Source organism: Heteronotia binoei, chromosome 13 (assembly GCF_032191835.1).
Source record: "Heteronotia binoei isolate CCM8104 ecotype False Entrance Well chromosome 13, APGP_CSIRO_Hbin_v1, whole genome shotgun sequence".
Classification (NCBI taxonomy): domain Eukaryota; kingdom Metazoa; phylum Chordata; class Lepidosauria; order Squamata; family Gekkonidae; genus Heteronotia; species Heteronotia binoei.
Window position 1 is genome coordinate 28238428 of NC_083235.1, and position 288358 is coordinate 28526785.

At 46.3% G+C, this 288358-nt stretch overlaps 2 protein-coding genes across 8 annotated transcripts; both read left to right on the forward strand.

Annotated features, from left to right (window-relative positions):
- Nucleotides 1–20741: 20741 nt before the first annotated feature.
- Nucleotides 20742–212505, forward strand: ZNF385A (zinc finger protein 385A). Of its 7 annotated transcripts, none has more exons than XM_060252063.1 (8): nucleotides 20742–21038; nucleotides 103181–103365; nucleotides 158021–158131; nucleotides 161503–161668; nucleotides 198379–198720; nucleotides 206656–206834; nucleotides 209219–209344; nucleotides 210146–212505. In XM_060252063.1, the coding sequence occupies exons 1-8, from the start codon at nucleotides 21029–21031 to the stop codon at nucleotides 210374–210376; spliced, it is 1350 nt and encodes a 449-aa protein (XP_060108046.1). In that variant the 5' UTR covers nucleotides 20742–21028; the 3' UTR covers nucleotides 210377–212505. The 7 variants fall into 7 exon arrangements, with proteins under 7 accessions (XP_060108046.1, XP_060108047.1, XP_060108048.1 ...); XM_060252064.1 differs by having other exon boundaries at nucleotides 209219–209314; XM_060252065.1 differs by having other exon boundaries at nucleotides 103181–103323.
- Nucleotides 212506–269134: 56629 nt separating this feature from the next.
- Nucleotides 269135–270308, forward strand: GPR84 (G protein-coupled receptor 84). Its single transcript, XM_060252552.1, has one exon. It carries the CDS (start codon nucleotides 269153–269155, stop codon nucleotides 270302–270304), a length of 1152 nt encoding a protein of 383 aa, XP_060108535.1. The 5' UTR covers nucleotides 269135–269152; the 3' UTR covers nucleotides 270305–270308.
- Nucleotides 270309–288358: the final 18050 nt, after the last annotated feature.

A 288358-nucleotide genomic window follows, 5' to 3' on the forward strand; every position in this document is an offset into this window, starting at 1 on the left:
CTGTATCATCTGAAGTTTCCTTAGATTGGGGAGAAGGTAATGCCTGCCAATGCTTTTCCGTGCTGATTGAAATTTCAAACAATGTGACCTGCCTGGATCCAGAGGCTTGAAAGATGTCTTGATGTTGCTAAGACCGGCTGATAGCTAGAATTATTCTCTAGCTCCTCCGCGGGACAGCAGGTCCTCTGTTGTGTTTGAGAGAGGTGTTAAGGATTCCCACTTTCCTTCCAGCAGAGCCAGAGCGCCTCAGCCATGCTGAGTCATGGTAGGTTACTTGCTTACTTATGCAGCAGTTCCTGCCTAGCTAAAGCATCTGTTTACAAGGACACTAAGAGCTGATGGGAAGGAACCCTGGTTAATGAAGGAAGCAGGAGCTGCTAGATCTTAGCTCAGCTTAGCCTGCCAGAATGTAGAGCTCCTATTGCACTGGGGCTGTTCTGATGGAGGAGAAGCACAGCTGGCAGGCTGGGGCTCTCGCTGGGGGGCCAGACTCCCAATTTTAGCCATTCCTGAGTCAGCTGCAGAGAGATTTTTTTCACACTGCAGCCTTTTGGAGAAGAGAGGCACGGGGACACATACAATCCTTACCTGGTTGCCGTTGTCAGATATTCAGCTTACAAAATAGGTTGGTCATTGTGCTTGGTTGGCTTCATTAACGGGCCATAACTGTAACTTAGGATGAGTCTTTGGATTTTCTTTGCAGAAAGGGAGATGTGATTTTATAGAAGTTTGCTGCTCTGAGATTGCAGGGTGGAAGTGCAAGGGTAAGACAGCCAGTTCATGATAGCAGGAAATAACTGATAGGAAGCGCCATATCTCAGGGGTGAAAGTTACTTACGTTTGTTATCGGTACTATCTCTAAGGAAGAGATGGGAGATGCCACTTCAGTCATCTCCTTACCAGTGCTCCATACTGGCTTATTTTCACCCTGCCACAAACTTTTTTGGTTGTTGTAGCTTACATTAGCCCCAAAAAGACTTTGAGGGAGCTGTTAATTTATAAAAAGGGCAGCAACAGAGGGAGGGTATAGGTGGCATGGTACAGTCCAATTTCATCAGCTCTCAGAAGCTAAGCAGGGTTGGTGCTTGGAAGGGAGACCACCAAGGAAGGCTCTGCAGAAGAAGGCTAATGGAAAACCACCTCTGCTTTTCACTTGCTTTGAAAGCCCCTTGCTGGAGTCACCATAAGTCAGCTGTGAGTTGATGGCACTTTGCACACACAATAGGGATGAGGACTACCTAGAAGTGGCATCTTGTGGCTTGGGAGGCCCAGCCTGCCTCCGAAGGGGTGTGGTAAGTGGTGGTGGGAAATGCACTGGCTGCAATAGAGCATGGTAGTAACTAGTGAACCAGTGTGCATGTAGCTCTAGATTAAGGGCATTCTGTACCTTTGCAGAGGTCATTTCTTCCTTGTAACTTTGCATCATTCAGGGCTGAGTCCAAGTACTGAGAACAGTTTCAGGTGTTGAGTTCTGGGTGGGCAGGTTGGCTCTAACAATCATAATTTTATGTAAGCCGCCCTGAGCCTGCTTCGGCAGGGAGGGTGGGATATAAATTAAATATTATTATTTTATCCTGATTGCAATCCACTTTGGAAAATGCAATATAAAAAAAAAGAAGAGGTCATGATTTCCTGTTAAGGTTGCCAGCTCCTGCTGGGGTCTGCAGCTCTCCTGGAATTACAACAGTTCTCCAGACTACAGAGATCAGTTCCCTGAAAGGAAATGGCAGCTTTGGAGGGTAGACCAAGCTCCTTTGCCTCCCCAAACTCTGCCATTCCTCAGGTACCACCCCGAGATCTTCAGGAGTTTCCAAACCTGGAGCTGGCAACCCTGTTCCCTCTAACACTGAATGAATTTCATAATCAGGTCAGGAAAGAATTAAAGCGGGGGCTAACCTGTGGTTAAAGACAGCTAGTGTGGTGTAGTAGTTAGAATTTCAGTCTAAGGTCTGGAAGGACCAGGTTCAAATCCCCACTTGGGCCATGGAAACTCGCTGGGTGACTTTGTGCCAATCACATACTCTCAGCCTAACTTACCTCACAGGGTTGTTGTGTGGATAAAATAGAGGAGAGGGGAAAGTTGTAAGCCTCTTTGAGTGCCCACTGGGGATAAAGGTGGGATACAAAGTAAATAAATGAGATTTTTGTGTCCTTGGGTGTGTGCAGAAAAATACTGTAAGAACCACCTAACTAAGGTAGGGATCCCAGCCTCCAGGTGGGACCTCAGGATCCCCTGGAATTACAGTTCATCTCCAGATGTTCCCTTGGAGAAAATGACTGCTTTAGATGGTGGACTCTATCGCATTGTACCCCACTGAGGTCCCTGTCCTCCCCAAGCTCCATCTCTAAATCTCTAGGAGTTTCCCATCCTGGATCTGGCCATCCTACCCGCCCCCCCCAACCCCTCCCCGTGGTCAAAGGGGACTTAGCAACCCTACTATGGAACACAATGAGAACTGAGGATGCTCACAGCTCTTGGATCGCTGAATGCGGCTGAGACTCCTTTGTGGTGTAATGGCCAGAGTATCAGACTAGGATCTGGGAGACCCAGTTTGAATCCCCACTTGTTCCAGGGAAGCTAGCTGGGTGACCTTGGCCCACTCACATATTCTTAGCCAAACTTACCTCACATGGTTGTTATGAAGATAAAATGGAGGAGAAGAGAACAATGCAAGCTGCTTTGGAGCACCATTAGGAAGAAAGGCAGGAGATATGTGAAGTAAAATAAATAAATAATCATTTAAATGTGGCAGAAACCTGGGGGGGGGGGACCAATCTGCTCAAATCCTTACAAGTCTACAGTATTCTGGAGTGGGAGATTTTGTTTGGGGGAGTTCTCATTTCTCCCCACCCTCCACCATTCCCTCAGAGTCACCAGCTTGTCTCTAATAATGGACACAGCAACTGTTGGGTCTTACTTCAGTCACAATAACAACTGACACTACGCCTACACCTTTGTTTAGTGCCAACAGCTAGTATGCTGTCCACTGTACACAGCCTAGATGTTATGCAGCCCCACAATGAGAGGTCTTATAATCTACGTGAGAAAGACAAGACAGGGCTGGGAATGGGGAAGGCCAGGCAGAGTTGAAAGAGATGGTGGGGGGCAAGAAATAAGGGAAAGTGGCAACTGAGGAGAAAGCACGAGCCTCTGTGGTAAATTTCCTTCCTTCTATCTTTAAAACTTAGCAAGACGTATGGTAAGGGGCTGGGTGGGGCTAGAGGTACACTGGAAGGGCAAAGGAGAAGAAATCACCAGTTCAGAATAGCTGTTACCTCAGTACATAGAGTTAAATATTTGTACATTTTCATAAAATTTAAACTGTGTAACATTATAAGGTCCCAGAATCATGGCAAACAAGATCTGACTTTCTACTTGCTAATGATAAGAATATTAAAAACAAAACAAGAGAAGTTAGGACTGATCAGACCCCTTAAGTTCAGCATCTTCTTTCAATCTTTAGGAGGCATTTGAAGCAGGGCTGGCCCTAGACTGTCTGGCACCTAGGTGAGGCTAACTTCCTGCACCCCCTCCTGCACTGATAATGTCACAGAGTCATATGGGGTGTGTGTGCCCAATTTGGTACCCCCAGAAGGCTGGTGCCCTAGGCAATTGCCTAGTTTGCTTAGTGGCAGGACCAGCCCTGAGTTGAAGATGGTTTTGTTTACTACAGCATTTGATTACTTTAGAAGCAGTCCTAAACTGTGATTTTAAACTTTGGTGTTTTTTTATGGATTATATCAGGGGTAGCCAAACTGGCTTGGGAGCCACATGTGGCTCTTTCACACATATTATGTGGCTCTCGAAGCCCCCCACCCAATTGGTCAGCTTGGAGAAGGCATTTGTCTCTTTAAATCACTTCTCCCAGCTAAGCCAGTCGGCAGCTTGGAGAATGCATTTAAAGTTGCTTTTTCCCACCTCTGCCTCCCTCCTCCCCATCTATTTCCCTCCCTCCTTTCCTGCCTCCCTCTGACATTCATGTCTTGTTGCTCTCAAACATCTGATGTTTATTTTATGTGGCTCTTATCTATGAGGAAAGATGGCATGGTATATAGACCGATCTCATCAGACCTCAGAAACTAAGCAGAGCTGGCACTTGGAAGGAAGAAGAGCAAGAAAGACGACTCTGCAGAAGAAGTTAATGGCAAACTTCTGCTTCTCATATGCCTAGAAAGCCCCTTGCTGGGGTTGCCATAAGTCAGCTGTGACTCGATGGCAGTTCATGCACACACATATTTCATCTCTATTGTAAGCTGCCTTGAGAAGATAGACAGCTAATAAAGGTTTGGAATAAATTAAATAAACAAATAAACCCTTGTCCGCTGATCTCTCCCTAGCAACTATCAATCAAAAAGATTGTGGCTTGGAACCCGAAGGTCCCATTTGGCTTCCATGGATAATAAGCAACCAATCCTCCATAAAGGTGTCTTTTAAATCCAGCTAAGCCAGTGGCCATTGGCACATCTTGTGGCAGTGAGTTCCACAAGTCAACCACTTTGTGTGAAGTAGCACTTTGGTCTGTCTTGAACTTACAGCTACGCAGTTCAATGTAATGAACTCAAGTTCTACTATTATGTGAGGAGAGGAAAACTTTCTTCTCACTATCAGCTTTCTCTATCCCATGGATAATTCTGTAGACCTCTGTTGTGTTACCACCAGACACTTTTTTCTAGATTAAAAAGGATCCAATGCCTCATAGGGAGTTGGGAAGCCATAGTGCCTACATGTTTTCCTTTATATGTCTGCCAATAAGAGACAGAGAGAGAAAGAAAAATTCAGAAGGGATCAGGAACATCTGTGAGAGGACCAAACCCTGCATGACTCCAATCTTTCTTCCACAACTAAAGCCAAGTTCCTGAAGCCAATTACAACATTTCTTTTAAAAACCCAACAAAATCAATAAAACCATATTACAACAGAATCACACAAAACATCAGTAAAGCCAGTATTGCAAAATCTAACCAGCATTTCCACTCAAGAGAACAGCAAGAGGCAGTATCAGAACCTTTCTCCTTCCCAGCTTCCCTCCTGAAGTTCAAATACCCTCTGGAAGAAAGCAGTCTTCGCTAAGCTCCTCAAAATACTATTTAACCATTAATGTTTATGCAGCCTTTCTAATGCTCAAAATGCCCTAATCTGGATTATCCAGACTAGTCCAAGCTTGTCAGATCTCCAAAATTGAGCAGGAACAGCCCTGGTTAATACTTGGATGGGAGGCCATCAAGGAAGTTGAGGGTTGTTACACAGAGGAAGATAATGGCAGGGACCAAATCCTCCATGGTTGCAATCCAGGGTTATTATGCAGAGGAAAGTAACATCAAACCACCTTTGTCTATTGCCTTGAAAACCCTATGGAGTTACCATAATTTTACAGCACTTTCCACTATCAGGCTGGGCCTCAGAATGTCTTAATCTGGGCCCAGTGGGTGGGTCAGTTTGGTGCAGTGGCTGTGTGCGGACTCTTATCTGGGAGAACCAGGTTTGATTCCCCATTCTTTCACTTGCACCTGCTGGGATGGCCTTCAGTCTAGCTCTGGCAGAGGTTGTCATTGAAAGGGCAGCTTCTGTGAGTCCTCTAAGTCCCATCCACCTCACAGGGTGTCTGTTGTGGGGAAGGAAGACAAAGGAGATTGTGAGCCGCTCTGAGATTTGCAGTGGAGGGTGGAATATAAATCCAATATCTTCTTCTAGGAGGGGAAGGAGTTGCCCCACTAGTTGGAAAAAGATAGGAGGTTCTGGTCTTGAATTGCAAAGCATAAAGCAGAGAAATGCTTGGGACTGGAGTAAAAGAAGACAACTAAAGAAATCTCTAGGCGGGGAGCTTGTGAAGAGATACCCAAAAGGGAGACAACATGACAGGAGAAAGGGGATGGTACATGTGAAATTAGCCCTGGGCAATGTGGTAAACCAAATGTGCATTACAGTTACCTATGAGTGATGCTACAAATGAAGCAGGAAAATAGCTAAGCAAGAAAGGGTGTCTGTTTTTTGGTTTCAAAGGCAAAAACATTTAGGATGGGGAAGTTATCAATTCAGATCAGGGCCACACGGAATTGTATGCAGTGTCCCTTTTTGAACAGTGCACATAAAAACAGATGTACCTGTACTTGTATTTTCTTCCTTACAGGTGTATGCATATTATTCAGAGTTACTGTGCTTTGCCAATTTATCAGCAATTGGGAATAGCCTACGTCAGGGGTCTCCAAGCTTTTTCAGCCTGTGGGCACCTTTGGAATTCTGACATAGCAACGCGTGCTGGGCACAGCTACAAAATGGCTGTTGCAGGAGGCAGAGCCAGCCACAAAATGGCTGCTGCAGGTGACATCCCGTTACACAGCTGTGGTGGCAGCTGCTGCCAAAAGAACATTTTCTTAAAAATCTGCACAGTCAGTCAAATATTCAATGGCCAATCAGAAGGCCTCCTAGGCAAAAGCCCCACCTGGCCCCACCTACTTAAAAAAATACTGGTCACCAGGAAAGGTATTGGTGGGTACCACACTTGAGACCCCTAATCTACATGCACCCTAGTGAATCACGTACTCTTTTCTCTGGCTCTTCTTTTCATCTGCAATGTGAAGTCTTGGGAGACTGAGTCTCTTTTATTGATAATTGTCCTGTCCTTATGGCTTTCTGTTGATTGTGGCTTTCAGTATAAATCCTTCTGCCAACCAAATGTAACACTTCATGCATCTGATGAAGTGGGCCCTGACCTATGAAAGCTACATCTGTGTCCTACGATGCCTTGCTATAAAAAGCACAGCAATCTAGTCCAGGCACATTTCTGCTTTGGAATATGTGGGAAAAGTTATCTGCGAATGAATGCAGAAACCTTTGCTTGAATGGTAACAATACGCAGCCATGTATCTGGGTAGCAGTGTTTCTAGGTCCAAATGACTGACTTTTAGTCAGCCTTAAGCCCCACAACTCAATCAATGCCTGAGTACTCAGCAAGATTCAACCTACACTCATGTCACTCCAAACAGGAAATCCAGTTCTGCAAGGACACAAGTCAATTAGATGCCCTCTCTGCCATAGGGTAAGCTGCAAGGTGTTCTGCAGTTCAACTTTGCTTGTCCCTGTCCCATGCTGATGATGCAGGGGGTTATGCAACCTGTACAGTTGATTGCAATAACTGAAACGGGGCACATCTACTTGAAGGCTGCATGTGTGTTTTAGTTCCAAAGATCTGAACTAACAGAAAGAGGAACTCCCATTATCAATGCACCCAAATGGTTTCTTTTTATGGCTAGCTGGGAGATACCTAGCAGGGACAGTATCAGCATACTTTGAGTCCGGGCAGCTGCCATGGTCCAGGGTTTCTAAGACAGCCCATTGCTGCCAAACCCACTGCTCACTTGCTAGTGCTATACCACCTGTGCTCCCAGCTGCACCTATTTCTGAGCCACCAGGGAATGGGCAGATGAATGGGCACAGGCCAGTGTGAGACCTGAGGACAGGTGGGAGGGAATGAAGGTGCGAGCAGGGCCTGATGGTGGGCAGAGGAAAGGATAGGAGGGGAGAGAGCCATGGGAACTCTCTGCCCAGTGCCTCCCAAAATGTGTAACTGGCCCTCTGGCCAGGGAACCCCAACCATTCTGCCTTTTTATGATGATAAAACAACAGACACACTGGGTGTGTTCACGCTACACTAAATAATGTGTTTTCCAATGGGATTTCTGCATTCTTACACAGTAAGGATCCAGTTGCAAACACATTATTTAGTGTAATGTGAACACACCCACAGCAGCCTAGGAAAACCAAAACAACTGTGCTAACACAATATAGATAATTGCATTTATGTCTGATTATTAAGAATAATTATGAAACCTATATACATGAGACATTACATATAAAAGCAGCCAGACTGTGCAAAAATGTTCTTCCCAGAGATTACAGTCTATCAGAAGCTGCAGTAATTCCAACAGTAAAGACACCAAATGTTCACAATTCTCAATGACAGAGTCACCACCTATATGTGTCCCCGGTGGTCTTCTTCACTCCCGCCTGTCCTCTTGAAAACTGTTGTATGAAAAGATACTTCCATAAATGCTCAACACATTTGCCAGCCAATCCATCCTGTGTTTCACAGCCATCTGTTCAAGCCACTGCTTTATCAAGAGACTAAAAATATATAGCAGCATTCTGACAATAAATATGCAAAGAGAGAGCCACACCCTGCTCACACCTGTAGAAAAGAGCACATGAAAGCTTACATTCTGAATAAAACTTAGTTGGTCTTAAAGGTGCAACTTGACAACTGTTTTGTTCTATTGCTTCAGACCAACACAGCTGCCCACTTGTTATACATACCAGTTCTATGATGACAGAAAGGTGGGATATTATTATTATGCTATTATTTACAGCATTTATAATGCACCTTTCCCACTGAGACTCAAGGGGGGGGGCGGTCACACAGTGCAAGACAATTTAAATCAGTAGGACTTGACATCCAATAAAACAACGCAATAGGGTTTGGATTGCAACAGTCTGAAAACAGATCTGACACCAAGTACAAGCATTAATGTGACAAGAGGACTAAATAAATAAACATACGTAATGTGTAGCTCTGCCCTTAGGCGTCTTTAAAAAGGGGATCAGGTACATTTCATGGAGTTTAACCATGCAATCCTTTTCCTAAGCAGAGTTACACCCTTCTAAGCCCCAGGACTTCAATGGACTTAGAAGGTTATAACCCCTGCTTACAGCAGTGCTGTAAATCTATCAAAAGCTATTCATATCCATAAACAGCTAAGAGTGGGATACACACTTTTAGAGGCTGTATGTAAGGTTGGCAACTATCTGGAGAGAGAAAAAAATGTCATGTCCCTTTAGTAGAGGCTTAATGGATAGGAATGGGCAGCTGATGGCATGGAGGTAAATAAGATCACCTGGTAAATGGCATCCCATGAAGTTTCTATTAAGGGGACAGGATGTTTTCTCCAGGCTCTTGGAAACCCCAATGTGTGCTTATGATTACCAGATGATGGGAATTAACAACCAAAGGTGATAGGTACCAATTTCGGCTTGTGAGCTTCTAGAGCAAGGGTGTCAAACAGAGGGCTGCTATCAGGCCCCTGAGCAACTGGCTGTCATCTGCTTCCTTCTCCCTCCCCTTGCTTCCTTCTGCATAACAGCTTGCTTTGCAAAGCTTGCTCAATCGCACAGGAGCTACAGAGCAAAACCTCTATTTTCTCTGTTGGCTGAGGCTCCTCCCTTGGGAAGGCTGAGCTTGTTTTTCCAGGCTCTCTCAACTCCACAGCAGTGCTACTGAGCCAAGTCTCTCTTCCTTCTATTGGTTGAAGCTCCTCCCTCCCAGTCTCCTGGGGAAGGAAGGAAGGAAAGAGCCACAGCTTCCTTTGCTCCGTTCTCTGGATCCCATGGAGAAAAAAACACCTTTAAGACTAATGAGTGCTTATGTTTTAAGTGTTTTTTTTTAAAAAAATCTTTAATTGTGTTTGTGTCCTTTATAAAGTTTATATCTCTGCTACCTAATCTTAAATAGGTATACATATGGTCTAGCTAGCCTGATTTGGCCTGGCCCAACAAGGTCTCATTTAAGTCAGATCCAGCCCTCATAACTAATGAGTTTAACCCTGCTAGAGGGCATCTGGATGACCATTCACTGTGGGTCACAAAGGTGGGAAATGCATGGCCTTTGGTCCAATCTGGCCAGATGATTATTCTGATCACAGGCACATGCGGGCAACACAGTCTGAATTGTAACACCTCTTCAGCTCTTCCCTAGCTGCTGGGACACCATATGCCAGAAAGAAAAACTTTCCTTGATGGCACTGAAATCATGGTGGACAGCTACATTTGCAGGAGAAACACTACCTAGGTGTTAGTCTGTATTTATCCTGGGAGGAGGCTGTGATTGCTGCAATTAAAGGTTTACTTTTGTAAGCAAGTCCGCACCCATCTTGGCGCAGGACCTGACACATTAGGAGTTGTGAAAACCATTCAGCTGCTCAGTGTTTTGCTATGACTGAAGCACTCTCTAAATGTAGAAAACAGCGGATTTCCTAGCAGAACCTCTCTGACCTGAACTAGCCTTTGCTGAGACCCCTCACAGAGCGTCATGTCTTCATCAGAGGGTATGCCATTCTGGTGCATAATAAACCTAATAGGCATTTGTGTTCATATGTTCCTGCTCTCAGAATAGGATGATTCACAAGATTGCATTGGAGGTGAATGAGTCACAAAGTGACTTTTCCCACCTCAGTGTTCATATGATACACTGGAGATGCCACATGGGGAAAGTGCCAATTGCCAAATCTTGGAGCTCTTGCAGGTTTTTTTCCCACCATGAGGGGGAGCTTTTAGAAGAGGTGAATGTTCTAGATCAGGGGTGGCCAAACTTGCTTGATGTTAGAGCCACACAGAATAAACATCAGACGTCTGAGAGCTACATGACATGAACGTCAGATGTTTGAGAACAGGAAGGAAGGAAGGAAGGAAGGAAGGAAGGAAGGAAGGAAGGAAGGAAGGAAGGAAGGAAGGAAGGAAGGAAGGAAGGAAGGAAGGAAGGAAGGAAGGAAGGAAGGAAGGAAGGAAGGCAGGCAAATAGATGGGGGAGAAAGGAAAGGTGGAAAGAAAGCAATTTTAACTTTAAATGCATTCTCCAAGCTGCTGGCTGGCTTAGCTTGAATAAGTAATTTAAAGATTTAAACTTGGAGAAGTGATTTAAAGTGCTTTTAGATGATACTGTATTTTAACTGTTGTTTTATTTAATGGTTGATGAAGCTTTTTACTGTTTTACCTATAATGTAGCCAGCCCTGAGCATGCTTGAGGGAAAGGGCAGGATAGAAATGGAAATAAATAAATGAAAGAGACAAATGCCTTTTCCAAACCAGCTGACAGGGCAGTGGGGGCTTTGAGAGCCACACAGTATGTGTGAAAGAGCCAGATGTGGCTCCCAGGCCACAGTTTGACTACCCTAGATACTGAGCTTTTTTGGTAGAAAAAGCCCAGCTGGAATTAATTTGCATATTAGGCCACACACCCTGATGCCAAGCCAGCTGGAATGGCATTCCTGCTCAAAAAAAGTCCTGTCTGGATGACTATTGAGAGGGGGAAGGAAGTTACCTTGGGATGACTCAAAAATGAATTGACTTTGAAGAATCTAATTGCCACCTTCGTCATGGACAGATGTTTCCTTACTCCTCAGGAAGACATCAGCACATTGAATTATTTCTGTTGATGCTCGGCCACTGCACAGAAAGCTTTATTTGATTGGTTTCTGCCTGTTGTACAGGTACTAATGGTGCTGTGAGGTGACAACCTTATCTGAGAGGGAATAAAGCAAAACTTAAGAACTCCCTTAAAAGGGGTTCTAAGATTTCTGAGCAGTGTGTGTGAATATTACCAAAGTAGAATACCCCCACTCCTCCCAGAATGCCTCAGTTCATCACAAAGAGTAGGATTATTTCCCTAAATAGGAGTAGAAGACAGCTCTGGGATATCCTCACAGCTTTACTCAGCTTTATCCTTCTACAGAAAGATCAAGCATGTATTCCAGGCTATATATAAACATATAGGCCTGCATGGGAATACTCCTGGATATGATTCTGTGTCTGAGGAGTGCTTTTTTATCATCTACACTTGGCATGTCATCTGCACCTGTTTCTGGAGGACTTGGGCCATCTTCCATGATTTTGGAACCCAAGGGTGGACTACTGTAATGCAGCTTTTGTGGGACTTCCCTTGAAGAGTGTTCAGAAATCACATTCAACGCAGAATGCTGCAGATCTTCAGTTATCTGGCATGGTTTGCTAAGAACCTAAAGGGCTGCTGTTGCATTTGCTTCATTGGGCAAATGTATGCTTCTGGACATAGTTTATGGTGCTGGTGATCTCCTGTGATATTTATATGGGTCTGTTTTCTGACTACCTAAATAAGTGTCTTTCCCTCCCTATGAACTCCTTTTCCCAGGGCTTTTCTTGAGCAGGAATGCACAGGAATGCAGTTCCGGCTGGCTTGATGTCAGGGGGTCAGATATGCAAATGAGTTCCTGCTGGGCTTTTTCTACAAAAAAAGCCCTGCCTTTTCCCAGTATTTTTATTTATTTAAAACATTTCTATGCCACCTTTCCCCCACCTCATGGTTCCCAAGGTGGTGAACATTAAAACATTTCAAACATTAAAACAGCATTTAAAAATGTATACAATATTGAAAATGGTTGAATAAAACATATAAACACACAAACAAGAAAGAGGGCTACTAAGAGTTAGTGGAGAAATACCAAACCAAACAAAACAAAAGTCTTCTCCACTGATGGAAGACTGCAACAGAGGGAGGCAGACAAGCTGCCCTGGGGAGAGAGCCCTGGAGATGGATTTCCAAAGTTTTGGTGCCATGACTGAGAAGGCCCTGTCTTGTGTTGCCACCCACTGAGAAAGCCCTGTCTTGTGATGGTAGGGGCACCCCAAGCAAGGCCTCTGCAGATGACCAGAGTAGGCAGATAGGTTCACATGGGAGAAGGCAGTCCTCATTAGTCCCATGCTGCATAAGGCTTTAAATATTACTGTATTACAAACAAAAAATGCTGCTGCAGGCCCCACCAAACATTAAATCCTGGCTACAGCCCAGTCCACTTGGAGTGTAAAATCCTGTGCATACACATTCATTCACCATACCAACCATCTAAAGTCAGCTTCATTGCAGGAATATGCACAGAATTTCATGTAAACTTAGCTTAATGAAGTTCTCGCTGTTTGCTGCAAATGATGTGACCAAAGCACTCAGTCAAGCAGCCTTTGGCTTGGTGAGCATTTCCTCTAGTCTTCTGATTGTTTCTTGGAGATATTTTACCTGATTATTCCCCATCCAGATCTAAAACTTCCCTGGATGGGGAACAATAACATAAAATGGATTTTTGTTGTTGGGGGACAGAGCCCTTTGAATTTCCAAACAACGCTCCACAATGGTGGGTGCTCTGGGATAGAGTGCAGGGCAGAGGGAACTAAACTGCCAGGGGAATCCTAAGTATGAATGGTGGTGGAAACTAGGGTTCCCAGACAACCTTTTTTGCTCCAGCAGGAGCAAAAATGGGTGGGGAGGTAGTCACTTAAAGCAACACTGTGAAGTCACCTCCATCTGTCCCTTGTGTAACATCACAACACGTCTACGAATGGCGAAATGCACGAGGTGTGGAGAAAAGTGACACTGGGTGTTATATGTTGTATGTCTCAACATAGTGTAAAATAAATAAATAAATGTTTGAAAAAAAAAAACATCACAACATTCAAGGAAATCTCCAATTTTTATAGTAAAAGCCACAGAGATTTGGTTAAATCCTGGAACATAAGGATTGCCAGTAAAAAGAGAAAGGCCCAAGACCGTATTGCTGCTGTCACACAGGAAGTGACATCATCCGCTCAGCAACTTCAGGCCAATGCTTTGGTATCTGGGCAAAAACTCTATGGTAGAAGCCAGTTTTGCCATAGAGTTTTTGCCCAAGTACACGAGTGCTGTCTGGAAGTTGCTTCCTATGCAACACTAGCAACATGGACTGCGCCTTTCTCTTTCAATTGATAATTTCCCCCATCCCCCACTGGCTGCCAGGAGGGACTTGGCAACCCTACAACAGCATTATGATGTCACTTCTGTCTATAACTGGTAGTAACATCTCACTGTTGCTTTCCACTGCCCTGTTTTTGCTCCCACTGGAATGAAGAGCTGCGGTGGGGGCCAGGAGTTCTGAAGTGTGGTAAAGAGAGGTAAGTCTATCTATCAGATCAACCTTCAGCTCTGCTCCACAGCCAGCACAAGGGAAACTGTGGTTAAGTGCCTTCAAGTCACAGCCGACTGATGGCAACTCTGTAGGCTTTTCAAGACAAGAGACACTCAAAGGTGGTTTACCATTGCCTGCCTCTGTGGAACAACCCAGGACTTCCTCAGTGGTCTCACATCCAAGTACTAACAAAGGCCAACTCTTCTTAGCTTCCGAAATCTAATGAGATCAATAGCATTAAACCCTATCGAATTCAATGAGATTTATTCCCTGAGTGTACCTAAGACTACAAGCTACGTTTCCTAAAGGGCAATACAATTGTATGAACGTCTCAATGTGCATGCCCCTCTGCAATAAAATGGGAAAGAAGTGCTGGAAAACTGATGAGCCTTCCCCCCAATGGCTAAGAAAGCTCATGAATACTGTGCTGATTCTGAATGGAGAAGGCACTTGGTACCATTGAGATCTTCACGAGGAACCTTGGTCAGAGTAGCATTTTACAAAGGAAACTCAAAAGCCACTCCTTTGTAGTTATTCCAGTCTAAATCCATGGATTTAGAGAGGAGTGAAGCTGCACACAGTTGCACTGGAAATCTTTTCTTGAAAGCCAGTGTGGTCATGTAGTGGCTAGACTGTGTGGCTAGGTTCAGATCACAAAGCTTGCTGGGTGACCTCACAGTTAAACATTCTCAGATTAATTTACTTCACCCAGGGCTGCTGTGAGGATGAAATGGAGAAGGCTTTTTTTGTAGCAGGAACTCCTTTGCATATTAGGCCACACACCCGATGTAGCCAATCCTCCTGGAGTTTACAGTAGGTCCTGTACTAGAAGCCCTGTAAGAACTTGGAGGATCGGCTACATAAGGGGTGTGTGGCCTAATATGCAAAGGAGTTCCTGCTACAAAAAAGCCCTGAGTGAGCTGCTTTGGGTCCTCATTGGGGAGTAAGGCAGGGTATAAATGAAGTAAATAATAAATCAGTATTAGGGCTCTGAGCAAGGCCTCCTCCATTGGGGGTAACCCAATCACAGAATTCTCTTCTCAGAGAAAGCCGTTATGTGGGGCACTATGGCAGGGTCTCAGACAGCTACTCTCGGCATTCTACAATTAAGGATACATCAATCTCCAATTTAGACATATTTATTTCCTTTACTATGCTCCCCCCCCCCACCCCGGAATTGAACCCAGATGAATGGTAACCATTCCTGAATCTGTTAAACATCTTCATTACGTTGTATGCTGATTTACTGCTCACACTCAACTCCTATGTATGGACTGGTGTTTTCCATTTCATTGTATCTGAAGAAGTGTGCTTGCACACGAAAGCTTATACCTTGGATAAAACTTTGTTGGTCTTAAAGGTGTCACTGGACTCCTTGTTCCTGTTATATTTATTGGCTAGTCAGAACTTATTGGGGTTGCAGTTGCTTTGTGATTTAGGTGGGTTTTTTATTGTGTGTTATGTGCCCTCAAGTCACTTCTGATTCACGACAATCCATATGAATTAATGACCTCCAAAATATCCTATCCTCCACAGACTTGCTCAGGTTTTACAAACTGAGATTCATGGCTTCCTTAACTGGGTCAATCCATCTCATGTTGGGTCTTCCTTTTCTCCTGCTGCCTTCGACTCTTTCTAGCATTATTGTCTTTTCCAGGGACTCTCATCTTCTCATAATGTACAATAACCTCTGTTTAATTACTTGATCTAGAACTCATTTGTCTTTTTTTTTTTTTATAATTTAAATTTTATTGAAAAAAAAGGAATTTTCTTTTTGGCGGTCCACAGTAACTGTAAAACTCTCCTCCAACACATTTTTTAAATTGCACATCAGCTTTTTAACAAACACACATGAAGCTGCCTTCGACCAAGTCTTGGTCTGTAAAACCTAGTATTATCTTACTCTGACTGGTAGCATCTCTCTGCAATATCAGATGGAGGTCTTTCACATCATCTACTACACATAGTTTGGTGTAGTGGTTAAATGCATGGACTGGACTCTTATCTGGAAGAACCAGGTTTGATTCCCCACTCCTCCACAAGCACCTGCTGATGTGACCTTGAGTCAATCACAAGTTCCTGCAGAACTGTTCCTCTCAAGAGCAGTTTCTGTCAGAGCTCTCTCAGCCCTTAATGGTTTTTAAGATGTGATATTATGTATTTGGAGAGAAGGCAGCATGGCATAGCATGATCTCATCAGATCTTGGAAGGGTCAGTAGTTGAATGGGAGACCACCATGGAAGACAATGACAAACCACCTTCATAAAAACATAAAAGAAGCCATGTTGCATCAGGTCAATGGCTCATCCAGTCCAACACTGTCACATAATCGCCAAAAAAACCCAGGTCCCATCAGGAGGTCCACTAGTGGGGCCAGGACACTGGAAACCCTCCCCCTGTTCCCCCCACCAAGCACTAAGAATACTGAGCATCACTGCCCCAGACATGCCCCATCTATACCCTGCAACTAATAGCCACTGATGGACCTCTACTCTATGTATCCTGGGGTCAAGCCCCCCTCAGGCTGTGAAGCCCCTTTCTGGGATTGCCATAAATTGGAACAACTTGCACTCTCTCTCTCACACACACACAGTTAGGTATTTTTTAAATTTGTTATCTGCCTTTGTGACCCTTATGAGGGCAGCAAAGCAAAGTATGAATTTTGTAAATTAAAGTAATTCAAGATGTTGCTTTACAAATTTTGGATTAAAGTTAAAAGAACAGCAGCAGACAGAGGCAAGATGGGTGTGGGGCCTGAGAAACAGGGAAAGCTGAATTTCAAGCAGGTGCATGTCTCCCGGGATCTTCAGCAGAATTAGTGTTTGTTCATACACCCAAGCTTATTCTCACAGGGCTGAATTGCTAATGCCATGTATTTTGAACTGCTGTGGTGACATACCAGCTGAACATGTGCATATTCTCCCTTGGAAAAAATTAATTTCTTTCAGGAGGTATGAATACTATGCTGGTAGGGACTGTCCACATAGAACATCGTATCAAAGAAATATATAAATAAATATATAAAATATTTAAAATTTTGGTTGTGCTTTTAGCAGCTGCATGACAAAGAGAAATCTGGCAAATGAAGCTTGCCCTAAAGCTGCTCCTGCATACAGGACAAAGCTGTGCCTGCTAAATCCCTGCCTGCCGTGCAGCCATTGAAAAGCATAGAAACCCTGGGCAAAATTAAAGGTGTCGACCTGATTCCTCAGGGAAGGGCTGTGGCGCAGTGGTTGAGTAAACGTTTGGCAATCAGAAGGTCCCAGGTTCAGTCTCCAGCTAAAAAAAATACCAAAGAGTAGCTGAAGAGCTGCTGCCTGTCAGAGGAGACAATACTGAATTAGGCAGGCTTGTGTGTCTGTTTTTATTTACTTATATCCCACTTTCCTACCCAGTTGGGGCTCAAAGCTGCTTAGAGCACTGTTCTCCCCTCTTCCACTTTTTTCACAATAACCAACCTTTGAGGTAGGCCTAGTGGAGAGTTTGTGACAGGCCCAAGGTTATCCAATGAGCTTCCACAGAAGAAGTGGAGATTTGAACCTTGCTCTCCCCAGGATCCCAGTCCAATAGTCTGTCCACTACACCACACCAGTGGTACAGGCCAGTGATCTGACTCAAAATAAGGCAGCCTAGCCAGCATGGCATAGCGGTTAGGCTGTTGGATTAGGATCGGTGATCAGGTTCGAATTGTCACTCTGCCATGGAAGTTCACTGGGTGACCTTGGGCTGGTCATTCTCTTCACCTAATTTACCTCACAGGATTGTTGAGATAAAGTAGCAGAGCAGAGAACAATTATTGTAAGCTTTTCCCCTTTGGGAAGGAAAAGTGAAGTATAAGTAAGTAAAATAACTCATTTTGGCAAAACACAGCCTAAGAACCAAACATATCCCTAAATATTCAGGCAATGTCTAGCTGGTTCAAGGGAGGGGAGCGCAGGGGAGATCACTGTTGTTCTGGTTCTTTGTGAAGTCGTGGTCTCCATCACTCTATGCAGTTAAGAGGAACCTGCTTCAGTCTGCAGCTCTTCTAACGAAAGCGGTCAGAACAGAACATGCTAATTAGATTAGAGACAGGACTTGGCTGGAAGCTCAGGATATTTTTTTTCTCCCTAGCATGTCAAAGGAAATGCAGTAAGGAAAGACCCTTAACTTGCTCATGCAGTGGGATTCCAGCTCCCTCCAGGGCAGGATACATTCCTTGCTCCTCTCTGGTGTGGTATCTGCACAGAATCATCCCACGCTTCATATTACCTGGGGTGGGGGGAGGGCTTTTCTGCTGGCTTCTGACTGGCAGTCAAAGAAGGCCTTTGACTGAAGCTCCATCTCATATATCTAATTCTGTGTGGTGTAGTGGTTAAACTGCAGGACTGGGCCCGTGGCAAGTCCCCCCTTGCCACAAAAAGTACTGGGCAACCTTGGGCTAGTCATTCTGTCTCAGCCTCAGGCCTTTTTTAGCAGGAACACAGTTCCGGCTGACTTGGGTGTCAGGGTGTGTGACATAATATGCAAATGAGTTCCTGCTGGGCATTTTCTACAAAAAAAGCCCTGCTGAGCCTAATGAAGTTCGTGGGGCTATTGTGACAATGAAACAGAGGAGGGCAGAGAATCATGTACACCCTGAGCAACTGGAAGAAAAGGCAGACTAAACATGTCCTAAACAAGCAGTCCTTCTGATTCTCTCTGGGTCTTGAGAAACAAGCCAGAGCTTTATGGAGTGATGGCGCATTTGTTTTTCTCATTCATTGCACCTAATGTGCAAGCATCTTCTCTTGGGGATGCACTTCTTTTGTGGGGACAGTGCACATTCCCAGTAAGTCAAGCTGTAATATTTTTGAACGTGTGGGGAAATACTTTTCTTTCACAAGATGAGCACATTCATTGCTGCTATGTCATGTGGTGTATGGTTATGCAAGTGGCCCAGGTACCTACTGAATATCTCCTATAACACCTCCTAAACACCTGTACAGTTTTGCTAACTTTTAGAATCTTCAGCAGCTGCATAGTTCCCTAATGTCCTGCTCCAGTGTAAGAATGTGCACCTTCTCTTATTATTCAAGTTTCCAAACAGTTAAATGATGTCCTTTTCTGCCCCATATTATCCTCTTTTATGAGCCCTTGGTGTTGGAGAATTCTTTTTCTAGGGAAAGGTTCCAAATGTTACACTAGAGAGGAAATTGCTGCTGAGATGACTTTTAATAGCAGCCCCTGCGTGACTGTGACCTAACACCCTACCCTCTATGGAACTGACCAGAAGTCCCTTTGCCCAGCATTCCACCACTATCTGTAGTGGACTATATGCTTCTGGAAAGAGCATAAGCCGGATGAGATGAGGTTCTTATTCCCAGCATCTGATCTCAAAGGATAGATTGCCTCTCAACATGAAGGACCCATTCAGCTATCAAAGCTGAATGGACAGCTGAGACTTATTTTAAAGCAGGGTTGTCAAACACATGGCCCAGGGGCCGAATCAGGCCCCTGGAGGGCTCCTATCAAGCCCCTGAGCAATTGGCTGTCATCTGCTTCCTTCTGCATCCCTGCTTGCTTTGCCAGGCTTGCTCAATTGCACAGGAGCTACAGAGCAAAGCCTCTATTTTCTCCATTGGCTGAGGCTCCTTCCTTGGGGAGGAAGGGAGGAGGAATAGCTTGCTTTGCCAGGTTCTCTCAATTGCACAGCACAGCTACTAAGCCAAGCCTCTCTTCCTTCTATTGGCTGAGACTCCTCCTCCTGGTCCCCTGGGAAAGGAAAGAAAGAGCCAGAGCTTCCTTTGCCCAGTTCCCGGAAGAGATACGAAGAAAGCACCTTTAATATCAATGAGTGCTAATGTTTTAAGCATGTTTTATTTTAACCTTTTTTTAAAAAAACCTTTGTGTTTGTCTGTGTCCTTTATAAAGTTTATATCTCTGCTACCTGGCATTACATTTTATGACACACATGGCCTGGCCCGACAAGGTCTCATTTATGTCAGATCCATCCCTCATAACAAATGAGTTCAACACTCTTGTTAAAGCTTCCATCGACACACTTGTTAAAGCGGCTAGCATTGTACGCTACTTTTTACGGCACTGGAATCATGTGCCAGGTAAAGCCATAATTAAAGCATTGAAGCCCAGGCGTATCTGCTCTTACCAATTAATTGTGAAAAGTGGATGTTGGGAAGTGGAGAAACCTGTTTCCTCCACTTGTCCCAGAAACCCTATTCTCTGGCGTGTGGGTGGGTGGGTTGGTTATGACAGAGTGAATCATGAAGCCCTGATGTGCAAACTCACCCCCAAGCAGTTTCCTCCCCCCCGCCCCGCACATGCTCTTTTTTCTTTATAATCCCTTTCGTTGTTGTGGGCTGTTTTATTTCCCCTTGATCCAATCTAGCATTGAACCTCCGAAGCTTGTGTGCAAACCAGGGAAGCCGAGGCAAACCTCACACGACCCACCTGCATTGTTAACGCCGACTTTCCTAATCCGCGTCCTGGCTGAGGTGGAATTCGAAACCGCTTAAAGAAAAAAAAAAGTTTGGCAAAGCCACTGAATGAACACAGCGGCCCCCCATGCCCGAACAAACACGCAGCAGTTCTCGGAGTGCGCGTGCGACTCCCTTCCACCAGCCTGGCCTCCCCCCCCGCCCCCCTCCAGGTGTGCAGCTCGAATGACGAAGCCAACCAGCCAGCCGGCCTTGCTTTGCCTTCCCTCCCCAGCGCGCGGCGTGCGCTTGGCCTTCCTTGCGCGCGTGCTCCAGCGCGTGCGAGACGCGCCAAAAGATTTGCCCCCCGCCTGCCTGCTGCCACTGCGGAGAGAGCGTCGGCCGAGCAGACTTTAGGGGGCAGGCAGGCGAAGGCGGGGAGGGGGGAGCAAGAAGGTGGGGCCCCTCCCGTTCGGTTTTTTTGCGAGTTTGCCTCCGCCCCCTCTCATTGGGCGCTCGAGTTGGCGGCGCAACCAATGGCGAGCCGGCGAGCCGCCTGCGGGGCGGGGGGGGGGTTGTTGAGAGCAAGCTTGGGCTTTGGCGGCGCTGACATTTTTTTTGGCGATGCCGCCTCTGACTCGGGCTCTCTCGCTCGCGCGTCCTGCTGCTGCTGCACTCGGGGCCCCTGCGCCGCCGCCGCCGTCTAGGCTGGCCCGCTCCTAGCACCGCCGCCACCACCAGCAGCAGCAGAACTACCGCCGCAGCGGACACGAGGGAGGCGGGGGAGGAGGAGGAGGAGGAGACGGCTGATCCTCTCTGCCTGAGCGGCTGCTGCCATCCCTGCTGCGCCGCGCGGCCAGACGCAAGGTGCTGCTCCGGGCAGCCCGAGCCTCACAGGGATGATCCTAGGTGAGTGACGCTGCTCCACCACCGCGCGGCCACCTTGGCGCTCGGAACGCGGGCACTTCGCCTGGATCTCTCTCTCCCCCCCCCCCCCACCTCCATCCCCATCCTGTCCAACATCTTTCACTTCTTCTTTTAGGCTCCCATCTCCGTCTTTCGCCTTCCTTCCTTCCATCGACCCTTCCGGAGAGAAGAGCCACCCTCTCCTTTTCTTTTGCCCGGGAGGGAATCGGTAGATTCCGATTCCCTCCCGGGAATTTGGGCTCTGTCTGCACGGGGACAGCGCGACGGATATCCCCCCTCCCCAATTCTTTTCTATGCCTCAGTCTCCCGCTTCCCTTTTTTTTGGGGGGGGGGGGAGGGAAGAGATGAAATCCTTCATCCTGACAAACTCAGGATCCTGCCTCTCTCGCTCAAATCCAGACCGGGCAAGGTTGACTCTGGGAATGGCCGGCTGTGGTCCCTAACCAAGAGAGACGAAGGACATCTTCCGTCAGATCTCTCTCCTACCTCCAATCTCTACAGTAATGAATGGGACGTTGCAGGGGAGGGAGATTCTGGAGAGATTCGTTCCCTTCTCCTTGGAGTGTAAATCTGCACCTCCGTCTTTTCCCCCACCCCCGGTCCCCAAACGACTCAGGTCTGCGTCACAAAGGTGGAAGTTATTGAACTGTTCTGAGCAGTCACTTTAGGAAGGGGGGGGGGGGCGGGGAGAGAAGGAGATGAATGAGGACCGTGAAGGTTAGCAATGCAGAGGAGAGAAGGGTGCTAACATGTAGGGGCAGCGGTGGAAGCAGTAGGGGTGCTAAAGACACTGTCCCCGCTGCCTTTCTTGCCCCCCCTTTCAATAACAGCCCACCCCGGATCTCTGGGAACTTGTCCCCCTTGTCAGACGCTGCTGCATGGCCTTGGAACGATCTTTCAGAGGACCCCCTCCCTACCGCCTCTGGGTCGTTTGCCCAGCAGTTGGAGGGGTTGTGATGGGGGGGGGGTCGAAGAGAAGAGTTTGTTGCCAGGCAGGCAAAGCAGGGTTGGGGGGGGAGAGAAGAGAGAAAGAATAGACGAATCCCTCATTCTGACAAACTGTCTCAAGCTTGAAGCATCAGTGTTGACCTAGATCTCCGTATGGGGGACGGAGGGGGGCCTTTCCCTCATGCAGGCTGATGCTTCTCCTTCACAGCCATTTGGCTTGCCTGCCCAGTGTGGGGAAAGCAGGCCTGATCCTCAAGCAAGCGTCAAACATTTTTGGGGGGATGGCTTACGGGTAGCAGAGGGTGTCTGACTTCTCATTCGACATCCTCTCCCTTAACCTTTGTTGAGTAGTCTATTGCTTGGAGATTTGGGGTTTCGAGGGGTGCCCCGCCAGAGAACTGTGAGAGGGGAGCACGTTCAAGATTGCTTGACATGCATGAAATTCCCCCTCAAGCCACCTTCTCCTAGTCAGGCTCGATATCATCCCTTGTTTCCAACGAAGCGGAGGTTGTGATCCGGGCTACTGAGCATCGAACTAGGTGCTGGGTAGGAGGAGAGGCATGTGGTGAAGGAACAGCCTCAGTCACACCTATGGACCATTCTAGAGGTGCACTTTAGGAGCCAGAGATGTTATTCTGGATGACTTGGAGAAGGGTTTCCAATGCTACAGGGCTGGTTCTACTCTAGGGGTCAAGCTGCCAGCCCTTCTGGGATGCCAGGGTTCTAGGGGGTACCTGCTTGTCTGTGGGTTGCCTTTGGAAGGGAGAGGAGAGCCATCAGTTTCCCCTTTGAAAGGGGCACACAGAAGCAGTGTGTCCATGGGCTGAGTGATATCTGCTGCATTCCTGAGGATGTGTTGGAAAACCTGGGATGGGGGGGTGGAGGTGAGGGGAGACAGACACAGTTCCAAAGGGGAGGAATGTAACAGAGCTGACAGATCAGAAATGACAATTAGAAAATACTATGGAACCCAACTCTTGATGGCTGATTGAGCTGTTGTTATGCAGATGACACAGCCCTGGGAGTGGGGTTGGGAGGACAGGGAGAGGAGAGGAGCAAGATTTTAATCTGCTTGTGACAGCAGGAACCTCAGACCAGCCGTGCTGTTCTTTGACTTCGTGGCAAGAAGGGCCAGAAATATGCCTATTCAATCCCATCTTTTGAGAATGAGAACCAGTTGTGGTGTAGTGGTTAGACTAGTGGTTAGGACAGCAGGGGCCAAACTTGCTTAAAGTAAGAGCCACATAGAATAAATACCAGATGTTTGAGAGCCACAAGACATGAGTGTCAGATGTTTGAGAGTCCCAAGGAAGGAAGGGAGGGAGAGGTGGAAAGAAAGTAACTTTAAATGCATTCTCAAAGAGGCCAGCTGGCTTAGCTTGGATAAGTAATTTAAAGAGAAAAATGCCTTCTTCAAGCTGGCCAATGGGGTGGCGGGGTTTCAAGACCTACACAATATGTGTAAAAGAGTCACAATTGGCTCCCAAGCCACACCTTGGCCACCCCTGGGCTAGGATCTGGGAGAGATTCAGATTTGAATCTTCACTCTGTCATTGAAGCAGACTTTGGGCCCAGTCACACATGCTCATCCTAGCCTACCTCACAGGGTTGCTGAGAGGATTCAGGGGGAGGAGAGGAGAACAATGTAAGCTGCTTTAGGTCTCCACTAGGGAGCAAGACGGGGCATGCATGGAGTAAATAAATCCTTTCCCACGAAGACGCCCCTGCTCAGCTCCATCTTGACCTTGTGTGTCTGTGTGCACATGCAGCTTTGCTTTGAACAAAATCGACAGCCTTGTCACTTACAAACATTCTCCCTTACATATACACACTTCTGCTTGCTGGAATCGGCCCCTGGCCTATACAGATCATTGCTAGGGCCTTCTGTTTGGAGTATTGACCCCCTCTAGCCTGTTATCACTTGTTTGCTTCCCCTTTCTTGGAGACGTTGCAGGCTCTTCTGTGAAAACTTCCTTGGGGAGGGAAAGAACCTCTGCTCTTAGGACCCCTTGTGGCCTCGGTGACCCCTGGTGTTGGAACCCTAGGGCATTACCTGTCTCTGTATCCTACCAGGCCGCTTCTTGGGCCACTTGCCAACCTGACTTATACCCCCGCTCCTGCACTGGATCTAACAATGATCTTGTCAGCCTTAGATTCCACTGATGCCCGTGATCTGCATTGTGAGAGACTGTTGGGAGGGGGAACCAAAGACAGAGGCTGGGAGGAGGGAGAAGGAACTGATTGTATCTTGGCCTTCAAATGCAACTTGGGGTTTTGGGGGGACTCGATCACTGTCTCTTCTCTGTGCTCACATCCCTCCCCTTTTCGCTTTTCTGTATCTCCTCCCCTGGCAAATATTTCCTTGATTCTTTTGAATCCTCTGTCCGTCTTATCTTCCTTTACCTTTCTTCAGTTTCTCCTTTTTACCTCACTCTGCATCTGTCTGTTCCAGTGCTGGGTTCCCACCACCAAGTAGCTTGTGTGTAAGCAACATGGAATCAGGACAGTGTCCCAGCTATTTCCCAGGTAGGTGCCAGACATGCCCCTTGGGGTGGGAAAGGCCACACAAAGATTCCATTTAGTTGGCTAACAATTCTTCCCCTACCTGGGGAAGTCTTGACATTGTTCCATGAGAGATGTTGCAGTTGAGGTTATTGCTAGCTGTGAACCCAAAAGCTTTTGTGAGATGGCCGGGGCATTGCAACCTGGGGTTGCCTCTTCTTAAATGCCCTACATAATCAAAATCAAGCTAAGGAAACCCCCAGTAAATAGTACATTATAGTCTTTACTAATGCATTACCATGTAATAGTATAGTATATAATAATATCAAACAGACACTTCTCTTACAATACCAAAATACACAGTAAGCAATGAACTTACTGAAATTACACGCGACAAAAATATACAGAATTTTGAGAGCAGTTTTGACTTATGGAAGTTTGGACTTGAGAGTATGTTTTGTATATTTTTTTGAATGTAATTTCTAATTGTCTGTAATTTCTAATTGTACTATTGAAAGTTCATTGCTTACTGTGTATTTTGATATTGTAAGAGAAGTGTCTGTTTGATATTATTATATACTCTTACATGGTAAAATTATTGAGGACTGTAATGTACTATTTACTGGGGGTTTCCTTAGCTTTTTTTCTTCGTAAATGCCAGCACAACTGTGGATTCACTGGGCAGGTGGCACAACAGTTGGCATCAGTATGTATATCCGGAGCTGCCCTTGCAAGGTTTTGCAGATGGCAAGTTGGGTGACGTATAAAACCAATCAGGGATTTTTTTTCTGGGGGAACATGGCAGAACGGAGTTCTGAAATCTCTTTGTGGAAACAGAATTGTACAAAAAGTTGGAAAGTTTTGGAAAGTTTCCAGAAAAAGGTCCTGAAAACAACAATAATAATATGGAGTGAGCCATGACAGTGCCTTGTAGGGATGCACCAGTGTGGTTTCTTAGAAAGAGTGACAATACAGCAAATAAGGAACACAAACGGGGCCAGTATAACAGCTACGTCCACTAAGGTGTTCCTGGGGCATAGAGTCTGGCGTGAGGAATACAGACCTGTTAGAAATGGCAGAGTGAACATACCATGAGTGATGAGTGACTTTGCAGTCTCTTGGATGGAGAAGGCAGTGGGCACAGCCAGGCCACTGAAGAGGATCTTGATGCAGCAAGCCTTGACAGCAGTTAACTGGAATGGGGGGAGATACTGGAGTGCAGTGCAGAGAAGGTGATCATAATATGCTGTGATGTGTGACTGTGGAAGGCCCTGCATACATCGGTGGCGCCTGGCAGACTCGTTGTGGCATAGCATATCTACCCATCGGGAGGATCGCCGTGTAGTGGGCAGCATCTGTCTGTGAATCCTGTGAATTTATCAAGGGAGCCGTGGGATTATTTTCTTTCCAAAATCGGTTCCCTCCGGCCAAGTTAATACAAGCTTATTGCATCCCACACCCATTGAAGCCCAAACTGGATTTGGCCATCTTCTCTAAGGCTGGCAGGGAGAAATCAGCCTCTGTGTGTCGTCCACATGGCAGCTTCCCTGGATGATTTCTCAGCCAAATCTGCCCTTGGCACAGCTTTGTTGTCATCGATGCCAAAGGTTGGATGCTTCAGGACGGGTCTTGTTCATCTTCTGCTTGGAAAAAGGAACTTTGCTGTCTTGAGTGCCTGGGCAGTGGCTCTCTGCCTCGCACCATTCGGCCTGAAGAAGTTGTAAGCAGCAAAACGCTGTGGGTCTGGACAGAATCAGCTGGGAGTAAAGTCACAAATGCAGTGAGTGTCTTGTGCATTAGTCATGGGGAAGGAGACGCTCCGGAGCTCCTTCAGCTTACTCTCCAAGACAACAACACTGTTAAGTAAGCATTGCCCATTTGGTTTCTGTCATTCCCTATGGAGTCCAAGATGCTTGGTTTTAGATCCTGGGCCGGAAGAAGGAGAACCAACCTCCAGGAATCACAGATGTGGGTCTGATCTTGCAGATGTGGGAGCTCTAGAGTTGCTGTGGCAGGAGCTTGTGGGTCTGGGTTCAAGAACATCAAAAGAAGCATGTGTGCTTGTGTGTGAAGTCTGTCATCTTTCTTCCACATGTGCCTGGCTTCCAAGTGACTTTACAGTCCTCCCTGACGCAAAGGAAATAAATACACGCACTCACAAAAAGAGCCACTGGCTCTCCTCCTTTGTTGCCTTGCAGGAATGAAACTCTGCCCAGGTTTGCTCAGCTGGATGGAGGTGTCAACGTTGATTTGAGACTTGGTAGCTAGTCTGCTTTGGATCCATCTCAAACTTGGTAGCAAATCTGCCTTGGATCCATCTCATCATTGATGCTGACCAGAGTTTCCCAGGATCTTTTGTGGCCTCAGATCTCAGAAGCTAAGCCAGGTCAGCCCTGGTTGCTCAAGTAGGTTTTGTGTAAGAATGTGGCATAATACTGAAAGAAAAGCAAAGAAGTTTCTAGACATCATGCAGTCAGGGCTTCCCAATGCTTTGGTGCATTAAATTATTTTCCCAGGGACATTTGTTCCTTTTGCTTCTTCACTAGGATGTATCTTGTCTCGCTCTTCTTTCCTTCTCTAAGCAAGTTGGATTTCTCTTTAGGGTTCCCTTTCCACATTGACCTGTCTGCCATGGAGCCTCTGCTTGCTGTAAAGGATTCTGGGACATATTCTAGGATGCACAGTCTGTTAATGTGGGGAGTCTCTCAGGACTCTGAAACCTCACTGCTGCCCAATAGGAACAGAGCATGTGCTTCCTAGAATCCTCCCCACTCTTCATAGCTGTGTTTTCTGGGCACAGGGGAACTTGATAGCCAATGGGGCAAGAGGTCTCCTGGAAAATTATCACCAAGGAACCTCTGAAAAGCTTCCAAGGAATGCCAGGGAGCTGCAGAACCTTATCTGGAAGCGGTCAGTCTGGGTCCTGTATTTCCACTACAGATAGGGTTTGCAGGCCTGGAAATAATAATTTATGTTTGAAGAAGTCAACAGGCATAAATATGCTTTTGTAGCATACCTTTGCAGAATCTGAGGCTCCGTAGTTACAGACTGCCTTTAAATTGTTTGTTTTCTTGCGCGGGGCCATGAATGTAGCAGCGGGAAAGGCTTGGCTGACCCAGGGCTTTGCTACACCAGCTCTGTGGGGGCTGTAATAATCCCCCAGCTGCTAAGTCCAGCTGGGAAGCAGGGTTAATTGAGGATGCAGCTGGGATCGGCAAGCAGCAATGATCAAAAAGGCCTTGCCTTGACCCTTGGATCCCCCCCCCCCCCCCGTCTTTTTTCTGAGCCAGCTATGCAGGGAGGGAGCCAGTGATGTTCTGTAAGAGAAATGGCACTGCAACCATCTCCTTTGGTGGCAGCATCTTTCAGCCTCAGTTCTTTATCTGTATAGTGGGCATCTAAGCACCCTTTTATTTTATTTTGTTTTCTCTCCCTCCCCCCCCCTCCCCGGCTGCTTTCCTGGGCTGTGTAATGAAGACATATAGGGTATAAAGTCTAATCCCCCTTTTCACTTTTTCATGTATATATAAGTGGTCACAATGTTGTAACTGGTGATGCTGGGACCTCCTCTTCCTGTCACATGGCTGGGAGGAGAAACAAGGAAGGGGAGAAACCGTGGCTCAGTGGTGGGGCACCTACTTAGCATGTGGGTGGACCCAAGTTCAGTCCCCAGCTGTAAAGTGAAACAGGTCAGATCTGAAAATGGTTCCAATGATATGTTTGTATTAGTCCCCATTGGTAGGGTTGCCAGGCATTTGATTTCACAGAACTCTTCCACCTGAAGAACAGTTCTGTTGAACCTGAAAGTTTGTTGTGCTAATGTACCAGCACTTGGACCACTTTGGACCTTGTCTGTACACTAAGAAAGTTTTTAAAAAAACAAAAAACCCTTCAAGTTGAGTTATAACACCCCACATCATTATGGTTTTGAAATCCTTCCACTCTGCATTATTTCTTGTTTTTGGAAGGAACCAGAGCGCTGAGGTTACTGCTTGTTGGTTGCAGGGTGGAGCAATGAACTTGCCCGTTCTCATCTTCGCTGTGTGCTGTCCTCACTCAAGCAGGGTGTTGTATTCAAAACATGCCTACATTTGGCCACCCACAATTGGCTGCTCTTGGTTGGGAATGAGCCTTGGGAATCTTGATCCTTGGCATTCTGTTTTGCTGACGTAATGTTTATGTAATGCCACAGCGTGGGGTGTGATGGGAGGATGTTCAACAGCCTGCCCGCCTCCCCAGGCAAAGTAAAAGAGTTGCTCTCCTGTACCGGCTGCTGCTTGAGCATAAGACATCTGGGCATGTGGTGGTGAACTGCACACTGGTGTGAGGAACATCTTGTGATTCTTGGCCTGATTGTGGCTGGGCCTGCACAGTGCCATGAGCCAGGGTATTAACTGTCTGTCGTAACTTTTTTCTTTTGTTAACATTTTTGGCATCTGTGGTGCACTTTCATTGTGTGGCTCTGGGTTAATTTCCTAGTTCTCAAAGAAGCTGCAGTGGTTAAGGGAGGTTTGTGCTTCTTTGCTTGCTTACCAGATAGCTACCAGTCACTAACAGACCTCTATTCCAGGATGGAACTGACAAGTGTTTGTAACTTCTAGTTCAAAAGAGAGAGTTTACTTGTCCTTCCAACCTCCAGAGTTATTCTTGCATGCATTCTAGCAGATGTGACAATACCACAGCGTAAGACTCATAATTTGGCCCTGCTACCATGTTTTATGCCCCAAGCGCCATAGCACCCAGGAAGCCAAAATTCTGTATTCCAAACATGAGTCATGCTGTTCCTAAAACTAGTCATTATCTCTTCCAAAGAAAAGTAAGAAGCCTTATTGATTGATTGTTTAAAGGGATGCGGCAGAGACCCTACCACATAATTAAACCATCATGGACCTTCTCTGGTTCAAGGACACCAGCGTGAAGGGGGGAGGCGGCAGGGAATTGATTACCTGGCACGTCAGGGCTGTTAACCCACAGTATTTTTTTTGTTCGGTTGCACATCTAAGAAGGCACAAATGCAAGGTACACTTTTGCAGGTGCTTTTATAATACTGGTCATCATGAGGAGGCTTCAGATTCATGGTGGTAGTAAACTTGACTTTGCTGGTATATAAAGGGCAAATTACTTCCTTCCAAGGTGATGATGTGGGGCTTGCAATAGGATTTGAGAGCATGTGATACAGGTCTGGCTGTGATCAGTGGCTGAATGTGAACATGATGTCTCCCATCTTGAAAGGTTGGAACACTTTCCCTATGAAGAAAGGTTAAAACACTTGGTGCTCTTTAGCTTGGAGAAATGATGACTGAGGAGTGACATGATAGAAGTTTACAAGATTTTGCCTCGGATAGAGAAGGGAGAGAAAGAAGTACTTTTCTCCCTTTCTCACAATACAAGGACTTGTGGACATTCAATGAAATTGCTGAGCATTCTGGTTTGAACAGATAAAAGGAAATGCTTCTTCACCCAGAGGGTGATTAACACATGGAATTCTCTGCCACAGGAGGTGGTGGCAACTACAAGCATAGCCAGCTTCAAGAGGGGATTGGATAAACATATGGAGAAGAGGTCCATCAGTGGCTATTAGCCACAGCGTATTGTTGGAACTCTCTGTCTGGGGCAGTGATGCTCTGTATTCTTGGTGCTTGAGAGGGAGCACATTGGGAGGGCTTCTAGTGTCCTGACCCCACTGATGGGCCTCCTGATGGCACCTGTTTTGTTTTTTTTGCCACTGTGTGACACAGAGTGTTGGACTGGATGGGCCATTGGCCTGATCCAACATGGCTTCTCTTATGTTCTGAATTCCATGCTGGAATAAATGCAGAATATAGCTGTAAATAATATAGAATTGAATTTAACTCTCTGCCCAGCCAGCAGGGCCAGCAGATCAATTTATGTAACCCAGTCCAGAATTAGATGCAAGAAGAAGAAGAGATTGGATTTATACCTTGCCCTTCAGTCAGAGTCTCAGAGTGGCTTACAGTCTCCTTTCTCTCCCCACCCTAAGGTAGGTGGGGCTGAAAGAGCTCTGATAGAAACTGCTCTTGAGAGAACAGATCTATGAGAACCATGGCTGACCCAAGGCCATTCCAGCAGTTGCATGTGGAGCAGTGGGGAATCAAACCTGGTTCTCCAAGATAAGAGTCTGTGCACTTAACCACTACACCAAACTAGCTCTCACCTTACAGACCAACAGGTTGCACCTTAGAGACCAACAAATTGTAGGGTATAAGCTTTTGAGAGTGAACACTCCCTTTGTCAGACACGAGTACTACTATTTTGATGTGCTACTTGTGTCTGACAAAGGGAGCTTTGGCTTCTGAAATATTATACCCAGAAACTCTAGTTGGTCTTTAGGGTGCTGTTGGACTCGAATCTAACTCCTCTATTGCAGACCAGCACCAGCTACTTTCTGAAACCACTCCACTGTGTGTCACAAATGGTACACTGCTGGACATTACGTGCCCAACAGATATCTCTCAGTTGACCAAAACCAGAGAACCATGCCCCATGCTGCAGCAAAAGGCAAAATTACTCTTCTGCCCAGGGTGGTGACTCTTTCTTCCTTCTCCACTGCTTCCAATTCATTTTTTGGGATGTATCCTGCATGCAGTTGCTTCTGAAGCTATCACATAGTTTTTAACTCACTTTGGATATGGCAGTGTCATTGTGGCTTGACTTTGCCATGGGATGGAATGGGTAGATGATTGTTTCCACCTTCCAATTGCAATGTTGATGTATCCACCCCCACAGCCCTATAGGTGGGCAGAAGGAAGATACAGCAGGTATGGTGCCTGGTATGGAAGGATCTTGGGGAACTCATATGATTAATTCAAGTGAATCTGCCTGGCATTGCTGGATACTGATGCCAAGGCTGTGGAAATGGGCAGGGAATCCTTTTAATTTCTTTGGCTGATTTGTTTGTGAACGCCTGGTGCTAATTATTCATTCACTGATGGGTTTATGGCTATTAATTAAAAGCAGATTGCCCGTCCAGGTCTGTGGTGATAATTTAAATAATTTCAGTAGCAATTTTAGTGTAACAAATGCACTTGTACACATCCTCTTATCCACAGTGCAATCCTAAGCAAAGCTACGCTCTTCTGCTTAAGAGTTTCACTTTCAGGCTGCAGTTTTGTGCATGCTTACTTGGAAGTAAGAGCCACTGAAACTAGGTGGACTCACTCCTAAGTAATTGTGCATATATTCTGCTCTTAAAACAGAAAAGCAATGTGCCACTTTAATTTTTTTTAATCCTTTAAATTTCACAACTTGTATATGCTCAACTGATTAAGCATTTTTGCAGATAATACTGCTACTTAATATTTGTATCCCACATCCCTTACAACGGTCCAGCAAGGCAGGCCAGTATTATCCCCGTATTATAGGTGGGGCTCAGAGATTGTGGCTTTCCTAAGGCTGCCTAGTGAGTTTGTGGCAGAAGTGACATTAGAACTGAGGATCTCCTGGGTCACTGCTCATTTTCTTAACCGGTATGTCCTGTCAGCTCACAGCCTCATATATTCTACTTGTAAATGTCCGGGGAGGTGGGAGAGCTAGGCAGGACAACTGTAAACTCTTGTCTGCTTTCATCTTCTGAGATTTTGTAAAATATTACCCAAACAATTACAGCAGTATCTCTGGCCTCATGAGGGCTAGAAACTTGAGTTTGTTTTTTTAACACAGCAAGCTGAGATTCTTGAGAATTCTACATACAGTGCACAATTCCATATGCAGTGTAACCAAAACAGAAGCGTGAAATGCAGCCCTGGGCTTGCCCGAGGCCATTCTGGGATAGCATTGCGAACTGGCCTGAGAAGAATGCCCTGTCTCTTCAACAGGGGCTTTGTGTGTGGAGATGGGCAACTGAAGTCTTCCATGGCAGCAAGGTAAAGAACATCACCTGGTTAGTAACATCCTATTAAGCCCCTGTTAAACGAACAGGACATCTTTCTCTGGTACAGTTGCCCTGTCATCAATGGTCCAGGCCAGCCTGATCAGGACAGCTCTCAGAAGCTAAGCAGAATCAGCCCTGGTTAGTACTTGGATGGGAGACCACCAAGAAAGTCCAGGGTTACTACACAGAGGCAGGCAATGGCAAATAGCTTCTGAATGTCTCTTTCCTTGCAAACCCTAAGCAGGGGTGTCAAACATGCAGCCCGGAGGCTGAATCAGGCCCCTAGAGGGCTCCTATCAGGCCCCTGAGTAACTGGCTGTATTTGCTTCCTTCTCCCTTTCTCTTGCTTCCTTCTGCATTACTGCTTGCTTTGCAAGGCTCTCTCAGTTGCAGAGCTATTGAGCCAAGCCTCTCTTCCTCCTATTGGCTGAGGCACCTCTCCCTCTTGGTCCCCTGGGGAAGGAAGCAAAGAGCCAAAGCTTCCTTTGCCCAGTTCCCTGGATCTCATGGGAGAAATACAAAGAAAGCACTGTTACCAACGAGTGCTAGAGTTTTAAGCATGTTTTAAGTTTTTAAAAAAATCTTTAATTGTGTTTTTATCCTTTATAATGTCTATGTCTCTGCTACTTGATCTTAAATAGGTACACACAAGGCCCAGTCCAACATGGTCTCATTTATGTCAGATTTGGCCCTCATAACAAAATGAGTTTGACACCCCATGCCCTACAGAGTCAACTGCAGCTTGATGGCACATTCCACTACCTCCGTTGGCAGCCCCGCTCTGTGAACAGAAGGGGGACATTAACTGGGTCTTCTGCATGTTATACTACTCTATCATACCAGTCCATTTGAACTCTCGAGAAGTTAGGTGAAAAAAAATGTCTTTCCAGTGAGAGGGAAAAAATCGTCACATTAATATGTTTTCAGGGAGAGTTACTGGGGTGATGTTTGGTTGTTTCCGAAAGCAAACTTTTTTACGATGTGTATTCAAAGCAAGAATGCTTTAGCAACTTAAAGAATAACAAATGTATGGGGCTGAGCCAATGCATCTGGTGAAGTGGTCTTTTGTTAGCAGAAGTAATACATTTGTGGGTCTTGAAAGGGCCTATGACAGTCTGTTGCTTTGTTTTTTTATTTCTTTATTTCCCCCCCTCCTCAGAGACAAACATGGCTACCCCTTGGCAAACCTTTTATGCGCTGTGGATAAGAAACTGCAAAGCACAGCCTCATGGGTCGATTTCCCAGCCGTGTTTGCCTTAGCAATTTGTTTGCCGTGGTTCCCAATCAAGTCGCAACCGAGGGCCCCATTGTTAGAGGAGGAGAATACAAAGTCACAGCAGCAGGGATCTGAAAGTTGCCGAGCTTCCCTTAATAAAAGGCCACTGCAGGAAGGCCTGTTGTGTTGTCTAGCGTGCAGTCCGCCATTCCACAGAATTGACAGATAGTTTTAACAGCCTTCAGATTATCTTGGATCGCTGGAGATAGGAACACTGTGAATTGAATTCTGAATTGGAAGGAGTTCCAGTTAGTATTCCTGCTGCTGCAAAATATTGTCTGTGTGGTTTCTGCTTCAGACACTCTGGCTGCCAAACTCTTACCATACCTTCATTCTTGAGTGTTGGGTGGATTGCCAGCTCCAGGTTGGGGAGTAGCTAGAGATTTGAGACTTGGAGCCTGCGTAGGGGAGGGTTTGGGGAAGGGAGAGTCTTCAGTGGGGTATAATGCTATACAGTCCACCTTCCAAAGCAGCCATTTTCTCCAGGTGACCTGGCCTCTGTTGTCTGGAGATCAGTTGTAATAGGGAGAGATCCCCAGCTACCTTCTGGAGATTGACAACCATATCTTGGGCAAGGCCATTCCAGAGTTGAACAAGGTAGTGTGTTCTTTTGGCAGGGTTGAAAAGTTCCCGGGGGAGGGGGGGTCTTCTCTCTCCCCCCTCCCTTGCCCCCGGTCATCTAGAAGTTTGATTTTTTGAATATTGCTTTCTAATCCTATCTTTGCAATGCTATGCATTTTAGTTTGCCTTGGGGCACTTCTGTGTGTCCAGGCTGTATGTATGGTCATGCCTGAGTATTCAAGTGGAGTCTAAGGATTTGGCAAGGACCTGAATTCCTAAAAAATAAAAACACAGAACCAGAAATGGGGAAAGTGCCTGCGTCATTCTTTGGTCTAATGGATGCCCTGTTCAATTTCTGGTTGATTCTGCAAAGCAGTCACGGAGACGACTTTCTCTCCCTCCCCTTTTCATCGCCACCCTTGTGAATGGGCCAGAATGGCTGAACAGCCAAAGATTGCCCAACGTGCATCCTTCTCAGACATGATGAAGAGTGCCGGCTTTGACTGTGGGTCATTCCTGCAGGCAGGATCCTTGATCAAGGTTGTGGTTTGCTATGCTCTGATTATCCCAGTCATTTATTGCAAGAGGGTCCATGTGAATGCAGAATCCCAGCTGGATCTGCTGCCTGCAACCCCCCCCCCCCTGTCTGTCTGAGGCTGAGCCAGGCGCCCGGACGGTCTTTATGTAACCAGGTAGCCACAGCTTTAGTGGCTATTTTTATCGCCTAAGCAGGATCTTATTTGTGGGCTGGTTTGTAACAATTGCCCAGATTTTTTCTGTTGCGGTAAAAATCTTCCGTGACTCTAGAGATAGCAAGCCACAATCGTCAGCTCTGCTCTGTCCCAGGAAGGGAGCTGGTGGGGGTGGGGGGTGGCCGGTCCCCAGCCTTGTCAGCTCGGTCCCTGACTTTGCTGTGACCTTGCGTTCTTGAGCCCACACTGCAGTGATGCCGGATGGTCAGAGGTGCTGTAGTGAACAGGAGCAGAGCATTCTGGGCATGATGCTGTGTGTAGCCATAACCAAAGGACACAGATCATCTTCAGCAGCAAAAGGGTTTTGTGTGTTATATCTCTGAAGCAGTGGTCTTCCTCTTAGGGCTCTCCACAGAACCCCTTGTTGCTCTTTGAAGCAAGAAAGTCAAATCCTTTAAGATTTAGCAGAGAGATGGGTAGGATACTAGAATAGCTGGCATATGAAGGTCATGGCAGGCCAAGTTTTTTTAGGGCTTCTTAGAGATGCTTTACAGAAAAGGGAAAATTATAGAGGTGAGCAGTTGCCGGTAATCCAAGTGTAAACTGTGCACAGATTTAGGCCAGTCATAAATCAATCATATGGTGTGCTCCTGGGCCTGTAGCTACAGGGGGGCCTGTGTGGGGCCTGCACCCTAACTCCCTGTTGGGTACCCCAACTGAGGTGCCCCTGACCTTCCTTCCCCCCTCCCCCTTCCACTGCTGTGGGGTGAAAGCTGAGAGACTTGGGGCTGCCCCTCCTCCCCTATGATTTAAATTGCTTGGGAATGGTACCTAGGAGCAGCTTCTGCCCTCCAACACCATTTAAAGGGGCCAAGCGGTGGCTGTGGGAGGGCAGGAGGGAATGGCGAGTGGCAGCCAGGGGAGAGGAACTACTAAGTGCTCCCTGACTTTTTTACATGCCCCAAGGTTGACTCAGCTTTCCATCCTTCCGAGGTCGGTGAAATGAGTACCCAGCTTGCTGGGGGAAAGTGTAGATGACTGGGGAAGGCAATGGCAAACCACCCCGTAAAAAGTCTGCCGTGAAAACGTTGTGAAAGCAACGTCACCCCAGAGTCAGAAACTACTGGTGCTTGCACAGGGGACCTTTCCTTCTTTTCCAACTTTTAAAATCCTGGCTATGGGCCTGGGTGCTCCTATATATGTTTATTACTTGTTATAAGCCTGTCTTTATTTATTTGGTGTAGTGGTTAGAAGCACAAAATAAAATAAATTCTAATTTGGGAGAACTAGGTTTGATTCCCCACTCCTCTACGTGCAGCTTCTGCTTTCTCTAGAGCAGTTCTCTCAGAGGTCTCTCAGCCCCACCTACCTCACAGGGTGTCTGTTGCAGAGAGAGGAAGGGAAAGGAGATTTTAAGCTACTCTGAGACTCCAAGTGAAGTGTGGGGTATAAATCTGATCTCTTGTTCTTCTTTTTACTTTAGTTATACTCTCCTTTCCCTCCCCCTGGGAACCCAATATAGCATAGTTTACACTGTTCTCCTCTCATCCATTTTATCCACACATCAACTTTGTGAGGTAATTTTGACTGAGAGTAGCTGCCCCAAAGTCGCCCAGCAAGTCTTCCATTACAAAGCAGTCTCCCAGACCCTGATCTGATACTCTTAAACACTGCACTAGTTTCTAATGAAGAACCTTGTGATAACTAGTGTTTGGATTTCTGAAACTTTATGGATGATTAACCAATATGTCAGTTTTCAGTATTAAGTTCCATATTTTCATTTGTGCAAGTGGGCTGTATCTTACTGGTTTTTCATTGACCTTTTGTTCCAAAAGCGGAAGCAGTTTGACTCTTTAATTATAAAACATTGCGGCCCCCACACGTCTTTCAGTTTAGAAACTGCTGATTCAGAGGATAATGCAATTGCTTTGGATAAGGAAAATCTGGCTTTGTATCCTAGTTTGGCCTCTAGGTTTACTAATTTGCTATGGGCAATTTTGCTTTCTGCATCCTTTAATAATTGGGAATAATTAATAGGTAAAGGCCAGGCTAGTCCGATTTCATCAGAACTTGGAAGCCAAGCAAGGTCAGCTCTGGTTAGTATTTGGGTGGGAGACCTCCAAGGAAGTGCAAGGTGTCTATGCAGAGGAAAGCAATGGCAAATCTCCTCTGTTAGTCTCTTGCCTTGAAAACCCTACGGGGTCACCATAGGGTTACCTGGTCCAACTCAGGAAATACCTGGGGACTTTGTGGGTGGAGCCTGGATACCTTTCTATCCCCTTAAATAAATAATTAAATAAAAATACAGCAATGGAGTTTCCTTGGATACAGTCTTCATTTCCTCCTCTTTTTTGCCTTCAGAGGGTTTCCCAAGCACCTGCACTTCCACTAAATTAAAGTGAACACACACACACTCACTCACAAAGGAGCCAAAACAGTTTGCAAGCCCACACTTTTGTAATTTCACTGGGGCAATTTACTTATGGGAGTTGCTGGATGTAATCATCTGCTGTATTTCAACCAACTTCGTCAGACTAGCAGGAAAATGAAAGTATTGAACAGATCAATCTAGGTTCTGGTTAACTCTTTACTATCCATAGAAATGACTTCTGAAATGAATGCAAAATGGAGGGACTGTGCTGGCTTCATCTTTCACATGCTTACCTGCCCTGTCCCCTGCAGCATTGTCCTGCTGAGATGTAAAGGCACACACACCTTCCAAAACACAAACAGTTCTTTGCAAGCTTCTTCTAAGCCTGTTGAGATTTAAAGGCATGTGGTGACTGTTGGTGCAGGGCTTCCCCGCACTGGCAAGCTGGCTGGCAGTGAACAGGAGCCTGCAAAACCAGGGGATTCCCCACTGGGACCTGGGACTGGCAAACCAAGGTCACCATCAATAAACTGGGGATCCTTCCTGTTGAGGGGAATGTACTTTGCATGTGTACTAAGGTTGCCAGGACCGCCCCCCCAGCCACTGATGGGAAATGGGGGGTGGTCAAGGTTGCCAATTCCAGGTTGGAAACTCTAGGTGGTTTGGGGGTGGATTGATGGAAGGACAGGGACCTCAGTGGGGTACATTGCATAGAGTCCACCCTACAAAAGTATCCATTTTTTCCAGGAGATCTGGTCTCTGCTCTGGAGATCAGCTGTAATTTTGGGGGTTCCCCAAGTCACCTTGGAGTCTGGCATCCCTAGTATAGAATCCCAGAGGCATTCTCTTCTTTGTTTCTGAGTCCTGGGTGAAAGGAAGCTCCAAGAAAGAGTAGAATCAATGTAAGCATTATATGGGGTTTTGATATTGTATATTGGATGTGCCTGGAGGATAAATGGTGTAATTATGGTGGCGTTTTATAGTGCTTCACATGCACTATTTCAATATTCCTTACGCCTGCTGTGTAAAGTAGGTCAGTATAGTTATTCTCCATTCACATGTGGGGTACTCATGCTGAGGAAATGTGGCTTGTGGAAGGCCTAGAAAATCCATGATTCCAGTTTGAATTGTGGATTAGAACAAGGGTGGCCAAACTTGCTTAATGTAAGAGCCACATAGAATAAATGTCAGATGTTTGAAAGCTGCAAGACCATGAATGTCAGAGTGTGAGAGCAGAAAGAAAGGAAGGCATATAGATGGGGGAGAAGTGATTTAAAGAGAGAAATGCCTTCTCCAAGCAGGCCAGTGGGGTGGTGGGTGCTTTGAGAGCCACACAATATATGTGAAAGAGCCACAGTTTGGCCACCCCTGGCTTAAAGGCTTAGCTGCTGCTGCTACACCAGTAGAATCACAGTGGCAAGGGCCTTATACCATCTAGTTGCTCCCCCCATTTGGGGCAGGGAAGTCAAACACAAAGCATTCCCAGCAGATGGCTGTCTAGCCTCCAGGGAGAAAAAGCATGTAGAACTGCTCTTACCATTTGGAAGGTTCATTTAACGTTCAAATAAAATCTACCCTTTCATAACCTTGCCTTCTACAGCAGTAGTGAACTAGGTTGCCTCTTTTTGTGTGAAGTCCCATTAGAGGTACAGTAATGCCCCCCCTCCCCCGCCAGAATGCCAGACTGTACAAGAAACTCTGTTAAATTCTTAGTTTTGTTCTTGTTGTCACTTCAGGAGCACTCAGGGAATCCTTTGCTTGGATCCCTCCTAAAATGTCTATGAGTGGAATGGAAGGATTTCCATCGTGATTTCTCTGCTTTTCTCCCCCACTGCTGCCCAACCAATACCTTCTGAAATGCTGTTCCTGGTGGACAGGTAACCCTCAAAGAAATTCTTGGTGGGAACTGGAGGAAGCTATAAATACCACCATCCCCCATGAGTGGCAATTTTAGGTGGGATCCAGCCCCTGTTGTCCTACCCCCATCTACATGTCCTTTAGCACAAGCATTGCAGGCAGATAATGTCTGAATCTTTTTCTCAGTTGTGAGGAGAGCTTGTTCGGTACAAAGTTTGACTTTGGACATGGAAAATCTTCTGAGCTCCGTTGCCTGTGTCCCACCAATCTGCTTAGCAAAGCTTGAAATCTTCTTGAAGCCTAAAGATAACCTCCATCTTCAGAGACTTGTGGTGAGAGGCATGAGAGGATATCTCCTTAGACTGGATAAGGATTTCTAACTATGCTGAGTGGAGTAAGATCATAAGAAGAGCCCTGCTGGATCAGGCCAGTGGTCCTTCTAGTCCAGCATCCTGTCACATACAGTGGCCAACCAGTTCTTCTGGAGGTATAACAAAGGTCATAGAAGCCTTCCCTTGAAGTTGCCTCCTGGCTCTGATATTCAGAGGTTTGACTGCCTCAAATGTAGAGGTTCCCTTTACATCAGTGGCTAGTAGCCACTGATAGACCTCTCCTCCATGACTCTGTTTAGTTCCCTTGTAAAGCTCTCTACACCTGTGGCCATCACTACATATTCTGGCGGCGAATTCCACATTTGAATCACTCGTGTAAAAAAAGGTGGCTGTTGCCCCTGAGGAAGTTAATCTCTGATTTTCAGGGCTGCTTCACATTGGGCCTAGCTTATTGCGCAGGTAACAGAAACTGGAAGTGAACTTTAAGATTATACATATATGCCACACTTCATTGTGATCCATCCAGTCCTTGTTGGTCATGTGAATGGGGGCGGTGCCCATGGAAATATATATCTATATTTGACTTGAGTCACATGATAAGTTCTAGTGGTTAGAGAGTTGGACTAGAATCTAGAAGACCCAAGTTTGAATCCCCTCTCTGATATGGAGCTCGGGCTAATAATATATGTGACCTTGGGCCAGTCATTTACCCACAGCTTTGCCTGTCTCACAGGGTTGCTGTGAGTGTGAAAGAAGAACAATGTAAGCTGCTTTAGGTTCCTATTGGGGAGAAAAGTGGAGTATAAATGAAGTAAATAAAAAATATAAACCAGAGAGAGTCAAGTGAGGCCTAGACTCACTAGTAGTCAAACAGGATAGAAAAGATATGTGCCAGGTAGAGTGTGGATTTGGCCTAATTTAGCTCATGGGGTGGTTGTGTGAATATGTGATAATCACTGATGTGGATAAGTGTAAAAGCTCTCTTTTTGTGTGTACTGAAAAATAGCAGAGAAAACTGTGATTGAGTAGTTTTTGAACTATTTGAGGTTGCCAGGTCTGAGCTGGGAAAGACCTGGAGATTTTTGGGGTGCATCTTGAAGAGGGTGGAGATTGGGGCGGGGAGGGACAGCAATGCAGTATAATGCCATAGAGTCAGCCTTCCAAAGCAGCCATTTTTTCCAGGGGAACCAATCTCTGTTGCCTGGAGCTCAGTTGTAATAGCTGAAGATCTCCAGCCATCACCTGAAGGTTGGCAACCCTAGAACTACAGGATGTTGCCAGATAGGCCTTGCCAGAACGATTCATCTACAATCTAGTTTCTTTGAGCCAGACGAAGGGCTCACAGTCAATGTTTTATTATTTCCCTCCAACCTTTGACGAAATTGCTATAATAATACACATACATTTATTACGAGAAAGACAGGGAAATACTATACTCAATATATAGCCATTGAAACTCAGTCCAATAATAAAATACTCAGTTCATATTAATCACGTAGATTCTGGTAGATTTAATGTATGCAGTCATGTTCCATTTTCATCAGATCCCATGAAAAAATGTGTGTGTGACAGGACAAGCGGTATTCCACTTCCTGTTTCATAAATTTCCTCAAGCACGAGATTATAATTTTCTGCAGTTAACATACAACATTACTATACATTCCACAATCAGACACAAAAGTACAACAAACGTAACCTAGCTACACATTCCATAAGAACCATGCAACAATCAATACAAAGATATACAAATACTCACATTTCATAACATCAGTGAAGACGTAATTTCAATGCATATGGAGGACAAATTGTCTTCTGGCTTCCTTTCTTACAGGCAAATGCTCAGGTGGCTCAAAGCAACTACGTACATCTCTCTTGGTCAGACTCTTAAAGAGATATCATTTAAAACACCTGTCTTCCTTAAAGTGCTATTGCATACGCAGAGAATTTCCAGAACCCGTTTCTTTAAACAATTATGCCATGTGTAATCAAGTTTTTATGAATAATGATTCTTAAATCAGAATTCTTTTTATTAATCCTAAATTCCAAAAACCCAATGCGAATTAATTTTAGTTCTATATATACCATTATAAATGTATTTATATGAAACAATTATTGAAAATTCTACTCAAGAAGTTATTTATCAAAAAATTTTTTAGAAATTGTGTATCAGAAATAAATTTTGGGTATTTAAATCTGTTATTATGATAACCTAATATACCCTGAATTATAAAAATTTATATGGGGACCCAATTCCATTCAAACTTACAAAAACGCGATAGATCCAGAGCCAGATTTAACCGATGGGGTGTCACAGAATTCCATCTGTGGATCCAATAGTATTCCTTAAAAAGGTAAAGGTAGTCCCCTGTGCAAGCACCAGTCATTTTCTGACTCTGGGGTGACATCGCATCATGACGTTTTCATGGCAGACTTTTTAGGGGGTGGTTTGCCATTGCCTTCCTCGGTCATCTACACTTTCCCCCCAGCAAGCTGGATACTCATTTTACCAACCTCGGCAGGATGGAAGGCTGAATCAACCTTGAGTTGGCTACCTGAACCCAGCTTCCCCCAGGATCGAACTCGTCATGAGCAGAACTTGGACTGCAGTACTGCAGCTTACTACTCTGCGCCATGGGGCTCCTAGCATTCCTTATGCAACATAACCTTTTGTACATTTTCATGCACTCCCCCTTTCACATATTTGTAGAAAACCAAACTGAAAGTCATCCACTGTATGTTTTTTTCAACAAAGTGATTCCCAAGAGGCATGTCTGTAACCATGTTCTTAATGCAGCTATGATGTTCCAGTATACGAACCCTTAAAGAATGGGTTGTACTTCCTACATAAAACAAACCACACCCACAAATTATTAAATATACAACATTCTTAGTGGTGCAGGATGAAAAATTCTGCAGTTTAAAAGGAGGGTAGGTGTCATTGAACTGAAATTGTTGTACTTCCAAGCCTTTAGGGCACACTAGGCATCTTCTGCATGCATAATGTCCAATCAAAGAATCTTGTATAACCTCATATGTGTGCATCCCGGAATGGACCAATCTATCTTTTAAGTTACTTGTCCTCCTCATCCCTATTACAGGAGGATGTTCACATCCTGGGATCTCATTCACTACATGCCAGTGCTTCCTAATGGGGAATGAAGATCTCCTGCTTTTACAACTGATCTCCAACTGGCAGAGATCAGCTCCCTTGGAGAAAATGACTGCTTTCAAGAGTGGATTCTATGGCATTATACCATGCTGAGGCCCCTCCCCTCCCCAAACTCCACCCTCTCCCAGATCCACCCCCAAAGTCTCCAGGTATTTTCCAACTCAGAGACTTGGCAACTCTAGGTGGAGCCGGGCAACTTTGGGGGTGGAGACAGGAGCAAGGTTGTGACAAGCACAACTGAACTCCAAAGGGAGTTCTAGCCATCCTATTTAAAGGGATTCTGCTCCTTTTAAATGCCTTCCCTTATTTGGAAATAATGGAGGGGGGGCCACCTTCTTTCAGGGCTCATAGAATTGGACCCCTTGGTCATATGAACATATGAAGCTTCTTTATACTGAATCAGACACTTGGTCCATCAAAGTCAGTATTGTCTTCTCAGACTGGCAGCGGCTCTCCAGGGTCTCAAGCTGAGGTTTTCCACACCTATTTGCCTGGACCCTTTTTTGGAGATGCCAGGGATTGAACCTGGGATCTTCTGCTTCCCATGCAGATGCTCTACCACTGAGCCACCGTCCCTCCCAATCTTTTTGAAACTTGAGGGATTTTTTGAGGAGAGGCACCAGATGCTATGCTGAAAATTTGGACCTCTACTTAAAAAAATAGCCCACATAGAGCCACAGATACCCACAGATAGATTCTTCATTATATCCTATGGGGACCAGTCTCCATAGGATGTAGTGGAGTGCCCAGAGGATGTTTCTCACCCCACCCTGCTTTTTATTCTCCCTGAAGTGGAGGGAGAGCCTCCAAACCAGGGGATCCCCTGCCCCAACTGGGGATTGGCAACACTAGTACCACTCTAGCTCCAGCAATACTGTGGTTTCACTCTATAGTTAGAGAAACTTTTTTGCAAGGGGTGGGGTGGAATGGTTCATTGAATCCTGGTCATTGGTTTTCTTACACGGGCTAGGCCTAGGGTTGCCATCTTCCAGGTGGCACCTGGGGCTCTCCCACTATTACAATTGATTTCCAGATGATCAAAATCAGTTCTTGTTGCGGGGGGGTGTGTATGGCTGCTTTGGAGGGTAGATTCTATGGCATTATGCCCTGCTGAGATTCCTCCCCCCTCCAACCCTGCCCTCAGGGGTGGTGGCTCTAGGTATTTCCCAGCCCAGAACTGGCAATGCTAGCTGGATCTGATGTACCACATCTATAGATTGAGAAGAGATCCTCTGAGCATTTGCAGAATGCATTGCTCTTTCTTGTGTAAAAAAACCTTATTGTACGGACTCAAGCATAACTCTTTTGGCATGTTTCTCCTTGTTTCCTGGCTGCTGTAGAAGTTTGCCTGGTCTTCTTAGTTTCAGCCAGGGTTTCTTTTAGCAGGAATGCACAGGAACACAGTTCTGGCTGGCTTGCCTTCAATGGTTGTGACCTAATATGCTAATGAGCTCTTGCTGGGCTTTTTCTAAAAAAAAAAAAAAGCCTTGTGTGAAACAATGATGATGTCAGGATGTGTGGCCTAATATGCACATATGTTCTTCCTGCTGGGCTTAAAAAAAGCCCTGGTTTTCCTCAGAATTAAATGGGACCAATTTCACACTAGACCTTTAATCTTGGTTTAGCTGACATTCTACACTAGAATCAGAGAAACCAACTCTGTGATTCTATGATTTTAGTGCAGAATGTTAGCTTGGGGATAGGGCTAAACCAGGATTAAAGGTCTAGTGTGAAAAATGGCTTTCCCAGCATAGACTTGTAGAGGCTTCAACTGTGTTCCCACTCACTGCTTATCATGTTATCAAGTGTCATGTTTTCAGGATTGCCAAGAGGAGCCTGCCTCACCCAGTTTGGAGCTGAGTCAATGCAGCATTGCCCTTAGGCTTACCTTTACATCATTTCTCCATAGGGCACCTGGGTGCAGATAGGATCACCCCACCAGGGGATGGGCCAGGCCGGAGCCACTTAGAAGTCCTCCAGTCTGCTGCTCCCATACTCGCTGGTGGGACTGAAACAGAGCGACTTGCTCCAGTAAGAGCCCAAATCAACGTGGAGGAATATCCGTTGGGTTGCATCCACACATTCTTTGGGTGTTAAACTACGAAAGTTATTTGCTACTGGAATGGTTTGGCTGCAAAGGGTAACCTAATTGGAAAGGATTGTCGCTGTAAAATGATACTGCAATATCTAAACAGTGCCTTGGTTGCACCCCTGTTGAGACTGAACTGCTTGAGATTGTAGGTGGAGTGGTGGTGGGTTCTGTTGCTTCCTTATCCCCCCCGCCCCCCGTCCCAATGAAACTTCTTTTCATATAGAAAGTTAATCTGTTGTGGAGAAAGCTAGGCAAAGCCTAGTTCTCCTTGAATTCTGGGCCTCTATGAACCCTTTGTGTTGATTATGTACAAAAATATAAGGAGCTCTAATCACATGTGCATTTTACGTTTTAACTTATTATTAATATTCAAAGGAGGAGTGTGTGGTCTTTCCCTACCTCCGGGAGTGGGGAGTACATACACTTCTCTTCGGATCAGGCCATGCACAGGCCTCCACTTGGAACATTAATAATGAGAAATACAGTTATGCAGTCCTCGGCTGCATTTTGATGTGACATTTGAAGATTCAAGACTGGCTCCAGTTCTTGCCTGGTCCAGCATCAGCATTTTAGACATTGCCCCTCAAGGGCAAAGCAGGAGACAGCCTTTCATCGTGCTCCTCGGACTCAAAGAGTCATTAAAAGCTACTCTTCAGGTCTCTGTATTAGCATTTTCTATGCCTATCTCGATTCATCTGTGCAAAAGTTTGGGTATTGGATAGATCATGCTGCCCACATGATTCCATAAACCAGTAAAGTTTATTGAAGCCCTCTATGCCCAATGCATGTTGGCTGCAAAGACAGTGAAATGCTTAGTTGCTGGGTCACAGGTGCTTAGGGATGTGTTAGCACAGCAGGCAGTCTAAGTAACCAAAATGCAGTTAAGATACTGCATATGTAATTTGTCACCACTCCTGTCTCCTCTGTGTTCTCCCACCTCCCCTCTGTGCTATGCAGTTACCTTATAGCATGGCACCTGTTTCTGATGCAGCAGTCTTTTAATTTTTAAAAAACCCATGCAACTTTGCAAAAGGTGCTGCTCTGGATCAGTTTGGAACTATGGCGTATTAGTCCTGCACACCAGTTTTTGCACCATATCAAATATTAGGCCAGGCACTGGGCTCTGCCTGGGAACTCAGCTTCCTAAATGGATTGTAGAATGTGGTGGGAGGCTTCCTGTATCTCTTGCTCTAGCCCAGGGTTGGCCAAACTGATAAAAATCAGATGTTTGAGAGCCGGAAGGAAGGAAGATGGACAAATAAGTGTGTGTGTGTGGGAAGAGGTGGAAAGAAAGCAACTTTAATTTAAATGCATTCTCCAAGCTGCCAGCTGACTTGACTTGGAGAAGTGATTTAAAGGGAGAAATGCCTTCTCCAAGTCATTCAGTGGGGTAGTGGGGGCTTTGAGAGCCTCACGGTATGTGTGAAAGAGCCACCTGTGACTCCCAAGCCAGAGTTTGCCCACCGCTGCTCTAGCCTCATCTACTGTTTTTTTGACTGACACTTCTCTGGTCTCCTCTGTGATTCTTTGTTTGCCTTCCCTTTCCTTTATCATGCCACTTGGATTTGTTATGTCCTAACTATGGCAGAACCCTGTCCCTGTGGCTGAGCACAATGTTTTCTGCTTGGGGGAATGTGGAGAGAATGGTTGTTGTTCAAGATATATGGCAAATGGGATTCAGGCCCAGGGTTGCTAAGCTCCAGGTGGGACGTGGAGATCTCACAGAATTACAACTGATCTCTGCGTAGATTCGAATCCAGTAGCATGTTAGAGACCAGCAAGAGTTTCAGGATAAAAGCTCCCTTCTCAGGCACAAGCAAAGTAGAAATGCAGATTGAGTCCTTTTCTCCTAAATAGAAGGTAGGAGAGGTGTTGTAAAGAATACTTATGAAGGATACAAAAAGACAATGCATATTGTAATCAGCCCTCATTAGAGCAGGGGGGAAATGCTTGGGGGAGAAAATGTGTATCTGTTGTGAGATAAGAGTCCTGCGCTCCTATTCAGCCCTGGGAGGGGGGTCCATTGTTCTGAATTTGTTAATTATCTCGTTCAACAATTTCACAGGAGCCCCATGGTGCAGAGTGTTAAGCTGCAGTACTGCAGTCCAAGCTCTGCTCATGACTTGAGTTCGATCCTGGGGGAAGCTGGGTTCAGGTAGCTGGCTCAAGGTTCACTCGGTCTTCTATCTTTCCGAGGTGGGTAAAATGAGTACCCAGCTTGCTGGGGGAAAAGTGTAGATGACTGAGGAAAGCAGTGGCAAACCACCCTGTAAAAAGTCTGCCATGAAAACGTGATGCGACGTCACCCCAGAGTCGGAAACAACTGCTGCTTGCACAGGGGACTATGGTACTTTTACTTTTTTAACACTCAAAAGTTCTTTGAGGACTGTCACTCTTAGATCAGCAATGGAATGATCCAGAAATTTAAAGTATTCTCCCACTGTATTTTAGGGTTGCCAATCCCCAGTTGCCAATCCCCTGGTTTGGATGCCCTCTCCCTGCTTTGGGTTATCAGAAAGTGTGTTTGTGTGTGTGTGGGGGGGGGGGGGATATCCGCTGGGCACTGCATTATACCCTATATTTGGAGACCAGTTCCCCATAGGGTATAATTGAGATATATGGGTATCTGGGACTCTGGGGTGGGGTGCTGTTTTTGAGGTAAAGGCACCAAATTTTCAGCATAGCATCCAGTGCCTTTCCTCAACCCCACCCCCCTCCGCTTCCAGTTTCAAAAAGATTGGACCAGGGGGTCTAATTCAATGAGCCCCACAAGAAGGTGCCCCCATCCTCCATTATTTTCAGTGAAGGGAAGGCATTTAAAAGGCATGTGGTCCCTTTAAATGTGATGGCCAGAACTCCCTTTGGAGTTCAGTCATCATAACCTTGCTCCTGGCTCCACCCCCAAAGTCTCCTGGCTCTACCCCCAAAGTCCCCAGATAGTTCTGGAATTGGACCTGGCAACCCTACTGTATTTTGAGTGCACTGGATTGGAATCCAAGTGTTCTATTGCAGACCAACATGGCTACCTTGTGAAACTGATCTCCACACTGCAGAGGCCAGTTCCCTTGTGAAAGTCGCTGCTTTGGAAGGTGAACCCTATGGCGTTACCTCCTTTTGAGATCCCTCCCCAGGCTCCACCCCCAAATTTCCAGGAATTTCCCAACCTGGAGTTGGCATGCCTGCCAACTCAGGCCTGCTCTACAGGTGCAACTGGTAGAAAGCAGAATTGTCTTGCAGTGATGTGATACCATTTCAGACAGGAAGTGAAGGCTTGCATTTTTGAAGGGCCCTCTGCATAAAAGACTCACTGCAAGCTAGTGACTGGAACAGCAGACAGCAGGCTGGTATAGAGTTTTACTTCCAAATATGATAATTCCTACCTCTCCTTGAAGTAATTTTTTGTTTTAATCAAGGGGTACATTTGAAAATGTGACACTCCCCTCTACCAGCAATCTAAAATGGTACAGTCCGGTCGACAGACTCAGGATTCTGCTGCACATGTAGACTGTAGTTTTCTCAAGAGGCAAGCTGCATGCAAATATGCATGATGAAGTCTCATTTTTAAAAAATGAAAAGCAGCCTAAGCAACGGAGTCGAAACGAAAGGAGATTCTCAAAATAGCGCCCTACCACCATTTATCTCTCCTGCCCCATGTTTAGGATCCATAATCCTGAGTATACCTCCCTCTCTACTCATGGTCTTCAGGGGCTGCTTTTCATTAAAACAGCAACATCGTCATTGTGACTTTCTTGCATGCATCTTGCACATGATGCATAGCCTACCCCTTAGCTGAGTCACCTCTGTGGTTCAGGGGAAGGACAGTGGGGGAAAGAAAAGGAACGGCTAGTGTTTGCCTGTGTTAGACCAGGGCAGCGGAAGGGAATTTTATGTGTCTGCAGTAGCATTAGATTCTTACTGAAGGGGACTGGGAGGAGTCATAAGAAACACTTATGTGCCCTGCTTAACAGGGTTGCCAACCTCCAGGTGGTGGCTGGAAATTTCCTGGGATTGTACATGATCTCCAGGTAACACAGGTCAGTTCATCTGGAGAAAACGACTGCCCTGGAAGGTGAGTTCTGGCAGTGTATCCCATTGAAGCCCTTCCCCTCCCCAAACCCCTAAAATCTCCAGGTATTTTCCAACTTGGAGCTGAGAACCTTATCTTGATCTGGTTTTTTTTCGTTTGTAATTTTATCTGTAACATTCTATTTGTGTGTCTCATTATTTTAATTCTGTCCTTCTACTAAAGAGGTCAGAGTGGCATACATAATTTGCCCTTACTCCAGCAGTGCAACAGCCCTGTCATTGGGTTGCCAACCTCCGGATGAGGCCTGGAGATTTCCTGCTATTATAACTGCTCTCCAGAGATCAATTCCTCCAAAGAAAATGGCTGCTTTGGAGGGTGGACTTTGTGGCATTATACTCTCTTGAGGCCCCTCCCCTCCTCAGACTCCACCCTCAAATCACCAGGTATTTCCCCAGCCAGAGCTGGCAATCCAGCATCACGTAGGTAAAGCAGAGACATGACCTGATTGGTTCACTTGAGGGCATCACTACACAATACATTGTGACTTCTGAATATGAAGCTCCTAGTGTTTTGTTTTTAATTTGCCAGGTGAGTGGGTTCCCAACTCAGATTGTGTGAGGAGAATGGTTTTTAAAAATCATTCTTCCTGTCCCTGTGCTAAAAATGGCCTTGGGAAAGCAGTGTTTTTCTCCCAGGGCTGTTTTTCATCAGGAAGACAATGGCTTAAAAGCCACCTCTTGCATGGCAAACCCCATCAGAACTGTCCCCTCACCCGCATGCACCTGGTGAGTATAAAAGGAGTTGTTGTGTGTGAGATCTGTGTGCATATTCCTTGTGGATCGTGTTGGCAGGCCCTGAGCTTCATGGCTGACCATGGATTCGAACCCAGATGTTCCCACTCCTATCCCAGCATTGTGATGGATGCCCTTTGCTTAGACATTTAGCACTTTCAGGGGTGGAATTCTAGCAGGAGCTCCTTTGCATATTAGGTCACACACCCCTGATGTAGCCAATCCTCCAAGAGCTTGCAGGTCAGCTCTTGGAGGATTGGCTACATCAGGGGTGTGTGGCCTAATATGCAAAGGAGCTCTTGCTAGAATTCCACTCCTGAGCACTTTCCTCTGTTTTCATGGCAGGTTTGGAGAGCCGCCAGAAAGGGCATTGAAGATCTGCTGGGACCTAGCCTTCCGTGGAAAATCCAGCCCCCACTCTGTACTGGTGGTCCCTTTACCCTGGCTACTGTTAGCTCTAGGCTGTATTATATAGGGTTGCCATCTCTTGGTTGGGAAAGACCTGGAGATTTTGCGGGTAGAGCCTGGGGAAGGCAGGGTTTGGGGAAGGGAAAGGCCTCAGCAGGATACAATGCCAAAGTGTCCACCTGCCAAAGCAGCCGTTTTATCTAGGCGAACTGGTCTCTGCCATCTGTGGATCAATTGTAAAAGTAGGAGATCTCCGGACTGCACATGGAACTTGACAAGCCTAGTACTGGAGTTCCTTCACACACTCTCGTCAGTCGGGTTGCCATAGTCTTTGTTTTCTTTCCCCCCTGGCCTTGGTTTTCTGCCTCTCGCTGAAACCTGGCCAGGAGTGCCTGTGGAATTATTCATTTGGAGGAGTGAAAGGGTCACAATGACCATTACCAGGGAAGCAGTTTGTTCATGTGCTACTGTTCTCAGCCAGGCAGCTGTGCTGATAGGAAAGGGAGAGGTGTGCATTGTGTGTTGTGTGTGTGCGTCTGGCCTCCAGCCTCCTGGCTGGAAATCTGCACCCCTCCCAGCTGACTTCATCAGCTGTGACTTCTTGAGTAGGCCAGGAGAGAGAGGCATTTTTCATTTTACACCAACCGGAAGGTTGTTAAAAATATGGATACTTAAAAAAAAGTTCAAACATAGACATTCATTTGCTGTAATTGTTTGACAATTACTTTACTGTGATTCATGAAGCTATGCTACTGTTGGGCCAGATCTGCAGGGATGCAGGAAATATCTTTGTGCCTGATACACTCTGCTACTCCCTGGAAATGATCCCTGAGTCTGGCACCAAGCAAACAAGCAGAAGAAGTTTTTCCCTGTCACTGTGTCTTGCTGGGAGAAGCCTCACATGTTAGATCTCTTTGTGTCGGGCTACTGATGAAGACTTCAAGGCCAGCTGCCCACTTCCCACCCCACTCTGAGTGCCAGCCCTTTTAATTAGAATATGTGAAAGTTATTGGCTTTAAATTTTTATTTTATTTATTAGTGCTATTTATAGTCCACCTTTCTCAGTCCCAACATGGATTACAGCGGAGTGACTGAGTCAGTACAATCAACAGGGAGGGACATTCAGTGAACAACTCAGTAGGAATTAGGGTGGTGGAACTGAAGCAGACTGAAGAGGACACATTAAATGATGCAGAAATTACATACAAGGATTCTAGTTTCAGCAAGCCATACACAGTAGTATGAACCACAGTCCCTAATAATTTCTCCAAGAAACTTTGAGAACCATTTAGTACAGCGCTATATTGCCTGTGTAGAAAAGCCCTCTGGAATAGTTTTGCATAGTTTGTGGAAAGTTAGGAGAGTGGGAGCCTTTGTGACTTCCTCCATGTATGTTGAGCTTGCCTTGATGTTTGGTACTGGGATAAAGCACAAAGGCTGGGAAGGGGGCATGGCTCAGTGGAAGAGCCTCCGCTTTGCTTGCAGAAGGTCCCCAGTTCAATCCCTGGAATCTCCAGTTAAAAGGACCAGACAGTAGGTGATGTGAAAGACCTCAGCTTGAGACCCTGGAGAACAGCTGCCAATCAGAGTAGACAAGACTAACCTTGATGGACCGATGGTCTGATTCAGTATAACGAAGATGCATGTATGATAAACTTTCCCGTACAACCAAGCTATCAATTGATAATGGTGTTTATCCTGTGATAGCCGGTTCGCACGGGCATGCATATGTCTGCTTCTGAACAGGGATATGAAAATGTGCCCCCGCCATGGTGACAGCAGCATGTGATGCAGGAAGGGTGTGTGCACACATGCGCCTCCTACCTTGCTCTGCTCACTGCTTGTGCTCTCACTTGCAAAGGCACAGGGATATACCAGGACCAGTGTTCCCTGTAAGCTGAATTAGTGTGAGCTGGCTCACAGTTTTTTAGCCTCTGACTCAGACATTTTTGTCTTAACTCAGGAAAAATGACCCCAGAGCAAACTAATTTCTGCAGTAGCTCACAACTTTAATGCTAGTAGCTCATGAAGTAGAATTTTTGTTCACAAGACTCCACAACTTAGAGGGAGAATTGACCAGGACCACCACCCTCCATGGCCCTTATCCCCTCTTCCATTGCTTTTATTTCCTTTACAAACTGTTCTGTAATTCTACAAACTAGCTCTGATTGGAAAGGAGTACAAAAGCCCTTGAAAGGCTAAAATACAGGGTTGCCAGGCTTCCAGTTATAGCGAGATATCTTCTGCTGGTAACACTTATTGCCCACTGCCGCTCAGAGTGGTGACAGGAGAGATAAAACCACACGTTGTTGGAACATTCCACTGTGTTAAAACTCCCTGCAAATAGAAAACCAGCATTTCTGGGCAAGGAAAGGGAAAGAGCTTTTTTTCCTTGCTGAGCTAGTCTTCTGCTTGCACAGAGGGGTTTTATTTTTATTTTTTGTTTGTGAAGGAGCATTCAGAACTGGTGTCCACCAACAGCAGTCTTAAATAACACAGTCCATTCTACTGCCTTATTCAGCATATGTGAGCCACGTCTGAGTAGCTGTCACCAAAACTCTGCATTCTGTCCTTGTGTAGTTTTCAGTATTGGGTGCAGAATTAAGCATCTGCATATTGTAGTTCTTTAAAGGAAATGAAAAATATCAAGTTCTTAGGCTGCAAGGGTGAGATTTCAAAAAGATACAGGGTGAGGCAGAGACGGGGAATTCGGGTGGAGAACGTACTAGGATTTCCAGTGGACAGGAAAAAATGCTTCAGTGTTCTGCGTATCACTTTGTATGAATTATACAAAACAGGCTGGTATGCATTTTTGCATAATACATTTGGGTTTTAGAAACAGGCAGAGAGTAAAGTGCAGATATACATAGTCATGGGCATGTAACTATGCAAGGTTACTTCAGGATACTTGGAAAGCATTGGACTGACTAGCTGCGTCAGTGTGGGGCTTCTTTGGGAATCCACTGAACATAACAAGTTCTTTACTATCCACATGAAGATGTCGCACAGCCCTAAATGATGTGTTCTACCTCTCCTGGAACATACACATGGACTCACAGGCTGTGTTCTGGTAGTGCAGCCAGTATGGGTTTGGTACCATCTAATGTTGTATGGCATCTAATTTGCGAGGCTTGTTTTTAACACTTTCAACTGGGGGCTAAAACACCAGATTTGGGAAACTCCTGTGTAAGTGATAGATGCTCAGTGGCAGAACATCTGCTTTGCCTGCGGAAAGTCCCAGGTTCAATCCTCTGCAGCTCCATTTAAAAGGACCAGGTAGTAGGCGATGTGAAAGACCTCTGCCTGAAACTCTGGAGAGCCACTGCCATTGCGAGTAGACATTGATAGACCAATGCTCTCAATCATAAGGCAACTTCCTGTGTATCTATATCCCCCTTTGCAGTGTTTAACAGTCTTTTTTACTAATATCACCCTGCCCCACTAATCTGTGTTCAAATTGTACCGGCATGTAAGAGAAGGAAGTGCTGTTCATAGACCACCACGGTAGCAATGACAGAATTGCATGCACCAGTGTTGTATGACAAATCTGGAGAGGCTTAAGTTCAAATTGGTGTCGCTGTTAATACAGCAGCGCCAGTTCCCCAGGGCAGAGAGGAAGTGACCCTGGCCTCAAGGGAAAGAAGGATTGTATCAGGAAGAGCGGAGATGACCACAGCTATCACAGCATGAAAAACAGCTGGCATGCTTTTTGCGTCTTTTTGTTTCTTATGGTTGATGCATCAGCCACTTGGGCCCAAACTGTGCTCAGGGAATTGCATGCTCAGTGGTTCCTGCTCTGAACACATTGAAGAACACTGGCGTACAGTTGTGTTTCTGGTTTTCCCCTTTGTTGGATGATTTCTTCTGTAAAAGGACTGATCTAAGGAAAGACTTGTTGCTGTGGTTAGGCCAAGTAGGTAGAGCGTGTTTGGTGTGGGCTTATCCCCAGCATTTTTAGATTTTTGAGTGAGGGACTATGGGGTTGCCAGGTCCAACTCAAGAAATATTTGGGGACTTTGGGGGTTGAGCCAGGAGCAAGGTTGTGACAAGCACGACTGAACTCCCAAGGGAGTTCTGGCAGTCACATTCAAAGGGACTGCATGCCTTTTAAATGCCTTTCCTCCATTTGGAAATAATGAAGGATAAGGGCACCTTCTTCTGGGGTTCAGAGAATCAGATCCCTTAGTCCAATCTTTTTGAAACTTGGGGTTGTTCTGATGTTATACTGACAATCTGGTGCCTCTACCTCAAAAAACAGCCCCCACTGAGCTCCGGATACCCACAGATCAATTCTTCATTATACCCTATGGGAATCAGTCTCACAGGACTGGTCTCCAGTCCCCTAACCATCTTCGTCGCCCTCCTCTGGATCCATTCCAGCTTGTCTATATCCTTCTTAAAATGTTGTGAGTAGCTTTGGCTCCCCACTGGAGAAAAGAGCAGGATATAAATATCTTAAGAAAACAGAAGAAGCAGGGCAACTTATGATCAACAGAATACTTTCCCTTTATGCAACTTCCCCAATTTTTCCAAAGCAGCTCTTGCTTCCCATCCTGGAAAAAGTACTCTGCCGGTGTCTTGAATCAGCCAAGAGATGTTAAGCTGTTAGTGGGACATGGTCTTAGTGGTTGTTCCTGGGGGATGTTTGGTGGGGTTTTGTTGTCCTGACGCCTTCAAGAAGCACCCATATCACTCTCTTTATGAGCGTAGTCTTGGTTGTCATTTGTACCAGCTGAGGCCCGATGGCAGCCTTTGAGTTTGGGGCAGTAGTGTGCATTTCATTTTAAGCTGAGAATCAGAACGGTTGGAAGAGGTACAAGTGGGTTACTTGCCTATTTGGCAGTTTTCCTCCTGCGTGTTTAATTTGTAAAAGGAAATGTGCTGGGTCTTGGCCTTGTTTGTAAGACTTTTGTCTCAAACGAGTGGACTCTGATCGAGGGTGCTTGTGACCTGTCTGTAGTTGGTGGTGAGGGAAGGGGAATCGGTGCAGCTTCATAAATTATGAGGTGAAAATTGTCTCCCCCCAATCCCAAAACTTCTCCTAAAAACTGACATCATTAAGAGAGTCTCAATGCAGGTTAAAAAGAAGCTGGGCTCTGAGGAGACAGGAATGTGATTCAAATAGAATTGGATGGACTAGGGGCTGAGAAAACTGGCATTTTTTTGATGCTGGGGTCCTATTCTCTGTATCAGGTGCCCGTTCGGCACAGCAGTGTTTTGGGGTCTGGCAGACTGCCGCATCACAGATGGATTGTGTTGGGGGCGGATGTAATGGATAGAGCTGGGTGAGGGTCACCTTCCACCCTCTGTTGGGTAAGTGGTATCATCTGGTGCCTTGGCTGGCCTTTGTGGTTGTCGGCTGACTCCGACACGCCCTGGGTGCACTTGGGAATGTGGGAAGAGTGGAGGGTGTGATGGGGAGGGGCGGCTGGGCCTTTGCCAGACACCTGCTGCTGGGAGGACTGGGCTGAGAAGGATTTCAGCTGCTGAGGGCCAGAGAAGGAACCTCCCCTGGTACTATTAGTGTGTCGCAAGGACTTTGTTTGAAACTCTTGGCAGGGAGACCTGTAAGACAAGCACCTGGACAATGTACCCATTCAAGCCACTTACCCTTGTCCCATCCAGCCAAGTGGCCACCTTCAACCAGGGAGAGGTGCTTTCAAATCATTGCACTGCCCTGAAGTTGTTGGGTGGCATGGTCTCTAGTTCTTCTGTATAAAAAACTATTACTAAAGTGGGAGCTGGCGTGGTGTAGTTGTTAGGGTGACAGGCTAGAATCTGGAAGACCCTGGCTTGAATCCTCTCTGTGCTGTGGAAGCTCGCTGGGTGACCTTGGGCGAGTCGTATTCTCTCAGCCTAACCTGCCTCACAAAGCTGTTGTGCAAATAAAACAAATATTGCGCTTTTGATCGCTGAATTTGTTCTGTAGCATTGGGTGCACAGGTATGCACTGTAATGACTCACTGAGTTCTCACAAGTAGATAGATCCAGGTGGGCAGCTGTGTTGGTCTGAAGCATTAAAACAAAGTAGGAATCAAATAGTACCTTTAAGACCAAATTTTTTTTATTCAGAATGTAAGCTTTCGTATGCATGCATACTTCTTTAGACGAGGGAATGGGGTACAGTGACCAGTTCTCACAAGTTCCTTGCATTTTTTAAAAAAGAGTAAGTTCCTAGTCCTCTGAGCTGTAGGAAGGAGGAAAAAAGATATCATCTGCTAGACTGGTTTTGGTAAACATTAAATTTGCAAGGAGAGCTCTTTCCAGCTCCTTCGTTCTGTTTGCAACACTTCTGTACCTTTCCCTGTAAACCACCTGTCTGTATCTCAGAAGTCCCATTCCTCCTTCTCCTTTTGCAGTTATAAAGACAGGGCCTCTCCAAATAGGCATGAGTGAAACTGCTTGGAGTGTATTTACCTATTACCGCTTTTTCTGTTATTTTATCAGGGGTGTTTAGTTCAAAGTCATTTGATGAATCTTGCAGTCTTTTTATCGCTTGCACTCTCTCTCTCTCTCTCTCTCTCTCTGTAACTTTGCTTATAGGACTCTGTTTTCCTGGTCATAGACTTGAGACTGGCAGTAAGCCCAGTGTTACTTGAGACAGATGACTTGCATAGCCAAAGACAGGAGGCAGCAAAATCGTTTCCGTAATGCCAACATGAGGGTGCTAGTTAGGATGTTAGACTACGATGCGAGAGACTTGGGTTTGAATCCATGCTCTGTGAATTTATGGGGAGGTATTTGTGAATTTCCTGCATTGTGCAGGAGGTTGGACTAGATGGCCCTGGAGGTCTCTTCCCACTCTATTATTTTATGATTCTATGATTCTATAAAAGCTGAGTGATCTTGGGCTTTCTCTCTGACCTACTTCATGGAATAATTGTTGTTCACAGGATAAAACACAAAAGAGAAGAACAATGTTGTAAGGCACATGGAGTCCCCCCCCCAGGGGGCAGCAGCAGGGAAGCGGAATATAAATACCTAAATGAAATGAATAAATCTAGCATGTACGCCAAATCATAGAACAGAAAGGAATTAGAACATGATCAAGCCACGACCCTGATGCAGGATGATCTGCACATGAGATTATTTGATTTATTGCATTTTTGCTTTGCCCTTCCTCCAAGGAGATTTATAATTACGTTCTTGGGACTGTCCTGGTTTATCCTTGCTGTGAAGATAAGTTAGGATGAAATAGAAGCCCTTTCCCCGTACCTTTTGGTAGAGACTGCCAATGTGCTGGTGGTGGGTAGTGGCACCGTAGCAGCAAGCTCCACCTTTAATCTACACATGTTCATTTGAAGATGTGTGGAAGCATACACAAGTTTATGCACCCAGGTACCTCTCTATGTATGCAGGTGCCTTTCAGAACCCCCCAAAAGCAGGGTTTCCAGGGAGAGAAGCCTATGTATGAGACTTGTAAGTGTATCAGACATTTATAATTTTTAAGTGAATGTGTTTTACATCCAAGGTGTAGCTTGCTTCCATGGGGCTGCTGGCATGCATGTGTGCACACACACAAACACCAGCATATTAAGTCTCCTGGAGTATATTATGTGCAAAGGGCACTAGTCATTTGCCCAAGGTCACCTAGTGAGCTGCTTGGTTGAGCTCCATGGGATTTGCTGCTGGGTCTGTTTGGTCCAACTCCAGCATTGTTTGCTATAATATGCAGTAATTCCTCTTGTAGCGCTTTGTTGGTGTTCCAGAAAACAAGACCGCAAAGCAACATGGCTCTATGAGAGGTCTTGATAGCACTCGTTCCAATGAGGATGGATTCAGAGCATCGCCATTTCTTATGCATGAGTGACACAGAGGCAGAGACTGGGTGGGGGCAGTCACCAGCTGGGGGCTGTTGTTAGGCTCCTTGCTGGAGTGTCATTGGAAGCTTTTGGGGGGGGGGGTGTGTGTTCATCAAGGCTTCTTCCGGGGAGAGCTGTGGCCACCTTCTGTCAGCTCTACTGAAGCCTCATTCCTCAGCCATGGGTGTAGCTGGGAGGCGGTCACCCAGCCTATAGTTTGGTGAGAGCCAGTTTGGTGCAATGGTTAAGAGCATGAACTCTATTTATTTAGTTTTAATTAATTTTATTTAGTTAATTTATATTCCGCCCTTTTCCCAAACGGGCTCAGGGTAGATGACAATATAGATAAAACAACAATTAAAACTTACAATTAAAATCCAAACAGTATGAGGCAGGACAATAAAACAATAGGCAAGTTATAGACCGTAGAAGGTGGCTTCAATCGGGCACATTCTACAGTTCAGTGTACTGATGATCTAAAATGCAATGGGTGATGGTATAGCAATAAGATGGTATATCAGCAAAGAAAAATAGGATGATGGGATAGGACACCCATTGCCTCAACCAAAGGCCTGGCGGAATAACTGTTTAAAGTAATTATTTTATTGTTTTAAGTTGTAATCTTGAATTGTTTTGAATTGACTGTTAGCTGCCCTGAGTCCGCTTGCAGAGCAGGTGAGATAGAAAATTAAAGTAATAATAATTATTATTATTAAAGGCCCTGTTAAAAGATAACAAATCAGTAAGGGCCTGGATCTCTGTGGGGAGCTGATTCCACCAGGCCAGGGCCAAGGCTGAAAAAGCCCTGGCCCTGGTTGAGGCAAATCAGATGTCCTTCAGGCCAGGGATGGTCAGTAGATGTTGCGAACCAGATCTTAATGATCTTCGGGGCACATATGGGGAGAGGCAGTCCCATAGGCATATCAGTTCCAGGCCGTGTAAGGCTTTAAATGTCAAAACTAGAACCTTGAAATGGATCCAGTACTGGACTGGTAGCCAGTGCAATTTATACAGTGCTGGCCAGATGCTTGCCCATCTGGGAGAACTGAGTTTGATTCCCCACTCCTCTCCACATGCAGCTGCTGGTGTGACCTTGGGCCAGTCACAAGCTCTCTCAGTGCTGTTCTGTCATGAGCAGCTCTCAAAAGAGCTCTATCAGCCCCACCTACCTCACAGGATGTCTGCTGTGGGGAGGGGAAGGGAAAGGCCATTGTAAGCTGCTCTGAGATTCCGAGTGAAGGGTGGGGTATAAATTCAATCTCCTCCTCCTCCATGTCACATCTGGGCTGGCCATTTTATTTCTGGCTGGACAGATCCCGCTGTTTGTCTGCTGCTCAGCCCCTTCTCTTCCAGGACAAAGTGTGTTAAATGAAAAAAATGTTATAGGAAGTAGCTCTTTAGAAGTTTTAATACTATATTGAAGCAGATCCAGACATTCTTCTCACACAAAGTTTGAAATCTTCCTTGAGGCTAAGGAGCCTTCCTATAACTTATAGAATCATAGAATCACAGACTTGGAAGGGGCTATACTTATCATCCCTCTGCTCAATGCAAGATCGGCCTAGAGCGTCCCTGACAAGTGTTTGTCCAGCCACTGCTTAAAGACTGCCAGTGAGAGGGAGCTCATCACCACCTCCCTAGGTAGCTGATTCCACTGCTGAACAACTGTTACTGTAAAAAGGTTTTTCTTAATGTCTGGCTGTACCTCCCCACCCTTAATTTAAATCCATTATTGTGAGTCCTCTCCTCTGCTGCCAACAGAAACAGTTCCTTGCCCTCCTGAGTGACAGCCCTTTAAAAACATGTCCTCCCCCAACCTTCCCTTCTCCAGACTTCTCCTCTTCTGAGGAGCCACTTAAGTTAGTAGAAGACTCCTTAAGACTCCCCCTTGGCTGGTTCATCCTCTGCTTAGCTTCACTGAGTTACAAGCAGATAGCAGGAGTGAAAGAAGAAGTTGATGACATTGGATTTATATCCCACCCTATACTTTGAATCTCAGAGTCTCAGAGCTGTCACAGTCTCTTTTACCTCCCCCCCCCCACAACAGACATTCTGTGAGGTAGGTGGGGCTGAGAGAGCTCTTACAGCGGTTGCCCTTTCAAGGACAACTACAAGAGCTATGGCTGACCCAAGGCCATTCCAGCAGGTGCAAGTGAAGGAGTGGGGAATCAAACCTGGTTTCCCCAGATAAGAGTCCGCACACTTAACCACTACACCAAACTGGAAAAGAATAAAATAAAAAATAGCTGCCAGAACTATGATGTGATGTCACTTCCCAGGAAAAGCTGAAAGTGACATCACACATCCCTAGACTCTCTAAAAACTCTGAAAACCATATGCATCCTGGTAGCTTGTAGAGTGGACTGGCCACAGAGTTTCTGTTATTCCTAGAGAAGTGTCATGCCACTTCTGAGTTTTCCCAGAAGTCACTGAGGGCTACCCCTCCCACATTACACATACACCCCACCATCTTCTGGTGGTTGTGAGGCAGAGTAAGACAACTCTAGAGATACACCATCCCTAAAAGGTGTCTTGCAAAGCAAATGGCTCCAAATTAAGGTTGTCAGCTCTGGGCTGGCAATCCTCAGGAGTGCTGGCATGGGGGAATGATGACTTCACTTCCTGCTTTGACACCAGGTGCTCTAATGTCATGATGTCACTTTCTGTCAGGACTTCTTTTGTAGCAGGAACTCCTTTGCATATTAGGCCGCACCCCCTGATGTAGCCAATCCTCCAAGAGTTTACAGGGCTCTTCTTACAGGGCCTACTGTAAGCTCTTGGAGGATTGGCTACATCAGGGGTGTGTGGCCTAATATGCAAAGGAGTTTCTACTACAAAAAAAGCCCTGCTTCCTGTTCCCAAAACAGTAAGTGAAGCCTAGGAATTAATTGACATCATCTCCCACCCACTGCTCCCCCAGGCAAGGGCAGTGGACAGTGTTAGGTTCCCCTGCCATGAGTAGGAAAGTGGCAACCCTAGTTGCTAAGTTACCTGCTGTATTGGGTGATCTTCCACTGCTCCCAATGGAGCAGGGGAAACCTCATCAACATCAGTCCCACCTAAACCAGTTCCGTCAGAAGGCATGTTGATGCACTGACAATGCCTTTTTCCCCATGCCCCACCCCTAAAGTCTCCCAGCAACCATACTCGAGATGTCTCCCAGTAGTGAACAGAACTGCATCTATGGCTGTGTATACCTTCTACTAAATCTGCTCCCAGATTCTGTGTTTTAAAAAGTGGGAGGGGGGGGGATGAATCCTCTGACCTAGATAGACTATGCTAATTAAGAAAATCTGCCTACAAATGTTTGTTTTGCATAATTTCATCTTTTATTCAAAGGAGTTATGCAAGAAAACATAGCCCATTCCTCTGGAAGTTCTACTAGTTACCTAAATTAGTACGTTCCCAGGAATTTTGCCTTATGTCATAAACATTTTCAAGTGTGTATTTGCCGCCATAAGGGAACAAAAGAAAAGGAACAGAATGGAACACCTGGATGTTGAATTCAGTATTTAAATTCTGCACTCATACAGCATCACAGAATTCCCAGAACATTGGTTAAACCTTGCATGGAAATGGGATTAAATTCTATATTTGCTGTTGTGATCTAGGTAGAAATTGTTTCCTGTGTCCTGATATCACTAGTATAGAAAAGCATGAAAGCTTCTGTTCAAATTTCCTGAAAGACAAGTGTTAATTAGGCCCCTCTCCCCACAAATGGTATGTGTTTATAAGTGGACATATCTGATGCTTGAGAAGAAGGTAAGCTGTATTTCTTACAAATACCATACAGAAGAGAAAAAAGCTTTCTTTGGGGAGGTGACCTGCTTCGCTGAAAAACCAAGGCAGCCAAATTGTTTGGAGACTAGAACATTACCTAGCCCATGGGTGGACAAACTTGCTTTATGTAAGAGCTACATAGAATAAATGTCAGATGTTTGATTGAAGGGAGGGAGGGAGGGAGAGAAATAGATGGGGAGGTGGAGGGAGAGATGCAAAGAAAACAACTTTAACTTTAAATGCATTCTCCAAGCTGCCAGGTAGCTTGGATTGGAGAAATGATTTAGAGAGAGAAATGCCTTCTCCAAGCCAGCTGACAAGGCATTGAAGGCTTCCAGAGCCACACAATATGTGTGAAAGAGCCACATGTGGCCCTGAGCTGCAATTTGGCCACCCTTGATCTAGCCCTGATACAGGACCATTTGCACATCAAGTGATTTAAACGTATTCAATAGATATGGTCAGAAGGAGTAGCCATGTTGGTCTTCAGAGGAATTGCTAGTTTTGAATGCAGTAGCACTTTAGCAGCACTTTCAAAAGTCAAAGCTCCCTTTGTGAGACTAATACCTTGTTGGTCTCTAAGGTCCTACTGGACTCTAAGTGTTAACAGGTATTGTAACCTTCCTCCAAGGAGCTCAGAGCCGTGTACTTTCAGAATATACTGTTCTCACTTTGTAGGTGCAAGGCCACAACTAAGGTGACAAAATAGAAAATGCTAGATGTTTTTTCATGAGTTGGGACAGCTTTCTCTTGAACCAGTGACATTCAGTTGCTTCCACAACTGCTCTAGGGAAATGGTTCCAGAATTTTAGACATCTGGAATGCTTGCTCTTCCAGTCTGTTCATGAATGCATTCTGGTCTTGGTCCCGGGAAAATTTATTGCATAGTGGATGAGAGATTTGTAGCATATCCATAGCTGGAAAAGGAGATGTGATTGGTTGTTGCAGCCCTCTGTTGATGGAACCCTGCAAGTTAGACTGACCAGGTGTTGTGCAGGAGGGCACCTTCTAAAGGGGATAGGTTTGCAGTTAATTGCCTGTGAAAAAAAAAATCAGGCTGGTATTTTTCCTCTTCTTTTCTCCCCTCCTTGTTAATATGGCATTGTTTATTTTTATGCATTATGCTTGTCTTTATCTAATTGTTTCATGTTGTTTTATTGTTGCATATACCACACTGATCTTTATTTGCATGGCGTTTTTCATCCTGTTTTCCACCTTGAGTCTGTGTGAGACGGTCGGACAAGAAGTGCAGTAAGGAAATAAGCGAATGAAAGAATAACATAGGTCTTGTACCTGTCCTCTCTCTTGATCCCCACTGGAAAACTACTTCTCTGATCCTAAAGGCAGGATTCCTGACCTTTCCAATGTCTTCTTAAACAAAGCAATTTATTCTTAAATAAAGTAACTTGGTTCTTACAGTGATATCACCTGCCTGTTCCTAGTGAGGTGTTTAAATCCAGGATTCCTCCGCAGTTCCCTCTGAAACACTCACAACTCTTCCCACCATCTGGGTGTAGAAATTCTTGGTTCCCAGTCCTTTCCTTCTAACCAACGGAGTCTAACACACACACCCCCCACACACACACAGTTGCAGAGCTGAACCTCTCTTCTCCAGGCGTTTTTTGCTGCGCAGCTAGAAAAATCTCTGCATCCTTGCATCTTTCCCTACCAGCCTCTCCTAGCCAAAGTGGCCCTTCCCTCTTCTGCCTCCCCCTTCCCACAACTAACCTTGGGCTCCCCCTTAGCCTCCTCCTCCGCACCCCTGGCTGCTGCTTTGGCAGCAGAAAACTGGGCCAGATTGTCAGGGCAGATCAGTGTCTCTTCTGCCTCGTTGCTTCCCAGCTCGGCATCAGCCATGGTTGGATGGGGGTGGGGGAGAGAAAAGAGGGTGGGAGTATGGGGGCAGCCAGAATGTGGGGGGGGGCACCTCTTATTACTAAGACACAACAGTGTGTGGGTGGCCCAGTGATGCATCACGGGGACCCGATCCTGTTCTGTTGCAGGGCTCCCAGGTGCTTGGAAGCTGTCTGTGCTAAGAAAGGAATCCCTCATAATGACTCCCAGATCTGACTCATGAAATGGAGGGTCTGCTCTCCCCCCCCACCCCCACCCCGCTGCTGTTCAACAGTCAGACTTTTAAAGGAATACCTTCTGTTTCAGCTTCTCTCCCCCTCTCCAGTTCCCTAAGGCCAGAAGTGCAGGGGGTCATCAACTCAGCATTCCACAAATCTCTTGAATCATCATTTCCAATAGATTTATCAGTTTAATCAGCTTCGTCCTCTGAACAAAAGCCTTGGATGCTGGGAGGTACAGACGCTTGAGGGAAAGCAAGGCATGTATTATGTGTGGGGAGTGGAATCCGTATTTTGCTGCAGTTTTAGCTAGAGCTTTGCTTTCAGACAAGCTAGATTCTGTGACTGGACTATGTTATGCAAATGAAGTAGTATTGTCTTTTTAAAAAGCCTCTGTCCTAACTCTGCTTCAGATGTACTTGAACAGGGATGGTGAATGACGCATCACAATCCCTGGAAGCCCCACTGTGAAACGTGGAACCAGAATACACACAGGAAGCTACCTTAAACCAATTCAGACCATTGATCCATCAGGGTCAATATTGTTTACTCAGACTGGCAGTGGATTTCCAAGGTCTCTCAGACAGAGGTCTTTCACATCACCTACTGCCAGATTTTTAAACTGGAGATACTGGGGACTGAACCTTTTGCATGCCAAGCAGACACTCTATCACTGAGCCAAAGGCCCTCCCCACTGGTGTGATCTAGCATTGCTCCTCTTAAGTTCTTATGCTGAGGAGTCAAGGAACTCTAGCATTATGAGTCCTTGGGACTGGCTCACCTATTGGCAAAACTAGAAGATCACCCAGGGTGCCAGAGTTAGGGGGTGCCAAAAGAGTTAGGTGGCCATAGGCGGCCTTAGTGTGCAGGGTAGGGAGGGGAGGTGAAGAACATTTCTCCTATGATAGCAGCCTTTGGAATGAGTTGGTTGAAGTTTTGTTATGTTTGTATACAGGGCTTTTTTTGTAGTAGAAGTCCAGTAGGAACTCATTTGCATATTAGGCCACACCTGCTGATGCCAAGCCAGCCGGAACTGTATTCCTGTGCGTTCCTGCTTAAAAAAAAAAAGCCTTGTTTGTATATGTATATTCAATGGAGAGAGGGCAAAGTCAGTCATGGTGCCACACAAACTCTTGAATCGGCCCTGGGTGGCTTTTTGTGGGGCATAAGGCCTGGATTTCCTGCATCCCATCTCCGACACATCATTCTCTGTGCCTTGCTGGTATCTTCCAATCTGAGCCTCTTCTTCACTTGGCTCTGAGACGAGGGATGGAGAAAGCAGTGTTAGCCAAGCTGTCTGTCTTTGTTCTGTCTTAATTACACTTGGTGGATTTTCCAGTTTCTGTTTTCCCCCTTGGCTTGGGAGGCTTGTTAGGCTTGTTATGGCAAACTGTGAAAAAAAATTAATTTAGTGCAAAGCATTCAAAAATCTCTCTCTGTGCACACAAAGTGAGCTTTGATTCACAAATGCTTATACCCTGGAAAATTCTTATTTGTCTTAAAGGTGCTACTGGATTCAAATTTGGTTTTACTGCTACGGGCTAACATGGCTACTCACCTGAAACTATGTTGTGGCATTAGAACAAAGCAGGAGTCAAGTAGTATCTTTAAGACCAACAAAGTTTTATTCAGAATGTAAGCTTTCATATGCATGTATATTTCTTCAGACAAGGAATGAGGTACAGTGAGCAGAATGAACGATAGTGGTTAAGAATGCAAAGCGATACAAAGTTGGGTTCTTGTGACATTAATGAGTCAAAAGAGAAATGGGATCCATTGGTCTTGTTAACCTATAAGAAGAAGAATTGCAGATTTATATCCCACCCTTCTCTCTGAATCAGACTCAGAGCGGCTTACAATCTCCCATGTCTTCTCCCCCCACAACAGACTCCCTGTGAGGTGGGTGGGGCTGAGAGGGCTCTCACAGCAGCTGCCCTTTCAAGGACAACCTCTGCCAGAGCTATGGCTAACCCAAAGCCATTCCAGCAGGTGCAAGTGAAGGAGTGGAGAATCAAACCCGGTTCTCCCAGATAAGAGTCCACATACTTAACCACTACACCAAACTGGCTCTTCTCTCCCTGCCCTCCCACAATATCTTCTCTCCCTCTCCCCACACTTCCTTCAGGTAGGGTTGCCAGTTCTAGGCTGGGAAATGCCTGGAGATTTGGGGGTGAAGACAGGGTTTGGGCAGGGTTTGGGGAAGGGAGGGACCTCAGCAGGGTGTGACTCCACCCTCCAAAGGAGCCATTTTCTCCAGGGGAGCTGATCTCTGTAGACCGGAGATCAGTTGTAATTCCAGGGTATCATCAGGTTCTACCTGGAGGGTGGCAATCCTAACTTCAAGGCTAGCCTGTTACTTCCTTTAGTGCACATATCCCTCTTTTTTTTTAAGTGTTGGTTGTGTAGGAAAGTCATTACAAACTGGCTTCTGGGACAGGATTAAGAGGTCAAGTCTGGCTTTGAGGCATCCCTTTCTGTGTTGATTGGTTTGCTGGTGAACCCCTGTACATCTGCTGTGAAGGTCCTGAACATTACAGAGAGAACCATGGGGTATGTTTTAGGGAATGTTTATGATAGGGTTGGAAATCTCCTGAGATTCCTGCTGATCTCCAGATGATAGAGATCAGTCCCCCTGGATAAAACAGCTGCTTTGGAGGGTGGACTGTATGGCATTATACCCTACTATGGTTCCTCCATCCCCATGCCCCATTATCCCTAAACTCCAGCCCCCAAATCTCCAGATATTTCCAAAGTGGGAGTTGGCAACCATAGTTTTTGCTGGGCACTGACAGGAGACTTTTGCAAAAAGCATGGCTTTTACAAAAAACTTGAAGATTTTCACAAAAAGCATGGCTGCCTCTGCATAGCAACCCTGGTCTTATTTGGTGGTCTCCCATCCAAATACTGACCTGGGCCAACCCTGCTTAGCTTCCAAGATCTGATGAGGCTGGTCTGGTCTGGGCCACCCAAGTAAGGGCTCAGTGGATTTAGAAGGGTGTACCTCTGTGTAGGATGGGGCTATAAGTGAATGAGGCCTAAATGGGGACTCATTTAGACAAGCCATTGTTCCCCAGCCCCATCTATAATATGGGAAGAATACTACTGGCTTATCTTCCAGAGCTCTTGGAAGGAGAATGACAAGCTAATGTGTGTGAAACACTTTATATACTGGAAATCAGGTCTTGAATTCAGCAGGAGCTCACAGGAGCACAGCTCCTGAATCTTTCTGACAGTTCCCCTCTTCCTTCCCACCTACTTACCTTGTCCATTGAATAGTAAGTGCAGCACAGTGTGAGGGCTTCCAGTGTCCTGACACCACTGATGGACCTCCTGATGGCGCCTGGGTTTTTTGGCTACCGTGCGACACAGAGTGTTGGACTGGATGGGCCATTGGCTTGATCCAACATGGCTTCTCTTGTGTTCTTATCCTCCCCCTCCAACTTCATATTGTTTATTTTAGAACTCACAAAAAAGTAATCAGATAAAAGTTTTTGCTTGGTAGTCTTGTTGGTGTGCAGAAGTGCAAAATTCAAGTCTGGTAGGCACTTAAAAGAGCAACAAGATTTTTAAAGTATAAGCTTTCAGGAATCCCAGCTGCCTTTGTCAGATACAAGCAGGAATGGTGATCCTTTTGCATCCCTTCTTTGCATCCCCCTTCTTTACTTCTGACTGGGATATAAGAGCTCAGGAATCACCATTCCCACTTGTATCTGATGAAGGAAGCTTGGACTGTTGAAAGCTTATACTCTAGCCCTGACTTGGATAGCCCAGACAAGCCCAATTTAATCAGATCTCGGAAGCTGAGCAGGGCCAACCCTGGCAAGTACTTGGAGGGAGACCTCCTTGGGATACCAGGACTGGGAGGCAGTGGCAGGCAATACAGCCACCTCTCTGAATGTCCTTGACTCCCAGCAGCACTAGGGGTCACCAGAAGTCATCCATGACTTCTAGACATGTGCATGTGCCCCCCCCCCCCCCGAGGCACATAAAATACAACAAAAAGAAAGTTTATGTTCTAGACTAGAGCCTTGTTGGTCTTTAAGGTGCTACTGGACTCAAATCATTTCTTCTTTGTTTTCAAAGAAAGTACCCTCGCTCTGGTCTGAGTTGCTGGCAGCGAGGGGCCTGCCAAAACTTGGGGCGGGGAGGGCCCCTCTGGCTACAGACTTGGCTGTCATTACGACTGGCTTTGTACCTGCCTCCTCAGTTAGGATCTTACCAGATCACACCAGTGGCACTCACTTTGTGGCTTGCAGAGAGGCATATGAGGCATATTTGCAGTTACCATCAATCAAATCACATCTACTTCCATCCCTAGCATGAGACCTAAACACAGGGAGGCTCACAGTTAGCTGTTCCTTTAGCAGTGGCTGTTTCAAGATGGCCACTGCCTGTCAGCCAGAAGCCATACCAGGCAAGGCCTTGCCCATTTTCCTGAAACATGGGACTGGTGCCATCTGGGAGAAGAGTACTCAAGAGAGCCATGTCAAACAGCCATATGTGGCTCCTAAGACATGGAGTGCGTTGTTCCAGAGACACTGAGTTCATATCAATGGTCTGTCGTAACCAGGTCAGTTTAAATTAGCTTAAGCTGTCTAATACAGCATGAAGCTGACCAAAAAACGGCTTTCTCAATTAGAGTCTCCCCCCAAAAACTGCTCGGCCTGAACATCCAGCAGTGAACCAAAAGCATCCATTGCTTTATGGCACAGTATTGGGGATATTGCTTTATTCCTGCATCTCTATGCAAGGATCTGTCCTGGGACCTGTTTTGTTTAGCATCTTTATAAACGATTTGGATGAAGGAATAGAGGGAATGCTTATTACATTTGCTGATGATACTAAATTGGGAGGGGTTGCAAATACAGTAGAAGACAGAAACAGGATACAGGATGACCTTGACAGGCTGGAAAACTGGGCTAAAACCAATAAAATGAATTTTAACAGGGATAAATGTTAAGTTCTGCAATTCAGTAGGAAAAATCCCATGCATAGTTATAGGATGGCAGAGACTTGTCTTAGCAGTAGTATGTGTGAAAAGGATCTAGGGATCTTACTACTTAACAGTAGTATGTGTGAAAAGGATCTAGGGATCTTAGTGGCTCATACACTGAACATGAGTCAACAGTGTGATGTGGTGGTTAAAAAGGCAAATGCAATTTTGGGCTGTATCAACAGAAATATAATGTCCAGATCACGTGATGTGATGGTATCGCTTTACTCTGCTCTGGTGAGGCCTTACCTGGAGTATTGTGTTCAGTTTTGGGCACTGCATTTTAAGAAGGATATAGACAAGCTGGAACGGGTCCAGAGGAGGGCGGCGAAGATGGGGGGGGGGCGGTCTGGAGACCAAGTCCTATGAGGAAAGGTTGAAGGAGCTGGGGATGTTTAACTTGGAGAGGAGGGGGCTGAGAGGTGATATGATCACCATCTTCAAGTACTTGAAGGGCTGTCATATGGAGGATGGTGTGGAATTGTTTTCTGTGGCCCCGGAAGGTAGGACCATATCCAATGGGTTGAAATTAAATCAAAAGAGTTTCCGGCTCAACATTAGGAAGAACTTCCTGACCGTTAGAGCAATTCCTCAGTGGAACAGGCTTCCTCGGGAGGTGGTGGGCTCTCCTTCCTTGGAGGTTTTTAAACAGAGGCTAGATGGCCATCTTGACAGTGCTGAAGATCCTGTGAATTTGGGGTAGGTATTTGTGAGTTTCCTGCATTGTGCAGGGGGTTGGACTAGATGGCCCTGGGGGTCCCTTCCAACTCTATGATTCTATAGCCTATTTTCCAGGCCTTTGGCAACTCAAGTGATGATTGTCTTCTGTCTAACACCAGAAGCGCCAATCAGGACAGTGCCAGGACTGGATTCCCTGGGGATCAAGGCTTCAATTGCTTGCTTAATTCCTACCCCATGAGATGAACAAGTAAATAGAAGCACATTCATTTAATTTATTTATATAATCATTACAGGCTGCAAAACAAGTACATGCTTAGTGCAGACTTTTGGTTGTTTCTAACACAGTTTCTAACACAACATATGTGCACTCCTATAATGAAAGTCCTTCCAAAAGTCCACTATTAGTGACCTTGCTACATTAAAATATGTGTGATGGTGCAATATTTGGCAATCCTGAGTGTTATCTCCTTCTTGCAATTAGAACACTCTAGCAGACAAAAAAAATTGGGAGTTAGACTTGCCAACGTCCAAGTGGTGGCTGGAGATCTCCTGGGACTAGAACTGATCTCCAGGTGACAGCAATCAGTTCTTCTGGAGAACATGATTGCTATAGCATTAGACCCCAAACCACTCCTGTCCTGGACTCCACTCCCCAAAACTTCAGGAATTCCCCAAACTGGAGTTGGCACCCTAGTCACTGTCATGGCCTGCCTTTCTTCTGTCAGATGAAGTAGACATGCAGTTTGCTTTTACATCATTTCCCTGGGGATGTAACTTGGTTTGCTTTGTGTGAGTTACCTAGAGATTCTACTTGTAAGTACCTCTTGTGGTGTGCCAGTTCTCAACTTGTGAACAGCATACTAGTGAGCTGAAACAGCATGTATATCCGGACTTTGGCACCAGCCTGTGGCTGTTTACCTCCTGTCCTGTCACTAGTTCAAATGACAAAAGTTTAATTTGGGGGGTCTGCTGCAGTTGCAGACGTGTGAAAATCGTGGCTTGGTGCCTGGTTTCCCTGTGACCTTCAGATCTCTCTCTTTTTGTTTGTTTTAGTAGTGGTTTCGTAATTTGAGCATCTCTTGGTCCTGACTGTTTCCTCTGCTGGCTGAAAAGCAAGGGCGTGAGGAGTAGGTTGGGTCTTCTATCGTGCATCTTCCCTCTCGCTCTCGGTACTGATCTTGGAAATGGCTTGAAGGGCGCCACAAGCATTTGGCCTATAAAGAAAGCCCATAGCAGCAATAATTTTAGGGACTGAAGAACCATACCTCAAACTCTGGAATTTTGGGAAGAGAGAGAGAGAAGTATAGTGCATTGTTGCAAGCAGTGCTGGATTTCTTCACCTCTTCCGAGTAGTTGATTTACCCTACATGTGTTATTTTTTCCCTTTTGGAGCTTAACTTCTCTTTGATTCAAGGCCAGTGCTTGATAGCTGATGTGGGCGGGTGTGTGTATAAGAGCAAACTCTGCCTTTCTCTCATTTTGAACTTTGCAGAACTGTTTTTACCTGCTGTATTGGGTGGGGGGAGACAGCAAGAAAACTTGGGCTGGGCCGTCCTTGCTCTTTGCAGTCCCTTACTAAAAAAAGAAAAAAGGAGTGTCCTGGCCTATAGCACTTCCCAGCACCTGCCGGTCCCCCAAACAAAAGGCTTTTTGTCTCACCTGCAGTCCCTCCTCCCTCTTGACCGCACTATGACCTGACCGGTGGAATGGAGCTCCTTCAAGGTTTTGCAATGCATCTGGTCCTGATCCTTCGCTGTGGGTGCATGTAGGCATGATGTCTGCAGCCTGGGATACCAACCTCCAGGTGGAGGCTGGAGAACTCCTGGAATTATGACTGATCTCCAGAGTGCTCGCTTCAGTAGCATGGATACTAAAATTGGACTGATCTCCAGGAAACAGAGATCAATTCCCCTGGAGCAAATGGCTGCTTTGGAAGGTGAACTCTGTGGAATAATATCCCTGCCGAGTTCTCTCCGCACCTCAAAATCTGCCTTCCCCAGACTCCACTCCCCCCCCCACAACCTTCAGAAATTTCCCAAGTGTATCTGGCAACCTGATCTGTAGCTGTTGTTCTGTTTTGCAGTGGAACACCAACAGGATTGCAGGAACTTCTCTCAGTCTTTATTGGCTTTGGCACTTGCTTCATTTATTTTTTCCCAGCCTACTACGATGTCTCTAGATTCAGTGTGAGTTAACAAAGGATGGGGGGCACAAATACCTGGTGCTGTATGAGTGCGTGAGTGCGTGCACATTGTCTGTGACTTTTGGCCATGGCTATGAGCAATGGTCCATCTAAGTTGCAGAGCTTTGTAAGCAAAAATTCTACTTTGTGAGCTACTGGCATTAAAGTTGTAAGCTACTGGCATTAAAGTTTTGAGCTACTGCATACATTAGTGTGCTCTGGGGGTCATCCTTCCTGAGCGAAGACAAAAATGTGTGAGCTGGAGGCGAAAAAATTTCTGAGCTTGCTCATGCTAACTCAGCATAGAGGGAATACTGGCTGTGAATATAGTTGTGTAAATGTGCATTCATGAGTGTAGGGAGTGTAAAGACATTTCTGCACCTTCTGCGTAGTACAACGTGCTGAGGCATGTTCACGCCCACTGGAGAATGTGATGCATTTCAGTGGATACTCCTGACGAGCTTAAAATGCAATTTTGCTGAGATGTGCTCTGTGCACACATTTGTGCTTCTGTGGTATTCAGGTGTGCATTGAGAAAAGGACATAAGAACATATGGGTGGCGTGACTGCATGGTAACATTTCCATATGTTTGTTCATAAACACACACATGTAGTATTGGGGGTGGGGGTGTGCCTCTGTGTGTGCGTTTGGTGAAGCCTGCTTCCTGATTTCAGGTTTGATCCCCACCTCTATTCTTGCCCCATGTAGCCTGAGCTTGCGGAGGTAGGAGCAAACTCAGTTACGCTTGGATTTCATTGCAGATTCATCTCTCTTTTTTCATGCTGAGACTTGCCTAGGGAGGATAACTGTTCTTGGAGGTGGTGGGAAGAGGGGGATGAACTCAGTCACAGGAAGATGGGAGAAGCCCCAGAGGCTTTCTGGGAGACTGGGGGATGAGATTGCAGATTTCCTCCTTGTGATCAGTCTTGCCTGCACAGTGCAGCTGGTTCAACTGGGGGCGAGGTGGTTGGAGCCCTGAGGTGGTGGAATGGGACTTCAGACTTTGGGAGGGGGGTGTATTTAATTTTTAAATCCCTCTCCTCTATGCAAACTGCTAGCAAGCAAATGGTTTAGCTTTTCTCCTTTAAACTGCACTTGCAAAGGAGGCCCCAAATGGAGGTTGGCAAACCTAGGCATGTAGCCTGAAATGAGTGTACTCCATTCTTGGTGCTACAGCTTTGAAATAGCTATTATTATCCTCCCTCCCCCCAGTTTTTGGCTATCTGGTTCCTCTAGATCCCAACCAAGGGACACCTTTTAATCTCCTGTCAGGCCAAACATGATTGTCTCCTGCGCCCAGAAGAGATTGACTGTGTCATAAGATCCACCACTACTGAGGCCTGTAGGCCGAGGCCCGTTCAGCACAGCCTGGCCATGGAGAAAGAACCCCCAACTTCTGCCACTGTTGTCTATTTTGCTTTGTCTTACTGGATGACATTAGGCTACACAGAGGAACTTAGAGAGAAAGGGAAATGATGCTGTATCCCCCCCCCCTCCCCACACACACACATACACATTCCCCACTTCATTTGCTCCTTAACCACTGCCCTTTTCACAAACTGGAAATCAGCAAATCAGTTCTGGGGCGATGGTATCTCTTTCCCCCCCTTCCCATGAGCCCACCCCTAATCCGCACTCTGTTCAGCCCCCGCCTCCTTCTGCTGTATGCTTGCCCCACTTTTGAACATGTTTAATTGGCTGCATTTTCTAAAACCCATTTCTGAGCAGCTGAGGAGAGGAGGCAGCTTCATGGTGGATGTGGGGGGGAGAGAAGAAGAAGAAGAGAAAGGGGAACTGGGAGTCACTGAGACTTGGCTCTTTCCAGCATTGTGATTTTACATAACCGCCCTGTGCTCACTGCTTTCCCAAGTGAGCGAGGGCATGCAAGGGAAACCAGAAACATAAAGGCCTCTGGGCTGGGGGAGGCCTTTGGTCCAGTTTGTAGAGTTGCCAACCTCCAATTGAGGTCTGGCGCTCTCTCAGAATTACAACTGATCTCCAGATGATAGAGATTGCTTCCCTTGGAGAAAATGGCTGCTGTGGAGGGTGGACTCTATGGCATTGTGCCCAGCTGAGGTGTCTCCCTTCACAAAACCCACCCTCCCCAGGCTCCAGGAATTTTTCAACCTGGAGTTGGAAAGCCAAGAGAAGCACACAACACTCCCCCTTCTTACCCCCACCTTAGCCCAAATCCCAGGCCCAACCTTAACTAGGATTTCTGGAAGTCCTGCTGCACCTGCCTGGCTCCCGGGGGGGGTGGAGGGTTGCTCCAGCATAGGGTTGCCAACTCTGCATTGGGAAATTCCTGTAGATTTAGGGGTGGAGTCTGGGGAGGGCAGAGTTTGAGGTAGCGTTGCCAATGTCCAAGTTGGGCAATACAGAAAACAAACACTGTGATGTACTGGCTAACAATGTTCAGTAAAACCTTTTAAAGAGTCATATAATCTTTTTGTACGTCGCAATATTACAAGAAAGGTCCATCCAATGAGCACCCGGATGCAGACTCATTTTGTCAAGTTGGGCCTGGAGATCTCCCAGAACTATAAATGATCTCCAAACTATAGAGATTAGCCTGCCTTGAGAAAATGGCTGCTTTGGCGGGTGGATGCTATGGCATTATAGTCCCTCCTCTATCCCAAATCCCACCATAACCAGGCTCCACCATCAAATCTCCAGGAATTTCCCAACCTGAAGTTGGCAACCCTATTTGGGGAGGGGGCATAATGTCATAGAGCCTTCTCTCCAAAACACGCACTTTCTCCAGTGTAACTGATCTCTGTCCTCTCTCTGGAGAGCTGTTGCAATCCTGAGAAATCTCCAGGTCTAATCATGAGGTTGGCAACCTTGCCTTTGACTTAGATGTGCTGTTGCTGCCTGCTGTTGTAAGTGAAGGATTTGAATTGCAGTTTGCAGCCAGCCTTGAGTACTCAGGCCCTTGTCGATCTGGGGGAAGTGAAAGAAGATCTCGGGGTTACTTTCCCCCAGTTTAATTTAAGAGCCACATAGATGGCTCCTTGGATGGTCTTGACACTGGAACTGCAGAACTAAAGAAAGAAGGGGAAACAGTCAGTGTTGCTGCAGGTGGGCAGTGCACAGTTGAGATGTTGGTTCTGGAGTGAGACTGAAAAAGGACTCATATGAACCCCTGGTAGACCCAGATACCATCCATCCCAGAAGGAAGGAGGGGAGGTCATGCAGGCCCTTTTGAAGGTGTGTGGGTTGGATTTAGTAGTTACTTTCTAAAAAGTGAGAGCAGTCGAGTTCTGTTGAAAGCTTACACCTCTTGATCTTGCCTGCAGTTGCCTTATTCTTAATCAAACCCATGATCCATCAAGATCAGTTTTGTCTACTCAGATTGGCAGTGGCTCTCCAGGGTCTTAGGCTGAGGTCTTTCATGTCACCTATTGCCTGGTCCTTTGAACTGGAGACGGCTAGGATTGAACCTCTTGGGAAATAACAGAGATTGAACCTGGGACCTTCTGCTGGGGATACCAGGGATGGAACCTGGGACCTTCTGCAGAGGCTCTTTCATTGAGTCACAGCCCCTCTCAGGAATGGAGGGTGCTGCTGGTCAGGAGTAAGGAAAAGGGGCTCTTCACATGCTCAGGTGCACTTTCTGTTCTATTGCTTTGTGTGCTCGGTTGGCGTGACCATTGCTTTATAGGGATCCCTCTATATGTGCAAAGTCTAAGGCTGCCAACCTCTAAGTGGGCCTGGAGACTTCCAGCTTTTACTACTGATGCCTAGTCTAGAGACATCAGTTCCCCTGGAGAAAATGGCTGCTTTGGAGAGTGGATAGTATGGCACTGAACCACGCTGAAGTCCCTCCCCCCCCAACCCAATTCAGGTATTTTTCAACCCAGAGGTAGCAACCCTAGTAAGGGCAAACTGGGCTGTAGCCAGGGGTCGTTTTGTAGAAAAATAGGTGGTGGAGCTCATCCAGGATTGTTATGCAGCTGTACCTACTATTCAGTGGACAAAGTGGAAAGGAGGAGGTGGAACTCTCAGAAAGGTTCAGGAGCACTTGTGGCCAAGTGCAAAGTAATGCACATTTGGGCCAAAAATCCCAGCTACAAATACAAGTTGATGGGGTGTGAACTGGCAGAGACTGACCAAGAGAGAGATCTTGGGGTCATGGTAGATAACTCACTGAAAATGTCAAGACAGTGTGCGATTGCAATAAAAAAGGCCAACGCCATGCTGGGAATTATTAGGAAGGGAATTGAAAACAAATCAGCCAGTATCATAATGCTCCTGTATAAATCGATGGTGCGGTCTCATTTGGAATACTGTGTACAATTCTGGTCACTGCACCTCAAAAAGGATATTATAGCATTGGAAAAAGTGCAGAAAAGGGCAACTAGAATGATTAAAGGTTTGGAACACTTTCCCTATGAAGAAAGGTTAAAACGCTTGGGGCTCTTTAGCTTGGAGAAACAACGACTGCGGGGTGACATGATAGAGGTTTACAAGATTATGCATGGGAGGGAGAAAGTTGAAACAGAAGTCCTTTTCTCCCTTTCTCACAATACAAGAACTCGTGGGCATTCAATGAAATTGCTGAGCAGTCGGGTTAGAACGGATGAAAGGAAGAACTTCTTCACCCAAAGGGTGATTAACATGTGGAATTCACTGCCACAGAAGGTGATGGCGGCTACAATCATAGCCAGCTTCAAGAGGGGTTTGGATAAAAATATGGAGCAGAGGTCCATCAGTGGCTATTAGCCACAGCATATTATTGGAACTGTCTGGGGCAGTGATGCTCTGTATTCTTGGTGCTTGGGGAGGGGCAAAGTGGAAGGGCTTTTAGCCCCACTTGTGAACCTCCTTTCTTTTTTGGCCACTGTGTGACACAGAGTGTTGGACTGGATGGGCCATTGGCCTGATCCAACATGGCTTCTCTTATGTTCTTAAGAGCTGCACTCCTGTAAGCTCCCGCTGAATCCGAGGCCTGGCTGTAGCTTTGGAGAGGAGAGTGAGAGGACAAACTTCCATGCCTGACCCAATCCAGAACTCCTAATCCAGGGGTGTTGAATTCACTTGTTATGAGGCCTAGATGTGACATAAATGAGACCTTGTAGGGCAGGGACACCTGTGCCATAAAATGTAATGCCAGGTAGTAAAGGAAACAAACACAATTAAAAATTTTTTTAAAACCACTTAAAATATGCTTATCATGGTAGCACTCTTGCAATATTTTGTTTATTTAATGGTTTCTGATAACTGACACCTTTTGCTCTGAACTATTGCATCAAAATCTGGAGACAGTGTCTGTGCTATAGTAATCTTGAGTATGCTGTTCAGGTGTTGTTTACGTGTGTATCTGTAAGTTACAAACCTGCTTTTGACTTACTGACATTCATTACAGAAATCTCATGGTCAATGCTTTGAGCCTAAGACCCAGAGGAAAACATTAAATGATTGGGCATGGTAAGCTTTTGTGCACAAGTTGCTTCATGTGCTGGTTTGCCAGTGGAAAATATAGAGGCTTTGCTCTGTAGCTCCTGTGCGATTGAAAAAGCCTGACAAAGCAAGCTGTGATGCAGAAGGAAGCAAGAGAGAGAGAAGGAAGTAGATGACAGTGAATTGCTCGTGGGCCTGATAGAGGCCTCCAGGGGCCTGATCCATCCCTTGGGCCACATGTTTGACATCTCTGTTCTAATCTCTCTGCTGTTCCTAATAGGGATGAATTCCTGTGGGTAATTTGGAGCAAGGTTCAGGAAATGAGTTGCCTGGTGAGAACCCCCACTCCAACAATAAATTTTAATAGTCCTATTAATTAGGACTAGGGAAAATATCATAAAACTGTGTGCAAGCTTTTGAGTTCTCCAGAGCTCTTCATCAGGCTGTATGTTGAAAAACACAAAAAGAGAGGCAGGAGGATACCGTGGTCTGTGCAGACCAGGATGCAGATTGGATGAGTTGTGTGTTGGGTGGATCGGTTATTAAAACACACCATTCAGCCTTCAGGGAAGAAGGGGAAATGGCAGCCTTTACTTGAAAAATGTGAAAACTCATAGTTGATCCCATGCACACCAACCTCCAAATAGAATGCTGAAGTCCCTTTAAAAGGCCAAGAGCGGAGAAATAATGTGATAGTTATTAACAAGACTGGCAATTAATTTAGATGATGTCCTAGATAAAGCAGGCAAGTTGTGGATAATTTTGCTTAGCTGTTTGAGTGTAAAGTGCCATCAAGGTGACTTATGGGAACCTGAGCAAGGGACTTTAAAGGCAAATGAGAAGCAGATTTGGCATTGCCTTTCTCTGCAGAGCCTTCCTTGGTGATCTCCCTACCAAGTAACTTATCCTTCTTAGCCTCTGAGATCTGATGAGATCAGGCTATACCAGGGGTGGCCAACGTAGCTCTCCAGAAGGTTTTTGCCTGCAACTCCCATCAGCCCCAGCCGTTGGCCATGCTGGCTGGGGCTGATGGGAGTTGTAGGCCAAAACATCTGGAGAGCTACTGTTGGCCACCCCTGGGCTATACAATGCTGCCTTCCTTCCCACTTAACAGGGTTTTCATTTGTATGTTTTCTTTTTGGGGGGCGAGGAAGGTTGTTGTTTTATTTTGGCCATTAAGTCTGGTAAACCCCCAGTCATAAATGCTCACAGGAAAAATGCCCACACAGAAAAAAATCCACACAGAAAAAAACCCACGTGTAAAGAAGCCCACATGGGAAAACACCATGTAAAGCACCATAGATGTTTATAATTGTGGATAAACATTCACCTCCATATATGAGAATGAACAGGTATATTTTATGTTATTTTAGGATTAAAATATGTCATATTCACATGCAACAATTTGTGTTGTGATTTTATCAAGTATAATTAAACAATAATCTTGCTATGTTATTAGTATATTTAATGAACTGCAGAGGGACCTGACTTGCCACAAACTAACACTGGCAGGTCACCTAGAGGTGAAAAAGAGGAAATATGAAGCATTACGTGACATGGTTGCCACTTCTGTGCAGCAATATGAGCATGTTCGGTGTGTGGGAGTAGGCGGCTGCCTGGGGCACCACCTCACAGGGTGCCGCTGGGTGCCCCTTTCCCTGCCCTGCCACTCTCGGCTTCCCAAGTTGCAGACCTAGGAAGCTGAGAGCAGCGGGACAGCACATCAGCATGCACTCTCCTCCAAGCCTGGCTTCTGTTGCAAAGGAACCTGGGCTTGGAGGAGAACGCCCCTTGCCTGGCTGCTCTTGCTTTGAAGGTGAGAACTGCTGGGTGGGGCACATTCTCCTACAGGCTTGGCTTCCCTTGCAAGAAAAGTTGGGCTTGGAGGAGAATGCCTGCACAGTTCACTCTCGGAAGTGCTCCAAGACTGCTCTAAGAGGGGCAGACTCAAAGTGCCTCTAAGAGCACATGCACAGCTTGCCAGAGAGCTGCACCTCTAAGAGCATACTGCATGGGCATGGCGTGGCTGGAGTCTGCCCTGCCCTCCCCTGCTGCACCGCCACACCTGTCCTCCCCACAGGCAGGGGTGCGTCAATGGGGCAGGAGTGGGTGTGGGATGCGGGGCAGGTGCCAGCCTGGGGCACCCAAGGCCCTAGCACTGGGCCTGAATATGAGCAGGTAGAAGATAAACTGAATTACTTAAGGAGACTGGCTAATTTGCAATGAAGGATTATATCTGAGTTATTATTATCATTGTTGTTCTTAAATAACTGTTGCTTTTGCTATTAGGGCTAGGTAGTCTTTTGTGGTGGTCACTGGATGTAGGGTTAGGGTCACTGGACGTACCACAATGTATTTGTTAAAATACAAGTAAAGGGAAATTGAACTAGGAAATAGAGTTATGTTAGTGTTATCTTATGGTATTGTTATCTTACAGTATTAATTTTACAGTTAATTATGGTATTAATTGAGTAAATAATATTAATTTGAAAAATTGTAAGCCATATAGTTGTTCAAAAGCTGTGAATACTAGATAATATTTTAGAAATTACTTCAAATTGTAAATAAAGTATCTGATTTTATTTAAAAATATTTTGATATAAAGTTTAATTTCAGTTATTGTTTTTCCTTCCTAATAACGTTCATTGATAATAAAATGGATGTTCTCTGCAGTTGAGAACGAAATGTCTGGAAGGAAAACTTTCTCCAGTAGAACACGGCACTTGAGCCTGAAAGATTCTACAAACCCTAATAAAATGGTCACTTTAATTTCCTGTATTTTCCCTTCCAAACCTTTACTCTGAAGAGCATTAAAGCCCTCTTTATACAGACCAATTTTGTAGTAGTGAGTTAATATACTAATAACATAGCAAAATTATTATTTAATTATGCTTGATAAAATCAAAAAACAAATAAAATATAAGTAATACCTGTTCATTCTCATAAATGGAGATGAATTGTTATCCACAATTATAATTATCTATGTTGTTTTAAAAGTCAGTTTGGTGTAGTGGTTAAGGGCATGGACTCTGGAGAACCGGGTTTGATTCCCCACTCCTCCACTTGCAGCTGCTGGAATGGCCTTGGGTCAGCTTTAGCTCTTGCAGAGTTGTCCTTGAAAGGGCAGCTTCTGTGAGAGCTCTCTCAGCCCCATCTACCTCACAGGGCGTCTGTTGTGAGGGATGAAGGTAAAGGAGATTGTGAGCCATTCTGAGTATAGGGCGAGGTATAAATCTAATATCTTCTTCTTTAAATGGCATTTTTCATGTGAGCTTCTTTCTGTGAGGGCTTTTTTCCTGTGTGGGCCTTTTTCCTATAGGGGTTTTTTCCCATGTGAACTTGTTTCCATGTGGGCATTTTTCCGTGTGGGCTTCTTTCCGGTGAGCATTTATGACTGTGGAGTTTTTCCTGTGGGCTTTTCTCTGTGGGCTTTTTTCATGGAACCATTAAGTCTCAGCTGGGTAATGACAACCCTGTAGGATTTTCAAGGCAAGACACATTTAAAGGTAGTTGGCGATTGCCTGCATCTACTTCATGACCCTGGTATTACTTGGTGGTCTCCAGGGCTATTTTTATAGGAAAAGCCCAGCAGGAAGTCATTTGCATATTAGACCACACACCCCGACATCACCATTGTTTTTCTACAAAAAAGCCCAGCAGGAACTCATTTACATATTAGGCCATACCCCTTGACACCAAGCCAGTTAGAACCGTATTCCCATGTGTTCCTGCTAAAAAAAAAAAAGCCCTGGTGGTCTCCCATCCAAATACTGACCAGGGCCAGCCCTGCTTAGCTTTATTTATTTATATTTATTTATCATTCAAATGTATAAACTGCCCTCTCCTGTGTACACAGGACTCATCAAGAGATAAGAACATTTGTACATAATAAAACAGTTTAAGAAATACATAAGAATAAATAGGTAAAACAGTCTCTCAGATGGCGCCACATTCCAGTTGTGTTACTGCCTCACAGGGAGAGCGTAATGCTGTTCAGGGGACATACCACAGGAGATAGTCCTGAAAATATGCAAGTCCCAGACCACTCAAGGCCTTGAAGGTCAGAACTAAAACCTTGAACCTAACTCGGTTCTCCCCTGAAAGTCAGTGCAGCTGACACAACGCAGGTTGAATATGTACAGTCGAGGATATTCCTGTCATAACTCACGATGCCACATCCTGGACCAGTTAGAGTTTCCAGATCTCAAGGGTAGGCCAGCATAGAGCAAGTCACAATAGTCCAATCTGGAGGAGACCGTTGCATGGTTTAGGATGGAGTGAGACAGGAAAGGGGCAGTAGTCTAATGTGGAGGAGACGTATGGATTAGGTTGAGGCGAGACAGGAAATGGGAAGTTTGACTCACCTGGTGTAGCTAGAAAAAAGCCAGCTTGGCAATATTTATGGTCTGGGCCTCCATTGATAAGGAGGCATCCAAAAACACACCTAAACTCCTTATGGTTTGTGCCAATATTAGGGGCACATTATCAAGAGTAATGAGTTGGCACCCCAGCTCTGAATCCTCCCCATACCTCAGCCACAGAACTGTTTGGTTGGATTCAGTCTCAGGCAGTTCTTTTTCAGCCATCCCACCATGCCCTCCAACTCATTGGCCAGATTTTGTGGGGTAGCATCCAGGCAGCCACCTAATGCAATGGGTTGTCATCAGTGTACAGGTGACACCCAAGCCTGAAACTCCGTGCCAGCTGGGCAAGGGGGCATATGTAGATGTTAAACAACACTGGAGAGAGGATTGCCCCCTGAGGGAGTCCACATATTAAGGGTTATCTATATCAGGGCTTTTTTGGAGCTGGAGCGCATTGGAGTGCTGCTCCAGCTGGCTTGGCCAGGGCTCTAGCTCAAAAAAAGGAAGGCAGAGGGAGGGCAGCAGCATGACTTCCTGGGGTCCAGCATCCTAGGCCCATAGGATAGAATAGAGTCCATAGGGCCTATAGGATAGAATGGAAAGATCAGGCCCCATCCATGGCACGACCCCAGAGAAAGGGTTTAAAGTTTAAAACCCCTTCTTGGGGTCATGCCACAGCTGCGGTCAGATCTGCCCATAGGAGAGAATGGACTCCACTCTAATGTAAACCTCAATTCTAATATAACCAGTATACCTCACAGGGTTGCTGTTGTGAGGATCAGATGGAGAATGACAGTTGTAAGCTGCTTTGGGCCCCCACTGGAGAGAAAAGAGTGAGTATGTGTAAATAAATAGAAAGGGAATTAGGGAATTTTTTTTTTTTTTTTTTTGCTGTTTATGCGTTTATTAAATCTGCGGTGTGAGTCACAAATACAGATACAGGTACAACACACAAGTGATACTTTGTCACATAATACATATTACAGTCATCCAGATGGGAGTGAGTGTGGTTTATTCCCTTATAATAAAAAAAAAACCTGGATAGCAAGGCTATATGACATGACGGGAACCTCAAGGCATAGGGCAAACACAAAATTAGGGAAATTTTTGTGCACAAGCATAATTTGTTTATTTATTTACTTCATTTATACCCTGCATTTCTCCCCACTGAGGATCCAGATAAGCTTACATCATTCTCTCATCCCCCATTTTATCCTCACAACAACCCTGTGAAGTAGGTTAGGCTGAGAGTGTGCGACTGGCCTAAGGTCACCCAGAAAGCTTCCATGGCATGTGGGGATTCAAACCTGGGTCTCCCAGATCCTAGTCCGACATTCTTAACTACTGCACCACACCGGGTATGCTGCTGTTCGTTTTGGTGGGGTTTGTACAGGAAAGTTTTCAATTGGATTGTGCTTTGTCACTGAGAGAGGAAGCGCCATTTGGATTTCCCACTGCCATGTTGGTCTTGGCCCCCTGAAGTTCTTGGGAGACAACATCCGAATGATAGCTACCAGCCATGCACAGGCATTTGGTATGTGCTTCTGGGGGATTCCATATACCAGCATCAGATTTCTGAAGGACTGGGTGCTTGGCATGGTGGGTTTTTATTAAAAAAAACCTCCCCCGCCCCCTGAGATCACTGTTGCAAAGCGGCCTTACCGTACACAAATCCAAACACACATCCTGCTGTCGACACCCACATGAATTGCAGCGCCATCTTCTATTGATGTTCTTCCTGGCCTCGTTAGGAGAAAAACATGCTTGCGTTAACACAGACAGATGGTTGAGTTTTTTGCTCTTGTCGCTGGCGCATGGTGGGTGGAACCTCAAACTCCTTTTGCCCTCTTCCAAATGCTGGGGATTCCTCTCTCTCTCTCTCTCTCTCTCTCTCTCCTGCAAAGCTTTGGGCCAAGGGGGGGAATGCACCCCCCTTTCTTCCATTTTTATAGCCTCATTGGCATTGCCAAAAAGAATTGTCTCCTTGTAGCATCTCATAGTTTTTATGACTCATACCATGCATGATTGATTCCTCTGTTGCATTTCAGCCACTGTAACACTGCAATCCTTGCAGTATCATAGATGGGGGGAATGTTTGGGGCTGCTCAGTGGAAGAAAGGTGCTTTGAATGTGCTCAGATGCAAAGTTTTGTTAATTTCAAGTGCTCCAAAGTATGGGCCTTGTTAGTAGAGCACACTCTTCATGGTGATGTGTGGTAGCTGTGGGTATGTGGAGCAGCTATGATTCAGTGGCAGAGCATCAGCTCTGCATTCAGAAGGTCCCAGGTTCAATCCCCAGCATCTCCAGTTAAAACAGGGGTGTTGAACTCATTTGTTATGAGGGCCAGCTCTGACATAAATGAGACCTTGAGGGGTCAGGCCATGCGTGTCATAAAATTTTTTTGCCACTGTGTGACACAGAGTGTTGGATTGGATGGGCCATTGGCCTGATCCAACATGGCTTCTCTTATGTTCTTATGTTCTTAAATATATATGAGTTGTCTGTTCATAAAATGGTTTTTATTGTATTTTATTGTTTTATTATTTATTGTTCTCCGTCCTGAGCCCTACGGGGGATAGGCGGAATAGAAATACACTAAAATAAATAAATTAAATAAATATTTTTTAAAAGCTTTACATAAAACATGCTTAAAAGATTAGCACTCTTGCAATATTTTATTTAACAATCTCTGATAACTGAAGAAAGCAAGAGAGAGGGAAAATAAAGCACGTGCCTTATAGGAGCCCTTTGGGGACCTGATTTGGGCCCGTGGACCGCATGTTTAACACCCCTGAGTTAAAAGGATCAATTAATAGGTGATGGAAGGAAAGACTTCCGCTTCAGACCCTAGAGAGCTGATGCCTATCATAAGAACATAAGAAAAGGAGGAGGTTTTATACCCCATCCTTCACTACCCAAAGGAGTCTTGGAGCAGCTTGCAGTTTCCTTCCCTTCCTCTCCCCACAACAGACACCCTATGAGTAGGTGGGTTGAGAGAGCTCAAAGAGAATTGTGACTGGCCCAAGGTCACCCAGCTGGCTTCATGAAGGAGCGAGGAATCAAACCCGGTTCTCCAGATTAGAGTCCGCTGCTCTTAACCACTATAGCAAGCTGGCTCTCTGGTCTGATCCAGTCCTGCTGGATCACACCTAGTGGTCCATCTGGTCGAGCATCCTGTCTCATATGGTAGTCAACCAGTTCCTCTGGAGGGCCAGTGACACAGCACAGAGTCCGAGGCCTCCCCTTGATGTTGCCTCTTGGCACTGGTATTGAGAGGTTTAACTGAACATGAAGGTTTCCCTCAGTCACCATGACTAGTAGCCACTGATAGACCTATCCCCCATCAGGCTGTCTGTGTTTAATTGACCAGAGGGTCTGACTCAGCATAAGGCAGTTCTGTGTGTTTAACGTCAAGGGAAGGAGCCATGGCTCGGTGGTAGAGCACCTGCTTTGCATGCAGAATTCCCAGGTTCAGTCCCTGGCAACTATGGCTAAAAAGATGATGATGTGAGAGAACTCTGCTGAAGAGCCTGGGGAGCCATTGCCAGTCTGTGTAGGCAGAGCTGACCAAGGGTCTCTCTTAGCATCAAGCAGCTTTGTGTGTGTGTGTGTGTGTGCCTCTGCCATGTGTGCGCACTTGTGATTTGAAACCTAGAAGAGGCCTTATTATCTATGCAGGCTTCTGGAGCGTTCATCTGGCTCCCGTTCTGGAATCTTGCCACCGGGCTGTTGGTAAAAGTGGACGTTAAGCTGCTTTAAGCCCTTGCACCATCCTAGGCCTCTCCAGTAACAGTGCCAGGGACAGTCCGGGCACGGCAAGGACACAGAGCCTACAGAGCAGCCTGATGTGTTCCTCCCCACCCCAACAGGAACAGGGAGGCAAGCACAAGGCAACTGATGTACTTCTTCAAACAGCCACAGGCCCTGTAGCCGCATTGCTATTTGGGGTGAATTTAGGGCTGCCAACCCTCAGGTGGGTTATACACAACAGGAAACCACAGCGTACAGATGATTAGAAACACACAAAAACGCTGTGTATGCTATATTTCCAATAATTATATTATAATCACTCAATACATCATTTACTCATGTTTACTCTTATTCATAATTCATATAACTTTTCAGTCCAACTCATAGTCCAATTTCATAAATTAAATAGAACGGAAATCCAATCCTGGATGCTTGAAGAAGGGTATCGTCTCCTGCTGTATCTTCAGCTTTCAGACGCAGGTGGTACCGTGAAGACGTGTAATGTTTCTTTAAGGCAGCAGTCCGCTATTCAACAGTGCATCGACACAATTCCGGCTATTCTCGTGTTTCATTTGCCACTTCCACTGGAAACATTACACGTCTTCACGGTACCACCTTCGTCTGAAAGTTGAAGATACAATAGAAGATGGTACCCTTCTTCAAGCATCCAGGATTGGATTTACATTCTATTTGATTTATGAATTTGGACTATGAATTGGACTGAAAAGTTATATGAATTGTGATTAAGAGTAATCATGAGTAAATACATTATAATTATGATCTCTCTCTCGGCTTGACTTCGCGAACGAAGATTTAAGAAGGGTGCAGTAGTCCACGTCTGCTGCAGGCTCGCTGGTGGCTGACAAGACCAACGCGGGACAGGCAGATCCGGCCACAGTGGCTGCAGGGAAAAGTCCGATTTGGGGTTGGTGCTGTAGCAGTGCGATTCTTCCTCAATCTCCTTTTGTCCTCAAGACCAGCTATGCGTGCGTTCTCAAAGGAAGAGACAGCCTGGTGGATGGTGTGCCTCCATGCTTTGCGATCTGAGGCTAGGTCAGACCACTGGTGATGGTTGATGCGACAGGTGCCAAGGGATTTCTTCAAGGAGTCCTTGTACCTCTTCTTTGGTGCCCCTCTATTTCGATGGCCGGTGGAAAGCTTGCCATACAGAGCAATCTTGGGAAGGCGGTGGTTTTCCATCCTAGAAATATGCCCTGCCCAGCGCAGCTGCGTCTTCAACAGCAGTGCCTCGATGCTTGTAACCTCCGCCCTCTTGAGGACTTCAGTGTTGGTCACAAAGTCACTCCAGTGGATGTTGAGGATGGTGCGAAGGCAGCACTGATGAAAGCGCTCAAGGAGTCGCAGGTGATGACGGTATAAAACCCACGATTCGGAGCCGTAGATGAGGGTTGTCATCACAACTGCTTTGTAAACATTGATCTTTGTGCCTTTTTTCAGATGCTTGTTGCTCCACACTCTTTTGTGCAGTCGGCCAAATGCACGGTTTGCCTTTGCCAGCCTGTTGTCAATCTCCTTGTCGATCTTGGCATCTGAGGAGATGATGCACCCGAGGTAGCTGAACTGCTGGACTGTCTTCAGAACTGATTCACCCACAGTGATGCAGGGAGGGTGATAATCTTCCTGGGGTGCAGGCTGGTGGAGAACTTGTCTTCTTCAGACTAACTTCTAGGCCGAATAGCTTGGCAGCCTCTGCAAAGCAGGACGTCATATGCTGCAGAGCTGATACCGAGTGGGAGACGAGTGCAGCATCATCAGCAAACAGTAGCTAGCGGATAAGTTTTTCCATTGTCTTGGAGTGAGCCTTTAGTCACCTCAGGTTGAACAGGCTGCCATCGGTGCGATAGCGGATGTAGACACCATTGTCATCATCTAGATCTACTGCGGCTCTTTGAAGCATCATGCTAAAGAAGATCGTAAAGAGAGTTGGCGCGAGAACGCAGCCTTGCGTTACACCTGTGCCTATTGGGAAGGGCTCCGAGAGGTCGTTGCAGAGTCTGACTTGGCCTTGCTGGTCTTCATGTAGCTGGATGATCATGCTGAGGAACCTTGGGGAACATCCTAAACGTTCCAAGATTTGCCACAGGCCTTTCCTGCTAACGGTATCAAAAGCTTTGGTAAGGTTGACAAAAGTCACATATAGACCCTTGTTCTGTTCCCTGGATTTCTCTTGGAGTTGCCTGAGAACAAATACCATGTCGGTGGTGCTCCTGTCAGCTCTGAAGCCGCACTGGCTCTCTGGGAGGAGTTCTTCTGCAATGGTGGGCACCAGTCTGTTCAGGAGTATTCTGGCAAGGATTTTGCCTGCGATGGAGAGCAGGGTTATCCCCGGGTAGTTGGAGCAGTCTGACTTTTCCCCTTTGTTCTTGTGTAGAGTGATGATGATTGCATCGCGAAAGTCCTGTGGTAGTTTGCCTTGTTCCCAGCAGGTGACAAGTACTTTGTGAAGTGTGCTATGTAGTACTGTGCCCCCTTGCTTCCAGATCTCTGGTGGGATTCCATCAACTCCCGCTGCCTTGCCACTTTTCAGTTGCTTGATGGCTTTAACAGTCTCTTCTAGGGTGGGGATCTCATCCAACTCTGTTTTCACTGGTTGAAGTGGGGTGAGGTGGATTGCTGAATCTTGAACTACGCGGTTGGCACTGAAGAGAACCTGAAAATACTCCAACCACCGGTTCAGTATGGATGCCTTGTCTGTGAGGAGCACTTGGCCGTCTGCACTACGCAAGGGACTCTGAGCCTGATATGATGGGCCATATACTGCCTTCAGGGCTTCGTAGAACCCTCTTAAATCACCAGTGTCTGCACACAGCTGGGTTCTCTCTGCAAGCTTGGTCCACCACTCGTTCTGAATGTCTCGAAGCTTGCGCTGGAGGTTGCTACATGTAGCGCGAAAGATTGCTTTTTTCCCGGGACAGGAGGGCTGAGCAAGATGTGCTTGGCAGGCAGATCTCTTTTTCGCTAGTAATTCTTGGATCTCTTGATTGTTCTCGTCAAACCAGTCCTTGTTCTTCCTTGTGGAGAACCCGAGGACTTCTTCAGAGATCGACAGGATGGTAGTTTTTAGGTGTTCCCAGAGTGCTTCTGGAGAAGGGTCTGTGGGGCAACTGGGGTCCTCAATTCTTGACTGGAGTTTTGCCTGGAAGGCAGCTTTAACTTCGGCTGACTGAAGGCTGCCAGCCTGAAGCTTCCTCCGAGGGATACCTCCTCTCCTGGGTGTGGGTTTAAAGTGAAGACGGAGATTGCAGCGTACAAGACGATGATCCGTATGACATTCCGCACTGGGCATTACTCGGGTGTGTAAGACATCTCGAAGGTCTCTCTGGCGCACCAGAATGTAGTCGATAAGGTGCCAGTGCTTGGACCGTGGGTTCATCCAGGTTGTCTTCAGGCTGTTCTTCTGCTGAAAGATAGTGTTGGTGATGGTGAGCTGGTGCTCCATGCAGAATTCTAGCAGGAGGCGCCCGTTATCATTGCAGTTGCCAATGCCGTGTTTGCCGAGTACTCCTTTCCAGGCTTCCGAGTCTTTACCTACTCTGGCATTGAAGTCGCCAAGGATGATCACCTTGTCCTCTGTAGGGGTCTTCCGTACGAGGTTGCGTAGATCAGCATAGAACTTGTTCTTTTCTGCAGGATCTGCTTGAAGGGTTGGGGCATACACACTGAAGAGTGTTGCATGTTGCTTGTTTTGAACTGGGAGGCGCATGGACATGATGCGATCTGAGTGACCTGTTGGCAGGTTTTCGAGTTTGGAGGCAATGGAGTTCCTGACCATGAAGCCAACGCCAGAAAGGTGGCTCTCAGCCTTTGACTTACCCGACCAGTAGAGGGTATAGTCAGCACCATGTTCTTGAAGACTACCTTCCTCAGGGAAACGGACCTCACTGAGAGCTGCTATGTCAATATTCAACCTGAGAAGTTCATGGGCAACTAGAGCAGAGCGTCGTTCAGGGCGACCACTGTCTACTGTGTCAAGCATGGTTCTGATGTTCCAACACGCAAGCTTTAGTCTTTGCACACTTTGTGAGGCAGGTGCATGCCTTTTCTTTGTTGTTATTTTTTGACCGCAAGTAAGGATGCCCGTTGACCGCGGCTAGCCAACTGGGGTGGGGGAGATGAACTTTGTTTAGGCCACCTTTTCTAGGCCCCTCTCCGTGTGGAGCAAGCAGTGCTGTCCCTAGATAAGGCTACTTGGTCGTTCAGGGTGCTGCTGAAAAATGCTTTCGTCTCTGGGTCAGCATCAGGCGACCAATACCCTGAACCGCCTACATGCAGGATCGGGACTACGGCTTCCAGTGGCATCTTCCACCTGCCGTTTCGCCCCTTGCCCATCGCTGCAGGACTTGGTGTGTTGTGTGTTGTGGATGTGGATATGCCCTTCAGGCCTGCGCAGAGGAATTTTTAGGTGAAGCACAGTGTGCGCGGTACTGGCTCCACCCTTTCACCTTGGGGTCATCTGCCATGGCCCAATAAGCCGGGACGCCGGCAGCGAGTCCTCCAGGTGGTAGGTGTTACATTAACGAGCTCTATCTGCCCGGGTTTGATTTTAGAGTTTTCCTTCTCTTGGCTGGCGAGGTTGGTGAGCCCAGCCTGCCCATCCGGTTATACCGCCGGACATTCGGTCGCACCATGACGTGGCAAACTCTGTGAGAAACGGGGGGGACCAGCGGGAAGGTGTTGCCACGGATGCAGTAATGCAGGAGAGGCCATTGCAGTGACCATCTGCCAGGCATAGCCGAACAGTGACCACGCGGCGTTCACTACACTGGGAGAGGAGAGGCTATGTATTGCGCATACACTTTCCCTGGGGGGGCAGGATACCCAAGAGGGAGCCCACCCCTCCCCCCCATAATTATGATAATACATTATAATATAATTATTGGAAATATAGTATACACAGCATTTTTGTGTGTTTCTAATCCTCAGGTGGGGGCAGGGGATCCCCTATTTTTAAGGCCTTCTCCCCCCCCCCCGCCCCGCTTCAGGGTCATCAGAAAACGGGAATGTCTTCTGGGCACTCCGTTATTCCCTATGAAGATCAATTCCCATAGGGTATAATGGAGAAGATCTGTGGGTATCTGGGGCTCTGGGGGGTGTTTTTTTTAGCTAGAGGCACCACATTTGCAGCATAGCATGCATAGCCTCTTCTCAAAAGACCCTCCAAGTTTCAAAAAGTTTGGATCAGGGGGTCCAATTCTGTGAGCCCCAAAAGAAGGTTCCTCTATCCTTCATTATTTCCAATGGAGAGAAGGCATTAAAAAGGTGTGTGGTCCCTTTAAATGTGATGGCAAGAACTCCCTTTGGAGTCCAGTTATGCTTGTCACAACCTTGCTCCTGACTCCACCTCAGTGTCTCCTGGCTCCATCCCCAAAGTCCCCAGGTATTTCTTGAATTGGACCTGGCAACCCCAGGTGAACTACAAGCTCAGGAAAGTGCCCCCCCCCCCCAATGTGGACATTCTGGTTAAGTTTGCTTCTTCTGTGCGGCTCTGGGAAGAGCTGAGCAGCAGCAGCAGCAGCAGCAGCAGCAAAAACTGGTTCTGAAAGAGATCCCTGTGCATGGTTTCTCACTTCTACTTGCACTACACCTCTGCCCTGCTGTTGTGGTAAAGGCCATAAGGGGGGAGAGGAGAGCCTGGAGTCACACATTGCCTGAATGTTTGACATTGAATTGACTGCTGGCAGTGCCCGTGGTTTTCTCCCAGCACACCGAGCGGCATCACCCTGCCCTTTCCTCTCTATACCGACAGCCCTCTATTTATTGACTTAGAAAGCAGAGTCGTCATCAATCCGCTTTCATGCCAGAAGCGCCAATAAGACCACATTGGGACTGTACCATCTTGGTAAAGACAGTGCCTGAGCAGTGGGGCCTGTAACCTCCCTGGATGGTTCAGCCTCATCAGTGACCAATTTAATTTGGAATCGGAATTAGCCTCTGCGGGGAGGCTGCTGAGAGAAGCTTCCGTAATGGCTTTTGCGGTGGCTGTTTGTGAGGCAATTTGCATGCTGACCATGGACCCTGCGCTCTCAGAGAGTCTCCTTGCCACTGCCTTCCAAGATATGTGATGCATGGCTTATAAACGATAAAGAGGCCACGTGAAGGGAGACCCCACTGCTTGGAAGTAGCTTTTGGTGGCAGCCTCCACATTGGGGCTGTAACGGTGAATCAGTCTTCGGCTAATTTTCTTCAACGCACCATGGGAAGGTGCTGAAGTGCTCCGTAATTCATTAAGTTCTCAGGGTATGCCTGCATCCGCCGATGTCTGCTTAATTGGTGACAGTAGCTGACTGATGGATTTGTTTTATTTATACCTCACCTTTGTCCGCAGTGGGAATCCAAAGCAGCTTACATCATTCTCCTTTCCTCCTCCTTTCCTGGGAGGCAGATTTGGCTGAGAGTGTGTGAGTGGCCCAAGGTTACCCAGCAAGCTTCCATGACATGACTGGGGCATCCAACCTGAGTCTTGTGCAGTCCGCACCTTGTGTTGTGTCCTTGGCGCCACCTCTGGTTTAAGTGCTACAATTAATGCTGTAAAATGTATGCGGAACTGTATTGTATTCCCTAGCATCAGCAGCAGTTCATGTGGTACTGTATATCACTGAATCTCGATACTACCACAACAGTATAATTGAATAGAGAGAGAAGCTGGTGCATTCATCGGGGGGGGGGGCAACCAAAATAAATAGATAGATGGATGATATGCTTTTTTTGTAGCAGGAGCTCCTTTGCATATTAGGCTACACCCCCCTGATGTAGCCAATCCTCCAAGAGCTCACAGGGCTCTTCTTAAAGGGCCTATTGTAAACTCTTGGAGGATTGGCTACATCAGGGGAGTGTAGCCTAATAAGCAAAGGAATTCCTGCCATAAAAAAGCCAGATGGATGGATAGATAGACAAAAAACTAGTGATTCACTTTCCCTGGTGTAAACACTTATTTCTTCTGTCCCACAATCACCTCTGAACAAACAGGGTTTGTAGGCTTTTCAAACAAACCTACCAAACCTATATATCAAAGGCAAAAGTGGAATTATGAGCACTAGGAATGGAGATCACTCCTTTAGACTGCCTTCAGCTCTTTGAAAAGCCTTCGGCCTTCCTGACCAAACAGAGAAGCCCGATCAAAGCAGCAAAGCTACGCAATGTGGCACAGAAGCTCAGCAATGCACTTTTATCTTTACGGCAAAATCAGTTGCCTGCATGTTCACAACAGTTGCACAGGTTAGAAATTTTGCATGTTCTTAGAAAGTGAAAGCTGAAAATCTCAGGTTTTGTCTGACAAGGTCATGGAGGAGTGAAATGGAATACATCTCTAGATTCCCGGGGAGGAGTAGCCATGTTGTCTGTTGCAACCATAAAAAATGAACAGGTGTCTTGTGCTACCTTTTAGAAGACACAGGATTTTTTACCCATAAGCTTCTGTGGACTAAAACCCACTTCAGATACAAAGAGTGGAGGTAGCTTTTTTTTTTATGGGAAGGGCATGGGAGGGGAAGAACCACAGGCTCAAGAGACCATGGATTGCAGTCAGTACTGGGTGAAATTTAATTATGTAAAATTCAAATCCAATTATGAGAAATAAAGAGACCATTCAATTCACTGTATTATGCTAAGCCAGTTAGCATCTATAATGAGTGGGGAGACTTGGGTTCCCAGCTCAAGTAGTTATGCCTCCCTGTGAATATAATATTTCCATTTGTGTCTGTGTGTTTTTAGACCAGCGATCAGCTATTCCCCTGCATTGTATATCACAGGGTTTGTCTTTGATAAGCTTTTGGGAATCGGAAGGGCTTGGTAAATATGCCACTTGATCTGTCTGGACCAGGGGTGGCCAAACTTGCTTAACATAAGAGCAACACAGAGTAAATGTCAGATGTTTGAGAGCCACAAGACATGAACATCAGATGGTTGAGGGAGGGAGGGAGGGGAGGGAAGGCAAATAAATAGGGGAGTGGAGAATCAAACCTGGTTCTCCCATATAAGAGTCCGTGCACTTAACCACTATACCAAACTGACTCCACCCTCTTTCGCAAGCTGTCCAAATAGGAGACAGAGCTTGATTTGAGCCTAGTAGCACCTTAGAGACTAACAAGGTTTTTGGGGTATAAGCTTTTGAGAGTTAAAGCTCCCTTTGCATTTGACAAAGATAGCTTTGGCTCTCAAAAACTCATACCCTGAAAATCTTGGCAGTCTCTAAGGTGCTGCTGGACTCGAATCTGGCTCTTCTCCTGCAGACCAACATGAGTAACCTCGTGAATTAGCAGACAGAGCAGCAAGCCTTGCATGTACCTGGGGTTGCCAGCTTCCTGTGGCAGCAAGAGATCTGGGATTACAAAGATCAGTTCACCTGGAGAAAATGGCCACTTTGGAAGATGGACTCCATGGCATTATATCCCATTGAAGTCCCTCCCCAAACCCTGCCCTCCTCAGGCTCCAACCCCTAAAATATCTGGTTATTTCTCAACCTACACCTGGCAACTTTACATGTCCCCGGGTGTACAGGGCTGTCTTTGTAGAAGTACAACAAGCTTACAGCAGTGGTTCCCAAAGTGGGTGGTACCATAGGATTATCTAGGGGGGCACTGAGAGGCAAGGGGGTGCCAGAGGTAGGCCCCTTTGACTAAATTATCAACATTTACAAATGACTAGGCTGCAGCCTAGATGCCAGTAAATGCCACTACAAATTTCTACCTCCTCGTATCCCTATCAGAATTTTTTAGTAAATGTGCCACCAGAGCTCTAGTAAGACCAGTATAGTGTGTCTTGAGAAGCTGTAGTCACCACATGTGTTTTTGTCTCCTTGTCATTTTTAAGTGTTTGCTGGTAAGTCCTTAATACAACAGTATTGAGTGTGGTATTTATTTTCCTGTGTTCTCAGTTACTGAACCTTTTGATTATGAAGTTCACCTTTTAGCTATATAAGTGTTATTTTTGCCACAGCCTGCCCAGTATTAATGTTTCTAGTTTCTATGTGTAACCTTGTGGAGCTGGCTCTTTGTTGGACTTGGGGGGGGGGTGTATTTTGTCCCTGAGCGGGAGCCCTAGGAGAGTTCGGAGGGAAATGACCTGCTGCTCACAGGCCAGATAAGAGCCTTGGATGGGCCGCTTCTGGCCCGTGGGCTGTATGTTTGACACCCCTGCTCTAATCTCTGTAGATCTGCAGCAACACAAGCAGCAGCACTACCACCACCACAGAGAAAAACAAAATGGCTGAAAATGTGGAAGATATGCTGTGCAGTGTACTAAGGACAACAGAATTTGCATTACAGCTTGATGAGTCACCTTTGCCAGGCAGTGAATCTTTGCTTCTTGCTTACATGAACTTTATAAAAGTTTGGCTCAAGAGTGGTTATTTGCAAGGCAACTAAGAACTGAGTTAATATTCCATGTTGTTGAGCAGTTCGTCAAAGACAAGGCAATTCCATTTGTTCACCTACTTGCTCATGTAACTGATGGAGCACCATCAATGACAGGTTGCTATCGTGGGTGTGTTGCTTACTTGAAAACAGGAATGCCAGATGTCTTTACCATTCACTGTGGCATTCATCGCCAACAGCTGGTTGCAAAGAACCTCAGCGATCACCACACAAGTCGCTATACACTGTCATTAGTGCCGTGAATAAAATTAAAGCCCATGGTCTCAGTGATGGACTATTCCGGGAGCTCTGTGTTGTGAATGAGGAAGATTTTGAATGTGTTGCCGTTTCATACTGCAGCTCATCAGCTCTCAAAAGCCAACTGTGTTAGTTGCTCTTACAACCTTCTTGACACAGTTGTGGAGTTTTTAAAGACATGAATGTTTTGCTCAGTGATGAACTCAAAGAGATCAGGAGTGACATTGCTTATTTATCCGAACTGTCTGCAAAGTTCAACGCAATGAATTTGCAGTTGCAAGGAAATGAGGTCAATCTTATTAAGGCCAAATCTGTCATCTCTACGTTTATTTCAAAGTTAACTCTATATAAAGGCAATATAGGCCGTTGTGAGCTATACCCATTTCTGAGATGTCTGAACTAGAAGAGAAAGGTGGGATTCAAAATGATGATATGCAGGGCTTTTTTTTGGTAGCAGGAATTCCTTTACATATTAGGCCACACACCCCTGATATAGCCAATCCTCCAAGAGCTTACAGTAGGTCCTGTACTAAGAGCCCTGCAAGCTCTTGGAGGATTGGCTACATCAGGGGTGTGTGGCCTAATATGCAAAGGAGTTCCTGCTAAAAAAAAAAAGCCCTGATGATCTGCAAGTTTTTTGTTTTGGTGACCATTTGGATATGCTGCATGAAAATGATATGTCTGAGTGATTTGCAAACTTTCTTTCAATGGAAATTCCAGATTGGGTCCTAAATCCATTTTCAGATACTGAGGAAGTTGGGGGTAGTGGGGGAACAACTGACTGCTCCAAAATGACGTACAGCTGAAGCCAAAGTTTTAAGAGTTTTGGTTACAGAAGGAAATGTCTGATCGCTATCCAGCACTATGGACAATGATGAAGAAGTGCCTTGTGGCATTTCCAACATCGTATTTCATGGAACGAGATCATCCAGATTCTCTCCAGGCAAAGAAATCAACTCCAGATTACTGAGATGTGATTTAAGACTCCTGCTGAGTGACTTCAAACTAGTCATTGGGAAACTAGTATCACTTCATCAAGCCCATCCATTGCTTTAAGAATTTACTGGACAGTGGAAGTACTTACTAAGCGTGGTATTTAAAGATTCTTGCTAAATGATTATCACACTCTGTAAAGCTGATGTCACTGGATCAAGTAAATCAGTTTTGTCGAATAAACTAAAATGTTTGAATTGGTTACTGAGTTAATGTGCAATTTTAATTGTTACTGTTTCGAATTTTATTGCTATTATCTTCCTTAGCAGGTTGTACAAACCACTGCTCTGGATAATGCTTTTGATAGGGTAGAGAAGGGGCGCCGGGGATGAATTTATGGAAATAAATGTGTGTATTCAGGTTTCCCTGAAAAATTGGAACCACTGAGCTGCAGCCAGAAGCTACAGCCTGGCCATGATTCAGGGAGCATGAAGTATTCATGGAAGACTTAGGGCAAACTCGCATGGACAATTCTGTTAATATTCCTTACCAAAGAAGCTTAGACTTTGTGCAAAGTGATTTACTGTATGCAAGCTGGGGCTGTTAACCAATTTAAGTTTTTTTAAAATTGATTAACTGTCTGGCTTGTAAGCCGTCAATCAATTAATTGCTTGCATTTAACTACATTTAGGTACCTTTTTCAGGCTCTTGGACAGTTTTTCTTCTGTATATAATAATTTACAGACCAGAAGGCGGGAAAAACAAAAGTTTGGTTCTTGAAGTTTGGCTTTTCTTTAAGCCTACTTCATGTGGATGGAGCTAAATTACTCTGCATCCCCCATAGAGAGGAGTCCTTTGGGATTCCCTAAGCTCCCAAGTTTGCTTATTGTCAGGCCCGCTGATTGATCAGGGTGGAAATCGCAAATTTCCGTCTGCATTTTAGGCTTTGGTTGATTTAATCACAGCTATTCATCATTTGCTGCTTGCACCCTGACGCTCGTTAGCTTGATTTGCATAAACATGCTGTGTCGGCAACTCCTCACATTGATGTGAATGTATATGTCCATGGCTGTGAGCAATCTGACCTAAAAAAAACCAAACCTTTTAAAAAAGGATAATCTGAATTCTGTACACAGAAAAGCTTACTCCTGCAACCTAAAATGTATTATGCAAAATAGAGATATTTGAATAATTTCTTTCTTTGGCATAGCTCTTTCTGCACCCCCCTGCCCCATCACTAGTCTGCATGATTTATTGCACTTTTGCTAATAGTGAGAAGGTGCAAGAACTGCCTTGTCCTGCCCCAACTGGTGGCTATCATACCCCCCTTCCCCGCTTCTAAGATTTCAGCCGGGTATTGTTCACACACTTTCGAGCATTAATCCTGAGGACTAGAAATTTGCCTTATTAAACAATGACAGCTGAGTTTCTCAGGAAGTTTCATCCAACGCAAATCAGAAATGAATCTCCAACAGTGGTATGCAGTATCAGTCCTCTTGTGGTCCCTTTGCAACACCATAATCATTTCATAATCATAATAATCACTAAGAGCCAGTGCAGTCTAGTGGTTAGAGCAGTATCAAGGAAACTTAGGTTCAGATTCCAACCCCTGGTCAGCCTAATCTACCTCTCAGGGTTGCTGTGAGGATACGATGGAAAAGAGGGCCCTCTATAACGCTCTGGACTCCGCAGAGGAAAGGCAGGACAATCACATAAAAAAGACAGGTTCCCCCCCCCTCCGCATGCAGGAGTATTGTGACCTTGTTTATGGCCTAGTTCAAAAGTCATGGGCCGGTGAGTGTATTTCTTATGTGCAGCACTGCAAGTATGATTTTCCTTCATTCCTTATCTTAGCTTTAGGGGAAGCAGAGTCCAAGTTTTGAGGGAACCTGCAACCTGACATTAATCTTTCTAGGATCTGCCCCTCAACCTCCTCTACAGATTGAATATTCCCAAGTCCCACAGACTTTCCTCCTGGGGCTTGGTCTCCAGGCCCCTGATCATCCCCGTCACTTTCCTTTGCACCCGCTTCATTCTATCCACATCCTTTTTGAAGTGAGGTCTGCAGAACTACACACAAGAGTTGATTCCCAGAAGTGCAGGGGCCTGTGGTCCGTGGAAAGAGGAGGTTAAGTTACCCACCATCTACAGTAAAAGGGCCTGGGAGGCCATTCTTTGCCTAAGTGAGGAAACATGTCGCTCATCAATAAATGTTTGTTTCCCCGGTGGTACATTAAATGACTCCCCAAGGTAATTTCAGCTAGGAAAACTTCATCTGTGGTGTTAAAACTCCTTTCTTCCCATGTCATGGTCCTGATTCAAACAGGGCCCAGGAATCAAGCTCCAAGCATGGAACTCCCAAATAGGCTTGCCAGTCCCCAGGTCCCAGTGGAGGATCTCCTGGTTTTGCAGGCTCCTACCCACCAGCAGCCAGCTGGCCGGTGAGGATAAGCCCCACCCCAACGGCCACCATATGCCTTTAAGTCTCAGCAGACTTAGAAGCAGTTTGCAAAGAATTGTTTGTGTTTTGGAAGGTGTATGTGCCTTTAAATCTCAGCCGGACAAAGCTGCATGGGGGTGAGGTGAGCAGGCAGAGCCACATGGCTCTTCATGATGCATGTGTGAGAGAGGAAGCCAGCACAGTCATTCTGTTTGTTTGGCATTCATTTCAGACGTTGTTCATATGGATAGTAAAGAGTTAACCAGAACCTGATTATGGGATGGAGGAAAACTCCATTCCTTAGACTGCTCTGTTTGGTGCTTCCAGTTTCCTGTGTTAGACTGAGGAACTTGGTTGAAATACAGCAGATTACTACATTCAGCAACTCCCATGAGTAAATTGCCCCAGTGAGATCACAAATGTGTGGGCTTGTAAACTGTTCATTTTGGCTGCTTTTTGAGTGTATGTGTGTTCACTTTCATTTAGTGGAAGTGCAGGTGCTGGGGAACCCTTCGAAGGCAGAAAAGAGGAGGAGGAAATGAATACTGTATTCAAGTGAATTGCACTACTGTATTATTTATTTATTTATTTAGGGAATAGGACTGTCTCCAGGCTCCACCCCCAAAGTTTCCTGGCACCACCCCCAAAGTCCCCATATATTTCCTGAGCTGGACCTGGCAACCCTAGCCCCAGACCACATCAGTCAGTTGGGCCTGGGGATCTTCCTGGGGAAAACGTATCATGTAGTCAGTCCCTCCAAGTTGTCAAAACTCACTCGGTGTCTTTGGGCCAATCGCTGTTTCATAGCCCAGCCTACCTTGTAGGGCTGCGATGGGTTTAAAATTAGGAGAGGACAGCATGCATTGTCTTGAGCTTCTTGGAAGCAAGTAGAGATAAAAACAGTCTAATCAATCATTCCACTGGTGTAGACAAGTATCCTGTTGAATTCTGCCAGACTTAGAGCCTTCCCTCCGTTGAGGAACTGATCAATGAGTGGATGTACAAACTTTTGCACTTGCTCCTGGGAAGGGAAAAAATTAGCTGGGGGGTGGGGAGGGAGGTTTGTTTTTGGTACTTTGATGTTTACCTACATTGGAAAGCAATGAAAGGGACTAGTTTTATGGACTGGAGAGAGAGAGAGAGAGAGAGAGAGAGAGAGAGAGAGAGAGAGAGAGAGAGCTTTTGTCAATTTCACTGCTTGTTTCCTTGCTGTTTCTTGCCTGCTGCGCGCAGAGTCTAAATGATAGGCTCCCAGCACTAAACTTTTCAGCCCCAATTTTCTTGTGCAAGAAAATGGAATTGAGGGAAGCAACTTTTCAGGAGATAAATGCTCGCACAGGCACAACAGATATTGAAGACACTCTGGCGTTCCCAGAGATATTCAGCATCACAGAGTGGAGCAGTAGGAAGGAAAGGACATATTCTGCAAAATTTGCTCTGGCTGCTTTTCAAGCATCTGGTGTATGGCAAACCCAGGCTTGCTTCCATGCAATGTATCAGTTTATTTCATGTATACTTTCTCCCCAGTGGGGCCCCAAAGTGGCTTGCGTTGTTCTCCTGTCCTCCATTTTATCCTCACAACAACCCTTTAAGGTTAGGTTGACTGTATGACTGGCCCAGGGTTACCTAGTGAGCTTCCATGGCAAAGCGGGCATTCAAATGTGGATCCCTTAGATCCTAGTCCAACACTCTAACCACTGCACTACGCTGGTTCCCAGATGTGTGAGCTGACAATCTGTCAAGTGGATTGCATCCAAGGAAAACAGCAGTGCAATTTGTGGCAAATGAGTCTGCCAGTTTGCTATCAGCTGGGACTTAACTAAGCTTCAAAAATATGCTGCCCTGTCCAGCATGCATGCTATAAGAAACCTTGGAGTATCCTTAACGGGCTTCACTGCTATCTCGAAGGGCGAGACCAGCATGGCAAAACGCTTTGACAGTGCAAGGTTAATGCAGTGTGTGATTACTGAGATCAGATGGGCATGGTACAGAAAACATACACCCACAAGCAATGTTCCATCTAAGCTGCAGAGTCTTCTGAGCAAAAATTCTACTTTGTGAGCTGCTGGCATCACAGTTGTGAGCTTCTGGCATTAACATTGTGAGCTGCCGCATAAATTAGTGTGCTCTAGGGACATCGTTCCTGAGCTAAGGCAAAAATCTGTGAGCTGGAGGCTAAAAAATCTGTGAGCTAGCTCATGCTAACTCGGCTTAGAGGGAAACTGCCCACAAGTGCAGAATGGAGGACTGGGATTCTCAGAAGCCTCTTTGAGCCCTGGAGGCAGCTGAGAGCTGCAGGGAGCCCAGAAGGCTGCTATTTGCCCAACTGCAAGTATCCACGGAGCATATTGAGAAACTTGTGCATACGTGCACGGAAATTTATCCCTCTCATATTTATGCAGTTGCGGTCCAGACAAGTACGCATGCTTGCTTCTCACGCATACATCACCACGAGCAAGTTCAGAACCCTGCTGACCTATGGAGCTCACTGAAGGACAGCATGCATGTCACTCTCTCAAGTTTAACTCACCTTGCAAGGTTGATTAATGTACTTGCAGGATTTTAATCCCAGTTTTCAAATGAGCAGACATTTGCTAAATAAACATTTCTAAAAATATTTTAACATGGTAGGGTTGCCAGGTTTGACTGAGGAAAGCAGGAGCAAGGCTGTGACAAGCACCACTGAACGGAGTTCTGGCCATCACGTTGAAGGGGACCGCCCTCCTTTTAAATGCCTTCCCTTCATTGGAAATAATTTTGTTGTTGTTCAGTTGCACAGTTGAATCCAACTCTCTGCGACCCCATGGACCAAGTCATGCCAGGCCCTCCTGTCTTCCACCATTCTCCGAAGTCTACTCAAATTCATGTTAGTTACATCAGTAACACTGTCCAGCCATCTCCTCTTTTGCTGTCCCCTTCTTTTGCCTTCTGTCTTTCTCAGCATCAGGGTCTTCTCCAGTAAGTGCTCCCTTCTCATTTGGTGGCCAAAGTATTTGAGCTGCAGCTTCAGCATCTAACCTACCAGGGGACGATCAGGGTTGATTTCCCTTAGGACTGACTGATTGGATCGTACAGTCCAAGGGATATTGGGGGCACCTTATTTTGGAGCTCATAGAACTGGAACCCAGGGCCCAATCTTTTTGAAACTTGGTTGTTGTTGTTTAGCAGAGGCACTAGTTTGTATCTGGTGCATCTACCTTTAAAAAAAAAGGAAAAAGCTCTCCCAGAGCCGCAGATGGAGAGCCAGTTTGTTGTAGTGGTTAAGAGTGCGAACTCTTATCTGGGAGAACTGGGTTTGATTCCCCACTCCTCCACTTACAGCTGCTGGAATGGCCTTGGGTCAGCTGTAGCTATTGCAGGAGTTGTCCTTGAAAGGCCAGTTGCTGTGAGAGCCTTCTGCCCCACCCACCTCACAGGGTGTCTGTTGTGGGGGAGAAGATATAGGAGATTGTAAGCCACTCTGAGTCTGATTCAGAGAGAAGGGCGGGGTATAAATCTGCAGTCTTGAACATCAACATATGAAGCTGCCTTATACTGAACAGACCCTTGGTCCATCAAAGTCAGTATTGTCTACGTAGACTGGCAGCGGCTCTCCAGGGTCTCAAGCTAAGGTTTTTCACACCTATTTGCCTGGACCCTTTTAGTTGGAGATGCTGGGGATTGAACCTGGGACCTTCTGCTTACTAAGCAGATGCTCTACCACTGAGCCACTGTCCCTCCCATCTTGATTATTAATTATTGATTGATTATTAATACTCTATGGGGACCAGTCTCCATAGGGTATAATGGAGCTCCCACCTGGGGACTGGCATGGTATGAAAGAACATGGTAAGAACGTGGTATGAAAGAAAATTACAGTGCGATGATCTCATCTGTGCTGTCCTGAGCTCCTTTTGGGAAGGAGCGAAAAACCTTTTTTACTGCAATGTCCTGTACCTTCCTTCGTTTTGGTGTGTCATGCCTCAGACAGCTTTTGTTGCCTTTGACAATTTTGGCTTGCATCGCTTTCCAGTCCTGTAATCCTGGTCCTACTGAATTGTTAATTGGAGGGCTTTGCCGTCTGATCGGATTGCTTTTTGTATTTTGTAATTGCCTTGAGTCTCTGTGAAATAGACAGGTTATAAATGAAGCAGTAGTAGAAGTAATAATACATGTTATAAAGACTATTATGATCTACTGGCAGTGTACACACTATTTTGCTTCTTTGTGTGTAGGTTTGCCAACCTCTAGGTGCAGCCTGGAGAGCTCCTGGAATTACGACTGATCTCCAGGCAACGGAGATCAGTTCTCATAGAGGAAATGGCTTTTTTAAAGGGTGGGCTCTTCTTCTTCCTCAAATTCTGCCTTCCCCAGGCTCTGCCTCCCGCCTCCCCCTCAAAAAAAATCTCCAGGAATTTCCCAAGCTACAGCTGACAACCCTCTGTGTGCCAGGAATATGTGTGTTCACAATTGTTCTGGTGTGTTAGTCACTCATTTTCCCAACATCTCCAGTGTTGTTCAGAATATTAGAAAAGAGATTCAAATGGTATGCGCCAAGTTAAATTGAAACTCTACATAACAAAACATCTTCAGAATCTGCTTAACATAAATTACCCACATTATTTGTACACTCATTAATATTTGTGCATCGGCATGCATAGAGAACTGATGAAAGGCCAAATCTGAAATTGAATTACACCTCAAATGTGAGATCCGAAATTTGCTGTTTTGACATCCCTGAACCCCTGCCTGCCACTTTAGATTCTTAGTAGGCTATTTGTGTGTGTGTATGAGTGAGCTTGAAATGTTTCTATACAGGGCCTAGTTACTGTGAGGCTACTTCAGCAATTGCCCTTTTACACTGCAACACCCGCCATTAATTTTGGTCGTGGCCCTGGATAGCTGTATCCAGAACTTTTTTTGTAGCAGGAACTCCTTTGCATATTAGACCACACACCCCTGATGTAGCCAATCCTCCAAAACCTTACAGGGCTCTTAGAACAGAGCCTACTGTAACCTCCAAGAGGATTGGCTACATCCGGGTGTGTGTGGCCTAATATACAAATGAGTTCCTGTTACAAAAAAAAGCCCTGGTCTGTATCTGTCAATGTGGTCACAAGGCCTCTGGAACAGACGGCTGAGTTGCTTGTATTGCTAGGCAACCCCTTTTATGCTTCTCCTTGTCTCTCCTTGCCTAGGCAGCCTGAGTCGGGCGGGCCCCATCCCAGCCATCCTGCGCCCGCCGCCCACCATGATGCAGCCACCCCTCGATCTCAAGCCTTTCCTCTCGTTCCCTGTGGAGGCGCAGCCGGCTGTGGGCCTCTTCCCGGGTTTCAACACGGTAAGGCCGTGGCTGCTTCCGGCCCAGGAGGTGCAGGCTCGGGTAGGACTGTTTGTATAACTCCTCCCACTTTCCTCCTTTTCTTCCTCTGCTCCCCCACCAGAGAAAAGGGGCGTTGGCATGGACACCTGGCCCCTGGGAATGCCAGGTGAGGCACCCAGGACACCTACATTGAAAGGGGCGGGGTGGATGGGGGGAGAGCAGTAGCCCTGGCAGTCTTAACCACAATCTCAGTTAGGGAGGTTGGCTACACCTGTTCTCAGGGAGGGGCCATGGCTTAGCGGTAGAGCATCTGTTTGGTATGCAGAAGGTCCCAGGTTCCATCCCAGGCATCAGGGCTCTTTTTGTAGCAGGAACTCATTTGCATATTAGGCCACACCTCCCCTGACATAGCCAACCCTCCAAGAGCTTACAGGGCTTTTAGTCCAGGGCCTACTGTAAGCTCCAGGAGGATTGGCTACATCAGGGGTATGTGGCTTAATATGCAAAGGAGCTCCTGCTACAAAAAAAGCCTTGCCAGGAACCACCAGTTAAAAGGACCAGGTAGGAGGTGACGTGCCCTGACTTTGACCACCCAGACTAGCCCAATCTTGTCAGATCTTGGGAGCTAAGAAGAGTCAGCCCTGGTCAATAGTTGGATAGGAGATGAGCAAGAAATACCAGGGTTATGATGCAGAGGCAGGCAATGGCCAAACACCTCTGAATGTCTCTTGCCTTGAAGACCCTACAGGGTGGCCATACGTCAGCCATGATTCGATGGCACTTTCCACCACCACCAGGAGGTGATGTGAAAGACCTCAGCCTGAGACCCTGGAGAGCCACTCCCCAGTCTGAGTAGATAGTACTGGTCTTGATGGACCAAGGGTATCATTCAGATTAATTCAGCTTCATGCGCGTGAAAGGGGACAGCACCTTCTTTCTTAGCAGGGCAAGTCCAAGAACTGGCTTACCCAGGGGGTTTACACAGACTGAAGTGCATTATCCTTTGGTAGATGGCCTGATTTAAGTGTGACCAGGGCTTTTTTGTAGGAGGAACTCCTTTGCATGTTAGGCCACACACCCCTGATGTAGCCAATCATCCAGGAGCTTACAGTAGGCCCTGTACTAAGAGCCCTGTAAGCTTTTGAAGGATTGGCTACGTCAGGGGTGTGTGGTCTAATATGCAAAGGAGTTCCTGCCACAAAAATAGCCCTGAGTGTGACACCGGCAAGGAAGTCCAAATGCTTCTCCGTTAGCTCTGGTAAAGGAGGCTCCAAGTCTCTTTTAAACTTTGACTTGACCCATGCAGAGCAGCAACCTGGGCTTGGTTTGCACCCTGGTAGCTGGTGCTTGCACAGGGCACTACCTTTACCTTTTTTAGCCATTGCAGATCTGATGCTGTCATGCTAATTTAGCCCATGTCGTTACTTTGCATGGTTTAAATAAACCTCCAAAGCTGTGTCAAGTCACCAGGGAACCCCTTTTTTGCTTCTCTAGCTTTGTGTTTAGAGTGGGTCAGTATGCATTTCACACGAGGGTGGATTAGGAGAGGTTGGGATAGACCCTGGAAGAATGGAGTGTTGGACTCAGTAGCAAAAGAAAAGGAAACCATTAGGCTGGCTTGGGAGTTACTCGCTTTTATAGCCCTTGAGGCTGGCTACTAGCCAGAAGGCAGTTTTACAGGTCAAGCCAGTAAAAATGAATGCCCGATTGGCCACTCTATTGCAGAGGTCAGTAAAAGCAGAAGCCCTCTGTGTGCGCAAATGGAGGAGATTAAGATGAATGCCTGTAAAGTGCTTAAATTTTTAGGGACCAATGGACTGAATGAGTGCATAATAAAAACGATAGGGGCATGCCTGGACTTTCCTGCCTGCCTTTTGAGTTCTAACATCCGCCTGGTAGAACAGCTCAAGAGCCATGGCTGTTCCCAGAAAGAACTGTAGTACACTGGAATTTTTCACAGTCTCACAGCTCCTTCCTGCAGGTGGAGGGGTGGTAGGGGGAAACAAGAAGCCTGGGGGGTTTCCCCTGTGTCAGAGTATTGGGCCAGCTGGCTTGCATTAGAGTGCCCTCTGCTGGTGGGAGATTGATCTGGCCTGCATAGTTGCAGGGTGGTGGTGGTATTTGTGTCCAGGTGAGATCCTTTTGTGTTTTATGAATATATCTAGATTTCATTCCAGCCTCTTTCCATTCCCTCCTTCTTTGAAATCCAAATCTGAGCAGCATCCATTCCAAATGGGGAATATTAAATGCAGATTTGGAAGAGTCAAGCTTTAATCTGTAGGGTGAAGCATGCAGATTAAAGTTGAAGGTTTAATCCCAGATCGCAGAAGAGGAGAAGCACGGGTTTCAGGGGAAAAGAGGCAGCCAGGAACAAGGTGACCCGCCCTCTCTATTTTGCTACTTTTTTACCCTGGAACTGGGGCACTAGATGTTTGCTGCCAGGAACACTGGCTGTGGAAAGCTGGCAGAGGAAGAACAAAACGTTCTTCCCTCTCCTTCCCATCGCTTCTCTGCTGTGAGCTGTGCCTGATGCTTTCCAGCTTTCCAGCAGCCTGTGTGTAGTTCAGTCCTCAAGGTGGGACATAAAAACTCCTTACAGGCACCTGCTGGATTTTTTCCTCGTGTTGCCAGACAGCTACCAGCAGGGGGAGCAACTGTCCTTCAATGCCCTGTTGGGCTGGCAGGTGCAGCCCAGCCATGTCTAGGACAGTGGCTGACCAGGCAGGAAAAACTTGACGCTGGGGAAACTAGATTAAACGCTTTGGCCAAGCCCTTAAGAGGTTCAGCTCTACAATGTGTCCTGCCTATACAACTATAATATAGTGGGTTCAATGCAAGAAGGAGATGCGGTTGCAGTGATCATAGCTCATTATTGAGTTACAGAACATATGAACATATGAAGCTGCCCTATACTGAATCAGACCCTCGGTCCATCAAAGTCAGTATTGTCTACTCAGACTGGCAGCGGCTCTCCAGGGTCTCAAGCTGAGGTTTTTCACACCTATTTGCATGGACCCTTTTTTGGAGGTGCCAGGGATTGAACCTGGGACCTTCTGCTTACCAAGCAGATGCTCTACCACTGAGCCACCATCCCTCCCAGCATGGTAATGGCTGAACTACGAAGACTGGAGAACTGGGCCAACGGGGCCAACTATATACAGTTCAAGGTTCCCGCGCTAGGTCGCCATTGGATCATTCAAACCAGCAGGGGACCCGTGATTGGAGCAGGGCAGCAGGGATTTGGATCCCACTGCCCATTGTTCCCGAGTCCCCAAGCTCAGTCCTACAAGCGCCAATGAGCCAGGCAGGAACACTAGTAATACATAACATTAGTCCACATGCACAACACCAACCAAAACTTACTCATATCCGATCCGATGTGTGTGTACCCTGAACTCTGAATATCAAAACCATACATCTTGAACTCCCAGTTTTAAAAATGTGGCCTGATTCCGAGAGCCTGCCATTTATGTCTCCTTTTTCCTCTTCGATGTTGTCAGCAGCCACAGTCTGTCTCTCCCTCTCGCCAAGCTTGCATTGTTACATAAGAGCTACGGCTATAGAATGCTTAATTTCTCCATGACAGACTTCCTGAGTCACCTCAGTTTAGGACACCCTGGTCAGAAGGAGGAACCTGAATCCAAATCAGCAGGCATAAAATTTATTCTTGCTAAATAACATTGGTTACATGTTTGGAATAAGAGGAACCACTAACGCAGGGGTAGGGAACCTTTTTTCTGCCAAGGGCCATATGGATATTTATAACATCATTCGCGGGCCATAAAAAATTATTAACTTTAAAAACAGTGCTCTGCCGAGGGAGAATGATTCAGGCCAGCAAAATTAATGCAAATAATTGTTTTTCTATTTGAAGTCATGTGGGGAGAGCCTAATCTGGCACACATACACACACGGCCCGCCGCCCTAGGCAAATGCATAGGTCCAGCAGGAACTCAGCAGGAACTCAGGAGCATATTAGACCACATCCCCTAATATTAGCATATTAGGTCATGTACTCACTAGCATATTAGGCCACACCATCTGGGATAATCAAGTGCAAACTGAACTTTTCCAGGCCCTGCAGCAATTCTGGCTGGCCAGCCAGGCCCCAGGGAGGCTGCCGCACAGTACATCTGGGCCCTGTGATCTCTGCACAGCGCAGCTGGGCCCCACGATCCTCGCTGGCCAGCCAGGCCCCAGGGAGGCTGCCACATGGCTCAGTTTGGTCCAGCAATCCCCAAGGGCCACACCAAGTGACCTTGAGGGCCGCATATGGCCCTCGGGATGGAGGTTCCCCACCCCAGCGACTGACACAACAATCCCAAGCGGGTCTACTCCGATGCAAGTCCCATTCTATTCAGTAGGCCTTGCTTCCAGAAAAAATATTTTCAGGATAGCACAGGTAGACCAGTAACAAGCATCTCTTGGTGTTCCTTTCAAATTTAGATCTGTTCAAGCATCTACCCCCGCATCCCACATTTAAGCCAAATGTAAGCCCTAGTCCTTCCATGGAGAAATAAGCTAGTCATGTTTTCTAGGGGTTGCCAGATTTCATTGGAGATAGGACCCTGTAGCTTTTTAAAAAGATGTTTGCAAGGGAAAACTTTTGCAGGGGGCAGCTTCTCCCCTCTATCAGTAGAATGGTAGAAAGCAGCAGCACCTAAACATTTCTCCTTTCTGCACATTTGTTAAAAATACAGGAGCACTGGTTTGGATGGAATCCGGACATGTATTGTTTGGCTCATGATGCATAAGCATATGTCCGCCTGGATCTCCGCAACTTGAGTATGCAGTGTAGATGTGGTCCCAAGAAGATGGGCATGTGACTTGCATGTTACAGGAGACAGCGTAGGGGTGCCAGCCTCCAGGTGGGACCTGGGGAATCGCCTGGAATTACAATGGATCTGCAAACTACAGAGGTCACTTCCCCTGGAGAAAATGGATGCTTTGGAGGGTGGACTCTGTGGCATTGTACCCCACTGAGGTCCCTGTCCTCCCCAGGCTCCACCCACAAGTGTCCAGTTTTCCAATCTGAAGCTGGCAGCAATACCCCTCCACCCAACGCTGGTGGCCAGGAGAAGAAGAAGATGTTAGATTTGTATCCCACCCTTCACTCTGAATCTCAGCGTCTTAGAGCAACTAACAATCTCCTTTAACTTCATCCCCCACAACAGACACCCTGTGAGGTAGGTGGGGCTAAGAGAGCTCTCACAGAAGCTGCCCTTTCAAGGACAGCTCTGTGAGAGCTATGGCTGACCCAAGGCCTTTCCAGCAGCTGCAAGTGGAGGAGTGGGGAATCAAACCCAGTTCTCCCAGATAAGAGTCTGCACACTTAACTACTGCACCAAACTAGCTCTGGCTAGGAGGGACCTAGCAATCCTAGGTACATGATTTGCATTAATGTTTGAAATGGCTTCTTTGTAAAGCATCAGTTGTCAAGGGCCCCAATGGGTGTCCAGTCTGTGTGGGATGAGCATTCAGCCACTGGGCATCTTGGTTGTTTTTTCCCATTTCTGAATTAATGTCTGTGATTGACATGCCCCTTGAGTCAAAATAGTCTGCATTTTGTATTGCTGAATTTATGCCGGCTTGATTTGAAGACATCGATTACGAGATCTCCGTCAATAAACACCGCCAAGGCCCCATTCATTTCCTTCTCCGTGACCTCCTGCTGGCTTCTTCTGCTTTCCCAGTTCAAATCGATCTACATGGAGGCTCCATTCTGAGGGCCAAACAACACATTGTGCTGGAAAGACCTTGATTCAGATTTTCTTTCTGGTTTTTACTTTTATGCAATTGCACGTGTCTGTGTGCGTATGGGATGTCTCTGGCTTGGACTGGAACAGTCAGGCTGCCATTCCAAATCTTTCTTTCTGTCTCAAGCTGCTGTCATAGTTGTTGTTCCCTCAGCCCCCGCTTCACGGGGTATGCAGTTTTTCTTTAAAAAAAACTTACAAATGCATTTATTGAAATTCAAAAAAGGTTACAATATATACAAGAACATAGAAGTATCACATTAAAGCAATAATAAACATAATTAAAAATTAATATAGCAATAATAACAATGCAGCAATAATAAAATTAATGTAGCAATAATAATAAATATATAATTAAAATTAATGTAATAATAATAACCAGGGCTTTTTGTAGCAGGAACCCCTTGCATATTAGGCCACACCCCTGATGTAGCCACTCCTCCAAGAGTTTACAGGGCTTTTAGCACTGGGCCTACTGTAAGCTCCATGAGGATTGGCTACATCAGGAGTGCATGGCCTATTATACAAAGGAGTTCCTGCTACAAAAAAAGCCCCGATAGTAATAGCAGTAGCCTTCAAGAATCTAAAAGATACAAAAATTCCATCAATAAATAGCATTAATGGCTTCCAGCATAGAGCTAAATTCTTTCTTGGATGCCAAAAACTTAGCATTGGGAACCAAACAGCCACAAAAGATGGCTCAGAAGGTTCTGTATCCTGTATCTGTGATTTTTTCTAAAATGCAAAATCTTGTACTTTCAGTAGCCAGTCCTTGATGGTTAAAGGTTTAGATAATTTCCAATGTTTTACTATTATCATTCTTGTAGTCGCCCATAGTTTTTCGATAAGTTCCAAAGTATGTGAGTTGAGGGGTATGCAGTTCAGACTATGGCACAAAGGGTTAAAACTCCCTCCGCCAAGGCTGATCAGTGCCCCTCCCCAAGACTGTTAAGTGCCCCTCCCCACCTCCCTGCCCCTACATTCAAGTAAAAATAAAACTGTCCCCAATCTCCAGCTTGGCCCTGGAGTCGAAACCTCGAAATCTTCCAGTTCCCAAGATGCCCTGGGGTGCAAACAGCAAGAAAAGCAAGCACGTTCAGAATCTGTGATCTTTCTTCAAGACACTTCAGGGTGTGTCCATGCACATTGTCTCCAGCAGTATTCTTTGCTCATGTAGTCAGCGTCCTCAAACATTGCTCTTGGCTCTCCCCAGAAATGGAACGCTTGGCCAAGCCCTACAGTCAAACCAGACTCACTTCCAATCTTTGGCTATGGCGTCATCCTGTTGTCGGTTTCTCTTCTTCTCTGTGCTGCTTCGTCCTTTCCTTCCCATCTCCAGTTCCAAAAGGTCCAAGAGAGAGAACTCCATCTTCAACCTGTTCAGTTTTGCAGGTGATAGAGCAGCTCGCAATGCCTTTACCAGAAACCCAAGTACAAAGTGTTACGATACTGAAGATCACATTTTGGAATGACCCCTTATAAGAACATAAGAGAAGCCATGTTGGATTAGGCCAATGGCCCATCCAGCCCAACACTCTGTGTCACACAGTGACTAAAAAACCCGGGTGCCATCAGGAGGTCCATCAGTGGGACCAGGACACTAGAAGCCCTCCCACTGTTGCCTTCCCCCCCCCCCCCTACAGCACCAAGAATACAGAGCATCACTGCCCCAGACAGAGAGTTCCATCAATACGCTGCAGCTAATAGCCACTGATGAACCTCTGTTCCATATGTTTACCCAATCCTGAATTTATAATAGCTTGGATTTTGAGACATTGATTACGAGATCTCTGTCAATAAAAGCTGCCGAGGCCCCATTCATTTCCTACTCCATGTCCTCCTGCTGGCTTCTTCTGCTTTCCCTGATCAAATCGATATCCTATGTGGTGGCTCTTTCTTAGGGCCAAACAAACACATTGTCGAAAGAACTCCGCAAAAAAAAAAGTCCAGTAAGTGAAGAAAGGAAATGGAATCTTTTACCCCTTCTGGTTTAAGTTTTGTGTTTGCATGAGGGGTTTCCCACCCCCCTCTTTAATCCCTTTAATCCCTGGCTTCCATCACCTGTATTCTGAAGTGGTACAGTCCTTTCTGCCCCCTGAGGACTCTTTCACCTCTTTCTCCTGCCTGGGCGAATTAGGCCTACACTAGCTGTTTGCATACTTGACATTTGATGACAGCGGCTTGCTGCGATGGCTTACATGTGCAGTCATACACAAAAAAGCAGAACCAGAACTCCAGCTGGCATATCGTTCGCCATCACCTCAACAACAATGCTTTTTTTTTTCACTTCACACATTTGTACACTGGAGTCCTCTAGTGATGGCACATTGAGTAAAGTATATAAAAACCCGAATGGGTATTGAAGCTCAAAGTGTAGAGCCATCACAGCTATGCCTTAGGGAGGCCTTGATTGGTTGTGGCTCTCCACTGGCGGGTCAGGATGGATTTGCCTCTCTGTAATGTGTGAAATGATTCCTTGTGCTTGGACTAGTGTGGTGGGGCCAGGGAGATCAATGGGAAAGATCAGATGTGACCACACTGACTTTCGGTGCTCTGAAGTTACACACAATTCTAGATTAAGGAATTAACAAAAACTGGTAGCTCACTGAGACAGCCAGCATGGTAAAGTGGTCAAGGTGTTGAGGTAGGATGGGGAAGACCCAGGTTCGAATCTCCACTCTGCCATGGACCTTGGTGACCTTGGGCTAGTCCAGGGGTGGCCAAATTTGCTTAACATAAGAGCTACATAGAATAAATGTCTGATGTCTGAGAACGGAAGGAAGGAAAATAGATGGGAGGGAGGGAGAGGTGGAAAGAAAGCAACTTTAATTTTAAATGCATTCTACAAGCCACTGGCTGCCTTGGCTTGGAGAAGTGATTTAAAGAGAGAAATGCCTTCTCCAAGCTGGCCGATGGGGTGGTGGGGGCTGCATCACACAGTGTGTGAGAGAGCCACAGTTTGGCCACCCCTGGGCTAGTCATTCACTCTCAGCCTCGGAAACATCCGAGTTCCCCCTGCACAGCCTCTTGGAGTCTCCAAGAGGTGGTGGCTCTTTTTTCCTCCTTTTGCACCCCTGGGGTACAAAAGGAGGGGAAGGATCTCCCCCTACCACCACCTCTCGGAAACCCCAAGAGGCATGGGCAGTGGGGCAACCCCTTATCGGGTCGCTGCGGCCTGATTCCTCCATTCTAGCCTATGGGCGCCTAGGATAAAATGGACTCCATTGTATCCTATGGGCCACAACTGCAGGGTTGCACAGTGGCAGCAGGGCATAGGGTTGCACAATGACTGTGCAACCCTAGACAACCCTAGTCCAAGCCTAGGGTTGCACAGTGGCAGCAGGGCATGCAGGAAGGGAGGGCCAGCTCTGAGCACCTCTGCTTGCCTAGGTTGCCAGATAGTCTAAGGCTGGCCCTGGGAACATCTTTACCTCTCTTCTCCTTTTGCCTTTAGCAGTGTACCAGCCTGACACAGTCAAAGGAAGCAGCCCAAGGTTTCCTTGTCATGGAGGTATCGAAGAAGCCCCGCCAGTCTAATTTCTGCTGGCTAAAAGGCTGGTATAGGCTGGAAAGGGAGAAAGATGGCAGGCCCTTGAAAAGCCCCACTGGCGAATCAGCGTGAGGTGTAGGGGTTAGAGAGTGCTTCTCTATGCTTCTGGTGAAAGAACAGTCCCAGGAAAACTGAGTAGGGACAGGGTGGCACATGCACTTGGAGGAACTCGGCACCAGCCCTCCTTTGCCGCGTTGCACCCGTTGCCACCCCACCACCTCCTCAGCCCCTTCACTGCTGCTGCCCACCTGCAGGCTGCCAGGCTGGCAATGAAGTGGAGGAGGGTGGTGGACAGGTGAGCAGCGGCAAGGATGAATGCAGCGGTGGGGAAAGGAAGACAGAAGGGAAGGGACAACAGGGGCAGCGGTGTGCTGGCTGCCTGTCCCTGTGGCTAGGTGGTGCCCTAGGCTGCTATCTACCTAATCTACTGGGTTGCGCCAGCCCTGCTAAGTAGGTTCTTTGTCAGATGGGAGACCACCAAGGAAGTCCAGGGTCACTATGCAGAGGTGGGCAGTGGCAAACTGCCTCTGATTGTCTCTAGCCTAGAAAACCCTGTGGGGTCACCATACTTTGGTTGCAGCTCAATGGCCAAAACCAAAAACAACAAAATATTTAGATTGCCCTCACCTGCAGAACAGAGAGGCCTTGGGAAGGAGCAGGGCCCAAGGTCTAGATCCAGAAAAGGGCTGAGAGCTGATTTTTTAACCAAGCTCTTCATGACTTAAATTCAGGACAAATTGATAGCCGCTCGCTCAGGATTCAGATTGTGTAGAGGCAAAATACATGGCCTGTTTGTAGCTTTCCCTTAAGATGGGAAGCGTGAAATCTCTGGGCAATTAGATATCGGCAAAGAAAGGTGGAGCTTGCTGTTTTTATGCAGATCAGATGTGGTATGGATTAGCTGTTCCAGGAGTATTGGGTGTCTCTTGTTGGTGAGCGTGGAAAGACGCCTGACGAAACTGTTGCTGCGGCGCCGCGTGCTCTAGACGTGTCTCAGCCAAAGAATGGCATCCAGCGTTTCACAGATGAAAAATGGGGGGAGCATCTTTTTACACGCTTTGGATCACCTCTCTTCTCGCATCAAAGATTGCTGCTTGAGTGTGCGTATGGGTGCATGTTTGTACACACATTCCCTTGCATGCATACATTCTCTGAAGCATGAGGAAAGGTAGGATGCCAACTGGCGAGTTCTGGATTTCTTCCTGTCACCCGGTCTGGCTTGCACCTGCTGCAGAGAGGCAGCAATTCAATCTGGCACGTGGCTGGCCGAGCTCTGCTTGATCGGCTGCCGGTGCCCATCCCAGCGTTTGGTGCTTGCACTTTGAAGTCAGCCAGTGAGCAAAAGCAAGAGGAACATTACATGGACAGAGGTGATCCCATTGAGCTGTCAACGGAATAAAGATTTTTTCTTATGTTTTTTTGGAGGACAAAAAAATCCACCGGTTTTTAAGTAATTACTCAATTAAATTAGTTAAATCTCCATATGATGCAATTGGCTCAGTGAATGTGAGGCTCATCAAAGAATGGGATGTTTCTCTTTGAACATGTTCAATGATTTGGGCTTAGTTATACACAGATGGCTGATGAGGCAATCTGCCACTTTGGCATAGAGGTTAGAATGTCAGTCTACAAAGGTGGGAGACCTGGGTTCGAATCCTCTTTACTCAGCCAGGAAACCACCAGGGTGACCTTGAGTTAGTCCTTTTTCAGCCTGCAGAATCCTCTGGAACTCTGATATAGGGTGATGGGTGCAACGACAAAATGGCTACTGCAGGAGGGGGAGCCAGCCACAAAATGACAGGGTGCAAGGTTATGTGTAACTCTAATGGAAACTTTGAGATTTCAGGCAGAAGGTCCATTTAATGGGATGCCTTTTAATCGCATAGCCAGTCAGAAGCCCTGCTGGGCAAAAGTGTCATCTGGCCCCACTTGCTTTCTAAAAAACACTGGATGGGGGCCAGGAAAGGTGTTAGCAGGCACCATGGTGCCCACGGGCGTTGTTTTGGAGACCCCTGGAATAGTTACTCTGTTAGCCTACTTTGCAGAATCGTGAGCAGGGGTGGAATTCTAGCAGGAGCTCCTTTGCATATTAGGCCACACCTCCCTGATGTAGCCAATCCTCCAAGAGCTTACAAGGCTCTTTTTTGTAAGCTCTTGGAGGATTGGCTACATCAAGGGGGTATGGTCTAATATGCAAAGGAGCTCCTGCTAGAATTCTAGCCCTGGTTGTGAGGATCAAGCAGAGGCGGTCAAGTTTGTTGCTTTCAAAGGGTGAGATAAATATCTTGATATATTAAACCCTTCTCAAACAGAATTGTTCTGGGCTGCAGCAGGACGCACTGTACAGCTGAACTCTTTCTCCCTGGGGGAAAAAATCAGAATTGCCACAGAGAGCTTCTGCATCTCTGTAGCCTGTTAAAAGGAAGACCCTAGAAAATACCTATGTTCTGAGTTTTTGCTTGTTGGACATATACGAAGCTTCCCTCTAGCTCTGTCTCTGCTACTCTGTGTGGGTCTATCCATCTCTGTGATCACCGGCAGATGAGTAAGGAGGCGTGGTTGTATATTTTGTGCATCAAAATTGGTGAGCGTCTGAATTTCAAATTGATTAATTACTGTTGCAAGCAAGTTTCTGGTCTTCCTTGCTGTAAACATACCCTTGGAAGTATAGGGCAAAGCCTGGTGTTATCTCAGCAGCCAAAGACAGAGATCAAGACATAGGCCCATGCATAGTCTTTATCAGGGCTGTCCCTACCACTAGGCAAACTAGGCAATTGCCTAGGGTTCAGGCCTTCTGGGGGTGCACAATTGGATGTCCCCCACATGACCCAATGACCTAGGCTATCCAGGTCAGGGAGCAGTTTCAAGTTTTGTGCTTTTCATTTTCCCCCCAATTCATCTGTTTCTGAAAATTGGTTATCAGTACAGAAGGGGGTGCCAGAAGTTAGCCTTGCCTGGATCGTCAGATAGTCTAGGGCAGGGGTGGCCAAACTTGCTTAACGTAAGAGCCGCATAGAATAAATGTCAGATGTCTGAGAGCCACAAGGCATGAATGTCAAATGCTTGAGAGATGCAAGAAAGGGAAGGAGGGAAATAGATGGAGAAAGGAGGGAGAGGTGGAAAGAAAGCAACTTTAACTTTAAATGCATTCTCCAAGCTGCTGGCTGGCTTGGCTTGGAGAAGTGATTTAAAGAACAAATGCCTTCTCTGTGTAGCAGAGGGGACTTCAAGAGCTATACAGTATGTGTGAAAGAGCCACATGTGGCTCCCGAGCCACAGTTTAGCCACCCCTGGTCTAGGGTCAGCCCTGGTCTTTATGCTTTCCTCCATATGAATGGACATTTGCAGCTGTTTTATACAGAGTTGACTCTTTAGTCTGTCTAGTATGGCCTGCTTGATTGGCTGCAGCTCTCCATCATTTGAGACAGGAGGGAGCTTTCCCTGACCCCAGCTACCTGGTTCTCTGTAACTGCAAATGTCACAGACTGAACTCAGGACCTTCTGTATGCAAAGCAAATGCTCTGTCATTGATTCACAGACCATCCTTTGTGGCCAGTTTTGATAGCTGAGGCATACTTTTCTGAATTAAAATTGGAGGCACGCTTCCATCTTAGTCTGTAGCTGGAATGGTTTTGTTTTAGTGTGTTTTAAGTGAAAAGTAAGAATTGCTTGCCCTTGAGAGTGCCTCTGTATTTTTCATGAGGAACTATTTTTAGTCTGTTTCCCAAATGAAAAGGAGACAAACCCCAACATAGGATAGTGTAGAATTGCAACAGGCAACCTCCAGGTAATTCTGGCAAGTATCTGCAATCACACTTAATGCAGAAGTGTGAGAGAATTATCAGTCCAGTGCCGAGGCTGGCTGGAAGGAAGGAAGGCCTGATTAGGAAATCATGCAGAGATGCAGCGGGCAACCTCCTCTAAAGGTAGATGCTGGGCTTCCAGGAAGTTGCGACTTATTTAATTAGTGCAGATTGCTAATTCTTCTTTTGTGGCAACCTAGTCCACCCGGCTTTACAGTTTGGAAATTGCATGGCAGCTCTCTTAAACTCTTCAGTTTTTCTAGATTAAGGGTGTCGAACTCATTTGTTATGAGGGCTGGATCTGACATAAATGACACTTGTTGGGCTGGACTGTATTGGATTGGGCAGGGCCATGTGTGTATCTATTTAAGATTAGGTAGCAAAGATATACATTTTATAAAGAACACAGACAAACACAAATAAATGTTTAAAAAACCTTCAAACATACTTAAAACGTTAGCACTCATTAGTCTTAAAGATGCTTTCTTTGTATTTCTCCAATGATATCCAGGGAACTAGGCAAAGGAAGCTCTGGCTCTTTCATTCCTTACCTAGGGGACTGGGGGGGGGGGGAGCCTCAGCCAATAGAACAGAGGCTTGGCTCAGTAATTCTGCTGTGTGATTGAGAGAGCCTTGGAAAGCAAGCTATTCCTCCCCCCTTCCTTCCCAAGGTAGGAGCCTCAGCCAATGAAGAAAATAGAGGTTTTTCTCTGTTGCTCCTGTGCAATTGAGCAAGCCTTGCAAAGCAAGCTGTTATGCAGAAGGAAGCAAGAGAGAGGGAGAAGGAAGCAGATGACAGCCAGTTGCTTGGGGGACTGATAGGAGCCCTCCGAGGGTCTGATTCAACCCCTGAACTGTGTGTTTGATACCCCTGTTCTATATGCTCATGAGCTTTAGTGACCCCTGAATTTTCAGTTTGAGACTATTGCTCTTGTGGAACTTGAAAGCAGAACTGGACAAGGGGTCCAGTTGGTGTTGGATCTGAGAGATCAGTATTATTTATTTACTTCATTTGTCATCTGTTTTTTCCCACTGAACCTCAAGGGGAATTATTACTAAAATCAATGCAGGAAGAAACTGTACAGTACGTAGAACCTAAGAGAAGGCACTAATAGAGGCACCAAAGCACCACTGTAAGACTGCTCTACAAGGGGAATTAGTGACATTGATCTGTTTATGCAGACATTAACTAGGATAAAAGTAAGGTTGCCAACTTGCCAACCTACTCCAGTAGTTATACCTAGCTGTGGCAACTTGATGTTCAGACATTAGCTGGTGATCATGTCCATCTATATGCAGTGAAAACCTTCACTAGCTAATTTCTTCATATTTGTGTGCTCATGAGTGATCTGGATATATTTGCTGGTCAGTTAACGACTCTACACTGAAGTTGTACAGCATTTTGTGTGTGCAAAGATTGCATATTTAGAATAATGAGGGTGTAACCATAGGGTGTAAACCATAGGAAGCCATTTTTGGATTGCTTTGATTTCAGTAGGAAAGAGACTAGACCAGGGGCGGCCAAACTGAGGCTCAGGAGCTACATGTGGCTCTTTCACACATATTGTGAGGCTCTCGAAGCCCCCACCATCGCATCGGTCAGCTTGGAGAAGGCATTTCTTTCTTTAAATAACTTATTCAAGCCAAGCCAGCTGATGGCTTGGAGAATTCATTCAAAGTTAAAGTTGCTTTCTTTCTACCACTCCCTCCCTCCCTTCATTTATTTTCCTTCCTTTCTTCCATGCAGCTCTCAAACATCTGATGTTCATGTCTTGTGGCTCTTACCTTAAACAAGTTTGGCCACCCTTGGACTAGAACATTCAAACTGATCCTCAAATGAATCCTTATTTAAAAGTTAGAGGGATCTCCAAACTTGGCAGGGTGTTATGCATTACAGTGCAGTCTTAAACATCCGCCACTGAGTTATGCACTCCTAATAAACTTGTTAAGATCATAGCTTTTAAGTGCTTATTGTTGGCTGGGTTTTGCCCATTTAAAAAATATTTTGCCTGTATCACGTTCCAAATGTTTCCAAAGAGTTGGCAATTTTGTCAGCATAGAAGGATTTGGTGAAGGTTCTTAGCTTTCTATTTAGACTCCAGAGCATAGCCAAGTAGATGTGGTGCCCCGCCCCCGGATTGGATTTGGGACCTCTTTGAGGTGTCCTGCATCGGCCACACATTTTTGACTTTGATGAAAAGACCTTCTTTCCAAGTCAGGCTTAATGCTGCATCTTTAAAATAGGGATAAGAGAGGCTTAGAAGAAGAAGAAGATATTGGATTTCTATCCCGCCCTCCACTCCGAAGAGTCTCAGAGTGGCTCACAATCTCCTTTACCTTCCTCCCCCACAACAGACACCCTGTGAGGTGGGTGGGGCTGGAGAGGGCTCTCACAGCAGCTGCCCTTTCAAGGACAACCTCTGCCAGAGCTATGGTGGACCCAAGGCCATTCCAGCAAATGCAAGTGGAGGAGTGGAGAATCAAACCTGGTTCTCCCAGATAAGAGTCCGCACACTTAACCATTACACCAAACTGGCTCTTAGAGGTGATATGAGAATGAAAACCATAAAGATTTATTTTACTGTGTTTAAACCCTGCCTTTTCCCCCCATTGGGGATCCAAAGCACCCCTTTCTGCATTACACTGTCTTCTCTCCGCTGTGTTTGAATCCCCATTTTTGAACCTCCATTTTTAAGGTTGTAGAGCCCTTACAAATATGTCTGTCAGTGATCTACCAGTGGCTACTAGCCATGTTGACTGAGGGATACCTCCCAGAGCCAGGAGGCAATATCAGGGAAGGCCTTGGCCTGTATGCCCCCAGAGGAACTGGTTGACCACTCTGTGAGATACGATGCTGAACTAGATGGACCACTAGTCTGATCCAGCAGAGCTCTTGGTATGTACCCTGTATTCTGTCTTTAACAGTATCCACTGTTGTTCTGGGTGGTTTTTCTGAGACTTGCTGAGATTTTAAAGCTCTTTGGAGAATGCTCTGAAAACAGGATTAGGCTAGGCTTTGGTGAGGGATCTCCTTGGGGGAAGGAGGCTGGAAAAAAAGGTACCTTAATAGCAAACAATAGGCGAGCGCTGCAGAACAGGATGTGGAGACAGCGCACTCTGTGTATGCTCAAAGGCCTTCTTTCCCCAGTGCCTTCCCTGGTGTTGCAGAAAATTCCTTTCTCCAGCCACCGTGGGCAGCCTCATGGAGGCCACTCCAGTGAATGAGAGAGCGAGATCGATCGCTCCAGCCGGCGACGGTGCGCCCTCCGCTTGCGGGAATGGGGGACGGGAAGGTTGCCAAGGCAGGGGGGTTTCCTCTCTCTCGCTCTCTCTGGCAGCTGCGGGAGGGCCGGTCTGGCCAGCCGGGTGGGAGGGACGGAGGCCGGCTCCTTCGGGCGCTCCTCCCCAGCTGGGAAGGAGGAGGGCGCTCGGCGCTTTGCCTGCCGCCGGGATGCGCCCAGGGACTCGGCCGGAGCGGGCAGCGCAGCGGAGGCGCGCGGGGTAAGCGGAGACAGTGCGCCCCGGTGCGGGCTTAGGGGGCCAGGGGGGGGCGCGCTGCGAGGGCGGGGAGGGGAACCTCTCTCTCTCTCTCGCTCGCTCTCAAATCTCAATTCAGATTTTTTTTTTTTAAAAAGGTCGTTCAAACAGCTGGCCTCTGGGCTCCTCCTTGACTCCCGCCCGCGTTGTCTTCCAGTCCGCATTTTCCCCATCATTTCCTCGCCAGCCAGCCAGCCACCCCCGCCTGCCGTTTGCTCTGCTTGAAACTGCGAGCAAAGTTTGAAAGCAGGGATGTGGGAGATGGGGGCGGGCGGCGAGTTGGGGGCGGCGGTGTAGAAAGGCATCCCTGCTCAGAGAGGAGGATTCTGACGAAGGGAGGTGGGAGAAAGGTGTTGAAAGTTGTGCGCGTTTCCCCTGCTCTTGCTGGGGTTTCTTGCTTTTGTGCTGGGAAAATGAGACTCCAACTTGCATAAGTCTGAAATGGCCAGAGAAAAGAAACTTGTGGTCCTGGTTGGTTCCGTGCTCTGCCTTCTAGCCAGCCTGCATCCTGTGTCTCCCAATGACAAATAAATCCCTTGGTTCTTCGTGCACCCCTGGAACCCATTAGATCTGTCCCTCTTTGGTTGACATGCTGTCCCCCTTCCTGACAAACTACAAGCCCCTGGTATCCTGCCATGTAATAGTACTACACTACTTATTTGCTAAGAGCCAGAAGCAGTATAGTTCTGGAACCTTATATCCCATGCCAACCCATTACATCAAGAACTTGAGGAATTCTAGTTTGAGGTGGGTAGCTGTGTTGGCCTGAAGCAACCAAACAAACTTTGAGTCCAGTGGCACCTTTAAGACCACAAAAGTTTAATTCTGGGTATAAACTTTCGTGTGCGTGCACATGAATTAAACTTGCACCAGAACATGCACCAGAATTAAACTTTGTTGGTCTTAAAGGTGCCACTGGACTCAAAGCTTGTTCTGTTGAGGAATTCCGGTTTCTCTCCCCAAGCATCCCCCAACACAATCAGTGAGGTTGCCAGTGGGTTGCTTAATAGGGTTGTAACCAAGGTAAGGAGGGGAAAACTTCAGAACTATCACCACTTTGTGAATTCCTTCTTTGGCTGGATAAATACTTGTCAGGGATACTCCTCTAGGCTGATCCTGCATTGAGCAGGGGGATGGACTAGATGGCCTGTATGACCCCTTCCAACTTTGTGATTCTGTTCCATCCCCCCCCCCCTCATCCCCCTAGCGGAAGTATGCATCTGTCTTGCCAAATTTTGCAAATTGCCAGTACCAGCAAGTAGGCCTGCTTTCTGTTACCCCACTTCTCTACCATCCCTTTTGCAAGCTGCTTTACTAACATTTGAATAGCTGAAGTCTCTGCAAACCATTCACATTTGAGACAGGTGTGTGAGAATCTCTCTGCCTGTTCTGCACCCATTTCCCAAGCAGGTGTGTTTGCAATAAATCTGGTGGCTGCCCCAGGCCCTTCTACCTCCTAATAGATGCTGAGCAGTTGAGTGCCGTTACATTCTTTGCACACACCTTCCCTTTCCCACTAGGTCACAACAACCTCCATGTTTCTCCAGACAATGTCAGGGTCCTTATTCATTTATCCCCCCCTCCCCCTGTCTGGTTCTGTTGAACTCAGGGTGGCATACATCCTTGTCTTTCCCTCCATTTTATCCTCACAACAACCCTGTGAGGCTTGGTTAGACTGACAGTATGGGACTGGCCCAAGATCACCCAGGAAGCTTTCGTGGAAGAGTAGAGATCTAAGCCTGGGTCTCTCAGATCCTAGTCTGACACTCTAACCATTACACCATGCTGCAAAGTATCCCAGGACCATGCTGGTACATCTGCCTTCCCACTAACCCCATACATGCCTATGGCATTCTCTCTACACACCCAGCTAATGCATGCTCCAGTAAAAGGCCCTTGGCAGGCCTTTGCTCTTCCTCAGGATGCTGGATGTCTCTTGAAAACCTTACAGCTGTTGGAAGAGAAGAAGAAGATATTGGATTTATATCCCGCCCTCCACTCCGAAGAGTCTCAGAGCGGCTCACAATCTCCTTTACCTTCCTCCCCCACAACAGACACCTTGTGAGGTGGGTGGGGCTGGAGAGGGCTCTCACAGCAGCTGCCCTTTCAAGGACAACCTCTGCCAGAGCTATGGCTGACCCAAGGCCATGCTAGGTGCAAGTGGAGGAGTGGGGAATCAAACCTGGTTCTCCCAGATAAGAGTCCGCACACTTAACCACTACACCAAACTTGCGAACTGGAAGAGAAGGATTTGATGTTGTCTCTTAGCTTCAGATTCCAGAGAGGGGTTATAAGCAGCGTTCCCTCTAAGCTGCAGAGTCTTGTGAGCAAAAATTCTACTTTGTGAGCTACTGCTGTTAAAGTTGTGGGCTACTGCATAGATTATTGTGCTCTGGGGTCATCCTTCCTGAGGTAAGACAAAATTATGTGAGCTGGAGGCTAAAAATCTGTGAGCTAGCTCACACTAACTCAGCTTAGAGGGAACACTGGTTATAAGAGACAAACCGTGGATTTTCTTCCTGTTTGCTCTTCTGCCTCAGTCCCTTTCATGTGTAAACTGATAATTCTCAGGGGCATTCCCTCCCTCCCTCCCTCCCTATCTCGCTCTCTCACACACACATGCACACACACAGAAGGAGCTTGTTGCTCTCAACCTTTGTACCATGGGTGGCAGCCTCTATCTGCATCCATCCAGGTAAAGTAAGAGTCCAGTAGCACCTTTAAGACCAACAAAGTTTTATTCAAGGTCCAGGTAGTTAGATCCTGTCTCTATCTCCCATCTTAGCTATCTAGAATGGAGTTCTCTAATAAAAGAATTCTTATTAGTTTGAAACTGGCAAGGGGCTCTGTGTAACTCTGTAACTTGCTAACACACTCAGAGCAAAGGAAAGCTCTGCTGTGAACAGTGCACTTTGCTGCTACAGAATATAGATTTCTGGATTACCATGCCAGTGAATCTGTCTATCAGCAGCCACCCTACCAGCCTCTCATCGCTATCTCCCATCCCCCAAGATGTTATGTTGTAGTCTGTCCTTCTTCTGATCTTTTCAGCTGGCTTTTCTACAGCTATTCTTCATTGATTCTCCTTCTCTCAACCCCATCCCCCTCCCCACCTGCCTGCTCCTTTCATCTTGGCATCTTTGCAATGGTTCACTCTCCTAGCACTCTGCTCTGGCAGCAGAGGAGGAGGAAAAAGAGGGAGGAAAAAGATCGAACTCTCCCTTTTCAATCATATTTCTCTCTGGAAAGGTAGCTGAGTTTCTATCCTTTGTAGGCCTGGTTCTTGTCATTGAGTGAAGGTTTTTTTCCTTTTCTTGGCTTGAAGAAATTTAAAATTAGTACTCACTGCTGGTTTTTTTGGAAAATTGTTACACACACACACCCCTTGAATCTGTGTCCAGAGATAGGCGGGAACTAACGAATTAAATGAGTCTGAGTCTTAGCTTTCAGACCACCTTTTTTGTACTGCTGTGGCAATTGCTCAGTCTCACTCTTTCACCCAGGACTGCAGCACAACACAGAGGCCCATCCATTCCAGCTGTAACTATTAGATGCATGGAGAACAGGTCCAGGGCTTTTTTTGAGCAAGAACTCACAGGAATGCAGCACCAGCTGGCTTGGCATCAGGGGGTGTGGTCTAATATGCAAATAAGTTCCTGCTGGGCTTTTTCTAAAAAAAAAAAAGCCCTGGACAGCCAGGTCTATTATTGGCTACTAGCTGTGGTGACTGAAGGGAGCCTCCATGTTCAGTGGTTGTCAGCCTCTGAATCCTAGTGCCAGGAGGCCTTGACCTCTATGCCCTGTTGTTGGACCTCCATAGGAGCTGGTTAGCCACTGTATGAGGCAGGATGTTGGACTAGATGGATCACTAGGGGCTGAGTTTTGGGAACTGAGCCCAGCAATGTGGACTTCTGCCTCTCACAACCCTTGTAAATGTTAGATACAAATTCACAGAGCTGATTTTTAAAAAAATGTTTCCCCAGTGTATATAGTTTATTTTTATCCTTCCTCTAAGGCATTCAGGGTGGGTGTACCTAGTTCTTCCCTCTATATTTATCCTCACAACAGCCCTGTGATGTAGTTTAGGCTGAGAGTGGCTGGCCTAGGGTCATTCAGTAAGCTTCATGGCAGAATGGGGACTTGAACCCGGGTCTCCCGTGCTCCCTCATCCCCACTCCCTGTGCCTTATAACCCCACAATTCCTAAATTTGTTGTTACAAGAAAACTGCTATTTAGCTGTGATATGTTTATTGAATAATTAGAGGCTCCTTCGAGCCTGAAGAATACACCCACAGAGAAGGCAGCTGCTATATTTCTGCATGAATCATTGCTCTTGCCCTGCCTTTTTCCATTCAGCTTCTGCTGGATACGTCTGCTGTGTTTCTGTACTGGGTATGGTGGGATCATTTGCTCTCTCTTGATGCACCAGAATTTCCTGTTCTCATAGGAGGTTGCAGGGGTCGCTTTGTAGAAAAATACGTGGTGGAGATCATTAGCATAACTCATTAGCATATGCTGTCCCCCCAGCCAAAACCAACCTGACACAAGAAAGGAGAGCCCTGGGCGAGCAAGGCCTGCTTGGACTGGCTAGAAATCTAGCCAGCCTGAGCAAGCCTCACTCACCTGGAACTCTCCTTGGCTGCCCCCACACACACAGTCAAAAAGCCAGCAAGCCACCCACAGTCCAAAATCACATAAGAAGTGGAGAAAGGGTGGCACAGGCTTCTTCAGGGGTTAATGAGGGCTGCTGGGGGTATGATAAAGCTCCTGGTGGCTGGCTGGCTGCCCGCACTCCTAATCCAGGGGTTGTTATGCAGCTGCACCGACTGTTCAATGGACAAGGTTGGTGGGGAAGAGAAGGGGGAGCCCTCAGAAAGGTTCAGGAGCTGTGCTTCCATGAGCTCCTGCTGAATTCAAGGCCTGGGAGGTTGTATGTTTTGTCTCTGCATGAGTCACTGTTCTAGACTGCCCTACTTTTGGTCAGAATAGCAACTCATATGTGTGAAACATAGGAGGTGGGGGCCTCTGAGGTTTGCTAATTCTTGCTCCTTCAATTTCTCTAAACCACTGTGTGTGTAAGGATACAGGGTGCCTCTTTTAAAATATGGATCAAAAGCTACAGGGAGTCCAGGATACATGGTTGTAACCACTGGACTTTCTGGCTTATGCCCTTCTGAGAACAAAACCTGCATTTTTAGCCTGTCCTGCTTTTGTTTTCTATTATATGTGAACACACATCTTGTGCAGTGCAGGGGTTAAAAAGCCCAGCTACAGGGAGACTCAGATTCGAATCCCCACTCAGCTGGGAAGCTCATGGAGTGACTTTGGGTCAGTCACTCATTTTCCCAGCCTAACCTACTTCAAGAGGTTGTTGAGGATAAAGTGGGGAGTAGAGGGGAGAATGCTTCTCAGAGCTCCTTGGGGAATGAGCAGGGTAAAAATCCAATGAATGAACGAAAAACGCAGGAAAATATAGAATTTAACCCCAGCTCCACTCTTAGAGCTGGAAAGTGGAGCCTAAAACTCCTAATTTTCAGGCTGCCCACTTCCCTTTCCCAACATACTTCTTTCTCTTCTGTACTAAGAATTCTAGTTGTTCAGCCCTCCTGCAGCCCCTGTTCTTAAAAGCAAAGCACTGGACTGCATTTCCCTTGTTTCCAAGGGTTTTTTTTTTTTCTAGAAGGTTATGTAGAACCCTTGAGGGAACCACAAGGACATTCGTTCCTTATTCAGGTGGACAGGATGTGAATTGGTGTGAGAATGCTCAAGGCTATTGAAACAGCAGGTGATGAGGCATAGAGAACAGAGAAGCGATTAGTTTTGTTCTTTCTATATTGGAGAGACTGTGCTTTTGTGTAGGTATAGACACTGGGGAATCATAGAGTCATAGTTGGAAGGGAGGCCCAGAATCATGTAGTCCATCCCCATGCGCAACACAGGGAATTCACAAATACCTCCCCTCCCACACATACTCAGGGACCCCTGCTCCATGCCCAGAATGAAGGTACAGTTCCTGGGGCTGACCAGACACTGTGCCTGTGGCTTAGGCCTCTTTAAGAGGGCAAACTTACCCCTGGATCGTACTACTTCAGACCAATGTTCCCTCTAAGCTGTGGAGTATTGTGAGCAAAAATTCTACTTTGCATAAATTTAGTTTGCTCTGGGGCCATTTTTCCTGAGCTAACACAAAAATGTGTGAGCCGGAGGCTAAAAAACTGTGGACTAGCTCACACTAACTTAGCTTAGAGGAACACTGCTTCAGACTGCAAGTGGATTGAAGGCCTCACACTATTTGACATTCCTCCATACAAAAGGAAAAAGAAAGAAATTGCTTTGCACATAGAAAACTACATACCAGGGAACTTTCACCCTGATACACTAGTTTTCTATGTGCAGGGGTTTTCTTGAGTGAATGATACATTTAGCCATGATGATTGCTAACAGAGATACCAGTCCCAGAGAAAGCTGAAGAAGTTTCCTATTAGGGTTTGTAGAATCTTTCGGGCTCAAGTTTCCTATTTCCTGTTTGCAAGTCCAACCACAGAATATTGAAGGTACATAAAAGCTCTATGCCCCCTCCCCCCAAAAAATAAGCGTTGGACCACCACAAATCATAGGTCACCAGATCTGAGGGCTGCTGTGATGGGGTCGCTTCTTTTCCCTGGTCCAAAAATAGGACCAGTGAGATGTACCAAGAAGACAATAAAGTGACTAAGAGGGGAGAATAGTAATGAAATGTGGCTTTCATGCCCTGCTTTGGGGCTTCCTGATAGTATGTTGTTGGCCACTACAGGAAAGAGGATGCTGAACTAGAAAGAATACTCTCAGGGGGCTTTTCTTACCCTCTTATGGGAGCAATCCAAAGTGGAACAGCCTCATTGCAGGAAGGTACTTTTTTTTTTAAAAAAAAGTCCCCCACTTGTGTCCTGGGTTGTCTGGGTCAGATGCTGAGACCAGGGCATCTATTTCTAGCCTGGGTCTTATTTTGAGCTGTTATCTGCTGAACGTGGGATTTCTGCTAGTTGGATGTCATGACAAGATGCAGTTACATCCCCACCCGGCGGGTGGCCAGCTCTGGAACAGATACCGCAGGGGTGCCTGCAGCTGAGCTCAACAATTACCATTCTCCTGCTTTTGGGGTTGTTTGATGGCAGGAAAAAGGCGGGGAGCAGGGAAGAGGAAAATGCTGGCCACTGGCTTTCCTAAAATAAGCTCTTAAGAGTCTAGGATGCCCAAAGGTATTGAAGAACAAGAGATGTTTTCCCACTTGGAAAATCATCTTGCACTACACGGAGCCTTTGGGCACGCAGCTGCTTATGGGGAGGAATTCTTCAGGCAGTGTGTGTATGTGATAGGGTGGGGGGAGAGGAGATGCTGCTGCTTCCATGTGCAGCAAAGTGCCAGAGAGCAGGCGGAAGGGGAGTCCCCAGGGGCTCTCTTGCAGGCTCTCTTTTTTTTTTTTTGGTCCCTGTTGAATTGATTGTGCCCTTCTGTCAGAGGATGCTGGGCTTTGGTTGAGGGACCGCAATGCTCCTTTTCCATAAGGGACTTCCATCTGGTGTTTTAAAAAATTCTGGATTCTGATTTTTTTTTTAATGAAAGAAGCGACTGAATCAGGCCAGTTCCGTCCAGCTACAATTTAGTCTGGGGTTTAGAGACAACCTTAGGGGGAGTGGCAGTTTACAGAGAATTACAGCCGCCCAGTCCTTCTGTAGCATCACAAACCTTGCTTGAAAGTTGGGGTGGAGAGTGACTGCAGAGGGACCAAAAACAGGACACCCAGGTAGCTTGGACACAGGCCTAGTGCTAGGGCCTCTGGCGCCCCAGGTCGGCACCTGCCCTGCGGCCACATTCCCACCCACAGGGAGAGCATGTGTGGTGAATGGAAGGAGGGCTGGGTGGGATCCGGCTGAGCTGGGGCTGCAGAGCGCCTCTGAGAGCACACTGCAGAAGCATTCTCCTCCGAGTTGGGCTGCCCTTGCAAGGGAAGCCCAGCTCAGAGAAGCCACACCGACGCCCCGCCTGGCTGCCCTTGCCTTGAAGGTGAGAGCAGCCGGGCAGGGTGCATTCTCCTCCAAGCCGGGCTTTCGAGGGAAGTCTGGATCAGAGGAGAGCCAATGCTGATGCACTGTCCTGCCACTCTCAGCTTCCCAGGTCTGTGACCTGAGAAGCCAAAAGCAGAAGGAGTGGGGAAAAGGGCACCCAGAGGCACCCAGAGGCGAGGTGGCACCCCAGGCAGCGGCCTGTCTTGCCTTCCGAATCTATGGGACTGCCTTTCTCCACATGTTCCCCAGAGAGCACTGCGTTCAGGATACAAAACCTACTGTCCATCCCTGGACCAAAGGATGCTAGACTATGCTCCACACGGGCTAGGGCCTTCTCGGTGGCAGCACCAGAAATGTGGAATGCCCTCCTGAAGGTCATAAGGGCCCTGCGGGATCTCTCTACTTTCCACAGGGCCTGCAAAACTGAATTGTTCCAACAGGCCTTTAACATCTAACTGGGAGAGGACTGCCACCCCACATCTCTAAAGAGCTATGATTACTATAGGATCACTATCCGGAAAGAAAGAGCCCGCCTATATCGAAGTTGTACAGCACCCTGGAATGTTTTAATTGTAATTGTATTTTATTGGCTTCAAACTGTAATTATAAAGGTCTCAACTGACTGTTAGCTGCCTTAGTCTGCTTGCGGAGAGAGCAGGATAGAAATTTAAAGTAATATAAATAAATGATACTCCCACACGCCGGTCATGCTTGGACAGGGTGCAGCATTGCAGTGGGGTTTTTTTTCCTGTTTTCCGGAGTGGGACACGGAAGGGTTTTTAAATGATGGAAGTGGAATTAATGGCAGTGTTTGAGAAAACGTAAAAGAGCCCCGTGGCCCAGGGTGTTAAAGCTGCAGTGCTGCAGTCCTAAGCTCTGCTCACGACCTGAGTTTGATCCCTGGTGGAAGCTGGGTTTTCAGGTAGCTGGCTCGAGGTTGACTCAGGCTTCCATCCTTCTGAGCTTGGTAAAATGAGTACCCAGCTTGCTGGGGGGGGGGGGTGGAATTGTAGATGACTGGGGAAGGCAATGGCAAACCACCCCGTAAAAAGTCTGCCATGAAAATGTTGTGAAAGCAACGTCACCCCACAGTCAGAAGCAACTGGTGCTTGCACAGGGGACCTTTCCTTTCCTTTCCTTGAGAAAATGTCAGATCTCTTCTGTGGTCCCATGAAAGGGAGTTTAGTTGAGCAGCAGAACATGGAAATGAGACTTCTGGATTCTGTTCCTAATTCCAGGTGGGGTTCTTTGAATATGGGAGCCAGAATTGCTGGTTAGTGAGGCCCTGACTTGGATAGCCCAAACTAACCTAATCTCATCAGCAGCGCCGGCTCGTGGGCAAATAGCGCCGTAGGCAGGCACCTCCCACCAGTGCCTCCCCCGGGCATGCTCCGCTCACCCCCCTGCACAGCTGTGGCTGCCGCCGTGCTCCTCTCGCCCCCCTGCCACATACACACCACTGCTGCTGCCAGCCTCCTCTGGCCCACTGCTGTGCTTCGCTAGCTCCCGCCACGGCGGCACTCTGATTGTTCGTCCCTCTCTCCTGCTCGCCATGACTAAAACAGTCCTACAGGCTTCTCGCAGCCTGCGCCTGCATGTTTAACCAAATGCACAGGCGCGGGCTGCTAGAAGCCAATAGGGCTGTAGTTGCAGCAAGCGGGGGGGGGCAGCAAGCGGAGCGCAGCAGCGGCGAGCAGGGGGGTGAGCGAGTGGAGCGGCGCAGTGGCGGGTGTGGGTGGGAGGCAAACTAGCCAGTTGTGTTGAGCACTGAAAGGGGGGAGCCCAATTTGGCACCCCTTGCCTCTTGGCGCCCTAGACAACTGCCTAGTTTGCCTATTGAGCGAGCCGGCCCTGCTCATCAGATCTCAGAAGCTCAGTAGGGTCGGCCCTGGTTAGCTAGTACTTGGATGGAAGACCACCAAGGAAGCCTAGAACTGCTACACAGAGGCAGGCAATGGCAAACCACTTCAGAATGCCTCTTAACTTATGGGGTCTCCATAAGTTGGCTCCAAATTGATAGCAGATACAGACTCACTCAGCTTGGGAAGAAGACTGGGGTTTGTAATGTATTTGAGCAGGTAGGGAGACTGGGAACTAGGAAGGCTGGAATCCTTTCCCCAGTCCCAAATCTCTTTAAAATGGATATATAATCCTTCATGTTCCAGGCTAGCCTGATCTTGCCAGATCTTGGAAGTTAAGCAGGGTTGGCTCTGACTAGTATTTGGATGGAAGAACAACAAAAAATGCCAGGGTCAAAACACAGAGGCAGGCAATGGCAAACCACCCCTGAACATCTTTTGCATTGAAAACTGGACAGGGTTGCCATAAATCAGCCGTAATTTGACAGCAAAAAAGAGAAAGCACTTAATCTTCCTGGTGTATTCACAGTAATGACTGTCAAAGGCCAGAGTTATTTGTTCTACCCTTTCACTGTGTATAAGAGCCCTGCTGGATCAGACCAATAATTTGTCTAGTCTGGCATCTTGTTTCCCACATTGCCCAACTGGAAAGCCTGCAAACAGGGCATGAAAGCTAAAGCCCTCCCTCCATTGATTCCCCCCACCCCGTGCCAGCAACTGGTATTCAGAAGTTCATCCTCTCTAAAGACAGTAGTTACATTCCGTCAACCTGGCTAATAGCCATAGGTGGACCTATCTTCTGTGCATTTGTTTAATACCAGTGTTGGATTACTCTCTGGAAGACCCAGGTTCGAATCCAAAGTTGTACCACAGAAGCTTACTCGGTGACCTTGGGACAGTCACTCTTGTTCAGCTTAACCTACCTTACAGGGTTGTTGCGAGGATGAAATGGAGGACAGGAGAATTGGGGAGAACATCAGGGTATAAATGAATTACACAATTTTTTTTAATTAAAGGTGTCTAGGTCAGTGGCTATCAATACATCCTGTGGCAGTGAGTTATATATATTAATTATCAGTTACATGAAACATGCTTTCTTTCATCTATCCTGTATCTGTTGCCCATCAACCATACGATGAAAAGCAAAGCATGAGTTTTAAGCATGAGTTTTAATTGTTGTCTGTATATATGAAACTTGGAAGTAGTGACAGCCACTTCAGCCTGAGGTAACACTGTTTTAATATATAGGTAGCTTCACAGGAGTTGTGGGGTGGGGGGAGGTCAATGTTAACAAAGGTTGAGGGTGTATGCCTTGAATGAACCTCATACATTTAATCCTCAGAGAATCAGATGTGGCTTAGTGGTTAAAGCTCGAGTAGTAATGATGAGTGGGATTTTGGTCTGGGTGTGTCAGGATTCTCAAATTCTTTCCTCAGTAATTATGAGAGTGGGGGATAATGTTATAGTTTATCCCAGGGGTGGCCAATGGTAGCTCTCCAGATGTTTTTTTGCTTACAACTCCCATCAGCCCCAGCCAGCATGGCCAATGGCTGGGGCTGATGGGAGTTGTAGGCAAAAACATCTGGAGTGCTACCATTGACCACCCCTGGTTTATCCCATCCAGACATGATAAGCTGTAGTTTGAGAACCTACCCCTTACAGTTACAGTTTGGGCCAAATCTGGCCCTTGGAGGGCAGGATGGGGAGGTGAGCCAGGCTGTCTCTGCCTGTTTCCAAGCCAGAGGTGAAAAAGGAGTCTGTCACTAGGAAGTTTCATCTGTATTCAACCCACAGTGTATTGGGGGGGGGGGGGGCGGGTATTGTGTGCGATGGAACCTTCCTTCAGGTTCTGTACTACCTACAGACTCCTTAGTACATCCTGAAGGAAAGAGCGATAGTGCTGAGTTTCAGCTCTGAAACTCAGCTTAGTTCAGCTCTGTCGCAACCCAGCTGTAGTTCAGTACGGTATTGTGGTAGGCCGCCTGCCAGTTTATCCTCCTTTGTAGTGTGAGGGAAGTTTCACAGTTGGTCCCTGCCGTTGATGTTGGTTTGCTGATCGAGAAATACCTCGAGGCCTTGGCTGTTGTCGAGAAGACTGGGATAGAGAGGAAGGGTTTATTATTTTCTCTAGCTCGCTTGCTGGCTGCCATTCAATAGATACAATGGCTTATTGGTGTTTAGCCCAGCCCCATCTGAGGATTTTGAGAAATGGAAAAAATCCTCTCGTCCAACCCAAAATTAATTTGATCCAGAGATGAGCTTTGTAATTTTCCATATTTAGCTTGAGAATAGAAGATGTTACAATGGAATGCCTCTGGGCATGTGCAATGTGTTTTTTCTCCTGTCTGTAGTAACAATTAGCCAGCACTTAGATCGTAAGGTTTTTTTTCAAACTCATCTTTTTCCATTTAGAATAATGATGATAGCGTGCAGAGCTCAGTTAGCAAAGCCCAAAGCAGGGAGTGATAGATTCTGACCCTTATATGGCTTTGTTCCAAATTGTGGCTGTATGTGTATGCAGTTTTCTTTTTACATGCTTATGGAGATCTGTGATCCACAGATTTTCAGCCCTTCAGATAAAAAGGCTTGAACAACACACAGCCCTGAATTTCCAGTACTTTATTGAAAAGGAAGAAGATATTAGATTTATACCCTGCCCTTCACTCTGAATCTCAGAGTCTCAGAATGGCTAACAGTCTCCTTTACCTTCCTCCTCCACAACAGACATCCTGTGAGGTAGGTGAGGCTGAGAGAGCTCTCCCAGAAGCTGTCCTTTCAAGGACAGCTCTGTCAGAGCAATGGCTGACCCAATGCCATTCCAGCAGCTGCAAGTGGAGGATGGGGGAATCAAACTCAGTTCTCCAAGATAAGAGTTTATGCACAGGAAGGGGGGGGGGGCAGGTCTTTATAGTGTAATCCAGAGTCTCCAATGTGATGCCTTTGGGCTCCATGGTGCCCACCAATACTTTTTCTGACACCTGCCCGGTGTTTTTAAAAAGTAGGTGGGGCTTTTGGCCAACAGAGCTTCTGATTGGCCCTTGGAGATCGGCCAGATACTGCCAGATGAGTGGTCCTTAGCTATCTCAAATGCATATACTTACAATGTGTGCCTGGAAGAAAATATTTTCAACATTATGTTCACTTTTTAAAAGCATCCTGTCAAACAGAGATTCTGCTTGAAATTCAGAAGAACTACAACAGGGGCTTCCAACGTGGTGCCTTTGGGTGCCATGGCACCCACCAAGATCTTTCCTGGCATCTGCCAAATGTTTTTAGGAAGGAGATGGGGCTTTTGCTCAGCAGGGCATCTGAGTGGCCATTGGAGATCTGAATGTGCCGATTTTTTTAAAAAGTTGCTTTGGCAGCGGTTGTGACTACTGCTCAAAGATCTTCACTGCATGACAGAAGGTACACTTCAGCAGCCATTCTATGGCTGACTCCGCCTCTTGCAGCCACTATTTTGTGGCAGCCATTTTCTGGCTGCGCCCACCACAGTGTGTTGGAATTCCAAAGGTACCAACAGGCTTAAAAAAGTTAGAGAGCTAGAGAGTTATGCATAAACTTAGTCTCTGACTTTTCATGGTCAGCTCTGCCGCCTGAGTCTGTCATTGTGTGGTTGTGCCCACCACTCTGTGTCAGAATTCCAGAGATGTCCACAGGCGCAAAAAGATTGGGGGCCCCTTAGTGTAAGCCCTGCTCAGCATTGGCCACTGGAGTGCTCTCATTTAGTTTGATCCTGGAAATGCCATTCGAATTGCATAGGGTCCCTAGAGCCGGCCAGAAGATTTAACTCTCATGATTTTCTTCCTTCCTAAAAATTAACCACAGAGCCCAACCCTGCTATAACTCTTGAGAGCATTTAGCCTGTAAACCATTTCTGAGCTGCAGCTCACTTGAGCTTCCTCTTGGAAATATCCCCCAGAGGACATTTTCAGAACTATCCAGGGCAGATTATACTATTGCCCAATTTGTTCCACTTTTCTTAATTTGGGGTCATAGAACTGGAATTTGGAAGAGGGATGACGGATCATCTAGGCCAACCTCTTGCCTTAAGGCAGAATATCTTATCCCTTAAGCATCTCCAACAGAGGATCAGCCAAACAATGACATCCTGTACTTCCATAGGCAGTTTAGACTGTCTTGTTCGCAGATTATTTTTTACTAAAGCTGCATGTAATTGAATCCCAGTAAGGAGATGTTCAAGAGGGCGTTTAGAACTATCATATGTTGGAAAGAATGTATTGGAACTGAGGAGGGTGCAGAAATGAAGTGATTGAACAGTGAAGCCTAGAAGTGGATGTAAATTCATACTCAGGCAATTTGGAGAAGTAGGCTGGAGATCATGTTTGGTGTAGTGGTTAAGTGTACGGACTCATATCTGGGAGAACCAGGTTTGAGTCTCCACTCCTCCATTTGCAGCTGCTGGAATGGCCTTGAGTCAGCCATAGCTCTCAGAAGAGTTGTCCTTGAAAGGGCAGCTTCTGTGAGAGCTCTCTCAGCCCCACCTACCTCACAGGGTGTCTGTTGTAGGGAAATAAGTTAAAGGAGATTATAAAGGATCCTGTTGACACCTCTGAGACTCTGATTCAGAGAGAAGGGCAAGATGTAAATCTACAGCTGTCTTCTTCTCCTCCTTGAACAGAGACATCTCTGCATTCCTTGGAAGGAGCAGGGGAGTTCTAGCACTTTGGTATGAAACCAGCATTAATTTGTAGTGTAGATGAGCCTATGCAGGGCTTTTTTTGAACAGGAATGCACAGGAATGCAGTTCCGGCTGGCTTGGCATTAGGGGGTGTAGCCCAATATGTAAATTAATTCCTATTGGGCTTTTTCTAGAAAAAAGCTCTAGTTATACAATGGTGACATCAGGGTGTGTGGCCTAATATGCAAATGAATTCCTGCTGGGCTTTTTCTACCAAAAAAGCCCTGAGCCTATGAGTTGTACGTATAAACACATTAAGCTGCCTTATAACTGAATCAGAACTGTGGTCTGTCAAGGGTCTGTATAGTCTACTCAGACTGGCAGCAGTTCTCCAGGGTCTCAGGCAGAGGTCTTTCACATCATCTACTGCTTGGACCTTTTAACGAGATAGAATCATAGAGTTGGAAGGGATCTCCAGGGTCATCTAGTCCAACCCCCTGCACAATGCAGGAAACTTACAAACACCTCCCCCTAAATTCACAGGATCTTCATTGCTGTCAGATGGCCATCTAGCCTCTGTTTAAAAACCTCTAAGGAGAGCCCACCACCTCCCAAGGAAGCCTGTTCCACTGAGGAATCGCTCAAAAGGTCAAGAAGTTCTTTCTGATGTTGAGCCGGAAACTCTTTTGATTTAATTTCAACCCATTGGTTCTGGTCCAACCTTCTAGGGCCACAGAAAACAATTCCACACCATCGTCTATATGACAGCCCTTCAAGTACATGAAGATGGTGATCATATCACCTCTCAGCCACCTCCTCTCCAGGCTAAACATCCCCAGCTCCTTCAACCTTTCCTCATAGGACTTGGTCTCCAGACCTCTCACCATCTTCGTTGCCCTCCTCTGGAACCATTCCAGCTTGTCTATATCCTTCTTAAAATGTGGTGCCCATAACTGAACACAATACTCTAGGTGAGGTCTTACCAGAGCAGAGTAAAGCGATACCATCACATCACATGATCTGGACACTATACTTCTGTTGATATAGCCCAAAATTGCATTTGTCTTTTTTAGCCACTGCATCACACTGTTGACTCATGTTCAGCATATGATCCACTAAGACCCCTAGATCCTTTTCGCACATACTACTGCTAAGACAAGTCTCCCTCATCCTATAACCATGCATTGGATTTTTCCTACCTAAATGCAGAACTTTACATTTATCCCTGTTAAAATTCATTTTATTGATTTTAGCCCAGTTTTCCAGCCTGTCAAGGTCATCCTGTATCCTGTTTCTGTCTGGGATTGAGCCTGGGAACTTCTGCCTGGAAAGCCACAGCCCCTCCTCAAAGTACATGCATGAAACTCCCTTACACTAAATCAGACCATCAGTCCATCAGGGTCAGTATCATCTACTCAGACAAGTAGTGGCTTTCCAGGGTCTCAGGCAGAGGTTTTTCACATCATTCACTGTCTGGTCCTTTCAACTGGAGATGCCAGGGATTGAACCTGGGACCTTCTGCATGCAAAGCAGATGCTCTGTCACTGAGCTGCAGCCCCTCCTCAGGTGAAGGGGCTTAGCACCCAAGGAATATGAGGGAAGACCAAATGAAACTAAAGTTGTCCTGCCACATTGTCCTTAAAGTGGCTTTCCAGTCTGTATGGTATTGGGGCTGTGAGAAGGGGCTATGTCTCAGTGGTAGAGCATCTGCTTGGCATGCCAAGAAAGCCTCAAGTTAAACCCCCAGAATCTCCATTGAAAAGATGAGGGATTGCATGTGAAAGGCCTCTACCTGAGACCCTGAAGAGTTTCCGCCTCCCGGAGCAGATGAGACTGACCTTGATAGATAAGGGCTGCTTCATGGGTTCACTTGTCACCCTCCACAGATGAGTGCTCATCTTGAAGGTCATCGGCTCTAATGGTAATGTTCCATCCTGGAAATTTTTCACTGCCTCCTGTATCAGAGGTGAACAGGAAAGGTGGTGAGTGGCAATATGATGTAGGTTTTAATCCAATCAGGAACAGCTACAAGTTTACTAGCAAATTCTTATTTTTGTTCTACAGCTCAAAATCAAGACAGAGCAGAAAACAAGACCAGAACTTGTATAATTACCTCCTGCAGGCTTAGTTTCTGTACTGCTAGAATCCTGACTGTACTGTTTGGTGCCATTGCAGAGTGACAGGGAGACTGAGCTACGAATCAGGGAATTCGTGGTTTGGATCTTGCTTCTGCCATAAATGTAATCAGTGGTCTTAGCAAGCTTCTGGCTGTCCATCTCCCCTCCCCTTCAGCCCTGCAAGAAGTATGCAAAGCACTTTAAAGATATGAAATCTCTATGCTATATCTAATTATAAAGTGACTTGCCTTGGTGTCAATTAGGTCACTCACAGACCAGAAGTTTCTATGTACTTGTTGTGTGTTGTGTGTGGCAGAGAGACTCTCCAGGGAAACAGAAACATATGACTTAGTAAATTAGCCAAAGGGGGCAGAGGGGAGAGAACACTCCAAAAAGTCCTAATGAGGACTGGGTGTACTCCGGGCAGCACAGAATGTTGAGAGTAGTAGAAGGCCAGTTAAGGCCGGCATGGGGGGAGGAAGATATGGGGCTACTGGACTGTTCAAACCCTTGAGAGATTGAGGGCAGGATTGCGAAATCATTTATTCCACCTCACCACCTGCAGTTCCTTACACCTGCAGTTGCCATTGCAAAATCCTTCTCTGGCCTGCAGACCCATCTCTCTCTGTGGCCCACACAGTTGCTGAAACAGAAGGAACGCAGAAGGGTTCCCACTGGCAAATTTGGAATGTCTTGGCTGTATTTTGACTGCTGCCCATTTTTAATAGCAAGTTTCCTTGGAAACCTAACATCATGAGAGGAGCAGGCAAGGTACCCAGTAGCATACGTCCTAGTATACCTCTATATGCTATTGACAACCACTGTGCATTACTTTTCCTAGAGAACTTGTAGGTTTAGTTAGAACCTGTTTCAAAGATCTGGGGAGGTTATACTGTGGCCAGAACAGACAAACAACACTTGGAGGGAACTTGCCTGCAAGTGTTCTAGAGCAAGGGTCCCCAACCCCCGGGCCACGGACCAGTACTGGTCCATGGCCTGTTAACAACCAGGCCACAGATTGAGGCAGAGACGTTCTCCTACTCCTTATTTAAAGACCCCCATGGGAGGGCAAGGATGGGGTGTGGGCTTGGGGGCAGCCTGGGGCAGCAAAATCCCAGCACCCCCACCCCCACTGGTCTGTGGAAAAATTGTCTTCCACAAAACCAGTCCCTGGTGCCAAAAAGATTGGGGGCCACTGTTCTAGAGAATAGAAGGCCAAGACTGTCTAACCTTTATTTACTAGTCCCAAACTTCAGTAGCCTTTGTAGCTTAAACTAATATGTAGATAAAGGATGCAATAGCTCTGCAGGCTCTCATGACTTCTTGTACATTAAGCAGTGCTTCTGTCTTCCATGTTTAAAATGGAAGTCAACAGTGTCGAGCTGACCAGACTTTAGCAGTAATGGCCAAAGAAGGCCAGGTTTATTGAACACAGCATTCTGCAAGGGGGTGGGGGGACATAGAAAGTGGCAATACTTATAAGATTCATATTCCTGATAATTTAAGTTTGTGTGCCTGTGTGTGTTTTAAAACAAAGATTGTAGCTTTTGTGAACACAAGAGAAGCCATGTTGGATCAGGCCAATGGGCCATCCAGTCCAACACTCTGTGTTACACAGTGGCCAAAACACAGATGCCATCAGGAGGTCCACCAGCAGCTCCTTGAAACCTATGCTTGAAAGTGGCTTTCATAACTCTGCAGAAGCCAGAGAGGTGGTAGATATCAGAAAAGTCGATGAGCACTAAGGAACTGGAATGATGTGAGTGTGTGTGTGTTGCAGTTCTTTGTCACTGTACCATCCATGACTAGGACACCCAGCATTAATTATGCAAAACAGCAACAACAATCCCACAATAGCCTGCAGATGTGCTCAGTTTGTATAAAGTGTACTGGCTTCAGAGTCTAGCCTCTTTCCATAGAGGGTTTTGGTTCTTTAGGCACAGAATTTTAATTTCTTTCAACCCTGGACATACAATTGTGCCCGTAATGGATTGCCATGTTTGTACAAATCAGAATATGCCCAGCCTTCCTAGTACTTCAGTTGCAGTCTGCCACCTGAGTCCTTCCATACTCTGTATCTCTGGATAGTCTCAGCAGTTTTGCTTTATATATGGCAGTAGTAATTTCCCAGGTACCCTGTGTAGAATGATGCTTTTTGGGGAGCTTTTGTGCCTGGCTTAGGTGCCTTCATGGGAATGTGCAGGTGCCAAAGAGGCACTTAGCCAGGCCTGGATGGCGTTTGGAGGGGGGTCTGAATATGATGTTGTACAAATGGTGGATTTTGCATGAATCTGCAGCATGGTGTTGTGGGAAGGGAGAAAACAGTGGAACAGTTGAGATTGCTTTTCCATGGTCCCACAAATGATCTGGAAACACCCAAGGCTGAAGAAGCTCAGGAGGAATGGCTCAGCGGCTGGAGTGTGGAGTCCATTTAAGGCACTCTGCGCTTTCTTGAAGGAGAACAACTTAAGCCAGTTTTCCAAGAGCAGTCTGTATGCCAATAACTAAGGATGAAAATTAGGGGTGGTCCTACCCTTGGAGAAAATCAGGGCGCCCTTTCATGCAGGTGACTGTAGAATATTGGCACAGACTAAGGAGCAAGCAGTTTATTAAGTTTGGGGGGCAGAAGTTGAGCCCCTCACAGTCTGTTTCCTTTTCCACATTGTCCTGCCAAGATCTCTCTTTAGAGATAGGAAAGGAAAGGTCCCCTGTGCAAGCACCAGTCGTTTCCAACTCTGGGGTGACGTTGCTCTCACAACATTTTCATGGCAGACTTTTTATGGGGTGGTTTGCCATTGCCTTCCCCAGTCATCTACACTTTCCCCCCAGCAAGCTGGGTACTCATTTTACCGACCTCGGAAGGATGGAAGGCTGAGTCAACCTTGAGCCGGCTACCTGGATCCAGCTTCCACCGGAATCGAACTCAGATCATGAGCAGAGAGTTCAGACCACAGTACTGCAGTACTTCTGCTTTACCACTCTGCACCACGGGGCCACTCTTTAGAGATAAGGGGAGAGCAAATTAGAATTCCAAGAGAAGGAGCAAGCCTAGCTCTTTCCCTTCTTGGAAACAATGCAGAGTGAGGTGTTGCTGTGGAAGAAGAATAGGGGCAGATGAAAAAATTCATGTGGTGAAGAACTGAGTTTGATTCCTCACTCCTCTGCATGCAGCCAGCTGGGTGACCTTGGGCCAGTCACAGTTCTCTTTCAACTCTCTCAGTCCCAACTTGCTCACAGAGTGTCTGTTGACTGTTGTGGGGAGAGGAAGAGGAAGGCAATTGTATGCCACTCTGATACTCCTTCAGGTAGCAAAGAGTAGGGTATAGAAACCAATTCTCCTCCTCTTCACTGTTATATGAAGTTTTCATTGTGAGATGACAGTGGGTGCTCTAGCATCCCCTCTCAAGCACCCCCCCCAGGAGAAAGTTCCAAGGGGAGCAACACATTGGGCAGGAGGAAATTGCAATCTGGTGTTGTGGGGAAATTGACTCAGTCCAGAGGCTGGACTGGACTGGACAATGACCACCCATTTTGCTATTGTTTGTGGATCTCCACATGTATGAGCATCTAATCTGAAAATATGTATCTTGGACTTCCTGTCAAGTGATTGGACAAATGTTGTCAGCTGACTAGTCAATTGCTAGCTAATTATAATGATTGGTGAGTTGTCTGGGAAAAACAGAATGAGTGGGGCATGTGCGTCTGCAAACCACACACACACACATACACACATGCAAAAGCCAGACCTCAGAAAGTACCTAAAAACAATAACTATCAATTAAAGCACTGGGTCTGATCCAATTAGAGTATGGAAGCTTTCTGCATCAGAGGCATTACAAAGATTATGGAGAAACAAGGTACAGGTATCCCTCCTTGTTTTCGCTTGTTGATCACCTCTTATCTCTTAAATAAGGAGCTCTTTTTACTGTTGAGAGAGCACTCAATCCGCTCGCAATTGTGAAAGCAGATCCTTGCTTGGCAGATAAGAAGTGATCAACAAGTGAGAAATAGGAGAGATAGCCAGCGTGTTTTCTTCATAATCTTTTGCCTCTGATGGAAGAGTACATTGGGAGTTTGATCAGGTATACCAGCTTGGAATGCTTTAATAAATAGTCATTGTATTGGTGTTTGGAGATACGTCTCTTATCTTTGTGTGTGTGTGTGAGAGAGAGAGACAGACAGACAGAGATAAGGAGAGCCAGTTTCAGAGCTAGAAGGTAGACTCGCCCTCTTTACTTTTCAATCCTAAGCAGTGTTCCCTCTAAGCTGAGTTAGTGTGAGCTAGCTCATAGTTTTTTAGCCTCCAGCTGACACATTTTTGTTTTAACTCGGGAAAAATGGCCCCAGAGCAAACTAATCAATGAAGTAGCTCACAACTTTAATGCCAGTAACTCATGAAGAAGAATGTTTGCTCACAAGACTCTTAGGGGGAGTATTGGTCCCAAGTCTTCTGCTTCCCCTTGCCCTACACATGAGGGGTAGCCATTCACTAAAATGGGGAGAAGGGTCCGTCATTGGGGCAAAGGCTATCACAGTTCCCTGTGACCCTGGTAACCCCAGCCATTCAAAATCCAGTCTGCTTCTATCAGTGCTGCCCACCCAGTCCTTCTATTCTCTCCTTCTCGGTCACTTTAGAGTGTGTTAGAATGTTGGGATACTGGGCAGAATGTTGGGATTTGGCTTTGATGAACTGTCCCATCAAGCCAAGAATGTTCTTATGTCAGGGGCCTCCTAGAGTTTTAATTGTACTATGATGTAATCCAATAACAGGGTTGATGTCCATATATACTTAAGAACTGGTACTTCCTTGCTCTGCACTATTGCACTGAACTGCCCTTAAATCCGACTTTGATCTGTCGCAGTCACTGAAGGGTGGGGGTTGAAACACCATGTTTTCATTTTTTGAAAAAAAGATTTTATAGCTGTTTTTGTTTGTCTCTGGGGTTTCAGGCTAAAAGTCAAGGGGAACTGTTCAGTTTCTCGGTGATAGACATAGTATTTCTGCATTAAATTATTACCAAGAAGTAATACATGACATTATTAGCAATGGGTAGTTGTTACATTTCTAAGAAGTTAATAATTGAAATTTTTGACTTTTTAGTTATGTGGTCGATTGGCCAACCCTAATCTTATGTTCTGATAACGTGGGCAAAGAGTGGCAGCGGGTGTAATAGGGAACACTTTTGAAATGTAATCTAAGCCTGTGGTGGAGAGTGGAATATAAATTTAAATCAATCAGTTAATATCATAAGAACAGCCATGTTAGATCAGGCCAATGGCCCATCCAGTTCAACACTCTGTATCACACAGTGATAAAAAAAAACCCCAGGTGCCATCAGAAGGTCCACCAATGGGGCCAAGACAGTAGAAACCCTCCCACTGTTGCCCCCCCAAACATCAAGAATACAGAACATCACTGCCCCAGACAGAGAGTTCCATCTATACCCTGTGGCTAATAGCCACTGATGGACCTCTGCTCCATATGTTTATCCAATCCCCTCTTGAAGCCATCTATGCATGTAGCTGCCACCACCTCCTGTGGCAGTGAATTCCATGTGTTAATCACTCTTTGGGTGAAGAAGTACTTCCTTTTATCTATTTTAACCTGACTGCTCTGCAATTTCACTGAGTGCCCACGACTTCTTGTACTGTGAGAAAGGGAGAAAAGTACTTCTGTCTCTACCTTCTCTATCCCATGCATAATCTTATAAACCTTTGTCATGTCACCCATCAGTCAACATTTTTCCAAGCTGAAGAGCCCCAAGCGCTTTAACCTTTCTTTTAGCAATGGAGAAAATGTAGCCAAAGTTCAACACTTTTAAATACCATTTTAAATGTGGCAGATATTTAAGCTAATTGAACTAAATAGTGCTTAACTTTGACTGGATCCTTGATTTTGTGACTATAGATCTCATCAGATCTCATAAGCTAAGCCTGGTTGGCCTTGGTCAGTATTTGGAAGGGAGACCACCAAGGAATACCAGGGTTGAGACATGAAGGCAGGCAATGGCAAACCAGCTCTCAACATCTCTTGCCTTAAAAACCTCACGAGGGGTTGCCTAAGTCAGCTGAGACTAAGCTACAAAAACAAAACAAAGACTAGACTAGTCTGCTGAAAAGCCAACTTCTGTCCTCTTCTACTCCACCCTGTTTGAAACATGCTTCTTTATAATAATAAATTTTATTTATATCCCGCCCTCCCCACCTCGGCAGGCTCAGGGCGGCTAGCAGGCTCAGGGCGGCTATCTTTCCAGCATCCTATTGCCCATTTAGCAATATATTTTCAGGTGATAGAGGTTTATCATCAGTCATAAGAACTAGATGCTTGATTTTTCCATCCACAGAGTCTCAGGGTGCTGAATTACTGGAAACTGCCTGCATGTCATATCGATGGTTATAGGAGTCACAGACCTCTAGTTCTAGCCTTTGCCCTATCATAGAGGATCCACTATCTGTTTCAGAAAAGTGGTTATATGATGCATATGATCAGAAGAGGTCAGTGTCTAAAATTTGCCCTTTTCCATCTGTCTTGAAGAGAGGTTGTGGATGACACTCTCTGTCGCCTTGAACAGATATAGTATCGATTACATGCTGGGCAGAGGCAATGGAAACGTAACAGGTAGAGTGACAGGACCTGGGAGGCTGCCAGTGTCCCTGGGACGGTGGAGGAAAGTGCCATCCTTCCCTGACATGAGACTCATGTGTTCTGTCTCCAGTGCTAGGGGTAGAGTACGGTCTCATTCAGGGGTAGGAGATTGTAAATTCCTGAGTCAGTGCTGCCACCTGTGGCCTGGCTCTGGGTGACCTTGGATAACCAGTGCCTTGGCTAGCTGTCCCATGGCTTCTGGGTTGCAGTGCACCTGTCAGGAAACTGTGTGGTCAGTATGTCAAAAAAAGGAACATGGTAGCCAGAGATATTTGGTCTTCTTTGTACATGCAGCCTAACAGTACAGCCTAGCCGGAATTTGTCAGAGCTTGGAAGTTGGAAGCTAAGCAGGATCAGCTACAGTTAATATTGAGATGGGAGACCACCAAGGAAGACTGAGGTTGCTATGCAGAGGAAGTGGCAAACCACTTCTGCTCATCTCTTCCCTTGAAAACCCCCATGGTCCTGGGGTTGCCATAAGTCAGTTGTGATTTGATAGCACATAGTTATTGTTATTGATAAAGTTTGAGTCCACTGGCACCTTTAAGACCAACAAAGTTAATACCCACTTTGTTGGTCTTAAAGGTGCCAATGGACTCAAACTCTGTTAATATGCTTGCATTCGTACATCACAGGTAACCTGAGTCAGTTTCTAACATAGATCTTCCATGCAAGAAAGGGAGAGTAAGGTGTGAAGCAGGGGTGGCCCAAACTTGCTTAACAAAAGAGCCATATAGAATAAACATCAGATGTTTGGAAGGAGGGAGGGAGGGAGGAAATTAGAGGAGAGTTTTATGGGTGCCGTGGACTACCAAAAAGACAGATCAGTGAGTTCTAGATCAAATAAAGTCTCCCTAGAAGCTAAAATGACTAAACCTCTAGTACCAGATTAATTTAGGCCAGTTCTACATCTCTCTGTTGCTCGTGTATTGTCTGTGGCTGCTTCCAGACAAGGATTTTCCCCACCATGGCAACTAGGAAACCCCTGTAATTCTTGGGAACATCCCCATTACATCATGCTGATTTCTAGGGATTTCCCTTTAAATGGGGGGACCCACGATTATTGCCTTGTTGATTCATTTGAAATGTGGTGTTAGAGGACAGTTTTATGGATGCCGTGGTCCACCAAAAAGACAGATAAATGGATTCTAGATCAAATCAAGCTTCAACTCTCCCTAGAAGCTAAAATGACTAAACTTTGGTCACATCACGAGAAGACAACATTCACTGGGGAAAACAATAATGTTAGGAACAGTCGAAGGCAGCAGGAAAAGAGGAGGACCTTACATGAGATGAATTGACTCAGAAAAAGAGGAAGCAATGTTTACAATCAGACATTTTGAAGGTCATTAATTCATCAGATCGCCTTAAATCAGAAGCAACTCGATGACCCTTAACACTTATGCATTGTCTTGCCTCAGATTAAAGGGGGAACTGGGAAGAAGGGCAGCTCTGCTTTCAAAATGGTGTGGGGTGGCAGCCTTCCACTCCCCCTTTCAAGCTCTGAAGAGGAATCTTTTGCCATTTCCCTGTCAAGCTTCACTAGAATTACAGCCTGGATTGGCAGGGAAGTGGAATGTTAAGGGGAAAGGGGAAATTCCGGATGACTGGCGGATGGAGGCAGGGCTTTCTTTGTAGCAGGAACTCCTTTGCATATTAGGCCACACACCTCTTACGTAGCCAATCCTCAAAGAGCTTACAGGGCTCTTAGTACAGGACCTATTGTAAGCACCAGGAGGATTGGTTATATCAGGCACGTGTGGCCTAATATGCAAAGGAAGTCTTGCTACAAAAAAAGCCCTGGAGGTAGAAATTGTCTTTGCATCTCTTGTCTCCTTTTTCAAACTGCCATGCCTTCACGCAGGTTGACTTCCAGGGATTTAAAAACAGGTTTTGTTTTCCTCCAGATTAAGGGAGAACGGGGCAGGAAGGGCAGATCTGAACTAAGATCTATGTGGATTCTGTTCCTGCTTGTTCGCAACACTACTTTTCTATTTCTGCTGTGACTGCCTCATGTTTTTGGGCCTCTGCCTGGAAGCAGGGCCATGTCGTGTAAATTGCAAAAATTGACAGGAGTCTTGTGGCACTTTAAAGGCTAACAACTTTTACAATGGTTTTAAGCTTTAACAGCCCAGAGCCCTCTCTGCTGCGAGGTTCCAGTTTAATTCTGAAGGTCTAAAGCAGCTATTCCTGTGGAATTTGACCTTGTGAAATTGTAAGCTCTCTGGGCATAGAAGCTGTCTGTTCTGTCCAGTTCCTAGAACTAACTGCTGAAGCTGAATACGGTGTAAAGCAGTAGGGTGGCAATTGGCTGTTGTCCCATAAGTAATCCCTGCAGTGTCCCTCTTTCCTGTTCTCCAGGGAGGTGACTGCAAGCAGCCAAGAACTGCAAATGGATCAATAGCAATCTCCAAAGTCACCTTTGCAAAGTGATGCTGACTGGACAATTCTTTTCCTGGAGCCCCCCTGCCCTCCGTGAGCTGACTTTGCATTCTCCATCCCATACTGGCCTAGCAGCATGTCTCATTCTCTCCCTCCTAAATCCACTTGAAATGCATTATCATGGTATCTGTGAAAGCAGAGGTAGATGTGCTTGGCCTCTTATGTAGGGGGCAATTTTTAGATTGCAAACTTCCTGGGAGGGGATTCTCCACGTGTGCCTCTCTCTTTCCAACTCTGGTTCTGCTGTTCTTTCTTCAGGCCATGGGAAGCTCAAAGCCGTGTTTGCAGGGCTGGTGTCCTTTTGCAGAAGAGGTTGTTGAAGGCATAAGTGCAAAAGGAATGAGTTGGCTCAAAGAGCTGTCTTGTGCATCATTGTTATCTCCAAGGGTTTGCCGGTCACACTGCCCAGGGAGCTCACAAGCAGGGCAGGAGGTGGTCGAAGCCTCCCACGGTTGTTCTCAGTGACTGTGGATTGGAGGTCTGTAGCCTCTGAGCAAGGAAGCTACATTGTGGTGAATAACCACTGCCGGATAACTTTATGAAGGATGTGTGATCCTTTTTAGGATCCAGGCACGATAATAACCTGGCTGCATCCTGTCGCAATTTAGAGCCATTAGCTCAGCCGAAACTCTTTGGCTTGATTAATCATTTGCCTTTTAATCGATGGAGTGATTGAACTGAAAGAAACCTACCTGTTGCCAAAGTTTCATCAGTGATGCCTTTTTGAGTTCTCAAGGCAAGCTTGACCATCTGACAGTGCATTGTCAGCAGGAAAAGCCATCTTCCAGATTTCTTTTTCTTCCTTATCCTATTATGGTCGAACCCCAGAATCAAATTAACCTTGAAAAAACATATGTGGGGGTCGCTCAATATGTAGCCCCATGATCAAAGAGCTAAAGCTGCGTCGACCAATTGACCAGTTACGCTGATTCATATTAAATAAGATAAAATGTATTTGCCATTGGCCATTAACAAGCAGCAGTCTTCACAATGATTGTAACTGTGCAATCTGATTGACCTCTTAATAATTACCCAGCATATGTTGACCCATAAACCCCAGTGCAACCTTAAGAAGTGCAGATAAAAAGCAGCTGCTGTATGGACAACTCCGGCTCAGATGCTGTGAACTGCCAGTGGAAAGCACAGATCGTTCAGGATGTTCCCTGCCAACTTCTCCCTCCAGAACCATTTCCAATCCCAGGAAAGTTTATTCTTGGTTTCAGTGGAATTGCAAGTAGTAATAAACAGGGCTCTTTTTTGAGCAGGAACACACAGGAACGCAGTTCCGACTGGCTTGGTGTCAGGGGGTGTAGCCTAATATGCAAATGAGCATCTACTGGGCTTTTTCTACAAAGAAAGCCTTGTGTGAAACAATAGTGATGTCAGGGGGTATGGACTAATATGCAAATGAGTTCCTGCTGTGCTTTTCCCTATAAAATAAGCCCTGGTAATAACCACCGGTTGGGTGGCTGCAGTGGGGAGAGTTGTGCTCGTGGAAGAGAAAGAAAAGAATGATTTTACCTCCTTTCCCCTTTCCCCACTACAACTGCTGGACTGGTGTGGCTATCAGTACATGAAAGTCCCTTGACTCCAGGAATAGATTTCCCTGGGGTTAGAAATGGCTCCATGGAAGGGTGGGGAGCAGATCCTGCGATTCTTGTGGCTGCAAATTGCAGGACTGAACCTATTATGATCAAGTAAAAAAAATCTTTTCTTTTTTCCTTTCATTTTTCTGTATTTGATCACTCCCTTTGCAGTGTATCTGAGAGACCTAGTGGGAACAAATGTCCCAGTTAAAATATCAGTTGCATGAAGAAACACTTTCATTGGTTGTTCTGAATCTAGCGGCAATCAGTTACATTGAATAGTCCCATGTTAACAAAGTTTTGGGAAAGAGTGAGTGTTTTTTCTGTGTTCATTTTTTCCACACTAAATCTATGTTAAATGGGCTTAGGGCGAAGTCTTGAGTTGGTGATGCCCAGAAAACTTTCTCCTTCATTGTGGGCTCAAGCCCAGCTGAGAGGTGGCTTTGAGGTCCAGGATTGGCTTGGGATGCGGAGTGTGGAAATGATCATTGAGCAAGAAATACCAGAGTAGAAGATGATGATGATATTGGATTTCTATCCTGCCCTTCGCTCTCAATCTCAGAGTCTCAAAGCGACTCACAATCTCCTTTATCTCCCCCCCCCCCCCCATAAGCAACAAACACCCTGTGAGATAGGTGGGGCTGAGAGAGCTCTCACAAAAGCTGCCCTTTAAGGACAACTCTGTGAGAGCCATGGGTGACCCAAGGCCATTCCAGCAGCTTTGGGTTGTACCTCTATATTGTTAATTCATATCATCCACATACAACCACACAGCAATTCCACATGTGCCTTTTTTTTCCTATGAGATATTCCTGCACTGTTTGCTTAAAACTATCCCTGTATAGGTTTTCTAACATAGTTATCCCAAGCTTTCTTCTTGCCATTCCCCTTTTCTCCTGTTCATGTATAATTAGTATGAGCTCTGTGTAACAAAGGGGTTGGAACAGGAGCATCTCTGAAGCTGCTAGAAGGGCACTGGCAGCCTTTGGTCTGACGTTTAAACCAACTGTCATAGGTTTGTGCAGATGGAGCATCAACTGGTTTCTAGTGAGTGATGGGCCTTAGATTTGGTAGCAAAAAAGCCTCAGCTCTGATGTCCATAAATAGGTGTGGATCTAGCATGAAATTTTCACTTGCACTAAAGCTCATGCACAAGAGAAAGACAGGGGTAGAAATTTGCACTAAGTCAGACTTACTGTATTTAATATCTGTATGAAGCCACCGGGAGAGATCATCAGGAGGTATGGGCTGCGATATCACCAATATGTGGATAATACCTGGCTCTGCCTTTCTGTTCCATCTAATTTGGAGGATGCTGTTGGTGTTCTGAACTGGTACTTGGAGTCAGTAATGGTCTGGATGAAGGTGAACAAGCTGAAACTTAATCCTGACAAAACAGAGGGGTTCTGTGGGTTAGTAGAAAGGCAGACTAGGGACTTCAGATCTCCCCTGTCTTGGGTGGGGTTATACTTCCCTTGAAAAGCCAAGCTCGCAGCTTAGGAGTGCTGCTTGACACAGCAGCGACCATAGAAAGCCATGTGGCTGCTATGGCTCACAGTGCTTATGCCCAGTTTCAGCTGCTGTGTTCAGGCCAGATTCAGTCAGATCTAGCCGCAGTAGTCCATGCTGTAGTTATATTGGGATTGGACTATTGCCATGAGCTCTACTTGGAGCTACCATTGAAGAGTGTTCAGAAGCTGCAGCTAGTGCTGAATGCTGTGACTAGACTGCTGGTTGGTGCCAGCTGCCAGGAGCATATTTCCCCAATATTACAGCAATTAATATTGCCAATCCACTCCCAAACCCAATTCAAGGTGTTGGTTTTGTCCTTTACAGCCCTACATGCCTTTAAAAACAAAGAGGTAAAGGTAGTCCCCTGTGCAAGCGGTAGTCGTTTCTGACTCTGGGGTGATGTCGCATCACAACATTTTCATGACAGACTTTTTATGGGGTGGCTTGCCATTGCCTTCCCCAGGCATCTACACTTCCCCCCCCCAGCAAGCTGGGTACTCATTTTACCAACCTTGGAAGGCTGGAAGGCTGAGTCAACCTTGAGCTGGCTACCTGAACCCAGTTTCCACTCAGGTCATGAGCAGAGCTTGGACTACAGTACTGCAACTTACCACTCTGCATCACAGGGCTCCTTACATGTCTTGGGACCAGGTTATCGGAAGGATCCCATACGTTCCTGCCTGAGAATTAAGATCACAGGGAGATGCTCTTCTGCCTGTCCTACCAATTAAAGATGATTGTTTGGGGGGTACAGGAGAGAGGGCTTTTTCCAACGTAGCCCCACAATATGGAACAATCTCCCCAGACATGTGCACCTGGCCTCCACACTGTCGATCTTCAGGAGACAGTTGAAGATTGTTTTATTTAGGACTGCATTTTGCAATCAATTTGATTGCAGGTTTTAAGCTGTGGCTTTTATGGGTGTTATAATTGCTGTTTCTATTGTGTTTTTATGAGGATTTATTTATATCTATTTATATTGGAAGCTGCCTTGGGTTCCACATGGAAGGAAAGTGGCTTTTAAGGTTTTTAAACAAATAGCCCTACTTGTACAAAATAATGTGCATCCAATTTCTGGGCACTGTAATACATAGGGAGGGAAGCACTTGGTGTTAACCCAAGATCTGTCTTGCACAGGCAAAAATTCAATAAGTCAGTTTGTTTTGCTGCTTGCACATTGATGAATCCATGTCATTGCATGTACAAAATCCTGAATTCAATCCCCAAAACCTCAATATCTTTCTCTATCTGAGAGTCACTACTCATCAGAGAAGACTCAGTAAAAGTGTTCCTATTTTGCAGTCTGAACATGTGCATTAAAATATACACATGTGCATGTCATGTAGAAGGCAGTTCTGGTGTCATGACTGGAAAAGATCCCTCTTTGTTGGGCACTGGAGAGCTGGTACTTATCAGAGGCAGTGGGCTACAAGGTCCCTTGTCTAACATGGTTATAAGCTCCCAATAGCCATGCATCCCTTGGATTTATAGCTGGGCAGTTATCAGGACCTTGAGACCAACATACAGCCCACATTTGGCTTTCAGCTGTAAAAACTGAAGTCAGGCTTTCAAAGAGTTTGGTCTGAATTTCCCCAACTCAGGTTCCCCACAGCCACTGTGCAAAAACAGGTAAATAGCTCCCCCCACAGCACTGTTTTGGTGCTGAAAACTGGGGGAAGGGGGCAGGAACCTTCCTCCCTCTGTAGCAGTGTTCTGAGCCTGAATGAGTAGGCTGTGGGGAACCTGAATTGGGTCCAGGAAACATGGACTGCATTCTTTAAAAACCCAAACAAGTTTGGCCCATAACTATATTGCAGGCAAACCACCTGCAGCGTGATGGAAGGTGTTTCTGAATATTCCTCCGTTTAAAACAAAAAAAAGGGGGGGGAGATTTTGACTATTGGAAACTAGTATCCTTCTTCCTGATTTTATAACTTTCACTGTTCATAGGAGAGTAATGTTACCCACCCACCCACCAGTCTACAATGGTCTAGTTGTTCAAGTGCTGTACCATGTAATTTCTGCTAACCTAAACATTTAGGAAGATGCTCCTTTCGACAAATCTTAGGCTGCAATCACTTCCCAGCTGGGCGGTTCTGCATCTCCCCCATCTTTCTTCTACAACCCCTCCACTGGTGAATCTTGAGCATCCTAGCCAAGCTTGGGATGAAGTGAGAGCTGTTTGAACAGCTGCCGCACCCTCCTTTGTCTCCCCACCCCACCCCCACCAATCACTACGGAGGCATGTGAAGCAGTTCCAGTTTATGCAGAATCCCACGGCTTGCTGGGCTGACATGCCATGATTCTGGCTGGGCTTGGTTATGCTTTCTTTTGGACATGTTATGTTTAGAGAAGGGCGGTTCTTCTCCAGGGAGGCTGGGAAATTCTTGCTTTCCTAGCAAATGCCTGGAAAGGCCTGCAGGGCTTGGCTATGGACCCGTTCTGCTCATCTGCTCTGATAACCTTTTATTCCTTGGGTGGTTCAGAAGAGCTGTGAATTTTCTAAATGCCCTATGCAATGCTCTTGATCATGTGGCCTTCTCGCCGCCCTGTGGTTTCTTTCTTACCTGTGGTGAGATGGCCGTGATGCAGTAGACTTGCAGAAAATCAAAACAAGAACCACAGCCTAAACACATGTTTCTGTGTTTGAGGAGCCTGTTCAGATGATCTGTCTCTTTAAGAAAAGAGTCATAGTCATACCCCTCCTGCCCACAAGAAAGGAGTAATCAGACATAATTTAAATGTGATGCCAGCAAAGGGGGGGGACCTCGCCCATGGGACTTTGTTTGATCAGAGACCCTTGGGAAAGTGTGTTTGCCTCACCAGTAGAGTTGCCAGCCTCAGGATGGTGGCTGGAAGTCTCTCAGAAATATATCAGATTTCCAGGCATCAGTTCCCTTTGGAGAAAATGTCTGCTTCGAAGGGTGGACTCTGTGGCATTGAACCCTGCTGAAGTCCCTATTTTTCCCAATCTCTACCCCCTCCCCAAATCTCCAGTAATTTTCTAATCCAGAGCTGGCAACCCTACTCACCAGCATCATGTTTTATTCTTACTCCTTAAATTGTTGATTGGAAGGTTACTACAGTTAGGGCTCTTTTGCACCATGGTGTGTGTGTGTGTGTGTGGTAGGGTGTGTGATTTCCTCTGAGAAGCAAATTTCTCTGCTAGTTTCTTTCAACATAAGAACAAGGTGTGGTCAAGTGTGGAAGCTTTCAAGAAGAAGATGATGATATTGGATTTATATCCCACCCTCTACTCCGAAGAGTCTCAGAGCAGCTCACAATCTCCTTTACCTTCCTCCCCCACAACAGACACCCTGTGAGGTGGGTGGGGCTGGAGAGGGCTCTCACAGCCACTGCCCTTTCAGGGACAACCTCTGCCAGGGCTATGGCTCACCCAAGGCCATTCCAGCAGGTGCAAGTGGAGGAGTGGGGAATCAAACTCGGTTCTCCCAGATAAGAGTCTGCACACTTAACCACTACACCAAACTGGCTCTCCACACCAAACTGATTTCAAGGAATCATTGGTGGGTGAGGGAGTGTCCCAGAGACCACCCATGGAATGCTGCTCTGGCATTTTGCTGAACTTGGCTCTCCTGATGAGGATATAGGAGGCCTTTCCCCCCATACCTCTATGCCTGAGACTTGGTAAAACTCCCTTTACACTCTATAGTCAGGTGATTAGAAGGATTAAGCTGCTTTGAGATTGGGAGTATTTACCCCAGAGTCATTTTATCATCTGTGCAGGAATAGTTTCCTCCTGAATAATCACATATAAAGCTACCAATGAATTGGTTGTTTGTATTCTGGTGAGCAGGCATTTGCCCTTTCACATGATCATGGTGGAAAGTGCCATCAAGTTGCAGCTGATTTATGGTGACTCCATAGGGTTTTCAAGGCAAATGATGAGCTGGGGTGGTTAGCCATTGTCAGCCTATGTGTAGCAACCCTGGATTTTTGTGGTGGTCTCCCATCCAAATACAAACCTACTTAGCTTTTGAGTTCATGCGAGATTAGGGTAGCCTGAGCCCTCCACACAATCATAGAAAGTTAATAAGGTAAATGTGTTGCAAACTTAAAATAAAGTGTACACACAACTGCTGATACCCTGTAGAAAATTTCTGCTCATTGGAGGAAGGGGAAATGTTCACTAATTCCCCCCTTTCCATGCAGACCTTCAACTCCCCCTTCATTGTGTTGAGGAGGGCATGTCCTCTGTCCCCTAGGAGCAACATTTCAAGAATCATTTTGAGCTGCAGCAGAGAGGCAAGAATTGACAATAAAACTCTGCCATTGTTAGCAACACTGATGGGTCATTCGATGTAATACTTTGGTGTCCTTCAAGTGGGCAAAAATACCCCCTAGAAAGTAGAAATATAAGTTCAAAGAGTTCAACCATCATGTCTTAGATGCCACTGACAGCAATGGATATATTTTTCATAGCAACTTCCTGAGCAGATTCAGATATGCCCTCACTCACACCCTTCATATTGGAAGAAGAGTTGGTTTTTATATCCCACTTTTGTCTACCTTAAGGAGTCTCAAAGCAGCTTACAATCGCTTTCCCTTCCTCTCCCCACAATAGGCACCTTGTGAGGTAGGTGAGACTGAGAGAGTTCAGAGAGAACTGTGATTGGCCCAAGGCCACTCAGCAGATTTCTGGTGGTGGAGTGAGGAATCAACCTGGTTCTCCAAATTAGACTCCACTACTTTTAACCACTACACCATGCTGGTTCTCTATTGGGTAGGGGCTGGACCATGAAATGCAAAAGTTCCATCTTACAAGATTGGAGAGATTCTGCATTCAAATCAATGCAGAATCTCAGTATTCACTAATTGCCTTCTACTTGGCATCAGGGAGCAGGGGACAAAGAACCCAGTGCAGACCTCTGCTTCTGAGTAGAATTGTCATCCCTTCAGAAGAACTTCAGTCATCAAGAAATACCTCAAAAGGGCCCTTAGTTCCAGCTATTTTATTTTAATTTTTTTTTGTTACCATAGAATATCCAAACATCATTTTAGAAACCATGAGGTGTCCAGTACTTTTCTTACATTTCATCACATTTCAATTTTGTTCCTTGATGTCCCAGAACAAATCTTTGTGTTTTCACTGTAGATCTCTGCTTCCTTTTCCTGGAATACTGATTTTTATCCCTTAATAAAAACGGCATTTGTGCACTTGCTTTATAAGTCATACACATGACTTATAAAGCAAGCCTATGCATTTAATCTAGTCTGTCAGAAAATTGTGCGTTCATGTATAATTGTGCAAGTACGGGGTTATGGTGTGTAGCAGCTTTGGGCAAATTTCTTATTAAGCAGAGGGAAAGCGCCATGATTTATTTACTTCATTTATGCCCCACCTTTCTCCCCATTGGAACTCCGGAACAGCTGACATTATTCCCCTCCCCATTTTATCCAAGGTCTCCCAACAAGATTCCATGGCAGAGTGAGGATTTGAACCTGGGTCTCTCAGATCCTAGTCTGACATTCAGACCACTACACCATGCTAAGTGTAGAGGAAAAACAAGACAGTAATGAAAAAGGAAGATAGCACAAGACAGCTTTCCATACTTGAGTAACCACATCTCATGAAGTGGAATACTAACAGTGGCAGAAAACGGAATATAGTGCGAGTTTAATTTGTATCCATTCTTAGGCTGATTTCTTGATTGAACAATGGTCTGATCCAGTATAAGGCAGCTTCATAAGATATATGTAGTGGCTAGAGTATTAGGATACACTCTGGGGCAGGGGTCCCCAACCACCGGGCCGCGGACCGGTACTGGTCCATGGCCTGGTAACAATCGGGCTGCGGAGTGAGGCAAAAGTGCCACCCACGTCTGCCCTGGGCAGACAAAAAAGGCAGTACAGCCTCACTCCGAGGCAGGGAGGCAGCCATGGAGCAAGGCAGAGCAGCCCCACCACTCATTATGCCTGCCCAGGATCTGAGTGGATGAAAGAGGCAGCATGGCCTCACACCGAGACTACCTCCCCTTGCAGGGGAGGAAGCCTTGGAATAAGGTAGAGCAGCCCTGCTTCTCCTTCTGCTGGCCTGGAACCCAGGCAGATAAAAGAGACAGTGCGGCCTCACTCTAGAGCTGCCTCCCCTTGCCTCGGAGTGAGGTCATGCTGCCTCTTTTGTCTGCCCAGGGCAGGGGCAGGGTGGCACTTCTGCCTTGCTCCACAGCCCGATTGTTACCAGGCCATGGACCGGTCCTGGTCCGCAGCCTGGTGGTTGGGGGCCCCTGCCCCAGAGTGTATCCTAACACTCTAGCCACTACATATCTCTTATGAAGCTGCCTTATACTGAATAGGCACCACTGCCTCTTTCATCCGCCCAGGTCCCAGGCTGGCAAAAACCCCAGCACTGCCCCCCCACTGGTCCGTGGAAAAATTGTCTTCCATGAAACTGGTTCCTGGTGCCAAAAAGGTTGGGCACCACTACTCTGGGGGGCCTGAGTTCAAATTACTGCAATGTCATGGAAGCTTGCAGAGGCAGCTTGGGCCAGTCACACTTCTTGAGTCTAATCTACTTCAGTTGTTATGAGAATAAAATGGAGGAGGAGAGGAAGTAAAGCGGCTTTTATTATAAATATCTGAATATATAAACTGAAGCAAGATCCTATTTTACACATTCTGTACCAAAACACAAATTTTGTACCAAATTCTGTACCAAAACACAGCCCATGAACAAATGCTTCCACAGTCATCTCAAGTTTACATGATATCACTTCCCTAGTTCTGGTACTTAGAGCAAGTACTGAAAAAGCCATTGTACTGGGGAGGGGAGATCTCTTTATGGTGAATTGTCCTCAGTTTCTGCCTTCCTTTGCCAACGGAATCTCTCTGTGACAAGGCAGTTGGCACTGGGTTTGGCTCCTGCCCTTCTCTGCAGCTGTCTGTTAACAATTATATTGTAATAGTAAAAATTGGGGCCAAATAGCCAAGTAAGTCTGGGCCTTGATCCAGTTTTGTGCCAAGAACTTATTGATTAGCCTCAGCACTGCCAAGCCTCTTGGAGGGCCAATAGGATGGGGTTTTTTGCATCCTCTCCAGGTCTAAAGCATCTCTACCAAACCAGCCAACCAGAGTATTGCATCTGCAAGTGTTGACTGAATAAAGCATAGGTTCTGGAGGGCTAAAGTTGAGATAGTGGCGCTTGCAAGATTCTTGGGTCTCTCTTACCTGCAGTGCCTTGGAGTACACAAATTTTGAAGAGGAAACCTCTTTTTAATAAAATGTCTTTGTGTGCGATGATTGGATATAGAAGCAGGCCAAGCAAACATAACTGGGACATTGGAATGGACTGTAAGAACTGGAGTGGGGGGTGAATTCTCCCACAGTACAGGAGTGAGAAATAGATTGGCCAGAGCAATAGCCAAAACAACTCTCAGCATCTTTGGCCCACCAGTTCATTGACTGAGTCTAGCCTTAAATTTGGTCCGCTGGCTGCCAAATCCAGCTGCAAGCCAGCTGAGCAGTATTCTGTCCTTTGCTCTTCTTTCTGGTGTCAAGCTGGAGTTTCTTGCTGGAAAAGAGACTAGTGAAGTTACAGACAGGTATAAAGCACCAGGCTTATTACTGTTTCTATAGGAAGTTCTCTTGCAATTCTTGCATGGTTGTTACCTATCTTGGGCTCAGAGGTGCTCAGGAGAAGGGAGGGCATATAAATATTTAAATATAATAAATACACAGCTTCATTGTGATTTAACTATCCCTGTCATGTCTGGTCCTTTCTCTACCTACAAGGAATGCTTGACACAGGGGGAAGGGGGGCACTGTGAATATCTCATAGCTTCTTCTGGCACACTAAATAGTTATATTTAGAATTCATATAGCATTTTAGACTGTATTCAGAACATTTCACATGTACTTTATTATGGTAATCCTTACAAGGAGGGAGGTCAGGGTTGTGAAAAGTCAGCAGAGAATTGCTCAGTGCTTGGATTGGGGGTGAGAACGAGGCCGAAATTCAAATCCCTGCTTAGTTATGTAGTTCACAGGGTGACCATGTTTGTCTCTCAGGCTAATCTGTTTCACAGGCTATGCCACCCTGACTCCTTAGAGGAAGGTTGCTGTGAGAAAGGAAAAAATAAGATTTATATGCTTTGCATATGAATGACTGAAACTGGGTTGTCTAGAGCATCCTAGTCACTTTGTGGCCAAGGCCAGATTTGGGCCGTGGATTCCTCAATGCAGACTCTTAGTGAATTCACCACACTAGTTCTAGAGGCTTTTTGTTATGGTGTCTTCCTTAACTGTACCAGGCTGTCCAGTAGTATATTGTGCTTCCACCACCCCACTTTCCCCCAGATATTGCCCCATGCTTGGTGTTTTGTTTTCTTGCTGTAATGCTCAGGCCTATCGTTTGTCTGTGAAGATCTTTTCCCTCAGAGAGCAACCTGGGGGCTGAGTCACATAAACCCCTCAACCTGAGGCAGACAGTTATAGCACTAGACACTTTGGTGTCTGCAGTGGAAAACCCAAAATTAGGCCACTAAGATGACAAAAGTATAATAATAAAAAGTTGAAAATCTGCTGCCTTTCAGTGCTATTTCAAAATCTGAGGCAGGCCACCTCATCCAGTCCTTCTGGAATCTTCTTTCAGCTGCATCAGCCCATTCAATGAAGTATTGCCGCCATAGACTCTTGGTCAGTAAACAACTTACTTTATCCAGTAAAGATCATTGTGATTCCTTCTAGGGCCAGAAATTTACACAAGAAGGTAACATTAAGATATCTATCATTACATTCATTGATCTCCAATATGAGGAAAGGCAGTTCCCCGCATCAGCTTAATTCTAAGATTCTTAACAGCATTTTACTTACCTATATCTGTAAAAAAAAAAAAAAGTAGCAACCTTTTTGAGCCTCTGTCAAATTGGATTGAATTTTTAAAAATGTTCAAGTTGGCTTTTGACAAAATGTTAAAGACAGGGTTTTTTTTTAAAAAAAAAATTGTTTTCAGAAGGTGAGATGGGTTAGATTCAGGCTCTAATGAAAAAAATTACACATGAACACTTCACTATGCGCTGATGGGGCTGGAAGTCATCACAAGCTGACTGGAAACTATAAATGCCATAAATGGAGACAATCATGTGACTTGGCCTCCTGTTAAAGTAGTACATGAGAAGCAGTTCTTCTGAGGATCAGTTATGGTCTATGATAGCAAAATCTACCTCTTTTTTCCCCCCGTCTTTGATTTTTTTCCTGGAAGATGGACCCAGTGCAGAAGGCAGTGATCAACCATACCTTCGGGGTACCTGTAGCCAAGGCCAAACGCCCCATTATCTCCTGCAACGTCTGCCAGATCCGCTTCAATTCTGAGGTGAGTCACAGGAGAGATGAGTTCACTTGTCTTGTGTTGTGGCTTTTCTGTTGTGACCTCATGGTGGATTCTGAAGGATGCTGATTGGCATGAGAGGTACAGGTGCTGTTGAACAGCCACAAGGTGAGGTTGCTCAGAACTCAAGTCTCTTCCTGAAATGCAAAGCTCAGGGAAATGGAATATGTGTAAGAACCTGGACCAACAGGTGGTCTTGGCAGAACTGAATTCAGAGAGACCATCATGTTATAAACTCATAAAGGGTAGGGTAAGTCAGATTCCTATCCTTTTCCATATCAACTCTCACTGATTAACCCCCATAAACCAGACAATAGTGTGTCATGGGTTTATGAGTATGTAGATACAACAGATGAACATAGATGAATGTAACAAGCTGCTTATGCCCAGACCAAGCATCATCTGCTCTGATGGTCGCTTTGAAGGTCTCAAGCAAAGTTCTTGCCTAGAGCAGAGCATAAGTGTACATTAGAACCCAGAGTATGAAATGTATAGCAATCAAAATGATCCTAATAACAGTCCTCAGGCTAGAAGCAGATTGTAAAATCAATTAAAAAGATTAAACTTCCACTGCAATGTTCCCCCTAATCTCCCCCCCCCCCCCCCCACTGAGTGGAACAGTTCACATTCTGAGCAGAATATAACTGCTGTAATCTTAAAATGGGCACTGGTCTGTGCAGTATTCCATGTGGCTTCCGATTGCTGCTGAATGGAGCTTCCTGTGTTGATGAGTGGCTGCTCACACACACAGCTTAGAGAGGGAACACTGATCTCCAGTTAAAAGCCTAGATAAAAATATATGTTTTGGCTTGGTGTGCTAAAGGGAGTAGGGGAGGCACCAGGTGAGCCTCAAAGGAGAACGCATTCCGCAGACAGATTTTTATTTTAGGTAATTTATAGTCCGCCCTTTCCCAAGGAATGGCTCAAGGCAGATAACATTCTAAAAACAGTGTAATAGCAATTAAAACCAGACAGATCACAACAGATTATAAATTATCCCCCAGCTCACCTCTGCAGTTGGGGGCGCAAAGAGCAGGACCCATAAAGTAGATCTAACTGTTGAGATGGACGGTATGGGAGGAGGCAGGCTTTCATGTATATGTACCCCAAACCTCTTAGGCCCTAACAGCAAGAACTTTGAATTGTGCTGGAAACAGAAAGCCAGTGCCAGTATTTCAGCACAGAGATGATACAATCCCTGTATCCAGCCCCGACAGTTGTCTGACTGCCACATTTTGGACCATTGAAGTTTCCAGAGGCGGTTCCAGGTAGAGCGCATTGCAGTAATCTAAACAAAACATGATCACAGCGTGGGTCACCACCATGGCCTGATCGTGCTTTTTGATCAGCAGTCGTATCTGATGTTATCAGCGGCAGCTGGCAAAAGGTCTCATGGAGGAGACCTAACCTGAGCAGCTGATCTGAACATTTTTCATTCAATGTCTTAATTCCATCCTAATTGCCCTGGATGGGCTAGCAGGCACATGGCATTGTCATAATCAGGGAGATTGATTTATGAGGCAGATAGAGGGGTAGGCTGGAAACCTTAAGTGTGTGAAGGACAAGGCACACAAATGGGGCACTGTGAGAGATGGGAACACAGAGACAGGACACTGCTGTCTTGGTTGCTGGCTCAGGGAACATCAATTGCTGCAGCAAAGGGAAGGCCATGAGACAGCCCTCCATTTCCCATGCCTGCTGTAATTGCTCAGCATCCTCTGTTGCCAGCAGACAGGAAAAGTGGCAGCCTTCAGGTTTCTGTTTTTGCATTGATTTTTTTATATCGACCAAACTTTGGAATTTTTTTGTTTTGTTTGCTGCCAATGGAAAGGCAGGATGCAAATTTAATCAGTTGGCTAGCACCAGACGACGATAGAAATAGAGCAAAGAGGGTAGGTATAGAGACTGAAAAGAGGATTAGATTACAGCCATTGGGAGTTAGAACCATGTTTAGTATGGTGGGGTGTTGAAAGATTAACCAATAGAGAACCTGCACATGGGGCATTGCCTGACCATTGTGTTCTGGGATACGTCTTATTGCCTGGGCAAATTATGCAGTCCTAGCCCAGCTCTGGAAATAAAGAAGAGTTGCTTTGGGCTTTCAGGCACCTCCAGCCACTCTCGGCTGTGCCTCTGTCAGCTTGTTATGTAAGTTATCCTTCAGGGATTAGAACAATGGGACAGCAGTGGAAAGAGCAGGACCCTTGGGTATGGGAGGGCTGCCAGTATGGTTCGCAACTTTGGGTCTGGTTTCCTTTTCTTTTTTTTCCGTGAACAAGTCTCTGTGCCTTCTGCTTGGCAGGCAAATTCAGAAGTTGAGGTTTCCCCCCTCACTGTACAGTAGACTTGCATTTGCAGGGGTTCCATTCCTGGGATCACTGTGAGTGGCAAAATCCGCAAATTCTGGGAGATATGCATCTGCTGCCTCCTAGTTGCAAAACAACCTCATTTCCAACAAAATTTAATGATGTAATGATTATGATGATGGCCCAGTGGGAGTAAAAACAGGCTGGAGATGGCAGTGAGCAGACCGTGAATAAGTAAATTTGCAAGCTGCGAGTGGCGAAAGTCTGCTGTATCTCCAAGCCAGAAATGTACATGTTGAATTTCTGTTCATTGTTGTTAAGATCCTGCACAGTTTCTGCCAAGATCCAAGTGGGCAGCCGTGTTGTTCTGAAGCAACAGAACAAAGCAGTAGACAAGGAGCACCTTTAAGACCAACTAAGTTTTATTCAGAATGTAAGCTTTCGTCTGTTCTAAGCAGACTTCATCAGACAAAAATGGAATGGCAAGCAGTCCTAAATATAGAGAAAGTGGGTAGTGAGTTGGTATGCAGAGTCATGGAAATGTTTTTAGCAGATTAAAAGAAACACAAATTTGGGTCCGTGTTTGTTAGTGTTGTTAACTGGGCTGAAACAACAGTGGAGGGTGATAAAAAGCAGATAGATGCCGTAGGTGTGAAGTGCCATAAATCTGGGTATTATTCTGGCTTCGTTAGTTGTGGGTTTAAATAGAGGGCATTAGCAAATTAGCAAAGCTATGTCTTTATATGGGTGAATAATGGAGTCACAGGGGATCCTTTGGCCATCCTGAAACAGCCCAGAAACAAACCTTTCATGAACTCAGGAATCATGATAAGCTGTCTGGGCAGAGCAGCAGCCCTCCACATTCCTAGTAGTACATGGTTGGGACAAGATGGGGGTGTGGGAGGGTTTGTGGCAGGGTTGGCAGAGGCATGCTGATGAGAAAGGGAGCTGTCCAGAAAAGATAGCCTCTTGAAAGAGCCAAAGCAGAAGTGTGCCGATATAGGCCTGCTGTTTCTTTGACCGAGTCTTTTTCTGTCTCCCTTCATGCAGAGCCAAGCTGAAGCACACTACAAGGGGAACCGCCATGCCCGGCGAGTAAAGGGAATTGAGGCGGCTCGGACGCGGCAGAAGGAATCAGGAGCCCGTGAGGGAGATAAGCCGGGACCTGTCGGCAGCCCGTCCTCCAGCACTGGGGAGAGCGATTCTGACCGTACAGGTACTGGACTTCTCCCTTTCTAACCTTGTCATGGATCCTGAAGGGTATCTGAGAAGTGGGAGGGGAGTATGAAAGGAACTGCTGCATACTCCAGAGTCAAGCTGATCCCTATAAAGAGTCCACCACTCAATGCACACACAAGTTCAGCCCTGGACTGTGAAACTGATTTTCTGCACTGATGTTCAGCCTTGTGCAGGGATTTTTTCTGTAGCAGGATCTCCTTTGCATATTAGGCCACACACCCCTGACATAGCCAGTCCTCCTGGAGCTTACAGAAGGCCCTGTACTAAAAGCCTGTAAGCTCTTGGAGGATTGGCTACATCAGGCAGGTATGGCCTAATATCCAAAGGAGTTCCTGCTACAAAAAAAGCCCTGGCCTTGTGAAATAAAAAGTGCCCCTGAGCATGTCAAAGGAGTTTAACAGCCAAGCAGTCACAACCTATCCATGCGTATTTGGTGAGTTTGAGAGAAAGGGGTTGTTAGCAGAGAGCAGGAGCCCTTTCCAGAATGGGTTGTCCTCCCCACTTGCTCAGGAAGGTGTCTTCTTGCCTACTGTGATGCAGCAGGCTGCAGGGAGGGTATGACTGATGTTTGTAATGTTTTCTGGAAATGAATTGGGGCCCAGGCATTACCTCCATTCCACTTCAGTTACAGCCTCCAGTAAGACATTAGTGGCATTCTGCACCAATTACAGGGCCGGGGGTGAAACCTTTGCGCTAGAGGTGGGGAGAAGGAGAGAGGGGGAAAGTTGAGTGAAGGGTTTGGTCATGCATCTTTTCTTTTGATGTCTTGACTGTCCTCCAGATGCTGGGAACTTGAGCCGGCTTGTCATCGCCGGGTGACGGCCGAGCAGGAGGGTAATTAAATCGCCTCTAATTAAACATTGATTGCAGCTCTGATAGCTGGTGGAAATGGAGCTGGGGCTGCGGTCGGCCTGTTTGCCTAGGGAGCTCTGCCTCCCAGCTGCAGAGCAGGAAGCTTTGGCGGCCTGTGAAGGAACTGGCCCTCTTCCCTCCCACGCTCCCTGCACAGCCCCTCCTGATGCAGGCAAGCCACTGACATCCTCCTCCGCAAAGCGCTGATGCCAAGCAAAATGTCTCTCCTGGGAAGGTGGCATGTTTAGAGAGGGAGGTGGAACATGGAGCCAAATTAGTTTATCCTTGGGGCTAATAACTCCTTGGGGATCATCAGGTGAACTGAAAGGCAGTGTACAGAAGAAAGCAAATAAACAATCAAGCTAAGGTTGAGAGGTGTTGGGGGGTTCATCCAAGCAGTAATCTGTTCTGTCAAGAGTGACCTCAAGGTTTATGCGAGTGGCCACAAGGCTGTTTTTCAGTATTGTGCCTGTTTAGTTGGTCCTGTACAAAATCAGCAGTCCTTTTGTACATGATTATGAACATTGATATATAACCCCACCTTTCTCCCAGCACAGTCAGGATCCAGTGGTAAAGAGCCAGTTTGGTGTAGTGGTTAAGTGCGTGGACTCTTATCTAGGAGAACAGGGTATGATTCCCCACTCCTCCACTTGCACCTGCTGGAATGGCCTTGGGTCAGCCATAGCTTTCACGGGAGTTGTCCTTAAAAGGGCAGCTGCTGTAAAAAGCTCAGTCCACCTATCTCATAGGGTGTCTGTTGTGGGGGGTGGGGGGGGGAAGGTAGAGGAGATTGTGACCACTCTGAGACTCCGAGATTAGAGTACAGGGTGAGATATAAATCCAATATCATCAATATCATCATCAAACCACCTCTGGCCTTGAACACCTTTACTGGCATTCACCCTTTTAAGTCGGCAGAACACCCTATAAGTTGTCTGCAACTGGACAACACTTTTCATCACAAAGAATCCCAGTTACTTGGGGGAAATGATGAACCCCATTTTGTTGAAGTGCCTGAATTTGGCTGTCACAACAAATTACAGTGTTAGATCGGGGCTGAACCAGGGTGGTTTAAATCATGTATTTCTGTGTGAGGGGTGGGGTGGGAGAGCATGTGAGGTAGATTTTGAGACACTTACCTCACAAATTATACTTTTTTGACATCTGAAGGCAGCTCAAGTGAGAGATGATCAGTGTTAGAAGAGATTGTACCTAAATAGGTCTCTATTTTGCATAGTGTGGGAAGTGTTTCTAGGAAAGATGGGTACTTCTCCCCCATCCTGACTGCCAAAATGCCTCTTCAGAGAGAGCAGGAAGCCTTCTGTGTAGCCATCCTTGCCAGCTGTGGGAACAAGCAGGAAACCAGCACAGATCAAAATCTCTCACACTCTTGTAAATTGCAGGGACTGAATACACTGCATAATAAAAGAAAGCAAAAAGAGGGAAATTGAGAGTTACAGTGTTTAAGATGTCATCAGGGATCGTTTACAAAGAACCCGGGGAGCAGCAGTGTGGTATAGTGGTTAATGTGTTGGATTAGGATCTCAGAGCCCCGAGTTCAAATCATCATTCTTGCCATGAAACTCATTGGGTGACCCTACGCTACTAACAGGTTCTCAGCCTAACCTGCCTCACAGGGTTGCTATGAGGATAAAATAGGGAAGTGGGAATGCTATATGCCACCTTAAGATCTTTGTTGGAAGAGCATGTTAAAATTTTACCTGATAACGGTAAATATGGATTAATGTGTAGAACATCCCCAGTAGGTTTCTTCCAATATTAAGGTTCCGAGTTCACAGGTGAAGTTCTTTATGTTCAGAAACCACTGCCATATAGAGGGGAAAAGTGAAACCTGTATGTAAATGGTTATGAATGACAGCTGCACATATTTTGCCATATGTAAACATGTCATCGTCACAGATCATGGTCTTCATTTATAGCATCTGAGCCCTTAGCTCACAGAAAACTGCCTTGAGCTTCTCGGAGAACAAGTGGGCTGTAATTGTAGTTGATGCCTAAGACAACCTATTCAAGCTAAAAGAAATTATGCCACTTTCGTCAGTGAACTGAGTTCAGAAGAAGTGCACATGGCCCTGTACCAAAAGATATGGTGTTTGTTCATTCCACTAATTTCCCTACAAATGTAAAATGGGAAGGAGCCCTAGGAAGAAATGGGTTTAGGGTTTGTCTAGATAGCTGTGTTTGAAGCAATCAGCAGATTAATTTCAATATACATGTTCCCTGTAGAATGTAGAGGGGCATTTATAGTTTGAACACAAGCTGAAATGTCTACATGATGGAGCACTGTGTGTCACAGAGACAGGATAGCTCATCTATCTTTTTTCAAGGATGCAGGCTGTGCTTTGTTAACTTTTAATTGTTTGTATGCTGTTTTACGGGGGGGGGGGGGGGGGTTGTGCAATAGACTCTTGTCATTCATGGATCCATGACTTTCTGTTTCATTTATTTGCATTCTGCAATTTGATCATGTAAACATGCTCTTCAGGCTGTTTCCCCCTCTACAGCGCCATCACTGTAACAATTAAATTGTTAAATCTCAAGAGCAGTTCTCCCTCTAAGCTATGGAGTCTTGTGAGCAAAGTTCTACTTTGTGAGCAACTGGCATTAAAGTTGTGAGCAAGCGATTTGGCTACTGCATTAATTTGTTTTCTCTGGGGCCATCCTTCCTGAACTAAAACAAGGCTAAAAAACTGTGAACTAGCTCACACTAACTCAGTTTAGAGCGAGCATTGCGAGAAATGTGGTTGTTTGGGCCAGTATTTGTGGATTTCACCATTTGCAGTGATCCCAGGAGCGGATCTTCACAAATGGCAAGCATCTACTATAAGCTACTTCGATCTGGCTCTCTAGAGAGGCAGTATAATGTTTTTGTCTAAATAAACATGGTTAGCTGCAGAAGAACCCTAGATGCTTCTTACCTGCTCCTCACCTTCTGCTTAGTCTGCTAATTTAAGAATTCCCCCCCCCCCCCCATGTAATTTGGCAACCTTGGATGCGATGACACATATAGTGAAGTGCCCTTTGGACTGAATGGGTTATGCAGATAGTTTCAGAGGGTAGCCGTGTTGATATGCAGTAGAATAGTTGGATTTGAATCCGGTAGCACCTTAGAGACTGACAAGATTTTTTTTTTGCGGGGGGGGGGGGGGTGTCGTGGTGGTGGTATAGGTTTTCAAGAGTTAGATGGTTTGATTCTTGGTGCCAGCTCAAACTTTGTTAATGAAGCAAGATGAGCTCAATCCTTTATTGGTTTAAGTCAGGAGTCGCTAAACTGTGGCTCAAGAGCCACATGTGGCTCTTTCACATATATTGTGTAGCTTTTGAAGCCTCCACCACTCCATCAACCAGCTTGGAGAAGGCATTTGTCTCTTTAAATCACTTCTCCAAACCAAGCCAGCCAGCAGCTTGGAGAGTGCATTCAAAATTAAAGTTGCTTTCTTTCCATCTCTCCTTCCTTCCTTTATTCCTTCCTCTTATGGCTCTCAAACATCTGATGTTTATTGTATATGGCTCTTACATTAAACAAGTTTGGTCACCCTTGGTTTAGGTGAATTCTTATGATTGTAAAGTATTGTTTTTAAATTGCTGTGATTTCCACAAGTTTATGAGAAATCTTTTAAATAAACACATGGGAGTCAACTCAGGTTTTCTGTTAAAAGGGATCTCTTTGCAGGTTTTGGGAAAAACTGAGGCTGCAGCTGGCTCTGGTCATGAGTTGACCTGTTCATGAGTTGAGGTTCAGAATGTATGAAATTCACTTAAAGAATGCAAGGGCAGCCCTGATCTAGATAGCCCAGGCAAGCCAGATCTCCTAAGATCTTGGAAGCTCAGCAGGGTCAACTCTGGCAAATATTTGGATGGGAGACCTCCTTGAAATACCAGAAGCTAGGAGGCAAGGTCAGGCTCTATTCAGCCCCGTTTCTGAATATCCTCCATGCCCACAGTAGGGGTCAGTCCCCAGAGGGTCACCATGACTTCCAGGTGCACACAAACATGCACGCGTGCGTGCGCGCACACACATTAAAAATATACCCCCCCCCAAAAAAAAGAATGCAAGGGCATGCCTGTCCAACATGAGAATCCTCTCATGCTTTCCCTCTTCCACAATCTCTGTTGCTCTGAACCTTCTTGGGCTTTGTATGGCCGTTATTGAAAGTATTCTTAAAGTCTACTTGACATGGATGGTGTTGTTGAGGTAGAACAAAGTTTGAGCCCAGTGGCACCTTTAAGAGCAACAAAGTTTTATTCAAAGTATAAGTTTTTGTGTGCACGCACCCTTCTTCAATACAAAGTTGTCTTGACATGTGGAAGTTATAGAAACAGTTACTCAGGGGCTGCTGATTCCTAGCCACAAGTGACCTCATTTATATTTATGGGGCCCTCACCCACCCATCCTACCTGATCAAAACTGTTGCTTTTGTTGAGGGTCCAGATTCTTACAAATGAAAGGCTAGAATGTTGAAGTCCTGGTGACTCATCAAGGAAGGGTGTAGCCCACATATAGCACACAATGCTCCCTGCTTGCTCGCCATGTTATGGCTAGACTCGGGTTGGTTATGTTGTCATAGCAACTCTGGACAAGGTTCCAAAGCCATGTTCTGACTGGGGGCTCATGTTCAAGCTGATTTATGCTATGTCCCAAAGTAAAGCTGATGCCGTGTTCAAACAGCATATGTGCACGGGGTGTGTTCAAGTCTGATTTTTATAAACTGCTTTCTCCACATCTGGTTCTGAGATCTTTTTAACTGGAAATGCCAGAGATTTGAACCTGGGTGAACACAGATATTCTACCATAAATTCATAGCCCAGAGCCATGGTGGGAGGTGGGGGGCATGAAACATGGGCCTTCAGGGTTTCATTCCTGGCACAGGGTTTATAAAGAAATTCTTTTGGCATGCAGAGAAGAAGAGAAGCTTAGTTCAATACCCAGAGGGACAAGCCAGCTAAAGTCTGGCTCACATATACAGGAAAATTAAGTAGTAGGATCCTGAGGCAGTATGGACTGTACCACTTCACACTGTGGGTAGATGGTTGTATTTTTACACTTTAAAACATTTACATGCAGCTTCAAAAAAAGAAAAACAACCCTAGTAATCAGAAAGGTAGCTTAAAACCTCTTCCCTAACGTGATAGGCATAGTGGTTACTTGTTTAAATATGGGTAAGCATTCAAAAAATAGGATAATCAAACTGCAGTAAGAAGTTGTACAGTGCTCTCCATTGCCTCAACTATCTCTTTCTGCTGAAGGTAAGCTTGATTTGGACTTTATTTACTTACTTCATATACATGCGCACACACAGAGTCTTTCCTTGCAATGGGAACCCAAGGAGGCTTACATCTTCCTCCTTGCTGCCATTTTATCCTCACAACAACCCTGTGAAGCAGGCTAGGCAGAGAGCATGTGACTGGCCCAAGGTCATTCATTGAGCTTCCATGGCAGAGTGAGGATTTGAACCTGGTGATGCTGACAGGAAAAATAACTTACCCATGCAACTTCGCATGCACCCAACCACTTGTTTATGTTGGAAAAGGCAATGTCTAGTGTACAGAGAAGAAGACCCTGCAGGGGGCAGCAAGAAGTCAATTAGATAGGACAGGGATGGCCAATGGTAGCTCTCCAGATGTTTTGCCTACAACTCTCATCAGCCCCAGCCATTGGCCATGCTGGCTGGGGCTGATGGGAGTTGTAGGCAAAAAACATCTGGAGAGCTACCGTTGGCCACCCCTGAGATAGGACAATGAGGTCAGCACCTTCTCTCCTGTTAAGTGTCATTCCGTGTCTGTCTCCAGCTTGCTACTCTTAGGGCAGTTTCCACCTTCTTCTTGGAAGTGCCACACTCAGTCTTGCCCTCTCTCTCAGCTAGAGAAGTAGTTAGGAACCTATCTCTGTCTTCTTTCTTATCAAGTATGTTAATTCCTAAGTAAACCTTTGTCTACTCTTTAATCAGGTTATGGACCATTGCTGTGATAATTATTCTGCCAACAGTTTACACTGTGCTGTCATACGTAATGTGTGCAATATTAATATACCAGAGCCTGACAGGAGTTTTCTCCATACATTTGCATACATAGCAGTCTGCTTTAAACGTAACAGTAGACTTGTGCAAAGGTACACCACCAGTTCCTTTTTCTCTCTAGCTTTAGATTTATATCAGGCTGTGTAGGCCATCCCAGAAACATTAGAATGCATTGCATGGTTTCAGATTACAAGCTTTGGATGCTGCTTTTGCCCAGGGTTTTTTTTCTTGTAGCAGGAACTCTTTTGCATATTAAGCCACAGACCCCTGATGTAGCCAATCCTCCAAGAGCTTACAGGGCTCTTAGTACAGGGCCTACTGTAAGCTCCAGGAGGATTGCTATATCAGTGGTGTGTGGCCTAATATGCAAAGGAGTTCCTACCACAAAAAATCCCTACTTTTGCCTATAAAAAAAACCCAAACCTCTAGGCAAAATTAGTTCAGCAAGGAGAAAGGTGTTAACCACCTTTCTTTGTTTACAGTGTTGGTGTTCTGTATGCAGGTAGTTTGTGACATAGAGGAGAATTTCAAAATGTGCCTTTCCACTTGCAGTCTAAAACGGTGCAGTCTATTATATTGCCTCAACCTTCTACTTCCATAATGTGCAATAGGAGCCTAACTACACATTATTATTTTTTTTCTGAGGTCGGTCACAGATGTGTTCTGGGTCCATGCTTCCCTGATGCCTAGGGGCACTATTTGCATCCAAACTAAGGGGACGGAGTTTAGACCTTCTGCCATGCTGTTTTCACATCCTGAAGCAGCCATGGGAGCTGCTGTTTGCCCCATTTGAGGGACTACATATATACCAAAAAGACTACATAGCAGTTTTCCCCAGCGGAGCAAATAATGGCTTCCTGTAGCTGTTTCAGCTCACGAAGATCAAGAAAGGGAACTGAAAACCCTTCCCTGCATGGCATAGACCTGACTGCAGTTGGGGTCCCACACCACTGGGAAAGCACAGAGTTTCCAGAGCATATCTGTGACCCAGCCTGGGAATAACATAACATATACTAAGCCTAAGTGCCAAACGGAGCAGAGTGAGATGCCAGGTCCCAAGCTCTCTCTTCTTGCAAGAGCTCAAGATTTTGTTTGCCTTTACCAAATGCTCGCAAGAATAGTTCAAGAAGCTCTTTCGGGTACGTATGGCTTCCTGTGCTATTTTGAAAGAGAACAGGGCTGGCAAAGAGGTCTGGAAGTAACAGGGCATATACAGAACATCCCCAGAGCCACTGCTGTGAGCTGCTTTGAATGTCTTTAAGTGGGAAAGTGTGGGATATTGCAATTTAAATGCAACTGACTTTAATCCCACTTCTTTCAATTAGATTTAGTCATGATTCTTTCTAGCTAGGCTGTGAACAGTATTAGGCTTAGGTTTGCCAGCGTTTAAGTGATCCAGTTCCAGGCCTTTTGCACTAAAGACTTTCACTTAGAAATGAAGCAGGTGGAGCTTTTATCACTTTATTTTACTTGCCAGGCGAAACATCTCCTGCTTAATTATTGCATGTTGGACTACTGTTAAAAACCTGGATCACGCTCTAGCCCCTCATCATCTATGACCCAGTTCTGTAGTGCAGTTGAAGAGTTGCCAGGATTTTTTTTCTTTGTCTTTTTCTGGCAGTGCTCTTCCAACTGATAGGCAGAACATTTTAGCAGAGAAAGTTTTGCCTGGTGTGAAAATGAAGCAACAGAAAAAGTTTCCTCTGCTAATTTTCCTGCTTATCAGGCAGTTATTAACAGCTATGGATCAGGACCGATGAAAAGTAGTCTTGGCAGAATAAAGGTGTCAATTATTGGGGTCTTTGCAAAAATGTTATTGTGGTTCTTCTTGGTCAAATAGGATCAGTAGTGATCTACTTTATGACAATATTGTAAAGATGCAAAAAAAGCAAAAGATTGTACAAGCGCCTTGAATGTTAAAATGCATGTGGAAGTTGTTAATTGAAAACATTCACTGCGCTGGGCAGTATATACGGTACTTTCCATTGGCTGACCCAGTTTCTGTGCCGAAAATGCCAAATTCTACTAGCTGATTAAAATGTACACATTTCCATGCAGTAGGGCTTTGCATAATTTATTCTTTGCAGACTAGCCTCAAGGGAAGAGATGGGGAGGGAGCCTGTATCTTCTACCACCCTTGTAACCACTGCAGCGCCTACTCAGCCTCCTTCAGGCTTCTGAGCTGTTGTATATGTGCTTAGAATTGTATCTATAAGCTGGAGTTCTTGCCTGGCTCTCTGGGCCCTAAAGGACAGAGCTTGGCAGACTCGGGAACAATAGGCAGCAGGATCTAAACCTGCTGCCCTGATCCAATCAAGAGCCCCCGACTGGTTTGAATGGTCGAGTCAAAGGCAGCGCGAGAACTTTGAGTGTGTATATATAGGGGGCCCTGCAGCCCTAGTGTTCAGTCTTCATAGGCAGCACTATACCATGCTGTATTCAATAAAAGAGCTATGTTCACTACTACCTCGCCTCATTAATGTATAGAACCCACTATATTATAGTGGCGACGAGGCCAGCAGCTATGGGCATTCCGCACCACGCACCACCAGCGCTGACAATGGCCACTATGCCAGGAACGATTCCTGAGTTTGATGTGACCAGCCCAGAGTGATGGGAGATCTGGTTGGATCGACTGGAGAATTTCATCCAGTTGTGGGGGATAAAAAGAGATCGCTATTCCTCAGCTCGTGCGGGATGAACACCCAGGAGCTAGCCCAGGGGCTAATGGCGCCCACCCTCCTCAAGGATGCCTCCTACACGGATATCACCACTGCCCTGACAACCCATTTTGCACCACAGTCATCAGTCAAGAATGACCTTCATATTTCCAAGCTTTTTGCCACATTCATAAGGAGTAGACACTTCGCTTTTTAAAATCACAGATGGGATTCTCGCCATTTTGCATTCAAGGCACTAGATATCAAATCTGGTGCAGTGCAGTCATAGACATTCAGAAGTCATTAAATACTCCTCAAGCTCTGCCAATGCTGCTTCTTAAGTCCTACCCTCAACTCAAGATGACTTTGCATCTATAGTCATGACACAGCATTTCCCAACCTGTGGGTTCTGAACCACCAAATGGGTCACAAAACAATCTGAAAGCATGTTACAGACTTTTGCAGTTGTATTGATCTGGGCAAGCTCTATTTTTGTTTTAAGTGGGTTGCCCTACCAAGTAAACTTGGACTTGTGGCTCATCATACCCAAAGGCTTAGGAATCACTGCCATAAGATACACTGCTTTGGAGGAAAGAGGCAAGAAGAAGAAGAAGAAGAAGAAGAAGAAGAAGAAGAAGACGACAATGACAACGACATTGGATTTATATTCTGCCCTCCACCCCGAATCTCAAAGTCTCAGAGTGGTTCACAATCTCCTTTATCTTCCTCCCCCACAACAGACACCCTGTGAGGTGGGCAGGGCTGAGAGGGCTCTCACAGCAGCTGCCCTTTCAAGGACAACCTTTGCCAGAGCTATGGCTGACGCAAGGCCATTCCAGCAGGTGCATGTGAAGGAGTAGGGAATCAAACCTGGTTCTCCCAGATAAGAGTCCACATACTTAACCACTACACCAAACTGGCTCTTAGGAAGCATGCTCTTCTGCTCATTCCTTCCACATTTTTCTCAGGCCTGGAGAGTGCCGACATATAGAAGATAAACTTTTTTTCTACTCTGGTTTGTGTGAATAGAAACCACATGCTGCATTGGCAAGTTCCCAAATTCTGGCCTGTGGGATGGGGGTGCGGCTACTCAGTGTCCCACAGCCTTCCCCCTCCCCTTTAAGATCCTTGAAAACATAAGGGATAAGACATAAATAAAAACAAATGAAAGCTGGGAATTTCTGGAATCTAACCGATGCATTGAGCCAAACCCTTTGTTTAGCTGCATAATCACTTAACCACAAAGTTTACTGTTACGGAGGTAAGTGCAGAGGATCTGGCTCGCAGGGCTTCAAATGAGCAAGGACTCAGCTGCAGATTGAGACCTTTTTCACTGACCCCTGCTCCTGTAGAAGCCAAAATGACTAAACTATCATACTTTGGTCACATTATGAGAACACGAGTCATTGAACATATGAGCATATGAAGCTGCCTTCTACTGAATCAGACCCTCGGTCCATCAAAGTCAGTATTGTCTTCTCAGACTGGCAGCGGCTCTCCAGGGTCTCAAGCTGAGGTTTTTCATACCTATTTGCCTGGACCCTTTTTTGGAGATGCCAGGGATTGAACCTGGGACCTTCTGCTTCCCAAGCAGATGCTCTACCACTGAGCCACTGAGCCACCGTCCCTCATTGGAAAAGACAATTGTGCTAGGAAAAGTTGAAGGCAGCTGGAAAAGATGAAGTCCCAACATGTGATGGAGTGACTCAATCAAGGAAGGCCTGGCCCTCCGTTTGTAAGATCTGGGCAAGGCTGTTAAGCATAAGACGTTATGGAGGTCATTAATTTGTAGGATTGCCATAAATTAGAAGTGACTTGACTGATCATAATACACACTGTCCCATGGCCTGAACTGCTGCTTGAGACTCCATAAATTAATGTGGCAAAGCTTGCCCCATTCCTTATCACCAAGAAAAGCTAAACCTCATAAATTTCTCCATTTGCTGTTGGAGGAAAAGGAACACAAGAAGTGTGGGGGGGAGAGTAGTGCTAAAAGAGCCTCAGGACCTGATTCCAGCCCTGTCACTTGATCTGGTAACATACACATTAATAAAAAGCCTTCACAACCATGTGCAGGCAGAGTGTTTTGCCCTTACTCATGGGCATGTAGAATTAGGAGGCAGGGCTTTTAGCTCAGAAGTGATGGGTCCCAGACCTGAGCTCAGTCACCTGGCTTTTCTGTTCCACTCCAACCAGTTTTGGTTTCTGACTGAAATGTTCTTACTGAGCCTGCTGACTTTTCCATCTTTGGCATGGATGTTGAATGCTGCAATGTACCCTGGTTTCATTTGGCATTTCTCTATTGTGGGCACACGGGCTCATCTACTTTCTGAGCAATGAGACTAAAATGCATTCATTTGGGGTGGAAGATGGGAAACAGCTGGCAGAAGGCTTCCAGATGCTCATGCAAAGACAGTAGTGCATGCCCCAAAGAACTAGCCTTTATGTCTGCTTCAGCCTAAGCCAGATTTTCATCTAAAGCTTAACTTCAGCTTTGAGCACACTTGGATTCAGCCTTCCTGGCCTTAGCCTTAGAATCTGTTTTGATTGCCAGCCTTAATGCATCTGAAGGAAGACTGCACTTCCTCTGAGCGTGTGCAGAGTAGTATATTTCCTTTTTTAAATACCGGCAAATTGCAGTATGCCCCTGCCTCTCTGGAACTGAGCTAGAATTTCCATACAGGATTAAATCAGTGACCAAATGCTTACAAAGTCAGGGATTCCCATACCTTTTAGTAGCTGTGTAGAAGAGTGAATTTTGGCCAGTTGCCTTTGTGATAGCATGTTAATGCAAGGAAGAAAGAAGCTGCTTCGGGCAGAATTCTCTCTTCTGTGTTACTAGTGGAGGTACCAAGATCCCTCCTGTCTTCTGTGAACTTCTTTCTCGTATTCACTTAAGAGAGTCGACTGATCCTTTCCCTGCATTGTTGACCTTCTCTCATCTCTTATCTGTGGTGGAGTTTCCAAGCTGAAACCAGAGCCCTGTTTCTAATGGAAGAAATGATCCTTTAAACCCAGCAAGAGAAGACAGTCAGGTGCCGGGGGTGCTGAGCCTGCGATTGGGCAGTGGCATTCCTCCCCGCCCCACCTGCTTTCCCTGAAAAATGTGCCAAAGCACCATGCTCAGTGGCACAATCCCCGCCGTGCTTTCAGCACTGCATCCTGAACCAGGGAAACTTTTTTGTTTTTGTTTTGTGGCTGTGTTAATGAAATAAGTGGGGGGAAGATTAGGAGCACATGCTTGGCTCCCAAAGCACGGCTGTTGTTTGTTCTGCTGATGCGCTGATCTGGGCCAGGCCGTGGCAGCCCAAGCAGGCATCGACCCAAGCCCAGAAACCGTCACCGGCAAAATCTGATTCTAATTGCTCGAAATTGGGCCTAATAATAGCTGTCGGCTTCAAGGCAAACAACTGTGATTCCCCTGGTGCTCCAGCAAGTGCAGTGAAAAAGGAGAAGAACAGCAAGCAGATGTTCTTGCCTCATCTGGTACCACTGGCACACTGAGCAGGGAGGACGGCAGCCTGTGAAGGACTGACCATCTCTTGCCCACTGGTTTTAAAGAATCAGACCTATGCATGTGCAGCTTTTTCTCATTCCTGCAAGGCAAAATTCCTTCTCTTACATAACTCTTATATAAATTTTATAAAGGATTCAGACAAACACAATCAAATATTATCTTTAAAAAAAACCTAAAATAAAACGTGTTTAAAACATTAGCACTCTTTGGTCTTAAAGCTGCTTTCTTTGTATCTCTCCCGTGCGATCCAAGGAACTGGGCAAAGGAAGCTTTAGCTCTGTCCTTCCTTCCTTCCCCAGGGGACTAGGGGGGGGAGGAGCCTCAGCCAATAAAAGGAAGAGAGGCTTGGCTCAGTACCTCTGCTGTAAAACTGAGAGAGCCTGGCAAACCAAGCGAGTAGCCTCAGCCAATGGAGAAAATAGAAGCTTTTCTGTGTAGCTCCTTTGCAATTGAGCAAGCCTGGCAAAACAAGCTGTTATGCATAAGGAAGCAAGACAGAGGGAGAAGGAAGCAGATGACAGGCAGTTGTTCAGGGGCCTGATTTGGCCCCCGGGCTGCATGTTTGACACCCCTGTCTTAAAGGAAGCAAGGGCACTGTTCCCCTTTATATGGCCACCCTAACTGGGGTTGGGAGGGAAAGCAGTATGGTTAGGGTTAGGCATAAACCAACTCATGAAATAAGTTCATGATGAATTTTGGGCAGTTCGTGGTTCACAAAGTGAAGTTTGTGTCACGTCAACGGATGTGAATTTTCAAGCAATTTGTGGAGATTAATGCTGGTTGGTGAATGGATTCATTTCCAGACAGACTGTCTAACCTCAAACAAAATGTTTACCAAACTTCAGTGCAATGTTTTCTTTAATTCTCCAGTTTCAAACTAGTCTTGTCAGTTTCAAGAGTGTTCCCTTCCCGCCCCCCCCCCCATAACTGGGATTCCTTTGTGTTCCTTTTCCATTTTCTTGCACAGAGCTTGCACCCTTGGTTGGATTTTCTGGAATTCTGTACACTAAATTGGTTGTGATGGGCTTGAAAAAATGTTTCCCCCTTTAGTTTGTACTGCAGAGATTCTCTGACGACATTAGTCCTCTTTTACTTGCATTGCTAGGAGCTCCGTGGTGCAGAATTGTAAAGCTGCAGTATTGCAGTACAAACTCTCTGCTCACGACCTGAGTTCAATCCCAGCAGAAGCTGGTTTCAAGGTTGACTCAGCCTTCCATCCTTCCAAGGTCAGTAAAATGAGTACCCAGCTTGCTGGGGGGGAAGTGTAGATGACTGGGGAAGACAATGGCAAAGCACCTTATAAAAAGTCTGCCGTGAAAATGTCATGATGCTATGTCATCCCAGAGTCAGAAATGACTGCTGCTTGCACAGGGGACTACCTTTACCTTTTTTACTTGCATTGCTACAGTGGTACTGGGTTCTGCTGGGCATTCTGCACACTGAATTGGTTGTGCTGGACTTACAACCACCCTTGCTTGGACAGTGAATCTGTGCTTTACAACAATCCAGTTGAGCACTGCCACAATGGCACTGGGTTCTGCTGGGCACTACTACATTATACTGGTTCTGCTGGGCTTGCAACCCCTCTGCTTGGAGTATGATTCTGTGCTAGACATCAGCAAAAATGTCAGCCAGTTTGGTGTCTCTAGCATGCCAGGGGGCCTTTTATTGCATCACAAATGGAACCAGTTTGTTTAGCCCATAAAAGTTTATGAAGGTTTGTGGTTTGCGAACCAGGCATGCCATGAACGAAGCAGCATTTTCCCAGTTTGTGCCCTTTCCTTGCTGGGGACACTTTAAGTTGGCTGTAACTTGATGGGTACTTTGCCCACACAATTGGTTTTGAATCCAGAGGAAGATTTCCATGGATGGGAGATGACTCTCATCAATTTTTCCTTTCCACAACCCACCTCCAACTCATGCAGTTGCTAAGGTTTCCCTGTTCCCCAGGTGTAGCATTTTGGGAGGTGATATGGGCTGCAGCAAAAGGATGGAGATGAGGGAGCCTCATATGTGGGAATCACTTCTATCTGTGGTAATTTATTCACATATTCACGTGAAGCTGCCTTATCAGACCCTTGTTCCATCAAGGTCAATAGTATCTATTCAGACTGGTAGCTTTTCTCCAGAGTCTTAGGTGGAGTGCTTTTGCATCATTTAATCCTTTTAACTGGAGATGCTGAGACTGAAGCTGGGACCTTCTGCCTGTCAAGCAGATGCCCCGCCATGTCCCATCCCTGAGTGGATCCAAGTCAAATTTCCAGTAGATCCAAGAAATTGGATCTTCTGAGATGTGTTTGCATGTGTATATGTTCCCAGTACTATTCCTGGATGGCCACTGCCTCCCCAAGCTTTTTGTGAGAAGAGCTTTAATGCTGCACGATAGATGGTAGGTTAATGGCCACGGTTTCTCCTGCATAAAAATGCAGCAACATGGAAAGGTTTATCTACTGGATTTCTACTATGTTGCTTTTAGGAAGTTTGGGGGAAGGGGAGAGAAGCACATTAGGATTGCCAGCACTTAACAAGAGACCCGGGAATTTTGCCAAGGATGCTTTTTCTTGTATAGAACATCACTTGCTGACTTCTTACTGCTTTCATATCTGACATACAGCAAGTAAGTTGGCAACCAAATACAGTGGACGTTGTGTAGAATCATCAGTAATCAGCATCTCTTATTGAGGAAGCTTCCACTGCCAGACCATAGGGAACTACTTTTCAGATGCCAACCATCAATCAGCACTGACAATAGCAATCTAAATCAGTGTTGTAACAAGTTGCATCAGAAATGGAGTACAGTCTTAAGTTAATTATAGCAGAGCTCAGCCAAAAGCATTCAAAGTAAAGAAAGGGGAAAAGACTATACTAACGTATATTACAGGGGTGGCCACATGTGGCTCTTTCACAAATATTGTGTGGCTCTCAAAGCTCCCACCATCCTGTTGGCTGGCTTGAAGAAGGCATTTGTCTCTTTAAATCACTTCTCCAAGTCAAGCTAGCTGGCAGCTTGGAGAATGCATTTAAAGTTTAAATTGCTTTCTTTCCATCTCTCCCTCCCCCTTCTCCATCTATTTGCTTCCTTCCTTGCTTCCTTCCTGCTCTCAAACATCTCATATTCATGCCTTGCGGATCTCAAACACCTGATGTTTATTTTATGTGACTCTTTCATTAAGCAAGTTTGGCCACCCCTGGCATAGCAAGCACATTCCATGCCCCTAAGCCAAAAGTGGCCAAACTGCTGCTCAGGAGCCACATGTGGCTCTTTCACGTATATTGTGTGGCTCCTGAAGCCCTCACCCCACCCCATCAGCTGGCTTGGAGAAGGCATTTCTCTCTTTAAATCATCTGGCAGCTTGGAGAACACATTTAAAGTTAAAGTTGTTTTCTTTCTACCTCTCCCTCCCCATCTATTTTCCTTCCCTCCCTCCTCTAATGTTCATGTCTTGCAGCTCTCAAACACCTGATGTTTATTCTATGTGACTCTTGTGTTAAGCACGTTTGGCCACCCCTGCCCTAAGCCATACTCCCATGAAATCTTGGGGGGGTGGCATTACTCAGTGCTAGAGCAGCTCCTTTGTGCGCTAGGTCCTGGGTTTGATCCCTGACATCTCCAGTTAAAAGGATCAGGGAGAGGTGGTGTGAGTTACTTTCTGCCTGGGACCCTTGAGAGCCACTGACCATGAGAGTAGACACTACTGACCTTGCTAGACCTAGAGTCTGAGTCAGTATAAAACATAGGGTCTGATTCGGCAAAGATTCAGTATAAGGCAGTTTTATGTATTTAGAAACACATGGGAAACAGCTAGGTTACTATATTAATTTGCATGGTTTCCAGGTTACACCTCAGAGATCACAGGACATGTGCTCTGAATCAATCTGGGATGTCCTAGAAGAGAACGGACATTTTTTTCAGAACGTTCTCTCCTCAGGGAACTGAGTTCCTAACTCTTTCTTCTTCAAGCTTGGCCATTTGGGTCAAATCCCAGCTCAGCCTGCTAGATGTAAACACTAGATCCTAAGAGCTGGACCTAAACCCACCCTGGAGGTCCCTTCCAATGCTATGATTCTGATTCTAAATGTTCTGCTATCAGAAGGAATGGGGTAATTTCCATCAATGCCCCCAGGACCGGATCTACATGTTTTTTGAGGGGTAAGGACAAAATTAAAAAATGATGCTTTGTTATGGGCCATTCTGTCTTATAGTCCCATAGAATACAATGGACTCCATACCGATTTTGGCACCACCACCCCCTCCATCAGCACCCCGGGGCAAGCACCCCCCTCTGCCCCCCCCCTTAGATCTGGCCCTGAATGCCCTTCTTTTGCTGCAGATCCTCCAGTTTGGGTCTCATGGTGTTTTTGAAGGTCTCCGTCCCCTAGGAGCAACATTTCAGGGAGATCAGCAGGCTGCAGCAGAGGAGAGGGCAGGAATGGTGACAGAAGTGTCTTGTATGAACGAGAAATTTAAGCAGGATCCAAGCCTAAGGATGGAGGCCAGTTGTGGAAATCAAAGTGAATGCAACACCATTCAGCAAAGGAAATTAAGGTGGGCTGCTTGTGTTGATTAGATATGGGGGCAAGCATGCAAATGATCTAAAGGGGAGTTGTAGGGGAAACCGTTTGCAAGGCCTTGTAAAGCTTACCCATGCCTAGAGCTGCTGCCTCTGTTCCCAGATCTGGGTTATTCTTCAAAGGATGAGGAATGCCTGTTGCACATTTATACCTCAGTGTGTGGTGGCTAATGTACCACTTCTTCCCTCCCACTCCAGTCCACAGGGCTTCAAAGATAATAGAACACAAGCTTTCTGGACAACCTTATCCAAGCAGCCTCCTACATTACATTTATTTAATGGAATACTTTCAGATGCAAGCAAAGCAAGTCAGCACCATGGTTAGTTTAAAGCAGAGAAAGCTGTGCAGCAGAGATAGTGAAGCCAAATAGCAAATGAGCTGCAAAGTAAGTAAGTGGGGCATGTGGCAAAAAAAAAATCCTAATTTTACATAACTGCTAATGGGATCCGAATTGGCCAGAAAAGAGATTGTGGCTACTCAATAAAAATGTCAACTCAGTTTGAGACAGCCGTGAAAAAAGGCAAATTCTGAACTGGGGATTGTTAGGCAAGGAACTGAAAATAAAACAGCCAGTGTCATAAATAGAAATACGCAATGCGCCTGCATTTAGAAAACAGTTTGGGATGGCCCCTCTCAAGGAGAAAGTGTTATGTGGGAAAAGTGCAGAAAAGAGACAGGAATTATTTATAAGACTGGAGCATCTTTCCTACACAGAAAGGTTAAAGAGTATTTGGGTGGTTTGTTTTTTCCACTTCATAAAATGATGGGGATAAAGGCATAAAATATTATAAGTACATATGTCCTGTCAAGAAGCTAATGACTTATGGCTACCCCAGCAAGAGGTTTCAAGGCAGGTGAGAAACACAAGTGGTTTGCTTTGTCATGATCTCCCCTCCAAGTACCAACCCTGCTTAGCTTCCAAGATCTGATGAGACTGGGCTAAACCATGCTATCATCTCTCCCAAAACATTGTAAAAAGGTAAAGGTAGTCCCCTGTGCAAGCACCAGTCGTTTTCGACTCTGGGGTGACGTTGCTTTTACAACGTTTTCATAGCAGACTTTTTTATGGGGTGGTTTGCCATTGCCTTCCCCAGTCATCTACTCTTTCCCCCCAGCAAACTGGGTACTCATTTTACCAACCTCGGAAGGATGGAAGGCTGAGTCAACCTGGAGCCGGCTACCTGAACCAGCTTCCACTGGGATCAAACTCAGGTCGTGAGCAGAGGGCTCTGACTGCAGTTTACAAAAACTATGTATGATATAGAAAGAGTGGGTAGGCAGAATTTTTAACTCCTTTTGTACTAAAACTGCCTTTTTATCCCAGCTTTCCTCTAAGGAGCTTGTGGTAGCATCCAGGCATCTTTCTTCCTCACTTTTATCTTCTCAGCAACTCTGGAGATAATGTAGGCAGAGAAAGTTTAATTGACCCAGGACACCTAGTTTCAGACTGAATAGGATTTTGAACCCAGGAGATTAGGCAAAGCCATGAGGACAGGTTCATCAGTGGCCATTATCATGGTAACTAAACGAAACCTTCATGTTCCAACCTCAGATGGCAGAGGACTCTTGTCTTAAATCTGCAAGCTTCAGAGAAGCATCTGGAAAATGCCGGACTGTAGAGGAGGCCTCGGTTTGATTCACCAGAGAGCTTGGAATGTTATACTGAAAGTCAGCATGATTCAGTGGATAGGGTTTACACACATGGAGCCCAGACACAAGGCCTTGCTGTACATAAAATTCAGCAGGTGACTCTGTGTTGCTTGCTACCTTGCAGGGTTGCTGTGTGGATACAATTAAAACGATAAAGGGTTTCTTTTGTTTTGCTGTCCAATGTCAACCAACTTATGGCGCTCCTGTAGGGTTTTCAGGGCAAGAGAAGACCGGAGGTGGTTTGCCATTGCCTGGCTCTGTGTATTCCTAGGTGGTCTCCCATCCAAATACTAACCAGAGCCAACCCTGCTTAGTTTCTGAGATCTGATGAGATCAGGCTGTTCTGGGCTATCCATGTCAGGGCTATAAAGAAATGAAGAAATACTGGCAGATAATTAGATACTAATGTCATCAATAGGTGTTGGGCTCAGGGAGAGGGCAAAGGTATCTGAGATGGAAGGATCAAAACTGATATTAGCCAAGTTCCTTCACAGAAGGAAGACTTGCTGTTTGCTCCTAACAGATCTGATTTATGACCTCATGAGTGAGGTGGGACTCTTCTTTTTAAACCTATCAAAAGAGCCTGTTATAATTCTGAAATTGACTAAGTGACTGTCATTTTGTTAAGAAGAAGACTCTATTGCAGGGGTAGCCAAACTGCGGCTTGGGAACCACATGCAGCAAACACATTGTGTGGCTCTCGAAGCTCCCGCCACCCCATCAACCAGGCTGACAAGGCATTTCTCTCTTTAAATCACTTAGCCAAGCCAAGCCAGCTGGCAACTTGGAGAATGCATTTTAAGTTAAAGCTTTCTTTGTACCTCTCCCTGCATCATCTATTTGCCTGCCTGCCTGCTCTCAAACATCTGATGTTCATGTCTTGTGGCTCTCAAACATCTGACATTTATTCTATGTGGCTGTTACATTAAGCAAATTTGGCCACTCTTGCTTTATTGATTATCATCTGTCAGAATGTATCAATGTATTTATTACATTTGTTACACTATTGAAAAAACCTCAGCACCCATGTTTCAGCTTCACTACAGTCTAAAAAACAGCAATTTGGCTAAGGGCAACATTGGGCATCTTAGGTTTCCCTACATCCAACCCCCCCCCCCCCCATCGCTGTTGCATATTGGCTATAATGGAGGCATTAATTGAGGAAGGAAATGTCCCCTGTGCAAGCACCAGTCGTTTCCAACTCTGGGGTGACATTACTTTCACATTTTCATGGCAGACTTTTTACAGGGCAGTTTGCCATTGCCTTCCCCAGTCTTTTACACTTTCCCCCCAGCAAGCTGGGTACTCATTTTACCGACCTCGGAAGGATGGAAGGCTGAATCAACCTTGGACCAGCTACCTGAATCCAGCTTCTGCCGGAATCGAACTCAGGTTGTGAGCAGAGAGTTCAGACCACAGTACTGCAGTACTGCTGCTTTACCACTCTGCTCCACGGGACCAGCAGACTTAAATAGATGTGAGAGTTACAACATACACATTTATATAGCTTACGGTTTATTTAGCCAGTTGTAGCTAAGGGATGCTTTTTTACTCAGCAGTTCACAACACATTGAAACAATAAGCTTGTTGACTTAACTGAATCCCACTTTTGCACCAGATCCTCATTGCAACAGATTACATTGTTTTTCAAGAAACATCTACATACAAGTGCCAGCAGATATTACTGCTGCCATGGATAAAAATCCAGATCTTCATACCTCCTTGCAATAAATCAGTTTTGACTCTTAGGTTGATGAAGTGCCCTTCAAACTGGTTCAAGTTCTTTTCTGATTGAATCACCCATGGGTCAAAGAGTAAGCCATCAACTTCTTCCAGACAACTATAGAGCCTTTTCCTCTGGGGAGTTTAATAAGTCATCCCTTCATATCTGTTGGCAAAGGGTTTGAGGGAAAACTTTCTGGCTGTGTTAGCTGAGTGCACTGCAGAAGGCAAATTCGATTACAGGAATCATGGCCAAAGCAGACGTATGGCCTTTGGTTTAGCTGACCTGATTGCTGTTCTCTGCTTGCTTGTTCATAAAGTTTCTGCCCTGGCCATTGAGATAGCAGAATGAAATTTGATGGATACATCCAGAACACAATTGCATAGTTTAAGTTCAAATGCCGGCTTGACTTCCTACCCACTTTCAAAAATGTATTATCACATTTTTATCCTCAATCGTCAAGGAGCTTGAGGTTCTGTATATGGTGTCCTTTCACCTTTACAACTACTCTGGATGATGGGCCAGAATTTTTTGTCTGTCTTGAATCTTGAAATTGATGAGTAGTGCATACAGGACAAACAAAAGGAAATACTTGTTTACTCAACAGTTAATTAAATTGTGTGATTCCATACCAGTGGATGTAATGATGGCCATTAGCGTAGGTGGCTTTTAAAAGGGGATTGGTCCATTCAACTGGAGATGCTGAAGACTGAACCTGGGACCTTCTGTAAAGGGTTCATAATTGGCGTATAAAATTCACTGACCCATCATAGGCTGTGAACCTAGGCCAAAACAAGAAATTGGCTATCATATGATTGCTGCCAAAGTCAGCAGCTTCATATAAAGTTCCCCCTTCCTCTCTTCATAATGTAGAGAAGAAACTGCATATTTTCATTTCATGATGTCATGACACATCACATATTTCCTGAAGTAGATGCTATGGAAAGAAGAAAGGGAACACACTATGGGGGTGTAATTTCCAGCAACTATGTGCTGACTGTTGGCCTAAGAAAGCTATTTAACTCTCAAACTATCCTCTTGGGGGAAAAGTACACATATTGAACTTAGAATTATAGAGTTGGAAGTGGCTGTACAGGCTATCTAGTCCAACCCCCTGCTCAATGCAAGATCAGCCTAGAACATCCCAGGCAAGTGTTTGTCCAGCCACTGCTTAAAGACTGCCAGTGAAGCCATCGCCTCCCTCGGTAGCGAATTCCACTGTTGAACAACTCTTCATGTAAAAATATTCTTCCTAATACCCACCTGGTATCTTAATTTAAACCCATTACTGCAAGTCCCTTCCTCTGCTGCCAACAGGAACAGCTCCCTGCCCTCAGAGGAGCACTTCAAATACTTAAATAGAGTAATACTTATGGAGAGCAACTTGATGTATATTTTCATCCCAAATCAGTTTCCCCATGTATCCAGAGGTAAAAGATGCCCCACATATTTTTGTTTGTGTTTGTCATAAGGGGCTGCATCTTTTCTGAGCAGTTAACAAGAGTTCACTGTATCATGATTTTCTTGATAAACTCATGGGGCAGAACAATACTCCACGGGGTAAAAAAAAAAAAAATACACCAACGGCCACAATGCGGAGATTCTCTGGAGTTTAGGTCCTTTTGTAATTTACAAAAAACTGCAAGTTGCTGTACTTTGAGGATATTGTTTACTACTTGTACAGATGACAAGTATTCTAAGAGGAAAAGTTTAGAACCATCTTTCTGTGAACTCTGCCTCCCAAAGTATACAACAGGGGTAGCTGATTCATCCTAACAGTGTTGCCAGGTAGCTCTGGTAGAAAAGGAATGCTGGTTTAGATGGACTTCTAGTAAGTCATGGACAGACGTATGCTTATGAGCAGAAACTGAAGAAAATCTCTCTGTGTGTTTTTTTATAATTACCAAGTTGCCATTGAGAGAGCGGGTGCTATTAATAGATTCAAGGTCACACTTTTCTCTGCTGCCCGAATCCTCTCTTTGTGCCAGAACTTTGCCGACTCAGTGCTTAAGGACTTCAGGTGACTCATCGGAAGCCCATACAATTGGATAGTTTTCTCCGTATTGCTTGCCCAAGAGTTCTTTTTTTTTTTTCCTGAATAGACCATGTTGTGTCATTTGATCTTGGAAACACAGCTTTGTAAGCCTGTCATTACTCATCACTTGCAGTTTTAACCACTAGCTGAACAGCAAGGTGCAGCCTTTCAGGTGGCAGTGGAAAATCCCTCCCTTCCCCAATCCCCAGATCTAAGAACGAGGGAGCTCAGGATCTTGGGTCGTTGAACCAAGGATGGCTCTGAGAAATGTGTTCTCTAAAAACGTTCCTCTCCTGCATATCACCATAAAAGGCCAGAAGCATCTAATGATCCCTTAAGCCTTTCAAAGCCATGTCCTGCTGGGTAACCCCCCACTTCAGATTGGTTTGCTCAGTGGTCACCCTGCAGGAGCTTATTAATAGCAAAACCGTCCAGAGTGAACAGGAGCCGGCAGGAGAGAGAATGCTGTGAAGCCACGGGATTTGTAAGGTCCTTGCAACTAGCCCTGTAGAATCAAAGCAGAAGGCGAGAAAACTCCCAGGAAGACGTCCCCGCAGTACAGAAAGCCACCATCCCTTCCTACTTCATAAGAAGGGGAAGCTTTCATGCCACTGACTGCACAGCTGGCTGTTAGCTTGCACTCTTGTGACTTGCCAGGAGCAGAGTTGGGATGCAGCTTGTTGTTGGTCTTTGTAAATGTCTACAAGGATGAAATAGATGCTTCTGAAAAAAAAGAGTAATATGAGGTCTGAGGTTGCTTCTGAAAAAAAAGAGTAATATGAGGTCTGAGGTTTGAACAGGGGTGGAATGTGATGCATTTGGGACAAAAACCTGTTGAGTGTTGCCAGGGCAGGAGGAAGAGCCAGGTCATGGTGTGGGATCAGTTAAAGGGTCATAATATTCATGTGTGTCATAATACTCAGTATATTAAGGAAATGCCTGATGTTGGCACTGAGATCCAACTAGCAACTGCTTTTGGGTTTGTTTGCATTTATTTATTTCTATCCTGCTTTTCTCCCCACTTGGGATTCAGATGCATACCCTCCAACATTCCCAGAATACTTGTAACATCATACAAAGATCCCCTGCCTTAGTTTCCTCCTCCCCTTTGCAGATTGCTGACATCTGCCTTCATTATGCTACATCCATTTACTCCACAATGGCTGGTCTTCCATCTGTTTGGAAGTTTTTTTGTTTTGTTTTTGTTAAATACATTTTCAAAAAACATATTTATCCTGCAAGTAGGTTCAGCTTGTGTACCTCAACAGCTGTAGCATGCAAAAAGGGCAGGCTTTGCACGGTGCAATACCATAATGTCCATGCGCATATGCTGACCCAGGAGGACAATGCATCCATCGTCCTGGCAAGGGAATGGATCCCTGCAGAATGACATGCCTAGGAACTTTGATTATTTTGACAGTGCATCTCCCAAAGGAAAATACAGGGACGGTGGTTTTAGCAGGGGTATAAATATGGGCTCTGTCTAGTAAATAGATAGTGCGGAAACCTATACAAATAGCCTGACAAAATTCCAGACAGCTGGCATCTCTTAATAGGCACTGGGAGAAAAAAGGCATACCTCCACCTAGTTCTTTTTGTATGCTGGGCTGGGGTAAAGGATGCCCAGCCAAGTTTTGGCTGGCCTCTGGTATCTCCGAACAGTAAATTTTTGCCATCAGTTCTTTCTGGAGCCTCATGAGCTGGCAGCAAACAATTCCTCTGTTTCTCAGGGTCCAAGTAGTTACAAGGTGCCAGACAAGCTCTACATTATCCAGCCTTGCTTTGCTGTCATGCTAAAAACTGAAGTTCAGCCAAATAGGGAGAGGGAGGTGGGGAGCGAGTAGATGGGGGGTGGTCGGTTAAAATTATGCTCCTTAAGGGAAAAATAAACTGTCCTTGAACCAGGGTGGTGTAGTGGTGTGAGTGTTAGATTAAGATGTGGGAGACCTAGGGATGCCAGCCTCCAGGTGGGACTTGGGGATCCCCCAGAATTACGGCTTATATCCAGACTACAGAGATCAGTTCCCCTGCAGAAAAGGGATTCTATGGAGGGTGAACTCTATGGCATTGTACCCCACTGAGACCCCTGTTCTCCCCAGGTTCCATCCCAGGTTGCCAGGTACTCACCACACACTGATAAAGGGTGAGAGGAAGTCTTCCAGGAGTGGGGCAGGGCTCCGCCCCCAAACAGCAATGTCGCTGATATGATGACATTATGCAGAAGTGATGTAATCATGTCGGGGACATCACATGGCAATACTCTGGTTTGAGGGCAAAACTCCATTGTAAAATTGCCCTCAAACCATAGAGTTTTCCTTCAGACCAGAGCGTCCCTGATTTGATGATGTCACTTCTGTGTGACATCATTGCATCAGTGATATCACATAGAAACGTTGCTGTTTTGGGGTGGGGCAAAAGCCCCCCAAAGTGGGGGATCCGCCACCTGGAGGATGGGAACCCTACTAGATCTGACAACTAGGGAGACCAAAGTTTGAATCCCCACTACATCGTGGAAGCTTGCTCAGTGACTTCATGTCAGTCACACGCTTAGCCTAAACTCCTTCATAGGATTGTTGTGACAATAGGGGGAAGGAAAGAGAATAGTGCTGTAAGCCCATTTGGGTCCTCACTGAGGAGAAAAATAGTAACTCTGGAAAGACAGCATACAAAATTTTCTGGATAAATAAATGAACCCATGTAATTGTGTTATAAGCAGTAAATGCTAAAGGTTAAGACCTGAGGGAATATCTACAGTGCAGATTTAGATTGCTTACAGTGACTTAATAGTCTCCTCTGAGGCCTGTAGTTCTGTGTGGGTCACTCTTTACCACAGCATATTCAGTGCCCATACTACAATCCCCAGAATTCTTTGACGGCCACCACGATTAAACTGGTCTAAAAACAAGAATTATTTATTTGAGACATTTATTTGCTGCCTTTCTTCCTTATGTTTCTGGTGTAGATCTACCCCATGTTGTTTACACAGGCTTAAATCATCAGTGAGCCTCTCTCGGCTTATGTTCGATGATCATCAGTGTGGCACAGAAAGGGGATGAGAGGTATTTGTAATGTGAATTCAGGGCAGGTTTTTTATTCCTATTGTAAACCGATGTCAACAAAAACTGCCTTAGGTGGCACAGCCTATGCTGCCATATGTGTCCAAACACGAGGAGAGAAACCAAGTCTGTCTGGAAAATCTGTGAAGTGCTATTCTGAACATGCACAGCAAAAGATGTGAAGTGCATGGTGGGCAATGCCTTCTCATTATATAATGCCAGTAATTCATCAGGGATCTGCAAATATATTGATGGAGTCCTACATCTGAGTCTTGCTCTAAGGCTGCATCTTCAGAATCTGCGCAGTTCTCTGTTTAAGGACTATTTGTGGCTTGAAACGCTGCTGGAGTTTGTTTATGAATACATGTCTCTGCATGCTCCTGCCGAGTATTCTTGTACTGTATTCATTCTGGGAGTTTTTCTCTTGTTGAATTACCCATTAAATAGGACAAAATAAAGATAGATTGTTTGCCTATGGCTGAGCTAAAAAAGGAGGAGGTGGGGTTTTTTTGTCATTAATGCTTCAGTACCAGCAAGAAGTGCCCCCTTTTGGTCACAGTTCGTGTACTGCAGTAAAAGAGGGCCAAGTGTCCATCCATTTCAAGAGAGGATGACTGGTCATTCTAGTGTAGGGTTGCCAGGTCTGTGTTAGAAAATACCTGAAGACTTTGGGGATGGATCTGGAAGAGGAAGGGGAGGGGCCTCAGCATGGTACAATGTCATAGAGTCCACCCTTCAAAGCAGATGTTTTGTCCAGGGGAACTGATCTCTGCCAGCTAGAGATCAGTTGTTAGAGCAGGAGATCTCCAGCCCCCACCTGGAGGCTGGCAACCCTATAAGCAGATCAGTCAATATCACCGAATTCAGGAAGGATTTGCCCTCAATCTGCTTTGGTTTGCATTCTGTGAGAAAGCCACTTAGCCAGATCTGATTGGATACATTGCACCATGATGTCATCACATCCAGTGTGTGATTCCTGATTAACTGGGATTATATACAGACAGTGAATGAGAACAAAACCCCTACTTAATGATTCTCATGGTGCCCATTTTGAAATTGTAGGCATCCACATTGCCTTCTTTTCCCCCCCATATTTTCAGTCCCACTTGTCTTGGTCCTATTGTATTTTTATGTTCTTTTTTATTTCTTGTGTAAATATGCCAAATCTACCTTCTCCTTTATTTATACTATCTTCCCATCTTGCCCATTTATCTCTGTTATTTCCATCCAGTTCCATCAACATTTTTATTTGGAATGCTTCATAATTCGTCTCCAACTGTGGTACACCCCAACCTAGTTCTTCTTTTGAAGTATATATCACATTCTTTGAGACTCTAGCTTGTTTCTTTCCAAAGTTTCTAAGTACCTTATCCCATATTGTCAGTTGTTTCTTGGGCACCCACTCAGGGAGTACCTGAAACAGATACATCAACTTTGGTATTACAAACATTCTAATTGCTTTTATTTTTCCTAATATACTCAGATATTTATCTTTCCATTGAGTTAAAGTTTCTTCTATTTTTTTCCAAACTATTTTATAATTTAATGTCATTAACTTCTTTACATTCCTTGTTATAATTACCCCTAAATATTTCAACTTTTTAACTCCTAATTTCACGCCTGTTAACTTTGCTATTTCTTTTTGTTCCCTTTACTGAACATTATTTCTGATTTCTCAGTGTTTACTTCCAGTCCTGAACATTCTTTAAAGTCTTCCAAAATTATTAGTTCTTTCATAGCCTATAGGGGGTTCTCTAAAACTAATAATATATCATCTGCAAATAAATTCAGCTTAATTTCCTCCTTCCCTAAGTTATATCCCTGTATTCTACTACTGTTCCTGATTCTATCAGCCAGAGGTTCCATAGCCATGACAAAAGGCATTGGTGATAGGGGGCAACCTTGCTTAACCTCCCTCTGAATCATAACTTCCTTAGTATGTCCTTCATTTATTTTAACCACTGCTTTCCCATTCTTATATATTTCTCTTATTGCATTCACAAACTGTCGCTCATGATTTAAAGTATCAAAAGCTTTATATACATCCAATTTTAATAAGGCAATTTTTTTCTTATTGTTCCCATGGTATAAAGCATTTATCACATTTCGAATAGGATGCGCTATATACCTCTCTTTCACAAATCCGTATCGGTCTTCTTCTATTAATTTTGGTAAAACCTTCTTTAATCTATTTGCTAGGACCTTTACAAAAATGTTATAATCTTGGTCTGCCAAACTTATTGGTCTATAAGAATTCGGATCTTCTGGATCCCTTTCAAAACAAATTGAGGGAGTCAAAACAAATTGAGAGAACCTTTTGGGAGAAACTGAAGGAAAATGATGTAATAAAAGTGAAAGATATGTATGATACCCGGGGTACTTTAATACCAATGCAAGATTTATTAAGGATAGTAAGGGGTCAATATTGGTTAGGTATTAATGGTTTATATCAGGGATGACCAACAGTAGCTCTCCAGATGTTTTTTGCCTACAACTCCCATCAGCCCCAGCCATTGGCCATGCTGGCTGGGGCTGATGGGAGTTGTAGGCAAAAAAACATCTGGAGAGCTACCGTTGGCCACCCCTGGTTTATATGGTATGTTGAAACAACAGAAATATTCTGGAATATTTGATGATACCCTGATGGAAGAACTGTATAGAAGTAGGAAAGATGACAGAAAAGGTTTAACAAGAAAGATATATAATATTATGAGGGGAAGCAAGGATCATATGATAAGTATAATGCAGTCAAAGTAGGAGAAAGATGTGGAACTATCAGAACAGGAGATAAAGTACTGAGAAATATTAATGATATAAAATTGGAAAAATTCAGATAATTAGAAATGAAATTAATTTGGAAATGGTATAGAACACTGGCTCAATTAGCATATATGATTAAGGGATTGAGATCCAATTGTTGGCATTGTAAAAAGGAGAAGGGACATTATGTGCATTTATGGTGAGAGTGTTCAAAAATGGCTGAATTTTGGCAGAAGATTTTAGGAAAGGTGCAAGAACTGTGTAAAGTTAAAGTGAAACTTTCAGGAAAGGTGTTATTTATGGGAATATTGGGGAACCCTAAAGTGGATAAGCCTTTCCAGGAGATATTTAAAGCCTTGATTTTGGCAGCCCAGGCTGTCATAGCATTTGGTTGGAAAGATGCCATGAAATGGACTTTGGATAAATGGAACAGTTATTTATATGAATGGATTCAGTCAGACATATTATCAATATTAAAACAAGGAAAGCAAGAAGAGGACAAAATTGAAGAAATTAAGGAAAAGTGGTATAAATATATAGGATGGGTAAAAGCAGGAGGGGCCAATAGTGAAATAAGTCTCAGGCTCCAAAGGGTGTGCACGTGGTTGAAAATATAAATGAGTTCTATAATGGTCAATTTGGGAGGGGTGGGAGGAGGGAGGCAGGGAGGTAATTGATGGATCTATAATATGAATGTAAGATATTGTAGGAATGTAAGATGGAGAAATAATATGAGTTATTACAAAATAAAATTAAAAAATATTTTTAAAAAATGAGAACAGAAACCTACAAAAAGTGAAAAGGAGTAGCAACAAATTAAGGAGAAACACTGGCCACACACCTGCAGGAAGAAAAAGATATGTTCTTAAAGGGAGGGGTTTTGGGGGGAGAAAGAGATATGTTCTTAAAGGGAGGGGTTTTGGAGGGAGGCACATTCTAGGGCTCCCAAAAGCACTGATTTTGCCTCAGTGGGCAAACATTTTGCCCCACGATATGTTTTATACTCATGAGGCTTGTTATTGCATTGAGGACACCCCGTGCTCACCATCACCAACACTGTCAACAGTTGTTAAAGCAAACAGGCTCCAATATTTATTTATTTCTCTGGAAAACGTTTGCCCTGAATTCTACCCACCCACCACAGAGACTAAAAACAGCTTACAATAAATAATGTATCAGAATGTAAATTGAGTGTTGTCTGCTTGCAATGCATACTCAGAAACCCTTCATTTTTCTTTTGCTCGCTCTTCCAATCTTTTTTATTCTTTCTGTGTTTCTGCTCTCTATTGCTTTGCTGTGGGTGGTTTGAATTGTCTTTAGGTATTGACACTCTTGTGTCACCATTTTCATATGAATATCTCCTGGTATTTCACTGACTTGTAAGTAAAGGGGCCCAAATGGATACTGGGCACACCTGGAGATATATGGTGCATGTTTGTGACGTAGGCTGTTTGGTGCAGAATCTGTCACCCTGAGAGCCTTTTCTTGAGCCTGCAGAAAGCAGGGGGGGGGGGGGGGATGTTGGGAAAACATAAAGAAAGCAGGAAGAACTTCCCAGGACCCAGGACCTGTCCTGTAGGTCTCTTTCTATTGCTTACAGCTATTATTGATGGATACAAACTTTAATTTTCAATACTACCACTTACTGCAGTTCTTCCATCAAACTCTGAGCAGCCTACATGGGGTTTCTGGGAGGTCTGGTCATATCCACTGCCATTAAGCAGGGGTCCCCAGCCTTCTTGTACCTGAGGGCCCCTTTTGATTTCTAACACAAGATGGCTGTCACAGGCACCATGTTATGTTTAGCTTCAAAAAAATTGCTGGACCATATGCCTCTGGAACTTTGCAGTGCCAGGAAGAGGAGGAAGAGATTGGATTTATACCCTGGTCTTCATTCAGAGTCTCAGAGCGACTTACTATCTCCTTTCCCTTCCCCTCCCTACAACAGACACCCAGTGAAGTAAGTATGGCTATAAACTTGTGTTCTAAGAGAGAACAGCTCTTAGAGAACTTGTGACTGACCCAAGGTCACATCAGCAGCTGCACATGGAGGAGTGGGGGATCAAACCTGATTCTCCCAGATTAGAGTCTGTATTCTTAACCACTACACCAGGGGTGGGGAACCTCCGTCCCACATGACTTCAAATAGAAGAACAATTTGCATTAATCATTCTTCCTCGGTGGAGCACTGTTTTTTAAGTTGATAATTTTTTTTTATTTTTTTTAAAGGGACTGCAAACCTTTTATTTATTTATTTATTTCACATTTAAGCATTTTATTGAGGCATAAAAGTAGCTTACAATCCATAACACAAGAAGTTTACCGTGAAGATTTTTATGGCCTATGAATGATGTTATAAATATCCATATGGCCATTGGCAGATAAAAGGTTCCCCACCCCTGCATTACACCATACTGGCTCTCTAGAAGCAAAGCCCCATTAAATCAGATAGCTGAATAGACTACCTAGTGGTGCAGAGTGGTAAAGCTGCAGTACTGCGGTCGAAACTCTCTGCTCACAACCTGAGTTCGATCCCAGCGGAAGCTGAGTTCAGGTAGCCAGCTCAAGGTTGACTCAGCCTTCCATCCTTCTGATGTCGGTAAAATGAGTACCCAGCTTGCTGGGGGGAAAGTGTAGATGACTGGGGAAGGCAATGGCATACCACCCCATAAAAAGTATGCCACAAAAACATCATGATGCGATGTCACCCCAGAGTCGAAAACGACTGGTGCTTGCACAGGGGACTACCTTTACCTTTAGTTAGGACTGCAAACCTAGTTGATCTGTGCATGGAGGCTCATTATAATTAGCTTTAAGCAGTAAGCCAATGCATTAAAGACAAATATCTTTTTTTAAAGTTTAGATTGCAGTAGTTCTGGTGACTTAAAGTAAGAAAGACAGCCTTTCCTCCTACCTATAAATGCTCACTCAATGAATGTTATGGCTATAAACTTGTGTTTCACAGGGCTTTCTTTAGGCTGTACTGTATTTTGTTAGATCAGCCACATCTCAGGGGCATTTTCTTCTTGGCTATAGCACCAACCCATTTGGAAGGGCCTCCTATATTGTCTATGGTTAGGAGAGAATGGAAAGCTGTCTTGCCCAAAAGACTTTTGATGGGAGCTGCTGCTGTATTGGACATTGAAAAAGAGAAGTTGGGGAGCGTTCTGTTTATTCGTATGTTATTTTGTAGGCTTTTGTGTGGTTCAGTGTTCAATTAGTACTGTTTTTGTAAGTGGCTTTGAGTCACTGTGAAATGGAGAGTTTGATCAAACCAAGTTTTCCACTGGTGAAAAGGGAGGAGGGGTCCTCTTTGACCATGGCCAGACCCCCGCTAGGCAATTTAGGGCACCACTGGTCCAGGGGTGCAGAGTTTGACCCCAAGACCATTGGGGCTTTCTTCCTGCTTTTGTTCCCCCAGGTGCAAAAGCAGGAAAAAATACCTCCCCCTGCCTTTCAGAGTCTCTGAGAGGCATGGGCAGCAAGTCTTTCTTAGCAGGAAAAGGATCTCCCCACCACCACATGTCTCCCCGAGTTTTCAAGAGGTACAGGCAGTGGAGCTTTCTTCCTGCTTTTGCACCTCAGGATGCAAAAGCAGGAGAAAGAGCTCTCTCCCCCGCATGGAGACTCCAAGAGGTGCAGGCTGGTGGGGCAACCCCTTCTCTGGGGTCAGGTCACAGCAGCAGTCCAATCTCTCCATTCCATCCTATGGACCCATGGGATAGAATGGAGAGATTGGGCCACTGCTGCAGTGTGACCCTAGAGAAGGAGTTTAAAGTTTAAAACCTGTCCTCTGGCATTGCAGCACAGTTGCAGCCTGATCCTTATGGGCTCATAGGATAGAATTGGTTATCAGTGCTGGTGTGGGAGAGTGGGGGGGACACACGCAAGTAGTTAGCCTTGCCTAGGGTGCCAAACAGTCTAGGTCCGGCACTGTCTTTGACCATCAAAATGAAGATCATAGAACTTACACAAACAAAAGGCATGTGGGATGGAGGCTGCAATAGAGTCAGGAACTGGGCATAACTGAGCAAAAAAACCAGCTGGATCCAACCCTCAGGGTATAAATACCTTAAAGAATAGATGAAATGCTTTCACTGTTTCAAAACGACACTGGTGCTTAGTTGTGAATTGCATATAAATATAGCTAAGAATTGCTCGATTCATTAGTGAAGAGGCAGATGATTGGTTAACTTAGAATGATTTAAGCATTTGATAGGGTTGTTTGGATCCCTTCTCTTCCCCATGTCATGTCCTTTTGCTCGGGGAAAAAACAATGCTGAATCTGAGGAGCAGAATGCATTATGCCAAGGCAGCGTCTGTGTGCAGTGTATACAGATGGGTCCTTGTTTTAGAATCAGGGTCCCTTGGGCATGGAATCTACATCTTATTTTTTAATTTTAGCAAGCTGTGTCACCTGCTGTTATCCTGATTTCATAAAGAAAAGGTTTTGGTAATCCTGCCCCATGGACAAGGCTTAATTTAAGCCAGGGCTCAGCTCTGGAACCTACTTTGAATGCTGGAGCTCAGCTCTTGAAAAAGAGGAGAGTGAGATATTAAGGCATTAGTAATGGGCATCTCTTGCTTGGGAGCTTCATTTCCCTGGCTTCAGCCAGCACATTTCCCTGCTCATGCTGTGGGGATAGAGCAGAATACAGAATTAAATGTTTTTGTTGGAAAGGTCAGTCTCCATTGAGTGGAACAGAACAGAACAGAACTATTAGCTAGGTCTGTGCGAACTGGTCATTTTCAAAAGAAGAGGCAGCTTTGGTGATCCATTTGTGTAGAAATCCTTAGGTGTGGTGAAACAGTTCTCCAGGTGAGGTAGCACATCCACTGATCCTGGCCTACAGAAGAACTGAAGAAGCCTTTGTGGACCAGAAGCAAATAGATGCCAAATGTTCTGGGCCCAGATTCTCCTGTATATATCCCCCTCCCCCCATCATGCATTAATTAGAGACTGTTTTTCTCTGCCTGAGAAAGAGAGTGTACCTGGGCTTGTGCGGCGATATCTAAGTAATCTGTGAAACTCATTGCCACAAGATGTGATTCCCACTGGTATAAGTGGTTCTTTTTGTTAAAAAATAATCAAGAGGAGAGAGAAACTCATAGAGGACTGGCATCTCAAAAGCCAGGAATGTTGTTATAATGTTATAGCGATATGTCAGTTACTGATTTAAAACCCCTCCAGTGGCAGTAGGAATGGCCACCACAGAGGACTGGGGCAAAGAAAATCGCACTGATGTGGGTGGAAACAGGAAGATCCAAACTTTCCCATTGATATGAGCAGGGCTTTTTTTTTTGTAGCAGGAATTCCTTTGCATATTAGACCACACACCCCTGGTGGAGCCAATCCTCCCAAGAGCTTACAGGGCTCTTAGTACAGGGCCTATTATAAGCTCCAGGAGGATTGGCTACATCAGGGGTGTGTAGTCGCATATGCAAAGGAGTTCCTGCTACAAAAAAAGCTCTGGATATGGGTATCACCTCAGCCTTCTTGCAGTCTTTCCCAAAGTATTGCTGCAAAGCAGATTTGGGAAAAATTGCAGGAAAGGGGAAAACCGGAAAGTACATGGAAGCACCACAGTGCTGTGGGGAAAGTGGGGAGGATCAAAATGTTTCCCAAGCCAGGGCAAAAAACCTTGAGGGCAAGTGACCCAAGTCCAGTCCATCGGCTCACCTGACTCCAAACAGGAAGGGTTTCATTCTGTTCTATCTACTGGGAAGGCAAAACTCGGTATTCTAAGGAAAACAGAAAGGGTTCCAAGCCTATATTTTCCTTAACATAAGAGAAGCCATGTTGGATCAGGCCAGTGGCTCATCCAGTCCAACACTCTGTGTCACACAATGGCCAACCCCACCCCCAAGTGCCATCAGGAGGTTCACAAGTGGGTCCAGAAGCCCTTCTAGTTTGCCCCCTCCCAACCACCAAGAATACAGAGCATCACTGCCCCAGACAGTTCCAGTAATATACTGTGGCTAACAGCACTGATGGACCTCTGCTCCATATTTTTATCCAATCCCCTCTTGAAGCTGGCTATGCTTGTGGCCGCCACAACCACCTGTGGCAGTGAATTCCACATGTTAATCACCCTTTGGGTGAAGAAGTGCTTCCTTTTATCCCTTTTATCCTGACTGCTCAGCAACTTCCCCAGCTGTTTAGAAAGCCAAACCTCACCCTTATAGCACTTCTTATCCGCTCTCTCTCAGAGCTCACTGAAATGTGCTCAACCTCTGGCAAGGTGCAGCTTAATAATTAGTCTTACCACTTTGTAAGACTAATGCAGGAGGTGGGGAGGGAGCAGTTGCAGGAGAGAATGTGCTTCCTGCAGGATTATTTCCTCTTCCTCTGCCAAAAGTGCCCATCTCATAAGTTGGAGGGCTCCTGTCTTTGTGGCTGTTTTGTATGAGATGCAAAGCTGTTTCATTGTTCAGTTCTTTTTCTGATACATGGATGGGATATATTATTTGATTTTTATTGCTGCTGTCATTTTGTGGTTACTTGTGCAGGATTTCCTAGTTGTAAGCCCTATTTGGGGAAAGACAAGATATAAATATGTTGACCAAACCCTTATCCAACATGCTGTTTCTCTCCTGTAAATACCACATGAATTGCCTTTTTTCTTGACCTTTCTTTGAGAAGTTCAGAATAATATACATGGTTTCCCCCTCCCCATTTTGTTCTGACAACCGCCTTGTGATGTAGGGTAGTCTGAGAGCGTGTGACCGGATCAGGGTTAGTGAGCTTCACAGCTGATTTTGGATTTGAACCTGGATCTCTCAGGTCTGATTTTTGTTTTAATTTGCTGTCAAGTCGCAGCCAATTTATAGCAACCCCTGGTGGGGTTTTCAAAGCAAGAGACAGAGGTGGTTTATCACTGCCTGACTCTGCATAGCAATCCTGGTATTCCTTGCTGATCTCTCATCCTAACACTAACTAGGACTGACACTTCTTAGCTTTCAAGATGTGATAAGATTGGGCTAGCCCAAGTCCTAGTCCAGTATTATAACAACCAGGGCTTTTTTTGTAGGAAAAAGTCCGGCAGGAACTTTTGCATATTTGCATATTAGGCCACACCCCCAATGTCATTGGAAGTGATGTCACCCATTCAGTAGGTTACTTTCCACATGTTGACACAGAACTGTACAGTGCCATCGGCTGCATTTCATGGATGTGTCTTCTCACACAGCCCAATGAGAGACTTTGTTTTGCCCACCTCCCCCCAACGTGGCTGGAGAGAGAGAGCCACATGTGGCAGAGCTGGCAGCGGCAGGCCCAGCTTCTCCCGGGAGGGGGTGCTCGTGGGCAGCTCCATGTCTGTTGCTCTCTTCGCAAGCCCATTGGAGGCTGGAGGTGGCAAAGAGGATGTAATGTGCACTGTGGGACTGCATGGCTGCCTAGTGCCTTCCCTCTGTCGGAGACCTTTTTTTTTGAGCCGGAGTTCTGGCCATGCCAGCAAGAATTGCGTTCCAGTGCATTCCTGTTCAAAAAAGGCCCTGATAACAACACAACAATGGCATTAGTTAAGCACCCTTTCTTCTTGATGCCTGACCTTTCCTTATCATTCCTGACTTTTCTTCTTATTTCAGCAAAGTTAAAATCTTCCCCTCAAGTGAAGGAAAGGTACTGCACTATGTCTGTACTCAGAGGCAGGTGGTTATTGTCGCACTGGCTCAAAGACTAGGTGCCCACCTGTCATGTCTTGGTTGAAACAGATCTCCCTACTTTTCATTGTATCCATTGGGCTTTAACCTCAGGTATTGACATTTGCTCCTCATTTCCAACCCTGATGGCCTTCTGTTGTTGTTGTTTTTCTCACACAGCCGAGCAACTCAACGGGATTGGGGCATCTGGAACAGTGCCTCCTGTGCCAGCAGCCAGCTCTCCAGACAAGCAGCAGCCCTGCCTGGCATCTCCAGTGGCGGCGACAGTGCCCCACACAGCCCTCTGCCCTGAGCCCAACCAGAGCTCCAAGAGCGGGCCAGCCTGGGGGACCAAAGCAGGGGAGATATCAACGACGGTCGCAGCACCAGCCACTCCAGGGGCAGCACCCAGTAGCAACGGCAGCACCAAGCCTGATGAAGAGAAGGCCAAGAAGCTGTTGTACTGCGCGCTTTGTAAGGTGGCTGTCAACTCGCTCTCTCAACTCGAGGCCCACAACAAAGGTATGTTTTTTACAAGAAAGTCAGGGAATGGTTGGGCCTGAAGGGTAATGGATATCCTCCGCTGGGGATGTAGTTGTAGCCAAATGATACATTAGCTTAGTTCAGGGGTGTCAAATGTCCAGCACATGGGCCAGAACCGTCCCGCCCAGGGCTTTAATCAGGCCTGTGGGGCTCATTTCTCCTCCCTCCTCTCCTCCCTGTTTGAACCTCCAAGGCAAATGAAATTTCCTGCACTTTCAGTTCCCTGCATTTTCTGCCTTGTCTTTGTAGGCTGCAGCAAAGAGTAAGTTGCAAAGAAAATGTGGAATGGGCCCAGAATAGGACCCAGAGACCTTAATGGAAAATCCATTCCATGTTTTCCTTGCAACTTTCTCTGTGCTGCAATGTGTTCCAATGGAGTGGAGATTAGTTTTACTTTCAGCATCCCTATGTAGAAAACTGAATCTCATGCTTCCTGGTGTTGTGTCCTTGCAAATAAAGTGTTGATGCTTTGAGCCACCAGCTTGTCTCTGCTCAATGAACTTGACCTAGTTAGTAGTCTAACCTGGAAACCCACAGCCAAAGGGGGATATTATACTTGAAACTCATTACCAATCTGATTAGACCCCCTCACCCGGGTGGAGGAGAAGCTTGCAATGCCATTTCATTGTTCAGGCTCAGAGCATTCTATATTTTAGTTTCTGCTGTGAACCTTGTGCTTTTTCTTGATGTTTTATTTTTAAAATTGCATTGCCAAATCCCACTATTCCCCCACCTTTCATGTTTTCCCAGACTTGGAGCATTTTATATTTTTAGTTTCTGCTGTGATCCTTGTACTTTCTCTTCATGTTTTACTTTAAAAATTGCATCACCAAATCCCACTATTCTCCCACCTTTCCATTTTAAACAAAATATTGCAAGAGTTTTAAGCATATTTGCATTTTAAGTTAAAAAATCATATCTTTCAGTGTGTTTGTGTCTTTTATAAAGTTATACCTCCATTACATCACATTACATTTTTAACACACGTGGCCTAGCCCCACAAAGTCCCATTTGTGTCAGATCCAGCCCTCCTAACGAATGAGTTTGACACCCCTGGCCTCATTCAACAGACCCTTCTTTATGCAAAACACACCTTTGTAGGAGCACTTTGTAGTGGAAAAGCTGCGGGAGGAGGTGGGGAGGAGAAAGGAAAGGAAAGGTCCCCTGAGCAAGCACCAGTCATTTCTGACTCTGGGGTGACGTTGCTTTCCCAACGTTTTCATGGCAGACTTTTTATGGGGTGGTTTGCCATTGCCTTCCGCAGTCTTTTACACTTTCCCCCCAGCAAGCTGGGTTCTCATTTCACCAACCTCGGAAGGATGGAAGGCTGAGTCAACCTTGAGCCGGCTACCTGAACCAGCTTTCGCTGGGATAGAACTCGGGTCGTGAGCAGAGAGTTCAGACCACAGTACTGCAGTACTGCTGCTTTACTGCTCTGTGCCACGGGGCTGCTTAATCCTTCCTCTGCCAGACAGATGTCTTCTGAAACTCTCTTCCCCTGTTCTGTATGTATAAAGTGTAGTTAACTTGCTGCTTACTTATGGCAACCCCAGCAAGGAGCTTTCAAGGCAAGTGAGAAGCAGTGGTGGTTTGCCATTGCCTTCCTCTTCAAAGCCTTCCTTGGTGGTCTTCTTTCCAAGTAACTCACCCTGCTTAGTTTCCAAGATCTGATGAGATTGGGCTACACTATGCCACCTTCCCTCCCCCCATTCTACCTAGGTGAAAACTGGCAGACAGGGCAAGGATTAAGAACCCCTCCCTCCATTTCTTCTCTGCTGCAAAGTGTCCCCACCCCACGATATTTTGCAAAGCATAAGGTTTCACGAAACCAACATATGTGGCTGAATGGTGCAGTGGTTTGGAGCAGAACTTAGTTTGATGGCTTATTTGCTGCTGCCTGTCCGAAGAAGGGCAACCCAAATTCTTCACCAAGTAAAGTGGCAATGCGCACACACACATATGCAAATTGGAGCATATTTGCATACATGCACTTTGCATGTTCCTAGCTTTACTAGCTGAAGGGAGGGGGCGCTATTGAAGGCACTGAAGCCCACCCCATCAACTTCTGGAAATGTTATCTATCCACTTTCCTGGTTTCTGAGATTTCAGCTATAGATGTTCACAGGTGTTAAGGCTAGAAAACTGCTTTTAAAAGAAATGAAAATTGAATTTTCAAGAAGCTGGATTCAACGTGTAGTTTTACATTCTGCACTCCCTCCCCCACGCCAAAATCCTGTATAACATCCACATAATATTATTTTATGCCTGAGATCCAAGTTCCTTACAAAAGGCTTCAAAATTTCTCCTCCTCCAGGACTTCCCTCACACCTCACTTGGCTTGGGACTTTAATATACGGATTCATTTATACCCTTTATACCCTTTTCTGCCTAATGGAGGCACAGAGTGATTTACAACATTCTCCCTTCCTCCATTTTATCCTCATCACAACAGTCTGAGATAGGTTTTGCTGAGAGTATGTTTGACTGGCCCAAAGTCACCCAGCAAGCTTCCATAGCCTAGTGGGAATTTTGAACCTAAGTCTCCCAGATCCTATTCTGACTGTTTAACTACTATACCATGCAGTCTCTTGGCATGCAGACATGTAACCTAGTTCTTCCTAGATCTAGATCTCGTTGGTCTTACACATGCTGAGTAAGGCACTTTCACTCCACTTTCAGTGCACTTTGCAACTAGTTTTTACTGTGTGAAATGGCTAAATCCACTTGCAAGCAATCACTAAAGTGCATTAAAAGTGCCATCATTCCGTATGTACGAAAACATAAGGAAAATCTAGCTGCTTGTCTGTCTGTATGTCTATCTGTCTCTGTGTGTGAGGTTTTGGTTCAGTGAAAAGAGCAAGGAAATTTTGTGCTGCTGTGCCCCTTCCTTGGGGAGAGGGGAGCTTCATCTTTCCCTACCTAACTTCTTAGGCTGCCCCACTCTGAGAGGAGCACGGTGTGGCAAACATATATGCAGCTATGCCAGCCATGCAACACACCACCATCTGTGCCAACCCATGCAGTCTGGCATCATCTCCTCCACTGGCCCAAAAGAATGGCACTTCTGGATGTAGGGGGGAGTATTTTTCATGATCAGACAGATCTGTTCCCTGCACATATACTAAGATTCGTGTTGTTGATGTGGTCTGTTCTGATCCACTTCTTAAGCCCATATTTTTACCATTAGAGGCATCTTAATTCTGAGAGATTCTCTGATGCAATGGATTTCTTTTACTCTTTTACAGCCAGTCTTTAGGTCCCTTTACAGCAGACGCTTTACAGCTGTCCCCAGATCCATTAATCTTTCATGAAAACCTAATTCTCATAGGCTTTGTGCAAAAGCCCTTAGAGCTGTTGAATATCACTGAAGTGCAAAGTGTGGATATATTACTATAAGTATCTGCAAATGAAGCTGTTTTTTTCCTGAACTGTATTGTAAGCAGCATTCTGAATAAAAGGGAGAACAAGGCATGCAAAGATCTTTGAAGTAGCAAAAAGATGTGAGAATCTGGGCAGCCTTTTGGTTGTGCAACATGACTAATCCAGATCCAAAAAGCAAGGGTTGGGGAGCGAATATAATCTCTTAATCTACCCCTTTATCTTAGAACTTGTCCAATGTGGCTTGATCTTGGAGCCAGTGCATTCTTTGCCAGTTAAGACAGCCCACTTCTAACTTTTCATACTAGCTTCTTGACAAGCAGAAATTCAACAGGAGCACCTTTCTTGATCAGGTGCACTAAGGGGGCACCTCACCTGTTGAATTTATTTTTCCTCATACAGCTATTCAAGGCACAGGATCCCCAGCCAGAAGAAAGGTCATAATTGTAATTCTAGTCTAATCTCACCAGCCATTTCTCTCCAGATGTTCTGTATATCTGCAAGATTTTCCCCATCTCAGATCTTCCCAGAATGCTCTTTTTTTTTTTGGCCCGGCAGCCCTGGAAATTATAGCGAGAGGCCCTGGGTGTGGCTACAGAGCCCCTGGTGTCAGTGAGGCCAGCATTCCCCACCAAATGAGCTCACAGGCAGGACTTCCCCTCTTCCCACCAGCTTTGCAGGCCTGGGCTTTATAAAGCCCAGCTGGTCGCCTTGCTTCTTTGGAAGCAAGACTTCCCTTCCTCCTTTCTGCATCATTTTGCTTGTCTTACTTCAGTCTTTTTTTCCTGTCAATACACATAAGCATCTAACATGAGAGCAGGTGTTGAGGAACATATCAAATAGCAGATGGGAACTTCAAAGAGGTGTCCATAATTGTCTGGCATCAGTAAAGGTGGGGCCAGGCCAGGCCAGACTTGCCCCTTTATTTTGCTTGCTATAACTCAGCCTTTATTCTCCCTCCACGTCCTTGGTTTCCAGAGACAACACTAGGGCACAACTACACTATTGGTCTGACACATAATATTTAACAGGTACACTGCTGGACTCTGTTATACTTACATTGAGGGAACTCAACTTTAAAGTGTTCATTTGCTTTGTGCTGCAAGAGAGCACTGTGAGGGCTGCCCTCCCACCCCATTTTCCCCAGCAGAAAGGGAGGCAGGTGGGCTGTTTTGCGCCTTTTCTCTGGGTCCACATGCCCTAGGAAGGCCACATGGAGCCAGAGTAAAGGGGCAACCCCACCAACTCTCCTTTTGCTAGCAAAAGAGGGTTGGGAGCAGGGCTTTGTTTGTAGCAGGAACTCCTTTGCATATTAGGCTATACCCCCCTGATGTAGCCAATCCTCCTGGAGCTTACAGTAGGCCCTGTAAGAAGAGCCCTGTAAGCTCTTGGAAGATTGGCTACATCAAGGGGGTGTAGCCTAATATGCAAAGGAGTTCCTGCTACAAAAAAAAGCCCTGGTTGGGAGAAAAACAAAAGCTTCTTCTGCCCCCCACCCCAGAGCCAAACAAATAAGCATTTGTTAAGGTGTGTTCCCCTGATGTATGTCTGCCTGCAAATCCAGTCACACACCCATGATGTAACACATATCAAGCCCATGGTCTACCTTGGCCCTCAGTCACCACAGGAGGGAAAGTGTTCATCTTGCCCTGAGTCAGGTATTTTTATCTCTCTCTTGCTGTGCTGAATGGGAGAGGGAGGGGGGTAGGGGTAGGGGTGTGTGTGTGTGTGTGTGTGAAATATGTGCCTCCCCCCATCCCTTATTTTACCTTTTCCCCAATTATAGGATATTATTATCAGCTGTTAGGTGATTTTGCACCTTCACAGTTTAAGGAGTAAAGAGAGGATGTTTAATTAGGATGAAAGTGCTCCTCTGATCCTAATTATCCCACTTCCACAGAGCCTTTTGGTTGAATGTAGTCACTGCTATTTGTAGCATTCTGGACTGTCGCCCTCCATGTGGAGTGGCACCGGAATTACTGATCCTAATCTCCCCTTCCAGAGTACTACATTGAAATACAAGCAACTTTTCCTCCCCCTTTATCCCCCCAACACCTGATGCTCAACTGCCCTCGACATTCCATGGGACACAGAGGGCAGTGAGCATGCTCAGTGCTCATAGTGTAAGTGGTTTCTTCTTGTTGTTTTAATTAGCAGACTTGTATTTACTGCACACACAGGAAGTCCCCAGAGTATGCAGGAAAAAGCCCAATAACAAACCCCTCGTGTGTGAGTGGGCCCCCTGTTTCTTTGCCCTATGGCTAAACACAGCACAGTCTGGTTCACTGTTCGGAAGATGTTGTGCTAAGGATGAAAGACGAGAGGATACTGCAGAACCACTTACTCTGAGGTCCAGCTTACACTGTTAACCACTGTGCTAGATCTTGGGCATGTTTCCAGAAACAGTGAAAGTTAAGGGATCATTTTGGGGATGGGGTGAGCATATGGGTTTAGTTACATTTGTCTCTTCCTATCTGTATGAATCTTGTTAGATGAACAACAGCATGTGGGCATATTCGCTGTGCTAAAATTTATATTGACTGTGTAATTTAGCATGTGGAAGATCTCTGTTTTCATTTCTTTTTAAAGTAAGTTTTTAGTCCTCATGACTGCAGAGGTACACTTGCTTCGATAGAGTTTTGGATGGAGGCATGGCTTCAAATCCTGCCTCTTCCATGAAGCTCACTGGGTGGCCTTGAACCAATTACTCTCTCAGGGTTTGACCTACCTCAGGGGGCTGGTTTTTTTGGGGGGGGGAGGGGGAGAGACACAGAGAGAGAGAGACAAGCTACCCTGACTTCCTTGGAGGAAGTGTGGGATGAAAAGGCATATATAGAAAGTATGTGAGCTGTGCTTGGTATATCTTAGAAGCAGGGATGATTGTAATTAGTAGCAGGCAAGGTTTTTAGAAGAAGAGATTGGATTTATACCCTGCCTTTCAAAGTCTCAAAGCATCTTACAATCTCCTTCCCTTTCTCTCCCCACAACAGGCACTCTGTGAGGCAGGTGAGGTTAAGAGAGCGCTGAGAGAACGGTGACTGACCCAAGGTCACCCACCTAGCTAGCTGCATGTGGAGGAGTAGGGAATCAAACTCAGTACTACCAGATTAGAATGTGTAGGGGTAAAGCTGTGCTGTATGGCTGGCAGACCACCTATATTTTGTTATTCTGCAACCTGGTTTGATTCTCTAGACTCCCATTAAGGCTCCTGGGCTTTGGCACCTGTTTACCAATTTCACCAAACACACCAAGGACTAGAGCACTCTGCATTTTCAGCCAAACGAGTGCCCAGAATATTATGGGGATTTTGTTTCATATCAATTTCACACCTTTGACTCCTTCCAGTTTGTGTTCGTCCTGGGAAATAGGAGTGCAATTGACATGAAATTGACGTCTGGCTATCTTACAGTGACCTTAAAGCAAGTCCATAAAAGGAAGGTGAAAATCGATCTCATACTTCGAGGCAAGATCGTGTTAATGCTGTAGGTCAAGTGGGCACCTGAAGTTTCTTTTCTTTTTCTCACCCCATGTTTGCTTTGAGAAGACTGTCTCTGTTGGGGGGGTGGCATTAAGAAATTGAGATTCTGTGATGTCCTGAGTTTAAATGAGGGCAGCCCCCCATGTAGAGTTGATGGTAGAAAAGCAGACATCACAATTGTTAAAAAAAATACATGCCCTTTCTTGTCACAGTGTCTAAAGAGCCATTATGCATACATAGGAAGCTGCCTTATACTGAATCAGACCATAATTCCATCAAGATCAGCACTGTCTAGTCAGACCAGCAGGAGCCCTCCAGGGTCTCAGGCAGAAGTCTTTCACATCACCTGTTACCTGGTCCTTTTTAACTGGCTATGTCAGGGATTGAACCTGGGACTTTCTGCATGCCAAGCAGAGGCTCTGCCACTGAGCCACAGCTTCTCCCCACATCAATGGGAACTAAGGAACTAAACCTGGTGCATTTCACTGGGGAGTCACGTCTACCAAGTAGGTGCCACCATAGAAAAGACTCTGCTCCATCCCTCCTCCCCCCTGACGAAATTACTTAGCAAACTAAGGGATACAGATTATAGGTTGCATTCTTATAACAACACCGGTAGAAATTCCCATCATGATAGCTATAGTTTAAGTCATTGCATTATGGATTTTTAGAATAAACATCAATTTTGCATGTAACAATGTGAAGGCAGTATCCAATAGACAGTGCTGTGAGAAAGGAACAGCATTCATAGACATTGTTTTCTCAGAGGGAGCTTTAGGCAGTGGCCCTTACAGAGCTGCATCATGTTCTTGGAGTGTGTGTTCAGTAAAGTCACTTCTGACTCATGGTGATCCTATGAATTTATGTCCTTCCAAATGTCTTATGGTTCACAGCCTTTCTCAGGTTCTGCAAACTAAGGGCCATGTCTTCCTTTATAGTGTCCATGTATCTCATGTTGGGTCTTCTCTCCTGGCTGCCTTCAACTTTTCCAGGCATTATTGTTTTCTCCAATGACTCTTGTCTTCTCATAAGGTAACCAAATCATGTTCTTTGCCTAGGTACAAAGCACAAGACTATCCTGGAAGCGCGCAGCGGGTTGGGGCCTATCAAGGCATATCCACGCCTCAGCCCCACAACTGGAGGGGAGCCAGGCAGCCAAGACCCCAGTGCTCAGGAGAGAACCTTCCACTGTGAAATTTGCAATGTCAAAGTCAACTCGGAGATTCAGCTCAAACAGGTACAGGAGCCAATTGTGGTATGGTGCCTTGAGACTTCACCTGCTACTAGGATGTAGGTCTGTTTGGGTACCGAGTAATTGGAGCTTTTTTTTTTTTACTGGGGTTTAGCCCCACAAATTAGTTTTTCTCAATGTTCAGCTATGGAACATATGAAATAAATGCTAAACTCAGTGCCTTTGAGCAAACACGAAGTGTATTTATTTCTGCTCTGTGTAACACTAGCTAGTCCTTACATCTCTGTAATTAAAGAAATCAACGCAGAAAGCTGCCTTATACTCAGCCCAGACCACCAGTATATCCAAGTCAGTACTGTCTATACTGACAAGCAGCCTTTGTCCAGGAAGAATTCTTTTCACATCGCCCACTACTTGACCCTTTTAACTGGGGATGCAAGGAATTGAACCCAGGAGCTTCCACATGTCTAACGGAGGTTCTACCACGGAACCACTCAAAACAAAAAAGACTGCTGCCCAGACATCTTGAGTCCCAGTCCAGATCATTTCAGAAATTTAAGAACCAGTGCTATCCTTGTCACTGGGGCAGATTTGGCTCTGTCATGAGGCAAGTGAGACAGCTGCCTACAATGACAACAGCTGGCTGCATTAAGTGCAGCCACCTGGAAGACAAGACTGAAGCGCTGGGCACATGGTTCATGTCAGTGGGGCTGGTTCAATGCCCTAGTGATCTAAGCCAGCTGGTCATCATGCCATATCAGCAAGAGTGACCTGGGAAGAAGCATGTAGCCCCTGCACCTGGACTGCTACTTCCTGCCTCCAAGGTGGGTTGCAGAGGCACTGGAAGGAGAGTGTTTGGAGTAGTGAAATGCCTTGAGCTGCCCCTGTCTCTAATGGATGGAGTTCCATGTTGTTTTGTGTGTTCACAGCACGCATCCCATCGTGAGTTTTTTGTTTTGCTTCTAGGCGTGTATGCATTTACTTCTATACTTTACCCTTTGGCAGCACCACAAAAGATAAAGTATGCAAGAACAAAAGCAGGGCCAGTGCCAGGCTTTTTGGCACCCTAGGCAGGGACGCCTAGTAGTGAAATCTACCCGGCATCTCCAGGAGAAAGGTGACCTGGAAGGGAAGTAAAGAAACAAGTGAGCCTCATCTTCCCAGGCTGCATCTTCTCCCCCCTCCTGTTGCTCAGCAGGGTGGCTGCTGGGTCCTCTTCTGGCTAGTGACTGCTGCCCGGGTCCCATGCAGCTCCTACCTTCCTGCCTGGGATACTTCCTGGAAGTGAGGGGGGGGGGGCAGTGACAGCAGTTCCTCTGCCCTGCCAACCCTCCATTGGCACCTGGCCAAGAGGACAGATCAGTGCCCCCCACCACCACCTGGGTTGCTTCTTCTGCCAGGCGCTCCGGCCTTCAGGCTCCCTTCCATGCTTCTTTCTTCTGATGGCTGGCCAGGGCGCTTCTCACTGCCACACGCTCTGCTTCTCCGGTGCCTGAAGTGATGCTTATCAGCTGGCGGAGGCAGCCCTCCCCCCACACTCACTAGCAGATCTGGTTTCAAGCCAGCCGCTCTAGAAGGAATGTGCCCAGGCCCGGTCTGGAATCTCTTGCCAGGAACCAGGCTGGAGTGAGGGCAGGGGTAGCAGTGGCAGGGGGAGGAGGGCCAGAGTCTCAGGAAAGCCGGCTTGTGCCAGACAGCCATGCTCCTCAACCTTGCTCAGGGACAGCAGGAGGGGATCACAGGCAGAAGGCCACCCAAGGGTGCCAGAGAGAAGGAGGCCCCCAACCATCAGCCCAGCCCCACTCCTGGAGCTTTCAGGATGCATTGTGGCTGGTGGGGGCTGGGGGTGGAGGGAGTCTCCTTCCTACTTTCCTTCACTGAGGAGGGATTGTGCCGGAGTGCCTGGCCAGGGGCAGACTTCGACAGTTTTGCCCTCAGGTGGTGCGCTCAGGTAGGGGGGGGAACATCCGCTAACCCTTTGGCCAGATGGTGCCCTAGGCGGCAGCCTACCTGGTGGACTTCCTATTGCCAGCCCTGTACAAAAGGTTGTAGCAGCCCTGGTAGCCCAGACTAGCCTGATCTCATCAGATCTTGCAAGCGAAACAGGGTCATTACTTGGATGGGAGACCACCAAAGAAGACTGGGGTCACTGTGCAGAGGAAGACAATGGCAGACCACCTCTGCTCACTTCTTACCTTGAAAACCCCATGAAGTGGGGTGGCTGTGAGTCAGCTGCAGCTTGATAGCATACTTTACCTTTACCGAAGATTGCCATATCCAATAGATGTGCTAATAAGCATGCAGGAATTGAAATCTTATCCACTGTGGCTGCATCAGGGCTATTGAACAGAGTTTGGGGTGAATCACATCAATGAGGCAAGATTCATCTGTTCTTTTTTTACATCTGGTTCTTCCTCTGTGTTTTGCAGCACATTTCCAGCCGGCGGCACCGGGATGGCGTAGCCGGGAAGCCCAACCCTTTGTTGAGTCGGCACAAGAAGCAGCGAAGCATGGCAGAGCTGCCAGTGAGTTGGACGACTGGGCTGGCATCAATGGTGGGGTTACTTGCCACTTAGGGACATGTTTAATAGTGAACTTGCTGCAGTGTTTGATAACAGCTGTCTCCTTGACTGGATGACAAAACCAAAGATGTAAAATTGTCTGGGGCCAAATGTCTACTCCAGAGTCTGAGAACTAATTTCAGCTTCAGCTTTTTTGTGGAGTTTCATCATAGTCAGAACTTCTTTCAAAATTTCATTTCATCCCTAGTCTGTGGCCAGTGGTATTGCTTCAAGGGCTCAGACAGGCAAGATGAAGATTGTCTTGTCTTGTGCAGTCTCTGCTTGCCTCGAGGAAGAGAGAGGGCATTTAACCTTTCAGCTGCTGCTTGGTTTCATTATCCAAAACTGGATGTCTTGCTTTGTTGTTACCATTTTAAGGGAGAAAACACACAGTACTGTTTTTCATTTTAAATGCTTATAATAAAGTAGGGAACTGGGTTTCAAATAATGAAACGGAGAGGAGGATGAAGGGTTAAGCACGCTTTTCTTTTCCATGCCTGGCCTCAAGCCTACAGTGCCTTTTATGAATGGAAGGAGATGAATGCTAATGATAAATGAGGAAGCCTGGGTTTCAAATAACGAAACAGAGAGGATAAAGGGTTAAGCACACTTTTGTTTTCCATGCATGGCCCCAAGGAAAACTGAAGCTGCATGAGTCTTACAGTTTGTCTTTTGTGAATGGAAGGAGATGAATGATCGTGTGTGTCCTGTCTGTCTGTGTGACCTGTCTGAATGGAAATTTGAATACGGGTTTCATTTGTACATTTATGTTGTCTTACACATCTGTCTCCACAGGGTGCCCTGGCCTTCCCCAAGGAGCTTCCCAAGTCACTGGCAGCTGGGCTGCTGCCCAATCCGCTGGCTGTAGCAGCAGCCATGGCAGCCGCTGCTTCCACACCCCTGACGCTGCGACCAGCTCCAACGCCATCGCTGCTGCAGGGCCCACCGCTGACGCATCCGCTTCTGCGCCCAGCTCCGGGGCCCATCCGAACTGCACATGGACCCATCCTCTTCTCGCCGTACTGATGCCGCCTGTCTGCCCACCTGCCTGCCACAACCCCAGGACTCCTGGCACCACTGGAACCGCCCCCCCGGCAACTAGCAACTGGCCCTGGCAACGTCGCACGGCGTCCAGCCTCATCCAACGGGAGCGATTTACTTTTTCCTCCCCCCCTTTCTTTTTCTTTTTAACTGGAAATGGAATTATTTTTCTGAGAAGAGAAAAGGGACAATCCCACCCCTCCACACACATACTGCCCCGATCTCAACCCCCATCTGGGGTCCCGGCCAAATCTGCACAAGCGCTGGGTTCCCCCACGGGCTGGGACGGGGCGTGATCCTTTGTGTGTGTGCGTGTCCGCGTGTGTGTCAGTCACATCGCCTGAGGTACGAAAGGTTGGAGGGTGGTAGCACCTCCCCCAGGACTCCGTGGAGCATTGAAAGGGGGAGGCAGTTCTGGTACCTCAGGGACTGATCAGCAAGCAATCTCCTTTCATCCCAGAGCTAAGGGGGCCCCCTGGCCCCCCCACTCATACAAGCCATTGTCCACTTGCACTGAGAGGTGGAGGGGGGATGTATGTGTGCGCGTGTGTTTGTGTTCTTGTGTGTGTGCGTGCGCGGGACAGAAGACAGGGCCTCCGGAAAAAGAGCCCCTACTGCAATAATGCTGGCCGGCACCTCCATGTACATATCCCCCAGTTTTCCCTCCTGCCCTCCCCTGTGCTGGCCCTCCCCTCACCGCGCTTCCATGCAACGGGGCCCCTGTGGACCCCCTCACTGCTGCACCTCGACAAGAGACTGGCAGAGCAAGAACTGTGCTCCCAATTCCCATGCCCCCCACCCTCCTGCACTAAGAGGCAGACAGATAATAAGAGCCCAGCATAGACAGCATCTTTTCCTCTTCAGAGCTCTGTACCTGGATCAAGCACTTCTGCCGCCCGCCCCTTCACGAAAGGAAAGGTCAAGGGAAACGGGGCTGTTTGCTTTTAATTTTATTTTTTTAAAAAAAAATATGGACTGTTATTTTAGTTTTAAAGTTGATTTTTTAAAAAAAAATCAGATCCGGAGGCTCCACAAAGGCTCCGTCATATGTCTTTGGAAGACTGTATCCCATGGGAACATGGTTGAGGGGGTGAGGTTTAAGGAATGGGATTCACCCTGCTCCAGAGCAGGAGTTTCTGTTCACATGGCCAGAAGTGTAGGTTGTTTAGTGTAGACTTCCAGCCCCTCAGTGAAGAAGGGTAGGGCTGTCTCATATGGACATGCTTGCAACTGTCTCCCCTATGCCTGTAGGCCTTTCCTTTGGGTAGTTTGTGCCGTTGCCATAGTAGCACAACATCTCCCCTTGCCTTGCCTTTACTGCTTTTCTACAGTTGGGTTCCCAGTCCTCTGCCCCTTTCTTGAGTAGGTGGGACGTGAACTGGGAAGCCAGGTCATTTCCCGGAGCTTAAAACAGCCTCTTCTTCTCCAGGCCCCCTCCCGCCAAAGGCCCAACCCACCCGGAGTGTGTAAACTTCCAGATGCTTGTTAAATTCCCTGGCACGCATCCTAGTTGGCTCACATTGGTGGATTGTGTCTCTGCATGTGCGTTCATTGGTGTGTTGATTAATGGAGTGACTGAGGGTTTTTTTCTCTCTCTCACTCGCTCTTTCTCTCACACACGCACACCATGGCCTGCAGTTTCCCTTCTCCTCGAGCAGAACAATGCAAGGCCCAGAACAGAATCCCACAGCCCAGGAAGGAAGGTCTTCCACGCCATGGCCATGTGCTGGCCACACTATTCTCCCCCTGCCCCGTGTCCCTTACAAAACTGTGATTGAAGTTCAGAGCAATAGAGATACTGGCATGCGGGAGGGAAGGGGACCCACCTCCCCACTCCCAGCTGGCATGAATCACGCCAGGCCTGCCCCCATGTTACCTCAGATCACAAACCAACCTGTCCCTCTCCTTCCACCTGTTCTGCCCCCTGTGTCCTGATCACCCCAGAGTGTCTGTCTCTCCGTCCACCATCTGTCCATCCATGCTAGATTCTCTCTCTGCCCCAGCCCCTCTCTTTTTCTTGCTGATACCAATGCCTTTCTGCTTCATCCCACATAGCACCTTTTACCCCCCCTCCCCTTCCCAACAACAATAAAAGAAGTGATAAGGCTCATTCATGCCTGCGTTCAGTCTCTCTTTGTGTTTGTCAGGGGCTCGAACTTCATGATCTAAGGCTGTAGTCTAGCCTAGTAGGGTATTGTGGACCAGGTGCTCTGAGGCCTTCTAGGTCCAGATGGGGCTATAGGTGCACAAAATCAGTGCCCGTAACAAAAGGAAAGCCACCAGATTGGTGGGGCTTGGGTTTAAATACTAGGAGCCTGGCCTTCTGACTTTTCCAAGTCTCTAAGAGATCCTCAAGGATCCTGAGCTTGGGAACACTACATGATAGAAATATGCTGTTATAGTCTGAGAGCATCACTGTCTCTAGTTCAGTAGACCTTTTCAGAGTTTTAAGCAGGGGCGAAAGCAACTACTGGTATTGTGTCTTTCAGAGGGGCTAGAAGCAAAAGGTAGGAGGGGCCACTTCAGCCAGTTTCTTATCAGTACTCCATCCTGGCCTTCATCAGCTTGCTTTCACAGTATGTTTGGGGTAGAGCAAGCTCCCTCCCCCTGCCTCCACTCCTAACTGCCAACTGATGAAAATCTCAAAGAGGAAGACATGCTCACTAATCTGTTTGCAAAGCTGCTGAGCTATGTTGTGAACAGTTTTGCTGTACTCAGCTCAGTTCCTACACTATACCTGTGGCTATTATACTTGGACTAGGAATAAGGCCCATTGTGGAGAAAAAGACAATGGGTTCTAGAAAGAGGCTCTGGGTGAGTGCCCCCCACCCTTGCTGTCTTCCTTCCCACTCACTCAAGCGAAGGCATTCACTCCCCACAACCTTGGTGTCTTCCCACCCACCCAAGGCAGCTATTTTCTGTAGGGGAATTGATCTGACTTCAGCTTTCCATCTCCTCCCCCCTCCCTGCAGCCTCTACCTAGGAAAAATATAGTCTTTCTCCATAGTGGGGACCAAAGCAGTTTATATCACTCTCCTTTCCCCTTTTGATCTGTGAGGTAGGTCAAGTCGAAAGTCTGTGACTGGTCCAAAATCACAACATGGTCCAAAGCAGGAGGGAAGCAATATCAGCAGGGTATAATGACACAGAGTCCTGACTGCTGAGCAGCCATTTTCTCCAGCAGAGCTGATCTCTGCCATCTGGAGAGTACTTGTAATTCTGATCTCCAGCTCTCCCCTGGAGATTAGCAACAGTGGTTCCCCAGAAGGAAATGGCTGGTTTGGAGGATGGAGTCTACGACATTGTACCTGTCTGAGGTCCCACCCCTCCTCAACTCCTTCTTCAGGCTCCATCCCTCATATCTCAAGGAATTTGCCAACCTGGAGTTGACAACCCTATCTCCTTCCCAGCAGCAGTTGCAAGCAGCCAGGCCTAGGTAGCCAACCTCCAGGTGGAGCCTGTAGATCTCCTGGTACCATAACTGAATTCCAAACAACAAATCTCTCTCCCCCCGGAGAAGATAACTGCTTTGGAGGATGGACTCTATGGCATTATATTCAACTTAGGCCTCTCCCCTCCTCAAACTGTGGCTTCTATAGATTCCATCACAAAATCGCCAGGAATTCTCCCCCCCCCCCACCAGAACTGGCAGATCTAGTCAGGACTGGGCCCAATGAGTTCTCCCTCAAAGGCCAAAAGAGGCCTGGAAAGGACCTCCTCCCTCTGCCTTTTACTGGCAGAACAAAAGCTGGTTGCCTAGCTACAGCTACTGCCTAGCAGTTTTCCCAGTGGCCCAATCCTCATTTGTCCTGCGGCTGGCGGTGGGGGGAAAGGAGCAGACCCAGACAGTGGCACACAATTTCTCTTGAGTGGCAGTTCATGGGCCAATGGCTGATGTAGTATGCACCACAGCCAATGGGAAAGCCAGAAAGTGCCAGCAGGCAGGGTTTTTATATATACAGGTTCTTCAGTATAGGCCATTCCAATTGTGTCTCCCCCCAAATCAGGAGACCATATTTTCAGAATAGGAGTCTAAAATTGAGGTTTCTTGCATTCAGGGCCTTTTCACACATTACATGATTAAGGATATATAACAGACAGAAGGAAAAAGTGGAAGGGGATGGCAAAAGATGAGATGGATGGACAGCATTACTGATGTAACTAGCATGGATTTGAGCAGAGGATGGTAGAAGACAGGAGGGCCTGGCGTGACTTGGTCCATGGGGTCGCAAAGAGTCGGACTCGACTATGCAACTGAACAACAAAAAAGTTTAACCTTCAGTGTGTTTCACAAGGTATACAAGGTGAAAAGCATGTGCACTTGAATGTACATCACAATTCGGGAATGCACACCCACTAAAAGTGGGGAAACTGACAGATGTGCCTCAACCAATACTGAGCACCAGTGAGTATGAACAAAGGATCAGAATGTAAGTGCCTGTGAAAGCAGGTTGGGGCACAAGCACAATACGCTGGGAAGTTTTCATATGCTAACCCTTGGAAAATAATGAGAGCCATTCCAAACCATAGTGCAACTTCTGTGCTGAGAAATTTCCACTTGATTGTGGCCCTCATCAATTAGTGTGGGGAAGCCACTCACAGTGTGTTCCTAAACAGAATCCATTGAAGTCGATGGTGGGTAACTCTGATTAAGACACCAACATGTCTTGGGCTGACCCTGCAAACTGCACAGATTTTGGGAACTGATTTAGAACTGACTCCAGATTTAGGTTTTGTGGGCCCTCATGAGAACCTCACTCTCAAAATACTTAATCCTAAATTGCCTGAACAAGAGATAGAACAGTTGACAGGACAAGCTACGGCAGAGGTCCTCAGCCTTTTTGAGCTCATGGGCACCTTTGGAATTCTGATACAGCATGGTAGGCATAACTGTAAAATGACTGTCACAGAATGGCTGCCACAGGAGGCAGAGCCTTCCACAAAATGGCTGCTGCGGCTTACCTTAAGTCACACAATGAAGACCCTTTTTGCTGTAGTGGCAGATGCTGCTAAATCAACATTTAAAAAAATCTGCACAAGCAATCAAATCTCCAGTGACGAAACAAAAGTTTTGGTAGACAAAAGCCCGACCTGGCCCTGTCTTCTTTATAAAGACACTTGGTGGGTGCCAGGTAAGTTGCTGGTAGGCACGAAGGCACCCATGGCACCATGTTGAGGACCCATTGGCTAGAGATTGCATTAAATCCAGATTGTCTTGTCATAGTATTTACCATCTTTGCATCAACCATCTTTCTTTGGACTGGTCTGCAAGTTAAATAGGTGATCATTACAACCTGTGTGATTCACATTATATCCAGGGGTATTCCAGAATCTTCACAACATTTCTCATTCTTCTGGCTGCAAATTTGTAGGAGTGCAAGAAGGGAAGCTGATCTTGATTTACATTTGGCCTTCCAAAAGATACAACCTGCTTGTATCTCAGTTCTCCTTTGGTCACATGCTGGGCAATGCTGGCTCCCAAAAGCAGGGAGCAGAGGGACTCACCCTTCTTCTGGCACAGTGTGGTACCTTTGACATCGTATCAACTGGCCTTGCTCTTCTTATTGCTCCAGTTTATATAATATAAAAAGAAACAACAGAGAAGGGTGGATGAATGTACCACCGGAGTGATTTTCCATAAAGATTCCACAGCTGCTGAGTACTCTCCTGCTCTGACTTAAAGTTCATAGCATACACCGGTTGACCTTTGGAATTCACTGCCACAAGATGTAGTGATGATCATTAGTTTAGGTGGCTTGAAAAGGATGGTTTAGGCAGACTGAGGGAAGAGAATTCTGTCAGTGGCTGCAAGTCACGATGACTAAATGGAGTGTCTTTATTCAGAGGCCCTAGGATTCTGCATACCAAATTCTGGGACACCTAAGAGAAAAGGGCCCTTTGCCTTCTTGTGGGATTCCTAGAGTGATCAAGTGGGGCCTTGTGTGATCCAGCAAAGAAAACTGGTCTCTTGTGTGATCCAACAAGGCAAATCTTACAAGAGAGCACATCCACATGGAGACCCTGCCATCCCAGCTGAAGAAGCCCATGCAAGCAAAAATGCATGAACATATTCTAAGCAAGCAGCAGTATGGTTATATGCTTTCCCTTCCATCAAGGTCAATGTCGAGAAGATGTGATAAGTGCTGCAGATGGACCTTCTGCCATCTCAAAAGACCAGTCTGGGGCAGGTCAGGAGACCTAAGGGATAGCTGAAAGTATGGGAGGTCTATCCAGCCCTTCTAGGATAGGCTGAGACTGATGGCAGTTTCTATGGGATGTCCTGTGCTCTGCTCCCATTCTGACTGGTTTATGGGTGCTCAGGCTTTGCCAACACCTATAAGACTTCTGCATCAGTAGGCAAGAAAAACAGGTAAATTCCTGAGGGCAAAGTTCTAGTGGGTTGCTAAAGCAAAGGTCTGAAAGAACTGCTAGCACACAAGTTTTTCATAGTAGAGAGGTCACAGGTCAAATTTTAACTCTCTTTCTCACTCTTTGTATATGTGTATATATATGCTGTTAAGATACATTGTGATCTCCTCACAGAGCACCAAGGATGTGGGTGGGGAAAATGTGTGTCCCAAATCCCCTCAAAGGAATTCTGGGCAGCATCCATTTGTTCCATCTTTTCACCCCCACAACATTGTGAAGCATGTACATGGAGGTGCTTCAAAACAGGCAGGGGTTTCAACCAGGGTTTTCCTGCTTGTAGTTCAACACTCTTAACCACACTTGTTCTCCATCTGCACTCACAGTGGCTTCTTGAATGAAATTTAAAAAAAAACCCTAGCACCCCATCTTGAGATTTCAACAGAAGGGAGAGAAGCAAAGGAAATGGGGACAGAAAAACAATATGAACAAGTGAAGCCATGGGAGTGTGGTTTAACTACAGGTGTCATAGAAAAAAAGTGGGATCATGAGATGGAAGAACAGAAGTGAGAGAGAAGTAGCTACTTGTAGCAGTTTGGGGAAGGAATTGCTAGGCATAAAGGTCAGCAAAAGAGGTATGTACAACAAAAATGGGGGCTCACTTGCCAGATGGCTGACTTCAGGACCCGAGGATTTAAAGGTACAAATTCACTATTGTAATGGGTGTCAATGGATGTGTTCTCATCAGTTTGTCCTGGTTCATAGATATTTTGAGGTATGGAAATATTTGGATTCTGAAAACAGTCTGGACAACTGGCAGGAGGATTTTTTTTTTAGTGAATTGAGCTTACTGGGGCAACTCGGAACCTCCTTTTTCTGAGGTCTGGTCTGTACAAGTAACTGATTGAGATGGAGGAATTCCTGAGGTGATATAATGGACTCTCCAGAGTCCAGACTGTTTTATCTCTCTCTATTTCTGCCTGTTCCAGACTCCAAACTGCTGTGTCTGTACTCTCTCTTGCCCTCTCCCCTCAGCTGAGAAGAGAGGTATATTACTTCCAAGCTGATGAATCCTTAAACAAGAGAGCTCTCTGGAGACCATCTTCTGACAATTAGTTCCTGTTGCGAAACATCTCCAGTTCTTAAGGGATATTAGCATTTCTATTAGGTGTGTCACTCTGTTGTGATTGGGTCTGTCAGAGTGATCAGATGGCAGATTCACAAGAATAAATGCAAGAGACCTTTATTACAGATGCAACATTTAACCAATCAGTTACATTCCTCAGTCAAAAACATTTTGATTTATTACACTGGTGTCTTCAGCCAAGGTGGCTTCTGATTTTTTAAAAAATCACTTTTAATGCAACAGCTTATCAAAATTACAGGTGGCAAGCAATGTCATGAAAGAGGCATTTTCTCCAGCAGATAATTAGAGGAAAGCCTGCGGACACTTCTGAATAAGCGGCAGCCACCGTGGGAAAGTGTCCAACCAGAGGCCCAAGTTTTAAGTCCTTCCTCTGCTACAATGCTTTTGACTAGCTAGGGGCCTCTCATTGTCTCTCCACTTAAACCAGTTTGCAGAAGAATAAAATGGAGGTTCGGAGAGCAACATATATATTTATACCTTTTGCATTCCCCAGAAGAAAAGTGGTCCAAAGCTAGATGTACAGCTATCTTTTCCAACATGGAATAACATGACCATGCAGCTGAGGCAAATCCCACCACATCTCAGCCACCTGCCTTTTAATCAGTTGTATGGCTTAGTTAGAGTCACTAATCTCCAGTTGGGGACAGGGGAGGCCCTCCCCCTACTTCAGGGTTTTCAGAAAGCGGTAGGGGGGAACAAAAATGTCACCCTGGCACTCCATTATACGCTATGGAGACCAATTCCCTTAGGGTATAATAGAAAATTGATCTATGAGTATCTGGAGCTCTGGGGGTGCTATTTTTTTTAGGTAAAGGCACCAAACTTTCACCATAGCATCCAGAGCCTCTCCTCAAAAAAGCTCACAAGTTTCAAAAAGATTGAACTAGGGGAGTCCAATTCTATGAGCCCCAAAAGAAGGCACCCCTATCCTTCATTTAAAAGGTGTGTGGTCCCTTTAAATGTGACTGCCAGAACTCCCTTCAGTCATCCTGGCTGCACCCCTTAGAATCTAGCCTTAGAATCCAGCCTCCAAGGCATCCATTTGAGAGCCAGGTTGGTGTAGTGGTTAAGTGTGCGGACTCTTATCTGGGAGAACCGGGTTTGATTCCCCACTCCTCCACTTGCACCTGCTGGAATGGCCTTGGGTCAGCCATAGCTCTGGCAGAGGTTGTCCTTGAAAGGGCAGCTGCTGTGAGAGCCCTCTCCAGCCCCACCCACCTCACAGGGTGTCTGTTGTGGGGGAGGAAGATAAAGGAGATTGTGAGCCGCTCTGAGACTCTTCGGAGTGGAGGGCGGGATATAAATCCAATATCTTCTTCTTCTTCTTCTTTTCTCCAGGGAAATTCATCTTTGTAGTCTGAAGATGGGCTGCAGATATTTCTTGAGTTGGACCCGGCAACAGTAGGCTAAGTAAATAGGCTTGGCTACTCTATGGGATGCTGGTAGAAAAGTCCAGCTTACTATTTTGGTCTTTCCTATGGCTACGGGGGAGGGGTGATCACACAAGAAAACAGGGTTGGTGATGTGGGGTGGTTGGGCTGGGGCAGGCTGGCTGCAAACCCAGCTCGATTTGACAAGCTGAGCACTGGGATTACTTCAAACAAATGCCTCCGTTGTGCGTGTTCCTGGCCTGCAAGAGGCAGCACAGTTTGTAAGAGTTTCCCCGCGCAGTCAACTCTAGAGGCGATAATCTGATTAGTCGCTTCTGGCTCCAGATCCACTGTTTGGTGCCATTTTGGCTGAGAGAGTCAGGCCCAACATGGAAATATTGTGACGGCAGGCAAGGAAAACATCCATTAAGTTGGAAACAGGACCATGTAATCAATGCTGAATGCGGGGCGTGCCCCAGAATTCAGCACCTGTCAATCTTAAACTTTAATTTTTAAAATATTTTTAAACTTTCCATGGAAACGATACAGCAAAATGCTGTTGTCCAGCCTCATAGTGCCACAATGAATTTTTTTAGCATTGTTAAAAGAATTCTGTTTTTCACTGGCCCCACAAAAATAGCAAGGCAAATAGTACTAAGTCCATTATCTGACAACTCAAAACATCTTACCTCCCCACAAGGCCACTAAAGGCAGGGCCTTTTCTGTTATGGTACCTTGATGATGGATTTGATCTCTTGTCAGCACTTTGTATGGACTTTTTAAAAAAATTGCCCAGGCTTTTACATAAAGTTTGTATATATTTTTTTAAAATTCTGTTTTGCCCCTAGTGCCACTTACATGCTTTTGTTACTAATGTATATAGTCAGTTTTAGTTATTTTATCTGTCACTGGCTTTTTTACAGCCTTAATGCACTGTCTCTGAAAATTTTTTGGAGTTTGAATTTTACATAATCATCTCAAACAGTACTTCCTGCATTTCATAGTCCTTTGACCCCGCTGTTTACATTTTCCTCCTCATCTCATGTAACTGAGTGCACATTCCTAATTGGACCCATCTGTCAAAGAGGGCTCTAGTCCACAAAAGTTTATATACTAGATTAATAACCCGTTAGTCTTTACGGTGCCACGAGACTCTAGTTTATTTCTCCTGCAACAAACTAATACGGCTACCCTCCTGACTACTTTGGTATATTTTTAGCTTCATGTCATTAGGGTTGAATTTTTAATTGTCCTTTATTTTAATTGTTAGAAAAAGCATTGTAGCAGTTCTTTAAGAGTACAGTATAGCTAACCAAGCAAACCAAGATGCCTCAGTCACGGCAGCTGCAGGAGCATCTGAAGGTGAGGACTTTTGCTCCAAATCTTCTGGTAGTGTTCTTCTGGTCCCTGTGTTTTTAAGAACTGCTGCCGGGAGAAGAAACCCCCTTCCCCTTCTTCAGGAATTGTTCCATCTATTAAGTTTGCTCAGCAACTACTTCAGAGGAAGAGACGATGCCCATGGGGCTCCCTGCAGTCCATAAGAAAATAGTGGCAAGACCACTTGCAGTGAAAGGTGAGGCCAGTCATGCAGGCTGCCAAACCACAGGTGGGGCTTGGAATTCTCTCAGTATAACAACTAGGGCTTAAAAAAAAAGTCCAGCAGGAACTCATTTGCATATAAGGCCACACTCCGACATCACCAGCGTTTCACACAGGGCTTTTTTTGTAGAAAAAGCCCAGCACGGACTCATTTGCATATTAGGTTACACCCCTTGATGCCAAGCCGGTTGGAACTGCATCTCTGTTTAAAAAAGGCAGGATAAAAACAATGTACTCAGTCAATAGAGTTCAGCAACTCAAGGAAGTACTGATATTGTCATTCTCAAGCATTCAAAATCAGGGTTATCAGATTTTAGCATCAGTCACATATTGAAAAAAACTCCTATGGTTTATTATTATTGTTTACTTTCTTTTTAGTCCACCATTCTTGCTAAAACTCAAGGCAGATTACAAAATTTAGCTAATGGATCCCATATGCTGCAACATAAGGGCAGCCCCATCATACATTCCAAACCTGTACATGATCAGTGTGGCAGATCAAAATCAAACACAGACATTAATTATTTGTAAAAACGAATTGGCAGTAACAAGAGAAAAAGCAGAAAACCAAAACAACAGCATAAAAGGGACAAGGGCAGTTGAGAAAATGTGTTTTAAAATCCAGAAAATGGGGGCACGAGTAATACTACATAGGCTTCCCAACCCTCCCGCCCTGGCGGGGGACCCCAGGATTTCCAGCCTCTTCCCCTGCTCCCCAAAAAAATGGAAGTGGGGGAGGGGGGAAACGGCACCAAGGAGCATGGCGAGCAGCCCCATCTTGGAGCGGGCGACACCGCTGCGTTGCTGCCGCCTCTTCTCCGCTTCACCGTGGCTGCTCCTCCGAGATGGGCTCAGGCTGGGCCCATCTCGGAGGAGCAGCTGGGATGGGGCGGGGAGGGGGCGGCGGCGGTGCAGCGGCATTGCCCGCTCCACCTCTGATGTGAAGTCAGGGCTGGGGGGTGGGGGCGGGCCAGGAGCATGGCGGGCCACGAGTCCGGGTCCTTCTAGGACCCGGACTCGCGGCTCGCCGTGCTCCTGGCCTGCCTCCACCCTCCCCTCCCCTTCTCTGGTTTCGCCTCGGCTGCTCCGTGGCTGCTCCTCCGAGATGGGCTCAGGCTGGGCCCATTTCGGAGGAGCAGCTGGGAAGGGGCGGGGAGGGGGCGGCGTGGCGGCATCGCCCGGTCCGCCTCTGAGGTGGAGTCAGGGGGGTGGGGGCGGGCCAGGAGCGTGGCGGGCCGCGAGTCCAGGTCCTTCTAGGACCTGGACTCGCAGCTCGCCGTGCTCCTGGCCTGCTTCCACCCTCCCCTCCCCTTCTCTGGTTTCGCCTCGGCTGCTCCGTGGCTGCTCCTCCGAGATGGGCTCAGGCTGGGCCCATTTCGGAGGAGCAGCTGGGAAGGGGCGGGGAGGGGGCGGCGTGGCGGCATTGCCCGGTCCGCCTCTGAGGTGGAGTCAGGGGGGTGGGGGCGGGCCAGGAGCGTGGCGGGCCGCGAGTCCAGGTCCTTCTAGGACCTGGACTCGCAGCTCGCCGTGCTCCTGGCCTGCTTCCACCCTCCCCTCCCCTTCTCTGGTTTCGCCTCGGCTGCTCCGTGGCTGCTCCTCCGAGATGGGCTCAGGCTGGGCCCATCTCGGAGGAGCGGCTGCGGTGGGGCAGGGAAGAGGCGGCAGCCGCGCAGCGGTGTCGCCCGCTCTGCCTCTGGGGTGGAATCGGAGAAGGAGAGGGTGGAGGGAAGGAGTTCAATTGTGCTTCTCATACCCTTGCTCCTAGCTCCACCCCAGTGTCTCCTGGCTCCACCCCCAAAGTCCCCAGATATTTCTGGAATTGAACTTGGTAACCCTAATACTACACAGTGAGCATAGTGCCTAAGCAAATGAAAAGTTTTTAGAGCAGGGACCTAAAACATGTAAAAAGACGACTGCAGATTTATACCCCGCCTTTCTCTCTTTATCGGAGACTCAGAGTGCCTTATAATCTCTTATATCTTCTCCCACCACAACAGAGCAGACACCCTGTGAGATGGGTGGGGCTGAGAGGGCTTTGACAGCAGCTGCCCTTTCAAGAACTCTGCAAGAACTATGGCTGACCAAAGCAGCTGTAAGTGGAGAAGTGGGGAATCAAACCTGGTTCTCCTAGATAAGAGTCCACACATTTAACCACTACACCAAACTGGCTCCACAGAACCACCACAGAAACAGCCACCACAGAAAGGCCCTGTCTTTGGTCACAACCAGGACTTTTTTTGAGCAGGAATGCACAGGAATGCAGTTCCGACTGGCTTGGTGTTGGGGGGCGTAGCCTAATATGCACATGAGTTCTTGCTGGTTTTTTTCTACAAAAAGCCCTGTGAGAAACAATGATGTCAGGGGGTGTGGCCTAATATGCAAATAAGTTCCTGCTGGGCTTTTTCTACCAAGAAAGCCCTGGTCACAACCCACCTTTCTTCAGAAGGTACACAGCAGATCTCAGATGCCCCAATCTTAACAAAAGGACAGGCTCATATAACTCCAATCCCTGGCCATTTAGGAGCCTGCAGCAGAGTAGGTTACTTCAACCTTTCCAGGCCAAACATCTGACTTGAACCACTGGATGTCATGGGAACCATTGTGCTACAATTGCCTGACATCACAATCACGTGACAGGAAGCAGGGAAGCCAGAGTGGTGATGCACAGGAGTCAAGGCTGTGGGTGAATAGCCAAGATAGCTGTGAAAGGAAGCACAACCCAAGAAACATACCATAGTGAGGAACAGGCCAAGAGAGGGTTCCACTGGAAGGGGACGAACACAATCCTAATTTATCCCACAAGACAATAATACGGAGAGACAATGCCATATATCAGCGGATAGTTGGTGTCAAACATTGCAAGCATCCTGGATAGAGATGCCAGCCTCCAGGTAGGACCTGAGTGGTCCCTCAGAATTGCTTTCATCTCCAGACTACAGAGATCAGTTCCCCTGGAGAAAAAGGATGCTATGGAGGATGGGCTCTATGGCACTGTACCCCACTGAGGTGCCTGTCCTCCCCAGATTTCACCCCCAAATCTCCAGGAGTTTCCCCACCTGGATCTGGGAACACTAACCCCCCCACCCCCCATTCTCCTCTGATGCCTAGGGGGGAACCTGGCAACCCTAGTCCTGGATGTGTGTCATCTAAATCAAAGACTCATTTGAAAGTATCACCCAAAAATAAGAGCCTGCCCCAGTTGGAAAACAGAGTGCTGGAACTGAGCTCTGGCTTGGTCCTGCAGAGCTCTTCTTATGGTCTTGTATTCATAGCATTGAGAGCTTTATATTATTTATATTATTGCCCTTTCAGTACTGCTGAGCAAGATTCTGCCTTTCTTAAAGGCTGCTTCATCAGTTTAGATATCATGCCTCTTGATAAGTATCACATTCTATGCAATACAGCAGTTAAATAAGAATAATATTGGTCTCTTAAGATTCAACCTTAGCATCATGTTATTCTTTGAAATAACTCTTCCAAGTGGGGAGGCTGGAGTTCTCCAGTAATTACAACTGGTATTCAGACCACAGAAATCAGTTCCCTGGAGAAACTGGAGATAGGAAAGTCAGACTTGATGGTATACCATAAAGTCCCACAGAACCTAACATCCTTCTGCAGGTATGGCTGTGAGAGTTGGACCATCAGGAAGGCCAAGCGCAGAAGAATAGATGCTTTCAAACTGGAGAAGAATCTTGAGAGTCCCTTGGACTGCAAGAAGATCAAATCAGTTAGTCCTAAGGGTAATCAACCCAGACTGTTCCCTGGAAGCAGGGCCAGATCTAGAGGGAGCAAAGGGGGGTGTTTGCCCCGGGTGCCGACGGGGGGGGGGGAGGTGCCAAATTGAGTATGGAGTCCATTGTATTCTATGGGACCATAAGACAGAATGGCCCATAAGGGGGCGCCATTTTTTTCATTTTGCCCCCCCTTAAAAAAACATGTAGATCCAGTCCTGCCTGGAAGGTCAGATGCTGAAGCTGAAGCTCAAATACTTTGTCCACCAAATGAGAAGTGAGCACTCCCTGGAGAAGATCCTGATGCTGGGAAAGACAGAAGGCAAAAGAAGAAGGGGATGGTAAAAGAGGAGATGGCTGGACAGCATTACTGATGTAACTAACACAAATTTGAGCAGACTTAGGAGGATGGTGAAAGACAGGAGGGCCTGGCGTGACTTTGTCCATGGGGTTGCAAAGAGTCGAAATTGACTGTGCAACTGAACAACGATGCTAAACCTGTCTCTTGTTTCTGTTTCTTTTCATTTCCTGCTTTTATAATTAATGCTACCAATGAATTATCTAATTAATTACTAATTTGAATGTGTCCCATAGCACCATCATATGATCCACAGTTCCAACATTAGCAGGTAAACATTCCTGGCAACTCTTTCCCTAATGAATCCAGAAGAGTAGCCATGTTAGTCTGTTGTTGCAGCAAAAATAAACAGGAGTGTTCTGGCACTGTAAAGATAAATAAGTTTCCAACCTAGCAATTACAAAGAGTGTAGTAAAAGGGAGTTTTAAATTACTTCCATTAGCATAACAGAGACATATTTTGAAAAGCTAGAATTTTCTGTACCCTCTACAGAATAAACTTTACCTGAGAAATCTGGCAAGACAAAGAAATATAATGGATTGTGAAATAGGGATCATGTTTGTTGAAATAATAAGTTCCAGATAAAATAAAGCTTCATGTTATGTTTATGTTATGTTTCATGGGAAGGGGTGGGGCTTCCCCAGTGTTGCCTCCTTGCACTGGTATTCAGAGGTTTACTTACTGTCTCTGAATGTGGAGGTTTCCCTTAGCCATCATGGCTAGTAGCCAGTGATGGACCAATTTTATTTGGAAGCAAGCTGCATTCACTGAGCTGTGCTCCTGAATAAGTGTGCATAGAATTGTAGCATTTGAGTCCTGCATAGCTCCTTGCCTTCGTCCCCTGTAGCTGGCTGTATTAAGTTATATTAAGGAAAATAGGCAATTATATGCAAATTTTGCATCATTTATTAAAGTTTCATAATCCTGCCTTTTCAGGGTACAGAATATGGATTTTTCTGTTATTGTTAAGCATGAATTATACATGGCTCTGAACAAAAGAAGCAAAATTAATTCGGGCCATGGATCCACTCTCCATCTCTCGCTGTGCCCTCCAAGGGTGTTAAGAAAAATCAAAACGCTCAGCTCTGGTAACCCAAATACTTCAGCAGGAACATGTTAAGCATATTAAACAATCATTCACAATTGTTTATTCTGGTTCCAAGTTTTGGATTGCTAAACAATACAGAATTCTATTAGTTCCAAGGAAACAGAGGGAAGAGGACAGAAAGTGGGAATAAATGCATGATAAAATATGGGAGCTGAGGGGTTTGTCACTGTGGGAGAGCAGTGTGTGGCTCTTATGGTCTCTGTCTGTGCGGCATTATTTTGTAATTTAGCACAGGATGCTTAGGTATTAGTCTCTGCTTAAGACTGTATTCTATATGGCCCTTAATGAAGCTGCCACTGCTACTGAGTTGGTTAGATGTGGCTCTGGGAAGCCTTACACCCTTGCCTCTTTGCCAAGTGTGGCAAACCAGGCCTGCATCAGCTGATGGGTCCCAGCTCTGCCCACCCCTCCTGGGATTCTGACCTGAAGGGGCAGTTCCACTCCACTGCCCCAGGGTATTGCTGCCACCTCTGTCCCAGTCTTGGGCTTTGGTTAGTCAGAACAGCCTCCTAACCTCCCTTTGGTGTCACGAAGAACCCAGCTCAAGGCTTTCCAGGAAGGGCTAACCAGACTGGCACCCTAGACAAGGCTAACTTCTGGTGACCCCCCTGCACTGATAATGTCACCGAGTCACATGGGGGGGTGCCGAGTCACATAGGCCAGCATCCTAGGCAAATGCCTCGTTTGCCTAATGGCAGGGCTGGCCCTGTTCCCAGGGATCCCCTGGATAGTTGGCAGCTGGTCATTTTACTACTTTTCTCTTCCCTAGCGATTCCCTGACCCACTCCTAGCATTTCCAAGTGGTTGGTGGCACAGAGGGACTTCACTCCTTCAACAATCAAAGGATTTATTTAAAACTCACAACTATATACAGGCATATCAAAAGTGAACGGAAGAAATAAAACAACACTTCATCTCTCTCCCTACTCTAGACTCAGGCCCTATCTAGGTGGTACGCAGGGCAGGTAACCTTACTTCATTACTCTGGAGAAAACTGGTCAAACATATTCCCCAAAATGGCCACAGTCTCGGGCCCAGGATCAGGGCTATATCTGTCTCTGTCTGTGGCAAGCTCCAACCAACCACTGATTGGATTCCTTCCCCAAAACTCAATAATATAAGCAGCAGTTCCTGTCCAGGAACTGGCTCTCCCTCCTGCAGCATTCTGGGACAGATCTCCTCTAATCTTGATGGATTTCCTGCCCTCTAGGAATTGTCCTCAGATTACTGGTTGAAGACAGGAGGGGAGGGGAAAATGAGGCGATTAGGCCAAGAACATAAGAGAAACCATGTTGGATCAGGCCAATGGCCCATCCAGTCCAACACTCTGTGTCACACAGTGGCCCCCCAAAAAATTATATACACACACACACACACACACACTGTGGCTAATAGCCACTGATGGACCTCTGCTCCATATTTTTATCTAAACCCCTCTTGAAGGTGGCTATGCTTGTGGACGCCACCACCTCCTGTGGCAGTGAATTCCACATGTTAATCACCCTTTGGGTGAAGAAGTACTTCCTTTTATCCGTTTTAACCTGTCTGCTCAGCAATTTCATCGAATGCCCATGAGTTCTTGTATTGTGAGAAAGAGAGAAAAGTACTACTTTCTCCATCCCATGCATTACCTTGTAAACCTCTATCATGTCACCCCGCAGTCGATGTTTCTCCAAGCTAAAGAGTCCCAAGCGTTTCAACCTTTCTTCATAGGGAAAGTGTTCCAGCCCTTTAATCATTCTAGTTGCCCTTTTCTGGACTTTCTCCAATGCTATAATATCCTTTTTGAGGTGCGGCGACCAGAACTGCACACAGTACTCCAAATGAGACCGCACCATCAATTTATACAGGGGCATTATGATACTGGATGATTTGTTTTCAATTCCCTTCCTAATAATTCCCAGCATGGCATTGGCCTTTTTTATTGCAAACGCACACTGTCTTGACATTTTCAGTGAGTTATCTACCACGACCCCAAGATCTCTCTCTTGGTCAGTCTCTGCCAGTTCACATCCCATCAACTTGTATTTGTAGCTGGGATTCTTGGCCCCAATGTGCATTACTTTGCACTTGGCCACATTGAACCGCATCTGCCACGTTGACGCCTGAACTTTGATAGTCTCCTCCCATCCAGCCCACAGAAAGTTAAACCCCCCCACAAAAAATGGTGTTTCTCCACATCAAGCATGAACCAACTTAAAACCAGTTACATCTTTCCAGCCACATATAAAGGCAGTGATACAATAAAACCTGGGCAAATCAATGGCCAGCTTGATTGTCTTTGGGAGATATCTCTCTCCCCCATTTTAGAGAAAATTTCCTTCCTTACAACTTTCAAATGTGGGGTTTTCCCAAATTGCAACCCTGACATTAATTCCACGGAGGGATACCAGCATTTCCTGTTCAGTTTGTCTCCTCTTCTCCTGCTGCCCCTTCTCACCTGAAGAGGGCTCTACTAGAAGATATGTGTGATAAGTGTCAAGTGGAGGAGTCCCCTGCCCCAGCTACTGTCACAAGGTAACACCAAGGACCTAATGTTCCCAAGTTCTGCAGGACTGGATTTTGCTCACAAGCAGAACATTGAGGGAAAAGGTGTTTCAATCCTTTCCTATCTCACTATATTCCTGAGCTGAAATAGCCTTGAGGAGGCCCTGTTTTCCCCAGTTCAGAGGACCAGGGAAAGAACTAGAAGCCAGTTCTTTCCCTGGTCCTCTGATCTGGCTCCACAATCTCCTGTCACATTTCTTAACATTATGAAGGTTAAGTTTGGTTCTGTGAACTGCGATTTGGAAATCCCAGAACTCTAATCTCTCCAATTTCAAATGTGTCCTGGTCTTTTTTGAAGGAATGCTATCAGCGCTTCAGGCTATTCAAAAGCTCAGCTTTTCTAAACAGTCATTTTCTAAACAAGGCCATTAAAACTGGTCAGCAGCTGCTGGACCTGCCAAGCAAGACCACTGCAACACAGCTTAGGTCTCATATGGATCCCCTTTGGAATTTTCAGTCATAGGAACGCATAGGCTGTGCAGTAGTAAGAAGATCTGAAATGAAGCAATAAAATGGCAGCCAGAATCTCTGTTGTATTATCAGTGTATACAGATGACACAAAAGTTGCACATCATTCCATTCTGTCCCAAAATGCAAACTGCAGACTCATGCTGCCTCAATTTGCCTCAGGGCCATGCAGGGATAGGAGAGGGGGGTTAATCCTTAGATAAAACTTAGATTAACCCTTAGATGACCTAATATATTTCATGTATATGCATGAACATGTAAGCTGCCCTGAACCTGTTTTGGCGAGGAGGGCGGGATATAAACTGAACAAACAAACATTCACTCTGTTTTGCTATTCAAAATCAGTTTTTAAAAAATATTTTAAGGAAGAAAAGGTGTCATTTACAGCACAATCCAGAAATGGGGGGCAGAAAGTCTTTTGGGAGCAGACAAGCTGCTACGTGGGCATACGACTGGCGCCGCCACAGCGGAGGATAGTTATGTCGGCGGGGGGACCTCCTGAGCACCGCTCTGTCCAAGGGCAGCAGCTCCTGAGGGCTGCGTTCAAGCGGGGGCGGAACTGAGGCAGAGCTAGGCTTCCCAAACCTCCCGCCCTGCCGGGGGGCCCCAGGTTTAGCCCCCTTCTCTCCCGCTTTCCAAAAATCTGAAGCGGGGTGGGGAGTATGGCGTCTGGGAGTGATTCCGTTGTGAGCAGTTGCTTAAGGTAGAGAGCTCAGTTCCTCTGCACGAGAAGAGCCAAGCCGAGTCCAGGAACACCTTAAGAAACCATCAAAAATTTTAGGGTTATAAACAGCTTTCAAAATTCAAAGCCCCCTTCGTCTGATCTTCTGAAGGGAACTTTGGTTGCAGTCACGCACACAAAGGTAAAAGGGCCTCCTGGAGCGGGGCAGGGGGGGAGTGGTAAGTTAACTGCATACTGCCTAGCCCTTGTAGGATTTCCACCCCCCCCCCCCGGCTTTCTGGCTCCTCTTTCACTTCCCAATCCCGGCGTTTGAACCTGCTGGGATCAATTTGCAGCTGCTTTGCATTCCACAGGCTTCCGTCATCCCACTTCTTCATAATCTTCTTCTTTTTGCACATTTATTTGGAAGCAAATCCCAGTGTTTCAGCTGAGCTTACTCCCTACTAGGCGCAAGAAAGATCGCAGTGCCTCTGTTTCCTGCTGAAGAGAGCTGCCCCAACCTTGTGCATGCTGATTTGGGAGTGCTCTTTGAAGTAGGCATGCTGAATTAAGGCTGCTGTTGTAAGCAGTGTTACAGGGTGAACTTGCCTTCTGAGCTTAGGGTTGCCAATCCCCAGGTAGGGACAGGGGATCTCCTGATTTGGAGGCCCTTCCCCCACTTCAGGGTCATCAGAAAGCAGAAGGGGGGGGAAATGTCTGCTGGCCACTCCATTATTCCCTATGAAGATCGATTCCCATAGAATAATGGATAATTGATCTGTGGGTATCAGGGCTCTGGGGGCTGTTTTTTGAGATAGAGGCACCAAATTTGTATCATAGCATCCAGTGCCTCTTCCCAAAATACCCTCCAAGTTTCAAAATGATTGGACCAGGAGGTCCAATTCTACGACCCCAAAAGAAGGTGCCCCTATCTTTCATTATTTCCAAAGGAGGGAAGGCATTTAAAAGGTATGCAGTTCCTTTAAATATGATGGCAAGAACTTCCTTTGGAGTTCAAATATGCTTATCACGCCCTTGCTGCTGGCTTCACCCCAATGTCTCCTGGCTCCACCTCCAAAGTCTCCTGGCTCCACCCCCAAAGTCCCCAGATATTTCTTGAATTGGACTTGACAACCCTAGGCAGAGCGCGACATTCAGGTGGAGGAGGGGGTGAAGTTGGGGACGCGGCCAGGCTTAGGCGGCTTCCTGAGCAGTTTGACCTATGACACGCCCCTCCAGTTGTTAGGGAGAGGAGTGCATGGCGGGAAGTTCTGCCGACGAGCTCCCAGCCATATAGACTTAGAGTGAGGGACAGGCAGGCACATTATTGACAGGTTTTGCACTGCACGGTTGCTTTGACAGTATCTTTGACTTGCGAGGGGTAGAGAAAGGTCTCTCCCCTGGGGCTAAGTGCTCTTGTTTCCAGGTTCCAGGCTCCCGGAGGCTCTGCAGGCAAGGACTATCGTCCATGGCTGGGTAAGTTCCACTGTCTTCCCTCCCCTCACTCTCGACCGCTTGGTGTGTGAGCGTCTCTGGCACTTGAACCAGGTAGTGGGCTCCGGCAGGGTGAATTTGCTGACCCTGCTCCCCTGTGCTGCCACCTGCTCCCTTCCCTTGGTCTGCCCTCTGCCACGTTCCCAACCCCTGGCAGGGCACAGTGTATGTGTGTGTGGCAGCTGCCCCATTGCGGGGAGGTGGGTCAGAGACTGTCCCTTTAAGAGAGCGCCTGGATGAAACTCAGCCTGCTCTTCCAGCCATCACCCCTGCAGGTGCTCTTGATCTCTATCTCCATTTTGCAGGTGGGACTGCAACACAGAGGCTTCCGCGTGTATCGCTCCACACACCCCACTCCCTCAACTGTTTCTGCTCTCCTCTCTGAATGGAGCCCTGCCCACAGCGAGACTGCCCAGCGCGCACCAGGGAGACTGTTGCACTCTGTTCCAGAAAAATAAAGTCTGAGCTGTGCCCTCTGTTGTCTCTCCTGCTTGGCATCTGCTGCATGTCCCCCCCCCCCCATCTCCGAGGGAATGCCTGGGAGGATGGGCAGACTTGGTTTTTTTTTGGGGGGAACGGTCTATGAGCCATCATGCTGCCCCCCGTGTGGCTGAACAGGGGAGGGGAGTGCCGTCGCACTCTGGGTTCTGTGGCCCCTGGAGGAGGTGTTCCGAGCACATCGCAAGGGGCATCAGGGCAACACAGGGGGTCTCTAGGTGGGGGGGGGGTGTCTGCTCCTGGGCTGCTAACTCCCAGACACATATTCCAGCTGCTGTCTATGACAGCGAACTCCTGCACTTGGTACTTCCTGCTTGTTTACCTGCCATTGGCAGAGTCTCTGACAGCGGGAGGGTGTGAGGGGATTGACGGCTTCTCCGTTGTTCCATGCAGGCCTGTCTCGCCCCCACCCCCACCTCGCCACCAAGCCAGTCTTCTCGTGCATGTATACCCAGCCTCATTCCTGTTCCCTCCTCGTGTTGGTGGGACGCCTCTCCTTTGCCTTTGATGGTCTGCCCATCATTGGCTCCGTTCTCTGTTTGAGGGTGGGTTGGGGGTGGCTATCAGCCTCTCTGGGGCTGCCTCTCCCCATCCCTGACTGTCATGAGCCATGGCGCATGTGCCAGGTCTGGCCAATGGGGGTGGGTGGGCTGGCCCTCCCCTCTGGCTGCCTCTGCCTCCCTTGCATGCCTACTCCGGTGGCGTTGCCATGGCAACCGTCTCCCTCACGGCAAGCTAAGTCTCTCCCTTCCCCACGCTCCAGCATGCCAAACTCCTCAGGAAGTCTACTAGCGGCGCAGCAGCTACGCCACGACCGGCCGCCACTTATGTCTGGATTGGGCTGCCCAAGCACATTTTCTCTCTTTAAATGTTAATAGCTGAGTGGAGAAGCTGCTTTTGAACAGTGAAACTGAACTGAGGTTCAAGGGTTAAATCTCCTCCCTTCCTTGCATGATCCCAAGGCAAACTGAGGCTGCACAAACCTGTGTGTATGATTTGAATCTTGGAGTCTTAAATGAATGATACAGAAAAAGCCCAGCATACCACCTCTCCACTGCAAATGCAGCTTGGGAGGGAGCAATCTGAGCAGAGTTAACAGGGAAATAAATTCTTTTCCACTATCTCAGCTATTTCCCACCCAATCAGTGAGTCCCAAGATGCATGTTAGCAAGGTGAACATGAATAGAATGACACAGGTGAAAAGGATGGTTTGAGGTAAAAAGTGAAGGGGAAAAGCAGTAGATTGGAAAGGGTAAAACAAGGGCAGCTGCTGTGAGAGCCCTCTCAGCCCCACCCACCTCACAGGATGTCTGTTGTGGGGGGAGAAGATAAAGGAGATTGTAAGCCACTCTGAGTCTCTGATTCAGAGAGAAAGGCGGGGTATAAATCTGTAATTCTTCTTCTTCCCCCTTCCCCACCACTACAAACTGCCCCTCTCCAAGAATGTTTTGCTGTAAAGAAATGATATAGGTTTTTAAAAGATATATATATATATATGGATTTGAATGTAATGTTAGGTTGACTCCAGGGCTTTTTTTGAGCAGGAACACACAGGAAGGCAGTTCCGGCAGGCTTGGTGTCAGTGGGTGTGGCCTAATATGCAAATGAGTTCCGGCTGGGCTTTTTCTACAAAAAATAAGCCCTATTTGACTCTAGGCAGAAAAGTCTATCTCTCAGTAACCTTTATTCTCCTTCCCTTCAAGAACAGGATGATGCCTCTAAACTGGGTTCTGTTGAACTGATACAGAGGAATTAAAGTAACTCCCTAAAGGTTAAAAAAAAAATAGTCCCAACTTCCTTGGCAACCAGAAGACATGCAGCTGTGTTCAGCTGTAAAGCCAAAGCAGCCAAGTGGAGGATGGGAAGCTGGATGCAGCATTTCCTCCCCAAAGCCCCCCTGGAGAACAAGGAGGCCCAGTGACTGGTGGATCTTAATCAAACTGTCAACAGAGTCAAGATTCTGTGAGGTGCTTACTGGTCTCAGTTTGAACCATGAACTGTTTTTGAAGAAAAACCCTTGTTTCTGAAGAAAAAAAAGAACACAAAGTGCAATATTTTTGGCACATTTCGACAAAGTTGAATGGAGATAATCATTTCAACTTGAAACATTCCTCGAATCGTCAGCAGTGTGGCCGGAAACACTGAACTCGCTCTTGCAGGGGATGCGTCCAATTAGGAATCCGTATTAATGAATGGCTCCTTTCAACTCTGGTTCTCATGAACTGCAGTGACCCCCTCTCCTGAGGGCAGAGACAGCCCCTTCAGCAGTGTTGAGAAAGCATAGCTTCAATCTAAAACTGGGTTCGGCACGCTGGGATCAAACAGGACATATCTACATCACACGGATGCACAGCCCCACCTATGCACATCTTGTGACAGGAAAGTGTGTGCAGAATTACAACCCCTGGTTGCAAGCCTAACGTGGCATAGGCTGCTTCCAAACTGGTGTGTGTCTGAATATATCCCTGCAAGACGGAGGAGAATGAAGAGGAGATTGGGTTTATACCCCACCCTTCACTTGGAGTCTCAGAGTGACTGGTTTACAATCTCCACTCCTTCCCCTCCTCACAGCAGACACCCTGTGAGGTAGGTAGGGCTGATGGAGTTCTTTGAGAACTGCTCTTGGGAGAACAGCTCTGAGAGAACTGAGACTGACCCAAGGTCACCCAGCAGCTGCATGTGGAGGAGTGAGGAATCAAACACAGCTCTCCCAGATTAGAGTCTGTGCTTTTAACCACTACATCAGACTGACTCTCCAACAAGTGAGGACAGTAAATCCCACAGTATGTGGAACGGGAATGGTACTTACACATCCCCAATTCAGTTCTCTTGCTGCTGCTGCCTTACACCCTGATTCCTTCCCTTTTCCTCTTGTTGCTCCTGCACAAAAGAGGTGTGATGGCCGTGGCACCAACACCTATCCTGATGCTCACCAACTACTTTTAAAAAGTAGGAGGGGTTAGGTGGAGCATTTGCACAGCAGGGTTTAATTCTGTGCAGATTAAAAAGCACCCTGTTAACACAAACTTCTGCTGGAAATGTTGAAGGGTTGCTATTAGAGTCATATCTAGCCTCTCTTCCTCTCTGACATTTCGCGGTTAGCTCTGTCCTCCTGCAGCAGCCATTTTGTGATTATGCCCATTGCCCTGTGTCAGATCTGGCATGTTCCTACTCCATGTCAGCAAGAACACAGGTATTCATGATGGCTTTCAGATCGAGGATTTTCCCTGTTCCAGTCATCTGACTTGTGCATTCCCCCCACTCCCATTTCCACATGACATCATCCTTCTTTCATGCTCAAATAATTCATAGCTCATTCCTTCCACAGAAAACCCTACTTTATTTAAAATCTGTCAATAAAAATGTTTTCCCAGCAGGATGCTATAGGCACCATCCTTTGAAGGGAAGAAGCATGTTGTGCTTCTCTTCCTTCCTTCACCTGCATTTTGTCCATGAACTGCCCAACAGCTGCTGGTACCAGTGAAACTATTTTTTTTTTTAAATTGTTCAGGTTAGAACAGCATTGCACTACACTTTCAGCTGCGGTGCTCCAGTTTTCAGGTTCTATTTCGGAGGAGAAAAGCTCCCCCACCCAAATGTCTGCTTTAATAATTTCTTCCCACTTTGGGGCTCCATTTCAGCGCATGAAAGCTCCCTTTCTCACTGGCACGCAACATTTTAAATTATGAATGTCCTCTCACGTGGGGCTCTTTTTCTGCAGTGAAAAGTCCCCTCCCTCCACTAACTGGTCACCAAAAGACTTCTGCTCTGTTTCCATTTCTGTATTGGAAAGCCCTCCCCGCCCCCACACACAATGAATTTATTCCACTTTTGGCTCCCTTTCAGTGTTGGAAATCCCCCTCTGTAATTGTCATCCACTTTGGGTCCTACTCCTCTCCTGCCTCCTCCCCACTGCCTGGTTAATGGCATTTTAAGTGTGGGTGATTCTCTTTGTTTATGTTAATTAGAAACATTCTCAACACTGGACAAAACACTGTTTCTCTCCCCCCCCCCCCCATCTCCTTTTTCTAGGAAAACAAGTGTTAACTTCTCCTATTGCTCTACATAGATAGCCAGACATCCCAACGTACAGGTGGTGGCTGGAGATAGAGTTGCCAAGTCCAATTCAAGAAATATCTGGGGACTTTGGGGGTGGAGGCAGGAGAAAGGGTGTGACAAGCATAATTGAACTCCAAGCGAGTTCTGGCCATCACATTGAAAGGGACTGCACACGTTTTAAATGCCTTTCTTACATAGGAAATAATGAAGGATAGGGGCACCTTCTTTGGGGGCTCATAGAATTGGACCCCCTGGTCCAATCGTTTTGAAACTTGGGGGGTATTTTGAGGAGAGGCACTAGATGCTATACTGAAAATTTGGTGCCTTTACCTCAAAACACAGCCCCCCTAAAGCCCCTGATATCCGCAGATCAAGTCCCCATTATTCCTTAAAACTGCCGGAGATCTAGAGCTGTGGGGGCTGTGGGGGTGGGGCTTCCCCCAGCGGCTAGCTGGCTGGGGGTGGGGGGGACCTGTAAAACCAGGAGATCCTCCGCTGGGACCTGGGGATTGGGAAGTCTAGCTGGAGATCTGGAAGAATTGATTTCTGGCTGCTTTGCAGGGTGGACTCTATGGCCCCTCTCCTCCACTGGCTTCACCCCCCCCCCGCCCCCCCAAAAATAACCAGGAATTTTCCAGCCCAGAGCTGGCAACCCTATGCAACAGAGCATGTCTATAGAAGGTTTTGGTATTGCATCCTTCCTTTTAAGTGCCAGTCACAGAATGCCCTTCACATGCCCCTTACATTTTTTAAAAGGGTGCATAGAGAATCCTGATGGTGGTGATGTAACAACATAGCAAGGGGGGATACCATGTGCAACAGGTGTGAAATCAAAATTGTGGTTATCTCCATTACTACAAACATTTACAGGAAGAGATGAAACATTCCAGCTTAGTGTCCTCCTTACAGAGAAATCACACCAGACTGCAGAGAAAATTGCACAGTATTGTACTAAAGCAAGATCATTCTAATTCTCGTTGGAGCAACAGAAAGCACATTGCACTTTTAAATGTTAACACTGCAACTAGGATTCTTAGTAGATAGATGTGAGTATTGCATTTTTGATTTTAATGCTTATGTTTATTTGTGGTGGTCATTGACTGTAATCAAATCAATCAACAGTGGAGGAAAAAATGGATTTATATATTAAAGCATTTATATTTCATAAGAACATAAGAACATAAGAGAAGCCATGTTAGATCAGGCCAATGGCCCATCCAGTCCAACATTCTGTGTCACACAGCGGCCAAATATATATATATATATACACACACACACACACACACACACACACACACACACACTGTGGCTAATAGCCACTGATGGACCTCTGCTCCATATTTTTATCTAACCCCTTCTTGAAGGTGGCTATGCTTGTGGACGCCACCACCTCCTGTGGCAGTGAATTCCACATGTTAATCACCCTTTGGGTGAAGAAGTACTTCCTTTTATCCGTTTTAACCTGTCTGCTCAGCAATTTCATCGAATGCCCACGAGTTCTTGTATTGTGAGAAAGGGAGAAAAGTACTTCTTTCTCTACTTTCTCCATCCCATGCATTATCTTGTAAACTTCTATCATGTCACCCCTCAGTCGACGTTTCTCCAAGCTAAAGAGCCCTAAGCGTTTCAACCTTTCTTCATAGGGAAGGTGTTCCAGCCCTTTAATCATTTTAGTTGCCCTTTTCTGAACTTTCTCCAATGCTATAATATCCTTTTTGAGGTGCGGCGACCAGAACTGCACACAGTACTCCAAATGAGACCGCACCATCGATTTATACAGAGGCATTATGATACTGGCTGATTTGTTTTCAATTCCCTTCCTAATAATTCCCAGCATGGCGTTGGCCTTTTTTATTGCAAACGCACACTGTCTTGACATTTTCAGTGAATTATCTACCATGACCCCAAGATCTCTCTCTTGGTCTGTCTCTGCCAGTTCACACCCCATCAACTTGTATTTGTAGCTGGGATTCTTGGCCCCAATGTGCATTACTTTGCACTTGGCCACATTGAACCGCATCTGCCACGTTGACGCCCACTCACCCAGCCTCAACAGATCCCTTTGGAGTTCCTCACAATCCTCTCTGGTTCTCACCACCCTGAACAATTTAGTGTCATCCGCAAATTTGGCCACTTCACTGCTCACTCCCAACTCTAAATCATTTATGAACAAGTTAAAGAGGATGGGACCCAGTACCGAGCCCTGCGGCACCCCACTGCTTACTGTCCTCCACTGCGAAGACTGCCCATTTATACTCACTCTCTGCTTCCTATTACTCAGCCAGTTTTTGATCCACAAGAGGACCTGTCCTTTTACTCCATGACTCTCAAGCTTTCTAAGGAGCCTTTGATGAGGAACTTTATCAAAAGCTTTCTGGAAGTCAAGGTAAACAACATCTATCGGGTCTCCTTTGTCCACATGTTTGTTCACCCCCTCAAAGAAATGTAACAGGTTAGTGAGGCAAGATCTTCCCTTGCAGAACCCATGCTGAGTCTTCCTCAATAACCCGTGTTCATCAATGTGCCTACTCATTCTGTCCTTGATAATGGTTTCTACCAACTTTCCCGGTATTGAAGTCAGACTGACTGGCCTGTAATTTCCCGGATCTCCTCTGGAACCCTTTTTAAAGATGGGGGTGACATTTGCTACCTTCCAGTCCTCAGGAAAAGAGGCAGATTTCAATGAAAGATTACAGATTTTTGTTAGAAGATCCACAAGTTCAACTTTGAGTTCTTTCAGAACTCTCGGATGTATGCCATCCGGACCCGGTGACTTATTAGTTTTTAATTTGTCTATTAGTTGTAGGACCTCCTCTTTTGTCACCTCAATCTGACTCAGGTCTTTCAACACCCCTTCCAATATTAGTGGTTCTGGGGCGGGCAAACACTTCTCATCTTCCACGGTGAAGACGGAGGCAAAAAATGTATTCAGCTTCTCAGCCATTTCCCCATCCTCCTTCAGTAATCCTTTTACCCCATGGTCATCCAAGGGCCCCACTGCTTCCCTGGCTGGTTTCCTACTTCTAATATATTTGAAGAAATTTTTATTGTTGGTCTTTATGTTTTTTGCAATATGCTCCTCATAGTCCCTTTTTGCCTGCCTGATCACAGTCTTGCATTTGATTTGCCACTGCCTGTGTTCCCTTTTATTAATCTCACTTGGACTGGTTTTCCACCGCTTAAAGGAGTCCTTCTTACCTCTGTTCCTTCTTACCTTCTTACCTTCTTTCTGTTTTCCTCTTTGTTCAGCGTGTTGTCAAGGAGCTATCCTGGACTGTCTGGGATCCCAGGAGAAGCCAGTGGAATTAACCTACTTTTGCACAGGCAACATGGCTGCCAAGGAAACCCCGCGCCCCCCCCCCCCCTCCACAACATGGAAGCAACCCATATCAGTATCTTTTGTTTCCCCAGTGGCCAGCTCCCCCAGGGTAATTTCACATCGAGAAGTGGTGAGGCAGCTTAAACTCTCCCTCTGCTAGACTGTGATCTTGATCAGGATTAGGCCAAAAATTATTTTTTAAGGTGCCATTTTTTAAAGTGCCATTTTAGTACCTATTGTTCTCTGTAATTTTAGATTTTATATATTTTAAATTGGTTTTTTACTGTTGATTGTTTTTATGATGTAACCCGCCCTGAGGCTATTCTACAGGAAAGGCAGGCTAAAAACCGAATTAATTAAATAAATAATAAAATAAAAGTGCCAGTCACAGAATTCCTGTGCAGCTCAGTCCATCCGTATGTCATCAGTTGTTGGTGATCCAGATAATGAGAAACGATCCCATAATCTTTGAGTTGTCTTCAAGACAGTGTTCAAGAAAATGTTAGATCTTTCAAAATCAGCTAGCACAATCTTGCTAGATCTTGGAAACTAAGCAGAATTGGCCCTGGCTAGTAATTGTATGGGAGACCACCAAGGAATATCGGGGTCGTAATGTGGAGGCAGGGCAGGCAATGGCAAACCAGCTCTGAACATCTCACCTTGAGAACCCTGTGGAGTCGCCATAAGTCTGCTGTGACTTGATGGCAAAACAACAACATCAGGATATTTACATTTTTAAAAATAAGCTGGCATTTAGTAGTACAATATTATATTTCAACACACAAAAACAAAGTTTATTATAGAGTCAACAGAACTTTCAGTAATACAATAGTTAAGTTAAATTTAAATATACTAATAACTATAATCACGACCTGAGTTCGTTCAGGTAGCCAGCTCAAGGCTGACTCAGCCTTCCATCCTTCCGAGGTCGGTAAAATGAGTACCCAGCTTGCTGGGGGTAAAGCGTAGATGACTGGGAAAGGCAATGGCAAACCAACCTGTAAAAAAGTCTGCCGTGAAAACATTGTGATGCGATGTCACCCCATAGTCGGAAACGACTGGTGCTTGCACAGGGGACTATCTTTTTTTTAAAAAAAATAATCTTCCAAAATAGTACATATTTCTTTAATTTTATGAACCCTTGATTTAAATTCTAAACTAGATTCCCTCCTACTCCCATTTGGCTTTGGGGAACTAATTTCCTTAAAATAAATGCTGGTCTGCTTTTCTTGTTATGTTTTTAACTTGCACATTTTTCATTTTTTTAAAACAATTGTTTGGATTTTATTCTGTAAACTGCTTTGAAAACCCTAGGTTGAATGAATTATGTAAATATATTAATAAGTAACACAGACAACAAACTAGATTTGTTTTTGTCATCAGGAGCACAGTACAGCCACTTCTAAATTGTACTTGCTGCATTGACAGAGATATGCAACATGAGCCTGTACATAATATTTCATGATTTCTCTCTATTACAGGGGTGGCCAAACTTGTTTAACCTAAGAGCCATATAGAATAAAAGTCATATGTTTGAGAACCTAAAGACATGAGCGTCAGAGGAGGGAGGGCAGGAGGGAAGGAAAATAGATGGAGGAGGGAGAGGTGGAAAGAAAGCAACTTTAACTTCAAATGCATTCTCCAAACATCCAATTTCAGAATCAGAACAGACAAGGGTCAGGAGAACAAGTGGAAGCCTTCACAGATCTCAAAATCCTGTCAACATTGCTCTCACCTGAATAGCCCAGGCAAGCCCAATCTTGTCAGATCTCGGAAGTTATCAGGGTCAACCTTAGCAAGTACTTGGATGGTAGACCTCCAAGGAATACCAGGATCAGGTTGCAGAGGCAGGCAATACAAATCACCTCTTTGAGAAATGTCCTAGCCCCACTAGGGGTCACCACAAGTCACTATGACATTTAGGCATGCAAGCACTTACACACACAAACACCTTTTAAAAAAAGATCATGTCAACATTGATAGCTGCAACCAGGCTAGAGTGGCCAACCTCCAGGTGATGTCTGGAGATCTATTATCATCATTGATCTCCAAATGACCAAAATCAGTTCCCTTGGAGCAAATGGCTGCTTTGGAGGGGAGACTCTGGCATTATACCCTGCTGACATCCCTCCCCTCCTTAAACCCTCCCCTCCCCCAAAATCAGGTGCCTCCCCCAAAATCTCCAGATATTTCCCAACCCAGATCTGGGTTGAAATGAGCCATAAACCATAAGGGCTGAGCAAGTCCACAAACTAGCTGACCTCTTAGTGGCAGGGAAGAATGACTTTTTCACTGCTATTGCAGCCACCTCATAGGTTTACCAATGCACTCTATATGCCATTCTGTTAAATCCACTCTGAACTTTCTGCTGAAGCTCATCTAGAGTTCTAGCCCTCTTCAAATCACTCAGCTCCACAGGAAACCAAGGTGCTGGATTCAAGGCCTATAAGGAGACATCAGGAGACAACCTTGCCAATAGCTTCCAGCATTCTCAAATTCCAAGTGTTAATTTTGGCCTTGATTAGAGCTGCCATATGGGATTCTGAAATCGCCCAGGGTACCCTGAAGTCCTTACATCAGCTGCCAAAAAACCTGAGCATTTTGTAAGATGAAGTGAGGCCCAGTGGGTGGGGTCTTATGACTGCACATTCCTTCATACAAAAATGAATCCCTTCTACATAGAAAACTACTGGTTTTGCTCAATTCTTCCTGAGAGGCTCATTTTCTGCAGGCAGGAACCATGTCAGCCTCCCTGTATGGCAGGAAGTATTGCAGCCCAGTCTCCGGTTTGTTACCGGAGTATCAAGATTCCTTTTCACCTTTCAACTACATTGTGATTGTATTGGAGGAGGAGTCCTAAAGCAGCAGAGATGCCAGCCTCCAGGTTCGCAACCCCCACAGCTCATCTCCATGTTGGCAGATTAAGTAACACAGCAATGGTGCACAACCTGATTAAAGAGTAGATAAAGGTAGGAACTAACATACTTGATAAGAAAGAGGAGAGAGAGATTCCTAACTCTATCTCTAACAGAAAGGGAGGAGATTGAATGTGGAACTTGCGAGAAGAAGGAGGAGGAAACTGCCCAAAGAATAGCAATCAGGAGCTGCTGACCTAATTATCCTATCTAATTGTCTTCTTGCTGCACTCTTCAGGGTCGTCTTCTCTTCTTTTTATCCAGACATTTTTCCAATACTCCAGTCTACTGAGTTCAGTTCCCCTAGAGCAAGCGTGTCAAACTCATTTGTTAAGAGGGCCAGATCCGACATAAATGAGACCTTGTTGGGACAGACCATGTTGGGTTAGGCCAAGTCATGTCAGGCCAGGCCATGTGTGTACCTATTTAAAATTAGGTAGCAGAGATATAAATTTTATAAAACACAAACACAAATACATATTTTTCAAAAACTTAAAACATGCTTACGTTAACAGTCATTGGTCTTAAAGATGCTTTCTTTGTACCGTATTTCTCCTTCCTTCCTTACACAGGGGACTGGGGGGGGAGCCTCAGCCAATAGAAGGAAGAGAGGCTTGGCTCAGTAACTCTGCTGTGCAATTGAGAGAGCCTTGCAAAGCAGGCTATTCCTCCCCCTTTCCTCCCCAAGGGAGGAGCCTAAACCAATGGAAAAAATAGAGGTTTTGCTCTGTAGTTCCTGTGCAATTAAGCAAGCCTTGCAAAGCAAACTGTTATGCAGAAGGAAGCCAGAGAGAGGGAGAAGGAAGCAGATGACAGCCAGTTGCTTGGGGGCCTGATAGGAGCCCTCTGGGGGCCTGATTCAGTCCTGGAACTACATGTTTGACACCCCTGCCCTAGAGCATGGGAATGCTTTGGGGGGTGGACTCTATGGCATGGTACCCCACTGAGGTCCCTGTCCTCCCCAAGCTCCACCTCCAAATCTCCAGGAGTTTCCCCACCTGGATCTGTCAACCCTACCCCCCCATTCACCACCAGCGGTGGTGATGGTGGGAGTTGGCAATGCTATAAAGCAGGGATTATTAATCCCACACTAGTCGCACCAGCGAGCCTGCAGCAAACGTGGACTATTGCACCCTTCTTAAATCTTCGTTCGCGAAGCCAAGCCAAGAGAGTCGGAATAGCTTCCCCTCCCTCTCTGCAGGAAGAGGACTGATTCTGCGATTTGCTGAGCATCTCTTGACCTGATGTGCACCATTTAGGTGTCGAGCCATTTCTCAGAGCCTGGGAGGCCACATGGCGTTTATTTTCCAAGCTTCTCTGTTTGTCTATGCTGAGTGCTGCAGAACAGATGCCCTGTGTAAACAGACACTGAACCATGGCATCATCCTGCCATGCTCACCACGGAGTTTTCAAGGGCAGAGTGCCAATCCCGGATGGATCCTGGCACGGTCCCAGCACAAGGGAAGCGCCCTTTCTGTCAAAGGGCCTCTGCACTCAAGCTTGGGGATTGCTCATAATAACAGTCACTAATATTTGCTTGGAGAGTTCAGGGCTCCAAAAGTAAGGCAATGGAGATAATAGTGCCTGGCACTGGCTTTTCCTAGGGCTGTGTGAATTCTGCATGCTCTCAGCTGCAGCTAGCTAACAGAGAACCTGTTATCCAGTGTAGGATTCAGCTTCCTAAATTCTTTAAAGTGATGAGAGAGTAGTAAATAAAATTATGCTGGGCTTGGAGTGTGGAGAGCTGGGTTCAAGTCCTGACTCCAAAATTGAGTTCATTTTAAATGCAAGCCTAAACAGTAGGTCTGCATTGTTGGTGACCTTGCATATTTTAGCCTAACATGTTTCACCAGATTGTTATGAAGCAGCCTAATGTTTTTGTGGAATTAGCATTAGTCCTTGTCCATAAACCCAGCTCAACCTGTGGGGGGGGGGGGGGGTTAATTAACAATGTTTAATTTAACAAATTCAAATACAAAGGAAAACATTCTTACACACTAAATTATAAGTACAGGACAAGATATTATATAGTTTACACTACTCCAATTTTGATTAGTTTGGTTTAACCTATCAAAATAAATCTTTTTTATATAAAGGATTATTTTGTGAGATTTCATGCTCCACCAAATAATTTACTACAGGATACCATGGCTCGATAACTTCTTCTCATATTGCATTGGTGTTACATTTGAAAACCTTTGTTTGTTTTGATCCTTCTACAAATATTGGTACTGAACCAGAAAGCTTTTGGCTGCACATTACTCCTTATAACTCTGCAATGAAAAGGATTACAACCTGGTTTAAAACAGGAAAGCTGGGCACTAATGTCAAGAAATTGGCCCCTTTCAGCAGTTTCTTGTTAAACCTAAACAATGGTTCATGCCGAGGCCTAGAAAATATGAGTGTTTTCTTTTTTCTGAAAATTTAGGTCAAGCTGCTTGAAGTTTCAAAGAGTCAGATTAGGGAGATGGAACCCACGTGCTGATCAGACCAGTAGGCCTGATAGTTTCAAGGTTTTACAAGGCCACAAAAATCTGGGAGAGTATGTTCCATCTTGTTAGTGTCCGAGCTCCTGGGCAGGGAAGGGGTTGCTTAATTGCACCCAATGCAGCTGCAGGGCATTTGGTTAAATTGGCAAACTCACCTGATAGGTGGAACCACCTGCTTAGCAATAGACCTAATTGGTTCTGTGTTACATCATTGGCTATGCAGTTGATTGGTCAACTACCATCAGGTCAATGCAAGTTTATTGAGCATATATAGGAAAGGTCTTCCGTTCTTGTTTTTCTCTATGTTTGGATTACATCTGACTTTGGGACACTTCTTCATTCAGTTGTGGGTCATACTGACCGGAACACTTGACTTGGACTTTGGATTTTGAAGCCCCATTAGATTCAGTCTTGCTGGGTAACATCTGGATCTTGAACTGATGACTGTAAATGTGCTAAGCTTAGATTTATAGCTTTGTTATTTTTATTCTCATTGCTCTTTTCTTGTATATGCTTTCAAAATTTTACAATGCATCACTTTACATATATGTTGTGGTGTTTGGAGGCTTTAATCTGAATCCAGTACTTCAGCCCACAATGGCTCCACCTACCAGAGGAATTGTTTTTTGGAACTCATCTTGTTAGCGTCCTACCTTGCAAGGGCAACTTCCTTGTTCTCAGAGGGTTAGGATGGGGTTTTTTTGTAGCAGGAACTCCTTTGCATATTAGGCCCTGATGTAGCCAGTCCTCCTGGAGCTTACAGTAGACCCTGTACTATGAGCCCTTTAAGCTCTTGGAGGAACGGCTACATCAGGGGGGTGTAGCCTAAAAAGCAAAGGAGTTCTGGCTACAAAAAAAGCCCTAGTAGATGCTTTGTCTGTTGGTCTCTAGCTGTCTGGGTAGTAAGGGGCCTGGTCACAGCGATACCGTGGGATGTGAGGGTTCACGCTACAGCCCTTTTGGGTTTGTTTTGCCTGACCTCCCATCTTAAACAGGACTGTGGCTTTAAGATTCTTTGACCTTGTTGCAATAGGTTCTCATGATATCATAATGCTATAGTGATCTAGCTAGTATCCTTTTTTTTTAAGTTTTCTGGTGGCAGTGAGGAAATGGCAGCCACTGAGGACTAGGGATGTCAGTCTTCAGGTGGGAATCCCAGAATCACTGCTTATCTCCAGACTACAAAGATCAGTTCCCCTGAGGAAAATGACTACTTTGGAGTGTGGAGTCTAGGGCTAGGGTTGCCAAGTCCAATTCAAGAAATATCTGGGGACTTTGGGGGTGGAGCCAGGAGACTTTGGGGGTGGAGACAGGAGACATTAGGGGTGGAGCCAAGATCAAGGCTGTGACAAGCATAATTGAACTCCAAAGGGAATTCTGGCCATCACATTTAAAGGGACGGCACACTTTTCAATTCCTTCCTTCCATAGGAAATCATGGATAGAGGCACCTTCTTTTGGGGCTCATAGAACTGGACCCCCTGGTCCAATCTTTTTGAAACTTGGTGGGTATTTTGGGGAGAGACACTAGATGCTATACTGAAAATTTGGTGCATCTACCCCAAAAAACAGCCCCCCCCCCCGTGAGTCCCAGATACCCGCGGATCAATTCTCGATGATTTTCTATGGGAATAAATCTCTATAGGGAATAACAGAGTTCCCAGCAGGCATTTCCTTCCCCTCCGCCCGCTTTCTGACGACCCTGAAGCGGGGGGAGGACCTCCAAACCGGGGGATCCCCTACCCCCACCTGGGGATTGGCAACCCTATCTAGGGCATTGTGCCCTACAGAGGCTCCTGTCCTCTCCAGGCTCCATCCCCAAATCTCCAAGAGTTCCCCCAACATGGATCTAGTCAGAGGGGATGTGGTAGCCCTACTGAGGACTGAGGCATGGCAAGTGCAGGAGGAAGCTGCCCCAGGCACCCTTTCTTGCAGCTGCAAAAGCCTTGGTATTTGCACAGCAATGAGAGCTACATGAAGAATTCTCCTTGTATGGAAGCAATCTGTGCCAGGAAAACTTTCCTCTGTTAGATGTAAGATGCAGGGAAATGAGGGAAATGACTGTGAAATAGTGCACAAAAAGAATAATATGCAATAAAGACATTTTAACACATTCAAAAGTGTATTTTTTTCCTAAAGAAATGTCTATCAAAATACAACCTACACATGACAAGCAAGTCTAATCCAAGTGTAAACCTACGTTTGGGGAAGGGAGGGACTTCAATGGGATATAATTAGGAATGCCAGCCTCCAGGTGGGACCTGGGAATCCCCCAGAAATTACAGCTGGTTGCCAAACTATAGAGGTCAGTTCCCCTGGAGAAAAGGGATGCTATGGAGGGCAGACTCCATGGCCTTGTACCCCTCTGAGTTCCCTGCTCTCTCTAGGATTCATCCTGAAATCTCCAGGAGTTTTCCAACCTTGATCTGGCAACTCTAACCCTTCCATCTTCTCCCAGTGGCCAGGAGGGACCTGACAGCCCTAGGTATACTGCCATACAGTCCACCTTCCACAGTGGCCATTTCCTCCAAGGGAATTGATCTCAGTAGTCTGGAGATGAGTTGTAATCCCAGGAGATCTCCAGCCACCACCTGGAGATTGAGAACCCTAACCAGAGCTGAGATCTGCCAGGTGAAGTCTTGGTCCAGGGGCTTTTCTGTGAGGAAGCTCCATAGGCTTGTTTTGTGAAAACAATTCATCCAGCTGAGCACATCCAGAGTTCTCCTCCTCCCATCCTAAGCCTGTGGTCCTGTCATTCTCCAGAGACTCCCTGTTTACACTTAAAGAAATCTCTTCCACCACCCCCCACCCCATACAGCCACAGCTTCTCTGTACAAAAGAAGAGCCATGTAAACATCCTGAGACTAACTCAGACGTGCAAAATAAATAACTCTCCTAGCCAACACTTCTCCACCCGCCCCAAGGCCAAGCCATAAGTGGCCAGCTGGGACCAGAACTCTTTTTACAAGGAGAGACAAGGAAGGACTTTGCGGAGGGGGGGGGGCAGACTCTGCTGGGAGGGCTTCTGGGCAGGAACTGAGGGTTTGAATCATTCTTAACACTGGGGTGCATTTCAGCAGCCCAGAATGGGGACTGTACAAGAATAGAGGTCTGATTGCAAGCAGAAATTCAACTGGAAAAACCTGTCCTATTACAGAGTGCAATGAAAGAAGGGGGACACGTACATCTGTTGAATTTCCACAGTTTGCCTAGCTGGTAAAATAATCACCAGGGACAAAGCTAGTGATCTTCTGCTGTTCTCACCTTTTCTTTGGACAAAGGTCCACTACCATCAGTAGCTTCCTGGCATCTAAATGCCAAAGGGCAAAGCTTTTCTGGTGCAGAGAGACGCTGTGAAGGGCAAAACTGCCCTTGAAGATCTTCTGTCTGATATTCAGCTCTGCAAGGTGGTGCAGCCTTGAAAAAACAATAATTAAAAAGTGGTGATGGAATAGGCTTGCTGTACTTTACCATAAAACATCTGTACAACAGGCAGATATTCAACAGGTTCAGTTCCATACTCTCCATTCCCCAACATGGAGATTGTAAGGTGTAGGTTACATTAAGCTGCCTTTAACTAGACTCTGGGTGTTTCTACACTTGACAATGCACATTTGACAATGTTCTCAATGCACATTTAAAATGTTCACCTACGTTGCATATCACCATCACTTCTTGCTTTGCATTATGTTAAGTCATTTTCTTGAATTGGCACTGAAAGCTGCTTCACCCCAGAGTTGCTCCTCACTTTACAAGAGTACTTTTGAAAAGGAGTTTTCTGCAGGCAGATTCAATGCTCATAAAATCAGAATCAACCCTGAGAGTAGAAACAGCCTCTGTTGCTATCCCTTTATGACATGTTGAATTTGCAACGGTGATAATGAGCAGAGGGGCTATGGCTCAGTGGTAGGCCATTTTCTTCGCACATGTAAGGTCCCCAGTTCCATCCCCAGCATCTCCAGTAAAAAGAGAAAAAAAGATCAGGTAGGAAATGATAGGAAAGACTCCAACCTGAGATGCTGGAAGGGCCATGGCTCAGTGGTAGAGCCTGTTTGGCACTCAGAAAGTCCCAAATTCAATCTCTGGCATCTCCAGTTAAAGGACCAGGTGGGAGGTAATGTGAAAAATCTCAGCCGGAGACCCTGGAGAACCACTGCCAGTCTGAGCAGACAATATTGACCTTGATGGACCAATAGTCTGATTCAGTGTGAGGCAGCTTCATTTGCTCGTTCAATATTTTGCTTCATGTCTTGAAAAAAATCACCAGCTGATTTCTGCATCTCAGACCAGGACTCCCCCCACCCCTCGCCCCCTCACATCTAGCTGGTTATCCTCTGGGTACAAAAGCAAAGCCATATTAAGGGAGACTATGGGAAGGAAAGGGACAAAAAACTCTTCAGGGTATGGTTGAACGTGAGTTTCTGTAAGTCTGGCAGTAGAAATATGATGTAAAGAAAATGTTCTATCCTCAAGGCAGAGGAGGTATGAGGAGCCTGCAAATGCCGCTTGGAGGCACTGCAACCACGGCCCTGAATTGTGGCTTTTAAAAACAAGGAAGGAAGCACCCTGACCCAACACCAAAGCCTGGGAAGATCTTTAAGTAATATTCTGTTTCTTCACCTCGCTCTAGGCTCCCCCACCCCAGTACAGTCCCCAGCTTTTGTGGCTAATACCATTTGACTTGCCATTTGCAATAGATAGCATCTAGGCTCGTTTCTATGGAAAGCTTCAACCAGGGGCTGATTGGCCACTTAACTTACAAGGAAATCTTTTGGTGGGCCTCTGCCTTAGAGGGCTGCTAATGGCCAGAAACAAGCATAGCCAAGCTCTAACTACTTAGCCAGAGCCTCAGGGGCCACTGGGCTCAGACCCTCCACTGGCCAACTCAGCAACCGTCTTTTCTTGATCTGATGCCAATTTCTAAGTTGCCAGGAGGGTCAGCAGGGGTGGAATTCTAGCAGGAGCTCCTTTGCATATTAGGCCACACACCTCTGATATAGCCAATCCTCCAAGAGCTTACAAGACTCTTTTTTGTAAGCTCTTGGAGGATTGACTATATCAGGGGGGGTGTAGCCTAATATTCAAAGGAGCTCCTACTAGAATTCCTCCCCTAGGTGTAGGGTTGCCAGGTGGGTGAGCTAATACCCATTGTTTTCACCAGGAATTGTTCCCTACTTGAGGACAGGGGATCCCCTGGTTTGGAGGCCCTCCTCTCACTTCCTGGTGAGCAGAAAGTTGGGGAGAGGGATCTGAATGTCTGCCAAGCACTCCACTATACCCTATGGAGACTGGTCCCCTAAACAATCACAAATTGATAGCTAAGTTGGAGTTTCCATGTATGCTATGAAAAGAAACGGCAAGTTATCTATCAACTAGGGCTAGAGCTTTTTCAGCCCTGATCCCCCACCTTGTGGAACACTCTGCTTGAGAACACCGTGCCCTATGGGAGCTGCTACCTTTCCGTAGGATTTGCAAGGCAGCGATGTTCTGCCAGGACAGTAATGTACTGAGGACAGCGACGGCCTGGCACTCTCAAATCCCCCCACCTCTCTCCTTACCTTTTACATCCCAGCCACCCAGAGATTGGTTGGAAAATTTTTGTCTGCCATCTTTATGTTGTAGTGATTTCTTGTTCAACTATTTTAATTGTTGTTTTATTTTATATTATTTGTTGTATGCATATACATATACATATATACCTACCTTTATATATAAAGGTAGAGGTAGTCCCCTGTGCAAGCACCAGTCATTTCTGACTCTGGGATGCCATTGCATCATGACATTTTCATGGCAGACTTTTTATGGGGTGTTTTGCCATTGCCTTCCCCAGTCATCTACACTTTCTCCCCAGCAAGCTGGATACTCATTTTACTGACCTCAGAAGGATGGAAGGCTGAGTCAACTTTGAGTCAACTTCCTGAACTCATCTTCCACCAGGATCAAACTCAGGTCATGAGCAGAGCTTGGACTGCAATACTGCAGCTTACCACGCTGCGCCATGGGGCTCATCATACTACTTGGCACCCTTTACATGTGCTGTTATGGATTGTTGGAACCTTGATAAACACATTCGGAAGTAATTATTCATGCAACAAAGAAACATGACAAAAGCATATTAATACAGGACATATGAAATAAGCAAGACTGTGATGTTTTACACGAAGGTTGTGTTTTGATTTGCTCTACCCTCCAAGGTGATGGCTGGGATTACAACTGATCTCCAAACAAGTGTGATCAATTTACCTGGAGAAAATGGCCAATTTGGAAGGTGGACTCTAGGGCATTATACCCATTGATGTCCTTCCCCATCACAAACTCCACGCCCCCCCCCCTCCCAAATCTTCAGGTATTTTCTAACCCAGAGATGGCAACTCCTGGCTATTCTCCATACCCTCTTCATTGTCTTCTCTTCCTCCCTTCTCTCTAAATATTTTTGTTAGTTTTCTGTATCCAACCTTGTTGACGCTGGACCACTTCCATTTGGGTTGTTTGAGCCCAGCCTGGATGTGAATAGCAAGCAGGGTGCCCCCCCCACAACTTCTCCATCCCATAATAGTCCTTCTGTGCACCTCTCAGATTTCCCCCTTCTCTTTCTGTCAGTCTTTGCAAAACCTGCTTTGCCTGTGATGTTTTGGGAAGGAGAGCAGAAAAAACTGTGGTCACTTGTTCGTGGACAGGGAAAGTCTGGAGCGTCCCAGTCCTGCCCGCATAAATACCCAACCCGTGTCCCTCACAATGGCCATTCTCCTCCTTGCCACCAGGGGGCCTTTTTCAAAAATTGACAGTTAATCATCGTTGATTTTGACATTAAAACAATCTGTCAGGTTCTCTGGTTTCCCAGCTTTAGGGTTTGTTTGTTTTTTGAAAGTGTCAAGCCCCTTTCTTGGCAGTGATGCATGGTCGCAACAAAAGAAGCGAGATACAATGTTCTTTTAAAAAAATGAAAGCTGAGAATTTAGACAGCCAGATCGATAGATTATCATGTTATAACACTTTAATGATATAACAAATGGCTTGGGGGGTTTTCAGCCATGGCAGACGTGAGAAACGAGGGTAAGGAAAATGTGGGGAAATTTGCCCTGCAGAAGCCCTGTTGCTGCAGCAAAAGCAGCCGCACTGACAACAGGGGAAACTACACAAGCCTATTCTCACATGAAGACCACACCACAGAAAGGGCAGCAGACACAACAGCAACAACAACAAAATGGTTGTTGGGCAGGCACAGGGTCAACCACAAAGCGACTACCACAGGGTATATGGACTCTTCGCTGGGGATGTTCTGGAAAGACTGCATTTTGGTTTCATTCTCTGAACGAAGGGGAAGTTTCGTTCTCAGTGGGTCTATAGGGCAAGGGTGCCAGGAAGCACACTGAGGAGTGTCACACTGGGGATCACTGGAGTAGGGTGTCCTCCCCTCTCCCCAGACTGATGGAAGAGCGGTCTCCCAAAATCTATAGTGCCCGATATTAGGCTAGTGGTTAGTTATTTCCAGGGCTCTTTTTTATATAGCAGGAACTCCTTTGCCTATTAGGCCACACGCCCCCGATGTAGCCAATCCTCTGAGAGCTTACAGGGCTCTTAGTACCAGGCCTACTGTAAGCTCCAGGAGGATTGGCTACATCGGGGTGTGTGTGGCCAAATATGCAAAGAAGCTCCTGCTACAAAAAAAAGCCCTGGTTATTTCCAATTGGGCAGCACATTCTTCAAGACAATGACACAATGCTTTTTAAGATTAAAGCATGTGGCTTAACTATCATCACAAAGGAAAGCTTAGTGCTAATACAGCCTTAACATAAATAACAGCTTTGGGGTTGTGAACTGCAAGGAGCTCTCTAGGAGATGCCAGCGTAAGCGTCAATGTAGTTGCACGTAATTTTACCAGGGAGTACGCAGGGAAACCACGCACTGCATTTGGGGCAGGTAGACCACCTCCCTCTCGATCGACTGCAGAGGAAGCTTGTTAATGCTGCTGTACAGTGCTAATTGGCCAGTGTCTGCCAAGCCACTGTCCTCCTTCTCAGAGTAGGCTATATATAATGCTGAGTGGTTAGGCCTTGGGGCGAATGGCAAGCCACCTCCCTTCATCTTCAAAGTTTTTAAACATTTTTTTTAGCAGGAACTCCTTTGCATATTAGGCCACACACCCCATGATGTAGCCAATCTTCCTGGAATTTACAGTAGGCCCTGTAAGAAGAGCCCTGTAAACTCCTGGAGGATTGGCTACATCAGGGGTGTGTGGCCTAATATGCAAAGGAGTTCCTGCTACAAAAAAGCCCTGGTTTTTAAAAATCAAATTAAAGCATCAAAGAAACGGAATGGACATCCCACCTGAAGCATTATGTGGATGATGGAGGGGGGACAGGAAGACGTGCTGAGAATTCAGTCCAGAGGCTGTCTAGGTAGAGGCTGTCTAGAGGCTAGCAAAGATACTGTGGTGCAAAGCTCACACCACAGCAAAACCGGCCCTCCCCCTCTGCTCCTTTTTCTAGGTACATCCCTGCCTTTGAGGCCTTTTTGTTTGTTGAGGGTTGCTCACTTTGGCTTGGGAAATGGATAGAGGCTTTGGTGCCGTGCCTGGGAAGGGCAGAGGAGGGAGTTCAATGGGGATATGACATCATTCTAGAACTTGTTTCTCCTGGACTCTATGGTATACCATAGAGCCTGCCCATTAAAGCTGCCATTTTCTCTGTAAGGGAACTGATCTTTGTAGCCTGGAGACCAGCGGTAATTTCAGACCCCACCTTGAGGCTGGCAGCACCTATTCTTGTTAGAGCCTGTATTCAAACTCCTTCCATTATCTAGTTCACTTCACTTCATATTTTATAAACCTTTTTGCAAGGATATGCTTTTTATTCAACTTTCCTGTAAATAAAGATTTGAGTCGTTCTGCTGTCTGCATCTTTTTGCAGTGGGGCTTTGCCTAGGGCTTCTCTCTGAATCATTTAGCACTGTAGAATAGAGCAATATACATAGGTAGATCTCCCCAGAATGATACAGCAAGTCTGAACTTGAGAATTTATCATTTGGAATGACTCATTTCCCCCCTCCCTGTTGCCCCTTTCTCCTTAGCCACTGTAACAGGTTACATCTTGTTTCTGAGCCTGTATTCATGTTACTGGTATTTACTCATATCTTAATGACAGGGAATAGCTGTCACTCTTGACCAGAATTTAAATTGGATTAACAGTGTGTGCAAGAACATCACAGCAGCAAAAATGCTATGCCTGCAGGTACATGTGTGTGTTTTTTTTTTTTAAAAATGAGATGACTTTATGGCTGGGAGATGTGACTTGCAGGAGCTCAGATCATGGGTGATATGCATTCTTTCTTTTGTCTGCAAATTGCTAGTTTGGGGAGTTGGGGGGAAGTTGATGGTCAACTGATTTAAATGTAGAGTGCGCTAAATTGTTTTTGTGGTACTGTTAAGTGAAGCAATGGCGCCACCTGCTGGAAGTGAACAAAATAGCAACACAATGATTTCAATACACTTGGTTGTCATTCAACTTGCTCTAGTCTTCTTTGGATAAAGTCAGGGGAATTACCATCAAGTGAGCTGTTTATGGTTCTGGAATGTATTAATTTGTTAAAATATTTATATCCCACTCTTCCCTTCTCCATCAAATGTGGGCAGCTTACAAAAATAGCAGGCATCAAAGAACAGGCACCATGCAAAGCATGCTGAAAAAGCAATAAAACATCCAACATTCACCAAAACATGTTCACACTGGCAATGAGCATGGAATAGGCAGTCACAGAAAGAATCCCACAAATGTCATTCAAAACAATACTATGTTTTCTAAAAACTTACAGGGACAACAACACTGCCACAAATAACTGTGACTGCATTAAAAAAAAGAAAAGGTAAAGGTAGTCCCCTGTGCAAGCACCAGTCGTTTCCGACTCTGAGATGATGACGCATCACAACGTTTTCATGGCAGACTTTTTATGGGGTGGTTTGCCATTGCCTTCCCCAGTCAGCTACACTTTCCCCCCAGCAAGCTGGGCACTCATTTTACCGACCTTGGAAGGATGGAAGGCTGAGTCAACCTTGAGCCGGCTACCTGAACCCAGCTTCCACCGGGATGGAACTCAGGTCATGAGCAGAACTTGGACTGCAGTACTGCAGCTTACCACTCTGTGCCATGGGGCTCCTGTGTGACCACATTAGGACAGCTCTAATACCCTTTGGCAGAGGAACAAATAGGAGGGGCTGCTGGGAGAATCAAAGTTGCCACCTAGCTTCATCCTGGGAGAGGCTGTCTTTTAGGTGTGTGGGTCCCAGGTCATGAAAAACTTTGAAAGTAAGAACCAGCATCTTGAACTGAACCTAGACACAAATAAGTAACTCATGGAGAAGCTTTGAAACAGGTGTCATATGCTCTGATCTATGTGCTTCATGTGTTTTATTGTGCTTTGAGCAACCATGTTTTGTTACCAGGTGAAGTTTCCAGAATGTCTTCAAGGGCAGCCCTACACTGGGTGAATGACAGTAGTCAAATCTTAAGGTTACAGATGCACAGATCAACATAGCTAGTTTGGCTAAGACTAGAAGCGTATTTTTAAATCAAGATTCATGTGGGGAAAGGCATTATTTCAAGTCATGCTGATTTTCTAACAAGGCTCAATCTAAAAGAACCCCTGGTCTTTTGGCAAATTCAGTTGAAGTTAAGCCCCACTTCATCCAGACTGCGATTTTCTCTCAGATCAGCCTTACTAATCAGCTTCACTTCTGCCTTGCCTGGATGCAGCTACATGACCACAGCTTCCAGGCTGTGGCCAAGAAAGGGACCTGCCACTTCTGGGAACTTAATGAAAAGCAGAACTCCAACCCACCCCCCATGGGACCCCACACCTTTAGGGGCCCTGGGCCAGCTCCCTCCCATTTCCTCCCTGCTTGCAACCCTCTGGCCCTTCAAGTATCCTCACCCCAAACCGTTTGTGGCTTGAAAAGTTAACCCCACCACTTCTGTCTGGGCTCAGAAACTAACTGGAAGCCAAACCAACAAGATATATATGTAATATGATAAAGTGGCTCACCCTAAGGGGGGAGGCCCCCAATGCGGTGCCCATGGGTGCCAGGACACCCATCAACACCTTTCCTGGCACCCACCAAATAATTTTAGGAAATGGGTGGGGCCACTCAGGTCTCATGCCCAGCAGGGCTTCTGATTGGCCACAGGAGATCTGATTGGCTGGGCAGGTGAAAATGATGCTGTTTTAGCTGCAGCTGCTGCCACCGTGTTATGTTTTATTCTCACATTCCTCTTTCTCAGTGTATTTTTTAAAATTAACCTTCTCCTCCCCTTCACATGAACTTCCTATGTATGGTTGGGTTGCAGTACAGTTGCTTTCTCGGGATTGGGAAATACCTGGGGATTTTGCAGGGAGGAGCCTGAAGAGGGTGGGGCTTGGGGAGGGGAGGGACTTCAGTGGGGTATAATGCCATAGAATCCACCTTCCAAATCAAGGGTGGCCAAACTGTGGCTTCAGAGCCACATGCGGCTCTTTCACACATATTGTGTGGCTCTTGAAGCCCCCATCGCCCCGTCAGTCATCTTGAAGAAGGCATTTCTCTCCTTAAATCACTTCTCCAAACCAAGCCAGCATCTTGGAGAATACATTTAAAGTTAAAGTTGCTTTCTTTCCTCCATCCTTCCTCCCACCTATTTTCCTTCCTTCCTTCCTTCCTTCCTTCCTTCCTTCCTTCCTTCCTTCCTTCCTTCCTTCCTTCCTTCCTTCCTTCCTTCCTTCCTTCCTTCCTTCCTTCCTTCCTTCCTTCCTTCATCTGACATTCATGTCTTGCAGCTCTCAAACATCTGGCATGTATTCTATGTGGCTCTTACATTAAGCAAGTTTGGCCACCCCTGTTCCAATTCACCATTTTGTCCAGATGAACTGATCTCTGTTGTCTAGAGATCCACTGTAATTCCAGGAGATCACCAGCCACCATCTGGAGGCTGGCCACCCAGTGAAGCAGCCAGCTTGTAGTTGCACTCACCACCCTGTGTCTCAATCCCAAAGGTGCCCGCAAGCTCAAATAGGTTGCCTCACCCTTTCTACCTGGCTTGTTTGCACCAGGCTTGATGCTGGTGGGAAGCAGGATATTTTTTCCCCCACTACCATACAGCATTGTGAGAGAGTCCAGCACCGGCTGAGATTTCCCTGGCTTTTCTCTGATCTTTCCTCAGCCTCCTTTGCAGCGAACTTTTAGGAAAGATCAGAGCAAAGCCCAGACAGCTGTTGTAGGGCCTGGGGCCTGGAAAATGCATGGCGATGACCTTTGGGAAGCTCTATTTGGGAAGCTCTATTGTCGTTGCTCTGTAGTGGCACAGGAAAAATGGGGCTTCCAAAGAAAAACGTCACTGTGCAGAACAGCTCTAAGCCTGTCTCACCTTGCATTTGTCGAAGGTCCCAAGAACTTTCCGAAGGTTGTCCCATGTACAGTGCATCACCGGCAGGCTCCAAGTCGGATGCCACTAAGGGAATTGTGGCCAAATCTGACTTGTCTGGGGAAGTTCACAGTTCCTACACTCATGGGTAGAATTCTAGCAGGTGCTCCTTTGCATATTACACCACACACCCCTTATGTAGCCAATCCTCCAAGAGCTTACAACAAGGCTCTTTTTTGTAAGCTCTTGGGGGATTGGCTACATCAGGGGTGCGTGGCCTGATAAGTAAAGGAGCTCCTGCTAGAATTCCACCCCTGCCTACACTAAAGCCTTAGCTGCATCATCCAGAAGCAAGACCTGGTCTAAGGGTACCCTGAAAATGTAGAACAAAGTCACCAAAGGGTGGTATAATCCCATCCAAAACAGGATGCGAAATGCAACCTGAGTGAGCTGAACCCCCCACCCCACCCCCCAGCATCACAGCAATGCTCGGGTCACGCTTCATTTGATCATGACCCTCAGAGAACGGATAGTTATCTTGAAGAAACTTTCACTTCCCCCTTTGGAAAGCTGCAAGATCAGCAGGGATACCTTGACCCCGATTAAAACTCTGGGTTCCACCTCAGGCTTAAGCTGGCCCTTCTCCCTGGGAGTCCTCACTTATTGGAACTATCAATTGAGTTAGGGGGTCAAGGGTTCTCTAGATCTGTGGTTCCCAATCTTTTCAGCAGTGCTTTTTTTGTAGAAAGAGCCCAGCAGGAACTCATTTGCATATTAGGCCATACCCCCTGACACCACCCTTGTTTCACACAGGGTTTTTTGTAGAAAAAGTCCAGCGCATTTGCATATTAGGCCACACTCCCTGACACCAAGCCAGCCGGAACCGCGTTCCTGTGCGCTCCTGCTCAAAAAAAGCCCTGCTTTTCAGCATGGTGAGCCACAAGTCCAAATTTACTTTGTATGGTGACCCATCTAGGGTTGACCCAAGGGCTTTTGGGGCACCCTATGCAAAATATGACCATCTAGTTCAGCATTCCATTATCTACAGTGGCCAACCAGATGTTTTTGAGAAGCCAACAAGCATCACACAAAGGGGGCAGCTGCCCCCCCAAAGCAAGATCAGGTGGCTTGGGATCCACTTGCAGAACCTTCATGACCCACTTCTGGGTCCAGTGCCAGATTAAATCCTGTGGAGGCCCCTGAAATATTGGGGGCCCCCTCAGAAATTATCTCAGAGTCGGAGCAACTGCCCCACTGCCCATGGCCCCCGCTGCAGCCTACAGGCTCCTTCTCAAAAGCCCCTTTGACAAAGCTGTGCGGGAGAGGCAAACTTGGCGATAACGCTAGCAGCAGCCTTACCAGGCAAATCGGGCAAAGAGCAGCTCAGTTGCTGGCTGCACATGCTGGGAGGGTTGCAAGCAGGGAGGAAATGGGAGGGAGCTTGCCCAGGGCCCCTAAAGGTGTGGGGGCCCATAGGCCAGTGCCTACTTGGCCCAATTGTTAATCCAGCCCTGTCTGGGTCTCAACCCACAGGTTAGGAAACACTGCCCTAGATGGACCTGTGGACTCCTGTCATAGCCTAAGGGCCACCTGATCTTTCTTGCTTCATCCAGGATCTGCACCTTCTCTCCCTCCCCACCCTCACCCGAGGCCAGTAGTGTTCAATGTTGATCTTTTCCTTCCCAGCTCCTGTTTAACTTTCTTCTCCACGGCTTTAGCGGGTGGAATCTGCACGAGTGCCTGGACAGACTTTCTGGTCATGTGAGCAGCGGAGATGGGCCCGGCCAGGAGGCGTTTACGAGCTGCAGGGAAGGAGGAAGTTGTTGCAAAGAATTTGGTAACCGGGAACTTTTACTTCTTGCAGTAGTCCATGTGCCAGGAACCTTTATAAATATCTGTCGAGGAAATCAAAGAGACCAGAAGCTATAGGCACTGGGCATGAGCTCTGGATCTGTTTCTCCTAGCAACAGAAACACATTCTTCTTGGCCAAGTAAGTCACTTTCCATTTTTCAACTTTCTCGAGTTTTATTAACAGGAATCACAAGTCAAATTACACAGACTTCCAAAGTATTTTATTTTATTTTATTTTTGGCAGCTCTCTGTTTCTCCTGGAGTTACAGCCCTCTAAGTCAATGGGTTGAGAAAGAACGCAGCTAGGATGACAGTGCCGCCGAATTACCTTTCAATCTTAGTTTTATCTCGAAGGGAGCCATTAATTAGGGTTGCCAGCTTGGTCCACCACCCCCTGCTGCTACTGCACATTAGCAAGTTTTATCTGTGTGCCATACCCACCAGCAAATACCTGCCAATCAAGCCACTGTTAAAAGCATAGAAGCAGGACAGGTCCATTTCCCCTGGTCAGTTGGCAGACCTAAGATATGTGATCCGGTTTGCCACTGCTGCACCATAGAGAGAAGCTTAGCATGTTGGGGTGTACAGTGCAATCCCAGGGAATGACTCCAGTCCAACCCACTGAAATCAAAAGGTTTCATCTGGGAGTAAAGTAGGGAGTTTTTCTGGCTATGGAATTAAATATTGGGTGAAGCTTTCTTTACTTATTACTAGGAAATCATTTTTGCATGGTTACAGCTGTTTTATGGTGATCCTGTCGGGGGTTTGAGGAAAGTGACATTCAGGTTTGCCATTGCTTGCCTTTGTGTAGCAACCTGGGACTTCCTTGGTGGTCTCCCATCTCAATACTGACCAACGCCAACCCTGTTTAGCTGCTGAGATCTGACAAGATTGGGCTAGCTATTATTAAGGGCCATAGAATGGCACTGGTCAACAGGAGTCAAATGTATGGATGTATGGCTCCTCCGCTGTTCATATTCGTCTGCTCTTTGCACATGCACAAAGGAAATGTTTTCCTGTTGAGATGCTCTAGGGTTGAGTCTAGGCAATGGAGCCAGGCTGCAGTGGATGACTTTGGTTCAGTTTGGGTCCCAACTCTAGGGAGGTTTCAGCAGTAGGTGTGCCCTTGCCTCTTGTCTTCTGTCAGCAGGGTTACTAAGAGGCCTGGAGAAAAGCCATCCTGTTCCTTTATCAGAACCTTAATGTTTGGGATTGGACAACTGAAGCTTTTCATGGCACAGAGCTCAACAATTGCACCTTGTACATAACTTCCCATTAACAATCTATTAAACGGTCAAGCCAATTTCTTTCTCCAGGCCTGTTGGCAACCTTATCTGGCTATCAAATGCTTTAACAATGTTTAGGCATAAGTAGTAGGAAATGGGTCTTGAGGCTCAGGGTCCTGTTCAGACTGGAAACGGAACAAAGCTACACATACCTTTGGATTCTGGCAAGTTTTTACCATTGGACTTCCTGAACGTCCACCTTTCAGTTTTGGAAATCTGACCCTGAAATGTGCTTTTCAGTACCTCCTCCCCACATATGTTCCCCTGCGCACCTTGGGGAAGGGAAGAGAGAAAAATGCAGACAGGCAGATGCTGCCATTTGTGACTGACAGCCCATTTAGCTAGGAATACCATAAGCCTCTTGTTTGCTTCGGCAGAGAGAGGTGGGATGAATGGCTTGAGCAGCTGTGGGGGATGTCTTTTTAACAGGCACCTGTCTTTTAACAGACTCTTGGGCTGCAGACACAGTGGGATGATTCCCCCTTGCGCTGTCCTGGCAGCTGCAAATGCAGAGGCCTTTGCAGTGCAGTGGAAAGTGGAGCTTTTACGTGGGGTTTCCCCCTCACTTTCTCTCCCAAACCACAGCAGGCTTTTTGCAGGGTTAAAAAGGAAGAAGACAGTAGGAACATGACTGTCATCACAAGAGGAGACCATAGCAATGTATCTGTTACCAATAAACAAAAAACAAGCTGGCCCAAGGCCACCAGCAGCGTGGGGGATGATGCCAGATGTTGTTAGCCGCCCTGAGCCTGCCTAGGCGGGGAGGGCGGGATATAAATAAAATTTATTATTATGTGAGCAGGGAGATGAACAAACCCACACATCCCCATCCACTCTTTCCCCAAACCTTTTTTGGGTACAATCTTTCAGGAAAGATCCTACCCAAAGCAGGATTAGGCGAAACAACAGAGAAGTTGGAGAACACCTGGAAGGAGAATGGTGTCCTGACAGTGTCATATTGAAGCCCCCCCAAAAGCCACTGCAGTCGAGTTGGGGGGATCTGGAGAAAAATCTCCATGTGGCGGACTCACTGAGAGAGAAAAAATTGTCCTGCCCCTTTAAAGGAGGCTTCATAGGATGTTGTTTTAGCAGGTGATGTCATGACCTCCACGCCATGAGAAGCTTCAGCTGCCCGTTTCTATTCAGCCTCCATTAAAGCAGCAGGGGATTTCCCTCCCAGATCTGTGGCTAACCCTAGAACTATGCCGTATCTCAGCCGACCAGGGATCTTGATAGGATCCAGGAGAGTTGGGGCAGCCTTAGAAGACTTCAGCTTGTTGTCTATGCATACGCATGAGCCCCACTGTCCTTGGTGCACACGAGGAGGCCATGTCAGCTGCAAAAAACCACATATGTCCAGCAAAGAACTTTACAAACACTCTTAACCCGCTGTCCAAATGGGCATGTTGCTTGCTTGGAAGCAGGTTTCCAAAACTGAAATTGTTTCCCAACATTTCAGACAATCTAAATCTACCACATTCTGTTTAAAGTGGAATCCAGCTGTTCCATAACATAACCCTGGACTTACTTGGATTCCAACACAGCCTTATGCAACATGAAGCAAATGAGAGAGCCATCTTCCTATTTCACCTACATTCTTCCAGAATTACCCCACAATTGCTTTGCTTCTTGGCTTCTGCCTTCCTTTAGCAACTCTTTCCTGACCATGGCCCTCAGTTTGCAGGACCTGAGCAAGGCTGCTAAAAATAGGATGTTTTGGAGGACATTAATTCATAGGGTTGCCCAGGGCTTTTTTAAAAGCAGGAATGCACAGGAATGCAGTTCCGGCTGGCTTGGCATTAGTGGGTGTGGCCTAAAATGCAAATGAGTTTCCCCAGGGATTTCCCCCCCAACCAAAAAGCCCTGCATGAAACAATGTGACATCAGGGGGTGTGGCCTAATATGCAAATAAGTTCATGCTGGGCTTTTCTACCAAAGAAGCCCTGGGGTTGCCATAAACTGGAAGTCATTTGACAACACCTCCCTCCCTCTCTCTCTCTCTCTCTCTCTCTCTCTCTCTCTCTCTCTCTCTCTCACACACACACACACACACACACACACACAAAACAAACAAGGTTTAGCTCAGTGGGATTTTGAGGGAATGATCAAAAGTACTTGCTATGATATTCCAGGCATGGTGCTTTTATTGGAAGAGCTGATATGCATCCAACCTTTTATTGGAAGAGCTGATATGCATCCAACCTTGGGATAGGACACTGGGGTCTTTCTAGGGTTGCCAACCTCCAGGCAGGACCTCCCAAAATTAGAACAGATCACCAGGCAAGAGTGATCGGTTTTCCTAGAGAAAATGGCTGCTTTGCAGGCTGCATTATACCCCACTGAAGTCCCACCCTCCTCCAAACTCTCCATCCCCAAAATCTCCAGGTATGCAACCCTAGGTCTTTCCTGACATAAGTTTAAGTCTTTGCAGCTGTGGGGCAGAAATTTAACATGTAATATCCCCCCTATGCATTTCTCTCCTAGAAAGACCACAAGTGACCTATTGCATGAGTCTGTTGTGCAATTGCTGAAAGAACACAGTCTTTGTGGATAAAGACATTCCACTGTAAATCCAGCTCTGTTTAGATCTAGCACATTCTCAGCCGATGTATTAAACAAAGAAATAAATCACTGCTAGTGTTAGGGGCCTGTAGCCCCACCCCCCCACCCCCATCTGCATCTTGACCTGCAGACCATGGACAAACCATTTTCCTTCCTCTCCACTGGCCCATCTCCAAGCCATGCTCCTTCCATTGCCCACCTTCTCCTTCCCCACACCATCCCTCCTAGAGCAAGTCTTCAAGGGCAGCCAATAGCCCAATCCTGTGACTGTTTATCAGAAGCAAGGCTCACTGAGTTCAAAGGGGTTACTGCTACGCAACTTCAAATAGGAATGCTAGTGGAGGAGGGAAAAAAACACATCCTGCCCCTTTAACAGAGATCTAACAGGTATGGGGGGTGGGGGTGGCGGCCAGTGGAAGCTTTTCCTGGCATAGAGGTACTAGGGATGCCAGCCTCCAGTTGGGACCTATTAAAGCTCATCATCACCAGAATACAGAAACTAGTTCTGCTGGAGAAAAGGAGGTCTGTGGCATTGCACCCCACTGAGGCCCCTGTCCTCCCCAGGCTCACCCCCAGATCTCCAAGAATTTCCCAACCTGGATCTGACAACCAGCTCAGCTGGAGAAAATGGATGCTTTGGGGGTTGCAATCTATGGCACTGCACCTCACTGAAGTCCCTGTCCTCCCCAGGCTCCACCCCCAGATCTCCAAGAATTTCCCAACCTGGATCTGACAACCAGCTCAGCTGGAGAAAATGGATGCTTTGGGGGTTGCAATCTATGGCACTGCACCTCACTGAAGTCCCTGTCCTCCCCAGGCTCCACCCCCAGATCTCCAAGAATTTCCCAACCTGGATCTGACAACCAGCTCAGCTGGAGAAAATGGATGCTTTGGGGGTTGCAATCTATGGCACTGCACCTCACTGAAGTCCCTGTCCTCCCCAGGCTCCACCCCCAGATCTCCAAGAATGTTTCAACCTGGATCTGGCAACCCTACCCCCATCCCCCTCTGATGGCCAGGGGGGAACCTGGCAACTCTAAAACTGCATCACCTGATCATCAAACTGATAGAGTTGCCAGCCTCTGGGTGGTGGCTAAAGATCTTCTAGAATTACAACTGGTCTCCAGGTTATGGAGATCAGTACCCTGGAAAAAATGGCTGCTTTGGAAGGTGGACTCTGCAGCATTATACTCCACTGAGGTCCCTCCCCAAACCATGCCTTCTCTAGGCTCTGTCCCCCAAATCTCCAGGTATTTCCCAGCCCAGAGCTGGCAACCCTGTGATCAAGAGACAGCTGCTGGGGCAAAGTTGCCATCCCAATTCCATCATCACAACCACTTCTGGGGTGGAGCTGCTGTGCTCTGCCTCTTCCCCCAAATCTGCCTGGGCCTTCAATAGCTCTTGCTGTCTTTGCAAAGAAGCCACTTCTTGTCGATGCCAGTGGCAGCCATCTTGAGAACAGCTGCTGAACAGTAAAGAGTGTCTTTACAAAGAGAGCTGCACCTGCTGAGGGCTTGCCCTTTCCCTGGCACCACTTGGCTGCCACACTCTTTGAAGAGCGCAGTGTTTTAGCACCGCCCGGCTGCTTTCAAACCGAAAGTGGCCACCGCACTATTTGGAGGCTTCCACAGAAGCCCACAAATAGTGTGGCGGCTGCTTTCGGCGTAAAAGTGGCCAGGAGCAGCAGGGGGAAAGCAGCAGTGCAGCAGCACTCTTGTGCGCCACCCGTCGCCCTGCATGATGACATCACTAGTGACATAATTTGGCCAGGTGGGGTTATGCAAGGGTGGGAAAAAAAAGCAAAAGGGGCTTTGTGGGGGAGGCACAGCACAGGGGTCTGCTGGTAGCGGCAGAACCCCTAGCGTCAGGCCTGGCTGGGAGGGGTTGTAAAACTGATTCGAAGTGGTAGGGGGCTGGGAAGAGTGGGGCTGCGGCTTCTAGTCAGTTTCACTGGAAATTGGCTAGAAGCCACAAGGGGTGGGGAAAGCTGAGCTGTGGTTTCTATTCAGTTTCACTGGAAGCGCAGGCGGCTAGGGAATCATGTCAGGCAGCCTGGAAAAATGAACCAAACAACATGCCAAGATAAAAGGCCAGTTTATTTTCATGTTTGGGTGCAGTGGAATCAGACGAACTGGTTCAGAACGACCCATGAATTGGCCATTTTTAGCACAAATCATGATTCGTGGTTCAGTTCATGCCCATCTGTGACGACAGACTTTAATATCAGAGCAACTGAGGGGGTTCATATGTGTAGCTGGTTCACATTTCCTCTATCTCTTCTCAGAGTGGTCCTCCTGCAAAACTAGGTGCCTGGTGGTTCAGTGTTTGGCAACTGCAGTGCCCGGGGTTTGGACACGTCATGCCCCTTCCTAGAACTCTGCAGAAACTATTCTGCCTGTTGGCCAAGTCACATCTTCCTCTTTTTTCAGAAGAACCGCTCAGAATTGTGTCAGCCTTGGAAGATAGGGACCTCTAGTTAGGGAGGCCAACTTCTCGACTGGCACCCACAGCTATGTTTTTAAGAGTGGCTGGATTTGCAAGCATTATTCTGCAATGCACCACGTGCTAATTTCAGCACATCAAGATACTGCTGAAAGCGCAATACGAGGCCGGGCCAGGTTTCTTTTTCTGGTTTGTTGGCAGCAATAAGGAGAAGAAAAACATACCACAATGGGTATCTCCTTTCATCATTGGGGGAGATTCCTGTGTATGTGTCTCCAGTGCTGCTTTCACATGTAGGTTCTTCTCCAGTTTGGCTTCCAAACTGAGTGCTTTTGACAGGAAGGGGTGAGGACTCACAACATCATACTCAAAGCTGTCATTCCCCAGCCTCAGTAGGTTCTTTCCCCAGCCTGCTTTGTTCCAATTGATCACACCATCAGGATGGAAAGCTGCCCTGCCAAGTTTATGCTTACACTGGTGCCATTTTCCTGTGGTTGGCCCCTCATGGATGCCATTTTCCTCACCGTGCCATAGGGTTGCCAGGTCTGGAGGGATGGAGGAGAACTTACTGGGAACAGGAGGGAAGACATGCCTACAACACCATGTGATGTACCTACAAACCCCAGAAGTGACAGGCATGTTGGAAACTTAACATAAGAACATAAGAGAAGCCATGTTGGATCAGACCAATGGCCTGTCCAGTCCAACACTCTGTCACACAGTGGCCAAATAAACCAGGTGCCATCAGGAGGTCCATCAGTGGGGCCAGAGCAGTAGAACCCCTCCCACTATTGCCCCCCCAAGCACCAAAAATACAGAGCATCACTTGCCCCAGACAGAGCGTTTCATCAACACCCACAGTGGCTAATAGCTACTGGTGGACGTCTGCTCCATATATTTATCCAATCCTCTCATGAAGCCATCTATGCATGTAGCTGCCACCACCTCCTGTGGCAGTGAATTCCATGTGTTAATCATCCTTTGGGTGAAGAAGTACTTCCTTTCATCCATTCTAAGCCAACTGCTTTTATCCATTCTAACCAAACTTTGGGGGAGATGCTCTGGTTTGTGGGCAAAACCTCTGTAGTAGAATTCTAGGCATGTCAGGTTTATTTCTGGCTTCTTGCCTGTTTGTGGGGGTAAATCCCCCCCCCAAGAGGAAAGAGAGAATTAAATCAGTGCTGTGGTGATAACTGCTGCTGAAATAATGTTATTATTAATCAGAACAGCCAACCAGTTATCTAGTGTCCAATCAGAAGTTCTACTGGGCAGGAACCCCATCTGGTCATGTTCACTCTCAAAAAATACTTTGTGCACACCAAGAAAGGTGTCAGTGGATATCATGGTGTCCATGGGTGACATGCTGGGCACCTCTGTTCTATAAGCAATAACAGACTTTAAAAAAAAAAAACCTTTGGGGGCATGGTGGTGAAAAAAATGGGAGGGGAAATGGTGGCTGATGGTGGGAAGTGTGCAGAAGACTCCAGTGAGGAAGGTGCATGCCTCTGCACAGTGATAATGAATGAAAAAGGGAGCAGTGGGGTTGCCAACTCCCAGGTGAAAATTCCTGGCGATTCAGGGGTAGAACATGAGGCAGGGAGGGGTTGGGGAAGAGAAGGCCCTCATCAGGGTATAATGCCACAGAGCCCCCACTCCTAGCAGCCATTTTGCCCAAGGGAATGGATCTCTGCAGCCTGGAGGTCAGCTGGGATTCCAGGAAAACCCCAGGTCCCCCTGGAGGTCAGCAATCCTACAGAGAATTCTTGTAATATGGAAGCCTGAGTGTTACTTGAATAGTCCCCACTATGCCGGTTGGTTGCACCGGAATTCGTGAAGGCCTGTTTTGGTTTGCCACACAGCCAAGGATCTCTGTAGAATTCAGCGAAGGGCAAGCCTCTGTCTACCTCCCCCACGATCCCAGCTCAGGCTTGAAAAGGCAGCCAACCAGGTAGAGGAGGGAACCAATTAGACAAGATTTGGAGATGTCTGTTTCCCTGGCAACGTCCCAATTAGGCCTAAGAAGGAAAGAATTGGGTTGCGCTTTGATCTGGCTTCCCTGGAGGAAGCTGGGATTTGAAGGGAGTGCCTGATGCATGGAAAGCCAGTGGCAGGCCTCTGGCTTCAGGCTGCTTGGCAAGGAGGCCTTGTTTTGCTGGGGCTGGGCCCACTTCTCTCTTCTGTGCAGAGAAGCCCTCATTCCAGACAGAGCAAACAGGCCCTGCCTCAGAAAACTCTGTCGTCCCAAGGGAGGAGGTTCATAAGTCTGGGAAAGCAAAGCATACCGAGCCAAAGCAGCCAAGTGAACAGAGGGTTGGATTGCTGGGTTTAAATCTTCACACAGTTACAAACCTCACTGAGGGACTTCGGCCAAGTCACTCTTTCTTTGCCTCTTACCTCCTTTACTGAGTTGACATTAGGGTTGCCAGGCAGTGCCTGGTAATCAGGAGGGATGCGGGAAGGGATGTATGGGCCCCATGATGCTGGTTATAACGTCATGTCCAGGGGTAATTTTGTAGAAAAAGAGGTGCCAGAGCTCTTTGCAGAACTCATTTGCATATGCCACACACACCCTGACATCACCGGAAGGGGTACTAAATTATATCAGTTCAGCATCTACCTTAAAATGCTTCTTGAATTATAATGGTAATAATAAAACTTTACTCCCATCATACTTTTAAAATTACTTTCTCCTGGGTGGCCATGACATGATGAAGATTTCCATATGTCTTTTATATGTTTGGGTTATTTTCTTATTTTTTGGTGGGGAAAAATATTAAAAAGTTTGTCAAATCTTAAAGTTCAGCAAAATTCTCACAGGGGGTTTGAACCATGGAGCCCAGAATCAAATATCTGTGGGGGAGGTTTAAAAAAAGAAAGAGCACAATAAAAGTTAGAGGTTCCGGAGCTCCTGCTCAAAATGAGGCCTGATCATGTCACTTCTGGTTTTAAAAGTACACTACGGAAAATGAAGGTCTTTTCCTGAAATACCAGTTCCTAGAGAGAGAAAATAACAGGCAATGCGGCCTGGTAGAGGCAACCATTTGTGAATGCTGCAGTCAGCTAGCAGGGGCCCAATCACTCTTTAAAGCAGCAGGATACAAAGACAGCCATATTCTGTTGTTTGTCCCGGCTAGGCTTCCCAACCCTCCCGCCCTGGCGGGGGACCCCAGGATTTCCACCCTCTTCCCCCGCTCCCCCAAAAAATGGAAGCAAGGGGAGAGGGGGGAAACGGAGCCGGGGAGCGGACGAGGCCGCTGCGCCGCACTGCTGCCGCCCCCTCCCCGCCCACCGCAGTTGCTCCTCCGAGATGGGCCCAGGCTGAGCCCATCTTGGAGGAGCAGCCAAGAGGCAGCAGCAGCATAGGGGAGGGCGGGGCAGGCCAGGAGCATGGCGAGCCGTGAATCCGGGCCCTTCTAGGACCCGGACATGCGGCTCGCCACACCCCCGGCCCGCCTCCAGCCCCCCCTCCGCTTCCACCCCAGAGGCGGAGCGGGCAAGGCCGCCGCTGCCACCTCTTCTCTGCTCGCCGTGGCTGCTTCTCCGAGATGGGCTCAGGCTGAGCCCATCTCGGAGGAGCAGCCACGGCGAGCGGAGAAGAGGCGGCAGTGGCGAGGCAGCTCACCACGCTCCCCAGCGCCGTTTCCCCCCTCCCCCTAGCTCCACCCCAGTGTCTCCTGGCTCCACCCCCAAAGTCCCCAGATATTTTTGGGGTTGGACTTGGGAACCCTAGTCCCGGCATCTGATAATTGCGGACCCCCTGCCTCTTAACTGGGAGCTCTATCTAAGAGCCATTGATAACTCTGCCAGGCTAAGAGCCATGGGAGCTCAATGGGAGCTCTGAACACTTAGCAATCATAGCATTTTTAAAGAAGCCAGTCCAGTTAGAAGCCATCGCAAAAACCTGAAAAAAGGGAATCCCTGTAATGACTTGCACTGTCTTTTGCCAGCCTTGAAGCCACAACCAATCACAGAGACAAAAACCCTCACATTCTCAAATATGTTTGCTTGATCCCTTCTTTTCTTCTGTTTCCTCTAGGCACAAAATTGGTCCAGTACCTCCCAGTTTTTTAGCAGGTATAGGCTGCAACCGCTGCATCCCAAGATGGAGAATGTCATGGACAATTTCTCCTGTTATGACCCCTCCATCGTTGGCTACCGCTACGTGTCGGTCAGTTGGGGCATCGTGGTGACGATCCTCGGCACAGTGGGCAATGTGCTGACACTGCTGGCCTATGCGGTGGAGCCCAAGCTGCAGACCCGCTTCAACCTGCTGATTGTCAACTTGACTTTAGCCGACTTGCTTTACTGCACCTTCCTGCAGCCCTTCTCTGTCGATTCCTACCTTCACCTCTACTGGCGGGCAGGCCCCAACTTCTGCCGTGTCTTCGGGATGTTGCTCTTCGTCTCCAACTCGGTCTCCATCTTAACCCTCTGCCTCATCGCCATCAGCCGATATCTCCTCATCGCCAATACGGCCCTCTTTGACCGGCTCTTTTCCCGCCTCAAAATGATACTCGTCTGCCTGATCACCTGGGTCATTGGGTTTGCCAGCTTTGCCCCCCTGTGGTCTGTTTATGTATTGGTGCCCAAAGTCTGTACCTGTAGCTTCCACCGCCTCCGAGGCCGGCCCTACACCACCATCCTCATGGGCTTCTACTTTGTGGTAGCCCTCAGCTGCGTTGGCATTTTCTACTTCCTCATCCATCGCAAAGTCAAGGGGGCTGCCCAGGCCCTGGAGCAATACAAGCTGAAGAAAGCCAGCCTGAAGGGAACCCAAGAAGCTGGAACCAGCTCAGCAACACCAAGAGACTGCCAAGAACTCGACAGCGGGGTCGATAGCGCGGGGCCTTCTCAACAGTCCTGTGAGGGTCTGGCCTCTGAGCCGACTTCCAAAACCTCTGTTCCTTCAGCTCCCGAGGACAGTGGAACTAATCCTGTGCCTCAGCCTGTTGCCCCACCAAAGAAGGCAGCTGCTTGCAAGCCAAAGGATAGCAACACGGAATTCCGCCGGGTGACTCGCATGTGTTTCGTGGTCTTCATTTTCTTTGTCGTGTGCTACATCCCCTTCATGTTGCTCAACATCTTCGATGCCAAAAACCGGGCCCCCGTTGTCCTGCACATGATCGCGGCCAACCTCACGTGGCTGAACAGCTGCATCAATCCGGTGCTGTATGCCGCTATGAACCGCCAGTTCCGCGAGGCCTACAGAGGGGTGCTCTACAACGTCACACAGCGGCTTCACCGGTGTCGCTAACCAGAAGCACGCTATTCTCTGTCTCTGAGAACCTCCTCTAACCCTGGTTTGTCCACAGTTTCAGAGGTCACCAGGAAGTAGCCTGGAATGTCACAGCAGTTGGCATTCATTGATCCTCCACCACTTCTTGAAGCTGCTGGGGGGAATCCTGTTGTGAGATTAGTAGCCAGTGATGGAACTCTTTGGCCTTACTGGACCTCAAGGAATGAAAGGAACCGCTGCTCCTTCACAGAGCCTCTTGTGGACAAACACCTACAAGTTCTCTTTTTCAATAAGCACAGACACTGAAACCATTGCCTAGCTTGCACATTATTGTTTGCATATATTGTTTTTATTGTATTTTTATATCTATATTTTTTCACACATATATACATATACAGGACCAGCCCTGCCACTAGGCAAACTAAGCGATTGCCTAGGCAGCTGACCTTCTGGGGGCACTGAATTGGGTGCCCCCCATGTGACTTGGTGATGTTACCAGTGCAGGGGTGGGGGTGCCAGAAGTTAGTCTTGTCTAGGGTGCCAGACAGTCTAGGGCTGGCCCTGTACATATAAATAGCCATATTTCTGTCTCACATCCTCCACAATTCTTGGCGGTGGCACAGAACCCAGAAAATAACCTACCTCTTAAGACTCTCTAGGGATGTCATTTTCCTGCTAGGGGAGGACTTCCTGCCTCCTAGCTCCTGTTTCCTGCCACTGCTCCTACACCAGCAGGAGAAAAATAATGTAAAGTAACCTGTTGGCGGAGACACTATGATTTCACTTTCCAGAAGCGATGTCACTCTGGTCTAGGGATCACTGGAAACTGTGGTTTTACCACAGAGTTTCTGGCAATTCCTAGAGTGATATGATGACACTTCTATGTTTCCCCCAGAAGTGAGGTCATGCCATCACCAATGGCAACCCCGCATCCCTGGCCTCCTGGTTCCCACCAGTTGCTGAGCCATATGTTGATATGCAGAGCATCAAGGAGAGCAATAAGATTCCTCCAATTAGGACTAGCTTTTTGGCAGCTTGACTTAAGTCTAGTTTTTATTTGCTTAGATAGTATCAGAACCTGCTCTGTTCCCCAGCCATAAAACAGAGAGAAGTTGGAACTTGGAATCAATTTCTGTTGAATGACCCAAAAGAAGTCCTTCTCTTTACTCCTCCTCTCCCTTGTGCCCATTAATTCAGGCACTGGAGATTCTGAGAGTGAAACACTTGGAGAAGGAGGTACTTGGGATTTGTTCAAATTAAAGCTATTGCCCATTGGAACAGATTGGAGCAGTGGCTGTTAGTGCTAAAGACTTAGGGCGTTTTCGCACTGACCTTAATCGGCAGCGACGCCCCTCTTCAGCACGCAGGATCTGCGCGGATTTCGCACCAATTGCCACGGAGCACCCGGAAGAGCCGGAAAGTCCCGCGGCTTTTGCGGCGCAAATGGAAACTGGGTTTTGGCGGTTTCCATTTGCGCCGCAAAAGCCGTGGGACTTTCCGGCTCTTCCGGGTGCTCTGCGGCAATTGGTGTGAAATCCGCGCAGATCCTGCATGCTGAAGAGGGGCGTCGCTGCCGATTAAGGTCAGTGCGAAAACGCCCTTAGTGTTGCTAGCTCTGGACTGGGAAATTCTTGGAGCCTTGAGGGTCTTGGGGAGGAAATTTAGCAGTGATGTGATGCCACAGAGTCCACCTTCCAAACCTGCCGTGTTCTCTAAGGGACTAGATATCCGTAGTCTGAAGATAAGCTATAATTCTCAGATTGCTCCACTCCCCACCTGGAGGCTGACAACTGTTGCTCATGTAGAACAATTGTATTGTTTTGTTTTGTCCTCTCATAAACAGCCATTTCAGGAAGAAAGCTACAGCTACGAGTAGGCCACTACAATAAGATAGACACCAAATCACCCTTTCTCATCTGCACACGATGTCTGCACCATCTCCTCACCTTCCTGTCTTCAGAGATCCCTGAAAGTGTGTGCCAAAGTTGCTATTTGGAAAAATACCTCACATAGCAGAAGGGATCAGCGCCTCTGTTTCTCCTGCTCCATTCCTTCCCATAACCTGCTGATTGTCTACTGTCTCTCTAACCATCTTGGTTGTGGGACTGAACTGAAGTGCCTTCTGCTTACTTCACAAGATGGAGAATGAATGATGAGACCTGGGCAGGGGTGAAAGGAAATTGGTATGGGCCAGTAAATCAAGAAAGAGGTCACTCCCATCTCCTGCTTTGAGCTCCCCAAGAGAGCCAGTGCTGATAAACAGGTGTTATTTCAGCTCTGGGAAGGAACAATGGGGGTAGATTCTCACACTGAACGGTGGTATATTTACTATATATATGTAATGGAATAGTCTGCTCCCCTCATAATATCTCTGCAATTTAGTTTGGTCCTATCAGGTGGAGTTCTTGATTTGACTGATCCAGTTTTGTATGTTAGCTGTAGACTCTGGGCTTTTTTTGTAGGAGGAACTGCTTTGCATATTAGGCCGCACATACCCTGATGTAGCCAGTCCTCCTGGAGCTTACAGTTGGCCCTGAACTGAAAGCCCTGTAAGCTCTTGGAGGATTGGCTACATCATGGGGGTGTGGCCTAATATGCAAAGGAATTCCTGCTACAAAAAAAGCCCTAGCTGTAGTTGCTGGTTGTGGGAGTTGTCCCCTTGCAAATAAACAGTTGGTGTTTTGATCCAGCTTGTCTTTGTTGAATGGACCGGAGAATGGGTGCCTGAGTGAGTATACTAACTGGGGAACCCATAGCTAAAGGGGATGTTACAATACCCTCCTGCCTTCAGAGATCTCTTGAAAAAAATGTGTGCCAATATTGCCATTTGGAAAGCCTCTGCTTACCTTCTTCAACAATACCCCCCAATAGCAGAAGGAGAAAGATTCCCTGTAGATGCTCACAGCATGGTTGGAAGGATCAGCTGCCTTTAGCAGCTGTAAGGTGTATTCATTTGGTTGCCACCTTTTTGGGAAATTTCTGGAGATTTGGTGGTGGTGTCTAGAAAGGGCAGGGTTTGGGGAGAGGAGTGACCCCAGTAGGGTATATGCCATTTAGTCCATCCTCCAAAGCAGCCATTTATTCCCTAAGGAAACTTTTATCTTCACAGCCTGAATGGAGGGAAGGCCTCAGGATTCTATGTGAGCTGCCAAGTTCTATGATGAGGTCTATAAAACAGGGATTCTGTGAGGGCCATCTGCAGTGAGGACTGCTGCTGACATGACATTGGAAGATTTAGCAGCCTGAGTTTTCACCACACCCCAAGATAACAACAGCTATCTGAAAGCAGATCTTCCTCCCTTACCTGAGGCCCGATTTCCCTAAGCTATGTACTATAGTCATGTATGGTCCATGTGGATAAGATCTCTCCATTGCCTGATGTTCTTTGTACACGATGCTGTTATTTGTCATATATTTAATAAAATAATTCATGACAATTTTTCAAAAATAATCTTCAGACTCTGTGTTTCTTCAGGTCAAATTCAGCTTCACTCAGTACTGATACTGAAACCTTTATTAGGCATTTGTTCATAAGTAGCAGAAAGTAGGAGGCATACAATTATATTATAAAAGAAAATGCAATTTAAAACTATAAGCATCTAGATTTAGTACAAAATCAAGGACAGACTTTAAAAAAAAAGATCCTGTCAATACTTTGTTTCTTCCCTAACCGATAAACCCATCCTACTTAGTTTGTTGCCCATCTGCAAAAATAGACAAGGAAAAATTAATATTAATTGAAACAGGCATGCAAGCAGGCCTCAGATTCAGCGGAAGCTCACAGAAGCACAGCTCCTGAACCATACATGGCACAGCCCAGGAAGCTCCCACAAGATAATGACTCAGCCCTACCCCATCTGCTTGAGTAGATATCAATTACCTGCCTACCAACTTCTTCTAAGTTTGACCCATAGAGAACTCCAGTTTTCTGGGTTACACCTCTGAGGATGCTAGTCACAGCTGCTGGCGAAATGTCAGGTCTCACAATGCCAAGACCACAGCCATGCAGCCCAGCAAATCTACAGCCAATGGACTCCGGCCGTAAAAGCCTTTGACAACATATCGGACGGGGGTCTTTTTTTGCCATCTTGAGGGCATGGAGCAGGGGTCACTGGGGGTGTGAGGGACAGGTATTTCTGAATTTCTTGCTTTCTGCAGGGGGTTGGACTAGACTAAATGACCCTGGAGCTCTATGATTTTATGGAGACATGAGCTCTAGAGATACCACCTCCTTTTTTAACCAGACTGTTGACAGTCACCCAGCCTACAAAAAGCAGCAAGTGGAGAGTTTCCCAGCATGATGCTCACACACACCAGTATCACCACATTACTTCCATGGCCCTGATCCCGTGCTGTGTGGCAGCGGGTTCACCTGATGGCATAGGTACGCTGCCTGAAGAAGGAGGTGATTCTGTTTGCCAGCTCAGTTGCCACACTGCTTTTTGTTTGGCTTGCTCCAGATGCAGCTAGTCCATCTGCAAACATGGGAGTCTCTCTATCTATTGGCACTGTGCCTTCACACCACAGCCGGGTGCATTCAAAGGGAAAGAGCTGCAATTTTTTCTATTCCAGGAAAAGCCTGCCCTACTTTATTTCTGCATTATCACCAATTGGAAGGCACAAGAGAGGAACCCCACAGAAGAAAATGCATTTGTACCCTACTTTCTTCTCAATGTGGGTTTAATGTGGATTACATCATTCTTCAACACACACACATTTTTTTATTCTCAGAACAACAGCACTACAAAGTAGGTTAATCTCAGAGTATGTGGCTGGCCCAAGGTCACCCAGAGAAAGAAGAGTTGGATTTATACCCTGCCTTTCACTCGGAGTTTCAGAGTGGCCTACAATCTCCTTGCCTTCCTGTCCCCATAACAGACACCCTGTGAGGTAGGTGGGGCTGAGAGAGCTCTGAGAGAATTGCTCTGAACTTGTGACTGACCCAAGCATTGGGAGGAGTGGGAACTCAAACCCAGTTCTCCAGATTACAGTCCACCAATCTTAACCCCTACGCCTAACTGGCACTAGCCAGTTCCCAAAGCAGAGTGGGGATTCAAAACTGGAGTTTCCCAGATCCTAGTCCAACACTTTATCCGCTATTGCATACTGGTTTTCTGTGCCAGATGAGTTAAGGCCAAACTTCATGTCCCCTGTGATATAAGTTCTTTCTATAGACAGACATGGCAGGGTTGCCAGCCCACCAATGCCAACCTGCAGGTGCATTAGGCGCAGAGACTATGGAAAACCAGTGTTGTGCTGTGCAGTGATGCCACCTCTGGTTGTGTATACTTAGACACGACATCACAGCATCAGCAATGCTCTAGGAATTTCCCAAAGCTTTATGGTAAAAACCATAGAGATTTGGGTAATTTCTGAAGCATGATGGGAAGCTGGTTTCCCCCCTCCCATTTTTGCTCCTGCTGCTTCATGCAGAGATGGGAGAATGCCTGCCATGATGGGCAACCTGGCAGCCTTAGCCATGAAGCTGAGGAACCAGGGCTTTTTCTGAGCAGGGACGCACAGGAGCACAGTCCCGGCTGGCTTGGCACCAGGGGGTATGGCCTAGTATGCAAATGAGTTCCTGCTGGGCTTTTCCTACCAAAAAACTCTGTGAGGAACTGTTATTCCCAGGTGCACCCAGAGTCTAGGGTTGCCAGCTGTGAGTTGGGAAACATCTGGATGTGGAGCTGAGGAGAGTGGGGTTTGGGGAGGGGAGGGAGCTCAGTGGGGTGTAATGCCATACAGTCCATCCTCCAAAGCAGCCATCGTCTGGACACCAGTTGTCAGTCTGGGAAATCTCCAGGCTCCACCTGCAGGCTGGCAACCCAAGTGCAATGCAGGAGGAGAGGGGCTTCAGCCTTCCTTCCTGTGGTGTTTTCCCTAGCCAAAATGGCTACAAGGGCAGGACAAATATCTCTGCAAAAAGGACACAATCAGGTTGGGTATACCCCGTGACTCATGTCATAGGCCCTGAGCAGTCTGGTCCTTAGCCTTATGTTTTGGCATGTATGTGAATCAGAGGGGCCCAGCCCTTCCACTGACTTATCATCTTTGGGTGTTTGTTTTGTTTTGTTTTATTTTACTAAGCAATTGTCCTGGGCTCAGCCCCTGACTTACATGCAGCAGTTCTCTAATTGCATAGTTGCAGATCCTCTTCTCAGAACAAAACTGGGTGTTTGCTCGGCGTCAAGAAATTCATCAGCTTCCTCTGAACAAATATTAACCCCTTCAGGGTCAAAGTGCCACTGGAGCATGATGAAGATCAGATATGAATCGGAATGAGGATAGGGTGGGGCAACAGGAAATCATTTTCCTTGCTCTCCGATTCAGCAGAACGCCTTCTTTTTTTATTCGTTCCCTTCCAAACCTTTCCAGTTGTTTGGACTGACTTGGCATCCCTAAACTACAGCTAACAGAAGTGTTGAACTGGAACAGGGCTGGATTTACTATGATGTTAAACACTATGATGTTATAGTGGCCCCGTAGCGCAGAGTGGTAAAGCAGCAGTACTGCAGCACTGTGGTCTGAACTCTCTGCTCACGACCTGAGTTCGATTCCGGTGGAAGCTGGTTCAGGTAGCCAGCTCCAGGTTGACTCAGCCTTCCATCCTTCTGAGGTCGGTAAAATGAGTACCCAACTTGCTGGGGGGAAAGTGAAGATAACTGGGGAAGGCAATGGCAAATCAACTCATTAAAAGTTTGCCATGAAAACGTCGTGAAAGCAACGTCACCCCAGAGTCAGAAACGACTGGTGCTTGCACAGGGGACCTTTCCTTTCCTAAATACATTATGGGAAAAGGTCCGACTCCAACCTGAGTTGAAAATAGTTAAATACATTAAATAGTTAAATACATCCTACTTCAACTTGAGTTGAAATATGTTAAGTATATTATTGGAAAAGGTCCTACTCTAACTTGAGTTGAAAATAGTCTTGATGGAAAATATCCTGTCCCTATAACAGTAACTAAGGTTGAAATCCTAAGAACATTTTCCTGAAAGCAAGTCCCATTGAATAAAATGGGACTTACTTTTGAGCAGGGCTTTTTTTTTAAGCTGGAACTCCTTTGCATATTAGGCCACACACCCTCTGATGTAGCCAATCCTCCTGGAGCTTATAGTAGGCCCTGTAAGAAGAGCCCTGTAAGCTCTTGGAGGATTGGCTACATCAGGGGTGTGTGGCCTAATATGCAAAGGAGTTCCAGCATTAAAAAAAAGGCCTGCTTCTGAGTAGATCTGTTTGGATTGCACTTTAAAGATGTGACCCAACCTGGATAGACCAGATCTCAGAAGCTTAGCAGGGTCAGTCCTGGTTAATGTTTGGATGGGAGCAGGGGTGGAATTCTAGCAGGAGCTCCTTTGCATATTAGGCCACACACCTCTGATGTAGCCAGTCCTCCAGGAGCTTTCAAGGCTTTTTTTTGTAAACACTTGGAGGATTGGCTACATCGGGGTGTGTGGCCTAATATGCAAAGGAGCTCCTGCTAGAATTCTACCCCTGGATGGGAGACCACCAAGGAAGGCCAGGCTTGCTCCACAAAGGCAGGGAATGCAAACCACCTTTGAACATCTCTTGCCTTGAAAATCCTATGGGGTGGCCATAAATTGGCTACAACGTAATGACAAAAAAAAAGTGTAGAAATGGGCAGGTGAAATTTTTCATGGACTGGAGGTAAATACCTGGTCAATAACATTCTATTAAACAGGGCCAGCCCTAGACTGTCTAGGCAAGGCTAACTTCTGGTGCCCCCCCCCCTGCATTGATAACATCACCGAGTCACATGGGGACGCCATATTCGGTGCCCCAAGAAGACTGGCGCCCTAGGCAACTGCCTAGTTTGCCTAGTGGCAGAGCTGGCCCTGCCATTAAAGTTCTATTAAAGGGACAGGGCATTTTTTTCTCCAGGCAATTGGCAACCCTAAGTCCCCAGCGGTGAAGGGATTAAAAATATATATATACATGCAGCATAAAGCCACCCTGTTCCCACCTTAAACTCCTTCAATTCTCTACTGTCCCAGTGATGGTGGTCAATCTCCCAGACTGCTAATTACTGTTATATGCAAAGGAGTGTGACCAAGCCCAGATGTTGTCTTTTTAACAAGAAAAACACCTTTGGGAGAGGTTTCTTAGAAACAGCAAATAGACTAGAGGGTGCCATCTAAGCCTTTCCTAGCAAACACAACTTTCATGGTGGAGTTGGAATGGATCAACAAATGGGGAAAAGATTAAGCCCTTCTAAATTCGCCTCCCAAAAGTTGCTTCTAATTTCAGAATATGGAATTAGGGATAGAATTATATATGTTTGTGTATAACAGGGGTGGCCAAACTGTGGCTCGGGAGCCATATGTGGCTCTTTCACAGATATTGTGCGGCTCTTGAAGCCTGCCTTGTCAGCCAGTTTGGAGAAGATATTTCCCTCTTTAAATCACTTCTCAAGCCAAACTAAACAGCAGCTTGCAGAATGCATTTAAAGTTAAAGTTGCTTTTTCCCCTCCCCCTCTCTCCAACTATTTGCCTGCCTGCCTTCCTGTCTTGTGTCTCTCAAACATCTGATATTCATGTTTTGTGGCTCTCAAACATCTGATGTTTATTCTATGTGGGTCTTATGTTAAGCAAGTTTGGCCATGCCTGGTATTTAATATACTGTTTAGTCCCTCATATGCGATAAGAAAGGCCACAGCCAGTTCCATGTGTCAGGAATGGGATCAGTGGTGGTGGCAGGTTCTGGTTAAGTTTGCTGGCTTGAGAAATTTCAGGGTGGAGACTGAGATGTCAGGGTCTGGGGGAGGAACCTTAGTGGAGTATAATCCGGGGTCCAGGTCCAGGTTTTGGTGGGCCCTGAAATGACAGTGTTCAGGGCCCCCTCCCCTCCTATGCTTGCCACTGTGCCCCCTGCTGACAGCTCTCTGCCCACATGTCTGCATTCCACTTAGAGTTGCCAGGTCTGTGCAGGAAAATACCTGGAGATTTTGGGGATAGTTCCGAGAGAAGGTGGGGTTTGGGGAGGGGAGGGATCTCAGCAGAATACAAAGCCATCGAGTTCACCCTTCCAAGCAGCTGTTTTCTCCAGGGGAGCTGATCTCTGCCAGCTGGAATTGCTGTAAAAAAGGGAGATCTCCAGGCCCCACGTGGAGGCTGGTCACCCTAATTCTACTCCCCTACCTTACCCATCCATCTTTCCTCCACCAGGTTGCCTGTTTTCCAGTCCTCCCAGTGCTCTCTTTCACACCCTTCCCTGATTGTGCTAGGCAGTGCATGCAACTGGAAGAATGGGTGCTGGGAAGGCTCACAACAGATGGGCCACAGGGGAGATGGGGAGGGGGCAATGGGGCCTACTGGAAGATCTGGGCCTCAGCAGCTGCGCCAGCTCAGAGCATGCTGATACCGAGCCTTGAGTATAATGGCATACAGTCCACCCTCCAAAGCAGCCATTTTTTTCCAGGGAATCTCAGCTCTGTAGTCTGGAGATAGCTGTCAACTCCAGAAGATTGCCAGGCCCCAGTTCTTGTCCCTTTGCAGGAAAAGCCCTCCAGGTTAGAAGCCAAGGTTAGAAGCCAAGGTGGAGGAAATCCTCCATGGAGAAAAACAGCCTTAATCAGATGTGGTTTTATTTAGAGTTGCCCTCCCAGATTGCAATTTCCCCTTCTTGGCAACCTTTACCTATACAGCTGTCACAAATCTTCCAATCTTTCATTTCCCACACCAATAAAAAGCCATCACCTCATGTACTCTGTTGTCTTTCGTTTAATTTTTTTTTTTATTGGCAGGTGTACCCACTTGAAGACTCGGTGATTCAAAGTTCAAAGCAATTCAGGTTATCAACAGTAGAGAAAAATCCACAAGGGCTGCCTCAGCAAAGGGCCGGCTTTTTTCCCCCGTGTTTGCCAAATGGTAGGTTGGGAAACATTACACCATCCTTTTTTTAAAAAAAGGCTTTCCAGAAGTATAACAGTATGGCAGGGTTTCCCAAACTTTTCTTTCCTGTAGCCCTGTTATTTTTACACTTCCCCTTCGTGGCCCACTAAAATTTGGGGGTGGAGCCAAGAGGCTTTGGGGGTGGAGCTGAGAGGCAGAAATTATGTCATTTCCTGTGGTGTCAAGGGCCAAGTGATGTCACTTCTGGGGCACACTGAACCAAAACTCCACCTTTTCCTGTGATGTCACTTCCAGGGCACTCCCCCAAACCTGCCTCTTCTTCTGAAGTAACTTCATTTTTAGAAAAATCTCTCTGAAACTCATGCTGAGCCAAAATGGGGGTGGAAAGTGGGCGTTTCTTTTTTTCCACTCCCACACCTGCATGCACCTATCTGTTTGTGTGTTCTTCTCCAACTTGCAAGCACTCCTAATGCCCATGTTCAATTGCCTGCACCACCTACACACCCCTTCCTCAACAGCTCTGGCCAGTGTATGCAGTTGGGAGTGCTGTTGCCATTGCCATCAGGAATGACAGCACTGTGTATCACCCACACTGGGCCCTGGCAGCTGTTCTATCTCAAAATATGCTGAAACATTTAGTAGGCCCTTCCTTCAGCTGCTACTACTGGAACTCTGACTCAAGCTATAACCAAGCTTGCTTGGTTTCAAGAAAATCTTTCGACAGCTATTTTTCATACTTTTCTTTGGCTGAAACAATGGGAAATTGCTGTGAAAGGTAGCAGAGAATTGTACTGCAATTAATGAATTAATTTTAAGTTATATGAAGTTCATACAAGCTTTTCTGTAGTTATCCCAAAAAGGATATTTATGAGGGGCTTGCAACTTTTTACTGGCTGTTTTCCATGCCTTTAAAAGCAACCTGTTTTGCAGATATTTAGCCAATTACCTTCTTTCATCCTTTTTAATATCTACAAGTGGAGTTTAATTTTGGTGTCAGACAGCTGTTAAAAGCAGGACCAGTAAAATGGTGCCAAGTTCATAGTACCATCACTTCCAGTGCTGTTGAGATATACTGCAGTAATCTCCAATAATCTCTTTCTGCCTCATACCTTTCACTCTCACTCACTCACACAAAAATCTCATAGAAAGGCCAACTGTCTACAACTAAGGGTGCCAACTTTTCATTGGCAGAGCTCCTATGTCTGCAACAACAGTATGATGAACAGAAAAGTTTCATCCAATAAAAATGGAAGGAAAGAAAGAGAAAGGGAAAGAAGGAAATGGAAGGAGAGGAAAAGAAAGACATGGAAAGAACATAAGAGGAGCTATGTTGGATCAGGCCAGTGGACTATCCAGTCCAAAATTCTCTCATACAATGCTCAAAAAGCACCAGAATGTCCACCAGTGGGGCCAGGACACTAGAAGCCCTCCCACTGTTGCTCCCCCCCAATCCCAGCACCAAGAATACAGACAGAGCATCAATTTCAGGGAAAGAAAGAAAGAAAGAAGGGGAGGGGGGGAGGGGAAAAAAAAACCTTTCTCACCATCCGATGACCCCAGCCAGCAACAATTCTGTCCAGGGGTCATTTGGTAAAAAAAAAAGCTACTGGAATGCCCACTCCCCGCCCCTCCCGGCTGAAAAAAACACACCCTTCTTTGCCGCCCAGGCCTCCCAGGGAAATCTCCCCAGGAGAACATACTGCAAGGCACATGAAAGCTCATACCTTGAAGAACACTTCATGGGTCTAAATTGCCAGTGGACTCCAGCTTTTCTCTTAAACACTGGGAGGGGGGAGAAGGAAGGAGAGGCAGCCCAGCTCCTCTCTGCACAACACAGAGACGGGGGAAGGAAGGAAGCCAAATAGAGCTCAGGCTTAGGGAGGGACGGTGGCTCAGGGACCTTAGGGACCGTCTCTTCCCATATGTTCCCCAGAGAGCACTGCGATCTGGCTCCCAAAATCTGCTCGTAATCCCTGGGCCAAAGGAGGCCCGGTTGAAGTCAACCAGGGACAGGGCCTTCTCAATAACAGCCCCTTGCTGGTGGAACCAGTTACCGGAAGAGGTCAGGGCCCTGCAGGATACTGGACAATTCCGCAGGGCCTGTAAGACAGTCCTCTTCCGGTTGGCCTATAACTGACCGGTCCCAAGCCACCAAACTACCAAAATACCGAAGGAAGTGTATAGATTGTATGTTGTTGGACTGATGCACTGTTTTTAATGTTTTAATTTCTTAACTATGTAAACTGCTACTATATTTAAAATTTGAATTCTGTTAGAATCTCTGTATTGTAAGCCGCCCTGAGCCCACTTCGGTGGGGTAGGGCGGGATATAAATCAAATAAATAATAATAATAATAGTGGTAGAGCATCTGCTCGGTAAGCAGAAGGTCCCAGGTCCAATCCCTGGCATCTCCAACTAAAAAGGATCCAGGCAAGTAGGAGTGAAAAACCTCAGCTTGAGACCCTGGAGAACCGCTGCCAGTCTGAGTAGACAATACTGACTTTGGTGGACCGAGGGTCTGATTCAGTATAAGGCAGCTTCATACGTTCATATGTTCAGGCTTTGCAGCCTGTGTCAGTCTTCAAGGCTAGCTTTTCTCTGCACAACAGAGAGACAGGGGAAGAAAGCAGAGCAGAGGTTATGCTTTGCTGGGGACGAGGCTAGCTTTGCTGGGGGCGGGGCTTGCTTTGGCTTTTCTTGTGACCCAGTAGTGAGGCTTCCGTGGCCCTGTACCGGGTTACGACCCTGTAAATGGGAAACACTGCAGTATGGCTTTCCTGTACACAGAAGGGGAAGGTCAGAGTTGCCAACCTCCAGGTGGGCCCTGGAGATGTCCCACAACTGCAGCTGATCTCCAGATTACAGATTTCAGTAGCCCTGTAGAAAAATGGCTGTTCCAGAGGGTGGGCTGTATGGCAATATATACTGCTAGAGGTCCCTTCACTCCACAAACACTATCCTCCCTAGGCTCCACCTGGGGATGCCAGCCTCCAGGTGGGACCTGGGGATCTCCATCTCATCTCCAGAATACAGAGATCAGTTCCCCTGGATACAATGGATGCTTTGCAATTCCAATATGTTATTCAAAATTTCCACATAACATAACAATATATTTCGAACAAAAACTTAAACACATATAACAAAAACAAAGGTGAGGTAAGCAGTTTCCCTCTACTGCCTCTGTCCCTATGTATTTCTCACTTCGCTCTCTATTCTTTGCCTACTACCCTTCTCTTTTAATATTATTTTTATTCTCGTTTTAATATTATTTCCTTTTATATTATTTGCGTTCTCATTTTCATTTACATTTGCATAACCATTCATAAAACTTTGACCAATCCTGAACTTTATTCTTACATGCTTGAGTGTTGAGTCTATATGAAAATTCATCTACTACTATTATACCCATTATCTTTACTATCAAGTCATCCGTAGTTGGGATCACTTTTTTCTTCCAACATTGTGCAAATATAATTCTTGCAGCTGTTATTATATGAATTATCACATATTTTGTCCATCTTGGTTAGAAATATATTTAACAAAAACAGCTCAGGTTTAAATGGTATTGACAGTTTCAGTATTTTTTGGATAAGTTCATGGACCTTTATCCAATACGCCTTGGTAACCCTACAGGTCCACCACATATGATAGTAAGTACTGACCTGTTCCTTGAACTTCCAACAAAGATTGGATAACCCCGTGTACATTTTTGCCAATTTTTCCGCCATTATATGCCATCTATATATCATTTTAAAAATCTTTTCTTTGTATGGCACCGATCTTGTCATTTTGGCATTTATCCTCCAGACCTGGACCCACTTTTCTAGTTCCAAATCCTTCCCTATATTCTTGGCCCAGATACAATGGATGCTTTGGAAGGTGGACTTTCTGGCATTGTACCCCACTGAGGTCTCTGTCTCCCTCAGGCTTCACCTCCAAATCTCCATTAGTTTCCCAGGCTGCAGCTGGCAATCCTGCTCCCTCAGCGGGGACCTGACAACTCTAACTCCATCCTTAAAGCTCCAGGTATTTCTCAACCTGGAGTTAGCAGCCCTACGTTCACCTGTTGATTTCTGTCACAGTCTTTAAAGATTTGAAACTGCTATCTGTATAGGGCTGCCAAGTCCAATTCAAGAAATATCTGGGGACTTTGGGGGCAGAACCAGGAGACTTTGGGGGTGGAGCCAGGAGACATTGAGGACAGAGCCAGAAGCAAGGGTGTGACAAGCACAACTGTACTCCAAAGGGAGTTCTGGCCATCACATTTAAAAGGACCGCACATCTTTAAAATTCCTTCCCTCCATAGAAAATAATGAAGGATTGGGGCACTTTCTTTTGGGGCTCATAGAATTGGACCCCCTGGTTCAATCTTTTTGAAACTTGGGGGGTATTTTGGGGAAAGGTACTGGATGCTATGCTGCAAATTTGGTGCCTCTACCTCAAAAAACAGCCCCCCCCCAGAGCCCCAGATACCCGCGGATCAATTCTCCATTATTTCCTATGAGAATAAGTCTCCTTAGGGAATAATAGAGTTCTCTCCCCTACCCCCGCTTTCACTAGGGTTGCCAAGTCCAATTTCAGAAATATCTGGGGACTTTGGGGGTGGAGCCAGGAGACTTTGGGGGTGGAACCAGGAGACATTGGGGTGGAGCTAGGAGCAAGGGTGTGACAAGCACAATTGAACTCCAAAGGGAGTTCTGTCCATCACAATTAAAGGGACCACACAGTAGTCCAATGAGATAGTATTGTTTCTGAATGCTCCTCCTTGCACAGAAAAAGGGACTTTCTGCAAACACAATACCAGCAGCCCAGGGAGAAGAGACTGAAACCCTCCAGTCCAGATTTTTTTGTGTGTAAAGAACCCCCTCCACTTTTTGTCTAGGCTATCATCCCCCAACTGCTATCATGCACCTGTTCTCTGAGGTGGTACAGCCCTCCCCACAAGGCACCTGAGGACTCTACCACCACCCCCACGCACTGGGTCAGGGGTGGCCAAACTTGTTTAATGCAAGAGCCACATAGAATAAACATCAGATGTTTGGGAGCTGCAAGCCATGAACGTCAGATGTCTGAGAGCTGCAAGACAAGGAAGGGATGCAAATAGATGCAGGGGGAGGAAGGTGGAAAGAAAGTAACTTTAGTTTTAATGAGGCTGTGGGGGCTTCGAGAGTCACACAATATGTGTGAAAGAGCCACATGGGGCTCCTGAGCTACAGTTTGGCCACCCCTGCACTGGGTCAACCCAAGGAAGGCCGCTCACCAGCTGCTTAAGGTCCTCCTCCGAGAGGCCGGCGAAGCGGTACCGCTGCTGCTCGAACTCTTGGCCACCACCACCACCACCCGAGAGGGGCGGAACCCCCTGCCGGCGGCTTTCGAGGGGAGCTCGGAGGAAGCATCCGCACTGAGGTGCCATGGCTTCCTCAGTGGCGGCTCTCTCTGCACCACCCTCCGCTCCCTGTTCAAATTCTCGCGGCGGCAGCAGCATCATCACCATCAACAGCGCTTCACCTTAACGTCTAAGTTTTTCCTCCTCGCCTCCGCCGGGCGGTGAAGCGCCGTTGATGGTGATGATGCTGCTGGCGCCGCCGCGAGGATTTGAACAGGGAGCGGAAGGCAGCGCAGGCAGAGCCGCCGCTGAGGAAGCCATGGAGGCAGGTCATAGCCCCGGGGGCTTTGGAACATCCTGCGGGCGCCACCGCCGCCACAGACCGAGGCCAGACAGCCGTGAGCCGGCTGGCCCGCCTTCCCTCAGCCTGCGCCTCAACTGCACAGCACGCGCTCTCGAACGGAGCCACTGCGCATGCGGCCCGCCTCCCCCGCGCCCCCCCACTCCACTTCAGAGGCAGAGCGGACGATGCCGCTGCGCCGCCGCCGCCCCCTCCCCGCCCCATCCCAGCTGCTCCTCCGAGATGGGCCCAGCCTGAGCCCATCTCGGAGGAGCAGCCATGGTGAAGCGGAGAAGGGGCGGGTCGCCACGCTCCTTCGCGCCGTTTCTTCTCCCGCTTCCATTTCTTTGGGGAGCGGGGGAAGAGGCTGGAAAACCTGGGGTCCCCCGCTAGGGCGGGAGGGTTGGGACCCCTAGCTTTCACACACACACTTAACTGTCTCTGGTGCCTCCAAAACGAGGTCTGGAAAGTACAGGGGCTACATTGCTCTCTTTTACATACACACTCACTTGTCTGAAACGAAAACAAAACAATGAGGGGCTGCATTCTGACCAGGTCTGCTGTTGCTAACCCTTCCCCATGAAGTACTTCCTGCTTCCTGCTCCAATTTAAAGGAACACCCACATTTTAAAACCAGACCTGTTTGCAGGTCCTGCGGGAAATCTAGAGGTACATGGTGGCTGTGGGGGGAGGGGCTTCCCCCACTGGCCAGCTGGCTGTAAAACCGGGGGATCCCCCACTGGAACCTGCGGATTGGGAAGCCTATATCTGTAAGATGATAATGCTGCTAGAGGAGACCAATCTACACATACCACATCTCTGTGTGACAGTCTCCTCCTCCTCAGAGTTGCCTGAGACAGTGAAATGCCTGAGGGATCAAATCCAAAATGATGTCCCATAGGGTAGTAAAAATTTAACAGACCAGCAATGCACTTTCCTGGGAGTAAGACCCAGTGAATAGACTTGAGCAGCAGTCTGAATCTACCTGCTTAGAATTGCTTTCTGAGGACCAAACTAGACATGATGTTTTACCTCAGGTTCGGTCTGGGCCCCAACCTGACTCTCATATTCTGACAGTCAGATATAGGGCTGCCAAACCCCTGGTCCTGGTGGGGGTTCCCTTGCTTGGGAGGTTCCCAACCCACTGGCCCACATTGGGCCAGCAGGGGAACCTCCCCCTTCGTCGGCAGCATGATGACATCACCCGGAAGTGACATCTTCACGCTGGTGATGTTGTGTGCGTCTACTCTAGGCATTTCTGGGAAAACTCTATGGTTTCCCAGACGCTCTAGCCATTTGGGAGGGAAAACACTATGGTAAAATAGGTACCATAGAACTCCAGAATACAAGGGACTTGGCAACCCTAGGCAGATGGCAGCTACTAAGGCCCCACTCAGATTGGGAATGTGTTGTGAGGGGGATGAGTGGTGGTGTCAGCCCTCCCCACCATTTTTCCAAACTGAAATGGCCCCAGATAGGTATTTTCCCATGGAGGGGACTATATGATACAGAAGGAACCCACATCTAGTTTGACCCCATATCTAGTTTGCCACATCTGTCTTGGCCCCTATGTGACAACTGGCTGCCTGTACTAGTTAGGATTGCCAGCTCTAGGTGGGAAATACCTGGAGAGTTTGGGGGTGGAGCCTGAGGAAGATGGAGTTTTTGAGAAGAGGGACTTCAATGCCATCGAATCCACCTTTCAAAGTGGCCATTTTCTCTTTGTTGCCTAGAGACCAGTTATAATCACAGGAGATCTTCAGGCACCACCTGGAGGTTGGCAACCATAGTAATAGTACTAAAACCTATATTACTTGAATCAGGAATATGGTATCAACTGGTCTGGAGATAAAAGCCATCTTTCTTTTAATAAAGGTTTCCTTTGTGGAAATGGCCAGGCAAGAAGTAAGTAACACCACTTGGTAAATAACATCCCATTAGGCCTTTGTTGAAGAGAGAGGACATTATTCGTGGCCAGCTGGTACCTGTACTTGTAGCACGGTAACATAGCCTCTTCTCATCAAGGACCCACAAGGATAACATTTCTTTTTATTTGAAATATTCCTATTCATACAAAATCCAGAGGATTTGTGTGTAGTTCATGCTCCTTGTATGTGAGGCTGGCGCAACAAAATCAAAACAACTTACAAGGGGGTGCAGTTTTTAAAAAGTGACCCACCTCGGCCTTGATGAGGGAGACAGAAGACATGCTGTACATTCTGTCCTGATGTGGAGAAAACATACAGTTTTGGGAAAACCCTTCCTCTTGTCAGCAAAAGGCTGCTGCCCAGATGATGCAACGCGAAATGTCTTTAGCAACCAACCACTACCTTGCAATGAACCACAATGTATAGCACAGGGAATGGCGTATACACAGGAGATATAGAGGAACGGAAAGAAACGTCCTGCGGTTTGCGGAGAAGCTTTACTGACCACCAACTCCTTTAGCTTTACCACAAGCAGTTAATATGCAGGACTGCCAACTTTTCAGCTGGATTTGTCACTCTGCTTTTGACGGGGACTTGATTTCTA

Excerpts from the sequence above, each read along its gene's own strand:
- ZNF385A (XM_060252063.1), top strand. Across the intron at positions 198,721-206,655 it reads ACTCGAGGCCCACAACAAAG|GTACAAAGCACAAGACTATC; the intron begins GTATGTTTTTTA and ends TTCTTTGCCTAG. Across the intron at positions 206,835-209,218 it reads CGGAGATTCAGCTCAAACAG|CACATTTCCAGCCGGCGGCA; the intron begins GTACAGGAGCCA and ends TGTGTTTTGCAG.
- GPR84 (XM_060252552.1), top strand. The coding sequence starts at position 269,153 with ATGGAGAATGTCATGGACAATTTCTCCTGTTATGACCCCTCCATCGTT.